The 237,003-nt window shown below is 44.4% G+C and overlaps 11 protein-coding genes across 25 annotated transcripts; 4 read left to right on the top strand and 7 right to left on the bottom strand.

Moving 5' to 3' along the window:
• Positions 1-2,586: 2,586 nt before the first annotated feature.
• On the bottom strand, positions 2,587-35,684 carry si:dkey-71h2.2 (low density lipoprotein receptor adapter protein 1). 4 transcript variants are annotated; one of them, XR_007383944.1, is made up of 10 exons: positions 35,451-35,684; positions 19,890-20,032; positions 17,945-18,057; positions 14,200-14,314; positions 13,683-13,755; positions 12,730-12,795; positions 11,867-11,988; positions 11,006-11,040; positions 6,700-10,765; positions 2,587-6,233 (listed from the first exon to the last, which is right to left on the bottom strand). XR_007383944.1 is itself a non-coding variant. In XM_048986474.1 (10 exons), the coding sequence occupies exons 1-10, from the start codon at positions 35,533-35,535 to the stop codon at positions 6,229-6,231; spliced, it is 786 nt and encodes a 261-aa protein (XP_048842431.1). In that variant the 5' UTR covers positions 35,536-35,684; the 3' UTR covers positions 2,587-6,228. The 4 variants fall into 4 exon arrangements, 1 of the variants encoding a protein (XP_048842431.1); XR_007383945.1 differs by having other exon boundaries at positions 12,733-12,795; XM_048986474.1 differs by having other exon boundaries at positions 6,700-6,728.
• A 3,463-nt stretch (positions 35,685-39,147) lies between these two features.
• si:ch211-278j3.3 (E3 ubiquitin-protein ligase RNF19A) lies at positions 39,148-55,711 on the bottom strand. Of its 3 annotated transcripts, XM_048986553.1 has the most exons (11): positions 55,646-55,711; positions 55,147-55,323; positions 48,962-49,381; positions 46,688-47,121; positions 45,699-45,904; positions 45,102-45,249; positions 42,694-42,856; positions 41,918-42,032; positions 41,004-41,135; positions 40,174-40,360; positions 39,148-39,906 (listed from the first exon to the last, which is right to left on the bottom strand). In XM_048986553.1, the coding sequence occupies exons 3-11, from the start codon at positions 49,109-49,111 to the stop codon at positions 39,729-39,731; spliced, it is 1,713 nt and encodes a 570-aa protein (XP_048842510.1). In that variant the 5' UTR covers positions 49,112-49,381; positions 55,147-55,323; positions 55,646-55,711; the 3' UTR covers positions 39,148-39,728. The 3 variants fall into 3 exon arrangements, with proteins under 3 accessions (XP_048842510.1, XP_048842512.1, XP_048842513.1); XM_048986555.1 differs by lacking the exons at positions 55,147-55,323; positions 55,646-55,711 and adding an exon at positions 54,976-55,128; XM_048986556.1 differs by lacking the exon at positions 55,646-55,711 and having other exon boundaries at positions 39,775-39,906; positions 41,004-41,059; positions 55,147-55,400.
• Positions 55,712-58,723: 3,012 nt separating this feature from the next.
• znf513a (zinc finger protein 513a) lies at positions 58,724-64,125 on the top strand. Its single transcript, XM_048986341.1, has 4 exons — positions 58,724-58,837; positions 61,883-62,050; positions 62,435-63,035; positions 63,314-64,125. The coding sequence occupies exons 2-4, from the start codon at positions 62,039-62,041 to the stop codon at positions 64,123-64,125; spliced, it is 1,425 nt and encodes a 474-aa protein (XP_048842298.1). The 5' UTR covers positions 58,724-58,837; positions 61,883-62,038.
• A 4,735-nt stretch (positions 64,126-68,860) lies between these two features.
• Positions 68,861-96,476, bottom strand: snx17 (sorting nexin 17). The gene is made up of 15 exons (XM_048985521.1): positions 95,670-96,476; positions 88,686-88,760; positions 86,166-86,283; positions 83,786-83,850; positions 82,967-83,077; positions 81,208-81,298; positions 79,393-79,480; positions 77,851-77,920; positions 75,067-75,159; positions 74,247-74,450; positions 72,931-73,059; positions 72,542-72,619; positions 71,956-72,030; positions 71,830-71,871; positions 68,861-71,117 (listed from the first exon to the last, which is right to left on the bottom strand). Exons 1-15 carry the CDS (start codon positions 95,727-95,729, stop codon positions 70,998-71,000), a joined length of 1,419 nt encoding a protein of 472 aa, XP_048841478.1. The 5' UTR covers positions 95,730-96,476; the 3' UTR covers positions 68,861-70,997.
• Positions 96,477-97,216: 740 nt separating this feature from the next.
• On the top strand, positions 97,217-100,145 carry atraid (all-trans retinoic acid-induced differentiation factor). Of its 3 annotated transcripts, none has more exons than XM_048985960.1 (7): positions 97,217-97,359; positions 97,702-97,835; positions 97,940-98,008; positions 98,120-98,191; positions 98,481-98,602; positions 98,715-98,815; positions 99,293-100,145. In XM_048985960.1, the coding sequence occupies exons 1-7, from the start codon at positions 97,267-97,269 to the stop codon at positions 99,395-99,397; spliced, it is 696 nt and encodes a 231-aa protein (XP_048841917.1). In that variant the 5' UTR covers positions 97,217-97,266; the 3' UTR covers positions 99,398-100,145. The 3 variants fall into 3 exon arrangements, with proteins under 3 accessions (XP_048841917.1, XP_048841918.1, XP_048841916.1); XM_048985961.1 differs by lacking the exon at positions 99,293-100,145 and adding an exon at positions 98,911-99,286; XM_048985959.1 differs by lacking the exon at positions 99,293-100,145 and having other exon boundaries at positions 98,715-99,286.
• A 1-nt stretch (position 100,146) lies between these two features.
• On the bottom strand, positions 100,147-105,534 carry eif2b4 (eukaryotic translation initiation factor 2B, subunit 4 delta). The gene is made up of 13 exons (XM_048985957.1): positions 105,394-105,534; positions 104,972-105,012; positions 104,646-104,829; positions 103,712-103,900; positions 103,461-103,543; positions 103,232-103,323; positions 102,890-103,004; positions 102,685-102,761; positions 102,419-102,521; positions 101,878-102,005; positions 101,525-101,702; positions 100,546-100,726; positions 100,147-100,415 (listed from the first exon to the last, which is right to left on the bottom strand). Exons 1-13 carry the CDS (start codon positions 105,443-105,445, stop codon positions 100,216-100,218), a joined length of 1,623 nt encoding a protein of 540 aa, XP_048841914.1. The 5' UTR covers positions 105,446-105,534; the 3' UTR covers positions 100,147-100,215.
• A 9,758-nt stretch (positions 105,535-115,292) lies between these two features.
• Positions 115,293-127,843, top strand: nme6 (NME/NM23 nucleoside diphosphate kinase 6). Of its 3 annotated transcripts, none has more exons than XM_048985967.1 (7): positions 115,293-115,331; positions 121,969-121,983; positions 122,545-122,638; positions 123,430-123,532; positions 125,860-125,899; positions 126,461-126,621; positions 127,263-127,843. In XM_048985967.1, exons 3-7 carry the CDS (start codon positions 122,546-122,548, stop codon positions 127,412-127,414), a joined length of 549 nt encoding a protein of 182 aa, XP_048841924.1. In that variant the 5' UTR covers positions 115,293-115,331; positions 121,969-121,983; position 122,545; the 3' UTR covers positions 127,415-127,843. The 3 variants fall into 3 exon arrangements, with proteins under 3 accessions (XP_048841924.1, XP_048841925.1, XP_048841923.1); XM_048985968.1 differs by having other exon boundaries at positions 115,317-115,331; positions 121,969-122,007; XM_048985966.1 differs by lacking the exon at positions 115,293-115,331 and having other exon boundaries at positions 121,970-122,638.
• On the bottom strand, positions 127,769-134,518 carry baalcb (BAALC binder of MAP3K1 and KLF4 b). 5 transcript variants are annotated; one of them, XM_048985969.1, is made up of 5 exons: positions 134,346-134,518; positions 133,571-133,754; positions 131,894-132,306; positions 129,531-129,715; positions 127,769-129,453 (listed from the first exon to the last, which is right to left on the bottom strand). In XM_048985969.1, the coding sequence occupies exons 3-5, from the start codon at positions 132,075-132,077 to the stop codon at positions 129,280-129,282; spliced, it is 543 nt and encodes a 180-aa protein (XP_048841926.1). In that variant the 5' UTR covers positions 132,078-132,306; positions 133,571-133,754; positions 134,346-134,518; the 3' UTR covers positions 127,769-129,279. The 5 variants fall into 5 exon arrangements, with proteins under 5 accessions (XP_048841926.1, XP_048841927.1, XP_048841928.1 ...); XM_048985970.1 differs by having other exon boundaries at positions 131,894-132,303; XM_048985971.1 differs by lacking the exons at positions 133,571-133,754; positions 134,346-134,518 and adding an exon at positions 133,430-133,511.
• An 11,948-nt stretch (positions 134,519-146,466) lies between these two features.
• Positions 146,467-157,451, bottom strand: LOC125715154 (B-cell receptor CD22-like). Its single transcript, XM_048986434.1, has 8 exons — positions 157,347-157,451; positions 154,773-154,871; positions 154,129-154,467; positions 153,501-153,836; positions 153,104-153,343; positions 152,600-152,687; positions 152,445-152,514; positions 146,467-151,461 (listed from the first exon to the last, which is right to left on the bottom strand). Exons 2-8 carry the CDS (start codon positions 154,816-154,818, stop codon positions 150,874-150,876), a joined length of 1,707 nt encoding a protein of 568 aa, XP_048842391.1. The 5' UTR covers positions 154,819-154,871; positions 157,347-157,451; the 3' UTR covers positions 146,467-150,873.
• A 48,617-nt stretch (positions 157,452-206,068) lies between these two features.
• zc3h14 (zinc finger CCCH-type containing 14) lies at positions 206,069-212,155 on the bottom strand. 2 transcript variants are annotated; one of them, XM_048986213.1, is made up of 17 exons: positions 211,985-212,154; positions 211,489-211,531; positions 211,263-211,377; positions 211,019-211,059; positions 210,682-210,871; positions 210,268-210,601; positions 209,909-210,102; positions 209,534-209,634; positions 209,271-209,426; positions 208,498-208,566; positions 208,236-208,392; positions 207,895-208,061; positions 207,669-207,798; positions 207,362-207,498; positions 206,984-207,060; positions 206,772-206,878; positions 206,069-206,300 (listed from the first exon to the last, which is right to left on the bottom strand). In XM_048986213.1, the coding sequence occupies exons 1-17, from the start codon at positions 212,018-212,020 to the stop codon at positions 206,297-206,299; spliced, it is 2,058 nt and encodes a 685-aa protein (XP_048842170.1). In that variant the 5' UTR covers positions 212,021-212,154; the 3' UTR covers positions 206,069-206,296. The 2 variants fall into 2 exon arrangements, with proteins under 2 accessions (XP_048842170.1, XP_048842168.1); XM_048986211.1 differs by lacking the exon at positions 206,069-206,300 and adding an exon at positions 206,326-206,606 and having other exon boundaries at positions 211,985-212,155.
• A 2,704-nt stretch (positions 212,156-214,859) lies between these two features.
• LOC125714934 (pinin-like) lies at positions 214,860-221,517 on the top strand. Its single transcript, XM_048986041.1, has 9 exons — positions 214,860-215,021; positions 215,735-215,806; positions 215,902-215,970; positions 216,492-216,564; positions 216,673-216,767; positions 217,958-218,033; positions 218,155-218,310; positions 218,591-218,729; positions 219,492-221,517. The coding sequence occupies exons 1-9, from the start codon at positions 214,909-214,911 to the stop codon at positions 220,688-220,690; spliced, it is 1,992 nt and encodes a 663-aa protein (XP_048841998.1). The 5' UTR covers positions 214,860-214,908; the 3' UTR covers positions 220,691-221,517.
• The last annotated feature ends 15,486 nt before the right edge of the window (positions 221,518-237,003 follow it).

Below are 237,003 nucleotides of genomic sequence, written 5' to 3'. Positions count from 1 at the left end.
TCCAGAATGATAACTGTGAAATGGACTACTCTGAATGTAATAAAAAATAATAATTAATAACTTGTTACACTTGGACACATCTGATGTCAGAGATTCACAATGCAGTGATTCAGTGCAGTTGTCTGTAGTAGTATACAGTAGGTGTATATAGTAATAGCTGCCCCCCCTTCCTGTTTTGCTGTTTGAGATTCAAGTGTTTAGCAGATCAAGGAAAAGATTTTCAGCTTGATAACTATAATAAAAATGTCACAAATAATATGCAGAGATTGTCTTCCCTCTGAGGAAATTCCAGAACATACACACCGGCTGAATTCTGATGTTGAGGGTTTTTTAATGTTGTGTCCCTTGATGTCATCCATCTTAAACTGATTGACCGGGTGAAAGTTCTCTACAATTGCGTGGAATTCTTCCAAAGCACACAGGCCCAAAATCACAGCTATCATCTCCAGCTCACCTCATTAAGTACTTGTTAAAAAAATCAAACAGTAATTACATTCATTTTGCTTGGGGCTAATTGTGAACAAATTAACTGCAGACCGTGGGATGTTTGAAGACCATATAAATGAAACATTAATAGGAGTCTGTTCCTTTTGAGTCGTAGAATAACCTTCAATTGTTGTAGGTTTAAAGATGATATAAATGAAACATCAAAAGGAACCTGTTCCTTTTGAGTTGTAGAATAACCTTCAATTATGCAATATCGATGTTTTATCCCCAACAATACCTGTGGCCTGTACTACGAAGCGGGCTTACTGGCTTATCGGGGTAACTTGTTGGATTTAAGGTACCACAGTTTAAATGGACTTCATATTTGTTCACTTGCATTTTGCCCGGACTACCTTAAATACGACAAGTTACCCCTATAAGCCAGTAACCCCGCTTCGTAGTACAGGCCCCCAGTCAAAATTTGGCTGGTTCTAAAAAGTTACCTAAAATAATATAGCATTCATAGGATGGCAATCATGGGAACAATTTTGCTATAATACAGCCCATTTTTGATAAAGTTATAAAATTATATTGACATTACCTTAAATTTAGGAAGGCTATGACATTAACAGAATAAAAATTGAAAAGCCGTTGAGAATTAAAGGTTTCTCTTAAGGCAAGTGGCTTTATAGTTCACATTTTAAAAGGGAGTCACTTCGCATTATCATCTAAAATTAATAGAATGGAAGGGAATCGAGAAATAAAACTTTATGTAGGAGAAATGGGAAGGAGGGACAGGACCGCCGGTGCCCTCTCAAAAACCTCAGTGCTTTCTCCTTTGTCCAACATATCTCAGTTTGTTTAGCTCCAGAATCATCAGGTACAGCAGTCCAAGAGCTCTGAGGCCAAGATTCCTGAAAGGAATCAACAGCCTCACCGGAGACTTTAAAGATGGGCAGATATTTCTCATCTCACCTGGCCTTGCCCTCTGAAGAGGACGCTGTTCACTGGTCCCACAGAGGATTTTCAGCGCGTTTATCTCCGTACGACACCCTGCCTGACTGACACTCGCGTTGCATCCTGGACGTGAGGCAAAGCTGTGAAACAGCTACCAGGTTTCTCTCCCTCTGCTACAGTTCTCCATACTGGAGGACCACACCCCCTATAGCGCCCCGCCCACACCTGTGCCATCAATTCCCGACTGTCAATCACGCCCTGGCGTTAAGAGCAGGCGTGTGATGCAGCAGTGATTCCTGAGAGCAGCTCGTCCCCGTCAGCGAGTGTGATGTGTAGGAGGCAGATGATGTCATCTTTCCAACATTTCAACAGAAGCTACCATCCAACACGAAGGACCTCTGCTTAAATTGGGACCTGACCTGAATCATGAACTGTTTAAAGTTTCACACATATCGGTCCATGGGTCAACACCAAGACAAATTCTGATGGACATTTGGATAAAAATGCAATTTTTACCACGGACATGGTATTTAAGAACCTGGCCCACATAGTTTTTTTCTCAATCAAAACATTTTGCCCCAGAAACACACGAGTCTTTCCAAGGACACGATCCATGGTCCATTTAACTTTGACGGAAGTCATTTTTGCAGAAATGCAGAAAACATAAGCAATGCTTCATCCCGGTCCTCCCTAACATTGTATTTGTTATTGTATTCACATTATATAAGCATATAAAAATCATTTCTATATACACATTAGTCTGAAGCATAAAAATTTGTTTCTGCATCTAGAAATGCACTTGAAATGCCACTGCTTGGGAACAAAATATATATGTATGTATATACAACAGCAGAATTATAACCTTGACTTACATACTCAGACTATTGCATTTCTTTTGACAGAAAGCCCAATTTCATGAGTAACAGCCGTGCATTAATTGTGTGAGTCACACTTCATACATTATTCACCTGTTAGCTGGAGACAATTCAGAATATTGGAAGGAAAACAATGAGGTTTTGGTCCCATCCATCCATCCATCCACCCACCCACCCATCCATCCAACCAACCAACCAACCAACCAACCAACCAACACCAGTTATTAAGTACATGGTCACTGTGAACAAGGAGCCAGGATGGGAAACATACTGGATCCAGTGTATTGCAGGGCGAACACACAAACTCCACACATAGAATCAGGTGCTGCCTTTTATTTTTATTTGCACCCTTATTCACGTCAGTGCAAACTTGTGTCTTATGCTGGGTTAGGCTCCACCCCCACCACCACCAAATAATAACCTGTATTTTTCTTGTACATACATCACTTATGCATTTTAACCATTCATTGTTCAAAAATAAACCCCATTTAATTGAACCCTAAAAATAAACCCCAATTATAACCCCGACATAACAAGACAGGAGTTGAAAATATATACTTTAAACCTTGGCAGTGTTTTTACAAGATAGAGCTTCTCAGGTCCATTATGGTAGATTCTTCCACAGTCAAAATTATACATTTGAATTATACCATAAGATAAAATAATTAAACACATTCCCAGCACTAAACCATGTTATTCTGCAGAATACTTCAAAGAACTCAGGAAAACCATGCAAATCATTTCAAACTGCTCAACCTCTTTAATGAAAACTCATTTTATCTTTAAAAATACATATTTGATTCTCAAAAGCCCGAATATAGCAAGACAATGCACCTTGTACAATTTCTAGCTGTGTGAATAACAAGCAAATCTCAAATTTACAAACTACATATATAAACACAACAGAGAAAGTGATTAATAAGAAGAAACTATTGCACAGCAAACATTTTCACAAAAAAAAATTAAATAAAATCATACGCTTGGAAAACACAATATGTACAATAAAACCTTTCGAAGAAATACTGAGGCTAAATGACATCATCCATGACTTCTCCATTAAATCAGAATAGCTTAGTTTAAATTTAGCTTCTTCAAGGTGATATGGACAGATGGTTATTCGCTGTGGTCATTCTGCAATCCGAAACGCGGTCAGCTTGAAACGGTTCCAGGAACACGGATGGGCCTACCCAGCGGAAGGCCGTTTATTCAAGATACAGTATTTCTATGGAAGCCATGTAGTAAGATGGATGGAACGTTATGGAAACACCGTGATTATTGCTGAGAAGGTGTTGTTTGCTGCACCTGGGGTCAGGACCTCTTCCTAGGCACTCGTGGCATAGTAAGAGTAAACAATACAGGTCTAACTCTGTGTGTTGTAAATTCCCTGCATTTTCTGTTACCAGGTAACAATGGACACCCCTAATTATACATAAAGGGTTGACATTCACCATTGAGGGCTCTCAGACAGGTTGGGCATTTAAAAAGAAGCGTACAGGACAGCATTTCTCGCAGGGCGTGTGCCTGGAAATCCAGAGCACTGACATTTTCCAGTGCTGGGTATTGCAATAACTCCCCCCCCCTCCCCCTCCCCCACAACCTACTTCCAAACAAGACCATCAATTCATCCTAAAGCAATGACACCACAAAGGCAGACAGGATTGATTCAAACCACCAGGTGCCCCCGTCAGCTAAAACACAAACTTTAATATCCCTGGTGCTGATTTTCAAGAGTCAGGAGACATAAAACCTGTTGCTTACTTTAAATTAAGTTAAATGCTGATAAATGGAACAGATTGAGGCTGGTCTTCATTTTCCTTTCAAGCAAATTACATAAAAAAAAAAAATACTGATCATTGAAAAAGATAGCAAAATAACTTTGGCCTGCATGGTTTCGTACACACCAGGCCCTAATTGTTATATAGATGAATAATAAAGTTGCATCTTCATAAGCATGCCCCCTTGTGGCTTGAAGGACTTTGGCAATCTCTGGGAAATTTCCCATTTTCTCAGTGTTACAGTGAAATTCACAAACGGCAGAATTCAAAATATTAACCGATTTGTGTACAGCCTAGGTAGTCTTAACTAACTACTAATAACTGCATTGATTGATCACTGTTTGTTCCTGATTTCCTGCACTCAGTTTTCATAAAATAATGCCACAAACAGCTGAAACACACAAGAGAATATTTTTGAATTCAAAGACTTAATGAGTGACAGTGGGCTTAGAAAAGTGCCCTTTTCATTCAAATGTTGAATTAATTTGGGAAACTTTACCGGAAGGGCCTGTATCTTTGACTTGACCGATGGTGACAAGTAAAGAATTATATATGTGCATCACTGCGCAAAACCTAGAGAGAAATATTCCAACTTTAGGATTTGCAGTTGTCAAAATCTGGGCTATAAAGCCCAGTCCTTTGGGAGAGAAACTGACAGTGACTTGCAGTTATATGTTGCTGATAAAGTACATATGCATTATAACATTGATTAAAAATAGATTTTGTCCTACCATCAAAAGCTTAACATTTAATCTTCTGAAAATGTGGCATCTTATTATTAAACGGGCTGCATTCATGTCAGTTATAAGATTAACTGTAATTTATGTCTAGCTGTCAAGAACAGTTGTTCTTAAATGACATTACTTTAGATTTATTTCAGAAGCAAGCAATCTTAATCACCCTTGGTCGTCCTTCTTGCCTTTTAATTGCAAATATAGTTTTAATGATTTACAATATGTGGCTCATTTGCCTGAAAATACATGAACATTTAGATTTTTCCTAAGTTTTTTATTCTCAAATTAAGAAATATTAAACCGGAATTCAACTAATGCTATAACTGCCATCGAGTATGTGGAAACAAAAATTAATCTTCCCACTTAGCTCTTAACTCGGAGTTAACTTAACCCTTACAGAAAACTAAACCACTCAGATTTAGCTGCCATGCAGGCTAAAAGTGTCCAAATAATTTGCATTGACCATTGTCACCTTAGTGACATTATCATGAAAAAGTCTCAAAGCATTGAAATAGATGCATTTATCTTAAATGTTTAAGAAAAAGCCGTAAATGAATAAATTAACTTGTGCAGACCATATAAAATAAACCATAGTCCCTTAAAAATGCCCACATTCGGTGACTTAGTCATTATCTTAAAATTGATCAAATAAATCAAAATTTTGTCGTAGTCATACCTGAGTTCACTGCACAGAAATGACTGCTCACATTTCATCTGTGCTACGGGAATCGATTTCATAGGAATGGAGCATGTTTCCTTGCCAAGGGAGCCCCATAACAACTATATTGCAAAAAAAATCTAAAAAAAAGACTATACCTGGGATCTGAGACCTAGATTACAAAATGATCAGTTCTCATAGGGATGCAAATGAGTATAATTTAAATATCAGCAAGATTATCTTCTCTGGGGACCCTAGGCTAACGTGGCTAAAAGGCCCCCCAAACCACTTAAAGCCTGGCGGGGGGGGGGCTTGTGTAAAAGTTTTCCCAGCCCATGACTTTGACTTACAAGACGGCAAATAACCACATAGCTTTGGTCACATATTAAACAAAACTGAAGGAACAAAATAGGCAAAAAGAAACATCATCTAAACACCGCTCTTGTTCACAATTAATTCTAGTTAAATATATATCAACAAGTGTCCATCTTTAATCTGTGTACGAAAAAAGTACAGGAAAAAAAAAGATTATTTATTCTATGAAAGGTTGCCAGCAGAAAAAAAGCAAAACCTTGATTATTCAATATTGGGAAAAGAACAATATAGTGTATAGCTATCAGTCTGAAAAGGCTGTGTGTAGAAGGTCTGTGTGTTTTATTATCCCACATGTCCTCAGTGATTAATCATTAGATCCTGAAGGTCACCCCTGCCTGACTTCACAGCTGCATCTTCAGACAGTTACCTGCATCCGGACTCTGCCAACCTGACCAACGCAAACATGGCCGATGTGAAAAATCTGATTGCTAGACTGGGGACAAGGAGAAAGCAACAAAGGTTTAGTCTCAATGTCACGTTGTGCTAAATATCTACATTCTGAAGTAGTACTAAATTAAGATCCAGTCTCAGAGCAATAATCATCGTTAAACACGCAGTTTCCACGGTGATTCTACAAATGTGCGTCGTGCTTATGGAGTCCGGAACAAAGATGTATTGCAATGCGCTTCATTTCATGGAAATAAAATGGAAAGATGTAACTTGTTACAGAAGTAATCCATGCACAATTGGCCTGAGCTCTTTAAGCCTGAATAATATATGAGTATAACAAACAGGAATAATACTGCCACATTCATTACAAGACTCTTGTGGCCTCCTCAAAGTCAAAGCTGAAGTTTGTCTCCCTACAAAAAACAGGTCTACGGAATTTTATGATTGCAGACGCAAGACGAGAATAGTTTTTTGAAAGAAAAAGCTAAATATCCGGTGATCCCACTTACTTGTGTCTGTGTTTTCCACATCCATATTGCTGCATGTCATGAAGACGAAGAAGAAGAAAAGAAGATGATTTCATCATAGGGGCAGAACAACCAGCTTCTCATGCTGGACCGTTTTTGAGAATTAATATTAGCTTAGAATCCATAAAAAATTTTCATTGATCCAAAAGAGAGATTAATGTAAAATGCGATTCATTATGCAATGACGTCTCAGGCAAGATACAATATTTCGGCAAAGAAAACGCAAAAAGGACAATCTGATCAGGCCACTTCAAAGGATTTAGCATTTGTCAAGGAAATGCTATTTCCATCAAAATGAACTGTGTTTTTCTGCTCAATAAACATGTTTGATGCCTCCTGGTTTGTGGCGTCCATTGTAATAAAGAACAAAGCATTGTTAATTCATGTTCTTTACGCGAAACACAATCGCCTATCTGTCTGTCTGTAACTAAACTACATTAAGCATCCACTTTCTGAAGCAGTGAAAAAGGATTTTATACTGGATAAACTACCCAGAGGGTCTGAAAACTTGACCTCATTCTGTCTCAGGACCTACAAGTTCATATAAGGATCCAAGTAGATTAAAAGGTCCATCACCCAATTTGTAATAGAAAGTCTATTTATCTGAATCTTTGGATTTCATAGGAAATACTGTACAGATTTTCAAGGGCATAAAGCAACTAACGGTTTGTCTTTGCACAACTGTTAGAACATTAATGTGTATGAATTTACCTGAAGTTTATATATAAAATTAATTAGAAAAACAGAAATCACCCAGGATAATGGCTTGCTGATCTGATAATAGAGTAAACAAGATATTCCGTGCCTAATATTAATACATTGCAAACAAAAAGTCTAACATTTGAAGCAATAACACTTTTTATATTCCTTAAATGAGGAATGGATAAGATTTTGGGACCGGTCCACCACAAACATCTTTTTAGCATGAGAACTCAAAAGTATTTGATGGATTAAAAAAAAAAACTTTACAGGCACATTGTATGGGTGAAGATTTGGACCTGATCAAATTATGAGAATCATTGCCCCAAAATTAAACCAGTGCCAAACAGTGGTATGAGAGAGAAGGGCAGCTACAGTACAGAGTCTTGATGCTGGTAGCTTCATAACTCAAAAAGTATTAGCCGGATCTTTTTCAAAATTCAAAGAAACATTGTACAGAAGAAAGTCTGGAAAGTCTAATTTCATTTGAATCAGATGATGCCAAAAAGCAAAGGGAGGGCTGACTGCAGAAGACACTTGAACTTACTAATGTGGTAAATCAAAAAATACATACAGTCAGACGCAGATCTGGTGAACCTGATAACACTGAGACACCAATTTAGGCTTTTAATGAATATTTTTTGAGAGGCTGGGAGAGTGTGGGCTAGAAATTATTGTGGTCGGGGGTAAGGGAGGAGAAGGGGGGAATGGTTGATGGGGCCATTTGTATACATTGTTGTCATTCCAATAGCATCTATTTACAGTTGAATAAAACCCTACAGTTTAAAGGAACAGCTTAAAGCCGATCTCAGTAATAAGTCTACTGCTTAAATGGTGTTTTCAGAGATTAGTTGCAATGGAGAGTCATTTTATTTTGCACCACCGGTGCAATATAAAGTCACCGCATCCTTCACTCCAGACACAGAGTCAGCATGCCGGATTGACAGATAAATAAATAAATTAAACAAACCTGCTTGGGTTATTACTGCACACAGAAGGGGTAAAAACCACAGGCACTTTGTCCGACTTCCAGCAGCAGTCGGATCTCTTTGTGAATCAAATTGATTTTTGCAAAAGTGCTGGCAAAACAAACTTATACAGCTATATTTACCGAATGTTTTTTTTTTCCATTCATTTATTTTTTCCGCGTTTTCACTGACGCCACACTGACAGCATTGTCACAAGTGCGTCGGCGCAGCTTTCTGCAGTAAAGGGCAGTTAACTCGGCAAAGTCCACTGTGCGCAATAATCAATGCACCCAGCTGTATTCTTTCAGATTAATTTCACATAGAAAAGTACAACGTTGCTCACTGTAATTCATGTCAACTAATAAGATGGACGGTTCTGCATACTGGACCTTACACAGTATTATGTGAACATTTAATTTCTAATCAATGCAGTTTAATGTTTGTTAGACTCTTAGAGGAGCAGTTCTGGGCACATAAGAAATCTGGGAATAAATGATAAAAAAACTGCCAATTCAGAAAAATATTGGGAACATAAACACTGAAAGCCCAGCCCTGCACTCAAATACATCTCTGTTGCCAATTAACCATTAAATAATGGTGGAGCTGAGGACAGAATTACACATTAGCTAATTAAACGGTATAATGAAAAACAGGATGGGATCCACCCCCAAAGGGCACAGATCAGCATTCCCGGAAGCTCCCCATGAAGAAAAATAAATTACTGTATGTAATATAAACATTCCCATGTTAACATGCCATGCACTAGCTGACACACCCCACAAAAAAGCCTGAAACCACAACACGGGAACCCTTACTATGTTTACCAGTGAACACCTTGATTTCAAAATCATCTTTCACTGAAATATGACCTTAATCTGTGAATGATATGATGTAATAAGTTTTATCCCAAATGGTCAAAAACTGCATTAAAACTGTCCCTATTATTTCTCAGATCAAGTCCAGAATGTCCAATGTTTTTGAATATAAATTAAACAGGGTGGATAAATCTGTCTCTAAATGGCAAAGTAACAACCGATCAGTTGGTGTAAGTGCAAGAAAATGCAATTGGAAATGCAGATTTTTAAATGGAAAACTGAATCGTTGGTCTTGGTTCTAAGAGACTAAAATGATACTGATAGTTATGTTTTTGCTGACTTGTTTCGGAGGTCTACACTTCCTGTTGACCATAATAAAGCCGTCTTGGGTGCCCCCTGCTTGGTGCCCTATGCGTCCTGGGAAAACGTTTTGGTTCACGGGACTGTATGCCGATTAAAAAGCTATGAAAATGGATGAGCGACCATCCGCTTATGTTATCAATAAACATTGATATTAACCAACGTAGGTTTGAAAGTGAAGTCTGAGTGACCCCTTTGCCATATAATTTCTCAAAAAGTCAGCAAAAAATGCACAAGATTTTTTAAATGCTTTTCATGATCCAATGAGCACTGGAAGGATATCTCTGACATACGATGCTTTGACCTCTGCAGTAGTTGGGATAAACTGTGCTGTCAATCACTGCCTTGTTCGACCCAATGGGAAACAGCAGAGTAAGAAATAGGAACTTTAGTAAAAATAATTATTGGCATTGCTGTGGGTTGCTGGCGCTGTGGGTTTTGTAGCCCAAATGGTCCCATTGTTACATGCCCCGTAGTCCCCCCCTGAAAGACATTAGGGGACAGGTTGGTCATGACTCTAGCCCCCAAACACAGCTGAAGGCCACATTTCCATATGCCGAATTTCTGCAGATGCAATTCTGAGTCAACTGGGAGTGAAGCGAACGGAGCAGTTCTGGACACCCAGAACAATTTTCTTCAGGAGCTCTCTGAAGACCAAAAGGTTGTTCATTCGTTATTGCCGGGACACTGTAGGCTCCAGAAAGCTAATTAACGAGAAATGCTTGCTATGCATTCAGTCTGACAAGCCTGTAACAGCTATTTAAACTCACAAACACACCAAATCTTGACATACGTGACAGACATTAACGAATCAATCAATGGAAGCCAACAGAGCTCACATGACGTAGTTCACCATGCACGTGGCACGTATATGGTTTGGAGAAGTTACATGACAGATCCACCGTTCCACAGTCACTTGTTCTCAAGCCTTATACCACTGACTTTAGTAGTAATTAGGAGTATTAGTCAGTAGTAAAGTTTAGTATTAATTGTAATAATGAAAATAAACTTCACTATGACCTGATGTCATTATGCTTTTCAGGCACCTCCTTCCCGCTTTGCTGACACCAAGATGGCTGCCGTTGTTGTCCCTCCTCCTTGCCATTTTTTTTAGACCCTTCTCAGCTTCCTTCTCCTAATAGAGGCCCTGTTTTGTCTTCCCGTCTCCATGTCACATGACTGTTTGCTATTGTCACTGCTGAAGGTCTTACGGACACAAATGCAGACATTCATTCATAATTACACTACACTTAACCGATAAAACGAAAACTACTATATGTATTTTCATGAACTGATTTTAAAAGTTTTCACTTCATATGGATAGAATTGTACACTTTAGGCATGCAAGACTCCTAGTTACGTTTAGCACATGAGTGAAACGATGAAAGCTGTGAAGAGCCCAGGCGAGCCATCCACAAGGTGTAGAAACCTACAATCCGCACTCACCTTGAAAACGCGTCATCAAAACCATCCTCCGCATCCTAAAAGTAAAACAAAACCATAAATATCTCATCACAAACACCCTGGAAAAATAACCATCAAAAATCTTCCACATATTTTCATTCAGGTGTTAAATAATATAAACCAAGTAATTCAAATAAAATCAAGCCCTGCTGTGTTATAAAGAAATGCATACTAATCTCTTTATTCTCCACATATTTTCGTATTTAAATATTCCATTATTGAATCTTGCCTCACTGCCACCTGCTGAACACACAGTTGCGGAGAATGTGCAGTTACGTGTGTTGCAGGTTAAGTGGTACCAGTAATCATATTCTTTAATTCAAAGTTGTAAACATTTATGGGCTGACAGAAATGAGAAGCGCCAGATGTTTCTGTTTAAAAATGCGGCCACCAAACCCTGCACACATTGCAGAATGATGCATGATCTCATGCACCCTGCACTGATCAATTTATCTCAGTGTTGAAGAACCTGGACTGGATCGTCAATGGCCGAGTTATGTGGGAAAACACTGCCACCATGTGGCGAACTTCTGCTACTTCAGTGCCCAGCCTGAAACGGCAGGCAGATAAATAATTTTGAAATGTCTGTGCACTAAACTAAATCGAAAACACAACAGGGCTCAGGAAAAACACCAAGAGGCAGCATGGGAATGCAGGAAATGTCAAACAGCTGAAGGACAAACAAATGTTGTTGGCCAGTAACCTGTTGTTAAATGTAGTCATTTAGGATACCGGTGAGACAGCCGCAAATCAAACACACGCAGGCACTAATGTCATTCGCATAGCTGGAAGAGCACAAATTTAATTGATTCCTGCTTTTCTGTGGCAAAGCCAACCCCTTACCCAGGAGTTGTGCTTGATCGGCCGCCTCTTTAGGGGATTGCTGTGTCGTGAAGGTGAATGGAAGGAGGAAAATGGCCGCCTTGGGGCTTCCTCCTTGCTCAGAGCTTTGTGTTTCTCCAAATCTGAACCACAGGGGGAGGAGAAGAAACAGAGGGTTGTGTTCAAACAGCATGACGCCGGCTGTTAATAGCCCCCAAATCCCATACAGCGCAGCTCAGAGTAATCTATTTAAGCAGAAATGTGTGCATCACCCAATGTCACCGTGTAACACCGCTTATCGAGCAAAACTTCACAATGACCCTGAGGTCTATCCCAGCCCCTGCCTGGATGCTGGCCGATCACACTTATGGCAGAGATGGAAAGTCTGGCTTCAGAAAGTACAAACCCAGACCAAGATTTCATTGAAACCCAGCAGTTGAGTACTCTGTGAATGTGACTCTATATACTCAGTTTGTTGGTTGAAACAAAATCCTGGTCTGAATTTGTACTTTCTGAACCAGAACTTTCCACCTCTGACTAAGGGTAATTTAGAAGATCCCCTAAACTGCATATTTTGGGACTGCAGGAGGAAACCAGAGCACCTGCACAAAGAGAGCGAACCAGCAAACTCTACATACATACCAGAGACAAGAACGCGACCCCATACCCAGATGTATTAAGCCACCGCGCCACCCATTAAATGCCCTCAAATTTTATTAAATATATATGGGCCAGGTGGGTTGGGACTCTATGCAACTGGGCCCTTCATCAAGGGCCTTAAGCCCAAACGCTTCAGGGACTGGCTGACCCAAGTATATCAGATTTATTTAGAAAGTGGTGTTAATAGACGTTTCACACACAGCAGGACAGGGGTGAATATTCACTACCTGGGTCGGAATGCGAGTTCTTTACTGTGCAGGAGCAGCACGGACGGCCCTTCTTCATTTTGTCTGAAACAAGAACTATGTCGTCAATTTTTTCATTGCCGGTATTTGAAATATAAAGGAAACTATGTGTATATCTTTATGCCCCCCCCGTGTACCATCTTAAGACATAAACATTAAGAGAGATTTCTGTTTATAAATCAATCAGAATACATTCATAATGAATGCATGCACTGTGCTGTATCCACCTTTGTAAGCTCAAAAACTAAAGCACACAGACCTGTACTGGATTTGGGGAGGAAGGAGGGTGATATTCTGCAGCGTACGGGGGCTGTGTGAAGTTCTTCTCCTCTCCATTAGCCATTAGCTATACTCTCGTGCTATGAGCATGTGCTTCATATTAGCTGTTAGCTTGTACTTCCGGGCCATTAAAGCATACTATTGGGCTATTTGCATTCGCTCTCTGGCTGATAGCACATGCTCTCCGTTAGCCATTAGCATGCATGCTCGAGATGATAGCACATGCTCTCTGTTAGTCATTACCACACACTCTTGAAATGATAGCACATGCTCTGTGTTAGCCATTAGTAAGCACTCTCTGAATAATAGCACAGGCTCTCCGTCAGCCATTAGCACGCACTCTCGAGATGACAGCACAAACTTTCCATTAGCTAGTAGGACACACTCTTAGGATGCTAGCACATGCTCCGCGTTAGCCATCAGAACGCACTTTCAGCATGATAGCACATGCTCCGCGTTAGCCATCAGAACGCACTTTCAGCATGATAGCACATGCTCCGCGTTAGCCATCAGAACGTACATTCAGCATGATGGCACATGCGTTCTGTTAGCCATTAGCATGCACTCTTGAGATGACAGCACATGCTCAGTGTTAGCCGTTAGCACACACACTCCGTTAGCACATACTCCCAGGACGTTAGCTGAGAGTCTACCTTCCTGTGCGACCTCCCAAAGGTCCAGGGCCACCTTGAAGGCCTGTGCCACCGTGAGTGTGACGGCTTGAGCCTGAGGGCGGACAATAGCAAGAACGTCCATGACTGTAGGACATGGCAGACCTCAGAGACAGACAGGAGTGTGGAAGTGGGAGAGGAGCTAATGATTGTTTTTCACATGGTTGGTGATGATGTCAAAGAAGAAAAATAGAAGTGCAAAGATGTTACAGGTCATTTCTTTCATTTCATTTACAGGAGTACAAATAAGTAACGCTCCCGCTAGGTGGAAAGTCATGCCTGTGAATGACTCACTCAGCCACTAGATGGTGACAAAACACCATACCAAGGGGACATAGGAATATTTCTTTTCCATACACCAAACATCTTTATCTGGCTTTTGAAACTAGCAACCTAGCAGCTGTTGTTGACATACATAAACTCATTAAAAAGCAGTATTGTCGCTACGGCCGACAAGACAAAGAGTGAACGAGTGAAACACGCCAAAACCACAACTTACGATCTTCTTCTTGGGGCACAGGTAGGCGTGGCACTCCAGGGTCTCACTGAACTGACTCTGGGAAACGTAGGCGAACACTTTGTCCTGAGATTTATCTGCAGTGCAGTAGGAGATCCTGTAACAGAGGAAAACAGCAGCAGTGACTCTGCCACTCGGCGCAGTGAGGTGTTTAGGTGCATGGATATATCATCCACAACATGGGAGCCTTACTGCAAAATGTGCCAGGTCACCCCTCCTTTGTGGGGCCCAGCTTTCCATTCTCTAGTTTCTTCCCATGATTAGATGACTTCTGACTCTGGTTAATTCTCTCTGCTTGTTCCATTAACGTCTTAAGTTTTGTATAGGTTATACGCATATGCATTTCAAGAATGGTGCAAAACACTGCTGCCCGCTAGACTTTCAACTTAAGTCATTACGTATGCTCAGAATGATAAAAATACTACCAATGGCCAGCAGGGTGCATGGCGGTTTAGGGCTGGGAATTATAATGTGAAACTGTGGCTATACAAAATTAACATCTCTGGTTACAAATAGCTGGACAGCAACTATAGATGGATGCCAGCAAAAAACACAGCAGATTTTCTGGCTGCAGGAAACGCCAGATTTTTGTCAGTATAAAATATACAAGTTAGAGACAAGCTTTGTCAAACTCCAGCTCTACCTTCACTCACTTGTATCTTGTGTTTTGTTCTCTTAAAAAATAATAGAAATTTAACCTCACATTCCCGTACATGTCTGATATGATACCGGTATTATAACGACATAATGAAACTAACAATACTGATATCAAATATAGTAGATGTCAAATATAGTAGATATCAAATATAGTCGATACCAAATATAGTAGATATCAAATACGAGATACCAAAGCATGGTCTTAAACCTACAGGTTACCCAGCTCGTGCTTCTGCTTTTTTGACAGACACTGTACTGTACATCTCAGGAGAGCCCTTTAAATGAAAGGTACAGCCAACTGCCGGCCATGTAATTTTAATCTGAATGGTACCTGACCCACGAGGGCTGGTAGAAAGGTGGCGTGCAGAGATATGTTTAGTAGAATCACCCTGGGAGATGCCATGAGATTGACACTGTTTCACATCAAATGGATTAACGACCTAATTAGTTCTATATGACAAGCTGCAGCCAGTGGTTATTACTCAGACTTCCTGTGGGGGGGGATGTTAGCTGTGTGTAACATATGACCTACATATAACACAAATATCACCTAAAGAAGTCCGGATTGGTTGCATTTTGTTTAGTTTCTGTGTGCATTGCATTTTCTTACTTTAAACAAAAGCAACAATATATATTTTCACTTCTGGGTTTTCATACATATTATTTTATTATTACGGTTCCAGTGTTGGCGCATTTTATTAAAGGAATAACTTATTTTAAATAGTACACCATGGTGATAATTTTGTAATCATTTATTTTAGTTTGTTTTTTCCACAAGTTTTACATTTTGGCCCTTTAACTTCATCATTTCAAACGACAGCTTATGCATTTAGTTTGTTTGTTTGTTTGTTTTATTCTAAGTGTGCAATATGCAGCAGTACAGTATTTCATTGTTTCGTTGAAATATAGATATGCATTCCACTTCCTGCAGAACACATGCTGTACCTAAATATTCTTCAAACAGGTATAAACCCCTGTGGCATTAAACAAAAAAATTTATGTATATGAGCATTTTGCATATTGCAGTTAATTTGTTGTACTTTAATCCAGCAAGGAATGAGGCCAAACTGGGAACCCAATTAAACATTTTTTAGTGTATTAAATATGGTCACTGGGACTTAAGTGCTTTTTTCATCAAAAATACAAAATAGCATATTCATGAGTTACTAATAATGGTTTTTGCATAGGTGTTATTTCATAATACATGTTTTAGTGCTTTTTACTACAATACAGAGCCAAAAATGACTAAAAAGGATTTAAATACCTTTCTGTGATTAGAATGTGCTCCCGCAAAGGTACTCTGATAGGAAACCATCCTAAAAACACTCCCACTCACCGCATTCTTTCCAAAGACCAGAGAAACAGTTATTGTTTTGCTTTCTAAATACAACTTGAGCCCATGCAGAAACTGTTATGTGGATGTGGGAAACAGAGCTGACCTGATTTATACTTTATATATCAAACCTTCACAGACTGCCTACCTCCTCCATTACAGTTCTCTGACATACATTATTAAAACAACATGCTTTGCATGCCCAAAGAAAACGCTCCGTCCCCAGCTTTGTCGAGTGTAGTCACTGGCTTTCTCTCTTCCTCTGAGCTTGTTCGATCTATTTGGGGATCCCTGCCTGTTCTCTACACTCAGATCTGGTCATGGCTGTGATCTGCAAAGGCGCCATTGAGGAGCGCGGCGACCCAATGCCCCAGAATCACCAAGGGCAAGGCAGCGCGTCGCCAAAATAGAGCGTTCAAACGGTAGCTGCTAAGTGCTCTTAAAAAAGCGCAGGTCCTTCTTTTGGCGAGTGCCATAAAAGAGCAGTCAATCACATATAGATTTTTACCCCGTGCGTCTGACGTAATTCTACGAACAGAATTTGAATAATCAGATCCCCCAGGAGCCAATCAGCATGGAGCTGGATCAGCATCGCCTAGCCTAACAAACATGTCAGACTTCGATGTTTTGCCTCTCCTATCTCTGCTGCTGTTTTTTTTTTCAGCGAGACATGGAACGGGATGCTAATGATGGTTTCCAGTAAATGGACAGGAGGCATCGTCGCAGGGAGACGGCCCCTGAGCAGACATATGCCCGGCCTCCCGATCGGCCTTCACTTCCTGTTTAGTGGTGAAGCCGCCCACCTGTGGGATGCTGGGAGTCAAGGCCATGACTCATTATTCTGCCAGACTCACTGCTTATGACGTTATGACGGGAACAAAGGAGAATCTGGAATGATCTTGGTTGTAGCCTCTAACCCTGTAAGACTTGCTACAGGTGAAAAGTTGCACGGAACTTGACACTGGGAACAGGGATGTTCTCTGGATACGTGACAGAAAAGGACAGCTGTTTGGGGACTAGCAGAAGGGAGAGGGGGAAAGTGAAGGCAGAGTGCTATAGAGGGATATGAGAGTGGATATCAGAGCCCGGGACAGGATCCAGTCCTATAGGTGCCACCAGAAGTGGATAGTTCAGGGCCAGAAATAAAGATCCATACCAAGATTTTGTTTCAACCAACTAGTTGAGTATAAAGACTCACAGTCACAGTACTCAGCTGGTTGGCTGAATCAAAATCTTGTTCTGGATTTTTACTTCCTGGACCTGAACTATTCACCCCTGGGTGCATATCAGCTTTAGGGTGTGTTCAGCTCAGTAGTTCAGGGATCCATGCCATAAGGTTGTGGGTTCGATCCCTAAGCAATAATAATACTTTTGGGTACTCAAGCAGCTGCTTCAGAGGTACGGGATGCTGACTGACTCCAAGCTTTCCTCACTTGTACATCGCTTTGGAAAAATAAGTAAATGCATGCAGATGTGAAGTTACAGAAAGTGCTTGTCACCTGACTTTCCCCCGGATGCTACCCCCCCCCCCCCCCCCCCCCCTCACGTTACTTGAGCCAATTTGCTGGTGGGGCTGGAATTGAACCATGTGAACTGAGAGTTGCTCTGCAACAAGCAGCCAAAGCCTGGATGTAATACTTCACATGGCACTTCACCTCCTCAAAGTTACTCGCTGGCGCTCTTTGCCACAGTAAACATCTGCTGTGAGTACAGAACGACAGCACTGACACCACTGACCTGTATATGGAGACGTTCTCAATAAGGTTGTTCGTCTCCGAGTCTGTGATGATGATTCCTTTCGGAGAGATTGTCAGAGTCACTTTCCTGAACTTCTTTGCGCTGGCTCTAGCCTGTAAATACAACAGACAGAAGGCATTTTCAAAGGAACAAGTCCCCAGTCAAGATATTCCAGTCCTTTGAGGACTCCCATGAATATTCCTGTTCCCAGAAACCCGGAATGCTGAAGCCGAGGATACAAAAACATCTTTAAACATTTCAGCTAAATTGAAAAAATATTCAGTGCTACTACAAAAAAATTAATTGCTTCTCCTTTCTTGTGTGACAGCCAATCAAAACACAGCACTCCCAAAAGAAGGCGGGTCCTACTGCATCCCTTTGTCTTCTTTTGCCTTTGAATCTCCTACTATATACACTCTCCGTTAGGTTTTCATTCAAGGTTACTGGACTCAGTGATCAGCAGATATATTTTTAACAGAACACAGGGAGGACAAGGCCATGCAGTTTTATCCTTATGTTTTATAGTCACAGTGCTGCAAAGTCGGACAGCCTTTACACTACGGGCGTCAGACTCCAGTCCTGGGGCCCCTGCTTGCCACCTTTATCACCAAGCGAGTTCATATACTCTACACTTGACGCATAAAACACAACAACACTAAAGCAAGTTACACTGCACATCAACACTGAACTGGTTAAAGTAGGAGGTGAAAGACTTAACCAGGAATCCGAACACGTTTCAGGGCCCACTGATTGACAAAACGGCGCTGAACGGGTGAACACTTCCAAGGAGGAAAGAGGAAAAACTGGGATTATTAAGGAAGAACTTCCCAAGGACAACTAAAATAGCACCGTGGCTATCTGGATTTCCTCCCCATTACGAAAGACAGCTTAATAATCCAATGTCACTGCAGGAAAGTCAAAGCAAAGAGGGCGACAGCATCCTGTAATGCGAAGAGAGCGTTTTGCTGTAAATGATACTTACTCTGCACTTTTTCGCTAAGCATTGTACTTCTGGCACCAACGTGCTTCGAACACAAAAGCAATCTGCTATCCGCCACCATATCATGCAGCTTCACGGTCCGGGAGTCGCGAGACAGCACGTCACTAAATATCAAATTGGAAATAACAAATATTCCCGCTAATCACATTCCAGCAGCCTGGTTGCCATGGGAGCGGGTAGACAATTGGATTTCCTCCCCCCATCCCCTCACACAGTGAACCTCAGAGGCTCCATCTCGGAGAAAACGCCTTTTCAGGGCACCCGGGATTCCTGTTTGAATCTAACGCACTTGGGTCTCTGAGGACGGAGCGACAGTTTTGTTCAAAATTGTGTGTTTGTTTGCGTGTGTGGAGATGACAGGTTGGACTGGGCTCCTGGCCTGTGCTGGGAGGGACACGGTCGTGCACCATTTGCGGTATCCTGTAACTCAGATACTCATTTGGACAAAGGGATCAGTCTCAAAGTCCAGCATCCTCACTTAACATGTGAATTGACAGTGAGGGCGATGAGGGTGCAGTGAGTCTAACATTCAAACTTCTCATGGCTGTAAATATTTGTCTACTTCATACACAGAAATATACGTCACATACTGTAATTCTATGCCCTGCAATTGACTGGCATCCCATCCAGGATGTTCCCCTGCCTTGTGCCCTGTGCTGCTCGGGAGAGACTCCCGGACCTCTGGGACCTCTCTGATTCTGCTCTGGATAAGAAGCTGGGAGATGGATGGATGGATGGATGGATGCCATAACTCAAAATTTCTCTATAATATACAGCATGAAATAAGCAAACTTATAACACTAAATGCGCAGAAAGGCAGAACAGCCAAGATCAATTTTGCTGTGCGATTTTTATCATAAATGTATTATGCAGAATATATTGCATATTTAAGATAATTAGCATAGTGCTAATTCGGGAGAGTGAGCGAGAGAGAGAGCTGCTCACCATGGTAACTATCCTTCTGATGGCGGCCGACGCCATGTCTTCTCCCTTCGGCTGCCCCACCAGTGTCATGCCCAGGTACTTGACGTTGAACACCATGCCTTCCAGGAGGGTCTCTTTGGTGTCTGTCCAGTTCTCCGCAAGCTCTGCGAGATGCGACAAGGCAGACTTCACAGCAAGGCCGGCAGGGCAACGAGAAGGTACCAAGAAGCCGTCGTCCTTGAAAAAGCCCCCCTTGTCCTTGATGAGCTTAGCGAACCCCACGTGGGGAGAAAACCGGCTTTGCATTCTGCAAGCTGTGACCTGCATATGGGGCCCTGGAGAGAATCATAATCATCATCATTTTGGGACTATATTACAACATTACATAATTCATTAGGTTGGCATTGTAGTCGAAACCCCAAAAGAGAAACAATGTTCTCTGAAAATCAATACCGTTCTATCTCACAATATGGGCGACGGGGGATAATTTGATTTCCCAAACATCACGAGTGAGCCCTGAATAAACCATCTCAGCTCAGCTCGGCTCTGCGGGAGAAGTGAAAGGAGCAGGACCCATCTGCTAAAAGGAGGACTTGCAGAGAGCCCCGAGATCAGCGGAGGTCATGCCATGCATCTTCAGCACGCCAGAGTCCCACTATCTAGTTAACTATCTCCCAGAAACGTGGCGATACTCATTTGCAAGACAGGCATCCCTGGAAAAATGGTTTTATCCAAAAATAAACATCAAAGCAAATTTTAAAAGCAAAAGAGACAGCAATGAAAACATTTTATATTGGATATTGGTGATAGACAAAATAATAAATATGCCGTGTGTTATAATGATAAAGCATGTACACAGAGTTTACGAGCATTGTTAGCATTAATATATTAACATGAATGGCCAATGCAACCCTATCCTGCCATCCCATTAATATTTTAGCTAATGCTAAAGGGGTATCTATAACATACTGACATCCCGAGGTATATATATAACACACGAAATAATCCTTTGAATCCATTGTTGTGAAGACAATATGCATTATGCTAAATAATTTCTATATAAGGAACTTTTTAACTATGCAAATGTATGTTTCTGTTCTTGCATATATTACACGGCAGTGTAAGAAAATGTGTAGCGCATGAGGAGAGAAAATGCATGAATAGATGGTTCGGGTAGCAGGGATGTGTAGCGTGTATGAAGCGAACGGTAACGCCATCCAGGATGCTAGTATCCTGTTTCATCTCAGAGCTCTGTTCGGCCATCTGTCTCCCTGAACGCATCCAGAACTCCCCGTCTTCGCTTTATGAAAAAGGGATCCGTTCCCAAAAATGTTCAACCTGTTCATTCTGCTACTGTCATTTAATTTTAAAGCGCTGGACATGCCTGAATATGAATTTTTTTTACCTTGTCACTCCCTTCTCAGGCAAATTCTTTTTTTTAGTTAATAAATCTGCCATATTGTTTTTGTGTGGATTTGGCACAGCTGTTTATTCCATGGTATTATGTTTTGGTTGGCTGGGATGTTATATATCTATGTATTTAGACTTTCTGAGGCATCCATGTTAAACCAAAAGCTGTTTTCCTGCAGAGAAAATTGAGCTGGTTCCAAAAATACGGGACCAACAGCAGCCCCTCACTTAAAGGCACCCAGCGATCTGTGCTTTAATTGTGAGGGACTTGGCATATCGTCATGAATTATTCAACACATCGCTGTTTATGCTCCGGGCTCTCAAATATATTACCCCGACAAGTGCAGTTTAAGCAAACTGCCATTATTATGTTGGCTTGACGGAAATGGCACGAGTTACATCTTAATGCAGTGTTTCCCAACCTGGTCCTCAGAGACCTATAGACAGTCCATGTTTTTGCTCCCTCCCAGCCACACAGTCCATGTTTTTGCTGCTTCCCAGCTCCCTGCCAGACGGTCAAGACCACAGACATGGAGTTCAGACGGACCCAACGTGTGAATGTGTGAATTTTCAAGTTTCGTTAAATGAGTAACACAACGAGTCTAATCACCTTTCACTTTATAAATCCAAGCACCTTAAAGAATATTAGAACATTACCACAGAGACAGATGCAGACATACAGGTCAGTAACTTCCTGTTGTATTTCATTGAAGGAAGCCGTCGTTTTCAAAAAATATTCCTCTAAATAGGTAGGACAAGTCTAGGTAACCGTGTTGCTACAGTATCTGAGAAAACTCATTAAGAGAAATATAACAGACTCAAATCCCCCGTGCACAGCCCATGACACAGATATTAACCACAGGCAAACGTACATTTCCTGTAGATCCCTAAGCCAGAAAGTTTAAAAGTTGCACTGTAATGATTTTAACACAATTTAATACGGGTGATATGATTCCAGCCGTTCGTTCACTTCGCTTCAGACTTCAAACTGTGCAGCTGTGATTCAGAGAGAATCCGCCGCAGTCTGTAAGGCCGAGCCAGAGCACACCTGGTGGAAGCCATTGCGAGAACGTACAATAGGTCAGCTCATAAAAACTCAGAGCCACTGAGACTGAAAACATGATGGCAAAATCAACTACCCCACTACACACCAAAAACACTCCCCAGACATACATTTCTAAACATTTACAGTTCGAATTTTGCTCAACTCCATGAATCTGTTATACAGTGAATCAAATTTAATAACAACCGAAAACATTGGATTTAGATATTTAGAACTTAACTGTAACTCTTATCCTGATGAGCGTACGTTAATAACCCAGACTGGGGCCTAGCGGTTTTATCTGTGGCGGGATCTTAAAGCTGGCGTCCTGGTGAGAATCTAGGGCACGATCCGGAGCAGAAAGTAGGCCATGGACGGACTACAGGTAGGTGTGAAAGCAGCAGATCCCTGGCTCTGCTTTCCAGCAGCACCTTGCATCCCATGCTCTCTCCCAACAGGACCCGGTGAAAAATGCCGTCTGCCAAGCCCTCCTGCCCCGGCCCCCCCGCAGATGGCTTCCAAGTCAGAAAGTAGAACGTTCCCTTCCCCCAACCGCATGCCCCCGTCACCTCTCTGGAGACAAACCGCCGTCCACGCTTGAACTTATCCTCTCGTCGTCTCTCCCTCCGTCCGGCACCTTTATTTCAAAACTCTCTCTTAGGTCGAAGAAAAAAAAGACTTTCAAGGTGTAGATTTTTTTCCCCAAAACTTCGAAGAATGGTCTGCATTCCGAATTCTCAGTTTAGGCCGGTTAAGTACCATGTTATATAGGTCAATAAATGTCTTTTAACCCTATTATTTAGTATGGAAATAATACAAGTTTTAAATGTTAACCATTTTTATTATGCTCAGCAAACAAGGTCACAGTAAGTTTTAGTTACCAGTTTCTCATAACCGATTGCCAGTCTGGAGACTATCCCAGAAAGCATAGAGCACAAGGCTGAGAACAGCCTGGATGAGATGCCAGTCCGTCGGAGGGCACAAGGCCAGGAACAGCCTGGATGAGGCGGGATGGGATGGGATTGCAAGACACATGCACAATATTATTGGGAATTTAGGGACACCGGTTCACCTAACTGTACGCGTTTTAATTGAGGGAGGAGACCCACATGAACATGGAAAAAACACGACCCCACAATCCTGTGAGGACTGAATCACCAGCTCATCCAGTTTCAGTAATCGTATCCATCCATACAAAATATTAAAATGTCATTGTTGGATGGATCAACTCTGAAAGAATTTGAACACTAGAAATTTCCATGCTTATGATTTGTTTATGTAACTGGAATGTTTTGCCATCAGATTCCAAAGGCATTTTTACTTGTCAGCAAGCTGTTGACAGAACAGCGCTTTAGCAGAAGCTTTTGTCCAAAGCGACACACAAATGCAGGATCAGGGAGCCTGGGTCAGTCAGCATCCCCGGGGCCACTGGAGGCTAAGGGTCCTGCTCAAGGGTCCAGCTGTGATACCGTTACTCTGCTGGTCCACAACCTTTCTGATATGGGTACAGATCCCACCTCCCACCACCACCACAAAGTCACGCCCCCAAAGGAAGTGCAGATTATTGTAAGGAGCATTATAAAACATTATAAAAGGCGTGTTTTTATTAAAGAGACCCAGCTGGAGGATAAAAAAGAAAGACAATCTTTGACTTATGAACAGTAACGTGCAATAAAAGCCTCAGACGATCATTTACTTTCAAGCACCTATTTGAAGTGTCTTATGAGTTTCCCTGTGACACTGCGTCGTAACCGCCGGCTACACAGCAAGCTAAACTAAACCCAGAAAACGGTGGCTTTCTTTAAAGCCTGAAGGAGCTCGGATAAAATACAGCGTCTGCTGCATGCAAAGGCCTCCGCAGAGAGTTTCTGATCAGTTCAATTACAGTCTCTCTAGGTAGGAGATCACATTATTTCTCAGGCCCGTCTGTGCAGAGAGGAGTGCAAACTTAACGTGTTTAAATGTCCGTGTTTGATTATCATACGTTTCAAAACCTGCACAAATTCTCTCTCTTCCAGAAGGCTAATTACGGTATTTAAATTTGCAATTCAGGATTTAACAAACGCAATAAAAGCTAGCTAAAGCCATACCCATTAAACCCCCTGGTCACCATCTTAACATAAAGCCCTTTGGTTTGTCAATTTCATTTCAGATTTGAAACGAGCAGGAAACACTCAAACACCAGTGATTTTTAATGTGAACTATTTGTAGGAAAATCTGCAGGAATCAACCCAGAAAATCTTGGATTAGAATTTCCCCAAAAGGACTGAGACCCCAAAAATTAAAAATATTTAATTAGACATCCGAAATATGCAAGGCTCTGACAGGAGAGGAAGAACAGACACATCTGGCCTAGATTTTAATCAGCGATGTCCGCTAATCCATCAAAAGATGTCTGTTTAGATTATGGCTAACGGTAGATTAACGCTGAGGGAGAGCCGCGAAGCATTTATCAGCTCTTTGCAAAGGCCACGTTTACCGAAGAGTGCAAATAAGGACAAGAATGTAACAAACACGTCCCAGGGTGTTTTTGTAACAGAGAATCCCTGGCGGATAATACATCGGCTCCACCAGAGACATGCGTGTTCGTAATGAAAAATCCTACCCAAAAAATATATTGCCAGGGGCTAATTACAAACCTACTTTTCAGCATCTCCTGTGGACGGAACTAAATAGAAAACACAAATACACTTACAAAGCACAGCTGAGTGACAGGGCTGAAAGTGAAATGAAATAAATTTCACCTGACTATTATTTACATTTCCGTTTCGATTTCTAATTTATAAACTGTAACAAAGTGTACAAAAATTCAAAGAATTTAGAAGCGCAATAAGAATCACAGCCCAAAAAATGTCGTTAAAAATTATTTGTCAAATGTTTCTGGTCGTTTGTCCTGCAGTAAATTCCCGACCAAATTGGTAATTCCTGCATCAATCTCTGATGTCTGTGGTACCACTGAGCATATCCCAGTGGCAGTGCATGTGTGTCTCTCTGAACAGCGGCCCCGCCAGCCGGATTGCTCTCTTTACACACGATGACGCACTGAAGGAGTGGAGCCAGTTGGATAGGTGCTGGATCTTTCACTGGCGTGTCCTTGGGAGGCACTGGGGAGGCCAGCTGAAGCCCTGCTTCTCTGAAGGCACCAGCAATGGTTACCAGCAAAGGCCAGAAATTTGGAATGAGCGCTTCTTCTAGTAGATCCACCAAAGACGACAGTTTCCACCTCATAATCACAGGCTGAAATCAGACTATTTACTGCGGAATAATTCATTGTGGCACATTAAAAATGGAAAGCACCCCTCAGAGCATAAGGCCTAGTGAAGCAGATGTGAATAAATGAGCATGTGACACTGAAAGGCCTGACCATATGCTGGCCTGCGCCGAACGGTCTTCAGGAGCTGACCGCTAACGACGAACAGACAGGCTAGAAGCTTCTTCGGGCCAATTATTCGATTCATGTCAGGTTTGTGACGGATTTCGGCACGGTCTGTGTGCAGAATTAAAAACCAGCAGCCGGAAAATCCACACGCTGCCACTCAGTTTCCACGTTTGGATTCACTTCATTCCTCATGACTGATTTTATTTGCACCAAAATATTCGTAAAAATGCTCTGAACCAACCTAAGAAGAACATACACAACTCGGGGTCCTTAAAGCGAGACTGAATATAAAATGTAACTACATAGAGACTTTTTAATTTCTTGTGGGGTAATTCCTTATTGAGGAGCACCACACGTTTTATACATCTGTATGGCAAAATGTAACATTTCTTTGTACTGGTTTAAGGTCTGTAATGTCAGTAAATTCATCTGCATCGGGGTGACGTGTTAGGTCTGCCCCAAATGTCAGGCTATTTGCTTTCAAAGGCAGAGGTAAAAGAGGACAGGAATTAAAGGCGGATTTACCTCGGAGAACAAAATAAAAATGTCAACTGTGTGTTAAGTCTGTAAGTGGAATCAAGAGAATATTCATCTTTGTCGCAAAGTGATTCGTATTCAGAGCTGGATTTTAAGGGTTTCAAAGACCGGGCTTGATTGCATCAGGTTCCTCATTGGGGACGACAACTCAGGATTAACCAGAGGGGAGGAGAAGGAGGAGGTGAGGAGGAGGAGGAGGGGAGGAGAAGGAGAAGGTGGGGAGGAGGAGGAGGTGGGGGGAGGTACAGTCGACACATCTCTACCTTTACCAGTACCCTTGGTGTTTTCTTTCCACACTCCAGCTTTATTTATTTTATTTTATTTTTACGTGTGTCTACTTTTATACAAATTGGTGTCAGAGGCAGAAGGGCAGAGGGGTGGAGGGGGGCAGGGGGCCCTGCTGAGCGCGCTGCGGGGTGAGAACGCGCCGACGTGGGCTACAGTGCAGGGGAGCGAGGCTTCCTGACAGAGGTGCTCAGCAGAAACACAGTGAAGACACAATGACAGCATCTTCAAAGGGCAGGGGGGAAGGGGAGGGCAGTAGGGAGGGGGAACGGGCTTCAAACCGCAGCGAGTGCATCACATCTCACAGGCTCACTGGGGATATCAAACGAGGGGCGGGGGGCTACTGAAATCAAAGCCGCCCCCCCCACCCCATCTTCACAGCAGCAAAGGAGATATCCCTGGACAGAATCTCCTCCCCCATTCCATGCCTGCCATAGCGTGCTTCTCTCAAGTCTGCTACCCTACTTTCATACCGTTATCAATTATAAATGCTCATGTTTACACCATTTTAATGCAGGGGGAAATGTTTTAATCAGGGAGGATTGTGATGACACATAGATATACACAGTGAAATAGAGAGGAAGGGCAAGCTATGTTCTCTGTGCTGCAAACACAGAGTGGGAAAGTTCAGGGCAAGAACAGTGAGGCATAAGACCAGAATTAGACACTGCGCCGGCGGGCCGGCCCTCTCAGAATAACCGCTCACCAGGCGCCAGACAGAATGAGGGGATCGGGGAGGATTTGGGATGAGATCCCACCCAGGCTCATTCGCCCCCTGCTGGGGGAGGGCAGACGATAACCAGGTAATCTCAGGCAGACGGTCACGCGTTAAGTCTCTCCCTTGGAGCACGTACTAGACACCAAGAGGTATAAAAGAACTAGGAATTGCACACTGGAGTACAGAACTGGGAAATGTTTAAATAATGTCTTCGTGGTTCACTGCTCGCGATAACATTAATTAGACATTCCGCTTTTTCCCGTTAAAAACATCTTCTGAAACCGCTAATTAAAGTTTTTTTTTTTTTTTTCCTTCTTTTTCGATTTTCCTCGTTCATCGTCCGCAATGAGCAGAAAGATCTGGCAGGGAATATGCTCATATGCTCATTCCGCGGTTGGGGGGCGAGGGGCGGGGATGAAGATCACACACCACAAAGGCGTTGCCATCCGCCATGATCTTCACATGTCCCACAGCGGCTCCGCCGGGACAGGCCGCTGCGGCGTGGAGCGCGGTCACATCCGCAGGCTTCCTCTCCACTTCAAAAGCCCCACCTCACTCACCGTTAGGCCCCCGTGATAAATCAGCCTCCCGTCATCTCATGTCATCTTTCAGATTGCGTGCTGCTCCATAATTCATAAGACTGCAGGGTGGGGGGGAATAGCTTCACAACCACAAAGTGCAGCTGAGGTTTCATACAGCCTTCGTAACACAGATTCGGTGTCCTCAGGATTCACGCCGTCGCGCCGATGTGTGAATTTTAAACAGGTGAAACGCAGTGGCACAGAACTCACACATATTTAGCGGGGTGTCGACATTAGAATATGCACGTTCGAATACAATATGGACAGACACACTGCACGGCACATCGAGAAGCAGTGAATGAGGCTCGGAGCAAGATGCAGACATGTCGGTCATCACAAATGGTGTCAAGGACATCAGTCACACCTGTCGTTAAGTTTGTCACTATACTTTAAGAATACATCCATCTAAATTATCCAACAGAGGGTTGCCACAGAACTTGGAGCCTATCCCAGGTACACAGGTCAGGGGACACTGTGGACAAGATGCCGGTCTATTGCAGGACACACACATAGTCACACAGATTCAAGCAGAATCACATGCTAAGAGAAGCCTAACCACATAGGACCCAGAGTATCTGGGGGAAATCCTTCAATAACATGGGAAGATTATGTAATCTCTAAGTGTACAGAGCAAAAATCAGCCCCACAAACCTGGAAGTGAGAGTCCACAGTGCCAGAGAGACACTACATCATGCGCATGTGTAAAAAAAGGTGGCAAAATGTTATACGGACACGAGAGGGCCTTGGGGGATCTTATGGCACTTATACCGCCTCGTACCAGAACCATACTGCAAAGAGAGACTAGGTACATCGCGGTTCCAGCTCGAAGGGTCGGCTTGGGAAGAGCGTTTGGACAACGACGGCGACTAGAAGTAAAGAGTCACTTTACTGTTCACATGTACATCATGATTTACCGTGTGCTAATTTTTGCTAGCACTTCTGTGAGAGTCGCTGTGTTATGTTAGCATCGCAAGCTAGCAAATTTACAATTTGCTTATGTAAATTTGCATTACGAATCTATTCTGTTCAGCTGTTCTGTACTTTTCTAAGTAGAAGGGTGGAAATTTTCACGATCCCAGTTATTGTGCACGCATTAATACATTATAGTGATACCTTCAATAACGAATAATACATAGAATATACCTTTTTGTTCTTGCAGATGATCCATGCATATCGACATAGAGCACCGGTATATCTGTGCATTTCGACCAATCAGATGGTGGTGACGCGACCAGCTGTTTAGGCCCTGATAGTGAACCAGAGCGCGTCAGCATGCCTGTGAGTTGGGTACGGCTCTCATGATTCACAATAGGAAACCATCTCTTCGCAGTATGGCTTGAGTACGACTCGGTTCTTCGTGGCAGTGGAAAAGTGCCAATAGGCTCACAGATGCTAAACTGGCACACCTGGGGGGGGGGGGGGGGAGGTAGTCATCAACCTGGCAACCTGACAGCATCAGACTAACACCTGGAGCTGCAGGATGCACGGAAGCTGACAGCATCGCATAATAGGGTGAAGCAATACATTTTGTGCAAGGGAGGTAGAAAGTGAGGACGACATTCCTTAAAGACCCGACAAAGAGAAAACATGAAAGATATTACGCCCCCCTGGTCTCAGAGTTCAGACAGGACAGGGAGACATGAATGTTAGCCTTAAACCCAAACAGCAGGGAAGTCATTACCCACACTGCTTTTCCAAGGCTTATCAAGCGATTGCAGAGTATTGCATTTGTGCTGAACTGCCGCCAAGCATTAAGGTTATTTATCGAGGACGTCTGTTTCTGTCAACATCAGTGACTCACAGGTTAAAATATCAGCAGCAGAGCCTGTTGAACCTGACAAATCGTGGAAAGGAGGCAATTAATTTTTTAGTGGGAGCTAAAAAAAATTGTGTGTTATGGAAATGTGAAACGGCGTGCGCCTTAAATTTTGATTTGCGGGCTGTGGGTTAAAATGCCATTTTAAGACACATATGTGCCGTACAGAACTAATCAAAGCAGAATTCAAATTTTTGAGTTCAATTTTAAATTGCACGCATAGATACTACTGTATCTTTACTGCATACGCATCTTGTTTATGTGGTTGAACTGTATCAGTTCAGCTTCATAAACTGACAGTCAGTCGATAATGCAAAGCCACAAATGATATTTTAGTTTTTCCAAAAATTACTACGAAATGCATCAAACCCCTTTAAGGATAATACAACCCTATTCACGCAATTATAAATAATATCCCTAGGACAAGCTTAATGCGGATAATTGTTATTTAATTTCATTTAAGATTTTGGTCACATGATAACACGCAGCTTTACTCATTTAATACCTGGAGATTAGAGACACCATATGATAGATTAAAAAAAAAAAAACAGTCAAAGGCTCATTTTTGGGCTAAGATGGACTGGATAATTAGGGTCTGTATCTGGGACAGCATAAAAATGCTTGGAGCTGATCTCTCGACCTTTACAGGCTGGGTACAGTTTCGACAGTATGTTCATGTGGCATCACTGTGTCTACAGGCATCTGCTGTGGGTTCCCATGCCAAACCACAATGTCCAGCGAAAAAAGAGAAGGGTGATCTAGACAATTTCTCCCTCAAGGAGCTGGTGCACGGCCCTCATGGTGCTACATAAGAGCATGACCTTCTCCAGGATGTGTCAGCAATAAACAAAGATGTCATGGATCCCTCTGGGTGTCTAAAGCATTTTCTGACCCTCCTGCTTAACTTAGTAAAGTAATAAAAAAACTGAGCCTTTCTGCATTCAATGTTTCTGATACAGCAATGAGTTTAAAGTTGTGATGGTACAGGAATGGCATGAACCAAGTACAAATCCAAATATAGCAATGTTTGACATTTCATTCTTCCTGCCTCAAATATCTTTCCAGCCTGACGGGAAAAACCTTTTCCCGCAAAGCCGCGATGGTGATATAGATAGTGATCGTTGGATCTGTCTGGGGTCTTTCGAGAGCATCCAGCTTGGGGTATGGGGAGCTTAGGGTATTGCAAACTGCCCACTTGGGGTATGAGGAGCCAGGGTATTGAGAGCTGCCCACTCGGGGTATGGGGAGCTTGGGGTATTGACAGCTGCCCGCTTGGAACACAGGGAGCTCTGGGTATCGAGAACCGCCAGGTCAAGGTGTGGGGAGCTGCCCAATGGCGGTATCGGGTGCTCAGGATATGAGCAGGATCGGCAGTCACACCGCAAAAGCCCGCTAGCACTGACCACCCTATGAAGTCTGTCTGATATTGACTAAAACATTTAATAAATGCATTTTAATTAGGACTGCCATGTTTGGCCAGTCATTGAGCATCTCTGTAAAAGCCTGATTTTATAAGCCATTAAGCATAATAATCCATCAATCATCCACTATTATGACAAGAACAAGCATTTATGTAACCCTATAATTAGTCCGACATACAGGCTATCGTCTGCACATAGATTAGCATTTATTTTAAGAAAATGCTATTTTATGGAGGACTACAAGCATCAAAAATAGTGATTCCTGGTTATATTATAGTGATTGTTGGTAATTATTCAATGCATTTTATTTTTGTAATTGGAAAATTACATATTTAAATTAGACATTTTTTTATCTAATTGCTTGTATTGTCGTTTCAAACAGATAGATAGATCATTATTGTCACTATTACAGAAACAGTGAAAAACTGTTTCGTGGCTCGGTCTCTGTTTAGCAGCATAAGTTAAAGTAATAAATAAGAAGAAATAATGTAGTATTTCATACTTAATTTTATTCAAAGTGCAGGATTTTGGGGGTGGATGGATGGAGACTCTCCCAGGTAACACAGGATACAAGGGGCTGAACAATGGATGGATGGATGGATGGATTCATCATATTGAACCACCAGGTGTCACGAAACAGCGGCAGAGCTAGCAGGAGCTGAAGCAGAAATGCTCATTTCACATGGGTAAGTTGTCATTGTTACACAACCTGATGTACGAGTTTCATCACCTCCTTTTAAGCCATAATATTAGGGTCACACCTCGGTCACGCATGGACACACTGCCAAGACAAAGGCGGAGAATGGACCATTCCCCACAAGCCTGTTTCACTAGCAAACTGTGTGTGTGTGTGTGTTTCTGTGTGCATGTGAATCTGTTTTGTCTGCCTGTCTGTGTTTTCTGGGTGTCTGTGTCCATCTTTCTGTGTGTCTGCCTGTCTATGTATGTTTCTGCCTGACTCTGTGTGCCTCTGTCTGTTTGCTTGTCTGTGTGTATAGCGATGTCTGCCTGTCTGTGCGCCTGTGTCTGCCTGTCTGTTTGTATGTGTGTGTTTCTGTGTCTACTTGTTTGTGTGTCTCTACGTTTGAGTCTGCATATCTGTATATGTGTGTCTCTGTCTGCCAGTCTGTGTGTCTCTGTCTGCCAGTCTGTGTGTCTCTGTCTGCCAGTCTCTGTGTCTCTGTCTGCCCGTCTCTGTGTCTCTGTCTGCCCGTCTCTGTGTCTCTGTCTGCCCGTCTGTGTGTCTCTGTCTGCCAGTCTGTGTGTCTCTGTCTGCCTTTCTCTGTGTCTCTGTCTGCCCGTCTCTGTGTCTCTGTCTGCCCGTCTCTGTGTCTCTGTCTGCCCGTCTCTGTGTCTCTGTCTGCCAGTCTGTGTGTCTCTGTCTGCCTTTCTCTGTGTCTCTGTCTGCCAGTCTCTGTGTCTCTGTCTGCCCGTCTCTGTGTCTCTGTCTGCCCGTCTGTGTGTCTCTGTCTGCCCGTCTCTGTGTCTCTGTCTGCCAGTCTCTGTGTCTCTGTCTGCCCGTCTCTGTGTCTCTGTCTGCCCGTCTCTGTGTCTATGTCTGCCCGTCTCTGTGTCTCTGTCTGCCCGTCTGTGTGTCTCTGTCTGCCCGTCTGTGTGTCTCTGTCTGCCAGTCTCTGTGTCTCTGTCTGCCCGTCTCTGTGTCTCTGTCTGCCAGTCTGTGTGTCTCTGTCTGCCCGTCTGTGTGTCTCTGTCTGCCCGTCTGTGTGTCTCTGTCTGCCAGTCTGTGTGTCTCTGTCTGCCCATCTCTGTGTCTCTGTCTGCCAGTCTCTGTGTCTCTGTCTGCCAGTCTCTGTGTCTCTGTCTGCCTGTCTGTCTGTGTGTCTCTGTCTGCCTGTCTCTGTGTCTCTGTCTGCCAGTCTCTGTGTCTCTGTCTGCCTGTCTGTCCGTGTGTCTCTGTCTGCCCGTCCGTGTGTCTCTGTCTGCCCGTCTGTGTGTCTCTGTCTGCCTGTCTCTGTGTCTCTGTCTGCCAGTCTCTGTGTCTCTGTCTGCCTGTCTGTCCGTGTGTCTCTGTCTGCCAGTCTCTGTGTCTCTGTCTGCCAGTCTCTGTGTCTCTGTCTGCCTGTCTGTCTGTGTGTCTCTGTCTGCCAGTCTCTGTGTCTCTGTCTGCCAGTCTCTGTGTCTCTGTCTGCCTGTCTGTCTGTGTGTCTCTGTCTGCCTGTCTGTGTGCTCTGATATGCGTACTTCTCTCCCTAACCATGTAGGCACCTTTGGGTAAAATGCCTCCCCATAAACCAACCTTATGGAAACACCTCCTTGAAGTATAATGATCTTTTTCAAGTACCATGCGAGTGTCTGCATATGCAAACACACAGAAGAGGAGGTTCACCCAAGAGGTCTGACATCCCATTTCAATTCTATTCCTTCTTTCTTTGCAAGAACAAGTTAACAGAAACCTACAGTCTGGACAAAGGCGACACGCTACTTGTTAAAACTGGGCATGCTGCAGTTCCAAATGCACCTGTGAAAAAACATTAGGTGTAAACCCTTATTTTACACAGTATTGCAAAATTCATATTTTAAATCAGAGGAATATTAACAAATATTCACAAAATAATTGAAATAGGTGTTAAAAATATGCCGACTGTCTAAGCAATTTAATATAATGCTATAAATACAAATGTACTGCTGACCGATTTACATTAGCATATGCAAAATTGTGGCTATCTGCGTTGAAAATATATAACTGAGAAGTTTTGGCTGTAAATCTGAGCCCTTAGTCCAGCTGGCTCAGGAGCCGATCCGGGACAAAAGCTGCCGTCTATTGGCCGTCTATTCATCTACTGGGTCCCTGATTCTGTGCGTAATTCACGTTAACATCACAAGTTAATCCCACGGGCATTTTATTCCGCCACACTGTTAACCAGCAATTATCTGTGGTGAATCGTAAAAAAAGTCAAACTACTGCACAGGTTTTCCCTTTAATATCAACGTTAAAAGTTCCATCGGAAGAATAATGCATAAACAAAGCCACATGGCGGAATACAGGCCTATCTGATTTACCTCTTGCAAAATTTGATTTTACAGTCGAATTAATGGCGTTATCATCAGGATTTTCCCGCTTATTCCATTCCAGATTGAATATTGATATTCTGATAGCAAGAAACAAAATGATTATAATTGCAACCAATATATAGTGCAAGATTTTCAGAAAAAGAACGGGGATATTGTCTCAAAACTATTTTGATGCGCAAGTAAATGCGTAACATGAAACTGCATATATGCATTAAATATGCGCAAATACTGAATCGAATGAGATTAGTTTTGTTATTTAATGATTCGTTATACACATCGTACGCAGAATTCTAACGTGGATCTACTTATTCCGTATGGATTATCCCTATAACCCATACCAGTTAACTAGAATCAGTTATACATCGGATGAATTTAGGCCAATCTTAATAAGATGATTTTTACAAACGTAAATGCTCTGAATTATTTTTATTTTGTTAGACTCTGAAGTGATAGTGGATTTGGGTACCTACTGAAAGTATTACGATATGTTACTAGAACTGGCTACTATGATAGTACTATGTCTACTTAAACAGCATGAGTAACATGAAAGCCTTAAAATCATTAATAAAGAAAATGATTCACGACCTAATAAGGACAAGCGAACAGAAGATGGATGGGTGGATGGATGGATGGATGGATAGAGATAGATAGATAGATCCGTCTAGTAGTTGGCTAGAAATTGAATTAAAGAGGCTTGAAAACAATTTTTCCAACGCTTAAGAAACACAGTAAAAACAGGGGAAAATATAATTCAGCGCACACGTGCTTCGTAAACTGGATGCTTTAGTGATAAAGATTAAGTCGGAGTTGACTGGTAGCCTATGTAGTGCAATTCAATTCAAGTTTAAAAACTGTGTGGGAAAACTGCGTTATTATATGACAAGAAAAAACGTAATTTCAAGCTTTACCATGACAACTACGTGTTAAAACGGCACTTGAATTAAATATCAGTGTATAGTCTGTGTTACGTAATAAAATGCGTAATAAAAGGTGTCTAATAAAAGACCTTGAATATTACTGTACTTATTCAATTCCATTGACATTCGCTTGTTGAACGACATTAAATTGATTGGCTTTAGGACCCAGAAATTTGAGAAATACGGGGCAAGTCGATTTCACACCGCAAATGTACCTCTTCTTTGGCTTTTGCTTTCAAAACACTCAAACTAAGACAAATAAGCGCATGATTCTTGCCATTAAAACTAACATCAGTATTGAACATAATGAAAAATGTACATTTTAAGGCAGTAATAGAGAGGCATAAATGAGCCCATCTTCGACGTTTCACATCTTCAGCGGCAATAAATATACCGTTAATGATTAAAATATATTTGGGGAAAAATAAAAATGCATGACTCACTTTCGTGCTTGGAGGTTCCCCATGTGTGCCTCGGCACCCCGGGGCTCTTGATGATCGCTCTTCCGGCCGATTTAAGGGCATCCATGGTGGGATGGCCGCCAGGTGGGAGACGCTCCTCTGAATCGCCCGTCAAGTGTGAATGATGCGCCGTGCAGCGCAGCCGACGCTGGGGTGAAACACTCGCTATCTGCCCCTAATACAGTTCCCATAAAAAATGAGGTGCGGGACTCAGCATTAACCATTTCCTTTCGGAATGGGAGTGTCCGGCTCCGGGGGCACCAGCTCCTCCAATCAAATCCTGATCCGTGCCGTGACGTAACTTAATCACATAATGACGATTTTACGACAACAAAACATTTTAAAGTGAGTATATTCAGGCAGGCACTTGTTGTTAAGTGATGCATGAATTAAAAATATCTGGCATAAGGAGATCTATAATCGCCCACCTTCTAATCACTAATCACGGTTAGGGCCCAGGGCGCCGTCGGAGACGTTTGACGTTTCTCCTATAGTAATTAAACTCTGCCGTTAATATCACTATAACAATCACCATAACATATTACCCGACCTACAGACTATCCCTCGCCGCTATGAGTTCTAGATAATACATGATATTATATTTAAAGACCTTTTCATAGGATTCAATAGGTGGAATAATGAAGCTTTAGGTACGAAGACTTTGAATAACTCAGAAAATGAAAATCTGACTTGCTGTTTGGTTCGTGCACAATGAATTGGAACACATATGGGACTATTACTCTATATTCACACAAGGAGTTATTTTACTTATGTGCTGAAGTAGAAATGTTCCATTTCTAAATATGACGTTTTAATATATGAGTAACTTTTGAATATTCATACTTTTTATTTTTTCATTAAGCAAATTGTATGATAGATGAGGCTCACTGGGTAACGCTATAGCCTCCTGGCTTTTCGGACTGAAATTTCTGTCTGCGTGATTATTGCATTTTCTCTCTGCATTTGTGTGGGTTTCCTCATGCAACCTGAAATCATGTTTAGGTCAATGTTTTCCAAAACTGGGCCTTGGGAACCAACAGACAGTCCACATTTCTGTTCCTTCTGTCTGGTGGTTCCCAAAGGACCCGGTTGGGAGACACTGGTTTAGATGAATTGGTGTCCCTGGTGTATGATTATGCACCCATTGGCAGACTGGTAATTCACCCATGCCTTGTATCTGTAGTGCTTGCTGGAACAGCCTCCACACTCACTGCAATCATGGACTAGAGAAGCAGTTTGTAAATCAATAGATTCAATATACTCAGAGGCGCCATTCATCATCACTCAAACCATGCGTTTGTGGGGGGGGCACCAGGGTTTCAGAGCTCTACACTCCTTATGCCGAAGCTGCATGTTCTGCTGACCAGCTAAGTAGCTACGATCCTCCGACTCTTCTCACTAGTTATTTGCTTCGTTTTTGATCCATCTGATGGCTAAGGTGACTTTTTGGGGCCTCAAAACAACAGACCTAACCCCTGTAATTATTACACAAACAATTTGAAATATGGCAAAAAGCATGTTAATGACCCGTGGCCCGTACTACAAAAGGGGGTTACTGGCTTATCGGGGTAACAGACTGTCTTAAATCCGACAAGTTACCCCAGTATGCCAGTAACCCCGCTTTGTAATACAGGCCACAGGCTTCATTTAATTTAGTCAGTCATATGTTACAGTTTTACTGAAAACTCTGATCAGTAAGCAATAACATCTAAGTTTATGTTGATAACATTGGTTCTTTAACATAATATACCCATTTCAACCTATCTAACTAGTATATAATATCAGCTTTATCCCTCTTTTAACTGTTTATTCTGAAAACTAAATTTCTATTTATATTAGACTTACTAATTAAGTTCTTGAATTCAGTCTTGGTTTGTTATTGGAGCTTAATCATATGTATAGTCACATTCATTTTATGATGAGCATTGGCTCTCCATCCATAACAATCACACACCCCGGCTGATTCCCCAGGAAATCAATAAACTCGATGTTTTACAGAGTGCAGATCTGCTGGGGCCACTCAGAGCTCAGTGCTGCAGTGTATTATTCTGAATGTTATTCACTTCAGTCAGGTTTTGTGCACCGAGTTTGAGATCTCGTAGGTGTTTTAAGATGTTTGATCAATAACTGGAGATGTAAGATCAGCTTGATTTCAAATAAAAAACGCAATAGCATCATTCGTGATGGTCAGAAATATATTTATGCTCTTTTAAATTATCGTTACATTTAGACACATGGTCATGCAAGTTCCCTTTGGTGTGCAATTCCTTCTGAACGTCAGGTAATACGGTGGTTAAGGAGATGGGCATGTAACCTGAAGATTTCCAGAAGGGCTGGAATATTTCTGCCAAATATATAATGAACATATCTGCAATGGACAGGCATCCTACCCAAGGCCTCCCCCTGCATTGTGCCCTGTGCTTCCTGTGATAGGCTCTCTGTGACCTTGCGTTGGATCAGTGCTTCAAAGATGGATGGATTGATATGCATCAGCTGGTAGAACTGCAAGCCACTCTGAATAAAAAAACATTAACTGGCCGAAGAAACAAAGCAGTAATACCAGTTCAGGAAAGTCAGGGACTCTCTGTGGTGTCAAAGTGCATATAAGGGCGGGACTGAGATCCTATCCAGGGCCTGGACTTCAACAGACAGCCTCAGATCCTCAGGCATAAAGCATCTGCTCTTTACGTCAATGTACACTATAAGAAATCAGCTTAAAATGGCGAACTGAAACATAGGCAAAGTTATCAGTTTTCATAGCTAACATGGTAAGGCTAAACTAGCAATGGATTTCTGTGGACACAAGATAATCCAAAGGAAGTAGATTCGTCTGGAGATTTGTGGAAAAATAAAAATATAACAGGGAAATTATCTTTTACTTTCGTCAGTTTGTTTTCATGGTCCAGCTGAAGACAGAAAACTTTGGATAGCGGCTACAGCTGGCGAAATGAGAAATCTGGATAAATAATGTGTCTGGAAAATCTATGAGGACACAATACAGATTTTGTTTGACTGATTACTTGTGCTCCTGGGCACGTAACAGGTGCAGACCATAACAGAGGAGTTAGTACACTAGCACCATCTGTAGGTACAGTGCAAACATTACAGGTGAATTGAGGAGAATTTTGAGAATTAGTTTTGGTTTAGCAGGCACTGCACTCAATTTGTAGCTTAGAGAGTTAGAATATTATGCCTGTGCTCAAAACATTGCTGGTTCAAATCTTCTGATTGGCAGGGTGGTTTAACTGTAGGGCCCTTAACCCCCAGCTGCGCGAGCGACTGGCGGAACCTGAAGCACTGAAATGCACATCACTTCCCAATGTTTCTTTGTGTTTAGATTACATTTTTAATGTAATGTTTTATGGGGATTTATTTTACACTTACAATGCATTCAAAACGTTAAACCAAGTTAAATTAAACTACTGCCAAGATGGCATATTTAAATCTTTAACACATTCATTCCCCTAAACTCCAGAACAATGGGAAAGAATCAGAAAGTGAAACAGTTTATGTACAGAGCACTGCGGGTAGTCTAGGTCGGGCTTGCTGTAGATTGCTCCGCCTACACTGCGCCCATTGGCAGTGGCTCCGCCTCCAAATGAAGACCTATTTGCATAAACTGAGCTCTTGCCAAGCCTTGGAACACCAGAGTGACAGGTTATCAGGAGACCCACCCCCCCGCCCCATCATCACTAACTGTCAGCAATGGTTGTAGTACATCTTAGTAAGACAGAGTTGCTTTGTATTCGTGTGGCAGACACATGTTTTTCACAGTCCTTTCATTGTCCCTTGTTTTTAGATTCTTCAGATAAAAATTGTTAATAAGCAAACACTAAATGAGGCAAAATACCAGAAGGAATAGTAATAATTGAAAGGAAAAAAGCTATGAATCATAGAAGCTATTCAGTAAAGGTCTTGTTCTTGTCTCTGGTTCCCTTCTCTCCTTGTTATTCTGTCATAGTGCAGATTTTTATGTACTTCCTGTGTATCCTGTTGTCTCGATGCCCTTACTGACTGCTGCATGCTGAGGGAGGAGCTCTCAGTCTGCCCCCCCCTCCAAAATCGCTCTCTTACCCTAGCTGACCCTCACTCCCCCCTATTCATCCTCTCACATCCTCCCTCGCTCCATCCCCAGGCTTCAGGAGCTTTCTGCTCTGGAACAGGCAGCCAGGGTGTGCTGGGCTGAAGCTTGGCGGGGCCCTTGCGGCCGTGGGGACGTGCTGGGGGGGGGGGGGGGCCGCCAGGGGTAGGGGTCGGCGTTTAGTCAGCCTCGTGGCCTGACAGGCACTCGTGGATGGCTGGGCCACCGACGCACAGCTGCTCCCGCGAGCACGCTAACGACTCCGCCGATGGACTCCGGCTGGATGAGATGCTGTTGAAGCTGGCCGCATGGGGGTGCGTCTCGATTTCCACCCGGACCTCGATGTTGGTTCCCTCCCTGCAGAAATCCACAGCAATGACTGCAATGCTGCTCCGGAACAGCAGGAGGTGCAACAGAAGAAACTGTACCACCATTCACTACGATACATCAAAAGCCGTTAAACCTTCAGATATTTGTAGGGCATCTGCGATTGTACCTTTAGATATTTACCCATGCTTCGTTCATCTAAATGAATTGTCCCGTGAAAAAACAGAATAGGAGAGCAGTTAACGTAGCGTGTTGTCTACTAAGCAAAGAGCACGAAATACGGCTTGTGAGACGTACCGAAGGGATGTGTTCCCTGTTTCAAGGCTCATATCGGTTTCCATGGCCACAGTGCAGGTGGACCCGTCTCGCTCTCCACCTCCTTCGAGGTCAGGTCGGCCGCTGCTGGTGCTGGGGAGAAGGTCCAGGACACGTCCACTGGCATCTCTGGCTGCCTGACTCGCCTGACCAGTCCAGTGTTCACCAACTGCATGGGAGAATATCAGTATATCAGATCACAACCTCACAAAAAGAAATGCAGCCTGCCTACTATATTATTTATCATTATTAAAAGGTCGTTCTAAAAAAAGGGAAAGGCTTCTCCGTGTGCTGTTTGCTCCGGTCATTAACAGACAACCTCAGAGAAAAAACAGAAGCAATTTCCCACATGTAAACCCATCAAAAGGCTCGATGATCGACACTCTCTCCCACCATGGGCTGCCCTTTTTGGATTCAAGGCATTTGGTGCAGATTCAATACATGTGGTAAAGAAAGATAGCAAAGAAGATCCCCTGTGAATTTAAAGGTACGGAAGACTTTCTACACCCAAAACCTCCTGATTCATGGGGTCAGTGTTTTGTTTTTTACGTGATCTGTCCACTTTTCTGCAGGTGGTCCTAAAACAGTATGATTTATCTTTCTAATGGCAAATTAATTACTTTATCCCTTTCCTGGGCTAAAACACAAGGAGTGGCTATTCTTGTTTAGTTGCCAAAAGCTTAGGAACATGGGTATGAAAAACCAGTACAATGTTGTTGTACTTGAAGAAAACATCACACAATGCACAGAGATGTGGAGATCCCCTGATCTGAGATCAGCCTTTCCAGGACTGCAAGAAGGGGAAGACTTACAGTTGAGTAGATCCTCTGGCTGTATCTTGTGTGGTTCAGCTTGCTCCTTCTGGTTCCTGCACCAGCCGTTTCGGCAGAGGGACATGGGAACCACACCGTATACGTATGTCATCATCAACGGAACGCCCACGCCTGCAACCGAGCATGAGGGTTCACGGGCATGTCAAGGACAGCGCCCCCTACAGAGCTAAAGCGGAGGTTTTTATGCAGGACTATAGGATAGGACAGTTCCAGCTTGGAGACTAGGTGACCTTTAACCCTTATTTTGAATCCTTACCAGCATAAAATAATAGCATCTTATTTTGCTAATTCATTCTAGAACATCAAAAAAAATTTTTAAAAAATCAGAGAGGAAATCACAGTGTCTCCATTCAAGGGGAGGGGGAATCCAAAAATATCACAAGGCGAATAGACGGGGACTTGCAGAGGGGCAACAGTGTATATCTCCAAAGCTGGATCCATATGAGTGCTTTTCTGCAGAAATGGGGGGTGGGGGGGGTTTCATGCGCAATTCCGGGGGACGCCGCACGTGCCGCACTGCGTTTGATGAACGCGTAAGAAGCTGGCCTCCTTCCAAGACGAAGGGCAGCAGGGGGACAATCGCTGAGCCGTGAAACTGGGCTCTGGCCACCTAGTGGACAAGATTGGTTCTGCTATCCTAATCAATATGTGTTCGCCTTGATTTTTATAGCATGTAAAAGAAAAGGAGCAGAAATGAAGGATCCTCACACAGCAATGTGATACATTTTATGTTTTATATTTCACAGAACAGACGTACTAGAAAAAGACAATATATATATAAAGATATAAAAACAAAATAAAAAGATAATGGTTTGCAGTTTCTAACTGCAAACAATACTGAAATAAAATGCGTCTTATGCACTGACTGTAATTCAAAAGACTTTTTAACGTACCAAGAGTGACAGCAGCTATAACAGGGGAGACAAAGACGGACATCATGACCCCGCTGGCTACTGTCAGATAGTGTTTACTTCCTGAGATATTGTTTTTCTTGCATCGACTGTGGACCTAAAACCAAAAATAAACATGCAGGCATGGACAATCACATTCCCCTGCTCCCGGCGATATATTTCAGATCAATCCTGACAAACTAATGAAAGAGTTGCTATTCCTATAATAATAAATATAGGTGATTTTTAGAAAGCACTCCAGATTGTCCGGAGCAATGTTTCTCAACCCGGTCCCCTGGGGACCCTCAGACAGTCCTCGTATTTTCCGGGAGCTGGGAGGCAGCAAAAACGTTGATCATCTCGGGGTCCCCGGGGACAGGGGGTGAGAAACACTGGTCTAGCTCCTTTGCCATGAAAAACATGCTTAGGTTGACTTTGTTTGACCACAACTGACCTTACGTGCAGTAAGGAGCCAAAGGCACGGATAATGCCTCGATGGAGGCACGATGGGAGGCTTACGTGGGGCGTGCATTTGTTACATGTCCTTTAAATAAGGAAGTAATGTCCTTAGCAAGACTATATGAATAAGAAAGGACATTAAAATCTCACTAACCATTACTAACTATAGTACTACTACAATTACTAATTGTACTACTCATGCTAATAGTAATATTTATAATAATAATATTTCCTAGGTGAGCAGCCAGACTAAGTGCGATTTAAACAACCCAGAAAAAGAGGCCTGGAACCAGGCCTGAAGGTGGAGGAGGGGGGATTACCTTGCGTCCCATGTAGATGGGAATCCCGATGATAATGACTGGGATGGCGATGCCAGCGATGAGGGAGATAACCACAGGGGCCCCCAGCAGCATTCCCACTTGCCACACCACTTTCCGGGTCTGGGACCAGGGCTTCTTCCCCCAGAAGGTGCAGCCTGAGGGACTGAGGATGCACAGCGACAGGCTGCGTGTGAGACAGGCCCCGGACACCAGCGCTGTTAGCAGGAACTATTGCTCGACAGACACCTTTGTGCACCTCTAACATCCCCGGATATCTTATGATGCCCGACTTTAATCATCCTGACTCACAAACCGCACCTTGTGGCACCTCAAATACTGCAAATGCACGAACAATCAGCATCAGCAAAGCACTGCGGGTACTACTATGTCCCTCTACCCCGACGCGCAGATGCCCTGCTGAGGCCCACGCCTGAAGCCGTTAGTGACGTCCGTCACGCCTAAATGTCACTGCCAGTTCATCGAAATGTATCACCCTGGATACCATGTTTGCATGTCCGGGCATTTAGATATTTCTGGGGGGAGAAAAATTTTCAGACGTTCAACCCCTCAGCGGAGGGGAACATCTGCACTAAATAAATGCAAGCTTAAAAAAGAACGATCATCTACCCATCCATTTTTCCTAATTGCTTACCACAGTCACAGTGACCCTGAAGCCGTTTAAACACTGCTGTGGAAGGAGACAGGAGCGTGACTAGAGATGGTAGGCGTCCTGACCAAATGTCACCTTCAGTGCCAAGTGTGGGTGTGTGTGGATGGTGGGGGTGGGGGGGGGGGGTGCTACTATTATATCTGGAGGCCCCTGAATCTCCCCAGGCACTCATGCCCCTCCAGTGCCCCTGGGAGCAGACAGCAACGCGCAGAAGAAAGCTAATCCAGTGAGATGACATCAGCTGCACTCACAGAGAGGAGGGAGCAAGGGTACCTTAAAAGGGGGGGCAGTTAGGAGGATTCCAAGGACCCACATGTGACTGGGGCCAATTTCGAACATAATTGGACTGGTTTGGGTTGGGGACCCAAAACTCTAGCGGCCCCCCTGGCTCAGGGCAAGAGCCAAAGGCACCTCCAGGGGTGTGAAGCTGCAGCGCGATCGTGACGAACCACAACAAGGCCTGCTTGGGATCACAAACAGAATAACGTTTGGTGGGAATTTCCCGAAGCGGGACAGCATAACGAAAAAGAAGCTCAGCTTGTCCCGCTCGTCTGGGCCGGTCCGTTTAGGATTCCCGGGTGCCCTTCCCTCATCTGTAGAGATGTTTTTGAAGATGGACTTTTGAAGGGAAATAAACAAGGCGCATCTCAGCAACTCTATTAACATGTAGAAACACGTTTCAAGGTGCACCAGCCTGAGGGGGGGGGGTCACACCTCGCAGGGGGGGGTCACACCTTCCCCTTATGAGGTCCTCCACACACACATGAACAGTCAGTATGTGCCAATTTGCAAGCACTTTCCACCTGGCAGCCAGCCCGGACCAAGGTGCCCCCCACTCTGGGGCTAAGTGTTTCTGCTCAATATGTCTGAGTGGCAAAAGGGCGGGGGTGAGGGGCTGCCTAAGCAGCCGGGGGTGCGCTGAGCAGTGTACGCTAAACTGACTAGAATTCATTTCTGGCTCTCGTACAGCCACAGAAATATCAGCGCCAGCGAGACCTTTACGCATTTATTGCAGAAAGCGGCGGCTCGCTCGGCTGCCCGTCTCTGCACATGCTAAGGGCCGCATGCGGAGGTTATTGAACAAATGTGTGCAGAACCAGAGGTGGAAAATTCGGGTCCAAAAAGTACAAATCCAGACCAAGGATTTGTTTCAACCAAGCAGAGTCACAGAGTATTCAGCTGGTTGGTTGAAACAAAATTTTGGTCTGGATTCGTACTTTTTGGACTCAAACTTCCCACCTCTGGTTCTGCACACATTTGTTCATATATAGCTTCCTTAATGGCTTCATACATGTGAAAAGAGAAACCAGGCCCAGAAAAAACGGATCAGAACTAAAATGGCAGATCCACTGAATGCTTTTGATTGTCAAGTGTTATAGGTGAAATCCTTAATCATGACCTTGCTTATACAACACACACTTTAAGACTTTCCCTCCCAGATAAAATCCATATTTTTATCTTTCTAAACCACCCACTACAAAGTCATAGTGAGCCTTTTCCAGAACGTCAAGCGTACAGGGCAGGGAACACCCTGAACACCATGCCAGTGCAATGCAGGAAACGCACACTAACGCATTATGGGCTTAGAGATCATGCGTTTAAGCTGCACAAAAACCAGAATATTCAGAAGTCAGGGCTGTGACTCAAACTCATATCCTTGGAAGTGTGAGGCCACTGGATTCACTGCTGGGGGGGGGGGGGGGGGCACATGTGACAGGTTAGGAGAGCCGAGCTATACCTGAGGTAGTGCACGTCAGTGATCTCCTGCATGCACAGCCAGCAGAACTGGCAGGCGCAGACACTGCAGTTCATGCGGTTACAGCTGCCGTCGTTGGTCTTCATGATGTAGGCACCACAGCGGGGACATGCCTTGATTTCCTCCACATCTGCAAAGAAGCACACACAGTGCGCTGTGTTAAAGGACTGCGGCCACTAGGAGGCAGCGTCTGAGACTGAGCACGGGCGCATGCTGCAGGGGGTCGCCAGGCATTGGTGCCGATTCTCTACATGACAACAAACAGAAAAGTGCAGAAAACTAACAAGACGGTTTCCCTTAATGATTTACAAAAGCTTTTCGAAAAAATAAGGTGGTATTGTGACAAAATAATGCGAACACTAATATCACTGCTAATGTGAAGCTTGTTCTACAACTAAATAATAATAATATAACAAATATATACAGCTAACTGTGAGTAAAAAAACACTTTCTAAGGGGCTAAAAGGTGTGATAACAGTTGTCACGCTCTTTCTGAAAGATAAGAAAGAGAGGGAGAGGTTATCTTAGGGAACTTTTTTGGGAGGACCCGTGTGACAGGGAACTTTCCGGAGGTCGTACCGCCACATGGCTCCTCATTAAAGACGAACAGAGTGGAAGCATCGTTGTTGCTGGAGGCGTGACGGGATCGCTGGCGCCGGGCCTGGTCGCAGGTCTGGTCCGGGTGCCACAGCTGCCGACAGTGGTAGCAGAACTCCGTGTCGCAGCCTTCCCGACCGCAGCGAAGCCGGGGGCATTCGGCACAGCCGTAGGCGATCACCGCGTAGCTGGGGGCGAGGCGTGGGGACGCCTGGTCAACAGGCAGCGAGCTCATAGCATTGCTAGTACGAAAGCTGCTAGCCTCTACCGATGCAGAGATTTACAACTAGCTAATTTATTATATTGTACACAAAACTTCCTGGTCACAGACAATGGACCATAATAATATAACAAACCTGCTCAATATTTAATGATGATTCTAAAATCTTGGCTAAGTGTTTAGCTATCTGGCATCTGGGCCTGGAAACACGTATGAATGAAATTCAGCAGCAAGGCAGGGCAGTACTGCCGGCAATTTACCTCCGCTGTTCTCCAATAACTAAAGTCTACATCGAATAATAAAAGACTACATCGAAATTGTGCACAGTTCTGAAGCAAGAGATGATAGAAGATCAGCCTTGCTGCACAGACACGCGATCCCACAGCGTTGACAGGAAAATGACAATCTCCGCTTTCACGCAGAAACAGAATCTAACTAATGTCGTCACCAGACACCGGCACTGAAATACAACCCCGAGAGGCCCGGGGGAGCACAACGCACCATTGTGTTTGCCACCGGACAGTCAAGAGCAGTGAGAGCACAAAGATGCAGGATACTGCCAGAGATCGCCTGGATATCCTCGCTTAAAGATGGAGCTGACTTTAAAGCTATATACTACATGCTCTGACTTCAAGCATCAATGCTTTATAGGGATGGAATTTGAGTTGCAGTTCAGACAGAGCAGATATATCGACCTCGATGTTGGAATTCTGTCAGGGATAACCCAGGTTGTCTCTCCTGATGGACTAACCTGCAATCCGGCGCAGGACACCAGCGTGTGTCGGGATCAGCGGCCAGGAAACGACGGAGCTGGTAGTCCTGGAATCGCTCCAGTAGGACAGGGTCGTCCAGGATGGCGTGGATGTCGGGGGGAGCCAGCAGCTCGGGACACTGAGGGCAGGCCACACGCACGCGGCTCTCGGAGATCTCTACACGCAGGTACTGGCGCAGGCAGTCCAGGCAGCAGCGGTGAGGGCAGGCCGAAAGACGCGGGAAGCGGCCACGAGGCTGGACGAGAAGGCACAGCGGACACTCCAGACAGTCCAGGGGCTGCTCCTGGCTGGAGGTGGAAGAGGAGAGGACCCTCATTGAACTGCCGTCGCCTTCGCCGTTGCTCTGCTCCGGGCCCTCCTCTTCCTCACCTCCCACTGCGACTGTCTCTCCTCCTTCGGCATCGCCCTGCTCCTGAGGGAGAGTTCACAACCAGCTTCACCATCTGTGCTGTCCCTCCATCCAGCTGGCTAGGGTGCCTCTCCACAGTATGCTGGGGTCACGGGTACATCTTGAGGACAGGACTGATTTCAAGCTATGGCATTAATGACCTCATTTAGGTCTTTGGACAAATGCTAATTAACAGCTAGGATATCTGTTGCTTGAGTTAATAAAACAAAGAGCCACCCAAACTATTGGGTCATCTGTATTCTTATTCATTCCTACCTCATTCTGGGCACGTTATGAGAAGACCAAATGTACTGGAAGAGACGGTAATGCTCAGAAAATGTGAATAATGAGGAACAACCAGAGGTAGAAAGTTCCGGGACAAAAGTACAAATCCAGACCAAGATTTTGTTTCAACTGACCAGTTGAGTACTCTGTGAATGTGTCTCTTTATACTCAACTTGTTGGCCGTACTTTCTGGACCTGAACTTGTTATCTTTGAGAAAAACTGTCAACAAGTGAGACAGATGGACTCAATTTGCAAAACAATGAATATGCCAGAGAGAAGCCTGTTGATGTAGACAGAAGGCAGTTTTTATATTCACCGGGAGCTGACATCAACTTGACAGCAAATAATAATCTATCCATCTCTCAAGCACTATTCTGGGGGGTCTATCTCAGACAGCATGACGCACAAATCAGGGGTACACCCTGGTTGGGAGGCCAGCCCTTCACAGGGCGCACACTAACGCACACTAACAGTGTCCCCCAAGAGGAACAGGAAGGCTTGCAAACTCCACATATGCAGAGTAGAGGAAGAATTTACCCCCCCCTCCCCACCACTCTGGAACTGCGATGCAGCAGTGCTCCCACGCCTCTCATAAATAATCAAGGGCATCTTTAATGACTGCAAAGCTCAGGGTATATCTCCCAGTCCATTCATTTCTATATAATGTGCTGATCAACTATCTACGCACCGTTTCTTCACAGCCTCCAAGTCCATTTGGGAGAAGCAGGAATCGCATGAGCTGCAGTTTCCCCAGCTACCACTCGAACTGTTGCCCAATTAAGTTATTAATTACTTAGTTATATGTGGAAGGTACTGCTTACGCGTTCTATCACTTGGCAATAAGTATGAAAAAATGCTAAAAACTATTTCAATAAACACAAGCTCCGTGAAAGGCAACTTAAATCAAACACATCCCATTATGTTTTACAGAAGGTAGAAGGAATATGTAAAAGGAATTCTCATCAAATAAGGGGTCTCATGCGTGCTTAAAATCTAGCTTCGTCTAAGTCCTATTCAATTTTATGGCAGCTATCACACACCAACCAGACAACAAAGCCACAAGCAAGTGAACAAACTCTCCATCTACTCACTCACAAATCACCATCCTAGGCTACCACAGTTCATCTGGCTTATTGTCAGGCTGGAGTGACTGCTGCAGTCTGTAATCAGTCTGGGTCACCCCTGCTGAGACATGTAGGAATGTCGGGGGTGCCACTCGAATCACAGTCATCTCCCCAGAATGCAAGAGTGCTTGGTTGTCACTAACAAGGGTTTCAGGCTTCAGAATATTACCCAGTTATAACTAGATGAAGGATTCAGATGAATCTCCAGACAAAAACATACAGACGAAACCTCCAGACAAAAACACACAGATGAAATCTATAGACAAGACATATACGTGAAACCTCCAGACAAAAATATACAGATGAAATCTATAGACAAAAACAAAAGAGTCAGCCAAAGAGTCTGCCAAAATAAGACAGACCAAATCGATGCCTTTTAAGTACAACTCAATTCATACCCAGTATAACTAAGGACATGTGTGGGAGCTGTGATAATACGTGGATTCTGCCCTACCTGCTCCGTGCCCTTGCTGGGTGTCAGCGTGATGGCGATTTCCTCCCGGCCGTCTGTGGCCCCAGCGTCCTCGGCCCGGGCCTCGGCCTGTGCCTTGCGTCCGAAGAAGCGCAGGAAGCTGAAGTGCTGTCGCTGCTTGGGTCTCTTCATGGTCCCGCGGAGAGACCGCTGACCCGGACGGACACCCAGGCGATGGGTGGCGGGAGGAGACGGACTGTTCCGAGAAGGTGGAGTGGGGGTGGCTGTGGTCTGTTCCAAGAGGAGCTCACAGGTCGCGGGCCATGTAACGGGTAAAGGGGCGTTCAGCACGTGGGCAGGCCCGGCCGGGGGACATGGCAGAGCGGGACTCCTTCGCTGGCTCTGTGTGTCAGTACGTGCTCAGCGAGAGGATACTTCATCACACACTCCTCTGCCGCCACCCTGCAAACAAACAAACCCCATCGCCTTTGGTCACGATTTACATACAAACGGGGCACTAACATCAAGCAATACGTCAGCATAAAGGACACGTGTGGCTGTCCTTTTATAGTCGGCAAAGGAAAAGTAGTAAACAACTCAATAATGCAGCATAAAGCTGGCTGACATGTTTCCCAGTTTAAAGAAAAACGGGACCAAGCTCTCAAACATTACTGTCGCTATTTACTGGGGCAGTAAGACAGAACACATGCACTTTACTAACTGCAAAATACATAAAATATATATAGATAAAAACTCCTTAAGAGATACAGGAGAGTCAGATGCTAAAGTAGGTGGTCACCCGGCATGTAGATTTAAAGCTGGGTACTGATCTCAGAACAGGAAGAGTCACAGACAGGCGGCAGTGTGCCAGTGTTACTGTCTAAAAAAAGTCACAGATTTTACTCTCAGAGCACATGCCATGCACTCATTTCCAGCTGTAAATAAGATATGCAAATGAACTGTCGTCTTATACTGCTGCAGAAGCACATACATGCAGTCATGTACTCGGCAAATTTAAAGAAAATTATTGTAAAATAATTGTCAACCCAGTGTTTGCAGGAACCATCCAATGTATTTGTGTATTGTTGACTTATGCCAGCATGACATATTAGGTGAATCAGTCCCTCATCGAATTATTTAACTAATCAAGTTCATTAAGAGAGCTAGTGGTGACATTTAACAAATACACGGAGGAGGAGAGGTTTGGGAACTGAAGCGGTGTTCATCTAGCCATCAAAAAAGATATAACTTCTCAGAAAAACTTTTGAAGAACTGAAGAAATTGTATTTTTTATTGTGTTACTTTTCATTTGCACATATTCTAATGTTAAAATCTGTTTTCTTCCTAAGCAAATTTGCACATACCTCCCAGACAAATAGCTTTTAACATCTTCTTTGACAAGACCTCTCTACATTACTATATACTTACTCTACTGTAAGTTTACAGTAATCACTACCAGGCATGTCATTTCACCAACGGTGCAGCCCAAGCTGAATAACACACAGCCGACAAACCCCACTGTAGGCTCTCACCCCTGCTAATTCGCAGCTTCAGCGGGTCACGAAGACAGCAGCCTATTCCAGCCTGCCCGTAACATTGACTCTTTCAGCCACAGATAAGCCACCCAACCCTAGATTAATGAAGCTGTGGCCTTGGTTTGCAGTGCAAAGACCACAGAGGTATATCAGCACTCTGAGGCTAACTTTAGCTGTTTTAATGAGGCTGAAGGCGGAGTGAAGAATATGCTCCGCCCTCAATTTCCCTGTGGATGCCACATGACACTGAGTGCAATACACCTTTGTTTAATTGCCTCTCAAGCCTTTTCCACTGGTCAGTGCTTATGTCCTACACATACAGTCTAACAATTATTGTTTTTTTCTCACAGAATTGAAGCAAAGGGCAGCACAAATGATGGAATATAACAGCTCTGGGTCTTTTGTTTGCCCCCTGAAGTCCTTGAAAGATCTGCTGTACTCTTTACTATTAGCTCCTCCTTCTCTGCTCTTCGTTTTGAAGCTCCTTTATTCCTCCTTTCTCTCCTCATTTCTCCTCTCCTCTTCCTGTCCCTCTTTTAGCTCCTCTTTGTGGATCTACCTGACTCCTTTATTCCTCCTTTCTCTCCTCATTTCTCCTCTCCTCTTCCTGTCCCTCTTTTAGCTCCTCTCTGTGGATTTGCCTGACTCCTTTATTCCTCCTTTCTCTCCTCATTTCTCCTCTCCTCTTCCTGTCCCTCTTTTAGCTCCTCTCTGTGGATCTGCCTGACTCCTTTATTCCTCCTCTCTCTCCTCAGGTCTTAGCTCCTCCTGTACTTCTTTGAGCTCCCATCTCCTGAGAACCTCCTCCCAAACATGCCCGACCAACTAGTCTGACTGATGATATTTTGTTTATTTGCAGTTTTCCATTAATTTATACAGAAAAAACTCCAACAACCTGCATGTTTGAAGAGCTGCAGTTTTCCCTAAACATGGCTACTGTGAACTGATGCACGAAACTGTAAAGAAAAGATGTTAAATGTTCATCAGAACAGTGAGCGTAAACAGCGTCATGTTAATGCCGCCTTCCATAAATGGCACGCCTTCAGATCTCATATTACCATAGCATCTCACCACTCCACCATCAAGTTCTCCTTCAAACATTTTCATTCCCACTTTGGGATCAACATGATGACCATGACAGCTCACTGTTTATAACCTTTTAACAAACAATGTAGTGTAGGGTGGGAACGCTTTAGGAAATGTGCAAGGATGGCTTTTCCCTCTTACAAACCTCAATGCCACGTTTAAAAATCTTCATTCTGGGCTCATTTCAGAAGCAAACATCTGTGCTATTTAAATTTATAATGAATGTATCACATTTCGAAACGTGCGGTCTCAGAATATCGCTTCTTTGTGTGATGAGTAAATATTGATGTTGGCAACAATTTCAAGTAGCTTCAGCTATTCATATTCAATTATATTTCTTTTACTTTTTTTTGCAAAATTAAGCAGGACACAGTAGTGGAATTGGGAACTAATATGAAATTATAGCCTGTGGTGTAGCAGGGAAGCTATAAAATGATTGGCTCTTTGTTCGTAAACCATAAAATGATTGGCTCTTCTTTCATAAGCTATAAAATGATTGGCTCTTCTTTCATAAGTTATAAAATGATTGGCTCTTCTTTTATAAGCTGTACAATGTGGTTCAAGTGTATTGGCTGCATCACCAACAATCAGTGTCACAGTCCATATGGTTCATGTTGGGATTGTGGGAAAACATACAAAAATCATGTTGGATCCATAGGCCAGTAATTCATTAAATTTCCGGAACTGCTTATCCAGTACGTGGAGAATATATCACAACACACCTGTGGATTTTAAGTCATTTCATTATAGGTCACTGGTACATAGAGCAATTGAGAAATACCAAGTCATTTGAGCCACAGGGGCAAAGAGAGAACATGCTGCACAGGAATCGAACTCAAAGCTGGAGAGGTGAGAGGCAAGACACCTACATCAACTACACAGACCGAAATGAAGATTCCCATCATCCCTTTAAGGGCTCAGCCCTAGGTTTAAAGGCTACATTATTAAAACACCTCTGGGGATACCCTACTGTGATCTAGAAATAACATGACTAAAGGAACACTGGCTTACTTACAGCCAAGATAAGACATCAAAAGACAGCAGACGCTATTTGCAAGAGTGTTTCTATTAGTGGATTTTACAGCGTAGTCCAGGTTTTGAATCAGCCGTTTCAAGTCTTATCATGCATCACGTGGGCATAACCTGAAAACCCTGGTCTCGGAACCGACCAGAGACCACGCCCCCTCACCAGGTCTACTCCCATTAAGGAAATGGTGGGGAGATGAGACCTCCTCCTTCCATTTGTTAATGCTCTTCACTGGAGAGTCCCAGAGGGGGGCCTACAGCCCCAGTGGATACTGATGCTGAACGAACGCACCGCGACACCGTGCTTTGGGCTGATGGAAGACCATCAGTGAGGAAGTATACACTTACATGCTGACAGGGAGCCTACACAGCACACTGCTACCTTAAACATTCATTCTGCTGTAACGGGAAACCACTACGCAGCTTATTCCCATTAAGCTCAAACTATGATCCCTATAAAGCCATCCAAATGACAGCACAAAGCTCCAGTACAAATCCATATTCATTCTGTTACTCCGTATTATAACAATAATCCATCCATCCATTTTCCAAACCGTTCATCCTTCTAAGTTGTGGGGAGTCCGGACCCTATCCCGGAAGCTATGGGCACAAGGCAGGGAACAACCCAGGATGGGGGGGGGGGGGGGGGGCAGCCCATCACAGGGCACACTCACACAACATTCAATCACACACTCCTACAGACAATTTAGTAACTCCAATTAGCCTCAGCAAGTCTTTGGGAAACCAGAGAACCCAGAGGAAACCCCACGACGACATAGAAACTCTGCACACATGTAACCCAGACAGAGACTCGAACCCGGGTCCCAGACGCATGAGGCAACGGTGCTAACCACTGCACCGCCATGCCGCCCCGATAAAAGATAAAAGAGGTGATTTGAAAAAAGACAATGATCAGTTTTGCTTTGGGTATCAGACCCTTTGATTGACCTGTACAGCATACGGAATGGGGCAGCAACACAGATAAAATGACAGAATGGCCGTGAAAGGCATCAGTGAATGTAAACAGTGACTTACGGAGGGTTCTCCGCTTCTAATATGTGCAGCAATAAAACGGCACACAGCTAAAGAGCTCAAGAAACACCTGAATGCAAGAAGCAGTCTGTTCACGTCTACTAATGAGAGTGGTACTTTCATATTAAGAATTTATAGGAGTATACCAACAGAAGCCATTACACGCAAACATAATAAACACACTGACGTTATAAAGCAGCATTTAACATATTAATCACAACAGGAAGATGCTGAGAAATTACACTGTCATACTATCTGGAAAGATACACATTGAAAAGAATAGATTGTAGGTGGTAAAACTGCAATGTTGAGTGCAATGTTGTCTACGATATACGGCACACATATAGGTCTGAGTTCTTGCAGTCTGTGCCATCTGTGAACGTTACCTTTGATTTAGAAATGTACCTTAAAAAGCATAGCTTTTTTTCGTTTCCCAAGGGAAACGAACCAAACACCGCGTAAGCTCCTTATCCCCTAAGATTAATGGCACAAGATGCTATTATACGAGCAAACTGCTGAACTCCTATTTTACCATTTATCTGAGTTAGATGTGGTTACATTTATTTTAAAAACAAACGAAACAAGAAACATCCGATGATACCGAAAAAGAGGGGGCACGCAACTACAACAACAAACTTAAACGATACACAATGCATAGTAATCTATGTATAGTACTATAAAAACTAGTTCATTAAATAGTAAGGCGTCATACTAGATAGCCATAATTACTGTAAAATAATATGACTGTCTATAAACAAGATATGGATCTTTTTTAATAAATGTAATTTTAAAATCAATAAATAAAATGAACGAATAAATTAAAATGTTCATAATTCTTTTTCTTTAGCCATCCGAAGCAGCACATTTTGTGCCACATTGGGACAGCACTGAATGCACTAGTTGCTGAACTAGTTCGTAAAGCTACACAAAGCACAAATTACACGTGGACGGTTTTCGACACCGAACCGCTCGCATGTAGCTCCGGAACCGCGGGACCCGATTGAGTTCGCATATGGCTTATAACGCTACGGCAGTGCGGCCGTTTCATAAGCATGTACATGACATATAGAGCACCTATGTCCATACATTTAGCTAAAACGTTTTCGATAACACGCGGATTTGATCATACAGCCAGTGCTTTTTACATCTGAGGATACATTGACCAGAAAAAGGTGGCTATTATGTTGCATCTGCAATTATCGGTCATTGGCCCGATACCCACACAAATCGACCACTCAATTAAATAATCTCTACACCAGGCATTTAGACAGATTGAGATTTAAACCCACGAAAACCGCGTTTGGCGATGGGAAAATGAAGAAGTGTGACCGGGGCATCTCCCGAAAGGGAGTGGCAGGCTTCTAACTACGGACTTACATTCACATGCATTTCAACGATCTTTCCGACGTGGAGAATAAAGTGTATATTTATGTTTTGTCCTTTGTCGCGATCGTGAGCTAATATAAGGAATATAAGCCGCGGCTGGCGGCGCGGTTCGGATATCGGCCGGCATCTCCCGTGAAACGGGCGGAGAGGAGCGCGTCTTACCTCCGCCGCCACCAGCCCGATGTCAGCGCAGCCTCAGCTCCGTCATCCGCCCCGCCTGTTCAACAGCTGACTGCCCACAACAAACCCCCCGGAAAGGGGGAAAACACTGCGTGACGTTAGCGGGGATATACCGCATTTCTTCTTGCGGCAAAAGCGGGCTCCCTCCCCCTCCCCAAGCTGTAACGCACGAAACAAAAGGATCAGGAATTATATGAAATAACGCGTCTCACAGCCCATATCAAATCAGCCTCACACAGGTGCACGGATCATATTTAAATATAACTCAGGACTCATGCCATGCAGGCTGCACGCTTCAGCTTAATGGTGCCATTTATTATTTATATTATGTGGAAGGTTAACACGCTGCAGCTTCTCTTCTACAGTGGCGCACAAAATCCCCACGTAGTATTTCGTCAATTCTCATTTCTGGAAATATATTGCTCCAGTGAGATTTTTAAATTCGGATTATAAAACATATTAATTTGACTGAGTATCTTACCAAGGCATTCGCTTTCAGAAGCTGCAGTCAGGACCCGATGTAAGACTACAAGTACCAGGACAGTCGGGAAATGTGTGTGCGGACGGAATAGCAAGCTGGAAAGAAAACTGTACGCAAGCTATCCCGTAATGATAACCTTTTTATCACACAATAATACAGTATACCTATTCATATTAGATTCTAGATAACGATCGTACAGATATGTATAGAGATTAAAGCAAATAATGCTTATTTGTGGATGTTAAAGCTTGCGAATTAATTATTCACTTACTGGCTACTTATTTGCGTTGTTGCCCAGCACTTATGATCATTGCATGTTTAAGACGGCTAGGTGGCGCAGTGGTTAAAGGTATGCACGTGTGATAGGAAGGACCTATCTACTGCTCTTGAGCGAGGTTATCAGACCTCCCACCTCTCCCGGAGTCTCCCGCAAATTGACAGCATCTCCCTAACAATCGCAAATGTTTAAAAAAAAAGTTTAAAAAAAAAAAAAAAAAAAAAAAAAAAAATCTACACTACTCAATGGAGTTCTCAGAGATAGTATTCATAGCTTGGGTCCTTATTGAGCTAGCATTGGAAATTCATTGCAGAGTCTCAAAGCACTTATGTAAGTCGCTCTGGCTAAGGGCGTCTGCCAAATCCTGTAAATGTAAATGTAAATGTAAAATGATGCGCAATGTCCCGCAAGTCTGTCGTTCCGCTATTCAGCTGGCAAGAACTTTTATCTTCTGCAACCTCGGCCCAAATATTACTACCAGTCTCTAGCCCCGATCAGCATATTTCACACACCCCCACCCCAGTCTGCAATATATATAAGCTATTTGCATTGGCCAGCACCCCTGCCTTCCCACGTGCCCCTCATTTGCCTCCCTGAAATCAATAACCCTAAGGTGGGTTGCCTGAGTTTCCCATCAGTATGCTTGTGTAATGGGATGAAAAATACATCTGTCAAAAGAGAGGTGACAAAGTGTCATGTAATCAATTATACAGGAATGACATCACCGCCACACTGGCACCTTTTACACCTTTCGAAATATCCAATAGAGACTAATGTCCGCTGCGAAAGATCTGTGTTATTTGTAGGAGGAAAACGCAGCAGCGCCTGCACAGACGAATTTTGCACGGATGCCGATCATGATAAAATACAGGTTTGCTGTTGCTTCGCCACTAAGCCCTAAAGGTTGCACGCAGATGGGCAGAAAGCAGCGAAACTCTAACCCAGATAGTATACTGGCAGGATGGTGGCAAACGGTGCATCCATCATGTCATATGTGTGATCCCATGATGCATTGTTTGATCAGTTTGATCATAGCTATAGTCCACCAGGGGTCACATGTACAGGACTTGGGCAGCCCCCAGTACAACCCCCCCCCCCCCCCCCCCCCCAGGGATATTCAGAATATTTCAATAAACAGATAATACTCAACTGGGATATATTCTTTCTTCCCAGTGTCAATGACAGCATCAACACGAGAGACATTGCTGTATTACCATGAAAAGTTTGCCAGTAGAGCTTTGATTTTTATGCTTGTTTTCCATTGCTGTTGGGAACCTGGTTATAGACTGCATTCTCTCTCCACCCACTGAACCAGAAACGTCTGGACATTTGGTCCCCACAATGTAAGGTATATCTGACTCACCCCTCCCCAAACACATATACACACAATATTCATATATTCCTGTCATTGTGGGGACTCTCCATTCATCTCAGTGGGTATAACGGTACTCCAGATTATGATAACCCTTACCCAGCCCTAACTTCAGGAACTGAGTATTATCTGCTTATTGAAATATTCTGAATACCATGGGGGTTTGCACTGGGGGCTGCCCAAGTCCTGTACATGTGAGCGGTGAGCTGACGGAGCTATTGTGCTGCGCTGCCAATGCTGGGCACCAGGGGGCGCTGCGGCTCCTCTCCAAGATGCCGCATCAGATTTGGAGGCGAGTGGTGGGATGGAGACTGCTGTGAAGCTGCCCTGTTACGGCGGAGAGGAGATCCTGGAGATCCTGGAGCCTATCCTCCCCCAGGTGCACCTGGCCGCCTGGCTCTGGCCCAGGCACTGCAACGGGAGGAACTCCAGGCCTCAGTCTTACCCCAGGTGAGCAGCGGGCTTATGCTGCTCTGGCCGCCACTCTGGAGCAACATTTCAACTGGCGGCTGTCAGAAGAAGCCATGAGGAGGAAGCTGGCGAGTCAGAGGAGAGGGGAGAGCTCGGCACTGAGCACATTCACCGCAGATGCATGCGTTTATGCATGGCAAGGTCACCCATGCTTCCCCCACCATGCAGGAAGAGCCGGCCGTCCACATCCATGCCTTTATCAAGGCATTAACACCAATGTGGCTTTGCCAGCATCTCCAGCTACAGGCACCAGTCACCTCGGCTGACATGTTGGTGTAAGTAGAGAGGGCTGAAGCGATCCTGTTTCTGCCAGTACCACACGCCGCAGAACTGTACATGTGACACTGAGACCCCCGAGAAGTGAAGCAGTGCTGTACGAACGATCCCTCCCCTGTGTCTCATCAGGCGGGTTGGTTATGCCACAAGTGGGGCCTCTACGTGGATTGCATTTGCATCGTAGAAGGTGCCTGATGCCGAGTCTCGGGGAACTTGGGGTTTACCGTCACCAGCAGCCCCCCCGGACGTCCTCCCAGGCACTGACCAGCCAGCCCCACCATGGTGGGAAGTGTTGGTGCTCTGGCTCGTTTCTATTCCCAGTTTGTTTTGAAAGGGAAAGGAGGGCTTGGCCTCATGCAGCTAGAGTGGATTACACAGCAGGAAGCGTGACTGGCTGACAGCTGTGACCCCTGCATAACTGGACTCCACTGGCAGTGCCTTCTGGGAGCTGACGCTCCACATCGGCAATGACACAGTGACCCTCCAGAAGGATGGCAACTGCAAGCAAAATCAACAAGCAGAGCAGTGCACTTAAGGGCCCACCTCTCCCTTAACTGGCACTGTTTTGGCACTTGCCAGCCTGCAACTAATCCACCCAATGTAGAAATGGTAGTAAATCACAGCGGTGCTGGTTGAGGGTACTGTTAGATGGGCACCTAGGCATCTTTGTGGCCCGGGATGACAAGTTCAAAGCAACCACACTTGTCCAGCACTGGATTGACACTGGAGATGCCCAGCCCATCGTTGATGTTTGATAAGCATCAGGCAACCACACAATCATACCAGTGAGAAACCAGTGAGTCTGACTCTATGATTTTGGATTCTAGATTTAAGATTTTTGTCACATGCATGAATGTAGGAGTACGCCGGCAGTGAAATGAAATTGCAGCTGCTCCACACTGTGAAATAAAGAAGGTAGAAGGATGATTAAAGCAAATAACATGAACAGAATGAGTATGAATATATAGAAGCGTATAATAGTATACAGGTAGTTCTCGACTTTCCCAGCTAATTTCTTCCAAATTGTCGCTTGTTGACCAAGAACTCGTAAAGAAGGAGGTATTTCCCATAGAGGTGCTATAGAAATGAAATATCTGAAGTTTTTTGCCAAATAAACAAAGGAACCACAAACGTATTATTAGAATTAACCTTTTATCAATAAAATATACGCACATTTAAACAAAAAAAAAATCATGGAGAAAAACCCTTATTTGCTTCGCAGTTTTGGTCACTTTGATTTTCAGCAGATGGGAGTTTTTATCTTCATGTTTCCCTTTCGAAGCTCACAAGCAGCACCTATAATGAACCCAGTGTGTTTTTCCATTTTAAAACCATATAATTGATTTTTGGATAAATCACTGACCTGTCCATTGTTTTTATTCCACTGTTTTGTGTAATGATACAGTCCGGTGTTTCCTACAAATGAAAATCCTTCATTTCCTTACCAGCTAATTCTACCTAAGCAGGAGGGAGGAAACTTAAAATGTTGCAGTTGGGAGTGACGCTGACAGATAATGGCTGTTTACTGTAAAAATCACATTTCTTACATTCCTCAATGATGGTAAAGCTGTACTTAAAATAGGAAATAGATACTGACCAGTTATTTTCTAATTGAAACATTGCCACCACTAGAGGACAGTATACTGCCCTAATACCTAAAGAGGGTCAATTTTCAATGGATATATTTACATATAAGCAGCTAGAGGACTGGCTGAATTTTCGACATTAGAAATATTTTATAAGTGAACACTTTAATTAACACATCTGAGGTTTTCCTTCTCTGATTTTATTTTAATTACAGGTTGCCCCCTCCCCTTTACTCGTCCATAACGCAGTGGGTAACTGCAGGGTCTGTCATCACTAAACTTTGGGTGAATAAAATACAAATGGACTCTAGCAGAACAAAACCGAAAAGTCATGGACGGTTATTTTACGTGCAGATGAAATTCTCCATGGAAACCAGTATCTAATGCTGCTGGGGAATTAACAATGAAGTGGAGGGTTAGGAAGCAGAGGCCTGGTTTATTTGCATGGTGTTTGTAGTGAAGAAAACTCCAGTTTGTGCTTGAATGGAGTCACGTGAATCAGGATACAGTTTTCTGCCTCCGCTGTCATTATATTTCCTTGCCGATTTCCTCTGAGGGCCCAGGAAACTCACATACCACAATAGAATGAGCAAAAATAGGTCCATTTCATTTCTTTTCATGGTGAGCCTCCAACCAGCGACTAAAATATACTTGACTCTATAGCTGTTAGCATCAGAGTCTCCCCATATACTTGGATTTGCATGTAAAGAATTGAATTGAAACTGAATGTAAAGTGTCCAAAGAGATATGGGATATTTGGTGTCCTTTTTGCACTGTAAGTTCATAAACTCTCAGGTTTTTTTGAATGTTTCTGTCATAGGGATTCCAAATCTCGATTTTCCCTCCATTTTGCTGTTTGAACGGCACATTTCCAACACCATCAAGCGCAGTATCCCTTCTGGGAAGCTGTATTTTCCAGTTTATGTCACAATGCTGTGTTACAGGGCAGCAAATTTTTATTAATTCTATAATGTAAGGCAAGGCCATAAAACATTAATTGAAGTCATCAGTGGTGCCTCATGTTAAGCAGTTGCTTTGCCAGCCTGATTACCTGCTTCATTTTTGTATTGCCTAGGACCATTATAACGGGTCATTTGGGCACATACAGCTAACCTGCTTTGCAATCCCCAACGCAGCGTAGGAGTTTATTACCCAGAAGGCCTTGTCTTTGGAGGCTTTGATGGACAGATCGAGTCAAGATTAAGAATTGAAATTGTTTTTATTCATAGTTTTCATTTCCGTGTACAATGCAATAAACAAGGACAATTTTTGAGTAGGATAAAACTAAATGAAATTTATGTGGTGGTTTTAATGCTTCCTGGCAGGCACAGTGGGTCACAGAGGTATCATTCAGCTCCACCCGCCTGTCTGCTGCTTGTGACTAATGATCCGTTATTAGTCTTGCAGCGTAGAAGATAAAGACCTTTCATTTTGCAAGTGATTGCAGACGAGCGTCGTATAAAAAAAAAATCTAAAGGAAATGCAGGTTGAAAGGGCCCTTTGTCATTCAGCAGGGGTGTTTGCACGTGAAATTAAGCTTAATTAACATTGTCTGCTGAACACGGCATCGCACCGGTGTCTGAAATCAGACGGTGTTGCTCAGAGTCACATGGGATGTGCAATCAGGCTCATTTTAGCATTTAAGATCTGAGGGTCTTGTTAGCACGTGGAATTGCAAAGAATACCGGGGAAAAGAAATGCCGCATAATGATGAAGCTGTTTTGTGCACAGATGAGCGCCGAGTGGCGTAATATCTACTGAAGGGGGGGGCTTGCACATACTTTGGGCTGTCCTAGTTATATCTGACTGTCAGTGGGTGCTTTTTATTCCCCAAAGCTGAGTCTGTTAAAGCTACACTTTCGTGCTGTGGCATGCTGGTAGAAAGGAGAATGTTCCAGAAGGAAAAATGTCAGGCCATAATTATTACTACACATACAGGGCATCAAGTCGACCATCATCATCATGAAGGACCTCCATTACGCCAGGGCATTTATTTATCATCATCATCATCATCATCATCATCATCATCAGGGACCTCCATTATGGCAGGACATTTATTTAACATCATCATCATGCCTTTTTCCACAGGGTCATCATCATTATCATCATCATCATCATCATCATCATCATCATCATCATCTGAGCCGGTGCAGTCATCATCATTATCATTAGCCTCAGTAATCATCCAGGGAAGGTGGAGGGGGGTGTCTGAAAGCTGGATATATATAACAGCAGATCAGGTTCCCTTGCTGCAGTTCCTCCTCAGATCTCACACTGAAAGCAGAAGCCCCCGACCGCGTCCCCAGCTCCCGTCAGGCTGCCGGAGCCGCCTCTGGAGGCAGCAGAAGCCCCCGTCGGACTCCCCCAGCTCCCACCTTCTCTCTGCCGGCCTTGGTGCTGCTCTACCTTCGATGGCCAGTGTCGTGAGTATACATATCAGGACGGAAATCACTCCGATGCTCCTGGGCATTTTAGTAAACATTACGTTGTTTGTTCTTGTTTCAAGAGACTTTTAAAGAGGTTGAAACTATTTTAGATTTAGAGAAAACGTATGATGTGTTTTTTTTTTTGTTATTTAATTGTAAAATACTTGAATAGCAATGTAAGAAATGTGAGTTACTAATTGTGCGAAGACTTAGCATGTCTCAAGGTAGTGAGATATGCATGAATATTTGAAAACGTGTTTGTGGTGGGAGGGTTGGATCAGGTATCACCTCAGATCTCTGAGGGAATAGGATGAGAGACTGTTATGTTTGTGTGGTTTATAAGACAAGCTTTTGGCTGTGACTTTTCTCTGTTCCTGGCAGAAACGGGGGTTGAGTCACACAAGACTAAGGATGGAGGACAATGTGCAGGATATTCAGGATGCACAGGGCAAACAGGACTACAGCTCAATGCCCTGCCTGGCCTGTAGAGGGCGTACTCATCTCTTATTAGATCCGCAAGGCAGCGGAGAAGACCCTGCTGGGGTGTCTGGCTTTGGTTGCGGAACGGGAGCAGGGGAGGTGGCAGAGCGAGCGCAGAGGGGTGTGGCTAAGGGCAGGGATGATGCAGTGGCGGGTGACAGTGAGCTGAAACTGCACTCCTGTGAGCTGTGTGGCTTTTCCACACGCTACGCTAACCACGTGAAGCGGCACATGAAGACGCACAGTGGCGAGAGGCCCTATCGCTGCCCGCTGTGCGCTTACGCCTCCGGCCAGCTGGTCAACCTGCAACGGCACGTGCGTGTGCACACGGGCGAGAAGCCCTATGGGTGCCGGCTCTGCGCTTTTGCCTGCAGTTCCCTGGGCAACCTCAAGAGGCACCAGCGCATGCACACACTGGGCAGACATGGCCGTCGTCCCGGCGGGAGCCAGGCAAGGCTAATGGCTGGTCGGCGACCAGGAAAAGGGCCCCCAGGAGACCGAGGTAACTTAAATATCTTCAGAAATTTATAACATGATTCACAACGATCTTAATTTTAGATTCGAGTTAAAAGATCATGAGGAGCGTAAAATATAAAAATTTGATTTAATTACAGTCATTACCCTTACACTAGCCATTAATGAATGAGTCTACCATTACATTAATTACAGCAATAACATTACTTGTTAGTATAGTATTACGATTATCAGTAAATTACAGGCTTCACAATGATTTTTTTCCACATGTAAATTAGATATAACCCCCATCCCCCTTATGTACAGACACTGTGGCACCAAAGATGGTGGCGCATGTGAGCAGCGATGGTGGCTGCCGAAGCTACAGCGAGTCAGGGAGCCCGCCGGACACGGAGAAGCCAGCGAAGGGGGCGGGGGAAGCAGCAGGGGGTGGGGAGGATGGCCTTCCCGGGCTGCCATTTTCATCGGCCTGCAGACTGTGCGGCCGGGACACGGCCGAGCGAGGGAGCGCATGCGGTCGCATCTGCGGAAGGTGCATGCTGGACGTACTGTCCAAGGAGCTCCCCAGGGTCCTGGCCGGCGATGGCGAAAAGGCGTACCAGTGCGCCGTGTGCCCCTTCGTCACCCACTACCCCAACCACCTGGTACGGCACATGAAGACTCACAGTGGAGAAAAGCCCTACCGCTGCTCCGAGTGCGACTACGCTTCTGCCCACCTGGACAACCTCAAGCGGCACCACCGCGTCCACACGGGCGAGAAGCCCTACCGCTGCCAGCTGTGCGACTACGCCTGCGGCAACCTGGCCAACCTGCGACGGCACCAGCGCGTGCACTCCGGCGCCAAGCCCTTCCAGTGCACCGTCTGCAGCTACAGCTGCAACCAGAGCATGAACCTGAAGCGCCACATGCTCCGGCACACTGGCTGCAAGCCCTTCTGCTGCCCCGAGTGCCCCTACGCCACTGGCCACTGGGACAACTACAAGCGCCACCAGAGGAAGCACGGCCGCCCGGCTGGGGGCTGGCTCAGGGTGCGGCTGCCCAACGATGGGGGAGGAGAGGAGGAGGAGGAGGAGGAGGAGGGGGGAGAGGAGGAGGCGCGGCTGGATCAGCTGGAGTAGCTGGGGAAGTGGGTGGACGACACACCGTTGATATGTCACCAAGCAACCGCAGTGAAGAATTAGGACTGATTTATTCTTCCCGCTCACAACGCATACAAGTATGCATCATGGCCGCCACGCATTTTCTGCGTTCATTCTACGCCTCCTAGGTGCCCCAACGCAAGGAGGTAACGCAAGATGCAGTACCACCAAAATACGGGGTGGCAGTGCGGTTACCTTTTGTCACGGAACTATGTGTTTATATACGGTAGTTAGTATTAAAGTAACATCTGATTTTTTTAAGAATGAGTGGCTGTAAGAACTATTATAGAACCAAGATAGAAAATATTTTCTCTTTTGACCCTCTGTGTACAGCGTCTACAAAATTTAATGGCAGTTTAAGTTTCTAAGAAAGCAGTAGCGTGTGTACGAACTGCAATGAAACTCCAACTTAAAATTCTGACTTGTCTACCATAAGCAACGTTATTTTTCAATACAGTTCCGGTTTTTATGAATCTTGGTTATAAAATTCCTCGAGAGGATGGGGTTTACGTTCCACTAGTGCATTTATATTAATATAGGAAACTAAATCTAGCAAGCTGAGCAATTTTAATCACCGCTCCTTTTCATAATAATCTAGTATATATTTAGCATTAGTTTAAAGTTTACCGCCGCTACTTTCGCATGAGCTCTGCATGCGCTCTTCAGTTCATTCCAAATCAGTATTATCCTTGCTGTTTAAATTACTCGTGCATAGACGGGTTTGTGGGAAACTGATTTATTTTGAACTATTTTTTCTTATTGCAGAAAGTACTGAAAGTTCTAGTGTCGTGCAGCCTAATTACAAAATACTAAATACTATGAGATTTATGAGCATAACATGCAATGCAACATTTAACATATGGGGTAGTAAAGTGGTATGTGGCAGAGTGAAGAACGACGCGGAGCAGTGCTTAGAACACTGAGAATGCTGCAGCAGTATTAAAAAAAATAACAACTCGATCAGCGTGGATGCAGTGAATATACATCCTTTCATGGCACAACCTCATAACAAACAAGTGAGAGCGGAAACGAAGGAGCAGGCCAAGATGGTTTTCTGGCCCCTGGTGGACATGACCTTCAATACTCCAGAGAGACGTACGTAAACTACGCGCGCAAGTAGTCAGTACGCTGCTTGCGTTGCGTACGTATCAAATTGCGTACGCGTCCCTCACGTGAAGCATATCGCGGCCCTTAAGGACTGTGGTAAATATCGGTGCTTTTAATCGAGTTGTTTAAAAAAGCTTGTTGTTCTGGGCTTCCCATTGGTCAGTTCATTGTTATGACTGAGTATATCCAACTTAACCTACCTTTACCATCTCCCTTTCCAATTATTATCTTTTCCGAAGCACTGCGTCATCTCATAATATAAGTAAAATAGGCTTCGGGCTGTCCATTTGCACTTCGAATGGAAATTCAGGCTGCGGAATTCAGCGTGAGATTCTGAAGAAGCCATGTGTTTGTTGGAATTCTTCTAATGCGCCGATACACTTCATGCCCTGCCGCTAATTCACCGTCTGGCGCCCAGGCCAGCAGGAACCATCACGCTCCCCGCGGTTCTGCCCCGAGTTCTTAGAGATATGTCAGTCCTTTTGAAAATCTTCCATCGCCGCTTTGTCAGAGTACCAGTCTGTGAAATATATCTTCACTTGCGGAACTTAAGTTGCTCATGAATTTTATCTTTAGGGACGAATATTTTTGAATATAGTAAAACATTTTGAAGAATGTGTTTCTGTTTGTAAAACTGTATCAGTTTCCTTTAGGATAGTAAAGGGAACATGACTCATGTTACTTACATGAATATTTAAATAAATTTTCACCATTTTGATGTCCTTGTGTTGAAATCAGCAGTATCCTGTTTATTTTTGCATTGCTGTAGTTTCCGGAGGTTTAATTTTGTTTTCTTTTGCGACGAAACCAAAGCAGCTGAACACGCCTTCAAATGATTTCTGCACAAGTCTGTACTGTTTTGGGGTAATTTCCAAGTATAAGAAAATAAGTAATGCATGCAACCCTCTTAGAAATGAATACCAATAAAACTAATTTTGGGTCTGCTTACTTCGCCGTGGTAAGAGGTACAATTCTTGCTGTGTGTGTGGAGTTTGCATTTTCTCCTCATTTTATGCGCCTGGTCTCCTGCAGCAAAAAAAACGTTAAGTACGTGACCGGCGTCTGGCCCAGGACGCTCCACGTGACAAGGGCTGTGCTTTATAAGACGCTCCAGGCTCATAGCAAAGCAGCTGGCAGGATGGATGAATGGAAAACCAAATTGCACCAAATCAGCAATATTTCCAACTGACAAGCAATTTGGCAGTGCAGCTTGGTGTGAGGATTTATTTATTGATTCACTGCTTTTGTGAGAAATCAGAGCTGAGATGGGGAGAGCTGAAAACGGAGGGGGGGGAGGGGGTTTGTTGTACGGCGAGTCAACATCAAGGGCACCTCAGGCCGCCTGTCCCCGTCGGGGTAAGGCGCTGACGGCTGGCTCCTGTCCTGTCCACTGATGTGGGGGCTCAATTGAAGGCTGCAAAGAAACCAATGCAAAGGAAAATGGGGGGGGGGGGGCTTTCAGAATCAATACCAGAGCGAAACCGCGGGATCTATGGATGAGTTATTAAATTCAATTTCAGCAGCGCGGTAATGCGGCAAAATAAATTAAATTCCAATACAAAGTATGCGACGAGAACATGCGCTTTGTTTAAATAATAAATAAACAACAGAAATTTCTCTTTTCCATTGCTTTGCCGCCACCTTTTTCAAATGGTATATTAAAACACAGCGTGTCATACATAATGTACGTCTACAGTGGGGCTTCAGCCCTGGGGCAAGAAACATTTAAAATGCATGGGCGGGGGGTGTCTTTAACAGCTCCCATTTCCTGAAGGTAAGGGAAACCTGTTTCCCCAACTCTTTTCTCTTTTATATAATTCACTGCTTTTAAATCAAGTACATGTAAATGATTTTTTTCTTTCTTGTAGTTGAAATGATTGCATCTCTTTAATAGCCTATCCCGCCAAGAGATAAGTCAAACTGCGTTAAACTGTGGAACACAAATTATCTTTTAAAATGTATCTGGCACAGAAATACCTAGACTTGTGTGCCAGCTACATTTAAAACATTTCATCGAATGTCGTCACCGGATTGCCGGCTGTCCATCTCTGATGTTGCGATGGAAAGACTGGCCAAATGGAAACTATACAGACGGAGGCAGACATCATTTAACTAGACCTTCCTTTCTAATTTCCTGATTGATTGGAGGCCCAACTCAAGCGTCATTCCCGTTTCCCTCCTTTTAAGACTCCCTTCCCCTCCCTGCCTATAAACGCTGCTTTAAGGAAGTGGAGTGAGGTACTAAAATCAAGTGCGAAGTGAATTTTCCTCTCGGTTGATGCCAACGCCCTCTTCCTACAAGCCAAAACCAAAGTCTCCGAATGAAAAGTTATACAGGGAGTATGGAGAAGCGAACACCCTAAGCCGATCAAAAAGACAGTTCTATGAATTTAAATGTTACTCAAACGCATGAAATTGCCAGATTTTAAAAGGGGTTCCTCAAATGCAAACTGTTGGATTTAATTTAGAACATTCTGCAAAAAAAACTAGGTTCTCCATTTCCTTGCAAAAAATTAGAATAAGCAAAAAAAATGTAAGAGGCCAAGCTAAAGAATATCAATGCAGATAAGTGGCCAAAGGCATTAACGATGATATAAATGAGATTTATATACAGTCACGGGAAAAATTAAGAGCACTTTCTATATATTTTTTAAATGTGCATTTTAAAATCCTGGTTTAATCCTTGTTCTGCCAGCAGAAGGCTATGCTGAGAAGAATGCTTCCAGGTTCAAAATGTCTAAGACAGCAGTACACAAGAATAAGGTGAAGCAGGAGACACTGGGTACAACCAGACACCAGCCAGGTAAAAGGCTGGTAGGGACATTCTAATGCCAGAGATGATCGTTAACTTATCTGACAGTTTCTCATGAATCGTAGGGTGACATCAAGTGACCTTCAAAAGGAATGGGAAGCATTAAGTGCTGGTGTGAAGTGTACTGATGGGACAGTTCGTATCAGGCTCCTAGAAGCAGGAATGAAGTCCCATAAAGCAAGGAAGAAGTCCTTCATTAATGAGAAACAGGGAAGAACCAGGCTGCAGTTTGCAGAAAAATACATTATTCACAGAGGCAAAAAAATTGCTTTTCCATGGTTGTATGTAGAGGGCTACCAGGGTATATGTAACCGTCATCTTTCACAAGTTTCATTATTTTCTTCCAGTTTTTATTTCTTAAAACTAGTTTTGTGGTTTTCGCTGTTTTATTACCATTACATAAACTTTGGTCTAGGTAACAAATTCTGGAGGAGCTTTTCTTTTAAATCTCCCAATGAATAGAAGACTTTTTTGTAAGAGCGAGAAACTGAAAGCTTGAACGGACCATTAAACATGCGGGGAAAAACATCTTAAATCCAAGATTCCACCGATTCCAGAAAAAAAGTCAACTTCACACCACTAGGGGGCACCATAGTAGTCCATGACAGTGAAAAACAAAATGAAATAATAGAAGTAAATGAACCCACGGAGTTCACGTGTAGCTTCACCTCTCTGGAGACAGTCCGGTTCAGATGAAAGTTACTCATTTGGGTAACACTGCTTTAAACAGTCCTAACCACTACCTCTTACAATCTCTCTCAAGTCCATATGACAGAGGAAAGAAAAGCCAAAAAATAGATTTTGCAATTTCCATTTATTGTTCATACAGGTCAAAATGATAGCTCTACATACTTAAATGATACTTAAATGCATACAATAGTCATTTATTTTCCAGACATATTGTGAACCTTACAGAATCAGCACAGAATCACAAAGACAACTTCACCTTACGCCAGCCTTCTATGACAACTAAAAAGGGGATCTAAAATGACGCGTTCTTAGCCTAATCAAATCACGATCTCTTCCGAAACTAGTAAGCAAGACTCGTTATCGATTTTGTGTCTGGAATGATGCAAGCGGAATGGAGGTAAATTTCATTTTGCTAAGTCTGCACCATGGATTTTCCTGTGATCCAATCAAGGCAGTCACAAATAAAATTTGGCCATTAAAAAGTGTTTCATTTCATCACAATCCCCAGCAAAAAAGGCAAGACTAACCAAATGCAGACAAAAATAAAACAATTCTGAACCATTTGCAGAATCAAAACCTCTTTTTTCCAAATTTAATTTTACTACTAGTAAGAAATTTTGGAATTTGTAAACATTTGTTCATTCCATCTACAAATTGCTACAATTTTGTAAACAATATTACTTTTGTAGGTTACTTCATCTATTTGATTACAATGCACTATTAAAGATAGATTAGTAATGTTCAGAATACTTTTTAATTACACATACATATATAAAAGTGACTATACTATGATTTAATGTTTTTTTGTGCAAAATGCTGTAGTAAACTATAATTTTGGCATTAATGAGAAGACCTTTATATAAGCTGAAAAAAATTAAAGAAATTGTGGACCTTGAGAACACATTTCCAATACTTCACATTGCATTTGTTTTTTTTTTTTTTATTTATTTTGTTGGCATTACTATTTTTAAATAAATATGTTGACCTCTTTCAGGTCTTCTTAATACTGTGCAAAATTATTTGTTTGGCAACTGCAAGTAAAGGTGAGCTAACAGCACCAAATTCTGCAAGATATGATCTACTGAACTCCCACTGTTTGAAACTTGACTCAGACTGTCCAAATTGGGTCATAACCGACATTTAAAAAGGAGGTTTCTGACGTAAAAGGCTCAGTAAGGCTTTCTGATACTGGTAAGGCAGCGAGAAAGAACACTTTCACTGTCAGATGGAAAAATCAACGCTTGAGGTTTCCAGAACATTCCTTGTAATGTGTTTGACTACAGACACTGTTTGGCCGCCAGCAGTTAAATGGTATAGACCACATATAAGAAAGCAAATTGTACAGTGGACCCTGGCGAGGTTTGGCACAATGCACATGGCAAACATAGGAGGACCTTGTTAAACGCTGATGCAAACATTCCACCAGCTGCAGAATAGCACACAGCTGTGGAATTGAACACTGATCTTTTCATCCTGTTACTTTGACAGAAATCAACCCGATTTTGGGAGAGATGTTCACGACATTCCTGACACATTCCTCTGGCTGAAAATGTTATTTTCTTTATCGAAGTGCTTTGCTATGTACAGTGTTTTTCCACCAGTGTTGAATCCGATTAACCAAGTGCCTCTTTAACAGAAATCCACATGCATCTGGAACTGCGTGCTCAAATTTTCGCATCTAGTCTCCTGAGAAGTTTCGCTTGCAGTGGGAGGATGCTATTGAAAATGAACCCAACAAGCCGTGTTGAGCCTGGGCGTGAAATGGATCACCTTTATACCTCAAGCCACTCAACCACACCCCATTGCGCCCCGTCTGATTTACGCGCTTCTCTGTGATATTCGGAAAGGTGGCTAATAATGAAGGTACGAATACACGCACAGGAACATTCCAGTTCAGGAAAGCAGCGCTCAAAAACGACAGCTTTAATGGACAGAAAACCAGACTGACGATAGCCGTCAACTTCTAAAGATGCAGCCAATTTGTTCTGAACAGACAAATGTGTTAAATCTAGCATGTGTTTTTCAGACACAAGACAGACAACAAAAATACTGATTAAAATAAAAGTACTTTACAACAGCCATCAACAGAAAGTAGCGTGATTAATTCCAGTCTGAAACATCGCACAACGAATGTAGGATTTAACTAAGAGCTCCCATGGGTGGATTACAACCTTGCAGAATTTGGCTACATGTCCGCCTCAACCAGCCCTTCAGCACCGGCTCGATTCGGAAACGGCGCAGGCTACAAATCGTCATCGCCGATCCCTTCGAAGGCGTAGTTGCCATGGAAATCATTACCGCTGATGTCATTGCTGGAGCTGGAACTGCTGATGCCTCTTAGGGTGACGGAGGTCAGCTTGGTCTAAGAGAGACATGGAGGTGGGGAAAGTCAGTGGTACGCGGTGATTCTGATCATGGAAGGAAAAGCTTGGAAGGCAGGCAGAGGGAGCGAGGATTGGGCAAGATGATGAAGGGTCTGGGGTTGTTTCTGTTGTCCAGTCATGTAGGAGGGGAAGACTACTGAGATAAGTAAGCAGCGAGGAAAAGGAGCAAGCACTCCAGATGAATATCAGGCCTCATAATATCAGAAACACTCGTGAAAAATGCTGGATGCCTGGTACAAACACCCTTAGCGCTTATCATCATACACATGTGAATAGCTCTGGAAGTTGAGACTGCGGCCATGGTCAGAAGGTCACTGGTTCAAATCCCATGGCAAGTCAACTGATTTCACCACAGAGCCCTTGAGCAAGACCCTTAACTCCAATTGGCTGATCCTCCTTTCTCAATGGCATGTTTCTTTGGATAGAAAGCATCTACTAAATATATCCAACTATTCCACTTGGGGATATCAACTGCTAAACAAACACAAACCTAAAAGAAGAGGGTCAATGTCATACTTATTGACATGAATAATGCAGCCTCGTGAGTGCAAACGGAGAAAAATCTGTAAATGTATCCAGTATACACAAGCCGCTCTAGATAGCGTGACACAGCGATAAGTGTTTATAGTCTGAGATGCACCCCGCATGCATTTCTGACACTCCACTTGGACGCGGACCAGAGTGACTTACCGAGAGTTTGACGACCTGCTCGCGACTCGGGTCCGGGGAGTCCTGCGTGAGAGGAGAGGTGCTAAGTGAGCAACGTTAGCCAACACGCGGGGGGGGCACAGCAAAGGCGGCGGGCGGGGTCCTCACCAGCAGTGGTGGCGATTTCACGGCCTGCTGGCTGTCTGACCGGTGGAGGCTCCCGTTGTGTCGCTTCTTCAGCATCTAAGACACGAGGACGCCATTTCACACATGGTCAGAGAGCTGCACAAACATCTTGTGCGAGACAAAACCATCACACCTTCTGGTCATTCAGCAGAAAATCATTATGTACTGAATCTGTGCAGTTGTCACACCTTATAACATAGAATGAACCATGACACAAAAATGAGAATTGACTCCCAAATAGCTGCATCTCTATCACGTTTGTTGATTTACTCTTAAGTGACGCAAAATTTTAGGTAAAATATTAGAGTTTTACAAAGCAATTCCTTGCACATATGAATGATGTTTATCTAGAGTGGCGTTACTTTGTTATTTGTTGATTATCACTGCCTGCTGTACTTATCTCGTGTGCCTTCTATTCATCTGGTACTATGATCTGCATGAAGCACACAAGCAAGATTGAAGCACACAAGTGCAAAAGAACCATTGGACCACTGCTTTCCTGCTGCTGGGTCACATGCCATTTACAGCCAATCAGACGCCGGTCAGAGGCAGCTCTGACCCCACTGACCTTTTTGATACTGCCCCCAGATTTCTTCACCATCAGTTCATCAACCATGGACTGCAGACAGATGCTCATCATGATAGCCTGAGTGACACAAGCGGCAGCAGATCTTACAAGATTAACTTAACAGGGCCCCTTCTACCCTCATTTTTTTCATTCCGACCTATTTGGCAATGCACATAATTCAGACTTATTATATTGTTTCATGATGATGTCATCTGTGGGCTATGCAAATAAAAATGATATATATAACTAATAACTTTAATAAGAAGACTCAGAAGACACATGGGAGTGGAAATTTTACAGCTATTGCATCATCAGTATTGGATCAATCGGAAAGGACAATAGTTCCACAGATATATAAATGTGTGTCTAACAGCTGAAGCTCCGCCCACCTGTGGGCTGGAAATGGTGACCCACTGCAGGCGGTCTTTGCTCATCAGGTACTCAAAGGCCAGCTCCAGTTTGACCTCACACTTGCCTGGTCCACAGCTACCGCCGGTACCGTTGGCCATCGGGACCTGCTGTAGGGTGGGAAACCCATAAAGGAGGTAAAGCACTTCGGCTACTTAAAAGCAAATAACGGCAGTGCCTGCCTGCGTGTGCCTGCCTGCCTGCGCGTGCCTGCCTGCCTGCGCGTGTGCCTGCCTGTACGTGTGGGGGCGTGCGTGCCTGCCTGCCTGTACGTGTGGAGGCGTGCGTGCCTGCCTGCCTGCCTGCCTGCGCGTGTGGGGGCGTGTGTGCCTGCCTGTGCGGGTGTGCGTGTGTGCGGTATGACTACGTGTTTGGCGATTATTTTTTAAGTCATATGGACAAATTAAGGACTTCGGTGTCTCTGCATACCGGCATACTACCTATCTCCGTATCACTGAAAAACGTCAATTCAGGGTCATGGGATTCGTGACAGTCACGCTAAAACAAATTTAATAAGGCCTTTAATAAGAGCCACAATATCTTGGTCCGTAAAAGTAGAGAGCCAAGTCAAACACCAAATTACAGTCGCGATTTTCCATACACTTTGATAGCGTGGCCTTCCAAGCAGCCTGTCATTACAAACTTCATTTGCGTTAAAAAAAAAAAAAACAAGAAAACGACAAGGTGCAACTTCCTGCACACAGCTAGGGAGTCAAGAAAGGGAAACTCCAGTCAATATGTACAGGCACTCATGAAAAATACAACACCACATATCTGTGGATTGAAAGGAAATACAAAGGAAGCATATAAATTGCTGCTGTTGGTATTAAACCTGACAGAGGATTAGGGTGACAGAGAAAGTCATTAGCAAGCGCCGGCTGTGATGTCATCAGCGGCAGACGTGCTCATTCAGGCCACTTATAACAGCCCCTCATCTCTGAACATGTCGGTTGGCTGAAGTTTTTTTTAAAAAAAAAATCAAATTCAACGGTTTAAAGCCAACCCTTCAGCCACAAGTCCACTGGGGCGCCGAGCGAGCAAATATAAACTGAGAAAATCTAAATATTTTAAAATGCTACATGTGTTTCGCTTGGATAGGAATGTCACCAAGTGCATCGCCGACACTGGAAATCTGGCTCCTGACACGTTCAGCGGCCCGAACACAGACCGTGCCGTCTAACGGCATTAAAAAAAATGCGGAAAATTTCAGCAAGAAATCTGAGATTTCTACATATTGGGAAAAACCATAAAGCCGTGGCAGCATGTTGAGTATTAGGTGAGGGGCGGTGAGGCTTACAGAGGAAGTGACACGCCAGCATCGCATGCGTGTGACCTTGAAGCTGCCCTCCTTGACCTGCTCGTTCGGCAGCTTGACATGGAAGTTGAGCTCATTGTTTCCTGCGCTGACGATCACATGACAGCCCTTCTCGGGGAAGTCCGTGATGCAGGGGTCAAATTTGATGTAGCCGAAGTACTTTAGCGTCTGGGCAAGGCGGATGAACTGAACGGGCAGGAAGAGAGACACGTTTGCACTCAAGCCGATTTAGACTCGCATCTGTATTTAAACAATTAAGTAGACAAAACAGAAGTGGTTAGTGATAAGCTGTATAAACTCAAAAAAAGGGCGGGTCACCCGAGAGCAAAACCCAACCTGAATGGCGGAAAATCCCACCAGCAATGTTCTAACATCCAATGGAAAGCCTTCCCAGAAGAGTGGAAGCTATTATAGTGACGAAGAGCACACCAACTTCATATCAATTCCCTTGATTTCGGAATGAGATACCGGACATCAAATGCTTTTACTTTCTAGAGCTTTAGATTGTTTAGAGCCAGCTGGTGAGATCTGACTACGAGTCAGTGAAGATTGCACAGGTGGCTCCAATACGCAGGACTGTCTGTCTATCCACCCAGCTGGGCTGAGCCCCAGAGAAAAGGAGGCTGCATCTGCTAAGATCTCTGTGAGGGGGATGTTTGCACAAATTCTATGGTAAATATCTCAGAATCTAATCTGTATGTTTAAGCACTCTGCAGTCACTTTTCCTTCCAGAAAGCTAAAGTAGTCACACAGGGGGGGAAAAAAGCACAAGGAAAAGTCATCGAAGTATCTGAATACTCACTTCTTTCTTTGAGCCTTTTTCCTGGAGAGATTTAAGCTGCCGGTGATGGTCTTTATTCACTAAAATCCAACCTCGTTCAATGTCGGACACCGTCTGAAGGAAAAGCAGACGTTGACAGATACTCTGCAGCCATTAAAAACGCGAAATGACAAATGCAGCATCTCCGCTCTGCAATAGACAAACATTTTTTATAAAAACTCTGCCACATCCCTCCAATAAGGACACACTGATCTGAAGATTAACAAAACGTACCTACACTGCATTAATGATAACATGGTTATTATGGAAGTCTGTTTTGTAACGGACAGAATATACAACAGTAATACAAACATGAACATAGTATACCTAATATTAGCAAGACAAATTATGACAGTACTGAAATTGTTTCCTATTAAATATTTTCACAGTAATTAAAGGTCAAGCTGCAACTGATTTACCCAAAACTACATGAGTGAACTCATCAAACCACGGGAATAATACAAAATGTTTCAGTTATTGCTACAACACTTATTTCTTGAATGCATATCAGATGCACAGACACTCCTTAACTGCACTCACATTTCATCACGTTTCAGCGTCCCTGCTCCCATACACAGTCAAAAACAAACAAAAATATGCAGATATGTGGCATCCTGCAGACTTTAAGCTGCCCTCTGTCTCAAACACACACCTTTAGTCAGATCACTGAAGGCGGTCGGGGTGGCAGGACGCTAACGCCCATTTTAAGGGTTACCCATTCCTGTCTCATGACACACCTCCTTACATCACTTCCTGTTTTGTTCGATATCTGCAGAGCTTGACAAACGTGGGTGTTTTCAGGCTCATCAGGCCTTTAGCCATGCTCTCCTGACCTTGCAGTTAGGTTACCGGAAAGTGGACTCAGCGCTACGACGCTCACTGGCTGGGAGGGTTGCGGTTCAACTACCCACAATTTCATTCAGGCCTCATAATAAACATACGTCCCCGAAAGCGATTCTGGTTACGGCAGTGAGTTTGGACCGTTGATGAGTTTTTCAGGGTATTTTGGGTGTCTGATGAGAAAACCTGGCATTACCTAAGATACTGATCAAGTCTCCAACAAAAGAATTAAGCAAGGAATGAATGAAAGAGGAAGTCCAGAGCACACATGGCCCATTAGGAGCCAGAACACCGGACATCCTGCCCCACAGGGTGGAGGAGAACTTGGCAGTACTTCAGCAGCGTACACGAACTCCAGCACTGAAGGTCAGACTGGATGTTAATTAAATTCACCCATTTAATTGGGGGAGGGAGGGGGGGCTCACACTACACCAGCTCACACTTTAATTTGACTTTATAAAGACAACACTTAGTGTGCTAGTTACATTGATAGTAGCTGGAGTGAGTGATTTTTAAATGATATTTTACATAAGTGCTACAGCACTCTGCTCCTGCTTACATTCCTTAAACAAGTTCAAAACTGGAACAATTCCTGCCAATTATTTCCTTGAAAATCATTAAAAGTAAAAAATACATAACCCGGCCCATGTATTGTCCCACACTGGCTTTGAAATCTGAATATCATTCATTTGTAAGCAAAACTACGATATATTTATATTGAGCCTGGAAAAATGTGGGCTACATTAAAAAAAAGCCACAAAAAGGCTTCATTCCTTCGGCCACAGAAAGCAGAAATGCGAAGGTGCACATTACAATGCGGCCATATTCGACCTCGGCACACCCAGGGAAACTCGGAAATGAGTAGAGACTCCGTGTGACTCGGGGCCTGGTTCAGCTGTAACAGGCGCAACAATTTCCAACTACATTATAGACAAACACAGAGGCGCAAATATATGGACTCTGACATCTCCCCCCCACTTTTGAGGGGGAAAAAAAACGTTGATAAGTAACATCCTTAAACAGTTTTTTGAACTTAAACTGCCGACGATCACAAAGTACTCACAGCATGTAGTAGCTGCAACTATGCTTCCCCTCAGAGGTGCGTGGATCCCCGTGACTGGACATCCCCATGCCTGCACATCCCCATGCCTGCACATCCCCATGCCTGCACATCCCCCATCCACGCACCCGTAAACGCAGTTCTGATCACCGGTCTGTGACAGTGCTCTTCCAAATAGCAAGCAAAGTAGGCAAACGTAAACTCTATATAGGATTAATCTATACCAAGTCTACGTTGGATGCAATTGTCAACAATTTTCCGATCTCTGTTATAGGTCAATTCCTGTTACTACAACAAAGATAAAGACTTCAATCTAAGTTTAACCTAAAGTGAAACCATCCATTACAATAAAGTGATAAATATATTAACATGTCTTCAGTGTCAATCAAAATGTTTAGTGTATTAAACCATTAGCCCAAATCATGCCAGATGCCTCATCAAGCTCACTGTTTGCCCCCCCCCCCCCCACTGCAAAAATCTCTGCAGTGCCACTGGACGAATGCCAACACTAAAAGCTGTTTTACCCTCTTCTAAAAGATGAAGATGTCCCTGCTGACACCGGCATTTACAGGTTTATTAACTGCTGACAGAAAGCTGTGATCATCCACCATGACCTCTGACCTCAGATTTCGGAGCAGACTCACACTTCGACCAGCTCCAGGCTGGTTAACTTTCAAACACTGAAGCGCCATCGAAGTTACAAAGAGCGACGAGACAAACCGTAAAGTCACAACCTTTGGCACCGTCAGCCTGGTAATGGATTCATTAAAACATTAAGTGTTACAGTCCTGTGGGGGAGGGTTTCAGGCAGCCTCGCATGGGGGCCTGTTCCCCAGCCTCCCTGTACCCTCACCCCAAGGTCTTACCTGAGCGTATAGCAAATTTAGGCCGACTCTGTTGTCCATCACATCACTGTCATAGGCGGAATCCCAGTAACTGAAAAACAAAAACAAAGTGTATGAGTGAATCACATTAACACACGGCTTCTTCTAGCATCAAACACTGTTCATTGTGTAGCGGGGGGGGGGGGGGGAACCTAAACACCACTAGATTTAAATTGGAGCCATGAGGTGGATCTCGCTTTGACCAGCGATTCCATCACTGTCTCAGGCATCCAGCCTGCATGCATTGATCCTTGCTTAGACTGTGAGGAAATCAATTAAAAAACTTCAGGAAAAAAGCCAATCAAAGCCTGCACAGCTGATTATCAGCGTGACATTTGGATCGATGAGTCTTTCATTTCTGTGGTAAAATCAACAATCAGAGGATAATGAACAATACCGTCGTACCATCCCCCTAACCCCTACTGAGTGGCTGAGATTAAACTGATGTTTGATTTGACTGAATCCCACATTCCCATATACGTATTAGACAGAACACTGGTGGAACACTTTCCGTTTGAGATGTATAATATCGAGCAAACATGTAACAGAAATACAACCCAAATAAATGGCCTTGAAGCCAGGCGCAAGGCTAGAATGAAGCACATAAAATGATAACGAATAGATAAATAAACCATTTTCTATCTCTCTCTCACTCTCTCTCTCTCTCACACACACACACCACTGGCATTTCTTTGCTCACTAGATAAGTGTTCGTAGGGTATTTCCAGACTTCCTCTCTCTTCCCTTCCCATCTAGCGTAAAGCTACTTCCTCTCGGCTAAAGTAGGTCAGACAACTAAAGCTTTTCATCAGGCCAAAAATACATTAACAAGCCACATAAATACAAATTAAACATTGGCGATGCCTCCTTTTAAAAAGAGCATAGTGAAGCTGGGGACTGAGGACGGGCTGCCTGTTTGCCGATTAACAGCGAGTCAGGGAGACAGGAAGACCCAGGTTCCATCAGGACCCTCATCACAGCGTGACCAGAGGTCTTGTGGGGGGGAGGGGGGTAAAGGCACAATATTTACCATTTGCAATACCAACCTTACGGCAAAACCCTACACGGTCTCATTTATTATACACAAACCATCGCTTACAATTCACACTTTAACAGAATAAATGGTATCAAACACAGACTTAGAATGTTGAGTCAGTTATGAGCTTTTCAAAGTCAACCATTAGGAGGTACGTCAAATTAGCTCATAACTGAACAATCAGCTAATTTATTTCTTAAATCATAAATCATCATAGATCTCAGCCCAGGATATTTTGTTCTTCGACCCCAAACTTCCCTCGCTTGTACAAAGCGTCCGTTAAATAAACGTAAATTCAGAGAATAAAGTCAGTTTGGGACATAGCTGAGAATTACGCCATAAGCAACCTTACTCTAAAGCCAGAGGGGTGATTAAGTGTAACGACAGAGATCCACGGGATTTTCTTCAGTTCGTTTGCTGTATTAAAGCACTCCCTGACTGCAGACATCCTGCGGTCACAGTCACATGACCGTCGAGGGGTAGCTCACCTCTTCCGGAGGACGATGTGGAACTCCGGGTTGTGCAGGCTAGTGACGGACACGTAGGGCAGCTCGAACTCCTGCAGCTTCCGCATGACTGGAGGGTGTTTGGGAAAAGAGGGAGCAGGGCGGGTGGATTAGGAGGGCAGGGCGAAAAAAGAAAAGCAGGTGGCATCAGCTGATTTAGAGATGAACGCCTGGAGTCTTAGGTTGCTGCTGGGCTGCCTAAAGCAGCACTGGAGTGTGTTCAGCTATACAGGTCAGGGAGAAGCGGGACAGCGACAGCGAAACCAAGAACCGGATGAGGTCTTTAATATTAAACACACATACACTCATCTCCTAGTTCAACAGTCACGTCTATAATCATGAATAAAATATATAACAATATGCAAGTTGTAGTTCTGTACTGTAGAAGCAAACGTCTGAGTGCTTTAATGCTGAACTTCGGACATGCTTTTCCTTCATAGATGCATAGATGCTCTGGCAAGATGCGTGGAATGTTTTGGCAGGAATGATGTGGAGACCAGAGGACTCGGTGAGCCAAGAGGACTTAGCGTTATCCCGTTCTGTGCTATGAGAGTCCTTCTAGAAGGCCTTGGACGTCAAGGCACTCAGAAGCCTTTTCTCTCCGCACAAACAAAGCTGCTCTCCTGGGAGCAGTAACTCAGATGTTCAAGGATTTTTGGCAAGATCAAAGGCAGCTAGCCGAGGTCGTCCGACACGGCGCGTCTGCCCGAGAGACTTCCAGAACTGCTGCAGCAAACGTCGCTTCCACAGATTGTTTTCATTTGTGAGAGAATTGGCATATTTTCACCCTGAATGCATACAAATGGGTCCGATTAGCACAAAAAAAAAAACCCAGTCAACAATCGTGATGAAATCCAGCATAAGAATATCAATACGCCCCAGATTATGCCTGAGCCGAAAATGTTTTTGTTGACAAGATGACTGACGCAGACTGAAATCTTCCCTCTGTTTTTGGCTTCCTGATTCCGCCAGACTGGCATAATTCTGGCATCCAGAAGCATCTACATGCCACTTAGGAGGAAAAGGTTTGATGTTCAGTTACTTGACTATTTCCAGAAATACCACAAAGCTTGGGGAACCTGGAAACTTTGGGGCGACTTAAAACAAAATGCAATGCAAAGGTATTTACTACATGGACTCGAAAACACGATACATTTTATATTTATTAAAAGGAGAATCTCGGTCGTTCGGGTCCTCTTGCGAAATCCATAACATTTTGTAAAATCCAGCCGTCAGTAAGCAAGCGTGCGACTGACCCTGAGCTGCTGTACGGGAGCGAATCGGTTCACATTCCTCAGAGGAACATGCAGACCCCATGTGTAAGATACCGTCTGCCTTGTCTGTAATGTCAAAGGTAATGAAAATCACAGGCCCGTTAAAGGCTCCATCTGACGCCGTGCCCCTCCCTCATTCCCTGACGACACAGCCCACATAGTGCCTGGCCCCATGTGCATTTTTGCCCTGTCTACAGCGGGGGCCAGTGACAGACAGGCTCACGGGCTGACGTGATCTATGACAGGACACCCCCGATCTCGGACAGGCTACAATAAATAAGCAGAGCACATGGTCAGATGTTACCACGCCGCAGTGTGGTGTGGGGGCACCAGCCAAGCAGAAATGTTTCCTGTATCCCTCTGGACGGCAGCCTTGAGGGTCCACCGGGTGACCACCGTTGCACCGGGCAGGGGACCGGAAATGGCATGCAGAGCAGGCAACAGATCACCGCTGGTGTCCACGCCCCAGGCTAGCCGCCCCTTCCACTGCCCATCCACCAAAAGCGGGAAGTGTCAAACTCACAGGTGCAGCCGCCATCTGGCGTCTCCCGGACCAGGAACAGGCTGAAATATCCCACCAGCTCATCCGGAAGGTCCAGCTTTGCTGCCACGGCCTGCGGGCCACAAGATCGAGTCAGAGTGGGTTAATCACCACACCATGCAGATGTTCAGAAATAACTGTCCCCCAGGACAGCAATGTCACAATATATAGCCACAGATTACGATGTCGACAATAAATTATATCATCATCAACATCATCATCATGGGCTAATTGTCATACCATCCGTATGCAGGTATACAGCAGCATTAAATAATGCTCCCCCAAATCCACAATGCAACATACAGACAACGAGTGACAAAGGCAGGGATGCACATTAACTGACATGCCCCCTTTCTACCATCCTGGTGATGGATTCGCTTCACAGCTCGTTTCGGGTTTGGTGACTTCCGAACAGATGGACGTAGCATGACTGACCTGGGCTGACGTGCCCAAAGACACCGAACCCGTACAGTCTGCATGTTCCCCACAGGCTCCCTCTAGGTTTTCCAGGTTCCTCTCAGTCCAAAAACATGCAGATAGGCAAACTGGTGTCCCTAAATAGTGTGTGAACATGTGCTCTGTGACAGACTGCTATTCCAGTCAAGGTGTCCTCTACTTAGGGGGATAGACTCCAGTTCTACTGTGACTAAGGGCTGTATGAGAGGCTACGGAAGACAGATGTACGGTTGGGAAACACTAAAACGAGTGAAGGAACAGACAGCTTTCACAAATAACTACAGTCGCTTTTCAGATCACATCCAGAAGAACCTGGCAGTTTTAATAAAGACTTCTGGAACATTATCCAGCAGCTGACAGATCCATCATCGCGGTTAAACAGTTTATCCGTAAGGTGTCGGACTGGGGTCTCAGAGGGTCGTGAAGGTGCCCTCTGACCTTTAAAACCTTGAGGTTGCATGTGGGGGGGTAGAGGTAGGAGAAGATGGGTCTTCTTAAAGGCACAGTCACCGACAGCCAGATCAGCGTGCTCAGATAAGGGCGTGTGGGCTCCCTCTGAAGCTTACGCTTTACCATTAATGACTAATTGCTTTCATTATTAATTCGCTATCGATGCTAATTAAATCTGCGGCCTAATGATCTTGTTACTTTGCATTAAGGTCATTAAGGTTTGCTTCAGGGCCGTCATGTTTGTTGCCAGGTCATTTAATAAACAGAACAGCGACTCAGACGAGCATGAAATGCTCCTTTCCCCGATCAGAGGTTAGCATGCCACAGCAGAGCATTTACGGCTGCGTTTGCTTCTCCTCTCGGCGGAAACGGAACAAAGAAAGTTACAGATGATGACAGTCAGTGTTGGATGCAGAGCAAAAACCAAATCTGAAATCTAAAGGGAAGACCAGAGAAACCCAAAGAGAGAGACGCACGCACACTTCTCTCGCTGACCCAACGATATTCTAGAAACAACTGCAAGCTCATTGCAATAATTAAACAGAGGGTTTATAAACAGGAAGGCCAACAGACCCTGAATAAGGAGAGAACAATGGCTGACGGTCTGCACTGTCCCAATTTCTTACAATCACTGTAAACTTCTGCTTCCAAGGCCAGAGTAAGATACATGGCAAATTTAACAGGGAGGCTTTTCCATGACTACAGAGCATTGAACCTCCGTCCCCGAGGGCATTTAGTCATGCGTGTCAAACTGGAATATGACGCAGCAGCAAACTGATGGAGTGCATTTGCAAAGCGTGGAGCGGAGCAGTTGGGCAGGGCAAGTGGTCGATACCTCCAGGACCTCCTCGGTCTGGTCCGACGTCAGGATTTTCACTGTGACTTTCTGGCCATTGGAGAGGGACACGTCCAGCTGAACTTCCTCTGTGGGAATCTGCTGCGTCTCCTGAGCAGCAGGGCAAGAGCAGTGGACAGTTACTGAGCAGGTGTGTCCATCACAGTTAGAAGTCAACTGCGTGTCGCTAGTAAAAGGTTTATTTTACATTCACTTATTTAGCAGATGCCTTATTCCAAAGCGACATATAACTAAAAAACCAGGTTCAGCCACTTCTAAAGGGTTCTAGGACCCAACGGTGAAATCACTCAGCTGACCCTGGGATTTGAACCAGCGCCCTTCGGATAAGCGCACACAGTCTTAACCCACTGAGCCATACGCCCACCTTTTATAAATACATTTTACACACCCCCCCCCCCTTTCATTAATCCAAGGAAGAAAAACATTTTCCTCCTACTGTGGCATATCTGTAAATCTAACCAACAGACTACTTTCACCTTTTAGTTAAAACAGTCAAATAGCAGTTCCCTGAAGATCTGGAGGATCTTGAGAGAATAAAAACACCAATGGCAGAGTCAGCAGAAAGATGCATCCGTGCTTTGGGTGTGGTGCTATACTGAATAACTGTGAGGGAGAGAGGCTGCTCTCATACGGAACAGCATACCCCAAAAATGAAGAGGGATCCGTAACACGTGGCCAAGTTAGCGACAACCGCAAAACACTGGAAGAAACGCGTCGCTAAGCTCTACAGGATATCGGCTTCCGCTAACTCTCAGCAACCAAAGTGAAGATGAAAGACTGGAGGATGCAGACCCCTACCTGCTGAGCTTTTCGCAGGAAGCTGTTGAACAATTCGCTGGCTCCGAGTATGGGGTCCTGGCGTACTACGGAGGGGGTGGAGGGGGGCGTTAATGCTCAAGCACAGCCAGCAAATCCCCGTAATGTCCACTACCCCCCGCAGGACCTAGCAAGCCTTTTCAACTGGAAGCCATGACGAATAACACGTCCCGTCTGTCTTCTCAGAAGCTTCCACATTATTACGACACAGAACCATGTTTATACAGCATTAAACATTAACGAGAAACAGGAGGATTGTTTTCCTAGCGTGACATTGAATTCCATGGCATTCAAAACAACATTTTTGGGCCCTGCTGAGATGTAGCACCTCACCATCTCCTCTTCATGCTTATAAATGTTCAGTAATTCAATATTTAAACATTACATTTCCTAATCGAAGCACCTTAAATTTGTATTTCTGTTTTATTTTATTTTTACCACTCGCCAGTAGAAAATGCAGAGTAATTTTTTCATTGTACAGCGTGGCCAACGGCAGTGCATACGACAAACGCTTAAATCCACATGGACGCCTAAAAGCACAATCTTTTGGAAGCCATGATTCTTCCATGAATGACTTCTGGTGGACAGACAGAAACTTAGGAGGAACTCAGGAGGAGCCCCGACTTCCACACCGGACTGCAAGAATTACTGGCAGGCTCTTCCCATCGCAAGGAAATCCATAAATATTGAATGATCTGCACTCAAAAACAAACACAAGGCAGGCAAGCCCACAGCAAAGCCAGACATTACACCACACTTCCTATTAATTACCAGCGTCAGAGTAAATCAGATTTCTGCATTTCACACTCCAGCCCCCTTTGGGATCTGCCTGCAATAAGCTGCAATCCTCCTCTATTTCTGTGACAACACACTTTCCTCTCACAACTCGCAGTGTTAAAGAGTGAGTCCTTTTTATTGTTATTTTTTTTAATAGAACAGGCTTAATACTTAAATATAAATGACTGGACTTGCAAAGTGATACTTAGCCATGAAGAGAATTGATGAAATGCCTTTAATTAGCATTAAGTTTGGAACTATCTGATCATGAACCACAGCTAAATTGCTAAAAACATGAAAAAGACATCGAGTGTTTTCATAAGTAGTTTATTATTAATTACCCATTAATGAGATTATATATGCATCAGTAACAGTCAGTAGGGGTCCATTTCGAAAAGTTCCCTGTGTCTCGCTTACTTCGATCTATTTTATGATGAATTATGAAAACGGCAACTGTGCTTGACATGCTGATGAGGACCACCCTCAGCGGTACGGGAGGGGCCCCGACGACGACCCACTACCCGGCCGTTTAGAAAACAGAACACACAGGCGGGGGGCAGGCGAGAAGGGGGGGAGGGCGGGGGCAGCCTGGATGCCACCCAGTGTTTCACTTCGCATTCATCACACTAAAAAATAAAGGCCGGGGGGGGGGCCATGCAATTACTTCCCTCCATTCAGGCATCTCCAAATCACACATCATGCACCTTATTCATTCAGGCCGATTACGCCTCTCTGACGGTTAATTTTCCGTATCGCACTAAGCTGTGATGTAACCCCAGCCTGGGAGGGGGGGGGGCAACCATAGCCTGGCTATTCCCAGACTGTGAGCAAACACGGCGAACAGGGGCGAGCTTGTTCGGCAGAATGAGCCGGAACATGGCGAGACGCACGTCTCATTCCCCTTTAACTACAGACACGTGGGGAATACTGCATGACGACTGGGTCGCTCGCACGGCGAAGACGGCCGAGCTTCAGGCTGCCCTCTTATCGTTACTCCATGAAACATAATGTACTCTACATCCCAAAGTCCACTGAGGCTTTGTCCACATGACCGATCCAGGCTTGGATGGGACCCAGAAGCACTGTGGAGCCAAAAGCGAGCCGGTCTGGTAGAGTCCGACAGGGGCCCTACGGTAGAGTCCGACAGGGGCCCTACGGTAGAGTCCGACAGGGGCCCTACGGTAGAGTCCGACAGGGGCCCTACGGTAGAGTCCGACAGGGGACCTACGGTAGAGTCCGACAGGGGCCCAATAGCGTAGCGGGAGCACGATGGCTCCATTCAAGGTACTTAGAGACATTGTTACTTCATTAACCATGAATATTATCCCACTTATGCATCATAATCCAGACCCTCGTCTCTTGTATATACTGCATTTTAAAAATCACATTAAATTTTTCCTCCTGATTGTCTTAGTCTATCAATGGGTATTTTAATTCTAAAATTTCCCTACTTCTACTTACTGCACAGGCCAGGCGCTACTTAGGTAACACATGTCACTGCATAACATGCGTGTGACAAACAAACAATCTTGAATCCCTAATTAGCAGATAAGTAAAGTGGGAGGGGGGCGTGGCCTTTCCTTACCAGCCTGCATGTACTTCTCCAGCTGCTCTCGCCTCTGCTCCACCTCCGCTGGCGTGAGGGTGAATATCTTCTTGGGAGGGAAGTTTGGCACCACGTTGTTTCCGTACTCCTTCTTTATCTGCGGAAGGAGAGGCCCGAGGGAGCGTTTAGCCCACTGCTTGTGGGCGGGGCCCCTAGGGGCTGCCAGCGATGGGGCCCTCGCCTTTCACGGTGACAGCTGAGTGTGAAGGAAACCCGGCCGGCTTCAAGGCGAAGGCCTTTAAAGATTCACACCATTCTGGCCTGGAAGTCGATGTCACTTCACCATTCTGGCGGTGAGACACACTGACCAATGAAGCATCACTGGATGACCAACAGGCTCCCAGTGCCTCGCGAAAGCCAAAAGAGGGCCAGCTCACGTTACAGAGTGGACTGGAGCTTCAGAGTTTCGCAGGAAGATCAGCATTCCAACATCTCAACCAGTCTCTACAGGGCCTGGGTAGCTCACACTGAAGGCTTTATTATAACATCCACAATCTACCTGAATAAGTGTTACACAACTTGGGGTCACACTAAAGAAATAAATACATCACCAGGCAGGAACCGAGTGGCATTTCTCTTTCAAAGGACCATAAGCATTCCAAAACTGGCAGCGATAATTGGATGGAAAGCGATTATTATGGGTTGGCTGCCATGTGCCATAGCAACCCCGCAGGGAGAGCATCTGATCGGATTCTGTCTGGTGAAGACCTACACCGAGCCGGCCAGGCGCTTGGGCCCCGTCTCCTAGCAACAACGGTTGCCGAAATGGTAAGAGGGGAGAAAATATAAAGCCCAGCCGACCAAAAGCACTGGCCTCCACTCCTTCCCGCTCTGTGACTGCTTAAGTAGATTACCTCTGGTAACCCACACCCTCCCAATGCCCGGAGAGGAAATGCCCTGAGAGTGTGGAGAGCCCCCCCGGCCAGCCAAAGGAAGGGGGGGGTGAGCTAAACATGTAAATCATTGACAATGCCAGACATTACACCACGGTCAGGCTCCAAGCCAGATTAAGATGCGTTTCACTGGCCGCGCGTCACGTCTCGTCGACTTAAAGGCATATTTTTCCATCCCCTGAAGGTAAACGGGAAAGTATGGAGAATGTCAGCACCTCAGAGGCAAAGAATCCCAGGACTATGATCCAATACCGTTTCTGGGAGGTTATCAGCCTCCCAGCATTAACAAAACTTAACTACACTTGCTTAAGATATTGGCAAATTTTCTAACTGTAGCCGGCGCATTCAAAGCAGCACAGAACGAACTTAAATCACAAGCTGGATGCCAAAGTAACTGCTGGGTAAAAACATAGAAAACATACATGTTCAGCAGTGGGGTTGAGCACAGCGGCACCTGAAATGCATCACTGCAGGCGCACAGGCTCGGCGCTGACTAGTAACAGTCACGGCGCTGTCTGACCAGGCACAATCTCAGGCTCGGCGCTGTCTGACTAGTAACAGGCACAGGTTTGGCACTGTCTGACCAGGCACAGGCACAGGCTCGGCGCTGTCTGACTAGTAACAGTCACAGGCTCGGCGCTGTCTGACCAGGCACAGGCTCGGAGCTGTCTGACCAGGCACAGGCTCGGAGCTGTCTGACCAGGCACAGGCTCAGGGTCAGGCTCGGCGCTGTCTGACCAGGCACAGGCTCAGGGTCAGGCTCGGCGCTGTCTGACCAGGCACAGGCTCGGCACTGTCTGACCATTAACAGGTACAGGCTCGGCACTGTCTGACCAGGCACAGGCTCGGCACTGTCTGACCAGGCACAGGCACAGGCTCGGCGCTGTCTGACCAGGCACAGGCTCAGGCACAGGCACGGTGCTGTCTGATCAGGCACAGGCACAACCTCAGGCTCAGGCTCGGCGCTGTCTGACCAGGCACAGGCACAACCTCAGGCTCAGGCTCGGCGCTGTCTGACCAGGCACAGGCACAACCTCAGGCTCAGGCTCGGCGCTGTCTGACCAGGCACAGGCAAAACCTCAGGCTCAGGCTCGGCGCTGTCTGACCAGGCACAGACACAACCTCAGGCTCAGGCTCGGCGCTGTCTGACCAGGCACAGGCAAAACCTCAGGCTCAGGCTCGGCGCTGTCTGACCAGGCACAGGCACAACCTCAGGCACAGGCTCGGCGCTGTCTGACCAGGCACAGGCACAACCTCAGGCACAGGCTCGGCGCTGTCTGACCAGGCACAGGCACAACCTCAGGCACAGGCTCGGCGCTGTCTGACCAGTAACAGGCACAGGCACGGCGCTGTCTGACCAGTAACAGGCACAGGCACGGCGCTGTCTGACCAGTAACAGGCACAGGCTCGGCTCTGTCTGACTAGTAACAGGCACAGGCTCGGCTCTGTCTGACTAGTAACAGGCACAGGGTTGGCACTGTCTGACCGGCGGCTACACAGAGCAGCATCTGTCATTTAAAACGTTCACAGGAGCAGGCGCCCAGGACTCTGAGGCATCCCGCTTTTTAACAATGTGCATCTGAGAGCGTCAGTCGGCCCCCCTCACCTGCTCATGCAGCCCCAGGAGTTCACTGTAACGGACGCGGCAGTGCAGGACTCCGTTGACGTGGATGTTGTACGCCTGGGGGGGGGGGAGGGGTGCGAGAAGAGGAGAGAGAGAGAGAAAGAGAGAGCAATGAGAACACATATACTGCTTATTATTACTGCCCAGTCCTTCGATCCAAACCCAGGGGTTAGGAAAAGACTCACAAAGCTTAGGCACAGGGCTTAACAGCAACAGCAACAAAACAACAACAACTCACTCTCAGGCGCTGACACAACAAAGAGGAAAGAAAGAAAAGTTGGACATCTCCCCACCAGTGACTAAGTCATTCAATACACGCTGACCTAGTTTCATGATCCAGACTTATAAAACAGAAGAGTAACTTCACAGGCAGCCGGATTCACATGCCTCTCCAGTTCTGTGAGCTCCACAATCCTGACCTCAAAGGAGGACACATCTCACATAAGAAGTACAGTAATGGACCGATTATTCAATGAGCAAGTTGCAAAGGTGTACAAGCACCTGTGACACTGTCACATGTCAATGTTTTCTTTTATATATCATTAATCTTACATATTATCTCTTTTATAGTGTTTAGATATTCACATAATCTTGTTTATGGTTGAAAAAGTTGTTGTCACAATGACAACAAGACGAATTCAGCTGCAGAAATTAGTCTGGAAAACACATGCGGCTTAGACTTTATACAATGCATTTATGCAGGAGACACATATCCATAGATATGTACAACTGAGAAGGAATGGTCAGCCAGTCCAACAGTGAGACCATCCTGCAGACACTGGGATTTGATCCTGCAACCTTCTGATCAAGGGTACAGACTCACACGCCGAGAAACGCATCACCCCGGGTGAAACGGTTTCATTTTGGTAACTGATAGACTTTGTATTATTCTGAACAGCTTGCAACAGGATGTGGGATTCGGACCAGCTGCACAGGCCAGGTAGCAAAAGGGGACAGAGGCAGAAACGGAACGACTATCGATGTCAAATACTAGACTGAGGATATGAAACTTTATAAAAGGAGCAAGAAGGTACCAGAACGTAAGTAAAAAGCCCTAAATCCAAAAAGTCTTGGCATAAAAACCCACAAACCCGAATTAAACAGACGACCACAACATCCCACACAGTGGGCAGAAGGCGCAGATGCTCTCCGACCCACCTAGCCGACTCAATTTACCCTTAACAAAATAAATCAGCCCAATCAGGGCCAGCTAGATGTAATTAACTCAGGCACCAAGTTATTAGATCACAGTAACACAAGATGACCGAAACTAGGCTTGCATCTTTGCCTCACCAGGACAGGACAACAGGACAGCAAGTTGTTAGGAAAAAAAGTACGTAAAACATAAGAGGGGAAACATTTGAAAATCCCCTAAGTAAGGAAACCAGCTACACTGAATTCAGAACAGGAAAATAATACTGCTATTAATGTCTTAGGGAAAAAAAAACCCACATCAGCATGTCAGCCATCATTTAGGGTTTTAACCTCAAGTTCTCCCCGCTGTTATTTCTGCTGCGTGACTCAGAGGTCACCTACTCTCAAAAGTAAGAATGGAGAAAAAAAATATTCTTGCGGAGTTTGCAGCAGCAACTCTCGCATCAGCCCTGCCGCCCCGCTGACCGCTGTGCGAAGGCGATGCCTGCAAGTAGTGACAAAACATGGCGTACGGCGAATCTTCGCGGCTATGGCACTTCGGCTGGGCCGACACCAACAGCCTCTCTGAGCCCGGAGGACAGCGCAGCTTAACGCTGTCCAGTGGGATATTTTGAAATTACCTCAAACGGTTTAAATGGAGGATCATTAATTTATTCATTGACATATGGCAAATCTGAAATTCAGTAGTCAGTAGGTACTCAGCAAAACTATAGGAAGAAAACCTAAATTCTCAGAACCAAATTAAATCGTGCAGCTCGTGCTGATTTTTCACAAAACCATCCTCCATTAAAGATGGACATCAGACATCGATTTTGTCCGCGGGGCAGACTCTTTGTCTGCTAACCATACTTCTTGACATTTGAAGTGGACTTGCGCAGCAATATCACGTAAATCCAAACGCTGGGAGTATTTCCTCTGGCCAGCAACTCGAGAAGACTACATGAACGAGCATATTTCTAATATTTTCTTTTAACTCAATACAAGGCTCTCTTACATCGGATATTTTTTTTCCCTGGAGCCTCCTTTTCACGGGACAGGAAAGAGATGTATACAAACTGCTGCGGCACTTCTGATTGGTGTACAGGGCGTTGAAAGAGAACAGAGCGCGGGATTGGCTAGCTCTAGCACAGGAATGTCACCATTGACATGCAGAGGCTGTTTTTTCCGGCACATTCCTCGGGCCAGGCGCCCAGGCTCACAAGGTGTGCTTCAGTCTGTCCTTGGGGACCAGAAGGGCTAATATCCTGTGGACGGACAAGTCCGCCCCCGTGATGAAGTGTGTCTCAGGCTATTACACCTACGTAATGTGACCGAAGTGCAATTTACACTTTAATTTATCAAAAAACAACAAGGTGACAAGAGGTGGTGGGAGAATAATCGTATGCGGACTCAGCAAACGATACGTCACGTAATGTGCATATTATTTATTACATTTAAAAAAGGGACACACTAACTTGTTCTCACGCGCGACAAATCTAAACAGACTGTGATGGTTTTATGACTCAGATAAGATTATTTGTTCTTGTTTCGTGGTGCGATGAAACTCAATGGTGAGCATTTATTCATTTGGCAGAAGCTTTTGTCCGAAGGGACTTAAAAAAGAGACAGACAGGAGATAATGAGCATTAAAGTGTCAAAGTGCCAGTTTTGTTACAGTTGCTGCCAGTGAGTGATTGGTAACGAATGCAATTAGTTAGAATTGGAACAAGAGCTTAACAAACCACGCATTAAACATACTAGACACGTAAATATCACCCTAGAGAGAATCTAGTAAGAAACTAAGTCTATTAAGTGTCATCAAATGCAAAATATAGATGCTGATATCTTACCAGCAGGTTTTACAACCCTCATGAGTGTGAAATGATTATCGTTACGCTGCGATATGCCACTACATAACTCTGGTTGTTGGTTTCTCTAGTTCTACAAGTAGATAATATTGCGATTCCAACCTGCAACAGGCGTAAATCAAACCCCAGTGCTAGCTAGTATCTCCGAAGCAAACATGCCTTGTGAGTTTCAGTCGCTACGTTGAGCTTTGATGTTTGATACTGCACTTGCATGCTAGTTGGGCTCTTGCGGATGAGCCTCGGGGTTTCTGGAGAAACGCACTCTTGCCGAGTGCATCACCAAAGTAGCATTTAACTAGGAGCAAATATAATGGAAGCAAATGGAGCACAAATTAGCATGTGACAGACGTGGATAATATATCTGGAACAAGCCCACCAATGAAAAAAGCTGGGGTTCCACGGAGGCAGTGAAGGTATGACAGGCAGAGGGGAAGAGGAGGCTCTTATAATTAATCATATCATATCATACATTTTCTGGGAAAACATTCGGCTTTTCAATAAGTACAGCTGATGGATTTGCTGCAGTTGAGCAGGTACAGGGTCTCATACACCAAAAAGCTGGACTGTATTGCAAGATATTTGTTTACTTATTAAGTCCTTAGAAAAATATTAAAGGGGATAAAAAAATCCTTTACTGAACTCAGTTTATGATTAATGCCCCATCCTACATGCCACAACACACCATATCTACACCCTCAATCCATGTATATACGTGTTAATAAAAACAAACATTCCTTAAACAAAAGATTCACAGGAATGCATAGAGCGTTCCACTTTACCAAGGAGACACGGTAGTTACACTGTGATTTAATAAGGGTAACGCTGCCCCCGCAGTTTCACAAACTACCGTGAAGTGACATAGCATCGTGTGACCACTTTTCACACTGACTTTTCACGCTGACGCTCAGCACGGCCTCTGAGTCGGCCATCTACGCTGCCAAAGTGTTTCCAAACAATCCTGAAACTAAGTCCGCAAAAAAGGGATGGAAACTCAGATGCCAAAAAGTAGTAAATATTAAAAACAAAAGTGCTTTATTTTCTTGGGAAAAAAAACTGCTGATGTAGTCAACAGATACAGTTTCATAACAATACTGACTTCCAAAAGATGACTGGATTGGCAAAACGCAAACAAGGTTTCAAAACAGAACTGAGAAAGTGATCTGGCAGGCAGACAGATGCCATAAAGCAAAACTTAGCAGGAGTTCCGTGCCATTTAGATGACTTCTAACATCTGCAGTTGTTAAAATGCACAATGCATTACAGCACAAACACACCACAGAGCAACGCAAACCTAAAAGTGTCTGCCTGCTTCGTCTTTCAAAACCAATAATACAGCATGGAAATCAAGGTAAACCCAGAGTATATCCCACAATGCACTGGGCATGATGTGATGCCAGTCCAACAAAATGCAAACTCAATCACACACTATAGGCAACACACACCAATTTGGCCAACAGCATTTATTTTGAATACTCAGGTAATCCAGGCAAATGACAGGGAGAACAAACTCTGCATGCATGCGTGTGCGCAAGCAGACACACACACACACACACACACCGGACCTAAACCGCTGCAGATGTGAGGATGTTGTGGTTCCCACTGAGCTACCATGTGACCTGCATCTGCTTCAGTTCAAACCAAATCTCAAGGCTTAACATTTTCACACTGAAGCAGGAGGAGTCCGTGACTGACTCCGCATCTTATGGATCTGTGCCCAAGTTCAGTAACTGCTTCACGCTCCCAAACTAGGATCATAACCTGGACCTTAACCAGTACGCTACCTGTAGCCTTTTTCTGGTTACCAAACCCTGCAACTCACCACTACAGTCACCTTTGGGTTCGAATCTCGGGGCTGACTGGCTGGTGCCGCTGTTGGGTATTTAAGCAGGACTCAACCCCCAACTGCTACAGGAGCACTGCTATTCATATGTAATGATCTCCGCTGTTGGCACTTCATGTATAACACTTGTATTTATTCTATGCATGGCTTGCATATTGTGTATTGTCCATAAATTATTTCATGGTCTGTATGCTGTCTAACTTGAGACACCATCGGCTGGAACCAAATTCCTTGTGTGACTTAACGTACTTGACCAATAAATCTGATTCTGATACGACCCCCAAACTTGCTTTCACCTGTCTGTGTGTCTCAGGGAGCCAGATGGGACACGGCAAAAGCACAAATTCCCCATGTGGATAAAGTATCAGGATTCCACTGGCGGATCATCCAGCTGCATTTACCTTATGCTTAGAACAACTTGATACTTCACTGGATCCTCCTTACCTCTGCACTTTGAAGCACCAGTTAATTTATATAAAACACGTTGAACTTTGCCATGGCTATTTGGACAGCTTTCTTCTGCATTGCAATAAACATTTACTGTCCTTGCAGACTCTGCAAAGCAATATTGTATATATCTGCGGTAACATCGGCTTAGATTGCAGCCAGGCAGGGATATCTAACGGCTACTCACAGCATCCACAATTTTACAGTAATAACTAATGAAATGGTCAGCGTTTTCAGGAGAAAAACAACAAAGAAACGCTCTGTCTTTTCTGTTCCATCATAACAGCTTTGTAAAAAGGAAGCTGGATTTTTCAGTTCCTGAATGAGAGGCAGACGCAAAGTTTGATGCTGTGCGCTGCATGAAAATTAAATATTGAACGATGTGTTTTGCAGCGGCGCTAAAAACCGACATCAAGTGTGATCGGTTCACACAGGAAAGCTGGCGGAGACTTCAGAGGAACTACGCCATCTACCAAAATCACCCAGATCTAGAAGTAAAAAAAGCATTTTGCTATACATGACCAGGCACCAGCCCGCATAAAGCCGCACGTTACATAAATCGAACACAAGACAGACATACAGCGAAATCAATACATTGGTAATATCATGAAATAAACCACAGAGACAAATGATACTACTATAGGTCAACATGTTCAAATAACATCTGCAATAATCCTTTCCAGGCTGCGCTGAACCAACCACATGAACAGTATAAGATATATTTTTCCCAATAATTTGGAGATTTAAAGGATTTATCTACATCAGCTTCCACGGGAAACACCAGGAGAAACAGCCGAATTTTAGTTTAATTATTAGAAGGATTAACTGTTTTTGAGCAACATTTGGCAACGGGTCTTGTGTTTCTGCATAAACTTGAGTCTTAAGTTCATACAACACATGATATGGCCTCGCGCTATTCAACTTTAAAATGGGATCTTACGGAAGGACAGGCAAACATCTCGAAACCTTCAATTTGTTTTTAAAGGACGGTGCCAGGCACCGGGTTACGGATTATAGTGGGTTTTATTATGCATAGAGATATGCGGAATGGGCAACCACTGCGTCACTGGGGTATTACAAACACTGGAGCAACAGCAATGAAAAAATATATATAATTAAGCTTGAGTAAGCTGGAGGCAACCAAAACGCTCACAGTTCATGCATCCTAAAGGCATTTTAATTAAAAAATGGGCTTCTTAGCAGGTTTCTCACGCACTCACATATGCAATGCTCTTTCGATGACACGAAGTGTGGAAACCTGAAATCGTTCGTAGAATTTTACACTTTATATAATATTAGAATAGTGTGGAAAAGCCACTAAGTGCCATTCCGCAGTTACACTCAATAGCTAGAATAAGACGGATGAAATGAGTGAAAAGGGCTGCAGTCAATCCCAAATGCAGATCCTCCTAAAGACAAGACCTTCCGAACCGAGAGAAGAAAACCCCCGAAATGAAAGAATTATTAGTTTATTTTGCGTGTTAATTTTGAAAAGAAATCATAGAAATCAATGGGTGGTAATCATAAACGTTTCGTTTCCCAGCATGTGCGGATTTAGCTATTTTGCAATTATCTCCATATTCATGAAGATGGAAATATGCAACAAATGTAATAATTTAGCAGAGAACAGGCGCAGAAATGATAAATATAGATGTAGAAAGCGAGATGGGGACTCACCACGTAGGTTGAACCATTATCTCCAGAGCGTACCTCAGTCTCGGGAATGGAGAAATGCATCTTTACTGAAGCAGGTTTTAAAGAGTCCAAATTGAAATGGTTTTTTTTGGGGGGGTAAAGGCACCGGGATCTACAGCCTGAGTCCAGCGCAGGCAGAGAGAAGCAGGAGATGCGTGTTTAGGACCGGAGGAAGCAGCCTAGGCAGCCGGCGGTCTCTCTTCTGCATATTCCTAGTGCTGCAGTCCACCAAAGTCTGAGGCACACGCCGATGTGTTCACACGCTGTTCCCCCCCCCCGATTTTGTATCCCAACGATCTCCTCCTTTGAACGGATTTACAAATAAAACTTCTCAAGTAAGGAGTTTAACTTTGCCTAACGTCCCCGCAGCAGCCATGTTGGGACTGGGTTTAATTCCTGCTTCATTGTCGGTGTGTATCAGCCCAGTTAGACGAAACCTTTTTCAAACTTCAAAGAAAGACTCGCACATGCTTAGCAACAAATCACTTCTGAAACAAGTTTATTTCACCCCAGTCCGATGCAGTACCACGTTATGTTCCGGATTGCTCCGTTTTAAAATTGATACTTTGTATCGGCAAAAAGAAACCCCCGTCTCCGCACTTAATGGTACAAACGAATAAAACTGGGGGGGGGATCCTATCCGACGTGCTAAAGAAAATACCTGTCACGTTCAAATACTTTCTGTTGGATGCAAAAAGGCAAAAGTCAAGGAAAAAGACAAATGTGACTAAGAACGCAGGCAATTACTGTTAGGACATTTTATGCGTTCAATGTGCGCCTACTTGTGCAGCTCTTTTTACAGGACGTTGCAAAAGACCCAAGGACCGAACTATTTTCGAAAAGCGGGGTTAGTGTATTTCTATTATGTGAAAAAAATCATATAGAAATAACGAAAAATAAACACATACTCACTTATTTTATCTATATATTAAGTTTAACGCAATCTTATTCTAAAATTGTGTATTTATTTTTATATATTTAAAGGTATGAATGGGTACTAAGTTACATCACACCCCTTCAACTGTCTAAGTGCATTCCCAAGTGTCAGACTAGTCAGATGACCTTATATATATGCAGCTATAGCGCTGTCTCTGACAACTGTAGATCTTTCCAGAGAAAAATTTGAAAAGTTATTATCAATTCGCAGTTTCGGAACGAACTAGGCTGATCTATTTATGTCATAGTTTTTTAAACGAGAATGACGTCTAAATGTGGCTTATTGGATTATTTATAACTTTATCATTAAATTGTATATTTGGCTGAATAAAAACCATCCACCTATTTGCAATAAGACCTACACATGGCACATCACACACCCTGACTGTTTAAGGTTTCAAAATTTAAACGCTGTTTATATCCGTGTCCTTTCTCCACAAAATGAAGTAAATAGCAAAGGTCGATATAGATGATCATACAATAATAGCCCATATTACTACAGTGTGCATTGTGTCATTTCGATGCAATACGACTGGCATGGGAGTTGAACTCGAGTGCTACAGGCAGGGCGTCTCCTGGCGACAGCCTCGCCGTCACGTGACACTTCGAGATCATATGACCACAGGATTACAAGGGCTGGAAAATGACGGCGAGAGGGGACGCGCTGCTCGCTGCCGTCGCAGTGTCGCTCATGTCGGTGTGTTTACATGCGGGTTTCCAGCAGACCGGCTTGCAGGTAGGAGGATACTCAGGACTGAAAGCATCGATCCGAGGCGGGATGTGTCCTGCAGTCTTTTAGCTCGGTTTACCCGAGTGGTGTGTTGTTTAGTCAGTCGGGCTGGATTTATTGTTTTACAAGGATGATTGTGATTATTCAGAAGTCTCCATTTTAGTGACTGTGATCTGCCTGCCTAGTTTGAAATGGGGAAACGGACTGCATTTGTTATCTATCTATCTATCTATCTATCTATCTAAACTGTCTAAACTGTCTAACTGTCTATCTAACTGTCGTTGTATTTTTTGCGATTAACTGGCGCTGGATGTTTATTTCTAAAAGAGAAGTCCTCCTTTGTAACAGGAATGTCACCGTTGCGACGGCAGGCTGCAGGACGGATCGGCCGTGGGAAACTTCTGCATTGCTTCCGCAGGGCAGGTGGACGGCCGCTGCTGCCTGCGACATCAAGGGGAGCAGGACAGGGCCACCATCATCGGGTAGGAGAACATCCTTACGACGAACCTGCTTTGTGGCTGGATTTAGCACAGACTGGTAATTTCTAAAGGGTTGCCTGGTGTCATTCGTTTTGTGTTTCATTTAGGCTGGACTTGTCCAACTGTTCCCTGGGAAACGTGGAAGATCTTCATGAAGCAATAACCGCCGTAATTATGTATGTAACGTTTGTTTCGTTCCAATGACCGGCTCTTTTATAACACTGTTTTTCTGCTTTATTTTTTAGGAGAGAGTATGTGCAGCTTAAAACTTTTTTCTTATTTAACAGAGATTTGTCAGCCAACCCGATTGTAAACATGAGCGACTCTGTCTTTCAGGGATTTACACAGCTGCATTCATTGTGAGTTTCTCTAAGTTATAATGGCATGTATTGTACAATCAGAGTTGGGTAATTCAGGTCCAGAGAGTTCAAATCTGGACAGGGATTTTCTTTCAACCAACCAGTTGAGCATAAAGAGTCACAGTCACAGAGTATTCAACTGGTTGGTTGAAAGAAAATCCCGGTCTGGACTTTTACTCTCTGGACCTGAATTACTCTCATTGTACAATACAGCATTAAACATTTGGGTTGCTGGCAACCCCCCATGAAGAAATGATTACATCCTGAAAATACCCATTTCCCATTTCAGAAGGTTGCCATTGCCATGTCAGTGCCCTGGTGGGAATGAGTCGTGGGAGACCGTAGAGGACATTGGCTCCGTTTGTCTCTGTGAGGGACAGCGGGACGCCTGCTATAGTGGCGGAAATATGTGTACGTCACCTTCCAATTAAAATGTAACTATGCCCACCACTAAATGTATCAGCTGAAGCAGCCTGAACTCAATTGAATTTAATTGCACGATATTTGTCTTTGATGAATGTAGCCTGGAATTGTCCTGAAAACTCCCTTTGTGGGCCCTATGGCCCCGGCCTTGTTCAATGTAGCTGTTCCGGGGACTACCATGGATACAAGTGTCTCCGGAAGGTCAGCACCCTGTCGTCTTCTTGTATAACTAAACTTTTGCTTGGATGTCTTTTTAAACCACCTTTGATCCACCCATCATCTGCTTATCCTGGTAGGCATTGCCTTGAGCTTATTCCAGGCAGCATAGGGCAGAGAGCAGGGCTACACTCTGGACAGGATGCTGTCCCTCCACAGGACATACATCATAATACACTCGCTCAATACAGGTGCTTTAGAGACTGTTTACTTCACTGCATGTTGTACTCTATGTTGTAAAAAAACTAAACATACACAAGCGGGACGTGTGAAGCTGACCTCTTGTGGTTAATAATGTGACTTAATTGTCTTTTCCCCTGTTGTTCATGCAGTAGGTTTCAAGATATTGGGGAAAATAAAAATAAAATACATCTGTGACTACAGGCAGCATTTTATTTTCAAACTGCAGAAGAGAAATCTGCAGGGTGAGCCAGCTGAGAGCTGTATTTGTGTCTCTTAAAGGGCCAGTTCCCTATGGCGGAGGTGCTTGGGATCCTCGGAGCGAGTACCATCATGGTGTCGGGCATCCTTTGGGTCACACAGCGGCGGAAAGCCAAAACAGTCTGAGCTGTTTGGTCTAGGATTCATTTTTGCACATTTCAAGCAGCACTGAAACCTGAATACTGACGTTTTTAAGGAGGCTCTGCCTAAAACCACTGATGACAGCCTGTGCAAAGGTCTAAAAGACTGATCCTTTTGGATAAAAATACTGTTGTAAACCATGCTGACAATAAGAGATACTTAGTACTGTTTGCAGGGATTGAAATTTATGGATCGCAGGATTTAAAAATTGTCTTGCTATGTATTCTTTACATAACTGAGCTATTTTAGTTCCAGTTTAATGGAACAAAATCAGTTTTATGCATGCAAAGTTAGTCTAAAACTGCTGTCTATTGCCCTAAATTCAGAATGATACTTTTACACATTGTAATTTACACCTAAAATGTATTTGGTTGATTGTAAACTTTCAGGATAGGGCTACATCTAAACCAAATATATTACAGCCTAGTTTACAACTTCAGTCCTGAAGTTTACTTTAGTGGAGATTTAACTGACAGTTTGACACAAGGTCCTCTTTTTGTCTTCTGTGAAATATTTTATGTCCCCTGTATTTTTACCATTTTTGAGTAGTATTAACTGACTTGAGTTCTAGAAAGTACTGAAAAATAGAAATCACTAAATGAGATGTTTATACGAATTTCGGAATGCAGAAGGAATTTTCATATCGAATATTTTGTTTGAACAATGTGCACCTTATAATCAGTGTTAAATTGTTCTTGTTTTTAATAAAACTGAAATTAGGGTTCCACACTAACGCCATTTGAAATAATTTTATTTTTGAAATAGGAAGCACTGTGTAGAACACAGATGGGCGGGAGCTAGGCTTACTGGTCCACGTTCTTGACCCTGAGCACCACTGGAACAGACGTGCAGGGGATCATGCCCAGCTCAGTGATCACCAGGTCCACGAAGTCGGGGGGCGTCACGTCGTACACGAGATTCAGTAGGCCCAGCAGGCGCACGTTTTGCCAGTTCTCCAGCTGTGTCTTCCCCTTCCGGGTGGCCATGAGCTCGTCAGGGTCATCTACACGACAATCACAGTGGATGTCATTACCTGTGCCATCAGGTCTGAGGTTGACCAAGTTAAAACTTTAGAAAGTAGTGGTTAGCTAAGAAATGAACTGCTCTACACCATCAGGCAAACGAAGCAGTACCGAGCTCGTTGGACACGAAGGAGTCCGTCTGCACGCGTTCGCAGAACTTGTACGTCTCGCAGCACACCAGCACAGGCACGTTGTAGGCCTTGGCCACCAGGGCGATCTGGGATGTCCCCACACGCGACATGACGTAGCCGTTGGCTAGGAGTGCGTGCGCTCCTAGGAAGACCTTGGACACCTTTGGGGAACACAGGGATACAGAATGTCAGTAAAGATTGCTAGAGCACTGCAGAATCATGAAGCTTCAGGGTTAAAAAAAAAAGTCATTGGCAATTTACACCACTTAAGGCCGCAGTATGTCAAACTAGGTACACTTCTTGATAAAACCAAACTAGGACCGCCACGATTAGTTGACGCAGTTGATGAAATTATTGCTGAAAATGCATCAACGTCAATATTTTAAATCAATAAACCTTTATATATATATATATACACATACATATATACATACATATAATATATACATATACACACACAGTAGTGCATTCTTCATCTGCCTAAGCCTTGTGATTTCACATTATTCTTCTGAAAGCACCTAATTAGATTTATTTCATTTAATAGACACACTTGCTACGGCCTCTCGAAAGGCTGGCATTGAAAACATTGAAGGTAGCTGTTGAGCATCTCTTAGCTTCTGTTACGCAGCCACCTTGCCTTTTGTTTAGTTCACAACTTTGTGTGCTTGCAATTTTAATAATAAAAATTGTTTGAAAAGGAGGCTCTGCCTAAAACCACTGATGACAGCCTGTGCAAAGGACTAAAAGACTGATCCTTCTGGATAAATACTGTTATAAACCTGACAATAACAGATAAATTTCGTTCACCTAGTTATACCACCATGAACCGAACTATGAATTTTGTGCACAGTTACACTCCTATGTTTCTACACACCAATATTTTTTCCAGTTATCATGTACACTTTATATTTGTGTTCTCTCCAGTGATGGGGGAAGGCACAGAAGATTGGGGGGGGCACCTCAGGCAGGATGTAGGAGATAGCAGAAATGAGGACGTAGGTGCACCGGATGCCCATCTTCACCAGCCTCCGCAGGGCCTCCCTGCCCTCCAGCCTAGGCCGGCTGTCCACCACGATCACCCTGAACTTCCTCTCCTTCTCAAAAGCATCACACAGGATGTGGTTGACCAGAGATGAGCTGGAAGGGAGGCATGGATCAGGGCTGAGCACTGCGGGGGAAAGGCTGTAACACTCAGCTCCCCTGCATGCCGTTAAGACTGCATGCGACTCCTTTCTGAGATGTCGATACGAACCTGGCCACAGCTTTCCCGTTATTTTCATGTTTCGCGCCAACGTGAGCACTAAGAGCTTACCATCCGTAGACCAGAATGACGTCGCCATCGCTGATCTTCTCAATGGCAAACTTTGAGATGGCTTTGGCTGCCAGGTTGATCTTCTCCTCGATATAATTATCGATGCAGTTCTGCAGGTGGGACTTGGCCTGTGAACCACAGTCACAAATGAGGGGGACAATTTTTCCTGCAACAGGAGTCATGCAGCCAGCTTGGTTAAAACGACACACAGGAACCGAAATGAGTGACCTACACCAAGCTGGTACCATAGACAGACAAGACTGTACCACAAACACTGTAATACAACCATCAACAAGATATTTAAACATATAAATTCAACTAATTGCAGTTTTTGGACTTTGGGAAGAAACTGGAGTCCCTGTTTTTAAGCACTGAGCCTTTCATTCTAATACACGTGGACTGACATAACTGATACCCAAGTACACATCAACTCAACTGTAATGAAAGATTAAATATGTGTTAATCTCTTGTCATAACGTCAATGCACACAAAATAAGTGAGTATATTTGCACCATTTTTCCAAGCTTAACATGTCACTCACCTCTTCCTCTCTGAAGCTATTTGGAATATTGGATATTTCCTTTTTGATATACTTGATTGCATTTCCCATGCTGGCTGACAGGGGGCGACACTGATTGAGAAAACTGGGGGAAAGGCAAAGACCAATAACATATTCTATGAGCGCCATAAGATTTCCTTCAGTCGTTATATACAGAATCAATACTAACTAGCAATAAAACATGAAATAACCTGATTACCTCTGCTGAGTGCCAATGACATAAAAGCGTATGCTGTTTTACTTCATACCTGATGTAGGGCTTCAGTTTGTTTACAAGGTCTCGGGACAGCTCCTCATTGGGAGGGGTGCTGTAGTCCTGGATAACCTACAGGAAAGATTGGGGGGGGGGGGGGGGCACCTAATCAAGGCACAAAGTAAACAGAGCATCTTCGGGCTGAACATGACAGGAGGCATAGAGCTGAAAGCCCGGCAGACGCCTCAGGAAGTCAATACCTGTTTGAAGGCGTGTAACAGGGCGATGGAGCGGGCGTTGGAGCCTGCCACGATACCCTGAGAGTACTGCAGGCCCAGCCGCACGACAGAAGGGTGGATCACCATATTTGGAATGCTTTGGCAGACAAAAGCAATCAATACTGGAGCAGAGACGCGAGCAGACAGGAGCCTAACCCACTGCAATGTTTATTAAAGAATGCAATAAAGCAAAGTACACTAAAAGTACACTTTTTGACTCACTAGGGCTGAAACAATCACAAATGAGGGAAGGGGTTTTAGAAATATTACTTTTAGAAGAGAAGGATTTTTACATCCAGTCAAAAGCAGGCATTGTCACCATACCTGATTTGCTGAGTAAGAGGTGCCTTACGGCTATACTGATGTAAGTGGGAGAATAAAGACACTTTGTAGCCATACTCTGACCTCACTGGGATCTGGAAAACAGAACGGGAATCTGAGCGTCAGAATAAACACCACAAACTGGCGCAAGCCTTGGGGTCCAGACAACATTCTGGTTTTCCCCTTCAGAAACAAAATCCAGGGATGCAAAACATACAGAAAGAAACCTCACCTGCTGCTTTTCCAATTTTTTAGCCAGTTTCCTCACAGCTGCGGGATCATCCACCTGAACGTGTTCTGGCAGTCGTTTCACCACTACAGAGACGACAGGGAGGAATCAAGCTCGGTGATTGGTTATCTCTCTGAACCAATCAGATTGCAGATTGTAGAGCAGGTGATTTAAAATATCTATAGTGAAGATTTTACGTTACAGGACAATAGCATGTATGCAAGAATTCAGCAGGGCATCCAAGACAACCGTACCTGGCTGAGATTCACTTGGAGGTGGCTTGGATTTGCCAATAGGCACCTGGGAGGCGGGATCTCCCTTTCTAGTCTGCTTGTTGGCTCGGTCTGCTTCCTGTCGCGCGCGTCTCTCTGCTCGCTCTGCTTTATTCTTGGGAGGTTTGTCGGCAGGCGTGGAGGCATCACAAGCGGGGGCCGATACAGGGGCTGAGGAACAAAGAGGAGTTTGTAGCCCAGATTTAAAAACTGCAACGATGTGTGCCTCATGGGACAACGGCAAAGGGCAAAAAGCACTGCTGCAGTCTGTGAAACTGACAGAATCAATGGTAAAAGTTGTTTTAAATACACTAATTTTCCATGTGAGTTCTACCTTTTACTAAAAACAAGATTAATGCACAACTATCCAGTACCAGTGTCTTGCAGCTAATCGATCATTCAGCAAGAGTTTTGTCTGAGAGCATTGTCAGAAATTTCCTGGAGGTTGCCAGGCCCTGACAAAATTTCCAGTTGCAGTGCCTTTCAAAAACAATACCGCACAGTCTGGAAGCAGCTCAAAAGCTGGCACAAGATGTCTAATGATGCGAAAGAGACCAGACTGGACCTGTACCGCTGAGCCCTCTTCATATATGGTACAGGGTAACTGCAAGCCTGAAGCCCACTCCAGGAAGCACCCTGGATGGGATGCTAGTCTACTCCAGGGCACACAACCATACACTATACAATTCAGATATACCAAGTTCACCAAAGCACATCGTCGCGAGAGGAAGCATGAACTGTGGAACATACATACACACAACCGGTATTGGGAATCAACCCCACAGAACTCCCTCCGCTGGTGCTCCCTATACGTACTGAAATTCCATCCATGTAGAAGTTAAAGAATGAGGAAGGTGTGTGTGTTTCCCTTCAAACAACAAGCTGCTCCTCCACATCCCAGCTGACCCGTGTTCACCTTTCTGCGTCTGTGCAGCCTGCTGGATGTGCGTCTGTGCAGCCTGTGATGACCCAGGGGCTACAGGCTGCTTTTCTGCCTGGCTGTCCGGGGGACACCCATCGTCCTTCTTCTTCTTCTTCTGCTGTTTCTTCTCCTTTCTCAGCCTCTGTTTCTCTTCTTTACTCAACTCCTGTCCTTCATTCTACCGGCAAGATGCACCTTCACGTCAGACCCCTGCTAACTATTTAATTTCAAACTTTCACGAAGGATTCAGAATAAAGCGTGGAGTCTGGACAATAATTATACATTTCGGTAATATAAAAATATGCAATGAACATACTTACTTTTGCCCGTAAAATATCATTTCTCTTTGGATCCGCATCTCCTGAAACCAAAATAAGAGAAGAAAAAGTGAGGTTTGTAATGTCAGTTAGCCACCCGGCTGGCTAACAGCTATCATTACACCCGATTGCATCAGACGTGCATAACATTTTCAATATAAACATAAAGATTAAATGATGTACATGGTGTAAGAAACACAAATGAGATGACTAACCACTACAGCAACACCTAAATATAAATGAAACTAAAGATAAACGGGTAATATGACAGCTAGCTTCCCCATAGGGCACCTCATTAGCAAGCTAACTGGTTAACTACACCTAGCTTTACACAGTCTTATAACAACTAATATAGCTGTAACTTTTATAAACCAAAGAAGACGATAAGTCGTTAATTTTCTATACTGCATAACAAACGCACCTACCTTCAATGAGCGGCTGGTCCCTCGGCCGCTGCCTCTCTGCTGAAGCCGCCATGTTTGGCAGAGCGGAGCGCGTGGGTATGCGCGTGATAGCGCCACCTGCTGGTGCGCGAGCGACGATGCGGCGCGAGTCATCGCGTAGGAAGAGCGCTGCTGCCGCGTGGGTGATCAGAGGCGCTCCGGAGAATGGCTTTCTGTCATGCTGCCTGTACCAATAATTAATAAACGAATGGAGGAATGCAGGAGTGAATATATAAGTAAGCCCCCTTACAGCCCTCTAAAATATAAATGGTATGCTCAAGGAATGGGCTAGGGCTATTTTTATTCTAGCGGATATTTATACGTCTGCCTGGCGTTTGTGCGTGTATGTTACTGTTTATTATGGCTTTATGTATTGCAGTTGAAACTTTATTTAGCTCCTCTAGCCCTGTTGCAGTATTTTCTTTCCACCTTACCGTTACTGAACGATATCTTTAAGCATGTTAATTCAGTCATCAGGTCATTCAGTCTCCTTCTCATACGGTATCGGAAACACTCCCAAACAAGGTCATTGGAGGCGTTATATTCCGGAAAGTGCCATTGATGTTGTTCGTTTGTTTTGTTTTGTTTGTTTAGAGTGTCCTCAGTCACCATTTAAACATTCTTAATTCAGTGATGACTGGCGTTTACTAGTAGAAATCATTACCGGCATTTTAATGCCATCATAAGTTGTCCTGACAACTACAAGGCGGTAGCCATGGAGTCAACACTGGGTGAGAACAAGGTCGTAATTATAACATATTGGGTGGTTGATGGTGGTAGGGTGGGCTCACAGCCGCCCAATATTGAGAGGAGCTCACAGTCCCCCCCATTTATATATATTAATTATGTTAATGGTTTTTAATTATTATTTTTTTAATGTGGATAAATATTGCTTTGGCTCTTTTTGTAAAAATGTTATAGATAAAATTACTGATAAAAATATAACAATAACGATCTAATATGGTAACAAGACAGCAGTAACTATGTTACATGTCCTTATTTATTATAAATATATACTTAAAGTATTAAATTATAAAATTACTGAACATGTTAATTGAACCTTTGAGAGCTTTGTGTAAACACCTTTCAGTTCCTTTAGTGGCATTGCTGTAAGGACATTCTGTTTTACATATTATTGTTCTTGGCAGATTATGAGGGAGATGGAAGCATTTTATTTTGATGCTGTTACAAACAAATATACAAGAGTCCATTTATACAGAGACACCATTCTTTTTAGTTGCAGATTCCTTTATTTATATAAATGCACATTGTACATGTTTGCATAATAAAAAAGAAAGATACTATTCTAGTTCTACCTTACTCACAAAGGCCTTGTCCACCTCCTCTCTCCAGTGTCTCAAATGGCTTGACCTCCGTTAGGCAAACCCATCTCTTTAGGGCTTTTCACTGAGCTTGATGGCAGAATTCACAGCGCAGTAGCTGGTTGAAGGGGACCAAACCTCACTGAAACACCTGACTTGGTTCCGTTTTACCAGCCACAGCAAGGCGTGCTGCTCCAGAGAGCCGAGGCTCTGGGCTCGTCTTTCAGAGCCTCTGCGTTTCAGGCCTTGTGGCAGCAGTGATGTCTCCACCTACAGGGAGGAGGAACAAGTTCAACAGGCTGAATTGATACCCTACATGTCACACAGCCAGTGTGAAAAGCAACAGGAAGTAAATGACAAGATCCGCTTATTGTTGTCAGTATCGATTCCTGATGCAGCAGAAATAGCTCATTTTTCTGTTGATGATCATTAAATAATATGATGTGAACATCAGTCTGCAAGAAGGTTTGGAGGACATGCATGATGAGGGAAGGTGAGGTGGTGGAAACTGAGTACTTTATTGAATTGTGGCAATGATGAGTTTATTCTCGATGTTCTGCTGTGTCATTTGTGCCCCATACCCTTGCATGCTTCTGAAACTAGCATGTCATGTATTGATGGCATAGGAATAGCTGAATGAAAATGAAGGACAAGTAGAGTACTGATAATGTTGATGTAGGACACCGTGCTTTGCTTAGGTTCTGAAAAGTATCACATGGTTGGAGAAAGGGATTGTGAAAGGTGGAGCAGCAGTATAAAAAGGAGGAGTAAAAAGTGATAGGGCTTAGATATCCTTCCCCCCGCGTGTCTCCTTCTCTGAGCTCAACTTCCAGCGCTCCGTGGACACAGTCCATGAGGTCACCACTCCTGTAGCCCCACCCGCCTCCACCTGCCCTCCATGCCATCCTCAGGGACCCACAGACAGTCCATATTTCTGCTTTCTCTCAGCTCCCGGTAGCAGAAATATGGACTGTCTGACAGGGGGCCTGGAGGGAGCAAAAATATGGACCAACTGTTGGTCCTAGAGGACCAGATTGGGCAGCACTGCTATATGAGCTATACTAAGGTTACACATGAGCTCTATCAATTAGCTCTGATTGTCAGTCCCAGTGGCCTTGTGGATTTGAGATGGGAGTCCACATCATACCCTGGTGCACTCAGGACACATGCTCGGGGGGGGAGGTGGGAGTGTGGGGTATAAACCTAGATGCCAGGGGGCCGCTTTTCTCTGTGTAGGGACACGATTTGCACCTGGCATTCTCGCATTATCACGTCAATCACTTTCTCTCCCGCATCCTTTCTCCAATACACTCTCACAAATGACAGGATTTTTCCCACAACACTCTGGCGTGTCTGCTTTGGCAGGCTGAATTCCACACCCGCTCTTTTCCGCCATTATTTTGTTTTGAAGCATGAAGGCATTCTTTAACGGAGCTCAAGTCCTCCCCGAAACCACACACTTCCTTACATTCCATAACTGACTTATTCATATGGGGATATAAGGAAGCATGTCATCTCAGAGAGCAACAACTGGATGCCCTGGCTCCAGACACAATACATCCTTTCAAATACACTAGAGAGCCTGGACTCAAACCAAAGCCAGCCAAATTAACAGTTAGCAGTACAAATTGCAAAAGTATAGTATGGTATGGTATAACATAGCATAGCATAGTAATAGTATCCCATAAACAGCAGCAAAGGGCATGTAGTGTGAGAACACTGGCAGCTATATCAGTCTTTAAGCCTGTGACCCTTCGTAGGACAAACAGGACAATGAATATGCTACCTTTACAGTAATTTGACAACTTCATTCTTTTGTTACAAAAAAGGTTTGAGTTCTTGGATTTCTCCAATATGATAATTCTCTCCTTAAAATTACACTAACATATTCAGATTCACTGGACTGAAGTTATGCTCATTTCCTATTGGCTACTACTACTGAATCCAAAAACCCAATTGGCTAAGTCAGTCCTTTGCAAGTTGTCTACCACGTGCAGCTCGGGTGACATAATGATGGATTAAGCAGGCCGGCCAAAACGGCCCGTCCCTGAAAGGTCACCTTTCGCATTTGCTCGCGCGCGAGTGCCTGCCGCCGCAGCACATCCGTGACATGCTTTCCGTCGAACATCATGCCATGTCGAAACCGTGTAAAGTTACCCACATTAGTACATGTTCTAAGCGGCCACATCATTTAAAATGGTAAGAGCCCTAAGAGTTCTAGCATAATATTGTGTGAGTAATTATATAGTAGAGTAATGACACTATCATACCTAATTGTGAATTTTAAATTTCCGTTATATATATTTTTCCCAGCCTGTGTGGATAGATGACATGCCAACGCCATGAATTAAATCAGAAGGCAGGGGAGCCATCAGCCAAGCAGAGCACCCATACAGGACGACCTCATCCTCTCCCCAGACACCTCGCATGTCTCTTAATGGCCGCCCAAAAGGTTCTCAGTGCTCCTCATCCGAGCAGCAATCCCTTATTTACCTAGAAAGCAAGGGGATCCACATGCAGATCAAAGGAGACCTTTGTCACCCGCACGCGGTGGCATCCCGCTCCCCCATCGTACGTGACAGTGCTGCCGCCTGATCCTAGCCTTTCCCGTGAGAATCTGCTCTTTTCACATCCTGTAGAGAAGCCGTCTAATGTGTTAGGATAAAGGCCGTTAATGTATCGCACGCTGTTCTCTCTCTCCAAAGAACTATATTTCCTTAACCGAAAGATCTACACATTATTTTTTGTCAAAAGTCATCCTGTGCATACTTTTCGTTCCATGTCCCCAGAAAAAGGCAGGGATCACTTCTGAGATTATCCTATAGACTGTAATTACACGTGACAGTGTAGAGTGTACCACTCAGTAGAATGTTGTGAGTGGTATCCTGCGCATTGAAATATATCCCCAGAAAATGTTTGGGACTTTTACATTACTCGGGCTCCTTCAAAAGAGCGCATTTTCAATTTACTGGTTTTAGTCTGAATATATTGAGAGCAACGCCAGTCTCATCATCATTTCATTTATATCGCTTATTTTGGTAAGAAAAAACATGTGAAACTGTTTAATCACTATTACGTCTGAACTGATAACTGAAATAGCAACCCGTTATTAGGATCTCATCTAATAAAGACGTTATAAAGATATGATAAACAGATCTTAAAGGTATGCATGTTTTTTTAAATTTACTGAAAACGGTAAAGATCATGTCCACAACACCAGACTGCTAGAGTTAACAGTGATCTTAAAACAGAAAAGTAACAACCCCAAAAGACAGAAATGGCCAAAACAGTACCTGTTCCTTCTACAGAATTCAGAATTGCTTTTCAAATTAAATGCTTAAAATCTCCAATGCATCTTTTTTCCTGCCAGCCTCCCTGTTTTCCTGTTTTCCTCCTCCAACATTATCCTCATCTGCGTCCGGCTCCTGGATTGTGTCCAGAGCAGGCCTTGCCGGCCAGCCTTTTCTAGCCCCCGCCGCCCCCCTCCACAGCGGCCTCCCACCTGTTGGTGTCTTTTAGAAGCCTGGGCCTCTCCTGCACCTCCTGTCCAGCCCAATCAGCCTTGTGACAGGGAGAGCGAGCTTGTGAAATCACACCTCTCAGCTGTTCGCACTCCGCTTCAGACACCCTATACCTACCGCTCCTCTTTAACCGCCAGTCAATGGCTCCTGAAAAAAAAAAGCCATTTAGAAATAACTGTGGAATGCTTTTTATTAGCACAGAGCAGCGGAAAATGGTCAAAAGAACACTGCTGAAATTAAACCTCATATCTCCGCTGATACACAAGTCCAATGTGACATGTTTCCATGGGTCTGTATATATTATTGTATTAGTTCCACGTCTGCCAAGTATGTGTGACTTCTATACATACAAGTTGAATTTCTCATGAAAAAAAAAAAGAAATTTCCCAAGGAGATAAGAGAGACATATATCCAAGTGATGTGTTTGTGATCTCAGGAAATAAATCAAGGATTTGCTCATTAACTATACAAAGGAAGGCAGAGTAATGTACTAAAGTCTACAGGTTTCAATGCACATCATAAGCTTCATACATGTACACCTAAAGATATTCTTACATTTTTGTAAATCGCTTTTAAAGCTCTAATAAAATTTCATTAGGTTTGATCTCTTTTCATGTAGATAGCTCTACCAGAGTAAATCCTTGCCCAAACAAGTTTTTTTTTCTTCCACTAAAAGGCTCACTTGAATACGCTTATGTATAAAAGCACCCCCACATGCAGTCCTGTCCTTGTGCTGCCCTGTATCCTGTCATGACTGAGACTGAGGAAATAAGAAAACAGAGGTGATTGTGTGAGTTTAACACTTTGCTGTGCAGTTTTAGAAATGTATTTATTGTATTTATTGCATAATAAAATGCAGTGTTCTGCACTGTGATGTTTGCACCGAGATTATATGTTTATCAGATCTGAGGCAGCATAATACCTTTCCTCAGCACAGAGGCTGCAACTCATCCCTGCTATAGTTACGGGAATGAGTGTGAAGTTGCCCCATCCACAGTAGCTAAGGTCAACACCTGTGATCTAAAATCAGCCTGGGATAGGAACCGGGCTCCCATTCACAGAAAGCTATGGCACTAAAACCGGCTTATATTGAAATCCAACGCCATGGCTATTCCCGAGGTATACGGTATCCGCAAATAGCTTGGCGCATTCTGGCCACCCTCTTCCTCCGACAGTGCCCACAGAGTATCAGCGTGTAGCCGGGTTAGCCTCGGCGCGCAGGATCCCAGCGTAACATACACACACAAGAGAGTTCATATACCTCGAATTAGTGCACTTTAAATTGTAGTTGAATAAAATTATGATTAATACACATGGCTTGATTTCATTTACATTTGTTTTATACACTTATATTCTAAATATTCTTGTACAAAAATTCTTTCTGGGATATTACTCTGTCTGGAATCCTCCCCAGGGTGTATATGTGTCATGTGCCCTATGCTGCTAGGGGTAGGCTCCACTGCCCCCCCCCCCCCCCCCCCCCCCCACAAGACTCTGGCCATGATCAGAGATTGTACGTCGGATGGATAGATGGATGGAATATTCCACTGATGATTTGCCATAGAAGACCGAAGAGTGTGGTTTCCTCCTGTAAGATATTATTCAGATTCTCAAACTATCATGTTCCCCTGAGGTGAATGTAATGGAAGGCCTTATCGGAAAATACTTTAGGTTACTGGCTGTGCTTCCCACATGCACGGTCAGCCCTGCTTTGAGAAGGTGAACCTCAAAACCCGCTCAGTGACTGAGTGGCGTGTCAGCCTGAAGTCAGCTGCTGTCCAGAAAGACCCCAATACAGCAACATCTCCGCTACTTTGACCTGAAAGATGAACACCAGCCGCACTGTAACTGTCCCCTGCCTTCTGCCGTAACAGGAGGCTGGGGGTGTGCATATGCACCCCCCTCCAAAAAATAATCCTGTGCAACTTTGTGCCCTATATATATGAGAATGACATTAAAGCAAACTTTCCTTGTAAGAATCACAACCGCTTTCATGTCACTGGGAGCTAAAACATTATCGAAAGTGCTGCAAAAATCAACTACATCCATTCAGCTTCTAGGAATTCTGTCATCGTAAACTGTGTGTAGATGGATAGGAGAGAAGTCCCCAGTTCACTGAGGGAAAATGGAAATACGTTCTATACTTTAGACTGGATCTTTCCCTGTGTTTGACAGAGGGTGTTTGACTTCATTCATTCAGGTATTCATGGAACGACTCTTCAGTGTGTTAACATTCACATCCAAATGTATTTATATAGCAGATGCTTTTGTCCAAAGACATCGCACTTTCTCTGCAAACATGCTTTACGTCTTCATATGTGCTGTCATGAATTTTGAGGCTGTTCACCACATTCGATTATTTTACCATTCTAGTTTTGGAGTCCTGACCTCCAGTTCGGACCCCAATTATCTGCCCCCCTCTGAACTTTGTTAGTAGCTTCAGGTTGGTTTGAAATGAATAATCGCACAACAACATACTATGTGTCAGGCCTTTTTATAGCTAACACCTACTTCTAATTGGCACCCAAAACAATATGACTCACCTTGTAGCTACAATTGTAATTTGTCTAGTTACAAATTGGTGATTTATATACTTCACAGCTGATAATCTTTTTCAGGTGGTGCTTCAGTTATTTTGTCCCCCCTCTGTATTAAACCAGTAATCTATGCAATAGCAAATAAGGCAAAGAATATTTTGAGCCCAAAATGTCTATTTCGTGAAGTGCTGCGATCCCTATTGCATCGGTGGTGGAATCCTTGCTGACTCACCAGTTGTCGTGACATGGCAGGGCCACGTTTCCGTCGACGTGCCAGTTGCTCTGAATTAAGTTCACACAGCTGTTCCCATGAGCTCAGGCACCGGCTGCCTGAAAGGCCCCAGATTGTCAAGGGTGGAAAAGAAAAGGTCAAAGGGCGTCTGCGTTCAGTCACAATGGAGAACAGGTGGAAAGCTTGTCAAGGCCACACAAAGGTAGCTTCATCCTGTGAAAAGCACTGAAATAAATGTTTTTGGACAATAGACTTTGTCATACAGCTAAGCAGTTTACTTTATATAGCCTTTGTGTATATATGTCTGAATATATTTAATACATGTAAGTACAGCTTATTTAGACTTTATTTATTACATGCTATATGTGCATTATTCTCCAGTGCTAGTGCCTCCGTTGTATAATGCTTTGGACAAAAACATCCACCAAATAAATGAATGTATATGTAAGGAGAGTAATACACTCTGGTTGTGTGAATGTATAATTGTACTTTTACCCAAATTACTGAGGTCATGCACCTAAGACCAATCATGTGACAGGAACTATTCTTGGCCAATCCTGTTCTCTAGCCCATTCAAGTTGGAGAGCATCAGGCTGAAGCACTTTACAATCTATCTGGGGAGGATCTTGTATTCTTCACCATTAATTGGCAGTTAATCCCCCACTGTAAAGACCATATTAAGTTTTGCATCTACGTGGCTAAAAATACATGCCACTTTGAACTTTGTGGCTGATGTAATACGGTGCAATGCATTCCAAAACTTCACAATAAAATCTCTACTAAAGTAACAACAATAATGCTATTAAAAATGCAATAACAGAAATCCACAGGACAACTCAACACATTTTTAAATGACAGAATTATTGGGCTTGGCTTAATGGACATTGTGGATAAATGTGGTAACATTTTTATTTATCTCAGTGGCAGCTAACATGGTGATGAAAGATTACAGTTCAGGTCTCAGGAGAAATCTGGTTGTTGTGCTCTATCCTACTGTATAAGGGGATGTAAATCCTACATTGTCTTCGGTTAAAAATGTCAGCAAAGTAGATAATGTATTTTAAAGAAATGATCAGAGCTAAGCAAACATTTTAGTGCCTAACTGCAAATTACAAGATTTAATTAAAAGAAAAACCACTCCTTTATAAATGTCTATTATTTTATTATTTGGAACAATGATAAAATGATCACATTAAGCATGCATTACTAGCTATATGAGGCATATAATCCTGTCGTGTGACTAGTATGTCACAACTGTCATAAAAACTACTGATGCCTAAGTCCTGAAACTGGAATGCAGCTGCTCCTTCTGGAAGAGGCGACAACTGCTGGGCTAATGGCAGCATTCGTAAGAAGACCGTGATCTGTCTGGGTAGAAGCATTGCTGCTATAGCATACATAATTAAACTGTGGACTCTGTTACACCATTAGACCAAGCTGATTTGCCTAGTATTAATAACATAAGCTAGTCTCTTTCTCATAGACACGCCCCTTCAAACATTACATCCCCAGTGGTCAGCCAATTCTTATTAAAATGAGTCAGTTTCTTGCCCATTGCCACATTGCCTCCAAATACTCCATTCTCAGTAATCAGACAATAATAAACTGAATATATATCTCTCCGACAATACTGATGCCAGTCCTACACTGGATAATGGGTTACTGAAGGTAAATGGGCATTAAAGCAGTCAATATCTAGTATTATTTGTTTATTTGTTCATTTTTCAGAACTAAAATCAATTAATACTCAGTTTTAGAATGCAACAAATTCAACAACATTTTTATAAAATATTTCCTTAAATTCGTTGCTAATAAAATGCATATATTTGTAAAATTTACATTCCAAGCAAACGATTTATACTATACATACTCGCAATTACACACTACATGAGGAATTTAAATATACCAATTAATCTAAATACATGTTTTTACCCACGTGACACAAGCCAAACAGAACAAGGGTGGGATTCTAACACACCACTTTGGACGTGACCCGAAACAGGTATACTCAGTGAAATACACTGGCACATTGTAATGGTTAATGCACTCGTCACTAAAGTCGATTTGGGAATCCTGCATATCTGTGTACCTTTATTTTTACTCTAGCATATATCCCAGAGATCCACTGCATATGCTAGCTTTATATTTCAGATATTACACTTTCTTGGACTTTATTATGTCCGATTATATAAGCTATGTTCCCATCATAAATTTTAACAGACTACAAAAAAATCCCATTTGCGGAACGTAAATTACAATGATGAAATATAGGGGGAAAATGTTTAGAGACGGACCGGCACTGTACCGGTGTTCTATAAATTCATCCTACCCGTGAATCCGTCCTACTTACGCTCACCGCGCATGTGCTTCTGAATATTTTTCCACTTTTGCGGAACGCCCATAAATCCGTGCTGCTCTTGTGGTTAACGTTACCTGCGGTGAGTATATAAAGATATATATTTATTTTTTCTTGTTTGTCAGATTTTATGGTAACGTTTTCTTGTTTGAGTGATTTTATGTTAACTTTGATTGTATGTTAACTGTAACAGTTTATGAATATACTATTAGTATATTTTAAGACAGAACACATGTATAACGTTATTTTTTATGCTAACCTGTAGTAGCTTGTCCTAGTCGTACACGTTGTACACATTTTTACCGTTTGTGTGGATTTATTTTATATTGTTTTCGCTACACAAATAATTACTAACAATTGAACTAGCTACCTAACTAGTTTTCATGGCAGCGAAAACACCTAGACTCTAAAAATCAATGCACCAAAGACAATCAAATGATCCTTAAGTGTTCATATGATTCTGTAGATAATAGGAAGGTTAAGTAAAACTTAATTTTAATGGTCATGACAATTTTTTTACTTTGTGGACACTCAGATTAGTTTGTATTTATTGCTAAATTGCCCATTGATTTTTTTTTTTCATTATCACTAATTCATCTTTTTTCTTTATAGAAATGGAGAATAAATGGACAGAGATTTATGATTTTCTTTCTGTGGGATCATACCCATCTGGATTTGAGAAAGCACAAAAGCAAAATTTAAGAAGATATGCCTCAAAATTTACTCTAAAGGGTATGTTTGTTTTTTTTACTAATTACTTTTTTTAATAAAAGTAATATATAGCACTATATGTCAAACCATTACAAAACAAAAACAAGAAATTACTTGTAACATGCACATCAGCTACAGAATTAGTCAAACAATTGAATATTTTTAATAATAGCCAATATTATGTTTTTTTTAATGTTCTTTATGTAGATGGAGAACTCATTCCTCAGGGGTCAGGGGAACCAGGGGCCCATCCCAGGGAAAACAGGGCTGGGTACAATGGTACAATCCATCACAGGGCACAATTACACTCACATTCACACACTATTATCAGTTTGGCCACCAGTCAGGCTACAATGCATGTGACTATAGGAGAAAACCATAGCACTTTGAGTAAACCCACCAAACACAGGGACAACATGCAAACTCTGCACACAGAGCCCCAGGTGGGGAATTGAACCTGCAGTCGTGAACCCCTTGCCCCCGTTTTAACCATGTCCCTATAACCAATGTTACTGTGCAAACCTAGATGGAGAACTTCAATATGGAACAAGGAGAGTGATCAAAACAAAAGAGGAGGCCAGGTCAATCTTCAGTGAGTTCCATTCATCACCTTTGGGAGGGCACACCGGGATCAACAAGACACGGAATGCCATATGTTCCAGATTCTACTGGTATGGCATGTCAGTGGACATTGAAAACTGGGTATGTATGAGTTGATGTATTTTCTTCAAATGAATGTGAAGACTCTACAGGCATGAAATGTTTTTATATCCTTTAGATCTTGGAATGTGATGAGTGCCAAAAGGTAGGGAGGCCTTTGACAGCTGTACAGACACTGGAGTGTATTAAGGTAATCCATAAATTTTTTTTAGAGACATTAAGATGCTAAATGGCTATAAATAAATGCATGCAGTATGTATATACAGTTCATACTCCAATCTCTACATGTACTTTTACAAATTTCAAATTGTATTTACTAGTATTTACCCCAAGAGTAAATACACACAAACATAGTGTGTTTTTGTTATAGGTGTCTGCTGTGTGGGAGCTGGTTGGAATAGATTTGACTGGACCATTGCCTAAAACCACTGATGGCTACCAGTATATCCTTACAGCGACAGATTACTTCTCTAAATGGGTTGAAGCATTTCCTTTGAAAGGAAAGTCTGCAACTGAAGTTGGAAGGCATCTCTGTTCCATGATTTACAGACACGGATGTCCGAAAAGAATTCTGTCAGATCAAGGAAGAGAATTTGTCAATGAAGTAATGAAGTAATGAATTTCTTTCTATGTTTATTTAAAAATTTAGTTATTTAGTATTTAATAACTTTGTTTTTCTTTTAAAGCTCAACCGCAGCCTGTGTGAGATGTTGCACATTGAGAGAAGTGTAACTGCAGCCTACCATCCACAAACAAATGGACTGGATGAAAAAACAAACGACAATATAAAACGGTTGGTGTTTTATTTTTTTTGGATGTTTTATTTTTTGTGTGTTGTGACCAGATTTGTTATATTTACTGATTTTATTATTTTTTTATTTTAAATTATCTGTTAAGAGCTCTGAAGAAACTGGTTAACAACCAGCAGAATGACTGGGACATCTATCTGGATGCAACATTATTTTCTTTAAGGTCAAAGGTCCATACAACCACTAAACATTCACCATTTCTGCTTATGTACGGAAGAGAGGCAGTGTTTCCTTCACAGGTTCCCATTGAATTGCCAGTAAGTACAATTACTCATATCTTGACATAGTTTAGCATAGTTTCTTGTGACAAGGTGATTGCAAGCTAATGAATTGGGGCTTGAACAGCCATGGCAATTGCTTCTGAAAACAGCTACGACATGTTCCGTTTTTTATATATCTATTTTATAATCAAATATAAGGTCTTGTAGTTTCAATGCAGATGTTTGTGCTGTTTTTGCAAACTGTCCTGTGGTAGAACTATGTCTTGAAAGTTTTCCACAGCTTTCTATGTACATACAGGGGGTGTAGATGTTTTCACCTTTTTATTTCTTAAATTGTTTACATTTAGGGGCAGCACGATGGGTTAGCGGTTGGCACTGTTGCCTCACAGCAATAAGGTCCTGGTTTCAAATCCGTTTGAATGGGGCCTTTCTTTGGGGAGTTTGTTCTCCCTGTGCACAATTGTTATAATTTGTATGACTTTTCAACCTGTTTTGTTTCACTTCATGTTAAGGCCATGCAGGACAGGGAAAATGTTAATCATAAATTGTGATTTCTGTCTTGCCATTGTGATCTTACTTGTTAGCTTTCCACAATCATCCTCCCTGATGAAGCAAGTTACGGTGAGTTCAAACAGTTGAAAAACAAAACAATGGAGGGCATTAAAGCTACCACAGAAGAAAATATAAAGAAATCACAGGAAAAGCAACAGGCAGCTTATGTGAAAAGGGTGCAAAAGAAATACAAAAATGTTGTGTACAAAGTTGGAGATGAAGTTCTTTTGGCCAACATAAGAAAATATGGAAGGAAGGGTGGCAGAATGGAACCTGATTTCTCTGGACCATACACTATAGAGACAATCAGTGGGAAAATTGTAACACTAAAAAATCGCGAAGGAGCAATATTGAGAAACAAATATAACATCAGCCACCTGAAGCCATACAGAAGGAGCTCACAACCCACTACACAACCCACTGATCCATTCAACGACCCTCCTTGTGTGGAACGAGTCAAGCCCACGCTAAGACCTCAGCAGTCTTTGGACAAGGCCAATGACCCAGAGGTAATCAAGCACAACTTGAAGAGACCCTCTGTTATTGTTTTTGCCAAAAACATGCAAAAACATATTGATGGCTCAGATGACAGCACCCCTCCCCCTAACAAAAAGAACACAGGCACCACAGGCAAAATACCAACACAGGACAAAAACCCTATATCAAAGAGAACACCCCAAGAAGAAGGTCTTGTCTTGTAACTACAAAGCTCCCAGTTGGCCAGTTTGGCCCTGTCCAGTTGGCCAGTTTGGCCCTGTCCAGTTGGCCAGTTTGGCCCTGTCCAGTTGGCCAGTTTGGCCCTGTCCAGTTAGTCAGTATAGCCCAGTCCAGCGTTTTGTGTGTAACATTTACTTTTTACCTGTTTGACCAGTTGGTCACAAGTTTGTTGCTTGAATTACAGATGGGTGAACAAAATAACAGCATGATCAGATAACTATACACAAAATAGTTAATCTCTAAACAATGCCAAAAATATGTTTATGTATAAACAGTTTTAAAAATTAGGAAAGGGTGAGCAACCCAACTGACTATTTAGTCCACCCTCTGTATATTACATGTTTTATGTTTGCATGAGTTCAGTTTGTCTGCTTCATTACAAATTCTTTAGATATTTCTTGCTTTTGACTTGGTCTGATGGACCTCTTTATTGTAACACTAACTGTTTTACATTTGCTTTTTAGTGATGATGCTTTGGGCTGCAAAGGACACTGGGAGAGTTGAAGCAGTTGTTGGCCCATACAAACTGTATGATCATTCTTTTCGCACCCTGCAGGGGAATGAGTGGCTTTCGGATGAAGTAAGAGAAGGAAAATAAGTTGTCCAACATATTAATACGGTAGTTTTGCATGTTGCCTATAAACCTGTTGTCTACAGGTTATTGATGCATATGTGCACTACATTTTGGAGAAACAACAGGCAAGTATCAATTATGAAAACAGTTAACATTTGTCCATTTTTAAACTACATATTCAATCTATAAAAGACAAGATTATTTATTTTTTACAGAAACCAATACACCAGATGTGTGCAGTTGTGGCAACATCTTTGTTTACTGGCAAATTCCGAACTCTCATGAAGGTAAATCATAACATAGTGTAACATTTTATATCTTGCATGATTAAGTATTACTAACTTACTCTTACCACTTACCACAGATGAAATTTCCTGTGGTGGAGAAGTGGGCATGCCCCGTGAATGTTGGAGCCCATTGGATACTTTTGGTGAGTGGGAATTAGGAACACTATATCATTGTGAAACAATAAATATTACAATTACATATTTTTTATATTATTAAAAATATCATAACTAATATTATGTATGTTTGATTGCATCAAAATATTTCTAGGTTGTCGACATTCCCCTCAAAAAAATCATTCTGATAGACCCATTTGGAAATGAAGCCTCCTATGAGAGGAGAATTTTGCGCAACTGGAGGTATCACAGTTCAAGTATATTGAATATTTTCTTTTGGAAAAATTATAATGTCTTTACTTTGTTATATGTGAATGTAATGACCTTTATGTTTTAGGAATTTTATGAAACAGAGAGGGGATGATGAGAACAGAGCAACATGGACAGTAGCAACCCTGCAACACAACAAGCAGAGAGATGGTAGCAGTTGCGGCGTTTTAATTTTGAAGGTAAATGTTTTAAAAACTTTTCATTGATGCTTTTAAACCTATTCCAGTTTATAATTTGTTGTATACAGGTGTTGGTTTTGCAGAAGGAATAATAATGACACAGCTATCATTGCTGTGTGTTATTTATTTGTTGTTGTGTACAGCGACCTTGAAATACCCAAAAAGCACATTTTAAATAAATATTTGTAGTTGTTCTATTGATTTCTTCAGCTTTAGTTCTATACCAGCAACATTGCACTTCATGGTGTATTGCATATGCTGAAATGAAAAGATTTATGCTGAACCTCAGTTTAGGGTCGAGGATATGTACTCATATTGTGACAAATTTATAGTGATATTGATATACTTGTTTATTCTTTTTTGCAGTTTGCTGAACATCTCCTTTCAGAGGGAGACATCAGTCGAGTTCAGACGACTTCAGATTTCGTGACAAATGCCCGATTGGAAATAGCCTGTTCCCTCCTGGAATATCAGGGTGGGTTCTAGAGTAATTAAATATCCACAATAATCATCTAACTGTGTTGCTTCAGTCATACACATTTCATAATAAAAGCACAAAAAGCTTATGGGAACTTCTGTGTGTGTAGGCAAGGCATTGGACTACTGTGTCATTTGCTCCATGATGGAAGGCGATGCTGACAAAACCCTAATTGAAATGGTAAATTTTTGCAGGTCATTAAATATATACAACAATATATATAGAGTATTACTTTGTTCTGTCTACAAAAGATTCTAATTTATTACTTTTTTATACTTACAGGTCCAATGCGACCACTGCAACAGATGGGCACATTTTCAATGTGCAAATTTTGATCCAAAGAATCAGTTTGCTTTCATTTGTACAAAGTGTTTGTGAAAGTTTTTTTTTTCTTTTTGGCTTCAAATACATATTAAAGTACCAGTACTTTTGTGTTGTCATTTTGTTCAATTCCACCACAAAATAACATTATACTTCATGGGGTTGAAGTGTGTCATAAAAAAATCCTACCCCTCGTTATGGTAGCATAATTTAATGGGGTTGAAGTGTGTCATAAAAAAATCCTACCCCTCGTTATGGTAGCATAATTTCATGGGGTTGAAGTGTGTCATAAAAAAATCCTACCCCACTTTATGGTAGCATAATTTAATGGGGTTGAAGTGTGTCATAAAAAAATCCTACCCCTCGTTATGGTAGCATAATTTCATGGGGTTGAAGTGTGTCATAAAAAAATCCTACCCCTCGTTATGGTAGCATAATTTCATGGGGTTGAAGTGTGTCATAAAAAAATCCTACCCACTTTATGGTAGCATAATTTCATGGGGTTGAAGTGTGTAAATAAAATTATGCTACCATAACATGCGGTAGGATATTGTTATGTAGTGCAGTTCAATTAAATACCTCCCATTTATACAGGTAGCATTTTCTGATAAGGTAGGAAAAACTGATGGTTAAAACTATAACATTGCGCTACGGTAGGAAAATCTGATAAGGTAGGATGAATCGTTAGAACACCGGCATATGCTAACCAGCGTCAGTTGTTTTACTGTCAATAACGTAATTTTTCTAACGTATAAATATTCAATTTTATAAACATTATATGTCAAGAGCAGCTACTGGTTATGACTTATTAAATCTTATATTTATTGGTAAAAATATGGTCACGAACAAGACCTGCTACTTAGCCGTTAGCCACGCTTCACATATTCTGAAGGCTATATAACTAACATTCTAAATAATTAGTTAAAATGAGGTGCCTTTGAGAACAAAAATATGTATAGAAGAACTTGGGCATCTAAGATATTAAATAACCTATTGTTGTTTAGCTATTATTCTTACTAGTAGTTGCTTGCTGGTGCCAGTTTTTTGGAAATATTTTTCGTAAAGTATAAAAACTTTCGCTCGGTGTGACTTACAGGCTTAAATAACGAGCTTTATTTATCAGCTATTGAAATATGCTTAGTATGTAGAGAAAACCCGTATCTGGTTTATCACAAGGAGCCGACTTTTCTGTAGATAGCGGAGTTAAACTGAGTAGAAATTAACGTTTAGCACTAAATATATTCTGTAATAAATGTTAATTGTACTACGCAGGATGCTTTTGACTGCACTACGCCGTGGGAAAGCCCTACAGCTCACTCTCGCCATCATAAAACCCGATGCGGTGGCTCATCCTTTGATACTGGAGGTAGATGCATTTATATTTCTCTATATTTATGGTTTTGTTCAAAGCTATTTGCAAATTTACGCAGTTCGATGTTTTACCACTATCCCCTATAAATTGTTGGCCGTATTGTTTCAGATACATAAAAATCGTATATTGAAGTGGATCTATTGATTTACAACAGCTACGTAGTGTGCTGGGAACCTTAAAAGGACAGCAGATTTAAAAAAAACTCTACTAATTAAAAAAAAAAAAACTATTGCCAGTGGCAGTGCATTCTCGATACAGAAATATGAGTTTCCCACCAGCATAGAAGAAATGAAAATTAATAATCTCTCAGCTTAATTATTATTTTTTTTGCTTTTCATTTGGAGGAGCAAAGCATTGATTTTAGCTGTCTACAGTTTTCAATGTTCTTTGACATTACCCTTTTGAATGCATGTTTATTAATAGAGGAAGGAGACAAAAACATTAATTAACTTGCTTCTTTCATAATATCCGACTCAATTTCCTTCAACATAAAAGACTGAAGGCATACTTTATTGTACTGCTTTTATCTGCTTGAATTTTATAAGTTTTTTATTAGCTTAGACGACGGAACAGGGAGTTATTTTCTCACAAAATAACAGCTATCATCTCATGTTAGAGGCAGATTTAAAAAGTGCATGCCGTTTGATTTTAAAAACTAAATGAACGCAAGTCTCTCAAGTCTTTTCATGTGTATGCAAGAAATGTATGTCTGTCTTTAGATGCTGATCATGGTTTTTGTTGGGTGATATAGCGCATGGTACAACCTCGGTGCCATTTCATTACAGGCTCTCCACCAAAAAATCCTCAAGAACAACTTCATTATCGTTAGATCGAGAGAGCTGGTGTGGAAGAGGCAAGAGTCTGAAAGATTTTATGCGGAACATGCAGGTAGTATGTTGAGGAAACAGATGGGGCAGTGGGGGGGGGGGGGGGGTGGTAGGTATTTTGTCATTTGAGCATGAAGCATGTGGATGTGAAAAACTGCCACAGGTGCTGGAAACCACACCCAGGGAGGAGCGGCATTTAATGGCAAATGTGTCACAGACCTACATGATCAGGTGACTCTGCCTCTTTAGAATGGGCACCAGTGCCTTTATGTTATATTTTCACAATTGATACATTCAGTCAGTTGTTTTATTATCATTTCAATGTAATTGTAATTTAGGAGTGCATTTAACAAAATCAGCGTCATTTAAGTTTCACTTTTGGAAGAGGCACTTAATCTGAATTTTCTTAGTGAAACGTGGCAAAAATACATGCATACAGAACAGATACAGATACAAAATACATGCAGAATACACAGGAATCACTGTGGATCTCATAAGAGGCCCATGTGATTCATTAACTCTCTTTTTTGTGTATAATTAATTATTTTTGGTGTCTTTGTATCATTGTTTTTTTTTTCCTCTTTCGTGTTTGATGTCAGTTTTATCACCATGGTGATATTTTTGCAGGCCTGTATAAATGGGGGGGGGGGGGTGGCCTTGTGAACTGGCAGGGCTGTGGAGGGTTTTGTTAAATGTCACCATTTGCAGCAGCATGTAGGACGTCTGGCTTTCACATTGACCACTGGGGGGCAGCGTTTGCACCCTGTACTCTGCATGCTCTGCAGCTCAGGCTGACTCCTGGTTCTCCGTGTTCATGTTCTCGATTTGTTGCCGTGACTCTTCAGTTCTAAAGATGCTGAGCGGGAACATGGTACTACAGAGTCGGACCGAGTCGGCAGATGAATTAGATTTTTAGGGTTTTTTTTATGAGATTTGGTACTCTGTGACAAGAATGTAGTTAATTTAATTCTTATGAATATAAGATATTTAGTTTTCTTTGTTAGGATGCACCTGCTTTTAGCGCATTTTAGCTGCAGTTCAAATTAGCTTTTTTTTTTCTTTTTTTTTTACTATGTTGACATCAGCGGGATTTGATGCACCCTTCTCACAGAGACAGCTTGTGTCTGTGCTGCTCCCACAGCCTGGCTGCTTAGTCACTGCAGCCTTGCACAGGTTGTTTGCCGCTGTATACACAGACTATTGTCTCTTTCCTAAGATCGAAAGTGTGTTAAGGAATATTGCAGGTCTCTGTTTCATTGGCAAGTAATTTTGAGGGTTACTGTGAGTGTCTGGCGAACCAGGTTATTTGTATGGATTATTTCCTGCTTATCGCTCATTCTGAGGAAAAGTAATCTTATGCGCCTCCCCCATTCCCTGCAGTCCCAGTGTTTCGTTTACATGCCTCCGAGTTCTAATGTCACTCCATGGCTGTGTACTCTCTCCTCACACTTAACACGCTAAGCATTTAGAGCTAAACATGATGTCTTTTTCCAGGCTACCCAATACACATGAAAACCAAATTCACTGTGGCGTGCAACAATTTTTTGCTGTTCCTTTAGATGCTGTGTGTTGTGGTGTTAAGGGACGGGACTCACTGAAGTGGAAATAAATCAGAATTTGTGTGTGATGTCCTACACGTTTAACAAACCAAGAGTAAGGCTTACTGTAAGCATGTTGAAAATGCTGTGTTTCAATTTCTATGCATATGCGGGGCTCATAGAGTGTTATGTCACTGTTAAACGTAAGGTCTGTTTAGTGACACTGCTGCCATCAGTTGATTCTAACAGGGAAGAGGCTGTACACTGAACAGGCAGACGCATTGCAGTGTGAGCTTATACCATTCATTTTCATTTGATAACCAAAGGACTCCCTCCCTGCTAGAGCAGCATTCATTCCTCAAGACCTTTTCCCCATTTTCTTCCCGCTCATGACGTCACTAGATTCTGGCTAACGCGAGTATCCTCAGAGTGGGAAGACTGATTCCCCTCCCCCTTAGGATCATACAGCAGCATGTCATGGAGTCACGCGTCCCCATCTGAGCTTTGGCACACGATACATCTGGGTCTCCCTGGAGGGGTTTTAATGGAGTGACAAGCGACATCCCATTGATCGCCGTTTAATAGGATGCTTGTTATTCCACTGTGAGCTCCCAAGCAAGTCGTGCTCAGCGGGCTGTGTAACAGAACCAGCAGGGGTCCGTATGGATCGTACCAGCCTTAAGGTGAAAAGCTCCTATTTTCCTTCAGCTGCAGCAATACTAATGTGAAAGCAGAGCATCTCTAAGCAGTAAAAGTGCTGTGTTACAATTGTCTTCTAAATGACAAGTTCTCATTAAATCATCCATTTTGGATGAGTCACCATATTTTATTTGTCCTTTGGGTCTTTCAGGAAGATTTTTCTACCAAAGGCTGGTTGAATACATGTCCAGGTAAGGAGAAAGGCACTTAGGATTTAGCCTGTATACAGCACAAAGCAAAGTGAATTTTCCTCTTTTGTTGCTAAAGTTGCACTCCAGCTTAGTCACCCCTGGTTTTTGCATAAGGAGTAGAAAGGCGGTGCTCTATTCTTCTTCATTTCCATTTCATTAATATAGAGCATATAAAGCAGCTGGAGTACCTTTTGTTTTCACAATGTCGATTGACAGTAATATAGTAAGAAACACAATCATGATGAAGTATTAATTATTGTCAGTCCATTGATGTCATTCAGTAATTAGTGGAACATTTTATGACAGGATAATATCTTACGGGCATCTTTTTAAAGATGTACAGATCAAATGTACAGTGAAGGTGGTTGTGAATCTTTGGTAAATTTTAAGACTTGTTCAGCGTTCAATTGCAATGTATTGAAGTAGCATGAAGGAACCCAGGCGTTTCCTGTGGGTGTGTTTTGGACGTCACTCAGTGAGTCTCCATTATCCATAGGGTTAACTTTGGCGCATACGGCTGTTTCTTCCAGCATTATACATTGTATTGATTGGTTGTTGCAGTGGGCCAATTCAGGCGTACATCCTGGCCCAGGACGACGCCATCTCCCGCTGGAGGGAGCTGATGGGTCCCACCAAAGTGTTCCGGGCCCGGTACACATCCCCGGGCAGCATTCGGGCCCTGTATGGGCTAACAGATACCAGGAACACTACTCACGGTTCAGGTAGTCTCTCTGTCAACAGGTCGCTTGGTTTGCATGTTAGACCACACCTCTGTGTAGGGAATGTCTTCTTATGCTTCTGACTCTGTTTTACTACAAAATGACGTCATTATATTTTGTATGTTTTTTTTTGTATTTGTTGTTTATCCACTGTCAGGAAAAGAGTACCAATTTGTACCTTTGCTTGTCATTGGGGCTGTACACCAATGTTGGGTCTGCCAGTTGTACCTTAGCTTAAGGTAAATGTACCTTTTTTTAGGTACAGAAATGGACTCAGAGGAACATCCCCAAGGTGCACACATTAATGTACCCCTAGTGATAGAAAAATGTTCCTCATAGTCGATTTATGTACCTTAAAAGGTACAATTACCTACAGTTATATGGTACAATTGGCTGACTCTTGAGGGTACAAGCAAAGGTACAAATTGCTACTCCTTTTTCCTGACAGTGTAGATGATAAAGTATTTGCGCACCACCTTTACAGTGGCTGTTATTTTCTTTAGTATTTTTATAGAAGCCTTACAAACCTAAAAGCTCAGCCGATGGTCAGCTGCTGGTGTGCCAAGGAGATGCGGCCCGGTATTTCCTGAGGGGCGGAGCTACCAGTGTCCTCTCGTACCCACCCTTGAATTATATGCCCTCAGATTCGGTGGAGTCGGCCCACAGAGAGATCACCTTCTTCTTTCCGGAGTTCAATGTGCGAGAGTGGATGGAAAGGAGCGAACCGTTTTTCCGGACGGGGCATGTGGAATACGACGAGCAGAGAAGGATACACACCACGCTGGGAACAGCATGACAGCCGGAGAGGCTGACAGGTCAAACACCCACGCCAGAGCGTGAGGCCTCTCAGGGGAGCGAGCTGCCGGCGGCATCCTCCAGCGCTCAGCTCTGCTCGTTTGCATCGAGACAACGCCGAAATCGTCTCAAATTCCCAGGAAACATGAGCATGAAATGAAACCGTAACGCTTCACCCACAGCAAAAGCTGTCAGCGCTAATTCAGCCGGACACACGTAAACAGGATCGGCGTTAAATTAGCACTGTGGCTGTTTCTCTGTAATCGTAGTGATCTGTTTTGACAGAAGTGCGACTGATAAATTATACTGGAGTAAAGACACAAGGTTGCGAAAGAAAACAAATTAACAGCAAACATTAAAGATTGGCCTGATTGTTTTAGGCTATATTCACTTTTATTGTAAATAAATCACATTTACATATTTGGAAAAACTTTCTGGTTCATACTTATCATTTACATTAAACTTATGGACTGTAATATGAAATTGTTGGAATGAAAGTTACAATTTTCATTACCTCCTATAACTGGAATATGGTATAAGCACTTCAGCTATATCCATCATGATCTGTGATGTTTAATTTTGTGTTCTGGCTGAACTCCAGTCTGCATTCCACACCACTGTATTACTCTGGTAAGGAAACCATAGGGAAAGGCAGGTCTTCACGGCTTTTTTCAAGTCATTCTTTCAGTAAAACACAAGATTTTATTTGTACAATCTCGATTTGGCAGTTGATCTTGAACAGAATGAATTTTTACACGTGGAGCTTGTCAAAGCTGCCAGCATTCCAACATCGCGTGAAGTACGGTTCACCTAATGTGCATAAGGCATGTGTGGTCAGTGGGACCACTGCGTACTCAAATGGGCAGCGGACAGTGACGGTCTTTGGTGGCCATGCTTTGACTAACGGTGACGGACCAGAACTTGAATGAAGGATTATACTGTGAGTCATTCGTCTGAACTCAAAAAGACAGGAATTGCTGAGAAATCAAATATGTAACTTTAAAACATCAATGAGCTTTGCTCTTCATTGCAAATGACCCGCATCTGTTGCATCGCAGGTTCTGTGTTTGTATATGCAGTCGCATGCCCTTTTTAAGGCCCGTCTGCAGAAGTAAAAACCTGCCCTTCCTCACTGGCAATTGCAGTTTGGCACTGTACACCCCACCAGCATTTGATTGAGAGTTAAATGCCGTTTTTATTATGAGTAAATGCCCTGCAGGTGTTGCTGAAAGTACGTTATACTAAACGCTGCATTTCAAATATGCCCCAGCTGTTATTACAGAATTATAGGAAATGACACGCAAAATTCCATTTACTACAGAATAGAACCTGGAAGACGGTAATATACATAACTGTGCTGGGAATATAGGAAGAATGTTATTCAGCCCAGTTTCTATATATACTTTTAAATGCATTCGTCCATCCACCTCCCTTCTCCAGTAGATGGTCCCAGTGAACCTGCAGCTCATCCCAGGAAGCTCATGAGACACCCTGGATGACGCATTTATGCTTAATATAAATTCTGTTGTCTTTGAAATTACGTTATTACAATATATCATTTAATCACGTTAACGTAATTGCATCATAATTCTGCCTGGTAACGTAAATATCTGATTTACATGACGTCAAGACGTCTCCGTGAAGCAGCTTATCAGTGCTTATTCCGTAATGTACAAGATTTATAAGTTGCAGTTGTTTAATGGGAAAATAACAATGAATAATGAATCGGTTGTTCACATCATTGTCCCTCCTGCAGCATGACATGCTCCAAGGTGACAGCACATTTTAAGGGGTGTGGGAGGGGTGACACTTGGAGTCTATCAGAATTACACCCCTAGGAATAGTCGCCTTCCTTTAGTGAGTATGTCACTTCATGCCCTTGCCTGCCACTGTCTCTGTGGGCCCATCTGCTGGCTTCATGACCTCGAAGGTGGTGTGGGACGTCTCCTTGATCTTCCCGCTCTTGTCCACTTGCCTAATGCTCTTCGTGACAGTGATAGTCACTTGCTTGGAGGACATCCGGTTGTCCTGCCACTTGGTCTGTCGAAACAAAGAGTCGTGATTTACTCCGTGCCCGAATAAAGCATTAAATAAATTGGAATGGAGGTGCTACGTACGATTTCCTCAGTACACAGGACTCTCTTCTGTAAAGTGGTGCCCGGAGAGGGCGCCACCACTTGGTCCTGTGAAGTATTGTTACTTCCTGTCTTCACCTCATTTCGGCCGGCCTCAGATATGGCTGGACACACCTTCAGATAAGCCTGAGCTGGAGCTGGGAGCCCCTCATCGAAGAAATCTGAAACTAACCAGATACGGGTGCAAAAACATGTTTTTATACATGGCAGTGGATATCTATATTGTGATCCTTTTGCATCCATATTCTGCTCCTGAATTGAATTAAATTTAAATCTAATTAAACTTATAATCACCTTTAGACGAACGCAATCTAGATTGGAGTTTTATCTGAAAAGCTTGATTATAACCTAAACGACAAATAATCTAAATAAAAATAACACATTAAATATACTTCAATATATTTGTTCAAAATGCCAAGTCTCTCGGAAAAAAAAACCAAAAATGAATATTTCTTCATTCTTCTGAGAATTTCTGAGGACTGAGAATTCATTCAGTATAGACGAAGCATTGTGACAGCGAGGGATTATTTAAAAGATAACGATCCTCATTCACACTTCCCTGGAAAACCAAATGCTAAAAATTAGTGCCAGAAGTCAGGCCATTAATGCTGGAGATAAATGCTAAGGTCTGATCCCTCGCAGAGGTAATGTGTGAATAACGGTATTGCTGGTCTTCACCACCAGACTTAAGTCACAGACCATTTTTTAAAATAATTATTACAGCTTAACTTAGAAGGCTGATAAACACACCTAATTAACGGGCTTCACATCCTCCGTCTGTACAATCTGAGCATAATAACATAAAATTACTTCAAAATACATTTTCGACCGAAACGTCCAACTGAGTAGTGTCAGGAGCAGATAATGACCGGTTGTGTGCACAGCACGTCTTCAATCGAATGTTTTGAACCTGTACAATCCTTGCTCATTTGCTGTATCTGTACGCGTATGTCTGTGCAGCGATCCGGCTTCTGAAGCTGTGTCCATGGCGACAAGGCGCCTTCTGGATTTTCTCGGCCAATCAGTGCCGTTTCCTGATCTCCTCCATATGTGTGTTGCACTGGTGTGCAACGCTTCTCCTCACCCTTCTGAGCGAATATGCCTTAGAAACCCCCTATTTTGCGACTCATTCACAATGGTGAGTGCTTAGAGGAGTAGAAATTAAGGGGAATTTCTAAATATCCATGAGAGATTTGCAGTATTACCACTTGGGTTTACACATTTTATGATCACCCATCTTCTGATCATTCGTCCTGGCCAGTCACAGACGTCCTGGAGCCTGTCCCAGGCAGACCATGACAATCTTTGGTGGCCATGGTACCACGCTGGGGAACACCCCGGATGGGATGCCAGTATATCGCATGGCAAAAAAATGCACACACCCACACACACACAGTCACAATTAATGTAACTGTATATTCCGTGAATGTGGGAAAGAATCAATGCAATCTGAGGATAACAGACATTCCACAAACCCAGAGAGTGAAGGTAGGACTTTTGATATTGATAACAATTCACTTGATCAATTTAATTAAAATAATTTAAAATACTGGTTTATAGAACATTTTCATAACATTTCATACAAGATATTATTATAGATATTATAAAATGTACCCATACGAAGTTGAATCAGCTGACATTCAGTGCTGGGTGTGGTTTAAGTACAAGCCTTGTGTGATAGGGTCCTATACTACAACACTATATGCATTTAAACAAAGACTTAAAGTGAGGCCATCAGAAGCCATTTTTATAAGAAATCTATTTTGTTTATCCGGTCTGCTGACCAATACGACGCTTACTGCTACTACACTGCTATGGTAATACTGCAGTGATCAGCCAAAGGCAACACTTTCACCAATTCAGATGGTATCATGAGTGATTTAGCAAAAAGATAAACACGACCGAAAAAACAGGCATGTTTGCATTTTTGCTTTCATTTACTGTGTTTATCTTAACCCATGTAGAGCAAAATGCTTACCTTTCTGTAAGGCAATACATTGTTTTTTTTTTTTTTTTTTTGCAAAAAATTCAGGTCACATACTTTCTGTACAGCATAAAAGACCATAAAAGTAGAACTGGCAGATTCTTTTATTTTCCTCACTCACTACTATGACCTCAGTTGCACCTGTTTCACGTTAATGAACATAGTAAACACAACTGCAAAGTATCTGCTCGCAAACATGACTTTCCCAGGCACTGGGATTTGGTCAGGAGCCAAAAAATTGCATTACACATTTTAACCAAAAATGATAAAGAACATCCAGTTAGACTGTCTAAAACGATCAAATCAGTGGCTCTTTTTGCATTCTTTACAAAGGGGACCAAGCGAAACACTGTATCCTCACCTGAGTTGAGGTTCTTCTCCGATGCGAAGCCCGACTCTGAGGAATTTTCCGAAGGGATGTTCTGGATGGAGGACAAAGCAACGTCCGTGTCTGTGCTCGTTAACCAAGTGGACTCGGTTTCTTTGGTCCAGCTCTCCATGTACCTGGGCTCCAAGGCATCTGTCCTGCTGCCCCCACACCCCATTGTCCAGTGATCCAGTGGGGAATCTGCGAAAGCTCCTGGGCTGGATGGCTTCAGAGGGACTGGCCAGATCTTCGCCTTTCCTGCTCCCTTATGAAATGTGCACTTATGTGAAGCTCCACGCGCTCAAACCAGACCAGAAGCATCACTGCGATTCTCAAAACTGCATCCTCAAAGTCCTTTGGTCGAATTCCATGGAACCCAGTCGATGATTCCACACCAGGTCGATCTGCTGGAAGCATAATAATAATAATAATAATAATCATCTTCATCATTGTCATAATCATCGATTATTACACTTTCGTAGTGATGACCACTGACCAGTCTTGAGTTAAGAGGAACTGAATCCTTTGTCAAACGTTCATCTTTCAAGAAAACACTAACAATAAATCCACGACCACAGAATATGCTTTCTACACAAACTCTATTTTTGTTTTTGCATTTTCTGCCATTTTGATTGTAACAGTTTCGCTGTTGTAGATGGCGCACAAAATCATTTAGACAGGCTGTGTCAACTATTCTTATCATAATACTAAATTATAGCACGTGAGCAGCAAATAAATGTTTAGGTAACTACTATATCTACCGACCTCAAACGGAGTTTATGTTACAGACTTATGTGGAAACCTTCAGTCTGCAGATGTTCATTTGAATCTTGAAATTATCTATAATATGTAGAAATACACGTCAATTGGGCTAACAGAAAAGGAATCCGACCAAAATAATAATTCTATTCGGAATTTGAGAGCCGTGATTAAAACCAAATATGGTTATGTACGCAGATTTAGGTTATACAACAGTCATCATTTCAAAACCTAAGAAGTTTGATTTATAAAGCTCGTGAATATGTAATTGCATTTAAGCATTAAGTGTTTGCTGTGACTCCTCATATATATATATATATATATATATATATATATATATATATATATATATATATATATATAAACAGCACTGGATAGCTCCAGTCGCTTTTCAATAAATTAGTAGTATAAAAGGAACATTTTTACGGGACACACCTGAGCGCATTCTTTGAATGTACTTCAGTTTTCGATGTCAAAAAGTAAATACAAAAATTACCTATTTCATATTAATCAAACTATGCACCTATTTGAAAACATGTTATGAAGCACATCATTTCACATATGTAAATATCTACGTATTAGAAGCAATCCTTCTCCGCGTAACAGTATCACATTTATAGGCTAAGAACCGAGAAAATGGCTTCATAAACCGCTTCCTACAGTCTAAGTATTAATAAATACTTTGTATGGCTGGGCGAAACAGCTGAAGCTGCCTTTTTATTCTACGTGATTAAGGTCGTTTTTGCGGAGCTGATCGGAGGCATTGCTTACTGTATCGTACTCACAACTTTGCCGAGACAATATCACATGAATGGGCGTCCAGATGCGGAGCGTCGTCGCAGCTTACGGCGCTCTCTATGATTTCAGTCGCGATTTGCCATTGAATGTTTTGTTTTATTTATGATCACTTACTGTTTTGGCGTCCATTTGATTTCGCTGCGATTTGGTTCCGGTCTCGTCTGCTCCGTAAGATGCCAGATGTACGTCGTACGCCGCAATGGGGGCTGATGCTGCCGATATGCTCGTCAAAAAAAACGCCCCCCCCTCCTTTGCTGAATTAATCATTTGCTGTGCTTGGTCGAGGATGTGGACTCAACTGTAAAGTGTAAACGATTAAAAACCGAACCAAACTGTTTCATTTCACATTGTAAAAATACCAAAATTCTTTGCCTACCTACAGTGACTATTCCTTATATAAGATAAACACAGGGTTATCAAGTTTTTAAATTAATTTTCTCCATCAAGAAAAATGACACACCAATAAAATCCAGAATTTTGTATGGTTTGTTTGTAAGTATGCGTTAATGAAATACTTAAATAAAATTAGCAAATATCTGTTTGATTTAAATAGTCATCTTCTTAACGATCAGCATTAGACGCATGTATCTTTTATCAGTAAAATTATGTATAATGTCATTAAAGCGCTTTAAGAAACTGCCCAAAATATAAACCGTTATAACTGCCTTGATACTGATTTTAACAGGGCAATTGTGCTCTGGGTTGGTGCTCCATCCTAGGTTGATCATCGCCTTGCGCCCGTAGCATCCGGGATAGGCTCCGGACTATGGATGGATGGATGGAATTATATATTGCTATTAGGCCGCTACTCGTGGATGCGTAATATAATATTACTCGAGCATCAGCTCTGTTCTGCTGGAGTAACATACATCTGTGGCTGGCTGCGTACCTGTGCAGCATCTCCTCATTCGGTTTGTGCTCTTTGAACACGGAACACCAAAGTAAACGCTTGATTTGGTCCATTCACCACATACACACTGAGCCATTAATATGGAATTCCGTGCCATACTTTGCGTCATTCTCTGCATTGTCCGCGAAGTATATCCATCCATCCATCCATCCATCCATCCATCCATCCATCCATCCATCCATCCATCCATCCATTCGTTTGGTTCGTTTACTCAGACGGACTGCTATGGCGTTAAATTAGTGCCAAAAGTCGTGCGCATAAAAACCACGCGCGCATGCGCTCGCGAACAGAAAATCCATGCTCTCTACGCGCTCGCGATTGCACAGCACTCGCTCACTCGCTCGCCGTTAAATTAGTGCCAAAAGTAGAACCACGCGCGTGTGTGCACTCGAGTGCTGAAAACCCATCCCCTCTACGCGCTCGCATCTGCACAGCACTCGCTCGCTCGAATTTCCCGCTTCGTCTTACCGTATATAAAAGAATGGGCCAATGTACGGTAAATTGCATTGTGAATAACATTTCTTAATACAACATCACAAAGCCAATTTAATAAATTCAAATCCTGGGAAGAGCGCTCCTCCGATATTAGTTCTCGGGTTAGTGTTAGCAGACTATAGGCGAAACCACCTTAAGTGCTATCTGTTAATGTTTATTAAATTAGCATTAAAATGGAGAGGTTTATAATATCTTTTGTCCTTGTAGCTGCTAAATACACTCATTATTAAAGCCATAAAGTTGTCTGCCTACTACATTGGAATCTCCACTGAGTAAGTGTTTTTGATGGATTTTATTTAACTTTATTTGACTCTGGTCCTTAGATCTAATGTCATACTTCTTCACCTATATTGTTTGTGAAAAGGTTTACCACGGTCAAACAGAGCAGCCACTACATCATCATACATGAACAAGCACCTCACAAAACAAAAACATTTCATTTTCATAATTAAAACTTTTGAATGGTAGGCCTAGTGTGTGGATCAGAGACAAGATCTTGACACCTCATCAACTATAATTTGTTCTGTGAACAGCTCAGATACCACCTTCTCGAAAGTCTTTTGCATAAAATACAAATGGGATTCAGCGCGACTCCACTAAATTTGGATTACCTGGAGTTCCTTTGTCATCAGGAGCTGTATCTTCTGCAGGCCCTGTCTAATCACATTGAAGTACCTCCTGCTATCACCCTGGCTTTGCAAGAGCTCTTTGACCTTGCGAGGGCACATCTGGAACGTCCAGCCCCATGTGTCACACAGGAAGTCACTGCCACCAATAGACGACCCAAGATTTTGATTGAAGAACAACGTTTGAAAGAAATGCTCCATATTCAACTTCCTGTGCCTTGCATAGCCACACTGATGGGTGTTTCAAGTAGAACAATCTTAAGAAGAATGAAAGAGTATGAGCTCTGTGTTAGGGACACATATAATTCCATCAGTGATGAGGAACTTGACAATTTGGTTTCTTCTGTCAAGAATGATCTACCAAATGCAGGCTACAGGATGGTCAGAGGGAGGCTGCAGTCAATGGGCTACAGGGTTCGGTGGAGAAGAGTTGCAGCCTCCATGCATAGGGTTGATTCCATGCGCATCATATCAAGGTTGTCAAGTCTTGGCTGTGTTGTACGCAGAATGTACTCTGTACCAGGGCCTTTGTCTCTAGTACACGTGGACACAAACCACAAGTTGATCCGGTTTGTATTAACAGCAAATTTATTTGAAGTTTGTTCATCTACAGCCCTGGGTGGATTGGTGTGAGGTGGTGGTGGGGCTTTGGAGAAGATTTCCTGCCGATCAACACTGGCAGCTTATATCTATGTGTCATGGAGGTCTCGGGACTCACAGATATTCAGAGAGATGTGGATAGTTCACCAGTGTTTTTCAGCAGGAAATAGTTATTACTACAAATTGTCACCCCCCCCCCCCGCCCCCCACAGAAACTGGATCTGGCTATAGTGGGAAAATCTTTTTTTTTTTTTTTTATTTGTGAGAACTTGAAAGCAAAACAAAACTTGGAAAAAATATATGCTCATTCACCAATTTTCTAATCTGGGGTCTAAAGTGGTCAGGCTTGCTAGTGTATTTGGTTATTTGTCTATCCTAGCCTGTTGCAGTGTATATTTCCTGTATATTTTGCATGTAAAAATGTTGTTTGTTATGTCAGTGCTTAATATTATCATGTAGTCTTCATGAACTTTGTTTTAACCCGACTTAATGGCTTTCTTCATCTTGGCCAGGGACTGCATTTGAAAAGTAGCCACTTGACTAAAATTGGCACATTTTCAGAAATGCCAGCAACAATACTGATAATGAACACCCCTCTAACTGACTCTCAGTTGGTTTAGAAAAAAGACTTTTAAGAGAAAAGAAAGCCTTCCTTTGGTTTTGCATTTTTCTCTTTTTTGTTGGCTGTGCACAACATATCAGAAGAATACATTACAATTAAATTAGTTAAGAAATGACAGATTGCTTATATACAATAGTAAGGTGATAACAACAACCCTCACTGTCTCTAGGTGCTGGTTCAGACAGGGCATTCTGCAGCAGGGACACCACCCGTCGTGCAGCATCCTGCAAATCTCCCTATCACAACAGCCCACATAACAGAATAACATTAGTGTATGATTCAGTAGGGCTAGTCCAGGTCTGGAAAGTAGTTGGGCCAGATTTTCAAATCAAGAAATTTAGCTGGGCCAGACATATTCAGCAGCCCAGTAAGCAGCAGGTAATGGCATTTTAAACAAACACAAATCAAGGTACATTATCAAAGGCATAGTGTCACTGTACTAAAACAATATCAAAATAATGCCTATTTTTTATTCATTTTACTTGTAGAGTGCAAAGTACAAAGGAAAACAAAGAGTAACTATGGCGAAATAAATCAAAGCATGTCCCAGAATGCATTGATGGGCCTGAATGGATCAGGACAGAAGAAGGTGAAAGACCTGTTAACGAGGTGAGACGATGAGGCGAGAACAAGAGGGAAGACGGGGGCCGGAGACTCAGCATGGGGGCAGGTGGGGGAGGGGAGGCACGGGCTCAGCTGGAGCTGCTCCCGGAGGTGCCGCTATGACTCATGGGTAACATGCCGGAATGGGACGGCACCTGTAGGCTGGACCAGTTGTCATGGGACGGCAACATGGACAGACAGGTAGACGAGCTGTCTGAATAAGCAGCTGCAAGTATAAAACAATAAATGAAGCAGGTATGTAGTGGGCAGTGTTACAGCGTCCTTAATATGGTCAGTACAGAAAAGGCATGTCATCATGTTATATATATACTGCCTCCAGTTACTTAATGCCTAACTTTAATACATTGATTGGTTTGTTCACTGCTGTAGCCTATGTCAACTTTCCTTTCAGACAGATGTAAAGTCTTTTCTGTTTTTGTTCTGTGGAGTTTTTTTCGAACAGCATATGGCTGAATTCTGTTAAACCTCAGATTGAAGAAAATTGTGTTAATTGAAAAGCAAATATCAAAAACTCAGTCCGCAGGAATGTTTTTCAGTAGATTTCTGTGGACTTTTGGAAATTTCACGAAATTCCATCGCTCGATTACATAAACACTGAGTGAGATTTCATTCCCATTACTGCAACGTATGAAGAGGATTATGACTTATTACTTTAGGTTATCAGACTGAGTGAGTTTTGGAAATTTGCTCTTCAATCGATAACTGAAGCAGTGCTGTGAATGCAGAGGTTATATGCGTCGCATATCAACAGAACTGTATGTTTATGTCTTGTCTTAATTGTTTTGATTAAATGTCTGACTATTCCAAATATGTGTGAACATACTTGGCCAAATAAAGCTGATTCTGATTCAGTCAGAGGGTAATCGTCGGTGTGCTGTACTATCGTGGTGACCCACAGAGAAAGCTTAGGACCATGATTTCAGTGTGCGCTTGTGTGAGGGGACAGGCAGGGCAGCTGCTCACTGGGTGATGCACTCCTGTGGGTATAGGGGCTGGGATAGGGTGCGGAGCGGTTACTCCTCAAGGAGGAGTAACGGTCACAGCCGTGGGGGGAGGAGAGGGAGAGGGTGCTCCCAAACTGGGGGTGTGGGTTTGATGAAGAGCAGAGAGACCCTGAGCCTGGGATGAACCAGCTGCCTACTGAAACGAAAGCGGATAAAGACAGAAACTATAACCTCAAACTAAACAACACAAACAACAATATCAAGTTATATTCAATCATTAAACCGTTATATATTTAATCTAAACAATAGTAATAAATATCGTTCCGATTCAAAATATCATTTACGGGTGAATCTTATGACTTACATTGGGAAACAGGAAACGGGCCAAGCTGCAGTGCCAGTTCAAAGGCATAGTGGGAGGCGCCCAGAAGGGGGCACGGTCTGGGCGGAGTCAGCTAAAGAAGGAATAGGCCTGACCTTTTTCTGGATGCTGTGGACTGTGTTTGTGTGTGAGCTGCAGCTGCATGTTCCTTACATTTTTTTATTAACACCAGCACCGTGAGGTTTGGCCTGGACTGGGTCCTGTCCTGCACGGTTGAAGGCATGTTGACTGATGGTCAGCCCGTGTTCTGTTGGATCCCACAGAAAGGAAATGGGAATCCCATTTGGATCGGATGCTGACAGTTGAAAAAAAACTCATGTCTGTGTGTTATGAAAGAATATCAATAAATGTTTCCGAAAGGGGATGACTCATTTGGTAATTATTTACGGCTTATGTTATGGCTGAGAAATTTACAGTCTTTACTGAAGTCTGACTTCTTTCGAGTCACCTTTAATATAGATTGGACACTCTCTATGCAATGTGCAATACTTATATAGATGGTACATGTTTACTTGCTTGCACAGATGGTTGATTAGATAATTAGTGTAAGTGTGTGTGTGTGTGTGTGTGTGTGTGTGTGTGTGTGTGTGTGTGTGTGTCCAATCGCATGTATGTTCAAGGTCCATAGTAAGTAATATACACTGATCAAGAGATGCCCGAAAGTGGATGAAAGAGGACATTAGTGGGGGTATCACTTAGTGTAACAGGTGCAGGAAAATGAGCAGGACTGCAAGCCATATAATGACCCACTGTCCTTATCTAGCTCTTAATACAGTATGCATACAGTGATGTATCTACAATGGACAGCTACTATAAGCAGATAGCACAGTACAGGTGCTTAATCTGTATGCTATTTCCATCCATCCATTGTCCAAACCGCTTATCCTACTGGGTCACGGGGGGTCCGGAGCCTATCCCGGAATCAATGGGCACGAGGCAGGGAACAACCCAGGATGGCCCATCACAACTCACACTCACACACCATTCACTCACACATGCACCCCTATGGGCAATTTAGCAACTCCAATTAGCCTCAGCATGTTTTTGGACTGTGGGGGGAAACCGGAGTACCCGGAGGAAACCCCACGACGACATGGGGAGAACATGCAAACTCCACACACATGTGGCCCAGGCGGAGACTCGAACCCCGGTCCCAGAGGTGTGAGGCAACAGTGCTAACCACTGCACCACTATGCCGCCCCCTGTATGCTGTTTCATTGTATAAAAAGAAACTTACTGTACTGTACAATAAAGTATTTCACCACTGCTTCTCCCTCAGCTCCCACTGTTTGCTATCACATGCATCTTTGGATTCCTTAGTGCAATCTGTGCTTTATTTTTTTCGTGAAATGTAAGTGCAGTATCTGTTTATTAAGTGCTGTGGTTTAATATGTACATTATTATTTCAGTACTGTGTATACTGTCCTTAATGTCTTGCCTCTCTCGTATAACTTGAGATACGCCCAAATTGACTTGCAACAAGTGGTCCTGGTTCCAAATGCGGAAGGCGATGGATACCTGTATTTTATATGCTGTAGTGTGCTGGGTGACTTGTCAGTATCCAGTAGAACCACCAGACTCCTACACTGAATGGTTCTGGATGTGGCACAGACGTCAATCCCTCTGTATTAGGGGACCCGTCTCCAGTTTGTACTCTTCTAGTTAATAGGTAGATTATCAGACAGATTTTCGCCCTAGTCCAGTACTCATTGACAGCCTAATACACCGTGTTTCAGTTTGTCTTGATAGTCAATACATGTCACATGATGTACATTACTCTGATGGGCAGGCCCTCTTACATATGATGGAAACACTACGACAACTTAAGAATAAGGGTCAGAAGAGTGAAATACATATAATGAGTGTGTAGCTCAGCAGACTAAGACTCTGTGGCTGTGATCAGAAGGCAGACGGTTCGTGCTCGGAATTGGCAGGATAGCCACATGTCCACAGGCTTTTGAACAAGACCTGAAAACCCTGGGGGCCTCAAGGTAGCAGTCTCTTCACTGTGACCCCCAAGCTTGTTCTTGCCTTTATGGAGAGCAAGATGGGGCAAATTATTAATCCCATGGGGCCTCAGCAGAATTACAAACCAGTACAAGGAAAATATTTGTTAATTTTACATACTACCTTCTGCTCGCCTTATGAGAATATTCATATTATCATTTTTCCCCATAATTGCAATTTTAACATTAAATTGATGATTTTCCCACGGTCCTGTGGCCGCTTTATATGGTAATAATTGATGAAAACTTTTTTGGAAAGTGAAACAATATTAATATTGCTTTATTGCGTAAAAAAAACTGTTTTTGTTTAGTAAAATGATGTTTTTTCGCTCTTTATACTGCCGTCTTGTGGCAAAATTTAAAAACTGCAGTTTGAAAACAATTAAATGATTTCTTGCCGAAATTGCAATACCTACTTTTGGCCACGAGATGGCAGTAAGAAAATAGAAAAATTAATTTCCCACGGTCTACTAGCAGCTTTTTGTGGTATTTGTTTGTATTAAAAATACATTGGACCAAGTCAAATTATTTTAATGAAGAATTGACATCTAAAAGCTGCTAGTAGACCGTGGGAAAATAATTTTCCTATTTTCTTGCTTCCATCTCGTGGCCAAAAGTAGGTACTGCAGTTTGAAAACAAATGATTTCTTGCCGAAATTGCAATACCTACTTTTGGCCACGAGATGGCAGTAAGAAAATAGAAAAATTATTTTCCCACGGTCTACTAGCAGCTTTGTGTGGTAATTGTTTGTATTAAAAATACATTGGATCAAGTAAAATTATTTTTATGAAGAATTAACATCTAAAAGCTGCTAGTAGACCGTGGGAAAATAATTTTTCTATTTTCTTGCTGCCATCTCGTGGCCAAAAGTAGGTACTGCAGTTTGAAAACAAATGATTTATTGCCGAAATTGCAATACCTACTTTTGGCCACGAGATGGCAGTAAGAAAATAGAAAAAATAATTTCCCACGGTCTACTAGCAGCTTTTTGTGGTATTTGTTTCTATTATAAATACATTGGACCAAGTCAAATTATTTTAATGAAGAATTGACATCTAAAAGCTGCTAGTAGACCGTGGGAAAATAATTTTCCTATTTTCTTGCTGCCATCTCGTGGCCAAAAGTAGGTACTGCAGTTTGAAAACAAATGATTTCTTGCCGAAATTGCAATACCTACTTTTGGCCACGAGATGGCAGTAAGAAAATAGAAAAATTATTTTCCCACGGTCTACTAGCAGCTTTGTGTGGTAATTGTTTGTATTAAAAATACATTGGATCAAGTCAAATTATTTTAATGAAGAATTAACATTTAAAAGCTGCTAGTAGACCGTGGGAAAATATTTTTTCTATTTTCTTACTGCCATCTCGTGGCCAAAAGTAGGTATTGCAATTTCGGCAAGAAATCATTTGTTTTCAAACTGCAGTACCTACTTTTGGCCACGAGATGGCAGCAAGAAAATAGGAAAATTATTTTCCCACGGTCTACTAGCAGCTTTTAGATGTTAATTCTTCATTAAAATAATTTGACTTGGTCCAATGTATTTTTAATAGAAACAATTACCACACAAAGCTGCTAGTAGACCGTGGGAAAATAATTTTTCTATTTTCTTGCTGCCATCTCGTGGCCAAAAGTAGGTATTGCAATTTCGGCAAGAAATCATTTAATTGTTTTCAAACTGCAGTATTTAAATTTTGCCACAAGACGGCAGTATAAAGAGTGAAAAAACATTATTTTACTAAACAAAAACAGTTTTTTTACGCAATAAAGCAATTTTAATATTGTTTCACTTTCCAAAAAAGTTTTCATCAATAATTACCATATAAAGCGGCCACAGGACCGTGGGAAAATCATCAATTTAATGTTAAAATTGCAATTATGGGGAAAAATGATAATCTGAATATTCTCATAAGGCGAGCAGAAGGTAGTACGTAAAATTAACAACTATTTTCCTTGTACTGGTTTGTAATTCTGCTGAGGCCCCATGGGATTAATAATTTGCCCCATCTTGCTCTCCATAAAGGCAAGAACAAGCTTGGGGGTCACAGTGAAGAGACTGCTACCTTGAGGCCCCCAGGGTTTTCAGGTCTTGTTCAAAAGCCTGTGGACATGTGGCTATTCTGCCAATTCCGAGCACGAACCGTCGACCTTCTCATCACAGCCACAGAGTCTTAGTCTGCTGAGCTACACACTCATTATATGCATTTCACTCTTCTGACCCTTATTCTTAAGTTGTCGTAGTGTTTCCATCATATGTAAGAGGGCCTGCCCATCAGAGTAATGTACATCCTGTGACATGTATTGACTATCAAGACAAACTGAAACACGGTGTATTAGGCTGTCAATGAGTACTGGACTAGGGCGAAAATCTGTCTGATAATCTACCGATTAACTAGAAGAGTACAAACTGGAGACGGATCCCCTAATACAGAGGGATTAACGTCTGTGCCACATCCAGAACCATTCAGTGTAGGAGTCTGGTGGTTCTACTGGATACTGACAAGTACCCAGCCCGTTTGTTCCCTCTGATAATCATCAGTCCTCCTCTGAATGCCTTCACCACTCTATTCCTGAATAGGTACACATTTAAATATGCTAGCAAGATCAAGGTATTGGGATGACCGTTAGGTTCGCTGTTCAGAGAGTTGCAGTGAAAACCATCATACACAGCGGCCCTTTCTGGATAAGATTACCTCCCTCTGATCTAACGGGTCAAAATCAAAGCAAGGTGCATTGCAATGTCTGACACCCAGCACACTACAGCATATAAAATACAGGTATCCATCGCCTTCCGCATTTGGAACCAGGACCACTTGTTGCAAGTCAATTTGGGCGTATCTCAAGTTATACGAGAGAGGCAAGACATTAAGGACAGTATACACAGTACTGAAATAATAATGTACATATTAAACCACAGCACTTAATAAACAGATACTGCACTTACATTTCACGAAAAAAATAAAGCACAGATTGCACTAAGAAATCCAAAGATGCATGTGTTAGCAAACAGTGGGAGCTGAGGGAGAAGCAGTGGTGAAATACTTTATTGTACAGTACAGTAAGTTTCTTTTTATACAATGAAATAGCATACAGGGGGCGGCATGGTGGTGCAGTGGTTAGCACTGTTGCCTCACACCTCTGGGACCCGGGTTCGAGTCTCCGCCTGGGCCACATGTGTGTGGAGTTTGCATGTTCTCCCCATGTCATCGTGGGGTTTCCTCTGGGTACTCTGGTTTCCCCCCACAGTCCAAAAACATGCTGAGGCTAATTGGAGCTGCTAAATTGCCCATAGGTGTGCATGTATGAGTGAATGGTGTGTGAGTGTGCCCTGCGATGGGCTGGCCCCCCATCCTGGGTTGTTCCCTGCCTCGTGCCCATTGCTTCCGGGATAGGCTCCGGACCCCCCGCAACCCAGTAGGACAAGCGGTTTGGAAAATGGATGGATGGATGGATGGATAACCTCTGCATTCACAGCACTGCTTCAGTTATTGATTGAAGAGCAAATTTCCAAAACTCACTCAGTCCGATAACCTAAAGTAATAAGTCATAATCCTCTTCATACGTTGCAGTAATGGGAATGAAATCTCACTCAGTGTTTATGTAATCGAGCGATGGAATTTCGTGAAATTTCCAAAAGTCCACAGAAATATTCTGAAAAACATTCCTGCAGACTGTGTTTTTGATATTTGCTTTTCAACTAACACAATTTTCTTCAATCTGAGGTTTAACAGAATTCAGCCATATGCTGTTCAAAAAAAAACTCCACAGAACAAAAACAGAAAGGACTTTACATCTGTCTGAAAGGAAAGTTGACACAGGCTGCAGCAGTGAACAAATCAATCAATGTATTAAAGTTAAGCATTAAGTAACTGGAGGCAGTATATATATAACATGATGACATGCCTTTTCTTTACTGACCATATTAAGGACCCTGTAACACTGCCCACCACATACCTGCTTCATTTATTGTTTTATACTTGCAGCTGCTTATTCAGACAGCTTGTCTACCTGTCTGTCCATGTTGCCGTCCCATGACAACTGGTCCAGCCTACAGGTGCCGTCCCATTCTGGCATGTTACCCATGAGTCATAGCGGCACCTCCGGGAGCAGCTCCAGGTGAGCCCGGCAACACTGCATGCTGATTTAACATCTTTCCTTAATCTCCACCCCATTGCTCACATACAGCCAGTATCCCAGTTTGTGGTCAATGAGCTCCTCCTTGCTCACCCCAGTCTCCCAGTCCAGTGGAATGTCCAACAGCTTGGGCTCTCAGTTCCTGCGCAGCTCTACAACTCATTACCCAGGGCTCTTGCACCCGGCCACAGTGCCCCTCTCAGGCTCCCCGCTGTATGACAGCACTGCTCTATCGGAAGTTCATGAAGCCTCACAGTAGGACGCCTCTCCCCACGCGCGCTTAGCCACCACCTGGACTCCCATCACTCCTCCTTCCCTGTAGGGCGGCGCACTTCCATTATTATTGCAGTTTCTACTGTCACTCTGTTGCTTTTCCTGGTGCTGGACTTTTGACAGATAAATACAACATTATTTGTTGCATTCAGTGACAAAAGTAAGATTGGTCTGTTTAACACCCTCAGTCTCCACCCTATGAGCCCCTTGTTTGCGGCAGAATCAGGAAGATGTCAGAGAAAGCAGAGGTAAAGTGAATAGTCACCTCGACAATAATGTGGAAACTGCTTATGGTGATCATGCCTGTGTGGGTGAAATGGATCACTACAGTATAAGCAGATGATGATTATAGCCGATTTTTCCCTTTTTCTTTATGTCTGGCAGTTTACCATCTAATAGGCATTTTTTTCTTTTTATGCACTTTGAGATGTGTCTAGGTCAGATACGACCAAAATATTTTTCTTATTTCAGAAGTGGAAAAAAAATATTGCTCTCAGATTCTGTTCAGTTGTAGCTTTTTAAAATAATGTACCTTGATTTGTGTTTGTTTAAAATGCCATTACCTGCTGCCAGGGACGGATTATGGGTTGTGTGGCCCCTGGGTAAAACGTTGGTGAGGGCCCCCCTCCCACCACCACAACCACCACAATTCAAGGGCCCTTGGCAGCCAAACGCCCTCCCTATAGGGTCAGGGGCCCTTGTAGGCAGAGGATCAAAGAATGTAGGCCCTCTAAAATAGACAAACGAAAATACATTGTTGATAAGCGTTGCAAATTGTTTTGGGCTAGGGGCCCCACACGCCCCCTGCACCCCAAGGACCCCTGGGCAGCGGCCCCGCTGGCCCGGTCCGTAATCCGTCCCTGCCTGCTGCTTACTGGGCCGCTGAATATGTCTGGCCCAGCTAAATTTCTTGATTTGAAAATCTGGCCCAACTACTTTCCAGACCTGGACTAGCCCTACTGAATCATACACTAATGTTATTCTGTTATGTGGGCTGTTGTGATAGGGAGATTTGCAGAATGCTGCACGACGGGTGGTGTCCCTGCTGCAGAATGCCCTGTCTGAACCAGCACCTAGAGACAGTGAGGGTTGTTGTTATCACCTTAATATTGTATATAAGCAATCTGTTATTTCTTAACTAATTTAATTGTAATGTATTCTTCTGATATGTTGTGCACAGCCAACAAAAAAGAGAAAAATGCAAAACCAAAGGTAGGCTTTCTTTTCTCTTAAAAGTCTTTTTTCTAAACCAACTGAGAGTCAGTTAGAGGGGTGTTCATTATCAGTATTGTTGCTGGCATTTCTGAAAATGTGCCAATTTTAGTCAAGTGGCTACTTTTCAAATGCAGTCCCTGGCCAAGATGAAGAAAGCCATTAAGTCGGGTTAAAACAAAGTTCATGAAGACTACATGATAATATTAAGCACTGACATAACAAACAACATTTTTACATGCAAAATATACAGGAAATATACACTGCAACAGGCTAGGATAGACAAATAACCAAATACACTAGCAAACCTGACCACTTTAGACCCCAGATTAGAAACTGTTGGTGAATGAGCATATATTTTTTCCAAGTTTTGTTTACTTTGCTGAAAGCAATTTAAGGGCTTTCAAGTTCTCACAAATAAAAAAAAAAAAGATTTTTCCACTATAGCCAGATCCAGTTTCTGTGGGGGGGGGGTGACAATTTGTAGTAATAACTATTTCCTGCTGAAAAACACCGGTAAACTATCCACATGTCTCTGAATATCTGTGAGTCTCGAGACCTCCATGACACATAGATATAAGTGGCCAGTGTTGATCGGCAGGAAATCTTCTCCAAAGCCCCACCACCACCTCACACCAATCCACCCAGGGCTGTAGATGAACAAACTTCAAATAAATTTGATGTTAATACAAACCGGATCAACTTGTGGTTTGTGTCCACGTGTACCAGAGACAAAGGCCCTGGTACAGAGTACATTCTACGTACAACACAGCCAAGACTAGACAACCTTGATATGATGCCCATGGAATCAACCCTGTGCATGGAGGCTGCAACTCTTCTCCACCGAACCCTGTAGCCCATTGACTGCAGCCTCCCTCTGACCATCCTGTAGCCTGCATTTGGTAGATCATTCTTGACAGAAGAAACCAAATTGTCAAGTTCCTCATCACTGATGGAATTATATGTGCCCCTAACACAGAGCTCATACTCTTTCATTCTTCTTAAGATTGTTCTTCTTGAAACATCCATCAGTGTGGCTATGCAAGGCACAGGAAGTTGAGTATGGAACATTTCTTTCAAACGTTGTTCTTCAATCAAACTCTTGGGTCGTCCATTGGTGGCAGTGACTTCCTGTGTGGCAGTGGGGCTGGACGTTCCAGATATGCCCTCACAAGGTCAAAGAGCTCTTGCAAAGCCAGGGTGATAGCAGGAAGTACTTCAATGTGATTAGACAGGGCCTGCAGAAGATACAGCTCCTGATGACAAAGGAACTCCAGGTAATCCAAATTTAGTGGAGTCGCGCTGAATCCCATTTGTATTTTATGCAAAAGACTTTCGAGAAGGTGGTATCTGAGCTGTTCACAGAACAAATTATAGTTAATGAGGTGTCAAGATCTTGTCTCTGATCCACACGCTAGGCCTACCATAATAATTTCATAATTTTAATTATGAAAATGAAATGTTTTTGTTTTGTGAGGTGCTTGTTCATGTATGATGATGTAGTGGCTGCTCTGTTTGACCGTGGTAAACCTTTTCACAAACAATATAAGTGAAGAAGTATGACATTAGATCTAAGGACCAGAGTCAAATAAAGTTAAATAAAATCCATCAAAAACACTTACTCAGAGATTCCAATGTAGCAGGCAGACAACTTTATGGCTTTAATAATGAGTGTATTTAGCAGCTACAAGGACAAAAGATATTATAAACCTCTCCATTTTAATGCCAATTTAATAAACATTAACAGATAGCACTTAAGGTGGTTTCGCCTATAGTCTGCTAACACTAACCCGAGAACTAATATCTTACGAGCGCTCTTCCCAGGATTTGAATTTATTAAATTGGCTGTGTGATGTTGTATTAAGAAATGTTATTCACAATGCAATTTATCGTACATTGGCCCATTCTTTTATATACGGTAAGAAGAAGTGGGAAATTCGAGCGAGCGAGCGCGTAGAGGGGATGAGTTTTCAGCACTCGAGCGCACACACGCGCGTGGTTCGACTTTTGGCACTAATTTAACGGCGAGCGAGTGAGTGAGTGCTGTGCAATCGCGAGCGCGTAGAAAGCATCGATTTTCTGTTCGCGAGCGCATGCGCGCGTGGTTTTTATGCGCACGACTTTTGGCACTAATTTAACGCCATAGACTGCAGCCAGCGCTCGTAAGGTTGCGCTGTCAGCCGTCGTGCCACATTCTCTCTATAACCTACATAGCAATGTTTTCATCGAAGAATATTAACATTACAAAATAAATGATCTGGGAGCGAAGCAGACATACGTTCCTCTGCCAAAAACACATTTCCCTGGGATCTAACACGTGTATCGGCTGTAACACTTTGGAATGGCTGATATAAATGCATGTGAAGATCATTTCACGTTTGCATATCGCAGATTCAGGTTGAGATTGTATTATGCAATCTTTTAGTGCGTTTACTACAAATACGATGTTGTTTTATGCAATGAGTTGCAACAAAAACAATGTGAAACAAAAGGGGAAAATTTCATGGCTACGTGTTATTCATGGTGATTCCCCCCCCCCCCCATTTCTCTAATTCCTATTCCTCTTTCGGAGCGCTTTGCTGCACCAGGTGTCTAACAAGCGTAAACTGGATGCCAACCCACTGCACGAACAGTATAGATAATGGACATAATGGACATACCAATTCTAATAATCGTATATAGGTCTATAGAAAGAGAGCCATCATATAGGCTGACATGAAACCCCCATTCCTAGTGACATGAGACTGTAATGCGTACATTTGGGTCACAGCGCCATCCTAAGGCATTACAAATTGCATTACAGACTAACCGGATAGCTTTAGTTTCAACACTGGTAGGGATCTATCCAAAGCCCCATAAACACGCACGATACTACCACAGTACTAGTAAGTAAATGTCTGGCCTCGGCCATACTCAAATCTACGCCCGTATGACTCACGTAATGCAATTATTCACATCCCACAGTTTCCCTTTCTCAATCAACAATGAAAAATGAATAAATCGCCACACAAACATATCTGTGTTTTATTTCATTTGGTAATTTATTGTCGAGTTCACTGTTCATGCTTTCGTAATTTCAAACAATGACAATTTTCGATTTTTCCTACTACTTTGATTAAAATACACTAAGTAACATTGTGAAACGAATATGAAATTTGCCATTTTGAAAACGTGAACATTGGCATTTTAACTATAGTTTAAATTCCAACTCACAGTTTCATCCATTTGCACAGAAAGGGTAAAATATTTGTAAATGTAGCTGCTACACCAAGTTAATTAGACAGTGGCCAATTTTGTTTGTGAAAAGAAGAAAGAAGCTCAGGATTTAGTCATTGATGCACAGTCAGGACAACCCAGACAAGGAAGTGACAGAGAGAAAAGCAAAAGGCAGAAGCCTTCTGGGGTCTTTTAGTTGCTTTATTTATTTTGTATTATTACTGTGTTCTGCATTTAAACCGCGATTATTCTACAGCACAAGGAGAGTAGCCCATCCATCCATCCATTTTCCAAACCGCTTACCCTACTGGGTCGCGGGGGGTCCGGAACCTATCCCAGAAGCAATGGGCACGAGGCAGGGAACAACCCAGGACGGGGGGCCAGCCCATCGCAGGGCACACTCACACACCATTCACTCACACACGCATTCCTACGGGCAATTTAGCAACTACAATTAGCCTCAGCATGTTTTTGAACTGTGGGGGGAAACCGGAGTACCCGGAGGAAACTCCACGACGACATGGGGAGAACATGCAAACTCCACACACATGTAGCCCAGGCATCGAACCCGGGTCCCAGAGGTGTGAGGCAACAGAGCTAACCACTGCACCACCATGCCGCTCCTTGATTGATCATATAATCAGTTAATATTCATATCATATTCCATATAATATAGTATAAGTGGAAGACAACTTATTGATAACATCAAAGTTCATCTACTTACATCACTGAATTTCCATCTATCAATGGATACAGTATTCTGGAAATTATGCTGTTTATATACATTTTAAAATAAAAACCTTTGAGCAGTAATTATTCTGCACAGCATTGTACCTTCATACACGTGCAAAGTTACATTTGTTATGCTTATAGCTAGAAGATGTACTGTAAAATAAGAGAGAGAGAGAGGTAAGGAACATGTGCTGCCACACCCTCCAGGCAGCAAAACACCTCGGGGATGAGAACCTGAGTGCAGTCATGTAGCGGGTGATACCTCAGCACCACGCTAGTTTGAATGGAATGGAACAGTGTGAGTTTTTTCTAGGGGTCAATTCTGCCACCAACCCCCAAATTTTCCATGAAAGTTGGAGATCCAGCTTGCAGGACTGGATGTAGGTTCACATCATACCCAAAACAAAGCGATTGCAATTCAGGGGATTCAAACCAGTAACCTTTCGACTGCCAGCACAGATCCCGTGCCTCAGAACCAGCATGAAAGTCAACCAACAGAAGAGTAAAAATATATTGCGTAAATGGGGCAAATTTCTTCAGAATTTCTGTGAAAGACACAATAGCTCCCCCCCCCCCATTACAATATTATTTTTCAGAACACATGCAGTATGAATTATGGTTAATTCTAGCTGCACTAATTCCTTAGTCCTTCAGGGATGGACTTTCTGCTGGCTGAAGGCTACGGACCTTTCTCACCACTGCATACTCACTCTCATTGGTTCCCGGTTCTTCAGAGATCATTGGGTAAAAAGCAACGTCATGATGGTCCTGTGGACCCTCAGGAGAAGCTTCCACTGTAGCAGACCTATCATCTGGACCATTGGTGCGCAGTTGATGGCAGATGTTATCATACGTTGGTTCCTCTCTCGTTTCAGGTGTCTTCAGCTGATCATCCAGCGCTGAGCTCTTCCTGTCCTCCATAGTCTCTTGTTCGCTACCTGCCTCATATTTCCTCTTCTGGGAATCTGCAGAATCCTGGCTTCTGAAGCCACATCCAGACACATCTCTGCTCTCAGGATGTTGGGTTTTCTTCCTCTTACCAGACATACCCCTTATAGCATCAGACATCACACTTGTGCCTATCAGCACATTTTGAACATTGTGGTTGATGTTTCCATACAGAGTGTTCTGTGAGATCCCCTCACTGCTTCCTGTTCCCCATTCACTGCCTCTGTCATGGTCTGTGTTGGTATGGTGGACGACTGGAGTCTCATTTTCGCTCTCAGAAGTCTGGTGTTACGTATATTTCAAAAGTATAAATCGGAAAAGAAAATAGGTGCCGGTTAAGTTTTAAAATGTGATTTCTAAGAAAGTTAATTATCGATTAAACAAAAAACATTGAGAATACAACCATCTATTTTCCAAACCGCTTATCCTACTGGGTCGCAGGGGGTCCGGAGCCTATCCCGGAAGCAATGGGCACGAGGCAGGGAACAACCCTGGATGGGGGGCCAGCCCATCGCAGGGCACACTCACACACCATTCACTCATACATGCACACCTATGGGCAATTTAACAACTCCAATTAGCCTCAGCATGTTTTTGGACTGTGGGGGGGGAAACCGGAGTACCCGGAGGAAACCCCACGACGACATGGGGAGAACATGCAAACTCCACACACATGTGACCCAGGCGGAGACTCGAACCCAAGTTCCAGAGGTGAGAGGCAACAGTGCACTGCACCACCATGCCGCCCCAGTGCCAATACAGTTATGAGAAAAGTGACAATGGTTAATTACAGAAAAAGTAGAAAAGATTACTTGAGCTCAATATAAATATTTTAAAACTTTTAAATAAAAAAGTTTTTCTTAAAATAATTTTTTTTAATTTGTAAAATTCCAAGATGGCGCCATCCATGGTAACACTCTATGAGTTGCTCTCGCCCTACTTGAAACTTGAGTAACGAAAACTGGATTCTTATAAGGAGTAATGAGCAAAAGACAAAAAACATTTTACAAAAAATTAACTCTAAGACATATATTTCTAGTTATCTGACGGTAAAAACGTGCCAAATGTTTCACCCAATTAGAAGAAAGTTTACATACAATAACCTGAAAAGTGAACAGGGAATATGATTAATATATAATAATATTTTACACATTAACAATAACACATTAACTATATTTAACACGTTATATTTTATATAGTTAAATAGCGATGAAGGGCAGCAATGTCAGTAAGGCACAGAGGGCTGAGATGAGAGAGAGACTCACCAAATTTATCGGTGTTAATTCCTCAGTGACTCGTATCTTACTGCTGTGATTCTCCCTGGGGCAGCATGTTCTGGAAATGATGATGTAATCAGGACCAGACTGATAAAGAAATGTTTGCCAAAGCAGACGGGGAAGGTTCAGGTCCAGACACTCACTTGAGAAGAATCTGCATTAAGATGCACACCAGCATCATCCCAGCCGCCCCTGCAGCAGCGGCCACCCAAGTGGGTGGAGCCTTGACCACTGCACAGCAAACAGATGGTGTGTCCATTATACTACAGGAAGCCCCCACGCGGGACTTAAAGATCAGAAACGAAAACTACAGTCACTGCTATAATGGCAGTGCTTATAGGCTGATGAGTCAAAATTAGAAATTTGTTCCTGTTACTATGTGTCAGTGTTCATGCCAACGTCAGTCACTTTGTACCGGTAAAGGTCATTTGGGGTAAATGTAAGTGAACAAAGATAAAATCCATTTCAAGTAGGGCACCTTAATCTAGCAAGTTATCTAGTTGACAAATCTTGCTTTAGGATACAGGCCCCGGTTTTGTATAGTTATAGATTTGACCTGTATGTTTGCACATGTCAAACAATGAGATAAATGACCATATATTCAACAGAACATCATTATTTTGAAAGCGATATGAAGTGATACTTACGTTCACAGTGGAGCTGCACATTGCTTGAATTCTGCAGGCCGAGGTCATTCTGAGCCTGACAGTAATACTGTCCACTGACCGCAGTGATATTAGAGGTGAGGTTCTGTCTGTGTGAAACAACTTTAGTTTCACTCCCAGTCACTTTATACCAGGTGTAATTGTTCACTGCTGGGTTGGCATCACTGCTGCAGGTTAGATTCCGGTCTTTTCCAATTAACACCAAAGTGTTTTTAGGAGAATCTGTGGGAATGTTAAAGAAACGTTCTAGGCAAGACTCAGGAATAAGAGTTTTGTCGATCAGGAACAATATAGGTCTGATTTTAATTCACACAGAGATTATGATACTAGATCTCATAAAGAAATTTCATGAAATGAAATATGATGAAAATGGACTTACACTGAACATTGAGAGTCACATTTGTGTAGGATGTCCTCTCACTGTTGTTGGCTTGGAGACTGTAAACTGCTGTACATTTGACTTCCTGCTTATGGTGGAGATGTGAGGCAGTAAAGTTCATAACAGAAGATACATGTTTAGTGTGATCATCATTCTCCTGAAATACAGTGATACCGTCACTCAGCCTGGGGGTCCATGACAGAGTCGGGGGGAGTGATGGACAGGGAGCTGGAGCCGAACAGGTCAGAGTCACAGAGTCCCCTTCCCTCAGAGTCACAGAGCCCCCCTCCTTCACCATGTCCCTGTTTATGGTGATCTGGGGGCTGGGTGGAGAGTCTGGAAGACATAGAGACAGAGAGTCACGTGATTCATATCACATTATATCACACACATCTGGGGGGGGGGGGGGCTGCCCTGGGCTTAGGGACGAGCAGCACCCCACATCCACTGCTCTGAACAATTACAACAAATATATGTTTGTTTACTTTGCTTAGATATCGGGACACAAGGACATCAACACATCCATCAATAATGACAAACATGGATTCACAATTCTGGAAATCTGTTTCCATTATAACAATGTACAGAAAAATAATGTTCAACGCTAAATTTAAGGTAGATGACATACCTTCCACATTAATTTCCACCTTCTCTGTAACATTGTACTTATTTTTACTGTTATTGTCTTTTATCCTCAAAGAATAAACACCAGTCCAATTCTTACTAATTCCGTTCAGGATTGTAGTGCAGTTTATCTCAGACAAACTTCCATTTATATTTACATCACTTTTGTTCAACTTCTTTTTATCAGACCACCCTCTCTTTGTCAACCATATTACAACTGGGTTTGTTAGATGTAGATTTTCTTTAGATGGAATCTGGAATGTGCAGGGAATCAGCACACAGGATCCATTCAGGGCTTGTATAGACTGAGGCATCTGGGCTGTCCAGGTACTGCACAGACCACCTACAATTCAGACATCATACAGTCACAGTCTGTCTATAGTCAATCATACAAAGATGTACTGCTGTACATTTGCACTGGAAAACACATGTGAGCTCATGTATATTAATATGCACATTAATATTATACTTGCATTCATTCAGTTTCTCCACAGAGAAACCATGCATTCTGTACAACTAATAAGAAAGACAGTTCATAAGAAGTTGATGCTGTATATAGATCAGAGGTTTATAGCTTGGACCCCTAAACTCTGGGTGTTAATTAATGTAATTATGCAATCTGTGGTCCCCCATCCCCCCTTGTCTCACCTTGCAGCAGGCAGCCAATGAAAATAAATCTCCCAGCTGCAGTCATGACGCTCTCAAGCTTCGGTGAGGTGGCTGGCTTGTGCACCGTTAGGGTTGCGACTGAGAATGGCAGATTAGACGAGAATCATATTGAACTGAAGTTGAATTGCACTTGAAGATGCAGAACTGAAATTCAAATTCATAATTCAGACTTCAAAGTGCAATTACAGTTTTTCCTCAGTCGCTTTGGTACGTTTCTCAGATCAGGAATATAATTCTCATAACTACTTGTACAACCTCAGCGTCATCGCATCACTTGTGCACATCGTAAACGCAAAGTCTCATTCATTTAGTCAGATCGCAAATGCTTTGGCACAGTCATGCAAATGATTATGTACAATCATCATGCGTCCTGAACTGATCAGTTGTTCTTAGCTGAATCTTGACTTTCACCAACAGAGGAAGAGGTAGAAGAGGCCAAGAAACAGAGGCACATTCCCACTGAAATAAGGGCCACAATTGTGGACCGCATCCTCAGTCAAGGCCTTACAATGGCCGAGGCCGGTCAAAGGGTTCGAATGCTGGGCGAACAACTGTGTCCTCAGTCATTCAAACATTTCATAGAGAGAGCAGGTATGTAAACCAACAATATGCACCATCCTGTAGTACTGTACTTACTGTAATGCTTCACATTACAGTATTCCATTTACATTTTATAGCATACATTAGGTATACCTTACACAGTTACATACTGTACATGTACTGTAGCACACACATATATGCATGTATGCTTACAGTGTGTATATATACACACACACGTTGTATATATGCTTACATATGTGTGTGTTTGTGGGTGTGTGACAGTATATGTACCACTGTATTGTTGAAATTAATATATACCATATAGAAAAAGTGCAACCTTGTGCATTTTCAGTCACTGTCATGAAAGCCAAAGTTCACATCGGAAAATACTTACAGAGGATACTGTTATATTGACAACAGGGCTAAGCATTCTGAACATCCTTTTCATGCACAATGAACAATGAAGGACCTGTAATTCTGGTGGCAGTGACAAGTTCATTGACATAACAATGTACCTTTGAGGGATTTTGAGAAAGTTACAGGCTTTTGCAGGTGATCCATTGTGTGCTGCCGTTTGTATGAATTGTTCTGAGAAATGCACTGTTTCGCATTGAGAAATGCACTGTTTCGCACTGAGAAATGTACCAAAGCGGGTGAGAAAAACTGTAAAACCCAATTTGATTCAAAGAAATTCACATAAATAGTGCAGATGCAGATTTTAACTATACAGCTTAATATTTCAATAAGAATTACACCATTGAGGCATGCAGAATATATTGGGTCATACTACTCAGCATAGTCTTTCGTTTCTGCAGCTGACTTCACAGAAGCAAAAATATTTGCAACTGTTAACTCCTATGAAACACCATTTCTTTGACCAACTCCCATGAAAGTGTTTTTTTTTGTCAAAACAGACATTCAAACCATTTTTGTGAACTTATTTTTATGCGGGCCATGCATGTAATTATTTCTTTTCTTCCATCCAGTATCTATATATTCTCGAGTATGTGTCAGTTACGGCAGCCTCCCAGTATAGATGCTGATTAAAGTTTTACTGGTAACTATGTTTGAATGGAAGTTCGCTCTCCGACACAGTTCCCTCACTAATGGGGTGATTAAAAAGAAAAATCAAAACTATTTCAGATGAATTTTATAAATCTAACCTGAACGCTACAATTATTCTCTCCAAAGTAACATGTAATCAATCACATCATGCTTATGTTTCACTTCAAAGCTAAATGGATTTAAGGTGGCAATTTTTGATAAACATAATATATTGGTGAGAATAAGCAAGACTCAACTGTGTCTATTGACTGCATGTACAAGCAACACATTGAGGTGCAACATTTAGGCTCTGGTCACATGATCAGCTTAGGGCTTCCAGGAAGAGCAAAGCTGAGTCTTGACACTCAGTAAAAATAGTCCTAGATCACATTAATGACACCTCGACACGCTACACATGCATGCTGGTTTTGATCTGCTAACTCTGTTTTGAATACTTGTTTGTGTGTCTGGTTTGGCAGAATCTGTTAACTTGTAAATATGTACAATAACATGCCATTTCTTTGACTGCCATCTCCCATGAACATATACATTTCTGTCAAAACAGGCATTCAAAGCATTCTTTAACTTATTTTATGCAAGCAATGCGTGTAATTATTTAGTTTCTGTCCAGTATCTATATGCTCTCACGTCTGTTTCGGTAAAAGTTACTACAGCGTTCCAGTATGGACGTTGATTAAGGTTTTACTGCTAAACGGTGAACAGGTTATTTTAACTAAAATGTTGCATGCATACTTTAGGAATACTCCAAAAACCTCTAAATTACTCCTCACCTTATTAAAGCTATTTTTCTCAAGATATCTTAAATGACATATAACTAAAAGAACGTGTTGATCTGTAACAATTATTTTTTTTCAAAAACGCAACTGCTCTGAGGCATATTTAGAATGTTTCCTTTTTCCAAACAGTAGATGACTAAATTAGATTATATAACAAAACATACTTATTTACCTTATAGCAGCAGATGGAAAGAGTAAGTATATATCCTTATGAGGAAGTTGATGAAACAGGAACTGTGCAGTGTGAGGGTAAGATGTTGCACAAGACAGCAAAATTAAAACCGTAATGACACTGCCCTATCAGTGTGAGTGACAGAGGTCTCCTTAAAATCTCTATAAAAGATCTATAAAACTCAAGGTATTTATAGATTCTAACACTTCCACCTCGAAGGCCCTGAACCTCATGCATGTAACGGTAATGGACCACCTTTTACTGTTAGCATGACCACATGGATCATGAGATGAAACCACCCAGGGTCCAGGTACATCCAAGCCAATGTGCGCAAGCAAAAACACAATGTAAGGCACAAATAAAAAAACTGCGAGGTCAGAACAAAAGGGGAGACATAAAAATTCAACAAAGTAACCTCAACACAAACACACAGAACAACACAATGACAATGACAGACTAAAGAACCAAAGAGGCACAGACATAATAGACAACTAGGCTAATGAGGGGGACAAGGTGTGGAACATCAGGCAATCAGCCAATCACAGAAGGCACAGGACAACAAGCAACAGATGGAACAATTAACTGAATCTAGAGTTAAGCATTATTCTTTAGCTAGAATAATTTAAACATTAAAAACTCCATTTAGTGCTGATTCCCCCTCATGTTTGCGGCTATGTTATCGCCACCTATGGACAAACAACCGTAAAATAAACATTTTAATCCTGCGGTTCCAAAAACTTCAGCTGGTGACGCCCTTCTGGGATTTGACTGATAAGATCCCCCGTTTTAAGTTATGTGGAAAACCTTACAAAATCCCTTGAAATACTCTTATAAACGTGACAGTGACAACAATTCTCCCAGATATAAAACTTTCTAGCTGGATACAGGAATTTAGCACAAATGGACCGTAAGATTTCCTGAAGCTTAGGACTGCAGTTGGGTGTGAAATAAGAGATGACATTGTGCTCAGAAGTCACCCCTGATCTACTAGGCTATATCAGTCAAAATAGAGAAGGTCTGAAGTTATTGGAACAGCAGGATTAAAATGTTGATTTTGCCGTTTGAAGAGAGCTGCAGTAAGTGAATAAAAGGCGAGGTCCCGTCGTATTACTCAAGCTGCACCGTAGCGCCTATTCACGGGCGCGATCCCACTACCGAGCGGCACGGGGGCTTTGACCTGCTCCGTTTCCGACCTGGGCCGGTTCACCCCTCTTTAGGCGACCTGGTGGTCCCGAGCTCCCCCGGGAGCACCATATCGATACCGAGCTTAGTGCGGACACCCGATCGGCATAGTCCGCTACGGCACTGAGCTCCTGAGCTCAAGCGGTCCGCCAGCCTCAGCCTCCCGGTAGCGTGGATTACAGGCGCGCGCCACTGCGCCCGGCGAAAGCAGAAGCGGCTTTTCGGGCTGATCAGCGTTACCGGGCGGTGACGTCAGGCTGAAGCGAGGCGTGCGCGCCCTCTTGTGGTAGCGCCTGAGAGCGCGTAGAGGTGCCTGCTTGATTCGGATAGAAAAAGAGCAGGATCAGCCATGTAAAAAGGGATATTTGATAAAGTTCAGAAACTGCCTGCTTTCCCCCCTTTTAAACTGCCACAAGGTTCCGTTGAGAGCTTTGTATTCATTTGTTATTCAGTTCCAGTTTATACTGTGCCATCTTTTCCGAAACTAAGTTTTATTTGTAGATAAGCAGTGTGATTTCAGGGTCGTGTACATGTTAGAGGACCTACCTGGACCTAAGAATCCATCCGTCTTTCCAATTTCTATACTTTCTTGTCCGATGTAGGTACACGGGGGGTCCGGAACCAACTCCAGAAGCTATAGGCGCAAAGCAAGGAATATCCCAGGAGAGGGTGCCAGAGCATCATGGCACGCACACACATACCATTCACACACACATTCTACACCTGAGAGCCATAAATGAAATTCAACAATGAAGTTGTTCCTGAGGCATGATGTCCCCCCTGCTTCTGACTGGCTCAGCACATACATCTCTGCCCTGTAATGTGAAGGTCCCGACTTCACACTGTACATCTCTATTACACGCCATTCACTATCTCCCATTATCCAGCCATCGTTTTTCAGAGACTGCTTGTCCTATTCAAGGTCGCGAGGGGTCTAGAGACTACCCCAGAAGCTATTGGTACCTCGCATTATATCACTGTAAAATTTTTGGTAAAATGGGCACTGAGACAATCCCAGAGCTAAATACCGGCCTCGGTGTGATGCAGCAAATGATTCCTATGGGATTGGAGCGTCACTTTGGTCTCAGAGTATTTAGCTCTGGGATTGTCTCAGACTTAGGTCCTGAAGGAATGTGCGTGTCTGTGCGTTTGTGTGTCTCTGCGTGTGTGTGTCTGTGTGTGCGTGTCCCACGATAGGTTGACGCCCCATCCTAGATTATTCCCTACCTCACGCCCATAGCTTCCTTGATGGGCACCGGACCCTTGTTATGCTGCACAGGACAGTTGGGTATAGAAGATGCACGGATGGTTGGATGGACTCGGGTCCCTGTAAAAGGTCCTCAGGAAGTACAGGGACCCTAAATTCGCAGAGCTTCTCTACAAACAAAAGTTACAATCGGAAAAGATGCCACAACCAGCAGAAGTGGAAAGTTCAAAGTCAGAAAGTACAAACCCAGACCAAGATTTTGATCTAACCAACCGGTTGCGTACTCTCTGATTGTTACTCTTTATACTCAGATGGTTAGCTGAAACAAAGTTTTGGCCTGAATTTTTACTTTCCACCTCTGATGACTAGTAAGAGATTGAACTGAATAACAAATAAACCCAACGCAGGTAAACCTTATGTCAAAAGCACACAGTTTCTGAGCGTTAAGGACTAAGCCTTTATATGGTCTTCGGCGACATATTTTTAAATCTGTATCTCAGCTGAAGCTGTAGGAAACACAGTACGAAGTTCTATGCAGACAGAGAACTTTGCTGCGGTTCGCTTCCGCCGGGCGCGGTGGCGCGCGCCTGTAATCCACGCTATCGGGAGGCTGAGGCTGGCGGACCGCTTGAGCTCAGGAGCTCTGTGCCGTAGCGGACTATGCCGATCGGGTGTCCGCACTAAGCTCGGTATCGATATGGTGCTCCCGGGGGAGCTCGGGACCACCAGGTCGCCTAAAGAGGGGTGAACCGGCCCAGGTCGGAAACGGAGCAGGTCAAAGCCCCCGTGCCGCTCGGTAGTGGGATCGCGCCCGTGAATAGGCGCCACGGTGCAGCCTGAGTAATACGACGGGACCCCGCCTTTTATTCACTTACTGCAGCTCTCTCTTCAAACGGCCGCGTAGCCCATTACAATGCTGCCGGAAAAACGTCCCTGCTTATATAAACTCACCTGCATATGAAATCTCCCTATGACCATCAGAATATACATCACCTCATATATATATTTTTGGTGTACATTATCAAACAAATTTGCCTCATAATTTTCTTTTAGCTAGAATAATTTAAACAGTAAAAACTCCATTTAGTGCTGATTCCCCCTCATGTTTGCGGCTATGTTATCGCCACCTATGGACAAACAACCGTAAAATAAACATTTTAATCCTGCGGTTCCAAAAACTTCAGCTGGTGACGCCCTTCTGGGATTTGACTGATAAGATCCCCCGTTTTAAGTTATGTGGAAAACCTTACAAAATCCCTTGAAATACTCTTACAAACGTGACAGTGACAACAATTCTCCCAGATATAAAACTTTCTAGCTGGATACAGGAATTTAGCACAAATGGACCGTAAGATTTCCTACTGAAGCTCAGGACTGCAGTTGGGTGTGAAATAAGAGATGACATTGTGCTCAGAATTCACCCCTGATCTACTAGGCTATATCAGTCAAAATAGAGAAGGTCTGAAGTTATTGGAACAGCAGGATTAAAATGTTGATTTTGCCGTTTGAAGAGAGAGATGCAGCAAGTGAATAAAAGGCGGGGTCCCGTCGTATTACTCAGGCTGCACCGCAGCGCCTATTCACGGGCGCGATCCCACTACCGAGCGGCACGGGGGCTTTGACCTGCTCCGTTTCCGACCTGGGCCGGTTCACCCCTCTTTAGGCGACCTGGTGGTCCCGAGCTCCCCCGGGAGCACCATATCGATACCGAGCTTAGTGCGGACACCCGATCGGCATAGTCCGCTACGGCACAGAGCTCCTGAGCTCAAGCGGTCCGCCAGCCTCAGCCTCCCGGTAGCGTGGATTACAGGCGCGCGCCACTGCGCCCGGCGAAAGCAGAAGCGGCTTTTCGGGCTGATCAGCGTTACCGGGCGGTGACGTCAGGCTGAAGCGAGGCGTGCGCGCCCTCTTGTGGTAGCGCCTGAGAGCGCGTAGAGGTGCCTGCTTGATTCGGATAGAAAAAGAGCAGGATCAGCCATGTAAAAAGGGATATTTGATAAAGTTCAGAAACTGCCTGCTTTCCCCCCTTTTAAACTGCCACAAGGTTCCGTTGAGAGCTTTGTATTCATTTGTTATTCAGTTCCAGTTTATACTGTGCCATCTTTTCCGAAACTAAGTTTTATTTGTAGATAAGCAGTGTGATTTCAGGGTCGTGTACATGTTAGAGGACCTACCTGGACCTAAGAATCCATCCGTCTTTCCAATTTCTATACTTTCTTGTCCGATGTAGGTACACGGGGGGTCCGGAACCAACTCCAGAAGCTATAGGCGCAAAGCAAGGAATATCCCAGGAGAGGGTGCCAGAGCATCATGGCGCGCACACACATACCATTCACACACACATTCTACACCTGAGAGCCATAAATGAAATTCAACAATGAAGTTGTTCCTGAGGCATGATGTCCCCCCTGCTTCTGACTGGCTCAGCACATACATCTCTGCCCTGTAATGTGAAGGTCCCGACTTCACACTGTACATCTCTATTACACGCCATTCACTATCTCCCATTATCCAGCCATCGTTTTTCAGAGACTGCTTGTCCTATTCAAGGTCGCGAGGGGTCTAGAGACTACCCCAGAAGCTATTGGTACCTCGCATTATATCACTGTAAAATTTTTGGTAAAATGGGCACTGAGACAATCCCAGAGCTAAATACCGGCCTCGGTGTGATGCAGCAAATGATTCCTATGGGATTGGAGCGTCACTTTGGTCTCAGAGTATTTAGCTCTGGGATTGTCTCAGACTTAGGTCCTGAAGGAATGTGCGTGTCTGTGCGTTTGTGTGTCTCTGCGTGTGTGTGTCTGTGTGTGCGTGTCCCACGATAGGTTGACGCCCCATCCTAGATTATTCCCTACCTCACGCCCATAGCTTCCTTGATGGGCACCGGACCCTTGTTATGCTGCACAGGACAGTTGGGTATAGAAGATGCACGGATGGTTGGATGGACTCGGGTCCCTGTAAAAGGTCCTCAGGAAGTACAGGGACCCTAAATTCGCAGAGCTTCTCTACAAACAAAAGTTACAATCGGAAAAGATGCCACAACCAGCAGAAGTGGAAAGTTCAAAGTCAGAAAGTACAAACCCAGACCAAGATTTTGATCTAACCAACCGGTTGCGTACTCTCTGATTGTTACTCTTTATACTCAGATGGTTAGCTGAAACAAAGTTTTGGCCTGAATTTTTACTTTCCACCTCTGATGACTAGTAAGAGATTGAACTGAATAACAAATAAACCCAACGCAGGTAAACCTTATGTCAAAAGCACACAGTTTCTGAGCGTTAAGGACTAAGCCTTTATATGGTCTTCGGCGACATATTTTTAAATCTGTATCTCAGCTGAAGCTGTAGGAAACACAGTACGAAGTTCTATGCAGACAGAGAACTTTGCTGCGGTTCGCTTCCGCCGGGCGCGGTGGCGCGCGCCTGTAATCCACGCTATCGGGAGGCTGAGGCTGGCGGACCGCTTGAGCTCAGGAGCTCTGTGCCGTAGCGGACTATGCCGATCGGGTGTCCGCACTAAGCTCGGTATCGATATGGTGCTCCCGGGGGAGCTCGGGACCACCAGGTCGCCTAAAGAGGGGTGAACCGGCCCAGGTCGGAAACGGAGCAGGTCAAAGCCCCCGTGCCGCTCGGTAGTGGGATCGCGCCCGTGAATAGGCGCCACGGTGCAGCCTGAGTAATACGACGGGACCCCGCCTTTTATTCACTTACTGCAGCTCTCTCTTCAAACGGCCGCGTAGCCCATTACAATGCTGCCGGAAAAACGTCCCTGCTTATATAAACTCACCTGCATATGAAATCTCCCTATGACCATCAGAATATACATCACCTCATATATATATTTTTGGTGTACATTATCAAACAAATTTGCCTCATAATTTTCTTTTAGCTAGAATAATTTAAACAGTAAAAACTCCATTTAGTGCTGATTCCCCCTCATGTTTGCGGCTATGTTATCGCCACCTATGGACAAACAACCGTAAAATAAACATTTTAATCCTGCGGTTCCAAAAACTTCAGCTGGTGACGCCCTTCTGGGATTTGACTGATAAGATCCCCCGTTTTAAATTATGTGGAAAACCTTACAAAATCCCTTGAAATACTCTTACAAACGTGACAGTGACAACAATTCTCCCAGATATAAAACTTCCTAGCTGGATACAGGAATTTAGCACAAATGGACCGTAAGATTTCCTACTGAAGCTCAGGACTGCAGTTGGGTGTGAAATAAGAGATGACATTGTGCTCAGAAGTCACCCCTGATCTACTAGGCTATATCAGTCAAAATAGAGAAGGTCTGAAGTTATTGGAACAGCAGGATTAAAATGTTGATTTTGCCGTTTGAAGAGAGAGATGCAGCAAGTGAATAAAAGGCGGGGTCCCGTCGTATTACTCAGGCTGCACCGCAGCGCCTATTCACGGGCGCGATCCCACTACCGAGCGGCACGGGGGCTTTGACCTGCTCCGTTTCCGACCTGGGCCGGTTCACCCCTCTTTAGGCGACCTGGTGGTCCCGAGCTCCCCCGGGAGCACCATATCGATACCGAGCTTAGTGCGGACACCCGATCGGCATAGTCCGCTACGGCACAGAGCTCCTGAGCTCAAGCGGTCCGCCAGCCTCAGCCTCCCGGTAGCGTGGATTACAGGCGCGCGCCACTGCGCCCGGCGAAAGCAGAAGCGGCTTTTCGGGCTGATCAGCGTTACCGGGCGGTGACGTCAGGCTGAAGCGAGGCGTGCGCGCCCTCTTGTGGTAGCGCCTGAGAGCGCGTAGAGGTGCCTGCTTGATTCGGATAGAAAAAGAGCAGGATCAGCCATGTAAAAAGGGATATTTGATAAAGTTCAGAAACTGCCTGCTTTCCCCCCTTTTAAACTGCCACAAGGTTCCGTTGAGAGCTTTGTATTCATTTGTTATTCAGTTCCAGTTTATACTGTGCCATCTTTTCCGAAACTAAGTTTTATTTGTAGATAAGCAGTGTGATTTCAGGGTCGTGTACATGTTAGAGGACCTACCTGGACCTAAGAATCCATCCGTCTTTCCAATTTCTATACTTTCTTGTCCGATGTAGGTACACGGGGGGTCCGGAACCAACTCCAGAAGCTATAGGCGCAAAGCAAGGAATATCCCAGGAGAGGGTGCCAGAGCATCATGGCGCGCACACACATACCATTCACACACACATTCTACACCTGAGAGCCATAAATGAAATTCAACAATGAAGTTGTTCCTGAGGCATGATGTCCCCCCTGCTTCTGACTGGCTCAGCACATACATCTCTGCCCTGTAATGTGAAGGTCCCGACTTCACACTGTACATCTCTATTACACGCCATTCACTATCTCCCATTATCCAGCCATCGTTTTTCAGAGACTGCTTGTCCTATTCAAGGTCGCGAGGGGTCTAGAGACTACCCCAGAAGCTATTGGTACCTCGCATTATATCACTGTAAAATTTTTGGTAAAATGGGCACTGAGACAATCCCAGAGCTAAATACCGGCCTCGGTGTGATGCAGCAAATGATTCCTATGGGATTGGAGCGTCACTTTGGTCTCAGAGTATTTAGCTCTGGGATTGTCTCAGACTTAGGTCCTGAAGGAATGTGCGTGTCTGTGCGTTTGTGTGTCTCTGCGTGTGTGTGTCTGTGTGTGCGTGTCCCACGATAGGTTGACGCCCCATCCTAGATTATTCCCTACCTCACGCCCATAGCTTCCTTGATGGGCACCGGACCCTTGTTATGCTGCACAGGACAGTTGGGTATAGAAGATGCACGGATGGTTGGATGGACTCGGGTCCCTGTAAAAGGTCCTCAGGAAGTACAGGGACCCTAAATTCGCAGAGCTTCTCTACAAACAAAAGTTACAATCGGAAAAGATGCCACAACCAGCAGAAGTGGAAAGTTCAAAGTCAGAAAGTACAAACCCAGACCAAGATTTTGATCTAAACAACCGGTTGCGTACTCTCTGATTGTTACTCTTTATACTCAGATGGTTAGCTGAAACAAAGTTTTGGCCTGAATTTTTACTTTCCACCTCTGATGACTAGTAAGAGATTGAACTGAATAACAAATAAACCCAACGCAGGTAAACCTTATGTCAAAAGCACACAGTTTCTGAGCGTTAAGGACTAAGCCTTTATATGGTCTTCGGCGACATATTTTTAAATCTGTATCTCAGCTGAAGCTGTAGGAAACACAGTACGAGGTTCTATGCAGACAGAGAACTTTGTTGCGGTTCGCTTCCGCCGGGCGCGGTGGCGCGCGCCTGTAATCCACGCTATCGGGAGGCTGAGGCTGGCGGACCGCTTGAGCTCAGGAGCTCTGTGCCGTAGCGGACTATGCCGATCGGGTGTCCGCACTAAGCTCGGTATCGATATGGTGCTCCCGGGGGAGCTCGGGACCACCAGGTCGCCTAAAGAGGGGTGAACCGGCCCAGGTCGGAAACGGAGCAGGTCAAAGCCCCCGTGCCGCTCGGTAGTGGGATCGCGCCCGTGAATAGGCGCCACGGTGCAGCCTGAGTAATACGACGGGACCCCGCCTTTTATTCACTTACTGCAGCTCTCTCTTCAAACGGCCGCGTAGCCCATTACAATGCTGCCGGAAAAACGTCCCTGCTTATATAAACTCACCTGCATATGAAATCTCCCTATGACCATCAGAATATACATCACCTCATATATATATTTTTGGTGTACATTATCAAACAAATTTGCCTCATAATTTTCTTTTAGCTAGAATAATTTAAACAGTAAAAACTCCATTTAGTGCTGATTCCCCCTCATGTTTGCGGCTATGTTATCGCCACCTATGGACAAACAACCGTAAAATAAACATTTTAATCCTGCGGTTCCAAAAACTTCAGCTGGTGACGCCCTTCTGGGATTTGACTGATAAGATCCCCCGTTTTAAGTTATGTGGAAAACCTTACAAAATCCCTTGAAATACTCTTACAAACGTGACAGTGACAACAATTCTCCCAGATATAAAACTTTCTAGCTGGATACAGGAATTTAGCACAAATGGACCGTAAGATTTCCTACTGAAGCTCAGGACTGCAGTTGGGTGTGAAATAAGAGATCACATTGTGCTCAGAATTCACCCCTGATCTACTAGGCTATATCAGTCAAAATAGAGAAGGTCTGAAGTTATTGGAACAGCAGGATTAAAATGTTGATTTTGCCGTTTGAAGAGAGAGATGCAGCAAGTGAATAAAAGGCGGGGTCCCGTCGTATTACTCAGGTTGCACCGCAGCGCCTATTCACGGGCGCGATCCCACTACCGAGCGGCACGGGGGCTTTGACCTGCTCCGTTTCCGACCTGGGCCGGTTCACCCCTCTTTAGGCGACCTGGTGGTCCCGAGCTCCCCCGGGTGCACCATATCGATACCGAGCTTAGTGCGGACACCCGATCGGCATAGTCCGCTACGGCACAGAGCTCCTGAGCTCAAGCGGTCCGCCAGCCTCAGCCTCCCGGTAGCGTGGATTACAGGCGCGCGCCACTGCGCCCGGCGAAAGCAGAAGCGGCTTTTCGGGCTGATCAGCGTTACCGGGCGGTGACGTCAGGCTGAAGCGAGGCGTGCGCGCCCTCTTGTGGTAGCGTCTGAGAGCGCGTAGAGGTGCCTGCTTGATTCGGATAGAAAAAGAGCAGGATCAGCCATGTAAAAAGGGATATTTGATAAAGTTCAGAAACTGCCTGCTTTCCCCCCTTTTAAACTGCCACAAGGTTCCGTTGAGAGCTTTGTATTCATTTGTTATTCAGTTCCAGTTTATACTGTGCCATCTTTTCCGAAACTAAGTTTTCTTTGTAGATAAGCAGTGTGATTTCAGGGTCGTGTACATGTTAGAGGACCTACCTGGACCTAAGAATCCATCCGTCTTTCCAATTTCTATACTTTCTTGTCCGATGTAGGTACACGGGGGGTCCGGAACCAACTCCAGAAGCTATAGGCGCAAAGCAAGGAATATCCCAGGAGAGGGTGCCAGAGCATCATGGCGCGCACACACATACCATTCACACACACACATTCTACACCTGAGAGCCATAAATGAAATTCAACAATGAAGTTGTTCCTGAGGCATGATGTCCCCCCTGCTTCTGACTGGCTCAGCACATACATCTCTGCCCTGTAATGTGAAGGTCCCGACTTCACACTGTACATCTCTATTACACGCCATTCACTATCTCCCATTATCCAGCCATCGTTTTTCAGAGACTGCTTGTCCTATTCAAGGTCGCGAGGGGTCTAGAGACTACCCCAGAAGCTATTGGTACCTCGCATTATATCACTGTAAAATTTTTGGTAAAATGGGCACTGAGACAATCCCAGAGCTAAATACCGGCCTCGGTGTGATGCAGCAAATGATTCCTATGGGATTGGAGCGTCACTTTGGTCTCAGAGTATTTAGCTCTGGGATTGTCTCAGACTTAGGTCCTGAAGGAATGTGCGTGTCTGTGCGTTTGTGTGTCTCTGCGTGTGTGTGTCTGTGTGTGCGTGTCCCACGATAGGTTGACGCCCCATCCTAGATTATTCCCTACCTCACGCCCATAGCTTCCTTGATGGGCACCGGACCCTTGTTATGCTGCACAGGACAGTTGGGTATAGAAGATGCACGGATGGTTGGATGGACTCGGGTCCCTGTAAAAGGTCCTCAGGAAGTACAGGGACCCTAAATTCGCAGAGCTTCTCTACAAACAAAAGTTACAATCGGAAAAGATGCCACAACCAGCAGAAGTGGAAAGTTCAAAGTCAGAAAGTACAAACCCAGACCAAGATTTTGATCTAAACAACCGGTTGCGTACTCTCTGATTGTTACTCTTTATACTCAGATGGTTAGCTGAAACAAAGTTTTGGCCTGAATTTTTACTTTCCACCTCTGATGACTAGTAAGAGATTGAACTGAATAACAAATAAACCCAACGCAGGTAAACCTTATGTCAAAAGCACACAGTTTCTGAGCGTTAAGGACTAAGCCTTTATATGGTCTTCGTCGACATATTTTTAAATCTGTATCTCAGCTGAAGCTGTAGGAAACACAGTACGAGGTTCTATGCAGACAGAGAACTTTGCTGCGGTTCGCTTCCGCCGGGCGCGGTGGCGCGCGCCTGTAATCCACGCTATCGGGAGGCTGAGGCTGGCGGACCGCTTGAGCTCAGGAGCTCTGTGCCGTAGCGGACTATGCCGATCGGGTGTCCGCACTAAGCTCGGTATCGATATGGTGCTCCCGGGGGAGCTCGGGACCACCAGGTCGCCTAAAGAGGGGTGAACCGGCCCAGGTCGGAAACGGAGCAGGTCAAAGCCCCCGTGCCGCTCGGTAGTGGGATCGCGCCCGTGAATAGGCGCCACGGTGCAGCCTGAGTAATACGACGGGACCCCGCCTTTTATTCACTTACTGCAGCTCTCTCTTCAAACGGCCGCGTAGCCCATTACAATGCTGCCGGAAAAACGTCCCTGCTTATATAAACTCACCTGCATATGAAATCTCCCTATGACCATCAGAATATACATCACCTCATATATATATTTTTGGTGTACATTATCAAACAAATTTGCCTCATAATTTTCTTTTAGCTAGAATAATTTAAACAGTAAAAACTCCATTTAGTGCTGATTCCCCCTCATGTTTGCGGCTATGTTATCGCCACCTATGGACAAACAACCGTAAAATAAACATTTTAATCCTGCGGTTCCAAAAACTTCAGCTGGTGACGCCCTTCTGGGATTTGACTGATAAGATCCCCCGTTTTAAGTTATGTGGAAAACCTTACAAAATCCCTTGAAATACTCTTACAAACGTGACAGTGACAACAATTCTCCCAGATATAAAACTTTCTAGCTGGATACAGGAATTTAGCACAAATGGACCGTAAGATTTCCTACTGAAGCTCAGGACTGCAGTTGGGTGTGAAATAAGAGATCACATTGTGCTCAGAATTCACCCCTGATCTACTAGGCTATATCAGTCAAAATAGAGAAGGTCTGAAGTTATTGGAACAGCAGGATTAAAATGTTGATTTTGCCGTTTGAAGAGAGAGATGCAGCAAGTGAATAAAAGGCGGGGTCCCGTCGTATTACTCAGGTTGCACCGCAGCGCCTATTCACGGGCGCGATCCCACTACCGAGCGGCACGGGGGCTTTGACCTGCTCCGTTTCCGACCTGGGCCGGTTCACCCCTCTTTAGGCGACCTGGTGGTCCCGAGCTCCCCCGGGTGCACCATATCGATACCGAGCTTAGTGCGGACACCCGATCGGCATAGTCCGCTACGGCACAGAGCTCCTGAGCTCAAGCGGTCCGCCAGCCTCAGCCTCCCGGTAGCGTGGATTACAGGCGCGCGCCACTGCGCCCGGCGAAAGCAGAAGCGGCTTTTCGGGCTGATCAGCGTTACCGGGCGGTGACGTCAGGCTGAAGCGAGGCGTGCGCGCCCTCTTGTGGTAGCGCCTGAGAGCGCGTAGAGGTGCCTGCTTGATTCGGATAGAAAAAGAGCAGGATCAGCCATGTAAAAAGGGATATTTGATAAAGTTCAGAAACTGCCTGCTTTCCCCCCTTTTAAACTGCCACAAGGTTCCGTTGAGAGCTTTGTATTCATTTGTTATTCAGTTCCAGTTTATACTGTGCCATCTTTTCCGAAACTAAGTTTTCTTTGTAGATAAGCAGTGTGATTTCAGGGTCGTGTACATGTTAGAGGACCTACCTGGACCTAAGAATCCATCCGTCTTTCCAATTTCTATACTTTCTTGTCCGATGTAGGTACACGGGGGGTCCGGAACCAACTCCAGAAGCTATAGGCGCAAAGCAAGGAATATCCCAGGAGAGGGTGCCAGAGCATCATGGCGCGCACACACATACCATTCACACACACACATTCTACACCTGAGAGCCATAAATGAAATTCAACAATGAAGTTGTTCCTGAGGCATGATGTCCCCCCTGCTTCTGACTGGCTCAGCACATACATCTCTGCCCTGTAATGTGAAGGTCCCGACTTCACACTGTACATCTCTATTACACGCCATTCACTATCTCCCATTATCCAGCCATCGTTTTTCAGAGACTGCTTGTCCTATTCAAGGTCGCGAGGGGTCTAGAGACTACCCCAGAAGCTATTGGTACCTCGCATTATATCACTGTAAAATTTTTGGTAAAATGGGCACTGAGACAATCCCAGAGCTAAATACCGGCCTCGGTGTGATGCAGCAAATGATTCCTATGGGATTGGAGCGTCACTTTGGTCTCAGAGTATTTAGCTCTGGGATTGTCTCAGACTTAGGTCCTGAAGGAATGTGCGTGTCTGTGCGTTTGTGTGTCTCTGCGTGTGTGTGTCTGTGTGTGCGTGTCCCACGATAGGTTGACGCCCCATCCTAGATTATTCCCTACCTCACGCCCATAGCTTCCTTGATGGGCACCGGACCCTTGTTATGCTGCACAGGACAGTTGGGTATAGAAGATGCACGGATGGTTGGATGGACTCGGGTCCCTGTAAAAGGTCCTCAGGAAGTACAGGGACCCTAAATTCGCAGAGCTTCTCTACAAACAAAAGTTACAATCGGAAAAGATGCCACAACCAGCAGAAGTGGAAAGTTCAAAGTCAGAAAGTACAAACCCAGACCAAGATTTTGATCTAACCAACCGGTTGCGTACTCTCTGATTGTTACTCTTTATACTCAGATGGTTAGCTGAAACAAAGTTTTGGCCTGAATTTTTACTTTCCACCTCTGATGACTAGTAAGAGATTGAACTGAATAACAAATAAACCCAACGCAGGTAAACCTTATGTCAAAAGCACACAGTTTCTGAGCGTTAAGGACTAAGCCTTTATATGGTCTTCGGCGACATATTTTTAAATCTGTATCTCAGCTGAAGCTGTAGGAAACACAGTACGAGGTTCTATGCAGACAGAGAACTTTGCTGCGGTTCGCTTCCGCCGGGCGCGGTGGCGCGCGCCTGTAATCCACGCTATCGGGAGGCTGAGGCTGGCGGACCGCTTGAGCTCAGGAGCTCTGTGCCGTAGCGGACTATGCCGATCGGGTGTCCGCACTAAGCTCGGTATCGATATGGTGCTCCCGGGGGAGCTCGGGACCACCAGGTCGCCTAAAGAGGGGTGAACCGGCCCAGGTCGGAAACGGAGCAGGTCAAAGCCCCCGTGCCGCTCGGTAGTGGGATCGCGCCCGTGAATAGGCGCCACGGTGCAGCCTGAGTAATACGACGGGACCCCGCCTTTTATTCACTTACTGCAGCTCTCTCTTCAAACGGCCGCGTAGCCCATTACAATGCTGCCGGAAAAACGTCCCTGCTTATATAAACTCACCTGCATATGAAATCTCCCTATGACCATCAGAATATACATCACCTCATATATATATTTTTGGTGTACATTATCAAACAAATTTGCCTCATAATTTTCTTTTAGCTAGAATAATTTAAACAGTAAAAACTCCATTTAGTGCTGATTCCCCCTCATGTTTGCGGCTATGTTATCGCCACCTATGGACAAACAACCGTAAAATAAACATTTTAATCCTGCGGTTCCAAAAACTTCAGCTGGTGACGCCCTTCTGGGATTTGACTGATAAGATCCCCCGTTTTAAGTTATGTGGAAAACCTTACAAAATCCCTTGAAATACTCTTACAAACGTGACAGTGACAACAATTCTCCCAGATATAAAACTTTCTAGCTGGATACAGGAATTTAGCACAAATGGACCGTAAGATTTCCTACTGAAGCTCAGGACTGCAGTTGGGTGTGAAATAAGAGATCACATTGTGCTCAGAATTCACCCCTGATCTACTAGGCTATATCAGTCAAAATAGAGAAGGTCTGAAGTTATTGGAACAGCAGGATTAAAATGTTGATTTTGCCGTTTGAAGAGAGAGATGCAGCAAGTGAATAAAAGGCGGGGTCCCGTCGTATTACTCAGGTTGCACCGCAGCGCCTATTCACGGGCGCGATCCCACTACCGAGCGGCACGGGGGCTTTGACCTGCTCCGTTTCCGACCTGGGCCGGTTCACCCCTCTTTAGGCGACCTGGTGGTCCCGAGCTCCCCCGGGTGCACCATATCGATACCGAGCTTAGTGCGGACACCCGATCGGCATAGTCCGCTACGGCACAGAGCTCCTGAGCTCAAGCGGTCCGCCAGCCTCAGCCTCCCGGTAGCGTGGATTACAGGCGCGCGCCACTGCGCCCGGCGAAAGCAGAAGCGGCTTTTCGGGCTGATCAGCGTTACCGGGCGGTGACGTCAGGCTGAAGCGAGGCGTGCGCGCCCTCTTGTGGTAGCGCCTGAGAGCGCGTAGAGGTGCCTGCTTGATTCGGATAGAAAAAGAGCAGGATCAGCCATGTAAAAAGGGATATTTGATAAAGTTCAGAAACTGCCTGCTTTCCCCCCTTTTAAACTGCCACAAGGTTCCGTTGAGAGCTTTGTATTCATTTGTTATTCAGTTCCAGTTTATACTGTGCCATCTTTTCCGAAACTAAGTTTTCTTTGTAGATAAGCAGTGTGATTTCAGGGTCGTGTACATGTTAGAGGACCTACCTGGACCTAAGAATCCATCCGTCTTTCCAATTTCTATACTTTCTTGTCCGATGTAGGTACACGGGGGGTCCGGAACCAACTCCAGAAGCTATAGGCGCAAAGCAAGGAATATCCCAGGAGAGGGTGCCAGAGCATCATGGCGCGCACACACATACCATTCACACACACACATTCTACACCTGAGAGCCATAAATGAAATTCAACAATGAAGTTGTTCCTGAGGCATGATGTCCCCCCTGCTTCTGACTGGCTCAGCACATACATCTCTGCCCTGTAATGTGAAGGTCCCGACTTCACACTGTACATCTCTATTACACGCCATTCACTATCTCCCATTATCCAGCCATCGTTTTTCAGAGACTGCTTGTCCTATTCAAGGTCGCGAGGGGTCTAGAGACTACCCCAGAAGCTATTGGTACCTCGCATTATATCACTGTAAAATTTTTGGTAAAATGGGCACTGAGACAATCCCAGAGCTAAATACCGGCCTCGGTGTGATGCAGCAAATGATTCCTATGGGATTGGAGCGTCACTTTGGTCTCAGAGTATTTAGCTCTGGGATTGTCTCAGACTTAGGTCCTGAAGGAATGTGCGTGTCTGTGCGTTTGTGTGTCTCTGCGTGTGTGTGTCTGTGTGTGCGTGTCCCACGATAGGTTGACGCCCCATCCTATATTATTCCCTACCTCACGCCCATAGCTTCCTTGATGGGCACCGGACCCTTGTTATGCTGCACAGGACAGTTGGGTATAGAAGATGCACGGATGGTTGGATGGACTCGGGTCCCTGTAAAAGGTCCTCAGGAAGTACAGGGACCCTAAATTCGCAGAGCTTCTCTACAAACAAAAGTTACAATCGGAAAAGATGCCACAACCAGCAGAAGTGGAAAGTTCAAAGTCAGAAAGTACAAACCCAGACCAAGATTTTGATCTAAACAACCGGTTGCGTACTCTCTGATTGTTACTCTTTATACTCAGATGGTTAGCTGAAACAAAGTTTTGGCCTGAATTTTTACTTTCCACCTCTGATGACTAGTAAGAGATTGAACTGAATAACAAATAAACCCAACGCAGGTAAACCTTATGTCAAAAGCACACAGTTTCTGAGCGTTAAGGACTAAGCCTTTATATGGTCTTCGGCGACATATTTTTAAATCTGTATCTCAGCTGAAGCTGTAGGAAACACAGTACGAGGTTCTATGCAGACAGAGAACTTTGCTGCGGTTCGCTTCCGCCGGGCGCGGTGGCGCGCGCCTGTAATCCACGCTATCGGGAGGCTGAGGCTGGCGGACCGCTTGAGCTCAGGAGCTCTGTGCCGTAGCGGACTATGCCGATCGGGTGTCCGCACTAAGCTCGGTATCGATATGGTGCTCCCGGGGGAGCTCGGGACCACCAGGTCGCCTAAAGAGGGGTGAACCGGCCCAGGTCGGAAACGGAGCAGGTCAAAGCCCCCGTGCCGCTCGGTAGTGGGATCGCGCCCGTGAATAGGCGCCACGGTGCAGCCTGAGTAATACGACGGGACCCCGCCTTTTATTCACTTACTGCAGCTCTCTCTTCAAACGGCCGCGTAGCCCATTACAATGCTGCCGGAAAAACGTCCCTGCTTATATAAACTCACCTGCATATGAAATCTCCCTATGACCATCAGAATATACATCACCTCATATATATATTTTTGGTGTACATTATCAAACAAATTTGCCTCATAATTTTCTTTTAGCTAGAATAATTTAAACAGTAAAAACTCCATTTAGTGCTGATTCCCCCTCATGTTTGCGGCTATGTTATCGCCACCTATGGACAAACAACCGTAAAATAAACATTTTAATCCTGCGGTTCCAAAAACTTCAGCTGGTGACGCCCTTCTGGGATTTGACTGATAAGATCCCCCGTTTTAAGTTATGTGGAAAACCTTACAAAATCCCTTGAAATACTCTTACAAACGTGACAGTGACAACAATTCTCCCAGATATAAAACTTTCTAGCTGGATACAGGAATTTAGCACAAATGGACCGTAAGATTTCCTACTGAAGCTCAGGACTGCAGTTGGGTGTGAAATAAGAGATCACATTGTGCTCAGAATTCACCCCTGATCTACTAGGCTATATCAGTCAAAATAGAGAAGGTCTGAAGTTATTGGAACAGCAGGATTAAAATGTTGATTTTGCCGTTTGAAGAGAGAGATGCAGCAAGTGAATAAAAGGCGGGGTCCCGTCGTATTACTCAGGTTGCACCGCAGCGCCTATTCACGGGCGCGATCCCACTACCGAGCGGCACGGGGGCTTTGACCTGCTCCGTTTCCGACCTGGGCCGGTTCACCCCTCTTTAGGCGACCTGGTGGTCCCGAGCTCCCCCGGGGGCACCATATCGATACCGAGCTTAGTGCGGACACCCGATCGGCATAGTCCGCTACGGCACAGAGCTCCTGAGCTCAAGCGGTCCGCCAGCCTCAGCCTCCCGGTAGCGTGGATTACAGGCGCGCGCCACTGCGCCCGGCGAAAGCAGAAGCGGCTTTTCGGGCTGATCAGCGTTACCGGGCGGTGACGTCAGGCTGAAGCGAGGCGTGCGCGCCCTCTTGTGGTAGCGCCTGAGAGCGCGTAGAGGTGCCTGCTTGATTCGGATAGAAAAAGAGCAGGATCAGCCATGTAAAAAGGGATATTTGATAAAGTTCAGAAACTGCCTGCTTTCCCCCCTTTTAAACTGCCACAAGGTTCCGTTGAGAGCTTTGTATTCATTTGTTATTCAGTTCCAGTTTATACTGTGCCATCTTTTCCGAAACTAAGTTTTCTTTGTAGATAAGCAGTGTGATTTCAGGGTCGTGTACATGTTAGAGGACCTACCTGGACCTAAGAATCCATCCGTCTTTCCAATTTCTATACTTTCTTGTCCGATGTAGGTACACGGGGGGTCCGGAACCAACTCCAGAAGCTATAGGCGCAAAGCAAGGAATATCCCAGGAGAGGGTGCCAGAGCATCATGGCGCGCACACACATACCATTCACACACACACATTCTACACCTGAGAGCCATAAATGAAATTCAACAATGAAGTTGTTCCTGAGGCATGATGTCCCCCCTGTTTCTGACTGGCTCAGCACATACATCTCTGCCCTGTAATGTGAAGGTCCCGACTTCACACTGTACATCTCTATTACACGCCATTCACTATCTCCCATTATCCAGCCATCGTTTTTCAGAGACTGCTTGTCCTATTCAAGGTCGCGAGGGGTCTAGAGACTACCCCAGAAGCTATTGGTACCTCGCATTATATCACTGTAAAATTTTTGGTAAAATGGGCACTGAGACAATCCCAGAGCTAAATACCGGCCTCGGTGTGATGCAGCAAATGATTCCTATGGGATTGGAGCGTCACTTTGGTCTCAGAGTATTTAGCTCTGGGATTGTCTCAGACTTAGGTCCTGAAGGAATGTGCGTGTCTGTGCGTTTGTGTGTCTCTGCGTGTGTGTGTCTGTGTGTGCGTGTCCCACGATAGGTTGACGCCCCATCCTAGATTATTCCCTACCTCACGCCCATAGCTTCCTTGATGGGCACCGGACCCTTGTTATGCTGCACAGGACAGTTGGGTATAGAAGATGCACGGATGGTTGGATGGACTCGGGTCCCTGTAAAAGGTCCTCAGGAAGTACAGGGACCCTAAATTCGCAGAGCTTCTCTACAAACAAAAGTTACAATCGGAAAAGATGCCACAACCAGCAGAAGTGGAAAGTTCAAAGTCAGAAAGTACAAACCCAGACCAAGATTTTGATCTAAACAACCGGTTGCGTACTCTCTGATTGTTACTCTTTATACTCAGATGGTTAGCTGAAACAAAGTTTTGGCCTGAATTTTTACTTTCCACCTCTGATGACTAGTAAGAGATTGAACTGAATAACAAATAAACCCAACGCAGGTAAACCTTATGTCAAAAGCACACAGTTTCTGAGCGTTAAGGACTAAGCCTTTATATGGTCTTCGGCGACATATTTTTAAATCTGTATCTCAGCTGAAGCTGTAGGAAACACAGTACGAGGTTCTATGCAGACAGAGAACTTTGCTGCGGTTCGCTTCCGCCGGGCGCGGTGGCGCGCGCCTGTAATCCACGCTATCGGGAGGCTGAGGCTGGCGGACCGCTTGAGCTCAGGAGCTCTGTGCCGTAGCGGACTATGCCGATCGGGTGTCCGCACTAAGCTCGGTATCGATATGGTGCTCCCGGGGGAGCTCGGGACCACCAGGTCGCCTAAAGAGGGGTGAACCGGCCCAGGTCGGAAACGGAGCAGGTCAAAGCCCCCGTGCCGCTCGGTAGTGGGATCGCGCCCGTGAATAGGCGCCACGGTGCAGCCTGAGTAATACGACGGGACCCCGCCTTTTATTCACTTACTGCAGCTCTCTCTTCAAACGGCCGCGTAGCCCATTACAATGCTGCCGGAAAAACGTCCCTGCTTATATAAACTCACCTGCATATGAAATCTCCCTATGACCATCAGAATATACATCACCTCATATATATATTTTTGGTGTACATTATCAAACAAATTTGCCTCATAATTTTCTTTTAGCTAGAATAATTTAAACAGTAAAAACTCCATTTAGTGCTGATTCCCCCTCATGTTTGCGGCTATGTTATCGCCACCTATGGACAAACAACCGTAAAATAAACATTTTAATCCTGCGGTTCCAAAAACTTCAGCTGGTGACGCCCTTCTGGGATTTGACTGATAAGATCCCCCGTTTTAAGTTATGTGGAAAACCTTACAAAATCCCTTGAAATACTCTTACAAACGTGACAGTGACAACAATTCTCCCAGATATAAAACTTTCTAGCTGGATACAGGAATTTAGCACAAATGGACCGTAAGATTTCCTACTGAAGCTCAGGACTGCAGTTGGGTGTGAAATAAGAGATCACATTGTGCTCAGAATTCACCCCTGATCTACTAGGCTATATCAGTCAAAATAGAGAAGGTCTGAAGTTATTGGAACAGCAGGATTAAAATGTTGATTTTGCCGTTTGAAGAGAGAGATGCAGCAAGTGAATAAAAGGCGGGGTCCCGTCGTATTACTCAGGTTGCACCGCAGCGCCTATTCACGGGCGCGATCCCACTACCGAGCGGCACGGGGGCTTTGACCTGCTCCGTTTCCGACCTGGGCCGGTTCACCCCTCTTTAGGCGACCTGGTGGTCCCGAGCTCCCCCGGGTGCACCATATCGATACCGAGCTTAGTGCGGACACCCGATCGGCATAGTCCGCTACGGCACAGAGCTCCTGAGCTCAAGCGGTCCGCCAGCCTCAGCCTCCCGGTAGCGTGGATTACAGGCGCGCGCCACTGCGCCCGGCGAAAGCAGAAGCGGCTTTTCGGGCTGATCAGCGTTACCGGGCGGTGACGTCAGGCTGAAGCGAGGCGTGCGCGCCCTCTTGTGGTAGCGCCTGAGAGCGCGTAGAGGTGCCTGCTTGATTCGGATAGAAAAAGAGCAGGATCAGCCATGTAAAAAGGGATATTTGATAAAGTTCAGAAACTGCCTGCTTTCCCCCCTTTTAAACTGCCACAAGGTTCCGTTGAGAGCTTTGTATTCATTTGTTATTCAGTTCCAGTTTATACTGTGCCATCTTTTCCGAAACTAAGTTTTCTTTGTAGATAAGCAGTGTGATTTCAGGGTCGTGTACATGTTAGAGGACCTACCTGGACCTAAGAATCCATCCGTCTTTCCAATTTCTATACTTTCTTGTCCGATGTAGGTACACGGGGGGTCCGGAACCAACTCCAGAAGCTATAGGCGCAAAGCAAGGAATATCCCAGGAGAGGGTGCCAGAGCATCATGGCGCGCACACACATACCATTCACACACACACATTCTACACCTGAGAGCCATAAATGAAATTCAACAATGAAGTTGTTCCTGAGGCATGATGTCCCCCCTGCTTCTGACTGGCTCAGCACATACATCTCTGCCCTGTAATGTGAAGGTCCCGACTTCACACTGTACATCTCTATTACACGCCATTCACTATCTCCCATTATCCAGCCATCGTTTTTCAGAGACTGCTTGTCCTATTCAAGGTCGCGAGGGGTCTAGAGACTACCCCAGAAGCTATTGGTACCTCGCATTATATCACTGTAAAATTTTTGGTAAAATGGGCACTGAGACAATCCCAGAGCTAAATACCGGCCTCGGTGTGATGCAGCAAATGATTCCTATGGGATTGGAGCGTCACTTTGGTCTCAGAGTATTTAGCTCTGGGATTGTCTCAGACTTAGGTCCTGAAGGAATGTGCGTGTCTGTGCGTTTGTGTGTCTCTGCGTGTGTGTGTCTGTGTGTGCGTGTCCCACGATAGGTTGACGCCCCATCCTATATTATTCCCTACCTCACGCCCATAGCTTCCTTGATGGGCACCGGACCCTTGTTATGCTGCACAGGACAGTTGGGTATAGAAGATGCACGGATGGTTGGATGGACTCGGGTCCCTGTAAAAGGTCCTCAGGAAGTACAGGGACCCTAAATTCGCAGAGCTTCTCTACAAACAAAAGTTACAATCGGAAAAGATGCCACAACCAGCAGAAGTGGAAAGTTCAAAGTCAGAAAGTACAAACCCAGACCAAGATTTTGATCTAAACAACCGGTTGCGTACTCTCTGATTGTTACTCTTTATACTCAGATGGTTAGCTGAAACAAAGTTTTGGCCTGAATTTTTACTTTCCACCTCTGATGACTAGTAAGAGATTGAACTGAATAACAAATAAACCCAACGCAGGTAAACCTTATGTCAAAAGCACACAGTTTCTGAGCGTTAAGGACTAAGCCTTTATATGGTCTTCGGCGACATATTTTTAAATCTGTATCTCAGCTGAAGCTGTAGGAAACACAGTACGAGGTTCTATGCAGACAGAGAACTTTGCTGCGGTTCGCTTCCGCCGGGCGCGGTGGCGCGCGCCTGTAATCCACGCTATCGGGAGGCTGAGGCTGGCGGACCGCTTGAGCTCAGGAGCTCTGTGCCGTAGCGGACTATGCCGATCGGGTGTCCGCACTAAGCTCGGTATCGATATGGTGCTCCCGGGGGAGCTCGGGACCACCAGGTCGCCTAAAGAGGGGTGAACCGGCCCAGGTCGGAAACGGAGCAGGTCAAAGCCCCCGTGCCGCTCGGTAGTGGGATCGCGCCCGTGAATAGGCGCCACGGTGCAGCCTGAGTAATACGACGGGACCCCGCCTTTTATTCACTTACTGCAGCTCTCTCTTCAAACGGCCGCGTAGCCCATTACAATGCTGCCGGAAAAACGTCCCTGCTTATATAAACTCACCTGCATATGAAATCTCCCTATGACCATCAGAATATACATCACCTCATATATATATTTTTGGTGTACATTATCAAACAAATTTGCCTCATAATTTTCTTTTAGCTAGAATAATTTAAACAGTAAAAACTCCATTTAGTGCTGATTCCCCCTCATGTTTGCGGCTATGTTATCGCCACCTATGGACAAACAACCGTAAAATAAACATTTTAATCCTGCGGTTCCAAAAACTTCAGCTGGTGACGCCCTTCTGGGATTTGACTGATAAGATCCCCCGTTTTAAGTTATGTGGAAAACCTTACAAAATCCCTTGAAATACTCTTACAAACGTGACAGTGACAACAATTCTCCCAGATATAAAACTTTCTAGCTGGATACAGGAATTTAGCACAAATGGACCGTAAGATTTCCTACTGAAGCTCAGGACTGCAGTTGGGTGTGAAATAAGAGATCACATTGTGCTCAGAATTCACCCCTGATCTACTAGGCTATATCAGTCAAAATAGAGAAGGTCTGAAGTTATTGGAACAGCAGGATTAAAATGTTGATTTTGCCGTTTGAAGAGAGAGATGCAGCAAGTGAATAAAAGGCGGGGTCCCGTCGTATTACTCAGGTTGCACCGCAGCGCCTATTCACGGGCGCGATCCCACTACCGAGCGGCACGGGGGCTTTGACCTGCTCCGTTTCCGACCTGGGCCGGTTCACCCCTCTTTAGGCGACCTGGTGGTCCCGAGCTCCCCCGGGGGCACCATATCGATACCGAGCTTAGTGCGGACACCCGATCGGCATAGTCCGCTACGGCACAGAGCTCCTGAGCTCAAGCGGTCCGCCAGCCTCAGCCTCCCGGTAGCGTGGATTACAGGCGCGCGCCACTGCGCCCGGCGAAAGCAGAAGCGGCTTTTCGGGCTGATCAGCGTTACCGGGCGGTGACGTCAGGCTGAAGCGAGGCGTGCGCGCCCTCTTGTGGTAGCGCCTGAGAGCGCGTAGAGGTGCCTGCTTGATTCGGATAGAAAAAGAGCAGGATCAGCCATGTAAAAAGGGATATTTGATAAAGTTCAGAAACTGCCTGCTTTCCCCCCTTTTAAACTGCCACAAGGTTCCGTTGAGAGCTTTGTATTCATTTGTTATTCAGTTCCAGTTTATACTGTGCCATCTTTTCCGAAACTAAGTTTTCTTTGTAGATAAGCAGTGTGATTTCAGGGTCGTGTACATGTTAGAGGACCTACCTGGACCTAAGAATCCATCCGTCTTTCCAATTTCTATACTTTCTTGTCCGATGTAGGTACACGGGGGGTCCGGAACCAACTCCAGAAGCTATAGGCGCAAAGCAAGGAATATCCCAGGAGAGGGTGCCAGAGCATCATGGCGCGCACACACATACCATTCACACACACACATTCTACACCTGAGAGCCATAAATGAAATTCAACAATGAAGTTGTTCCTGAGGCATGATGTCCCCCCTGTTTCTGACTGGCTCAGCACATACATCTCTGCCCTGTAATGTGAAGGTCCCGACTTCACACTGTACATCTCTATTACACGCCATTCACTATCTCCCATTATCCAGCCATCGTTTTTCAGAGACTGCTTGTCCTATTCAAGGTCGCGAGGGGTCTAGAGACTACCCCAGAAGCTATTGGTACCTCGCATTATATCACTGTAAAATTTTTGGTAAAATGGGCACTGAGACAATCCCAGAGCTAAATACCGGCCTCGGTGTGATGCAGCAAATGATTCCTATGGGATTGGAGCGTCACTTTGGTCTCAGAGTATTTAGCTCTGGGATTGTCTCAGACTTAGGTCCTGAAGGAATGTGCGTGTCTGTGCGTTTGTGTGTCTCTGCGTGTGTGTGTCTGTGTGTGCGTGTCCCACGATAGGTTGACGCCCCATCCTAGATTATTCCCTACCTCACGCCCATAGCTTCCTTGATGGGCACCGGACCCTTGTTATGCTGCACAGGACAGTTGGGTATAGAAGATGCACGGATGGTTGGATGGACTCGGGTCCCTGTAAAAGGTCCTCAGGAAGTACAGGGACCCTAAATTCGCAGAGCTTCTCTACAAACAAAAGTTACAATCGGAAAAGATGCCACAACCAGCAGAAGTGGAAAGTTCAAAGTCAGAAAGTACAAACCCAGACCAAGATTTTGATCTAAACAACCGGTTGCGTACTCTCTGATTGTTACTCTTTATACTCAGATGGTTAGCTGAAACAAAGTTTTGGCCTGAATTTTTACTTTCCACCTCTGATGACTAGTAAGAGATTGAACTGAATAACAAATAAACCCAACGCAGGTAAACCTTATGTCAAAAGCACACAGTTTCTGAGCGTTAAGGACTAAGCCTTTATATGGTCTTCGGCGACATATTTTTAAATCTGTATCTCAGCTGAAGCTGTAGGAAACACAGTACGAGGTTCTATGCAGACAGAGAACTTTGCTGCGGTTCGCTTCCGCCGGGCGCGGTGGCGCGCGCCTGTAATCCACGCTATCGGGAGGCTGAGGCTGGCGGACCGCTTGAGCTCAGGAGCTCTGTGCCGTAGCGGACTATGCCGATCGGGTGTCCGCACTAAGCTCGGTATCGATATGGTGCTCCCGGGGGAGCTCGGGACCACCAGGTCGCCTAAAGAGGGGTGAACCGGCCCAGGTCGGAAACGGAGCAGGTCAAAGCCCCCGTGCCGCTCGGTAGTGGGATCGCGCCCGTGAATAGGCGCCACGGTGCAGCCTGAGTAATACGACGGGACCCCGCCTTTTATTCACTTACTGCAGCTCTCTCTTCAAACGGCCGCGTAGCCCATTACAATGCTGCCGGAAAAACGTCCCTGCTTATATAAACTCACCTGCATATGAAATCTCCCTATGACCATCAGAATATACATCACCTCATATATATATTTTTGGTGTACATTATCAAACAAATTTGCCTCATAATTTTCTTTTAGCTAGAATAATTTAAACAGTAAAAACTCCATTTAGTGCTGATTCCCCCTCATGTTTGCGGCTATGTTATCGCCACCTATGGACAAACAACCGTAAAATAAACATTTTAATCCTGCGGTTCCAAAAACTTCAGCTGGTGACGCCCTTCTGGGATTTGACTGATAAGATCCCCCGTTTTAAGTTATGTGGAAAACCTTACAAAATCCCTTGAAATACTCTTACAAACGTGACAGTGACAACAATTCTCCCAGATATAAAACTTTCTAGCTGGATACAGGAATTTAGCACAAATGGACCGTAAGATTTCCTACTGAAGCTCAGGACTGCAGTTGGGTGTGAAATAAGAGATCACATTGTGCTCAGAATTCACCCCTGATCTACTAGGCTATATCAGTCAAAATAGAGAAGGTCTGAAGTTATTGGAACAGCAGGATTAAAATGTTGATTTTGCCGTTTGAAGAGAGAGATGCAGCAAGTGAATAAAAGGCGGGGTCCCGTCGTATTACTCAGGTTGCACCGCAGCGCCTATTCACGGGCGCGATCCCACTACCGAGCGGCACGGGGGCTTTGACCTGCTCCGTTTCCGACCTGGGCCGGTTCACCCCTCTTTAGGCGACCTGGTGGTCCCGAGCTCCCCCGGGTGCACCATATCGATACCGAGCTTAGTGCGGACACCCGATCGGCATAGTCCGCTACGGCACAGAGCTCCTGAGCTCAAGCGGTCCGCCAGCCTCAGCCTCCCGGTAGCGTGGATTACAGGCGCGCGCCACTGCGCCCGGCGAAAGCAGAAGCGGCTTTTCGGGCTGATCAGCGTTACCGGGCGGTGACGTCAGGCTGAAGCGAGGCGTGCGCGCCCTCTTGTGGTAGCGCCTGAGAGCGCGTAGAGGTGCCTGCTTGATTCGGATAGAAAAAGAGCAGGATCAGCCATGTAAAAAGGGATATTTGATAAAGTTCAGAAACTGCCTGCTTTCCCCCCTTTTAAACTGCCACAAGGTTCCGTTGAGAGCTTTGTATTCATTTGTTATTCAGTTCCAGTTTATACTGTGCCATCTTTTCCGAAACTAAGTTTTCTTTGTAGATAAGCAGTGTGATTTCAGGGTCGTGTACATGTTAGAGGACCTACCTGGACCTAAGAATCCATCCGTCTTTCCAATTTCTATACTTTCTTGTCCGATGTAGGTACACGGGGGGTCCGGAACCAACTCCAGAAGCTATAGGCGCAAAGCAAGGAATATCCCAGGAGAGGGTGCCAGAGCATCATGGCGCGCACACACATACCATTCACACACACACATTCTACACCTGAGAGCCATAAATGAAATTCAACAATGAAGTTGTTCCTGAGGCATGATGTCCCCCCTGTTTCTGACTGGCTCAGCACATACATCTCTGCCCTGTAATGTGAAGGTCCCGACTTCACACTGTACATCTCTATTACACGCCATTCACTATCTCCCATTATCCAGCCATCGTTTTTCAGAGACTGCTTGTCCTATTCAAGGTCGCGAGGGGTCTAGAGACTACCCCAGAAGCTATTGGTACCCTCGCATTATATCACTGTAAAATTTTTGGTAAAATGGGCACTGAGACAATCCCAGAGCTAAATACCGGCCTCGGTGTGATGCAGCAAATGATTCCTATGGGATTGGAGCGTCACTTTGGTCTCAGAGTATTTAGCTCTGGGATTGTCTCAGACTTAGGTCCTGAAGGAATGTGCGTGTCTGTGCGTTTGTGTGTCTCTGCGTGTGTGTGTCTGTGTGTGCGTGTCCCACGATAGGTTGACGCCCCATCCTAGATTATTCCCTACCTCACGCCCATAGCTTCCTTGATGGGCACCGGACCCTTGTTATGCTGCACAGGACAGTTGGGTATAGAAGATGCACGGATGGTTGGATGGACTCGGGTCCCTGTAAAAGGTCCTCAGGAAGTACAGGGACCCTAAATTCGCAGAGCTTCTCTACAAACAAAAGTTACAATCGGAAAAGATGCCACAACCAGCAGAAGTGGAAAGTTCAAAGTCAGAAAGTACAAACCCAGACCAAGATTTTGATCTAAACAACCGGTTGCGTACTCTCTGATTGTTACTCTTTATACTCAGATGGTTAGCTGAAACAAAGTTTTGGCCTGAATTTTTACTTTCCACCTCTGATGACTAGTAAGAGATTGAACTGAATAACAAATAAACCCAACGCAGGTAAACCTTATGTCAAAAGCACACAGTTTCTGAGCGTTAAGGACTAAGCCTTTATATGGTCTTCGGCGACATATTTTTAAATCTGTATCTCAGCTGAAGCTGTAGGAAACACAGTACGAGGTTCTATGCAGACAGAGAACTTTGCTGCGGTTCGCTTCCGCCGGGCGCGGTGGCGCGCGCCTGTAATCCACGCTATCGGGAGGCTGAGGCTGGCGGACCGCTTGAGCTCAGGAGCTCTGTGCCGTAGCGGACTATGCCGATCGGGTGTCCGCACTAAGCTCGGTATCGATATGGTGCTCCCGGGGGAGCTCGGGACCACCAGGTCGCCTAAAGAGGGGTGAACCGGCCCAGGTCGGAAACGGAGCAGGTCAAAGCCCCCGTGCCGCTCGGTAGTGGGATCGCGCCCGTGAATAGGCGCCACGGTGCAGCCTGAGTAATACGACGGGACCCCGCCTTTTATTCACTTACTGCAGCTCTCTCTTCAAACGGCCGCGTAGCCCATTACAATGCTGCCGGAAAAACGTCCCTGCTTATATAAACTCACCTGCATATGAAATCTCCCTATGACCATCAGAATATACATCACCTCATATATATATTTTTGGTGTACATTATCAAACAAATTTGCCTCATAATTTTCTTTTAGCTAGAATAATTTAAACAGTAAAAACTCCATTTAGTGCTGATTCCCCCTCATGTTTGCGGCTATGTTATCGCCACCTATGGACAAACAACCGTAAAATAAACATTTTAATCCTGCGGTTCCAAAAACTTCAGCTGGTGACGCCCTTCTGGGATTTGACTGATAAGATCCCCCGTTTTAAGTTATGTGGAAAACCTTACAAAATCCCTTGAAATACTCTTACAAACGTGACAGTGACAACAATTCTCCCAGATATAAAACTTTCTAGCTGGATACAGGAATTTAGCACAAATGGACCGTAAGATTTCCTACTGAAGCTCAGGACTGCAGTTGGGTGTGAAATAAGAGATCACATTGTGCTCAGAATTCACCCCTGATCTACTAGGCTATATCAGTCAAAATAGAGAAGGTCTGAAGTTATTGGAACAGCAGGATTAAAATGTTGATTTTGCCGTTTGAAGAGAGAGATGCAGCAAGTGAATAAAAGGCGGGGTCCCGTCGTATTACTCAGGTTGCACCGCAGCGCCTATTCACGGGCGCGATCCCACTACCGAGCGGCACGGGGGCTTTGACCTGCTCCGTTTCCGACCTGGGCCGGTTCACCCCTCTTTAGGCGACCTGGTGGTCCCGAGCTCCCCCGGGTGCACCATATCGATACCGAGCTTAGTGCGGACACCCGATCGGCATAGTCCGCTACGGCACAGAGCTCCTGAGCTCAAGCGGTCCGCCAGCCTCAGCCTCCCGGTAGCGTGGATTACAGGCGCGCGCCACTGCGCCCGGCGAAAGCAGAAGCGGCTTTTCGGGCTGATCAGCGTTACCGGGCGGTGACGTCAGGCTGAAGCGAGGCGTGCGCGCCCTCTTGTGGTAGCGCCTGAGAGCGCGTAGAGGTGCCTGCTTGATTCGGATAGAAAAAGAGCAGGATCAGCCATGTAAAAAGGGATATTTGATAAAGTTCAGAAACTGCCTGCTTTCCCCCCTTTTAAACTGCCACAAGGTTCCGTTGAGAGCTTTGTATTCATTTGTTATTCAGTTCCAGTTTATACTGTGCCATCTTTTCCGAAACTAAGTTTTCTTTGTAGATAAGCAGTGTGATTTCAGGGTCGTGTACATGTTAGAGGACCTACCTGGACCTAAGAATCCATCCGTCTTTCCAATTTCTATACTTTCTTGTCCGATGTAGGTACACGGGGGGTCCGGAACCAACTCCAGAAGCTATAGGCGCAAAGCAAGGAATATCCCAGGAGAGGGTGCCAGAGCATCATGGCGCGCACACACATACCATTCACACACACACATTCTACACCTGAGAGCCATAAATGAAATTCAACAATGAAGTTGTTCCTGAGGCATGATGTCCCCCCTGTTTCTGACTGGCTCAGCACATACATCTCTGCCCTGTAATGATGTGAAGGTCCCGACTTCACACTGTACATCTCTATTACACGCCATTCACTATCTCCCATTATCCAGCCATCGTTTTTCAGAGACTGCTTGTCCTATTCAAGGTCGCGAGGGGTCTAGAGACTACCCCAGAAGCTATTGGTACCTCGCATTATATCACTGTAAAATTTTTGGTAAAATGGGCACTGAGACAATCCCATGCAGAGCTAAATACCGGCCTCGGTGTGATGCAGCAAATGATTCCTATGGGATTGGAGCGTCACTTTGGTCTCAGAGTATTTAGCTCTGGGATTGTCTCAGACTTAGGTCCTGAAGGAATGTGCGTGTCTGTGCGTTTGTGTGTCTCTGCGTGTGTGTGTCTGTGTGTGCGTGTCCCACGATAGGTTGACGCCCCATCCTAGATTATTCCCTACCTCACGCCCATAGCTTCCTTGATGGGCACCGGACCCTTGTTATGCTGCACAGGACAGTTGGGTATAGAAGATGCACGGATGGTTGGATGGACTCGGGTCCCTGTAAAAGGTCCTCAGGAAGTACAGGGACCCTAAATTCGCAGAGCTTCTCTACAAACAAAAGTTACAATCGGAAAAGATGCCACAACCAGCAGAAGTGGAAAGTTCAAAGTCAGAAAGTACAAACCCAGACCAAGATTTTGATCTAAACAACCGGTTGCGTACTCTCTGATTGTTACTCTTTATACTCAGATGGTTAGCTGAAACAAAGTTTTGGCCTGAATTTTTACTTTCCACCTCTGATGACTAGTAAGAGATTGAACTGAATAACAAATAAACCCAACGCAGGTAAACCTTATGTCAAAAGCACACAGTTTCTGAGCGTTAAGGACTAAGCCTTTATATGGTCTTCGGCGACATATTTTTAAATCTGTATCTCAGCTGAAGCTGTAGGAAACACAGTACGAGGTTCTATGCAGACAGAGAACTTTGCTGCGGTTCGCTTCCGCCGGGCGCGGTGGCGCGCGCCTGTAATCCACGCTATCGGGAGGCTGAGGCTGGCGGACCGCTTGAGCTCAGGAGCTCTGTGCCGTAGCGGACTATGCCGATCGGGTGTCCGCACTAAGCTCGGTATCGATATGGTGCTCCCGGGGGAGCTCGGGACCACCAGGTCGCCTAAAGAGGGGTGAACCGGCCCAGGTCGGAAACGGAGCAGGTCAAAGCCCCCGTGCCGCTCGGTAGTGGGATCGCGCCCGTGAATAGGCACCACGGTGCAGCCTGAGTAATACGACGGGACCCCGCCTTTTATTCACTTACTGCAGCTCTCTCTTCAAACGGCCGCGTAGCCCATTACAATGCTGCCGGAAAAACGTCCCTGCTTATATAAACTCACCTGCATATGAAATCTCCCTATGACCATCAGAATATACATCACCTCATATATATATTTTTGGTGTACATTATCAAACAAATTTGCCTCATAATTTTCTTTTAGCTAGAATAATTTAAACAGTAAAAACTCCATTTAGTGCTGATTCCCCCTCATGTTTGCGGCTATGTTATCGCCACCTATGGACAAACAACCGTAAAATAAACATTTTAATCCTGCGGTTCCAAAAACTTCAGCTGGTGACGCCCTTCTGGGATTTGACTGATAAGATCCCCCGTTTTAAGTTATGTGGAAAACCTTACAAAATCCCTTGAAATACTCTTACAAACGTGACAGTGACAACAATTCTCCCAGATATAAAACTTTCTAGCTGGATACAGGAATTTAGCACAAATGGACCGTAAGATTTCCTACTGAAGCTCAGGACTGCAGTTGGGTGTGAAATAAGAGATCACATTGTGCTCAGAATTCACCCCTGATCTACTAGGCTATATCAGTCAAAATAGAGAAGGTCTGAAGTTATTGGAACAGCAGGATTAAAATGTTGATTTTGCCGTTTGAAGAGAGAGATGCAGCAAGTGAATAAAAGGCGGGGTCCCGTCGTATTACTCAGGTTGCACCGCAGCGCCTATTCACGGGCGCGATCCCACTACCGAGCGGCACGGGGGCTTTGACCTGCTCCGTTTCCGACCTGGGCCGGTTCACCCCTCTTTAGGCGACCTGGTGGTCCCGAGCTCCCCCGGGTGCACCATATCGATACCGAGCTTAGTGCGGACACCCGATCGGCATAGTCCGCTACGGCACAGAGCTCCTGAGCTCAAGCGGTCCGCCAGCCTCAGCCTCCCGGTAGCGTGGATTACAGGCGCGCGCCACTGCGCCCGGCGAAAGCAGAAGCGGCTTTTCGGGCTGATCAGCGTTACCGGGCGGTGACGTCAGGCTGAAGCGAGGCGTGCGCGCCCTCTTGTGGTAGCGCCTGAGAGCGCGTAGAGGTGCCTGCTTGATTCGGATAGAAAAAGAGCAGGATCAGCCATGTAAAAAGGGATATTTGATAAAGTTCAGAAACTGCCTGCTTTCCCCCCTTTTAAACTGCCACAAGGTTCCGTTGAGAGCTTTGTATTCATTTGTTATTCAGTTCCAGTTTATACTGTGCCATCTTTTCCGAAACTAAGTTTTCTTTGTAGATAAGCAGTGTGATTTCAGGGTCGTGTACATGTTAGAGGACCTACCTGGACCTAAGAATCCATCCGTCTTTCCAATTTCTATACTTTCTTGTCCGATGTAGGTACACGGGGGGTCCGGAACCAACTCCAGAAGCTATAGGCGCAAAGCAAGGAATATCCCAGGAGAGGGTGCCAGAGCATCATGGCGCGCACACACATACCATTCACACACACACATTCTACACCTGAGAGCCATAAATGAAATTCAACAATGAAGTTGTTCCTGAGGCATGATGTCCCCCCTGCTTCTGACTGGCTCAGCACATACATCTCTGCCCTGTAATGTGAAGGTCCCGACTTCACACTGTACATCTCTATTACACGCCATTCACTATCTCCCATTATCCAGCCATCGTTTTTCAGAGACTGCTTGTCCTATTCAAGGTCGCGAGGGGTCTAGAGACTACCCCAGAAGCTATTGGTACCTCGCATTATATCACTGTAAAATTTTTGGTAAAATGGGCACTGAGACAATCCCAGAGCTAAATACCGGCCTCGGTGTGATGCAGCAAATGATTCCTATGGGATTGGAGCGTCACTTTGGTCTCAGAGTATTTAGCTCTGGGATTGTCTCAGACTTAGGTCCTGAAGGAATGTGCGTGTCTGTGCGTTTGTGTGTCTCTGCGTGTGTGTGTCTGTGTGTGCGTGTCCCACGATAGGTTGACGCCCCATCCTAGATTATTCCCTACCTCACGCCCATAGCTTCCTTGATGGGCACCGGACCCTTGTTATGCTGCACAGGACAGTTGGGTATAGAAGATGCACGGATGGTTGGATGGACTCGGGTCCCTGTAAAAGGTCCTCAGGAAGTACAGGGACCCTAAATTCGCAGAGCTTCTCTACAAACAAAAGTTACAATCGGAAAAGATGCCACAACCAGCAGAAGTGGAAAGTTCAAAGTCAGAAAGTACAAACCCAGACCAAGATTTTGATCTAAACAACCGGTTGCGTACTCTCTGATTGTTACTCTTTATACTCAGATGGTTAGCTGAAACAAAGTTTTGGCCTGAATTTTTACTTTCCACCTCTGATGACTAGTAAGAGATTGAACTGAATAACAAATAAACCCAACGCAGGTAAACCTTATGTCAAAAGCACACAGTTTCTGAGCGTTAAGGACTAAGCCTTTATATGGTCTTCGGCGACATATTTTTAAATCTGTATCTCAGCTGAAGCTGTAGGAAACACAGTACGAGGTTCTATGCAGACAGAGAACTTTGCTGCGGTTCGCTTCCGCCGGGCGCGGTGGCGCGCGCCTGTAATCCACGCTATCGGGAGGCTGAGGCTGGCGGACCGCTTGAGCTCAGGAGCTCTGTGCCGTAGCGGACTATGCCGATCGGGTGTCCGCACTAAGCTCAGTATCGATATGGTGCTCCCGGGGGAGCTCGGGACCACCAGGTCGCCTAAAGAGGGGTGAACCGGCCCAGGTCGGAAACGGAGCAGGTCAAAGCCCCCGTGCCGCTCGGTAGTGGGATCGCGCCCGTGAATAGGCGCCACGGTGCAGCCTGAGTAATACGACGGGACCCCGCCTTTTATTCACTTACTGCAGCTCTCTCTTCAAACGGCCGCGTAGCCCATTACAATGCTGCCGGAAAAACGTCCCTGCTTATATAAACTCACCTGCATATGAAATCTCCCTATGACCATCAGAATATACATCACCTCATATATATATTTTTGGTGTACATTATCAAACAAATTTGCCTCATAATTTTCTTTTAGCTAGAATAATTTAAACAGTAAAAACTCCATTTAGTGCTGATTCCCCCTCATGTTTGCGGCTATGTTATCGCCACCTATGGACAAACAACCGTAAAATAAACATTTTAATCCTGCGGTTCCAAAAACTTCAGCTGGTGACGCCCTTCTGGGATTTGACTGATAAGATCCCCCGTTTTAAGTTATGTGGAAAACCTTACAAAATCCCTTGAAATACTCTTACAAACGTGACAGTGACAACAATTCTCCCAGATATAAAACTTTCTAGCTGGATACAGGAATTTAGCACAAATGGACCGTAAGATTTCCTACTGAAGCTCAGGACTGCAGTTGGGTGTGAAATAAGAGATCACATTGTGCTCAGAATTCACCCCTGATCTACTAGGCTATATCAGTCAAAATAGAGAAGGTCTGAAGTTATTGGAACAGCAGGATTAAAATGTTGATTTTGCCGTTTGAAGAGAGAGATGCAGCAAGTGAATAAAAGGCGGGGTCCCGTCGTATTACTCAGGTTGCACCGCAGCGCCTATTCACGGGCGCGATCCCACTACCGAGCGGCACGGGGGCTTTGACCTGGTCCGTTTCCGACCTGGGCCGGTTCACCCCTCTTTAGGCGACCTGGTGGTCCCGAGCTCCCCCGGGAGCACCATATCGATACCGAGCTTAGTGCGGACACCCGATCGGCATAGTCCGCTACGGCACAGAGCTCCTGAGCTCAAGCGGTCCGCCAGCCTCAGCCTCCCGGTAGCGTGGATTACAGGCGCGCGCCACTGCGCCCGGCGAAAGCAGAAGCGGCTTTTCGGGCTGATCAGCGTTACCGGGCGGTGACGTCAGGCTGAAGCGAGGCGTGCGCGCCCTCTTGTGGTAGCGCCTGAGAGCGCGTAGAGGTGCCTGCTTGATTCGGATAGAAAAAGAGCAGGATCAGCCATGTAAAAAGGGATATTTGATAAAGTTCAGAAACTGCCTGCTTTCCCCCCTTTTAAACTGCCACAAGGTTCCGTTGAGAGCTTTGTATTCATTTGTTATTCAGTTCCAGTTTATACTGTGCCATCTTTTCCGAAACTAAGTTTTCTTTGTAGATAAGCAGTGTGATTTCAGGGTCGTGTACATGTTAGAGGACCTACCTGGACCTAAGAATCCATCCGTCTTTCCAATTTCTATACTTTCTTGTCCGATGTAGGTACACGGGGGGTCCGGAACCAACTCCAGAAGCTATAGGCGCAAAGCAAGGAATATCCCAGGAGAGGGTGCCAGAGCATCATGGCGCGCACACACATACCATTCACACACACACATTCTACACCTGAGAGCCATAAATGAAATTCAACAATGAAGTTGTTCCTGAGGCATGATGTCCCCCCTGCTTCTGACTGGCTCAGCACATACATCTCTGCCCTGTAATGTGAAGGTCCCGACTTCGCACTGTACATCTCTATTACACGCCATTCACTATCTCCCATTATCCAGCCATCGTTTTTCAGAGACTGCTTGTCCTATTCAAGGTCGCGAGGGGTCTAGAGACTACCCCAGAAGCTATTGGTACCTCGCATTATATCACTGTAAAATTTTTGGTAAAATGGGCACTGAGACAATCCCAGAGCTAAATACCGGCCTCGGTGTGATGCAGCAAATGATTCCTATGGGATTGGAGCGTCACTTTGGTCTCAGAGTATTTAGCTCTGGGATTGTCTCAGACTTAGGTCCTGAAGGAATGTGCGTGTCTGTGCGTTTGTGTGTCTCTGCGTGTGTGTGTCTGTGTGTGCGTGTCCCACGATAGGTTGACGCCCCATCCTAGATTATTCCCTACCTCACGCCCATAGCTTCCTTGATGGGCACCGGACCCTTGTTATGCTGCACAGGACAGTTGGGTATAGAAGATGCACGGATGGTTGGATGGACTCGGGTCCCTGTAAAAGGTCCTCAGGAAGTACAGGGACCCTAAATTCGCAGAGCTTCTCTACAAACAAAAGTTACAATCGGAAAAGATGCCACAACCAGCAGAAGTGGAAAGTTCAAAGTCAGAAAGTACAAACCCAGACCAAGATTTTGATCTAACCAACCGGTTCCGTACTCTCTGATTGTTACTCTTTATACTCAGATGGTTAGCTGAAACAAAGTTTTGGCCTGAATTTTTACTTTCCACCTCTGATGACCAGTAAGAGATTGAACTGAATAACAAATAAACCCAACGCAGGTAAACCTTATGTCAAAAGCACACAGTTTCTGAGCGTTAAGGACTAAGCCTTTATATGGTCTTCGGCGACATATTTTTAAATCTGTATCTCAGCTGAAGCTGTAGGAAACACAGTACGAAGTTCTATGCAGACAGAGAACTTTGCTGCGGTTCGCTTCCGCCGGGCGCGGTGGCGCGCGCCTGTAATCCACGCGATCGGGAGGCTGAGGCTGGCGGACCGCTTGAGCTCAGGAGCTCTGTGCCGTAGCGGACTATGCCGATCGGGTGTCCGCACTAAGCTCGGTATCGATATGGTGCTCCCGGGGGAGCTCGGGACCACCAGGTCGCCTAAAGAGGGGTGAACCGGCCCAGGTCGGAAACGGAGCAGGTCGAAGCCCCCGTGCCGCTCGGTAGTGGGATCGCGCCCGTGAATAGGCGCCACGGTGCAGCCTGAGTAATACGACGGGACCCCGCCTTTTATTCACTTACTGCAGCTCTCTCTTCAAACGGCCGCGTAGCCCATTACAATGCTGCCGGAAAAACGTCCCTGCTTATATAAACTCACCTGCATATGAAATCTCCCTATGACCATCAGAATATACATCACCTCATATATATATTTTTGGTGTACATTATCAAACAAATTTGCCTCATAATTTTCTTTTAGCTAGAATAATTTAAACAGTAAAAACTCCATTTAGTGCTGATTCCCCCTCATGTTTGCGGCTATGTTATCGCCACCTATGGACAAACAACCGTAAAATAAACATTTTAATCCTGCGGTTCCAAAAACTTCAGCTGGTGACGCCCTTCTGGGATTTGACTGATAAGATCCCCCGTTTTAAGTTATGTGGAAAACCTTACAAAATCCCTTGAAATACTCTTACAAACGTGACAGTGACAACAATTCTCCCAGATATAAAACTTTCTAGCTGGATACAGGAATTTAGCACAAATGGACCGTAAGATTTCCTACTGAAGCTCAGGACTGCAGTTGGGTGTGAAATAAGAGATCACATTGTGCTCAGAATTCACCCCTGATCTACTAGGCTATATCAGTCAAAATAGAGAAGGTCTGAAGTTATTGGAACAGCAGGATTAAAATGTTGATTTTGCCGTTTGAAGAGAGAGATGCAGCAAGTGAATAAAAGGCGGGGTCCCGTCGTATTACTCAGGTTGCACCGCAGCGCCTATTCACGGGCGCGATCCCACTACCGAGCGGCACGGGGGCTTTGACCTGCTCCGTTTCCGACCTGGGCCGGTTCACCCCTCTTTAGGCGACCTGGTGGTCCCGAGCTCCCCCGGGAGCACCATATCGATACCGAGCTTAGTGCGGACACCCGATCGGCATAGTCCGCTACGGCACAGAGCTCCTGAGCTCAAGCGGTCCGCCAGCCTCAGCCTCCCGGTAGCGTGGATTACAGGCGCGCGCCACTGCGCCCGGCGAAAGCAGAAGCGGCTTTTCGGGCTGATCAGCGTTACCGGGCGGTGACGTCAGGCTGAAGCGAGGCGTGCGCGCCCTCTTGTGGTAGCGCCTGAGAGCGCGTAGAGGTGCCTGCTTGATTCGGATAGAAAAAGAGCAGGATCAGCCATGTAAAAAGGGATATTTGATAAAGTTCAGAAACTGCCTGCTTTCCCCCCTTTTAAACTGCCACAAGGTTCCGTTGAGAGCTTTGTATTCATTTGTTATTCAGTTCCAGTTTATACTGTGCCATCTTTTCCGAAACTAAGTTTTATTTGTAGATAAGCAGTGTGATTTCAGGGTCGTGTACATGTTAGAGGACCTACCTGGACCTAAGAATCCATCCGTCTTTCCAATTTCTATACTTTCTTGTCCGATGTAGGTACACGGGGGGTCCGGAACCAACTCCAGAAGCTATAGGCGCAAAGCAAGGAATATCCCAGGAGAGGGTGCCAGAGCATCATGGCGCGCACACACATACCATTCACACACACACATTCTACACCTGAGAGCCATAAATGAAATTCAACAATGAAGTTGTTCCTGAGGCATGATGTCCCCCCTGCTTCTGACTGGCTCAGCACATACATCTCTGCCCTGTAATGTGAAGGTCCCGACTTCGCACTGTACATCTCTATTACACGCCATTCACTATCTCCCATTATCCAGCCATCGTTTTTCAGAGACTGCTTGTCCTATTCAAGGTCGCGAGGGGTCTAGAGACTACCCCAGAAGCTATTGGTACCTCGCATTATATCACTGTAAAATTTTTGGTAAAATGGGCACTGAGACAATCCCAGAGCTAAATACCGGCCTCGGTGTGATGCAGCAAATGATTCCTATGGGATTGGAGCGTCACTTTGGTCTCAGAGTATTTAGCTCTGGGATTGTCTCAGACTTAGGTCCTGAAGGAATGTGCGTGTCTGTGCGTTTGTGTGTCTCTGCGTGTGTGTGTCTGTGTGTGCGTGTCCCACGATAGGTTGACGCCCCATCCTAGATTATTCCCTACCTCACGCCCATAGCTTCCTTGATGGGCACCGGACCCTTGTTATGCTGCACAGGACAGTTGGGTATAGAAGATGCACGGATGGTTGGATGGACTCGGGTCCCTGTAAAAGGTCCTCAGGAAGTACAGGGACCCTAAATTCGCAGAGCTTCTCTACAAACAAAAGTTACAATCGGAAAAGATGCCACAACCAGCAGAAGTGGAAAGTTCAAAGTCAGAAAGTACAAACCCAGACCAAGATTTTGATCTAACCAACCGGTTCCGTACTCTCTGATTGTTACTCTTTATACTCAGATGGTTAGCTGAAACAAAGTTTTGGCCTGAATTTTTACTTTCCACCTCTGATGACCAGTAAGAGATTGAACTGAATAACAAATAAACCCAACGCAGGTAAACCTTATGTCAAAAGCACACAGTTTCTGAGCGTTAAGGACTAAGCCTTTATATGGTCTTCGGCGACATATTTTTAAATCTGTATCTCAGCTGAAGCTGTAGGAAACACAGTACGAAGTTCTATGCAGACAGAGAACTTTGCTGCGGTTCGCTTCCGCCGGGCGCGGTGGCGCGCGCCTGTAATCCACGCGATCGGGAGGCTGAGGCTGGCGGACCGCTTGAGCTCAGGAGCTCTGTGCCGTAGCGGACTATGCCGATCGGGTGTCCGCACTAAGCTCGGTATCGATATGGTGCTCCCGGGGGAGCTCGGGACCACCAGGTCGCCTAAAGAGGGGTGAACCGGCCCAGGTCGGAAACGGAGCAGGTCGAAGCCCCCGTGCCGCTCGGTAGTGGGATCGCGCCCGTGAATAGGCGCCACGGTGCAGCCTGAGTAATACGACGGGACCCCGCCTTTTATTCACTTACTGCAGCTCTCTCTTCAAACGGCCGCGTAGCCCATTACAATGCTGCCGGAAAAACGTCCCTGCTTATATAAACTCACCTGCATATGAAATCTCCCTATGACCATCAGAATATACATCACCTCATATATATATTTTTGGTGTACATTATCAAACAAATTTGCCTCATAATTTTCTTTTAGCTAGAATAATTTAAACAGTAAAAACTCCATTTAGTGCTGATTCCCCCTCATGTTTGCGGCTATGTTATCGCCACCTATGGACAAACAACCGTAAAATAAACATTTTAATCCTGCGGTTCCAAAAACTTCAGCTGGTGACGCCCTTCTGGGATTTGACTGATAAGATCCCCCGTTTTAAGTTATGTGGAAAACCTTACAAAATCCCTTGAAATACTCTTACAAACGTGACAGTGACAACAATTCTCCCAGATATAAAACTTTCTAGCTGGATACAGGAATTTAGCACAAATGGACCGTAAGATTTCCTACTGAAGCTCAGGACTGCAGTTGGGTGTGAAATAAGAGATCACATTGTGCTCAGAATTCACCCCTGATCTACTAGGCTATATCAGTCAAAATAGAGAAGGTCTGAAGTTATTGGAACAGCAGGATTAAAATGTTGATTTTGCCGTTTGAAGAGAGAGATGCAGCAAGTGAATAAAAGGCGGGGTCCCGTCGTATTACTCAGGTTGCACCGCAGCGCCTATTCACGGGCGCGATCCCACTACCGAGCGGCACGGGGGCTTTGACCTGCTCCGTTTCCGACCTGGGCCGGTTCACCCCTCTTTAGGCGACCTGGTGGTCCCGAGCTCCCCCGGGAGCACCATATCGATACCGAGCTTAGTGCGGACACCCGATCGGCATAGTCCGCTACGGCACAGAGCTCCTGAGCTCAAGCGGTCCGCCAGCCTCAGCCTCCCGGTAGCGTGGATTACAGGCGCGCGCCACTGCGCCCGGCGAAAGCAGAAGCGGCTTTTCGGGCTGATCAGCGTTACCGGGCGGTGACGTCAGGCTGAAGCGAGGCGTGCGCGCCCTCTTGTGGTAGCGCCTGAGAGCGCGTAGAGGTGCCTGCTTGATTCGGATAGAAAAAGAGCAGGATCAGCCATGTAAAAAGGGATATTTGATAAAGTTCAGAAACTGCCTGCTTTCCCCCCTTTTAAACTGCCACAAGGTTCCGTTGAGAGCTTTGTATTCATTTGTTATTCAGTTCCAGTTTATACTGTGCCATCTTTTCCGAAACTAAGTTTTATTTGTAGATAAGCAGTGTGATTTCAGGGTCGTGTACATGTTAGAGGACCTACCTGGACCTAAGAATCCATCCGTCTTTCCAATTTCTATACTTTCTTGTCCGATGTAGGTACACGGGGGGTCCGGAACCAACTCCAGAAGCTATAGGCGCAAAGCAAGGAATATCCCAGGAGAGGGTGCCAGAGCATCATGGCGCGCACACACATACCATTCACACACACACATTCTACACCTGAGAGCCATAAATGAAATTCAACAATGAAGTTGTTCCTGAGGCATGATGTCCCCCCTGCTTCTGACTGGCTCAGCACATACATCTCTGCCCTGTAATGTGAAGGTCCCGACTTCGCACTGTACATCTCTATTACACGCCATTCACTATCTCCCATTATCCAGCCATCGTTTTTCAGAGACTGCTTGTCCTATTCAAGGTCGCGAGGGGTCTAGAGACTACCCCAGAAGCTATTGGTACCTCGCATTATATCACTGTAAAATTTTTGGTAAAATGGGCACTGAGACAATCCCAGAGCTAAATACCGGCCTCGGTGTGATGCAGCAAATGATTCCTATGGGATTGGAGCGTCACTTTGGTCTCAGAGTATTTAGCTCTGGGATTGTCTCAGACTTAGGTCCTGAAGGAATGTGCGTGTCTGTGCGTTTGTGTGTCTCTGCGTGTGTGTGTCTGTGTGTGCGTGTCCCACGATAGGTTGACGCCCCATCCTAGATTATTCCCTACCTCACGCCCATAGCTTCCTTGATGGGCACCGGACCCTTGTTATGCTGCACAGGACAGTTGGGTATAGAAGATGCACGGATGGTTGGATGGACTCGGGTCCCTGTAAAAGGTCCTCAGGAAGTACAGGGACCCTAAATTCGCAGAGCTTCTCTACAAACAAAAGTTACAATCGGAAAAGATGCCACAACCAGCAGAAGTGGAAAGTTCAAAGTCAGAAAGTACAAACCCAGACCAAGATTTTGATCTAAACAACCGGTTGCGTACTCTCTGATTGTTACTCTTTATACTCAGATGGTTAGCTGAAACAAAGTTTTGGCCTGAATTTTTACTTTCCACCTCTGATGACTAGTAAGAGATTGAACTGAATAACAAATAAACCCAACGCAGGTAAACCTTATGTCAAAAGCACACAGTTTCTGAGCGTTAAGGACTAAGCCTTTATATGGTCTTCGGCGACATATTTTTAAATCTGTATCTCAGCTGAAGCTGTAGGAAACACAGTACGAGGTTCTATGCAGACAGAGAACTTTGCTGCGGTTCGCTTCCGCCGGGCGCGGTGGCGCGCGCCTGTAATCCACGCTATCGGGAGGCTGAGGCTGGCGGACCGCTTGAGCTCAGGAGCTCTGTGCCGTAGCGGACTATGCCGATCGGGTGTCCGCACTAAGCTCGGTATCGATATGGTGCTCCCGGGGGAGCTCGGGACCACCAGGTCGCCTAAAGAGGGGTGAACCGGCCCAGGTCGGAAACGGAGCAGGTCGAAGCCCCCGTGCCGCTCGGTAGTGGGATCGCGCCCGTGAATAGGCGCCACGGTGCAGCCTGAGTAATACGACGGGACCCCGCCTTTTATTCACTTACTGCAGCTCTCTCTTCAAACGGCCGCGTAGCCCATTACAATGCTGCCGGAAAAACGTCCCTGCTTATATAAACTCACCTGCATATGAAATCTCCCTATGACCATCAGAATATACATCACCTCATATATATATTTTTGGTGTACATTATCAAACAAATTTGCCTCATAATTTTCTTTTAGCTAGAATAATTTAAACAGTAAAAACTCCATTTAGTGCTGATTCCCCCTCATGTTTGCGGCTATGTTATCGCCACCTATGGACAAACAACCGTAAAATAAACATTTTAATCCTGCGGTTCCAAAAACTTCAGCTGGTGACGCCCTTCTGGGATTTGACTGATAAGATCCCCCGTTTTAAGTTATGTGGAAAACCTTACAAAATCCCTTGAAATACTCTTATAAACGTGACAGTGACAACAATTCTCCCAGATATAAAACTTCCTAGCTGGATACAGGAATTTAGCACAAATGGACCGTAAGATTTCCTACTGAAGCTCAGGACTGCAGTTGGGTGTGAAATAAGAGATGACATTGTGCTCAGAAGTCACCCCTGATCTACTAGGCTATATCAGTCAAAATAGAGAAGGTCTGAAGTTATTGGAACAGCAGGATTAAAATGTTGATTTAGCAGTTTGAAGAGAGAGATGCAGCAAGTGAATAAAAGGCGGAGTCCCGACGTATTACTCAGGCTGCACCGCAGCGCCTATTCACGGGCGCGATCCCACTACCGAGCGGCACGGGGGCTTTGACCTGCTCCGTTTCCGACCTGGGTCGGTTCACCCCTCTTTAGGCGACCTGGTGGTCCCGAGCTCCCCCGGGAGCACCATATCGATACCGAGCTTAGTGCGGACACCCGATCGGCATAGTCCGCTACGGCACAGAGCTCCTGAGCTCAAGCGGTCCGCCAGCCTCAGCCTCCCGGTAGCGTGGATTACAGGCGCGCGCCACTGCGCCCAGCGAAAGCAGAAGCGGCTTTTCGGACTGATCAGCGTTACCGGGCGGTGACGTCAGGCTGAAGCGAGGCGTGCGCGCCCTCTTGTGGTAGCGCCTGAGAGCGCGTAGAGGTGCCTGCTTGATTCGGATAGAAAAAGAGCCGGATCAGCCATGTAAAAAGGGATATTTGATAAAGTTCAGAAACTGCCTGCTTTCCCCCCTTTTAAACTGCCACAAGGTTCCGTTGAGAGCTTTGTATTCATTTGTTATTCAGTTCCAGTTTGTACTGTGCCATCTTTTCCGAAACTAAGTTTTATTTGTAGATAAGCAGTGTGATTTCAGGGTCGTGTACATGTTAGAGGACCTACCTGGACCTAAGAATCCATCCGTCTTTCCAATTTTTATACTTTCTTGTCCGATGTAGGTACACGGGGGGTCCGGAACCAACTCCAGAAGCTATAGGCGCAAAGCAAGGAATATCCCAGGAGAGGGTGCCAGAGCATCATGGCGCGCACACACATACCATTCACACACACATTCTACACCTGAGAGCCATAAATGAAATTCAACAATGAAGTTGTTCCTGAGGCATGATGTCCCCCCTGCTTCTGACTGGCTCAGCACATACATCTCTGCCCTGTAATGTGAAGGTCCCGACTTCACACTGTACATCTCTATTACACGCCATTCACTATCTCCCATTATCCAGCCATCGTTTTTCAGAGACTGCTTGTCCTATTCAAGGTCGTGAGGGGTCTAGAGACTACCCCAGAAGCTATTGGTACCTCGCATTATATCACTGTAAAATTTTTGGTAAAATGGGCACTGAGACAATCCCAGAGCTAAATACCGGCCTCGGTGTGATGCAGCAAATGATTCCTATGGAACTGGAGCGTCACTTTGGTCTCAGAGTATTTAGCTCTGGGATTGTCTAAGACTTAGGTCCTGAAGGAATGTGCATGTCTGTGCGTGTGTGTGTCTGTGCGTGTGCGTGTCTGTGCGTGCGTGTCCCACGATAGGTTGATACCCATCCTAGATTATTCCCTACCTCACGCCCATAGCTTCCTTGATGGGCACCGGACCCCTGTTACGCTGCACAGGACAGTTGGGTATAGAAGATGCATGGATGGTTGGATGGACTCGGGTCCCTGTAAACGGTCCTCAGGAAGTACAGGGACCCTAAATTCGCAGAGCTTCTCTACAAACAAAAGTTACAATCGGAAAAGATGCCACAACCAGCAGAAGTGGAAAGTTCAAAGTCAGAAAGTACAAACCCAGACCAAGATTTTGATCTAACCAACCGGTTGCGTACTCTCTGATTGTTACTCTTTATACTCAGATGGTTAGCTGAAACAAAGTTTTGGCCTGAATTTTTACTTTCCACCTCTGATGACTAGTAAGAGATTGAACTGAATAACAAATAAACCCAACGCAGGTAAACCTTATGTCAAAAGCACACAGTTTCTGAGCGTTAAGGACTAAGCCTTTATATGGTCTTCGGCGACATATTTTTAAATCTGTATCTCAGCTGAAGCTGTAGGAAACACAGTACGAAGTTCTATGCAGACAGAGAACTTTGCTGCGGTTCGCTTCCGCCGGGCGCGGTGGCGCGCGCCTGTAATCCACGCTATCGGGAGGCTGAGGCTGGCGGACCGCTTGAGCTCAGGAGCTCTGTGCCGTAGCGGACTATGCCGATCGGGTGTCCGCACTAAGCTCGGTATCGATATGGTGCTCCCGGGGGAGCTCGGGACCACCAGGTCGCCTAAAGAGGGGTGAACCGGCCCAGGTCGGAAACGGAGCAGGTCAAAGCCCCCGTGCCGCTCGGTAGTGGGAACGCGCCCGTGAATAGGCGCCACGGTGCAGCCTGAGTAATACGACGGGACCCCGCCTTTTATTCACTTACTGCAGCTCTCTCTTCAAACGGCCGCGTAGCCCATTACAATGCTGCCGGAAAAACGTCCCTGCTTATATAAACTCACCTGCATATGAAATCTCCCTATGACCATCAGAATATACATCACCTCATATATATATTTTTGGTGTACATTATAAAACAAATTTGCCTCATAATTTTCTTTTAGCTGGAATAATTTAAACAGTAAAAACTCCATTTAGTGCTGATTCCCCCTCATGTTTGCGGCTATGTTATCGCCACCTATGGACAAACAACCGTAAAATAAACATTTTAATCCTGCGGTTCCAAAAACTTCAGCTGGTGACGCCCTTCTGGGATTTGACTGATAAGATCCCCCGTTTTAAGTTATGTGGAAAACCTTACAAAATCCCTTGAAATACTCTTACAAACGTGACAGTGACAACAATTCTCCCAGATATAAAACTTTCTAGCTGGATACAGGAATTTAGCACAAATGGACCGTAAGATTTCCTACTGAAGCTCAGGACTGCAGTTGGGTGTGAAATAAGAGATGACATTGTGCTCAGAATTCACCCCTGATCTACTAGGCTATATCAGTCAAAATAGAGAAGGTCTGAAGTTATTGGAACAGCAGGATTAAAATGTTGATTTAGCAGTTTGAAGAGAGAGATGCAGCAAGTGAATAAAAGGCGGGGTCCCGTCGTATTACTCAGGCTGCACCGTAGCGCCTATTCACGGGCGCGATCCCACTACCGAGCGGCACGGGGGCTTTGACCTGCTCCGTTTCCGACCTGGGCCGGTTCACCCCTCTTTAGGCGACCTGGTGGTCCCGAGCTCCCCCGGGAGCACCATATCGATACCGAGCTTAGTGCGGACACCCGATCGGCATAGTCCGCTACGGCACAGAGCTCCTGAGCTCTCGCGGTCCGCAAGCCTCAGCCTCCCGGTAGCGTGGATTACAGGCGCGCGCCACTGCGCCCGGCGAAAGCAGAAGCGGCTTTCGGGCTGATCAGCGTTACCGGGCGGTGACGACAGGCTGAAGCGAGCCGTGCGCGCCCTCTTGTGGTAGCGCCTGAGAGTGCGTAGAGTTGCCTGCTTGATTCGGATACAAAAAGACCCGGATCTGCCATGTAAAATGGGATATTTGCTAAAATTCAAATGTTAATGATCTAAATATCCACCCATCTATCCAATTTCTATACTTGCTTGGCCGATGTAGAGTCACGGGGGTCCGGAGGGTATCCCAGAAGCTACATGTGCAAGGTAGGGAATGACCCAGGATAGGTCGCCAGAGAATTATAACGCACCCTAATCTACCTTTCGCAAGCACATGGATGCAAGACCTAAGATCTATGAAAGTTATTCAGCGACGCAGTCTTTCCCCCTGCTTGAGTGGCTGCGCACCTGCTGGTGGTGTATTGGTAGTTTTTGCAGTTAAATCCAACACATTTATTAAACATAACCATACGCCGAATTTATACAGATCACTAACTTTAGGCGTCACAATACTTATCTCCTTAATATTTAGACACACTACTAAATTGCTTACCAAACTGTTGGTGTAAGTACATATCTGTATAGCACTGAAAAGCCAGCATCCAGAAGAGTGTTTCAACCGTTATCTAAAGCCCAGGTGATTATTGCATTTGCCCCATATAATTGCAATTACATTGCGACAGATCCATGTCAGTGACAATAATTCACTGAGATATAAACCTTTCTTTGACTTTGTCTCAGTGGACAGTCTTTGTCCGTGGTCTTTACATATGCACCAAACAACAGGTCAGAGTATCCGGCCTTCTTGGAGACCCTGGATGGGGTGCTGGAGGGCCCCCCCCCCCCTCCCTCTGGGGACGCCATAGCTCTGCTAGGGGACTTTAACGCTCGTGTAGGTAGCTTTAATGAAACCTGGAAGGGTGTGATTCGGAGGAACAGCCTGCCCGATCAGAACCCAACCTATGTTGTGCACCGGGCTGTGACATCAGGTGAAGGCAGAGAGAGTGTGTGCTGCAGTGGCAGTGCTGGGGAGAGTGTAAAAGAGCCTGTTTGACTCAGAGAAGGAGCAGCAGGAGGAAGCACAACTGGTTTCAGCACTGGCAGTGAGCACATCAGTCCTAAGGCCCACAGCTCCCTAAACACATGGTACTAACACAGTATTTGTAAGGACATGTACGCTTATCCATGTCCATACCAGAGCATGCGAGCAGAGCGCAAGCGAGGAGTGGAGCTGGAGGCTGGAGCGCTCGCTCTGTCTGGTTCCAATTTCGCTCCGATACCGCTCACACTACGACTCTGACATCTACCCAGAATTCACCTGTACAGTTATCAAGACTGTTACACAAATCGGCTGAGGTGGAATTCGCAAGGCATTTCACAAAGGAAACTGGTAAGAATAGTACGCTTGTATGACCTATCAAAACGCATAGATGACAATAACGTAGAGCAAGAACAACAATGTGGTGAAACTGTTTCAGTGAGTAAAGATTTGGAATCTAAAAAGACACCTTTCTCGGAAACATGAGAGTGTGCTACGCGAACAGGCGGAGGCCAGAGCAAAACGCCAGCAAGTTTTATATGGTTGGAGCAGATCAAGTCTATAAAGTAAATAAAAGTATAAAAGCCCGTAAATACTGGTAATCAAATTAGTTTTGTCATTCAAAGTAGGTTTAATAGGATTTTTTAAATTACGTAACACGGTCAGTTGAAATTTTATTTTACAGAGACGCAAGTGTAGCATCAACAGAAAAAAAATTGAGGAATGCTTAGCCTGTATATTCTTTAGACTGCTAAGCCCCTAATTCCTTTATTTTCAAGCCTATTTTTGTGCGGAATGTCATTGCCAAACCTGCCAAAGCTTCATTTCAATTGGACACATTTGCCACATTGCACTGAAGCCGTCATCCAGGGCATTTAATAAATACAATGTAGGTTAAGAACACTGTGGTACGTTATTTTAATATAACCGTATCAGGGCACTCAGTGTACAGGTGTTTACAAAAAAGAACAGGTTAAAAAAAAAAACAAAAGTTCACAATCTGAAAAGAAACTAAATTAAAATACCATTCTGACAATTAAGGAGCAAACTAATTAAAAAGTTAACGATACAACCATTTCTTTTTTTTCTTGGCTCTGCCAGTGTTGCGACAACTCCACATATTTAACTGTTGGAAGAAGAAAAAAAGACTTAGAAATGTGGGCATTATGCACTCAGATATAAAGTGTCTTAGCGGGAAAAAGAAATCAACCACAAATGTACATAAGATTTCCTACTTAATCTCAGGATTGCATTTGGGGGTGAAGGATCAGATTATATTGTGCTTCACACTCCAGACGCTATATGAATATGCTAAATCTCAACTGCTTCAGAGTATTCAGCTCGATATATGCAAAAATAAATGCATTGCTTACTTTTTTAGTGTATGACATGCATAATAAGTGAATATTTCACTCAGTGATCACAGACGTGGCTGGAAAACAGGCAGCCAGATCCAATAAGTCAGACATAACTGAAGACACAACGAGCTTCGTCTAGCCACCATGCACAGTAGATAATAAGAGGCCTAAAGAAAACACTGGACATACATCATCAAGAGGAGCAATAGCCGATTGGCTGCATGTGCAAGTGTGGATACCTGATTGGGGCTTTCGTCCACTTGAGGGCATGTCTAGGTGGCACAGATCGAGCTGGGTGGTAGTAGGGGCAGCCGGTCCTCTTGCACTGTGCTGCAAACCGACAGGCCTGAAGCAGGGGAGAACAAAAGGTGTCAAGCCCCAGTTCAAAGCTTCAAATGAGGAGCAGTGTGAAGGCGACAAGCACTCGGGAGGAACGATGGGAGACACTCACCTTGGGGTGATAAAACGGGCAGTCCATCTTCTTGCAGTCAGGGAAGAAACGGCAGGTGGCGCTGGAGGGCTGGGCAGCTTTGGAAGAAAAATCATGGCGTGAGAAGCAGGACAGAAACACTGCAACAGGGCACGCTGAAGGAAGGCGGGGCCGGGAGTCACATGGCACTGAATTCAAGCGGATCATGTCAGACACATAATCCATACACTGTCTAGCACAATGCTTGGACTGGTATTAAATAACTGCCAGCAGTTAAAGGCTGGTTAAAACTTAAGCTGTTCCAGTTTGTTTGCTCTGTCAGATATATTGTGATATGAAAGTAAACAAGAGAACTAAGACATTTTAAAAAGGCAGAGGAATGGAGAATTTGACAGGCACCTGGGCGGGGCGGGGCGGTAGGCCCTCTCCGACTGACGTGGGTGAAGGGGCAGTCGGTCTTGGTGCATTTGGCGTCGTACTTGCAGTTTGGATGGACAAACAGACACTTGTCTCCAAACTTGCAGCTGGGGAAAGTCCTGCAGGAAATAAAGAAATGGGTGACAATTAAAAATCTGGCAACACCCTTAGTGCTCAATCAAGGAAGAGGCAGCGTTTCTTCCATCAATAACCACAGAGCCAGAGGCTGAGTTATGTCGTTCAGCAGAAAACCCCAAAGAGCGCTTTGGCAGAGCTGGGGAAAGCTTACTTGCACTTGGTCGTGGGGTGATGGTAGAGGCACTCGTCTCCGCTCTTACACACAGGCCAGAACTTGCATCGCTCCAGAACCTTCTGTCGCTTGACGGGGACATCAACATCCATCTCTGGCTCGTCCTCCTCTATCAGGTTGGGATGGGAAGAAGACCACAATCATGGAGCAAATCCGAATGCTTGGGGAACGGTAGGGAGCCGGCAGAGCCAGATGCGGGACTCACCCTCTGAGTAAGGCTGTTCCCGCTGCAGCCGCTGGTGCACGCTCGCTCTGGGCCTCTCCCCACTGTCCGTGTCACTTTCCATGACATCCGCCAGGGGGCTGGGCACCCCATCCAGGGTCACTATGAACTTGGGGCTGGCACAAACCGGGGTCTCCATCCTGTCCCGACTGAAACATCCCACCGTGACAGACACTATTAAGCATATTCACGACGGCACACTAACTAAAACTAAATATGCGCAAACCACAGGTGAAGCGGAATAAACGCAGCCATGCACAGAGAGAAGATGAACATGTGTTAGGATCAGCTGGTCTTGCTGAGGATGTCGTCTGCTCACGTACCTGGTTTGCACTGTGCGGGGCGTGGGGGGCACTGTGTCCTCCATCAGGCCGCCCAACCGGTTCTGCACAGACCCCAGCTCCTCCACCTCCGGCCGCCGCACGATGAAGGAGCGCGTATCGCTGGGCTTCACCCCACCCGCCTCGGACACGATAAAGGCTGCGGGGGAAGGGGCACATTGTTACCGTGAGCAATTAACACACTAGGGAGCAGAGCGAGAAGCACAGAAGACGAGCAGCGTGGCTTGGCAACCCGCATAGTCACCTTGCTGTCCCCTTGTTCCTTGCTCTGAGACGTCCATCTGCAGTCGGGAGGACAGGGACCTCATCTGAACTGGAGGGGGCGGGGGGGGGGAGACAACAGCAAGCATGAAAAATGAAGACAGTAGCTTCTGAATGCCTTCACATCATCTTCACCTGTACAACATGCTGTCTACCATCCCAAAGTACTTCCAAATATGCAATTTATTCAATGTGGGCCTCACGTCAAAGGTCCTTAATCAAGTCATCGCCAACATTGCACCAAGAGGATGTACATTATTGTACAGAAGTTTTAGGCAGTCAAAGAAATTGCTGAAGCTGTTTGTGTGGGTAGTAAAGGGGTATCGTTGCTCAGGAAAAAAATATGAATTTAATATTAGAACATATACAAAGTAACAGCAACAACCAAAAACAAGAATTACTTCGGTTCTCCGAAAAAGTTACGATGGCTAGATGATCACCACTTTGGTTCCCAAACATCTCCTCAAGGTCACCCGGCAATTCCATGTATGCATGAAATTTCGCCGCCAGCTCACATCATCAATTAGTCAAATCACTCAATGAGGTGTTGATCAGCCATACGAGGTAAGCTAGTGGGCAAGTTGAAAAAGTAACCAGGTGTATTGAATGGTTGCTGGAAATACTGGCCTGACTTTAGAAGAGATTTTGATACGCTCAGAAAAATAATATTGTGGTTTAACGCCAACGAGAAGATCATTTGAACATCGTTGAGGACTTAAAGGAAATGGCATTCGGCATGTGACACAGCGCACTGACCTTCCTGCCTGCCTGACGCAGGCTCAGTCGGGACATAAGTCTGCTCCCTGGGGGCCGGGCTGAGGTGGTCCTCTGGGGCCTGCAGGTGGGGCGTGCCCAACTCATCCCCAGCAGAACGCGTGCGGGGGGCCACCGGCACCATCTGCCTCTGAGGTGCTGAGAGACGAGGGGAGTAGTCATGGCAACGGCAGACAATGTCGTTTCCATCAGTTCTTTCTTGTTCTGATGTACTACATCAGGGAGGAGCACGGTTTGAATCTCACCTGTTGTGTAATTCGTTGTCTTTGAGATGGATGCCTGGGCCTCAGAGATGGCCTTCAGTATCAGGTTCTTGTTGGCTTGCTTTGCGGGAGGCAGAGTGGGTCTGCAACAGGAAGTGGAGAGCAGAACAATTAGCTAAATATTCATGTACAATCAGCTTCTCAAAGTTAACCCTTCACAGGAGTTAAGGGCCTCACTCCGGGGCCCAATGGTGATGATATCACTCTGGGATTCAAGCTGGCTACTTTCCAATCACAGGTGCCAAAGCCCAACCTGCTGGGACAATTACCACTGGCCGAAACATCATAGATTTAATTGGGGGCACCCAATTTAATGTGTTGGGGGCACCAAGTGAGAATGTAGGGCTTCCAGGGCACCTGCGCTCCGGTTTGGACGGTAAGGACACTCTGCTGGACAGGCCACCACTCCGTCCCCCGTAGCCTTCCTCATCCTCGTCTTCCTCGTCCTCCTCGTCTTCCTCTTCCAGCTGCTCGCTCTCCCGCCCATCGCCCCTGCTGACCCGGACGATGGAGCTGGCTACTGGGGCCTTACGCTTGCGGGAGACCTCGTCCTACAGGCACGCAGAGGAGGAAAACGGAACAGCAGCAGCAGGTCAGAAAGAACACAGACGTGGAACAATGCAGAAGCCACCTATAAATTTCGACCCCCGACCCCAGTATTCAATCTACCCCTTTGATGGCCCTTGATGTAACTATAACTGTGTCTGAGAGCTCACCTCTCTGGTGGACCGGGAGCCCCTGCTGTCCTGGATAGAGGTGTGGTGTGGTCTGCTGTAAGGCTGCTCTGTGGGTCTGTAACCATGCAGGCTCTCCTGGGCCCGGCCAGGGGTGCGGGCTGGAGCCCCGGGAGGCCGTACCGCCGGTGGGGGCCTGTACAGCTCAACAGAAGGGCGGGCGGAGCCGTGGCCAGCTGGCACTGTGGTTCTGCCGCCTCCTGTGCCCCTTTCTGGCAGATCCTCCGCAATTAGGTCGTCATCCAGCTCAGGCTTGATGTCAATGATGGCCTCGGAGGACAGGAGCTCTACCAGGGGTTTCACCGCGGAGGTTAGCCTGCAGAGACAGAGTGCTGGATTAACAGGGGACACTCACATCTGTCCCTGAACGCAGTTTTCTTCATAGGTATCACACACCGTCCAGTGGTAATGTGATGCTCATGCACAGAGCTAGTAGTGACGCGGGCCTCCGTCCGATCAGGATGCGAACTAGACACTCCCAAGCCACGTAGATCCTCTCCCCTCCTGTCATCTATGGATGCTACCCGGCCCCTCCCTGCACCACTGGGATCAGCGCTGGGGTGCTGTGTCCTGAGCGGAGTTGGTTCTGCAGACAAAATAAGTTAAGGGTTACTCGATAGCCACCACAAAAGCGATCACTTCACAGGAGCTACAGAGTGACATCTTCTGTACTGCCCATTTATTTATGTAAAACATATCTATTTTATTTCATCACACAGTCAGTGAGCCTTACCGACTGCTACTGATCTTAACTTCTCCAGGACACCGTGTAACCTGCAATAAATGTCAAATATTAATTTCAGGACCTAAAAAGTTGAGTAAGAGTCCTTCAAAAAATGTGACAGACAGGCACTTCCGAAGAAAATTTCAGGTTAACAATTGCACGACATACATGTTATTAAGCAGTTATAACAGTGCAACGGCAGAGATATTACTGCACGGAATTTGAAAACGGCTGATTAAACCAGAACACTAACCACACAGTAAACTTTAGGGTGTTGTTGCCGAGGAACAGGGACAAGTCCTCTGCCATCTGCTGTGCGTTTTTCTTGTTCGCCACCATCACCATAATGTAATCGGGCAGCTCTTCGTCTGGTGGACAGACGGAAATCAGGAAATGAGCAACAAGCAGCAAAACGATAGCAACGATTACATCCAAATACGAGATCGGCGGGGTTGCAACCACAAAAAAAGAAAACTTACCGACATAGGCACCAAGTTCTTGCAATTTGCCCTTAATCGCTGTCTGCAAAGACATGGATTCATTCATTCCATTCACAAAAACTAACGAACAGCTCAGATACTCGTGAATCAGACATCAGTGTTTTAAACGTATCCTTGCACAGATTCATTGAAAGCCAACATCATGGCCAATTTTCGAGATTTGTGCATTTTAAAATTCGATTGCTGTAAACGATGCAAACACTGACGCTACACAGAGCCATCTTAGCTAGGCCGACGAGGTACGCGTTTAACATACGAGCAAAACTGCTTCAAGAACTGACACAGACAGTTCGCTACCAAACCAGTAACACGTTTATCGCCCGGACCATTAAATCTAGAGTATCGTTGTACCAACGCTGCATCATGTCACCCTGACAAGGCAGCTGCCCCGTTCCGCCATTCTGGCCTTGTTTACCGAGCATTTCTAAAACTTATAAAAAGTAACTTGCAAATAAGCTATTAAATGACATAATACCCGTATTTTCTTGCTTATTTCGGTCCCAATTTCCATATTTGCAGAGTAGTTTTATTGTGAATTTTAGAAATGAAAAGTAGTAAAGACTTGACTGGAACTGTTTAACTGAAGCGACGCTTCATTGTAGCGCCGTAACTGGACACGCGAGGTACGGCTATGCGGAACCGCAGGAGGGAAATCATACAGCGCACCCTGTCGGCCACCGCCAGAATGTCTTGATCTTCTTCTTGCGTACTGTAAGAAATGGACTGGCGTTACATGTTATTGAGTGGCTTTTACTAATATGTATGATAAACATTTTGCAAGAATTCAAAATAAAAAGTAGAAGTGGAACATATGTGGAAGTTCATTTTGCTGTGGCACAATAGGGTAACTCACTGCAGACAGTATCAGAGGAACACAGTGGCACAGCTAATCAGCGTTCAGCCGCCAAGGACACGATCTCAGCTGAATTCTTATCTAATGATGACAGTTGTAATGATATGAGGCAGGAACATAGCTGAAGGACACAGCCTTCAGAGATCTTTGACATCTTAATTCTCCCACCTCAGACATTTCAGTTACCCCATCTCTTACCTCCCACGCTCCTGGATTTCACTACATCATCACTGCACCTACTACGTTCAGGTAAGTTGGAGAAACTTGTGTGTGCTGGAACAAGGTTCTCCTTTTCCATGAAGTCCAGTCCTCAAATTTCACCCAAGAGGCAGCATGCTCCCTCTATTCCAAGACCGCACCAGTCCTCCCTCCTCATCCCAAATCTGACAGGATCTTACGCCCACTTACACATGACAGCAGCACCAATCTCTCCACTGACTCCCGTGAATGACAGTCAGCACAAGCCAGAGCTCAAAAGCAGTCTCTACGTGCCATGTCCAGCACAACCAGCAGTGGACGACACAGTACTTTCAGGACATCGTTGGGGTCTCTGCTGTGTTCATTATTGTACATTTATTCTCAGACGGAGCTGGGACAAAGGAGGCATTTTGTTGTCCTATCTCATTTCAGACTGGCAATAGAAAAAAAAAACGGATGATCTCCTTTCATGGGGCAAACAAGTCAGATCTAAAATGTATCTCATGCCAGACTCATTCCGCCCTCCATTAATGCCTTAAAGTTAGCTCTTTTTAATATCCGGTCTCTTATTGGTTAATCTTAGTCAACAACCTCATTTCTAATCACCAGCTAGGCTTTCTGATATTACCTGAAACATGGCTTGATAGCAGCTGGAGTTCAAGAGTCCTAATTGAATCAACCCCTCTGAATTTCAACTTTTTAAAAACTATTTCTTGAGGTGAGAGGAAAGGTGGAGGTGTTGCTGTCTTGTTTAAGGACTCATGTCAATTCAGGCAAACATCATCAGGCGAATTTGCCTCCTTTAAATAACCCAATGCCATAACGAAGGACATGCCACAAAAATTATTAGTAATTGTCTACAGACCTCCAAAATACTACGTTTGATACATTTTCTGATCTCCTGTCATCTCTACAGATTTCGACAGTTTTCTTATAATTACATAGATAATTCCAATAACATCTTTGCTAAAGAATTTCTTGCCCTCTTTGACATGTGGGATTTATCACAGCGAGTTAATGGTCCTTCCCATTTTCGAGGTCATATGCTGGACTTGGTTACCAGCAACAATCCCAGTATTCTTAACACTGATATTAGGAATCTAGATTTGTCAGATCACTTCCATATTTTCCATGAATTGTTAACTCTTGTAGTTACCCTGCCCTAAACTACAATTATAAAAAAATGCACATGAATGAGAATACTAAGGATTCATTTATATCGAAGCCATATCTGTCTTCATGCACAGCATGAGGCTCTGTCAATGACCTTCTTGGAAACCTAAACAGCCGTATTATCAGGGTTGTTGATGCCATAGCACCGGATAAGGCTAAAGTAATATCCAGCAAACAAAAAGCACCAAGGGGAAATGTCAGAGTAGTTGTTATTCTAAAGAGGGAATGCAAGAAGACAGACCATAGAGGAAGAATAGGCTTCAGATCCACCTTGACATTTATAAAGAAAACTTTGAATGTATAATTCTGAACTAAGCAAGGCCACACTGCAGCTTCATAATGCATTTGTAGAACATTCGGTGCACCTTTATAATGCATTCTTAATGCCTTCATAGAACATTCATAAGAAGTATGTAAGTATATCTTGACATCCCAACATAGCTTAACAACTTTAATATACATTAACATAAATTATATAACAAACATTTAAATCATATTATCTTCAATGTCAAAATCTTTATGTTATAATAGATTAAGGCCTTTACTTCAGCAACCACATGAAAGCCATTTTAGTCACTTTCAATCAGAGGCTGTATTTCTAAACAAGACCTCGAGAAACTTATGCATGCATTTATCTCAAGTAGATTGGACTATTGTAAATGTCTCCTCACTGGTTTTCCCCAAAAGACCATCAAACAACTTCAACTCATTCAAAATGCTGCTGTTATAATCCTAACACCAGGAAGAGAGAGTACATTCCTCCAGCTCTCAGATCCTGGATCTCTGTCTACTTTTGGTATACAAATCACGAATGATTTAGCCCCAAATTAAATTGCTGATATATTTGAAGAATAATTATAAGCCTGGTGGGTCTCATATCAGCAGCGACTGGTCAGCTATTTGTGTCCAGAGTTGAAACAAAGCAGGATGAAACGGCATTCAGTCTATAAGCTATTGAGTTTACTAGATTTTCCATTGGCATGATTCCCATGTTCTGTGCTCCATGTTTCAAGACACAGTGGAGTCCGTACAAAAAGTACGAAGTTTATGGTTCCCGTTGTTTCCTGTCTACCAGGTCTTGGGAGAGGAACAGCCTTTCTCGTGAGAGGCGGGGATGTGCGCATGACATATTTTACCCAGAGGTGCTTTGCGGCGGCGGCGAGGAGGGATCGAAAATGGCGGTGGCTGTGAGGACTTTACAGGATCAGCTCGAAAAGGCAAAAGAGAGCTTGAAAAATGTGGATGAAAACATTAGAAAGCTGACGGGGAGGGACCCCAACGAGCTTAGGTGAGCAGAGGCCCGGAGCGGCGCGGGCTTTGTTACGGGTGCGGCCGCTCAGCTGCGTTTGGCTAACCTGCTAATGGGATGAAGTTTTGCGGTCAGATTTATGTAGCTCCCGAATTCGCGTTGGTATAAATGTGCATGTGTTCTGCAGTTGGCGACAAGAAGCACCATGTCAAAGATTCAACCCGCTTAGATACCGGGAAAAAATGGTGAAAAGTTTATTCGCTTTCCGATTTAAGTGACTGAATTGGGGTATAGGGCTGGCTAGGCGGCTGGCTGTTCCCTGCCGTGTGGTCGCAGCAAACACATAGTATATAGATATCCGTATACACTCCAGCCATTTCACTTTATGCATGATAATCGTCCACATTCATATGTATCCTAGTGCCTTTTCATGTGTTTTCTATGGTTTTGTCGCACATCGGCACTTTTACTTCGTTTATGAAATACGTGCGCCTTATTACCGTAGTCCAAACTCCAGATTACGGGTCAAGGATACCGTGTAATTTAACAAGTTTCGGGAGAGGGGGGACACGACTCAGATTAAATTTCACTTTTCGAAAATACGTTTGTTTTCAATCAGAGTCCTTTACATTATCTGCTGCCCCACGACCGATGTAAATGTGGTGACTACTGACTAACTAATTTGTTGTTAAAAAAGGATTTTTTAAAATAAACTGAGCAGAAACGAGGTTGGTAATTGTTGTCACTGACAGACCTGGCCAGGCACGGCGGCTACCCATTCCAGGACCCGGGGGAGGCAGGGGACGAGGAATTAATGCATTGAGGTAAGCAGTGAGGGCTTGAATACTGTGTGTTTAACATGGTTTTGCTCTTTTCATGCTTGGTCATAATGTATTGTGGATCTTGTTTTGTATTGGAGACGTGGCTTTTCAGACCCCACTGGAGGACCCCCTACGAAACAGAGGGACATCGAAGGGGCTTTGTTGAGGTGAGAGCTTTGCGTGAATGTGTTTTAATATAAGAGAACTAGACGTACCATTGCTTTAATTGACTTTTTGCTGAAGTGCAATATTCAGCGGGTTAGAATACAATCTGAATTCAGATGGTTGCAGGCTGGAATTCGAGAGGTGCCTGAGTGATTTCACCTCAGTTGCTCCAGGGACTCTAACCTTGCTTTCTCAAGAAGAAAGTACATTGCTTTGGCTAAAAGTGATTGATAAATAAAATGCAAAAATGTACTTTCTCAAGGGAAGTGATGCAATCACGATTTAAATTTTCACATTGTCCGTTTGATTAGCTGCAGTTGAAGTCTTTGAGACCCTCGACGTATCCTGTTGTTTGCCAACATTTGGCAGTAGACATGACTTTAAAAGGCTGGGTGTGTGTGGTTCACAAGTGGGATTGCAGACTGATGTGTGTGTGTGTTATTTACAAAAAGTCCTCTAAATCCTGGTAATTGCACCCAGAAATTATGTTAACCTTGTGTCCCCCCCTCACCTCTCCTCTAAGGTTGGCTGGTGACCAGAGAGCGCGAGACGTGCGCCATGACAGTGACGCAGACGATGACGACGATGACCAGAAGGTAGGAGGCCCCCAGCATCACCTGTGGGCTGGTTAAGCTGTAGGAACTCATGACTGGCAGGTGGCCAGACGTTGAGCCTCCTGACATCGTCACCTTTTTCCTTACCAGCCGGCACTACAGTCCTCTGTGGTCGCCACCACAAAAGAGCGGACGCGCCGAGACCTCATTCAAGATCAGACCATGGATGAGAAGGGAAAGCAGAGGTAAAATGAGTCCTGATGTGCAGTGATTTCTGTTTACTTAAGTTTCTGAAACACTGCTCAGGCCTGCTATGTGCCAAGGTGGGTAATTCAGGTCCAGGGAGTGAAACTCCAGTAGTCACCTGGTTGGTTGAAACCAAATCTTGACTTGAACTTCCCACCTCCGACTCTGTGCATTGTGTGTGCTTGATGAGGATTGTTTCCTGTGGAGAATGGTGTCTTAGTAACGTGTTCAGCTTCTTAAAGTGTCTCCAGAAGATGGTTTATATGCTGTGTGGCTCCCTTATTAGGTTGCTAAAGGAATTTAAATGTGGTTTTATTGCTGAGTTATGATTTTTTTTTTTAAAGAATGAGCTTCTTATGCTCTTGTTCCAGTTCCACTTATTTCAATAATACTGACCATTCATAAATGAATTAAAAATTAATTAAAAATAGTGACGATAAGAATTTTTGGTAAAACACTACGTGAAGCTGTCATCAATAATGCATTATGATAACTTCCTACTGCATTACATGGCATGCATTACATTGGTTGGTATAAGAATTAATAAAACATTACTGTATCTTCTATTGACAGTCATAAGGCATTATAGCATTGCTTATAATATGTCATAAGCTCCAATGAAGGTTTCACCTTTTATGGCAATATAGATAGCTTCATAATGCATTACATAGCATGCATAATGCATTATAATGGCCAGTATAAGAACTAAGGATGCTTTATAATGCTTTATGACAGAATGTGTTCCTTGTCTAGATGCATGAGAAGACATGGCTTGTCTGATGAACAAGAGATGATTTTATGAGATTTTTTAAAAATAAAACTGGATATTCCTTTGATTGCTTTCCTGGCTCATAATACAGAGCAGAACAATCTAGCATTCCTAGTGTAACAGGTGTGATGCGAAGCGCAGAGGTTTGAGGCCAGTGGATTATGTTGTGTGCAGTTTCAGAGCAGAGTGAGAGCAAAAACATATTTAGCATCTTTTAAATGAAGCTCTTCAAATTGTTCTCATCTTATCTAGTACTCTATTCATTGCCGGGTTTTTGGTTTTGAGCCTTATATGACATCATCATAACCGAATCTTAACATACTGGATGCCGCTTCCGGTAGTTTTGGGGATTGATCGCCGTAGTCTTTGTATCGCGGGTACATGTTTTGGGCTAATAGAAGCTATGCTCTCTCATCACAGAAATCGGCGTATGTTCGGTCTGTTGATGGGAACGCTTCAGAAATTCAAGCAAGAGTCCACCGTGGCCACAGAGCGGGTGAGTGGCACCCTGGGTCCGGAAAATTGTTCCTTAATCCCTATTGTTATCCTCCTTGCTTGGTCCTCGTTGCGTGCCGGCTTCTGCCTTGATCTGAACCCTTTCCACCTGGTCATCGCAGGAGAAGAAGCGCTTGGAGATAGAGAAGAAGCTGGAGGTGCAGGCCGAACAAGAGCGGAAGAAGGCGGAGAGCGAGAGGCGAGAGCTCTTCGAAGAGAGACGTACCAAGCAGTCGGAGCTTAGGCTCTTGGAGCACAAAGTGGAGCTGGCCCAGCTGGTAATTACACTCTGCCACTGCGCGTAACGCAGCGTGTGTGTGTGAAATGCAGTCCGCGTTTTTAGTGACTTACTCTGGGTGTCCCCTACTCAGACTGTTAAGTACACATTCGTGAATTACTTTACGAAACACAGCACCTATGAGAGGCGCATGGCAGATTTTAATAGGACTCCTTTCACTAGTTGCCCCCCCCCCACCATAACACCACATTAACTAAAATGTGTAAAATGTACACAGAACAGCTTCTCTTTTTGATATATATATATATTTTTTTTCACAGCAAGAGGAATGGAATGAGCACAATGCAAAAATCGTAAAGTACATCCGCACGAAAACAAAGCCAGCGGTCTTTTACATTCCCGGTAAGATGTGCCCAGCCACCACTAAGCTCTTGGAGGAATCGCAGAAGAAAATGAATGGTGAGTATTGGCTGCATACCGGAACCAGTTACTTACCAATTCCGAATAATATGCAGGCTGCTTTTTCAGGTGTTTTCCCTTGTTCTGAAAGAGAGCGTATTTTTAATGAGTTACCAATTGTATTAAACTTGTATATTTAAAAAAAGAAATCTTCTAGATTTATAAATGAAACTCTGTTCCCAGGGGTCCAAGCGTGGATGTGTGTTTAAGGGTGCTACTGTATGCAGAAGGCTGTATATCTGAAGGTATATTGGAGGTATAGAATAAATTACTAGTTGAGACAAATTACGGAATAACTGAATATCGTGAGAAAAAGGAAGGACTTGCTGATTGATCACAAGCACAGCCGCTGATTTGGAAGTTACTTGGAAGTTTGGGGAAAAGAGATGGACATAGTGAGCAAAAAGCGGATGGAACAGACTACATTATTTTTGTACTTCAGTTACATTTAATGCATTAATTAATACCTTTTTGTTTGCATGTCTATATTTCTGCATTGGAAAATTCATCCAATAACCAAATTACGTTCATTTTCCACAGAAGAAAAAAAAAGTATCTGCTGGCCAGATTTAATAGCGAATTAAAAGCATTGTTTAAATAAAAATATAAATAAAAGGCTATGTCCCGTTTTGTTCGGAATCCCAATGATTAACAAAATAACTTGTGTCACTGTGAAGCTCTCCTTAAATGTTTTGTCCTGGATGCTGTAAGCTCTAGTAGTGCTCAGTAAAATTGTTCTTTGTGTGGTTGATGTGCCCACAGCTATATTCAAGGAGCGCCAAGAGGAGTTTGCCGAGCATTTGAATAAGATGGCGGTAAGACCCAGACGGCTGGCTATGAGGGAGAAGGAGCAAGCAGAGGCCCGGAATGAGGAGCAGCAGCAGCAGGAGAAGAAGAAGGAGGAGGGTAAGCCTGTAAGGGCGGAGGAAGAGGAGGAGGTGGATGAGGAAGAGGAGGAAGCAGAGATGGAGCTGGAAGCGCCCCAACAGGTGGCGGCAGATGCAAAGCAGACCGAGGGAGAGGTGGGTCGCAGTCAGGGTGAGGGCCAAGGACAGCAAGCAGAGGCTAAGGGGGATGAGGAGGAAGAGGAGGAGGAGGAGGAAGAGATGGAGGAGGAAGATGCTATGGGTGCAGAGGTGGTCAGGGAGGTAGAGGAGCAGGTACAAGGTACTGCAGACTCTGTGGAGATGGACAGGGGTCAGCCAGGAGATGGGCAGGCAGAGGTGGAGCAAGGCTTGAAGGTGGTGAGTCCAGAGCAGGTGGAGATGGAGGTGGGTGATGAGGGTGGGAAGGTAGGAAGCATGGAGCATCAGGAAGAGAGCCAGGAGAATGGCCTGGAGGCACCTCCCGCTGAAAATCCACAGGCCCCGGAGACGATGGGGCCAGAGCAGCCTGAGGTTCTGCCGGAAGCGGTCCCTGAAGACCACAGCACCCAGCCAGTTGTTGAGCCCAAAAGCCCTGGGCAGATAGGTGGGACCCAGGTGGAGCCAAGCAGCCGGTCAGAGGTGGGGGAGCTCCCCAAGGACCCAGACTCCCGACCGGGGGGCAGGGCCAAGGCCAGGGGCCGCAGGAGAAGCCGTAGTAGCAGCAGCAGCAGCAGTAGCAGCAGCTCGTCCTCCAGCGGCTCCTCCGGCTCCAGCGGCTCTTCCGGCTCCAGCAGCTCGTCCAGCGGCAGCTCCAGTAGCTTCAGCAGCAGTAGCAGCCGGAGCCGCAGCCGCGACGGAGACAGCAAACGCAAGAGGCGCCCCTCAGAGCGAGAGCGCGACCGGAAACGGGCCGGAGGCGACAGGGGCCGGCGCTCACCCAAGGGCAGCGGCCGTGACGCCAAGAGGCCCAAAGACAAGGGCTCCGACAGGAAGTCCGAGCAGAAGCGCACCGTCTCGGAGGGCAGCCGCTCGGGGCGACGGACCTCACGTGGCGAGAGGGATCACAAGTCTGAACGAAAGGACAAGCGCAGGTAAATCAGCCCCCCCAAGCCCAAATCGGGGGAAACGACACCTGGTCATCCTGGAAGGAGAAGCCAATGCCGCTTTACAGAGCAATTCGGCCTTAAGCTGCGTTTGGTGGCTTGATCTGTGGGACTTTGACGTTTCTTGGTCTTTTTTTTTTTTTTTTTTTTATCATTTTTTCCCTTCTCCCTAACCTTCCCTTGGTGACCTGTTTTTAGTACCAGCTCCGATCTCCAGATCAACTCCAGAAAACGCTTCTCTGACTTTTTACTTTGTGTTACTGGATGGGAGGAGGAAAAAAAAAATACAGGAATGTGCCTCTCTGCGTTTTAAACTTAGTCATTGTGATTGTGTTTAATGAAGAAGAGCTTGATCGTTATTGTTTCTCCAAAACTTTTATATTCAGATGCTTTTAAGGTGACGTGAGTACTGTTCCGGTTTGTGATTTATTTTATTTTTTTTGATAATTGATTTTCTTCAGAGCAGAGGGTATGTGGGTTTTTATATATGAAAATATGAATACGTTCTCCAAACCGCAAGGTCACTTCAGTGCATCCAGTTATACAGTAAGTGGAGTTAAGTGCGAGGGCTCTTTAAAATGTGCCCTGTAACGTAACACTCACACTTCAAATATAGCCGCGGTATCCATTTTTCTGAGCCATACCAACTGTGGTCTCACATGTAAGTTTTGTTCAGCCTCAAGTGAACCATTTTGCCCATCCAGTCTCGGAACGTACAGTGTAGAAGAATGAAACTATGTAGTAAAATTGGATAGGTACATTTTTTTTTTGTATCACTGAAATCAAAGCACCTAATAAAAGCAGCTGTTTTAAACGAAACTCCTGTGTGTTGGTCTCTCTACGGTGGGGGTAGGCGGTCTCTCTGACCTTTGGGGCTTTTAAAAATCCTTCTCACATTTTATATTCACTTTTGTTAGGGTTTGTTTTACCGTTATAGCATTATGTTCCGTTCTGCCCATTGCTGCTATATTTAATCAACTGCTGTATCAATATAATCAGCTGTAGGTTGAAATCTTGTCAAAATTGAGATGCCCAGTTTGGTCCATGTCCCATGGTTTTGGCGGTAAGATACTTGTCTACTTGGTGACCTTTGCGAGTACACTGCGTTTGCAGTGGACGTCTCCAGTCTTGTCACTGCGTGGCTTAAAAGATCCCTGGCATGCGTTTCTCTTTTGTTGACTTTTCCATGGACCCCCCCAAGAGTAAGTGAGCGTGAGTGCGTGAATCGCGGGGATTAAAAACTTCCCCGGTTTGTGTTGAGGCAGCTTCTCCTTGACCTTCAGTGCTTGATGAAATGATTATATTTAATTATAGATGCATCTCTGTGCAAAAAGTGAATTTGATTTGTGGTTATGTGCAGTCACATGGCCACCTGTGAAAGCCTCCCTCTTCATTAAACTAAGAATGTCACTGTGAGAGGAGCCGGCATAAGCAATGGTTTTTCTGCCATGATGGATTATGAAATTTCTCGTTTCAGTATTATTAATAATAATTACAATTGGCGAAAACAATTTAATTATTCATAATAAGTAATAACATTATTAGTTTTACACTTGCTTAATGAAAGCCAAAAATGTGATAAGGCAGGAACACTGTTCTGACTGATCATCTGGGGTAATGCATACATTTATAACGGCTAACGAAGCATTACATCACCTGATGTTTATCTTGGGTAAAAATGTTTGTTTGCCTCATTTGGTGACACACAAGTGCAGAAAACGGCCCAGGAGGAGACTGAACTGGTTAATGATACCATAATGAAATGCAATGGCGGTGAGAATCTATTTAAGTAATTCTAATAGCTGCCACTGGATGGCAGCATAGCTTTATTAATGATTATTTTAACACCGCCGTCAATTATATAAATGGTTAATATAATCAACTATTGGTTGATTAGCAAAGTAAAATTAATGTTTACTTCGTCCTCCTGTCTTTGATGTGCATTTGGAAGTAAAATCGTCGATCACAGGGACACCACTGTGGATTATTCAAAACTAAGGTTCCTCTAGTTTTCATCAATAGTCTGCAAACTACACATGCATGTTCTGCCTTTTAAATCATTTTCTTGGTGGTCCTTTTTTTTGTATCTGACATAGCGTTTTGGCTGTTAATGTGGCAGCGTATTGACTACAGTGCGCTGTGAAGGTGCCAGAGAAGATGGTTCTCTTGGCTTTCACAGTCTTCATGAAGCACTTTATAACACAAAGTATGGGGAAGTGCATCTGAGGATTGATAACTGCAGTTTTCTGTGTCCATAGTCTCTTGACGTAATTCTCTGTATTCAGATGCAGGCCTTGGGGAAAGTATTGACCACATGTAGACATTTATAGTATTTTTTTTTCTTTGTCACCTTGGTGTGACGGATCTTATTCAGTTCTAGAACTGCAACTGAGATTGCAGGTAAATTATAATTTTAGACTTTGATCTAATGTTGCTGGCTTGTAAGTTTTTTTCTTTTCTCCCCCCCATTCATGCATTTTCCTAGAGATGTATTTTCCTCTTGTATCCCTCTGTTTCTCTCCCTCTCTCGTGGCTCTGCGAGGCCTCTGAAGCCAACACTGTCTAACCCTGACCACCCCCACTTCAAAGACAGGCATGCAGTGTTAATCTGGAGGCCTGAAAGGTTTCAAATTATCCACTGTGTTGTACTAGTCAGACACACCGACTTATTTTTATTCAGATATTTTAAAATAATAATTACATGCAATGATATCATAACCGATACACAGATTGCTTTGTTTGCTTGTGGAACAAATATGGTGCGAGAGATTCTTTTCACCCTACACTGAAAATATCTGATGACAAATGCTTGGTTTTTCGTACACTCAGGAGACATAGTCAACCCAAAGTATTTTTTAAGAGCATTTCCTCCTCGGCAGCGTTAACAATCTTCCATGGCTGCTCTTGCGTACGACTTTATTCTTTTCAGACAGGAAATGCTTCTCTCCGCTGTGGCCGAAATGCTGCAGACTACTGCGCACAAAGATGGCTGCTGCACCGATTCGTGAATTTGATTTGATCTGAAGGTAGACTGACTCGTCGGTGTCCCTCCATAACCCCCCCACCCCCCCCATCTCTGTCAGACACCTACGTATCTGCTTTCAGATTGTTCACTTCAAATAAAACCCAGCAACTCTGCAGCCCACGATTCAACAAGACAGGAAATGTTGTGTGCATTACCAAAGTCATTTTCGAAGTGTGAAAACGTAAGTGGAAAGTAATCTGTTGGCATATTTCCAGGGATGGGAAAATGAAGTATGTTGGGATGCTGCTCAGCATCATGTATCTGTGGTTTGCTCTTGTCTGTGTCAAAGGTCACTTTGGCTGCACTCGGATAGATGCCACCGTCCGTTTTATTTTTGCTATATCGTTGCTGAGCATGACGTCTGTGACTGCCCAATTCTAAATGCCTACTCTGCTCACACCCATAAAGTAAAAGATGCTAAATGGATCCATTATCTGGACTGACGGCTTCCTCACCCACAAATCCGCGTATAGTACAGTAATGAGCTGGTACCTGCGCTCACAAGTGTTGTGAATAAGTCTCACGAGGTGGGAGAACTGCTCAGCATTAACATGTGCATTTTACCAAAGATACGGTCGCAGAGCAGGGTCATGGCAGGCTTCGAGCTAATCCCAGGACCTGATGGGTTTACGTTGTGAGCAAGCAAACTCCCCGCTTCATCACGCTATTGGTTGATTAGTAAGGGCTTGCTCCCACTGTGGGTGTTGCATTGCGCTTTTCATCAATGCGCACGTTCTGCGATTCGGTAGAACATCATTCATTGCATAGAAAGCAACGTATGATGTTCTCACTAGTGCGTTGCGGTGAATTTTGAAAACGCACTGCTGCACGCATTTCTCTGCACTGCGCACTCCTATTGATGACAATGAAAATTGGATGCAAACTCAATCCGAAGTGTGTGTTTGCATTTTTTTTCCTTTTTTTCCACACAAGCACTAGGGAGAATCATGTGCATAGAAACGACTAATATAATTGTGCAAGATCGTGTACAAAAACTTTTCATTGTCTTTTTTTGGCTTCCCTACAGTGAACATGCCCCTTGAGGGAACACAAGTAAGCTTTGTAACTCATTTACTACTCAGGTGCAAATCATGAATAAATATAGCAACTGCATGAAATGCATGAACTGTTGATTGACTGAATAATTATGAACGGACATGGGATCAGTACGTAACTAATACTATGTTTCCGGTTAATTAATGTGTTAAGTAAGCATGTGTTACTACACTATTTGTGCCCCTTTGAGTAAAGTGCTACCAGATTTTGATAAAGTAGATGTGTAAGATTTTTGGCCCTCCCTCATATTTGCTTGGAGACCATTGAGAACAGGCACCCTCACATTTATAACAGCTACTGAATCACAAAAAACCATGGAAACCTTGCAGAATTCATCCCGGCTGATCTACGTAAAGAGTGGTGATTTAGAATAATACCCAATCTCTTCTCTCTTCTAAACAAACAAAATGGCTGCCCTTAAATCACGCTGCATTGCTGGTTACAGAATGGATGCCGATGTCATCAAGTCATTTTAGGTGGCCGCAGACCTCCGTGTGAAGCCACTGTTGTCCTCCAGGTCAGAAGCCAGGATGCTGTAGTAATGAGAAATGACATATGCAGAACTCTCTGTAATTCCCTTTATTAAGTGCATTGACTTTCATCAAAGCCCCTAAATGGCATCTGTCAGTGATCCGGCTGTCAGTCGAGTTAGGGGCTTGCGTAGCATTTGTGGCTGAATCCCTCCACTCCCAGGGGATGCAGAAGTGCGGCTGTCTCTCTCCCAAACGCTGCCATAGCGAACGAGATGACCAGGCTAGCAATGCAGACAGGTTGTTTCCAGTAAGCTGCACAGCACGTACAGAGGCCCACAGTACCACTCACAGTTGAATTTTCTCTTATTTGCCCACCCGGACACATGTGATGTGAAAACACCACGGATACTGCAGACACATGCTAGCACCCAGTAGAGGAGGAACAAAACCCTTATTCTGCACAGCCTCCACACCCGAGAGCGTGCCAGCTAAAGTGAGAGCGAGAGCGAGAGACGGCAATATGAGAAGATACAGTGACAAAATGTAAATGATGCTAAAGAAATCCTCTGTAATTATATGAGTTTGAAACGTGTACGAAATATAAATATCACAGAGTCTTTACACTCCTGGGTAGGGGGGATTGCATCGCACGTTTGCTCAGTATGTGTGTAGTTTGCTTGTTACTTTTGGATACTCAACTTTTTTGTTAAAATACACAAGTTAGCTATTACTTTGAAGCTGCCTGTGATGTGTATGTATGTACCCTGTGATGCATTGCCATCCCATTCAGGGTGTATCCCAGTCTTGTACCTTGTGCTGCCTGGGATAGGCTCCAGTCCCCAAGTGACCCTGACCTGGATAAGTGATTGGAAGCTGGACATAAATGCATTTACAAGTGCAAGATAAGCGCCCAGCCTCCATCGCTGTCACTGTGTTCCAGCAGACACAGCTTACCCAAAATGCATTTCACATAGATGTGTTTTTACACTTCACTCTTTCCACCCGTATGTTTTATTGAAGCGGACCACCTTATTTTTTTTTTTTTTTGCAACTCTCATCTAAGTATATTTCTTCTTGAGATTTTTTATTCTTGTGAAAACTTCAGAGGAGGTATGTGTGTGAATAACTTCTGACGCCTTTCCACCATTTCCCCAGTAATTATTCTGAATATACAATGTTTTGTAGTGTTAAAAAAAAGCCAGGACTCAAAGAGATCTAAAGATTCAGAGTATATTGATGTGGGGGGAACCTTGGAAGGGCTCTCAGTGTGTATTTACTGCTTCACTGTATGTGCTTAGTTGACACTGTAGCTACTGCAAAGAGAAATAATAAAAATTCATCCAGTCCTCGTTTTCCCCTCAGTGTGTGACATCCGAACCAGCTCAAGGGGGATAAATGCTAACAGCCTCCTGCTTCATTCCATCGGCTGGCTGCAGGTTTCATCAACATACTTAGCGGAAAATCGCTGTTCTCTTCATCCTGCCAGTGGCCTTGTAGCTGCCCTGCCGCCAGTTAGCATCACCACCGGGGAATAAACGGAGAAGAAACTGGATCGTGATTTTTTTTTTTTGTTCCTCATCAGAAAGAGATGCACATTCTGGGAATTTTCAGAGGCGGAAACTTTCCACGGGAATCTGTTGGAATATTCGGGAATGAACATTTTCCGATATATGTACAATTGTGAAAAATGTACTAACCAAGTGTACTAGCAAAAAAGAGAGATTTTGAAGACATTCATGCACTTTATTGAAAAGGAAGACATTTCCCTTATTTAACAGAAACACACGGGATGAGGCACAAGAGTAGGTGATCAAAGTCGGAGTCTGCTCAGCCTGGAGAATGTGCTCGAGGTCATAAATGCTCAATCTAGAGTCAGAATCCACACGCGTGGAGTCATGGTCCCCTTCAGCAGAGGTGCTGGATGGGTTGGGCCAGTCTCAAAGAGCCCCAGGTTTGCCCGAATTGCCACCGGTTACTCAACCTGTACATTGGTGTGCCTGTGACCGACCTTCGTGTGAGCATCATTGAAGAGAGCCCAGTCCAGCTCAGAAGCAGCTGATATTGGGGGCATTTGTCAGATTATTGCTGAAACCAGTGACAGGGTGTTGGATGAACGAAGATCCTTTCACCAGGTTGATGCCAGGTTACATCATCACAGAATAAATTTCACCTAAACCACAGTGACATCAATTATCTAGTAAGATTTGTCGCAAGGTGGCCAGCTAGCTAAATTATTTTAGCTAATCTTTTAGCTTGTTTGATGGATTACTTGGGGGTGGTTGATCAGTTTTCTGGGCATTATAAATACAGACATACACACAAATACACACAAATACACACATTAAGGTTGAGGTCTGGACTCTGTGCAGGTCAGTCAAGTTCTTTCACACCAAACTCACCAAACTATGGATCTTGCTTTGTGCACAGGGGCACAGCCATGCATTAAGAGAAAAGGTCATGGGGTTCAGCTGGGTTGCTAGTAGAAGCCTTTGCTTTGACCAGTTTTCTGCTTGGAAAACCAAAGATGTGACCCGCAATCAACGCCGGAGACTGCAGCCAAAGGCTGGCGTGCTCAGCTAGCTTATCTGCACAAAAGGCTGCTACAGCCAAGCATGTTGTCACAAGGCCAAACCTGAGAATTTCATTCATTCATAGAAAATACAAAGGCAATTTGCATTAGCTACTAAACAGGGAAGCTAATTAATTTGTCAGTTGTTTTGATAAATAAGCAATTGTTTGTTATTCCATGCTAAAACGTTATCTGTTCTCTGCCATAGCTAATCTTTGCACGGAGATATATAGTTGGGAAGACTCAGATAATCTATTTCTGTCTATTACTGGGACAAACTGAAGGAAGAAATGAGTTTTTTAAGATGTGTGTGAGTGACACACATTCACCCCGCGTGCACTTGCTGGGTAAACTTGTCATCAACTGAAAATCATAATTACCAAGTAATTATTTTACACTGATATTGTACAAAAATGCCACATTTATTGCTCCTTTAGTTACACATTTCTGTTACATTATTTAAAATTCTCTGAAAACCAATTATTATTTGATTTATTTTGAAAGATTGTCGACACTAGAATAGTTAAAAATTTGGTTTATAAATACATAAATGTTGCTCACTATCTGGGAATATTTTTCATCTCTAATATACTTCTGCCAAAGGAATGTGACAATTTCATCCAGAAAAACACAGTGCTATAAGGGAGAGTGGCAGATGGTACACATGAGTTTAACAGGGCTGAATATTTATCTTTTTTGTAACAGTGACAGGGAACGGAGGTATATATCGCTACAGGGCCTATTGGCTAACTATAATGAGTAAGATAAGATAAACTTTATTAATCTCAGGGAAAATTCCAGAGGAAACTCTTTGGCGTGCAGCAGTATGGAGTAATACATACAAATAAAATTTTTGTAAATAAAAACCTGGCAAGTAATTTTGGACACCTTGCTTCACCTAACTTCATGGTTTGGACGGTATTCTGTTACAGGCAATTCAGATATTGGTGATCATTTTGTATTCACTATCATCTTTGTATTTGGCCGTTCTGGTTTATTTGTACTCAACTGTGATTTTAAATGTGCCAGTCCACCTACCCATCCTAATCACTGCCACTCAGCTGTACTAATTTTATTATTATGTGTGAGTCCGTCCCTGTAAAGTAACTGCATCCAGACTGCGTTGCTGAAATTCAGAGCCCTTTCGGGAATCACAGCACGAGAGCCAGGACACCCATGAGTGCACTAGTGCTCGTATAATCACGTAATAATAATGGCTTCGACTCACTCTTTTCCTGACCACAGCGGCTCTCTTTGCCATTAGGGGAAATCACAGTACCTGGGCGAAACCCATGGCAACGTGGGGAGAACATGCTGACAGATGCATGACAGCAATGCTACCTACTGAGCCAATGTGCAAACTCTATTATAACAATGTTCAGGCACTTTCATTCTGTTCCCACATCACTCTAAATGAATTTTGCTATTAAGTATCATTCTTACTCAGGCTGAAATAGCTTATAATTTAACCTACTTGTATTTGACTCAGACAATTCAGGTTGAGTGCCCTAGCTTGTAGAACTTCGGGAAAGAAGTCTATTTTCCATTAAAGGAACATTAAAGGAACATGCCGTACCATTACATGTCAAGGAAATGCCACTTTCTGAAGACAGACACATGGCATATCTATGACATTATAGTGCCTGGTATAAGGGCTTCCTGGTTATGCTAAAATCATTCAAATGTTCTGTTGCGACCCGTTTGTCTGATGAAAAAACAAGAATTGGAAGATTACAAAATTAAGAAGGTTTTACTCCGTCTGGCAATAATAGGCGAACTAGAAAAGGCAGGTCCAAGGTGCAGTGGTGAGGAGAATCACAGAGGATAATTGCTTAGCATTTTGTGCGTGCAGCCAAGAAGCAGTGAGGGGATGTTTTATTGACTCAAACACCTCGATTTGACCCACAGCAAAGATCTCCCTGAGACACAAGCCCAGGTAGGATTACACATGATTCAGATGTATCCCCCATCCCAGAGCAGCTGTCTGGCGAACACTAATCAAAGTAAACTGACTTCCCAGTCACCTAAGGCTTATCAGGGGCTGCAGCATAATTTTATTTCTGTTGTTTGAGATGTTTTTTCATGCTGACTTATATATTTTATTCTGTGACAGATAACGGGGTGGTTTAGGAATTGGACAACAGGGATTAAAACAAAAAATAAATAAATAAATAAATAAATAAACAAGGATTTTATTAAAGAGAAACCACACTACGAAACAGCTTAGCAATACTCAGTTTTCACTCACCTGACCTTCTAAAGCAGTGTTTTCCCTACCTGGTCCTTGATGACCCCCAAACAGTCCACATTTTTGTTCCCCTCCAGCTCCCTGGGACATGCTGAACGTGGAATGTCTGGGGAGCCCCCGAAGACTGGGTTGGGAAACCTTGTTCTAAATGCCCCTAAGGAGGTAGTCAGTCTACCATGGGCTCACGGAATGTCATTGACTGCTACCTATAGACGCAGGGCTGAGGATTGCTCACCATAGCAACGCGCCAGCTAACACAAACGTAACCATAGGCTTTATTTTACCTCCCACCAGCTCACAATCCATTTATCCAGATGGATTTTTAACTGGAGTAATTCAGGTTAGGCATGATGCTTCGTGAACGTCTTCAAACTGTAGTGCGTTTTTCATGTTTGACTTCTGAAATAATTAGAACTCAAAATGCATTAAAGTAAGACTTCATTTCATCGAGCTACAAAAGAATAATTACAGAAATTTTCTTTTTACTCTTTGTTACAGCAAATCCAAATTAGCTTAGGCACAGCGAATTGCTTTACCAAACTACATAATAAGTTAAATAGACACCATCTGCGTCTAATTGATCTGAGTTTTCCTTTACAGGTTTTTGTTGTAGGAAATGATACCGAAGCAGAGGTCACAACATGCTGAGTGTGGAATGAGGGAATAATAGGCGATAAAGTTGTCTAAACGTGTAGAAGGCTGTTAGTAAGTTTAGAGGAAATTATCCTTTGGGGCACTGTGCTGTCCATCATTGTCAGTTAGAGATTGGATCCAGCAGGTCACCGATGCCTGCGATTACCTCAGAGGGCTGTCTGGGGAGGCTGAGGAAGATGTTACCACGTTATCCCACAAATATGGCTCGAGTGGGAGGCTGTCAAGAAGAAAGTCGCTGCTGAGGGGGAACCGCAGGACTCACAAAGGAGCAAGGAAGCGCTGCCTGCATGCGAGAGGGTTTCGGGGCGCGATGAAGCCCCCAGCGTGTCGCGGTATAAACCAGGCAGGGAGCCTCGGCCTGCAGCCGTCATGCTGACGGAGCGGCGGCGTGTTTTGCAGATGCTTTGTAGCTCCTGTGGCTCAGTGTGGAGACGATGAACGTGTTGGAGTGACCCAGCCCAAAGCCAGCCTGAAACGTGACGGAAAATCTGTAGCCAGGCATGAAAACTAGAGTATGCTGATTATCCCCAATCAGCCCAAAAGAGCTTAAACTACGCTAGTGGGCAAAGTTGTTTCCAGACGCTGTGGTTGGAAGAAACAGATCCGAACTATGATTCATGGCTAATGTTGCAAATGGGACTTGACTCATATAAATAATAGAGTGATTGAGACATTTTGGGTTTTTATTTTTGAATTTGCAAAATGGCAAGAATGTGAATATTTGCAGGTTCTTCATGCTGTGTTGCCTGATGTTGCAGAAGGCTTGGGTTTGGTCCTCTGGTCAAAGTGTTTACTCCTACGAGAGCAGTGATGGAGTGATGCCAAGGCCACACTGCTCCCATCCAAAACCACCTCAGCTCCTTTTGCAAACTGTTGTATAAAAGAGACACCTTCTGAACCGAAGTGTAAAAATTTCCTGTCTGTTTTGGAACGAGATGTCGTGGAGTATTTTGCAATGTCACGCTTTGCCAGTGCACATCCAGCCTTCCCCAGAGTGGCAGGACACCATTGATTCGCTGGGCACAGTGAAATCAGCCGGGTATTAGCCAGAATAACTACCCATTAAAATGTATTAAGGATTATTAATATTATTCACGGTGGTTCATGCGTTGTACTTGGTCGCAAGGCTCTTTGGTATGAAAACTCTTCTGTGAACTACCCTTGTGACAGTTTTACTGGTGAAGTGAATCACTTTTGGGTCCTAAAACAGGTTTTATAACTTTTATTATCAGTGCACTGCTCAGTAGAGTGACATGCGTGTGAGGCTTGCCCCAGGCAGGATGGGAGGAAGGAGTGGAGTGGAGACGTGTCTACAAAAACTTTGGGGTGGATTGGAAACAAAAGAGAGCATCTCAGTGTTGGGGGGGCGTTAGTGTTTTAGGAGGTTTTGTGCCTGCGATTGGTGGGTTGCCGGTTCGAGCCTCTGTACAAAAACTGCTGAGGAACAGGCACTGAAAATAACGGGAGTTGGGAAGAGGAAAAGACTGCAGTGGACTCGGGGATCTAGGTGTGTTTTCTGAGGCCAAAAGACTTCATATTACTGGTGATAAGGCAGAGTGAATGTACAAGTCACATGACTCCTCCCTGTCCCAGCATGTCCACACCTGACAGTCACACTTCCCCAATGCTGTATTTCAGACCTACCCATAATACCTTTCACCTCCCCGAATGTGTCAGTACGGCCCTTGTGTAGCACAAATACGGACCATAATTCAGAGTAACCTGCCTGATGTGATTCATTGCTCCCTCCCAAGGTTTTCTGATGTGCAGATCATAACCGAGCTTGACAGAGCAGAATCAGCCCCCAGTGACTAAAGTTAATTTCTACAGGATTGAGGTGGTTTGTCTCTCTTTGTTTATTTATTTATTTCCTTTTTTTTTTTTGAAGGATGGAGTTTTGGTTTCCATGGCAACTGACAGCATAGCCATGATATAATGAAAATCTTTGGGCGCCTGGGATGTACTGGCGGCATGGGGGAGTAATCGTCAGCCCGCGTGCTTTGTGCGGTGGTCCTGCTGAACCTTCCTCTCTTTGGCATCTAAATGTCCATCCATGGCAGCAGATCCTCCTTATCGTCATCCTAGTTTTCATTCTGACCTTTCGTCGCCGTATTTCTGTTTGTCACTTGTCCCACCCCCTCCACCCACCGCGCCCCCCTGCCCCAGCTGCCTTTTTTCGGCCGACGCCGTAGGTCACAGGGTCGGAATATCATTCCATTGATCGGTTTGGATCACAGTGGCTTCGTGATATTTGCAAGCGAGGTAAGGAATATGAATATAGAGGTATATAATCTTCCAGAAGCCTTAAGGAGCCCCCCCATTTTATGACATAAAAACACAATGCAGTACTTAAACAATGAAATTGATATATGCCAAGATTCATTTCCATTGGCATTTACTGCAAAGTACAAGGGAAAATATTTTCTGCAAAGCATGAGACAAGAACGCAGGGAAGGCACTATAGCTGACCATAAAAACTAAGCCAAACAAAACCTTGAGCTTTGCCCCTTTTCCTTGGCCGGCTCCTTCAGGCTCTTTTAGGTTGCTGGAGGATTACGACTGTTTTTTTTCCTACTCTCTTCAAAATTTCAATAGGATTTAAGTTGGGACTTTGATTGGGCCACTGTAAGGCAAAGCTACAATGCAGTGAATTCCATTAATTCCCTATTTTAAGACTGTAAAAAGTCTGCGGGAGGGTTTTTAGCATCGCTGCAAATCTGGCCCTGCCCCAAATATCCGCACTCAGGTTGTAGAGTTAGCCTGCGCCTGGGTATTTATTTACCTGCCTGTAAGGGCATCCCAGAGAGGCTCCAGCTGTTGCAGTGCCTTGTGAACTGGAGCATGGCCATTTCTGGCTGATCTGGGGGCCAGCAGAACTCCCCCGAAGGGCCGGGCTCTGCGGGGAGTTGCGTTGCGATGTCCTCACCAACTGTTGCACCAACTCTTTGATCAAACATAGTTTATCTTCTCATCACTGCAACACTGAACATTGTCCTTCATGCTTCTGGAGCACAGGAGGTGACAGTTTAGATGCTCTCAGTGATGTTGTGAATGAAGGCGTGTGAGATATGATGTGCGAGTGATTGCTGCAGACAGGAGCACCGAAGACACACTTTAACCTTCTGAGGATAAATAAGTTTTTTAATTTTGATTCAGATTTTCACTTGACAGGAAGAGGAAGTTGGCAAGGTCACGACCCCTCATATGTGATGTCATCTTAAAGCGCTGACTGCCCTCTTTAAGGGACAGCAAGACTTAGCCTGCATCCAAAATCACACACTACGCACTGTACGCATACAAGAGGAAGTACGCACTACAGTAACGGTCCAAAACTTTGTACACTATCCGGATGCACTACAGTACCTTGGATTTACTTGACTTTGGCCTTTATTGACAGATGTCCTGGATAACAAGTACCAAACAAACCTTGTACGTTTATCAATATCTTCAATGCATTTATCATATTTTTTATGATCATCTGAGTTCTAATATTAAACATTGTACCATTACTCTCACCTACCAGGTTCAGGTTGACTCCTGAGTTAATTGTGTACAATGTTCACACACACATTTCGACCAGATGAAGGGTGCCATCCTGGAATTTCATATGCACTTTGCAATGCACACTAAAGTTTCAGACATGTTATTCTGTGTGTTATTCTGTGTATTATTTTGAAGCACTATTTAGTGTGGCAGCATGCGATTGTGGATGTAGCCCTAGTATGCCATGTATAGTATGAGAGATATGAACAAAAACGTAATGTTCTGTATGGAGGATGAAAATGAATTACTGGATCTTAGTAGGATATTTGAAGTAATATAGTTTATGAAATGGACACAGACCCCTGTGATTCCGCATTGGACAAGCGGGTGTGGATGGATGGATGGATGGATGAGTGGATGGATGGATACCATCAGGGGCCTTCTTCACTTTATTTTTTCTGGTTCTTCTTTGTTTTACCTGTTTCAGCCCAGCTGGCTTTTTTCACTCTTTTGTCAGTGAAATCAGAGCAAACCGAGCACCATTATCTCCAGTACAGAGCTAAACATCGAGCTGCACGTCCCTGCGCAGTCCTGTGCTTCTGGCCTGCCAATCAAATGAAGAAAAAATGATAAATTATGAAGCTGAATTTGACACGTAAAAGCATTTTAATCTCCGTGACAGGAAGATAAAATGCTAACTGATGCATGTTTCAGATTAATTGAAATACATATTTTATGCCAGAACTCATTCAGGGATATGTTGCCTTATTAACTTATCAGTCATTTATAACAGTAATATTATGCCAACCCGAGTCCTAAGGAGAGACATTTTCAGCTATAGTATTACATTGATCTGCAGGTGCCGCCCTTGATCAATATATGGCTTTTGATAACATTGCGCCTGAACGTAGAAGATTTTGACAGCGGCTGTGCTGTGTAATAAATGGCCGCGCGGTGCAGAGCCTCTCCTTTAAGACTTGGACCGCTAAATGATGTATTACTGTGGTATTGTTAGCGTGTTAGCAGGCAGAAGTCGCACCACATGATCGAAAAGCACGGCAGAGGTCGATGCGAAACCACAAGGCTGCTGCTTCCGGAGCCGGGGACATTATCGGTGCCGACTGACCCACCTCCAGCACAGAGGATTTCAGCCGGTCATAGTTGGTGAACTTTTTTTAAAAACACATGAAATTTGTTATAAAACACGAGGGCAGAGTAGGGTGTGTTACCCACCGACGGCTACTGACACAATACCTGGAGGACACTTATCTGTCTGTTGATGCTCTGTGACGTCTCTGCTGCTTGTACGCACCATGTAAAAGGAGGAGCCCATCACCCCCACATCGTGCTGCATTATCTATTCAGGCAGTTAGCAGCTGTAAAGAGACTGGGCCTGGCGTCGCATGCTATCGCCATGACGCCACATGTCTCCTAATCGCTTTCTCAGCCTCGGATCCCGGCGGCTTAATGCGAAATGCAAAACGGGTGATTCAAATTAGGGAGAGGAATCCGCTGCCGTCACACCAGCGCTTAGGACGACTGCACCTGTAATGGCACAAATGAGATTTAAACTCGGCCCTGGGAGAGGAACCGCGGCAACGATGCGAGCAGCTCGATGAAAACTCAAGCAAATGAAATTTGAAGTAACACAGCTGTGGGTTGTCATCATAAGGCACACTGATATGTAAATGGGGCTTCTCGGGTTTTGGTTAAATTTGAGAAGACTTGCACCGACTACAGTAAACGAACAAGAGGATGCGATGTTCAGGCTATATTTTTGAAGATGTTTTCAAAGCTCCTTCCAGATCCCCTGAGGAACGGGGCCTGAGTAGATTTGTCCACTGTAATTCATTTAGTCTTTCATGTTTTTTTTTTTGTGGAATGTTTTCCCGGTAATTACGGTACACTGGGGGCCCCACCCTCTGCTGGTCAAGAGCTACGGGGAAGATCTGATTCCGTCTTTTTGTTCTTTTGCTGAATTACATCAGGGCTGAAAGATGATGAAGCAAACGGCGTCTATTTATATCAGAATCACCCAACCTGGCCTCGACATGCTTTGAGTAAAAGAGACAGACATAGTGATAACCTAGTTAAAACGTTGATAAGGTGATTAAGCTGAAAATTCATTCAGATAAAAATCAGCATTTATCCATCTTAATGCAAAAAAAAACAAAAAAAAAACTGAACAAGCATTAGCTAGATAAGGGGGATGGTGTGTATCAATCATCCCCAGAGTCGGAAGTGTGATGTCACCATTGTGTTATGTTCCCATTTGACCAGCAGAGGGTGCTGGCCATCTCATAATCAGCTAATCGTTCTCAGCCTAATGTGATAATCACCCACACCTGCCTTTTGTTAGTCCCTGCGTATATATGTGCCTACCCTTACACTGTTCCTCAGCTTGCTCATTGTCACCGTTACAGATGTGCTTCCTGTTCATTGCGTCTCCAGTCCCTGCAGTGCTCCCCATGTGCCAGTTCACCCCGCTCCTGCCCTCCCAAGGTATCATCCCAGTGAAGCCCCTTCCTTTTCAGCCTTAAGATGCATCTGGGTGGGGCCTCCCCATTCAGACATCACACGTTGGGGTGTTGGAGCAGGGACCGGCTAACCCTGCATTCTCAGCTGTCTGTCATTTTGGATGAAAGTGCATGCTGAATAAATACATTATAATTGTAGATTTGTACTGTATGTCTTAGTTAAATTAGCTAAATTGTGCATAAAAAGTCAATTTTCTGGGCTTACCACATTGGAGAAATGCCGGAATTTGAATAAGCCTTTAAAGCTAATTTTTCAGCCC

This window comes from Brienomyrus brachyistius, chromosome 19 (genome assembly GCF_023856365.1).
Source record: "Brienomyrus brachyistius isolate T26 chromosome 19, BBRACH_0.4, whole genome shotgun sequence".
NCBI lineage: Eukaryota > Metazoa > Chordata > Actinopteri > Osteoglossiformes > Mormyridae > Brienomyrus > Brienomyrus brachyistius.
Note: the sequence above shows the minus strand (reverse complement) of the source record. Positions and strands in the feature narration are given on the sequence as shown.

Excerpts from the sequence above, each read along its gene's own strand:
- LOC125715154 (XM_048986434.1), bottom strand. The coding sequence starts at position 154,818 with ATGACTGCAGCTGGGAGATTTATTTTCATTGGCTGCCTGCTGCAAG. Across the intron at positions 152,515-152,599 it reads TTAATGCAGATTCTTCTCAA|AACATGCTGCCCCAGGGAGA; the intron begins GTGAGTGTCTGG and ends CATCATTTCCAG. Across the intron at positions 151,462-152,444 it reads AATTAACACCGATAAATTTG|ACTTCTGAGAGCGAAAATGA; the intron begins GTGAGTCTCTCT and ends ACGTAACACCAG.
- nme6 (XM_048985966.1), top strand. The coding sequence starts at position 122,525 with ATGTTAATTGTACTACGCAGGATGCTTTTGACTGCACTACGCCGTGGG. Across the intron at positions 122,639-123,429 it reads CTCATCCTTTGATACTGGAG|GCTCTCCACCAAAAAATCCT; the intron begins GTAGATGCATTT and ends ATTTCATTACAG. Across the intron at positions 125,900-126,460 it reads CTGGTTGAATACATGTCCAG|TGGGCCAATTCAGGCGTACA; the intron begins GTAAGGAGAAAG and ends TGGTTGTTGCAG.
- si:dkey-71h2.2 (XM_048986474.1), bottom strand. The coding sequence starts at position 35,535 with ATGGATGCCCTTAAATCGGCCGGAAGAGCGATCATCAAGAGCCCCGGG. Across the intron at positions 20,033-35,450 it reads GGGAACCTCCAAGCACGAAA|AGCTTGCGGAGAACTGGACA; the intron begins GTGAGTCATGCA and ends CGCATCTCGCAG. Across the intron at positions 18,058-19,889 it reads TCAGAAGGATAGTTACCATG|GCTAGAGCCAGCGCAAAGAA; the intron begins GTGAGCAGCTCT and ends TTGTATTTACAG.
- LOC125714934 (XM_048986041.1), top strand. The coding sequence starts at position 214,909 with ATGGCGGTGGCTGTGAGGACTTTACAGGATCAGCTCGAAAAGGCAAAA. Across the intron at positions 215,022-215,734 it reads AGGGACCCCAACGAGCTTAG|ACCTGGCCAGGCACGGCGGC; the intron begins GTGAGCAGAGGC and ends TGTCACTGACAG. Across the intron at positions 215,971-216,491 it reads ATCGAAGGGGCTTTGTTGAG|GTTGGCTGGTGACCAGAGAG; the intron begins GTGAGAGCTTTG and ends CTCTCCTCTAAG.
- atraid (XM_048985959.1), top strand. The coding sequence starts at position 97,267 with ATGACGGCGAGAGGGGACGCGCTGCTCGCTGCCGTCGCAGTGTCGCTC. Across the intron at positions 98,009-98,119 it reads GCAATAACCGCCGTAATTAT|AGATTTGTCAGCCAACCCGA; the intron begins GTATGTAACGTT and ends CTTATTTAACAG. Across the intron at positions 98,603-98,714 it reads CTATAGTGGCGGAAATATGT|CCTGGAATTGTCCTGAAAAC; the intron begins GTACGTCACCTT and ends TGATGAATGTAG.
- si:ch211-278j3.3 (XM_048986553.1), bottom strand. The coding sequence starts at position 49,111 with ATGAAGAGACCCAAGCAGCGACAGCACTTCAGCTTCCTGCGCTTCTTC. Across the intron at positions 42,033-42,693 it reads CCATCTACATGGGACGCAAG|GTCCACAGTCGATGCAAGAA; the intron begins GTAATCCCCCCT and ends TTTTGGTTTTAG. Across the intron at positions 39,907-40,173 it reads ACAGGGAACACATCCCTTCG|GGAGGGAACCAACATCGAGG; the intron begins GTACGTCTCACA and ends GGATTTCTGCAG.
- eif2b4 (XM_048985957.1), bottom strand. The coding sequence starts at position 105,445 with ATGGCGGCTTCAGCAGAGAGGCAGCGGCCGAGGGACCAGCCGCTCATT. Across the intron at positions 102,762-102,889 it reads TGTTACACGCCTTCAAACAG|GTTATCCAGGACTACAGCAC; the intron begins GTATTGACTTCC and ends TCTTTCCTGTAG. Across the intron at positions 100,416-100,545 it reads CTTCGTGTCCAACGAGCTCG|ATGACCCTGACGAGCTCATG; the intron begins GTACTGCTTCGT and ends ATTGTCGTGTAG.
- baalcb (XM_048985969.1), bottom strand. The coding sequence starts at position 132,077 with ATGGGGTGTGGGGGCAGCAGGACAGATGCCTTGGAGCCCAGGTACATG. Across the intron at positions 129,716-131,893 it reads GGAGAAGAACCTCAACTCAG|TTTCAGATTTCTTCGATGAG; the intron begins GTGAGGATACAG and ends GTATCTGGTTAG. Across the intron at positions 129,454-129,530 it reads TCCTGTGTACTGAGGAAATC|ACCAAGTGGCAGGACAACCG; the intron begins GTACGTAGCACC and ends TTGTTTCGACAG.
- snx17 (XM_048985521.1), bottom strand. The coding sequence starts at position 95,729 with ATGCATTTCTCCATTCCCGAGACTGAGGTACGCTCTGGAGATAATGGT. Across the intron at positions 75,160-77,850 it reads TAAATTTGCTATACGCTCAG|ACGGTGTCCGACATTGAACG; the intron begins GTAAGACCTTGG and ends CTTTTCCTTCAG. Across the intron at positions 71,118-71,829 it reads AGCAGGTCGTCAAACTCTCG|ACCAAGCTGACCTCCGTCAC; the intron begins GTAAGTCACTCT and ends TGTCTCTCTTAG.
- zc3h14 (XM_048986211.1), bottom strand. The coding sequence starts at position 212,020 with ATGGAAATTGGGACCGAAATAAGCAAGAAAATACGG. Across the intron at positions 210,872-211,018 it reads GTTAAGATCAGTAGCAGTCG|AACCAACTCCGCTCAGGACA; the intron begins GTAAGGCTCACT and ends TTTTGTCTGCAG. Across the intron at positions 207,499-207,668 it reads CACCCCACGACCAAGTGCAA|GACTTTCCCCAGCTGCAAGT; the intron begins GTAAGCTTTCCC and ends TATTTCCTGCAG.
- znf513a (XM_048986341.1), top strand. Across the intron at positions 63,036-63,313 it reads AGGGCCCCCAGGAGACCGAG|ACACTGTGGCACCAAAGATG; the intron begins GTAACTTAAATA and ends CCTTATGTACAG.